The following is a 288,358-nucleotide window of genomic DNA, read 5'->3' on the forward strand; positions in this document are numbered from 1 at the left end:
CCCAAAGCAATATAGATAATACTGTGCTAGTTTTTCCTAGAGGGGAAATTCGGAACTGTTACACCTTTGGTTTAATAACCTGTCTTTAAATTTGGTATTTTCTGAAGTCCAATGGGGTCAATATAATTACTACTTTTCTGCTTATTATCATTAACATAGGTATGTATATTATTCACATACAGCCAAGGATCTCGATAATGTATGTGTGTGTTAGAAAAAAACTCTTTTTGGGGGTGATGAGGCCAAAATATCTTCCTTGTTTTATAATGTATATTGTAGAAACCAAGAACCGGAACACTGTTGTTTAAGTTCTCTTGGACTTTGAAGGTTAACATAACTGGGATTAAAATACTGCCATGCTCACATTTAGTGGAGAGATAAGAACAATTCATCGGGAGCTATTCCGGTCCCGCTGGTAATCACATAATTGAACAGGGATTTTAAAGGATATTTGAAGCCATTGTCTGTTGTGCAATTACATAATTAGTCAAAATCTCTGTAATAAAATCTTTTCTAAACACACGTGGGTTAGTACCATGTAAATTTCGGGTCGATGTTATATTTCTACTTCTAATACTTCGATTTTAAATCAGAATTCCACAACAACTTAACCGTGAAGCATGTTACCGCCCCACAGACGCTTAAAATGAAAAAAACTGGATTACTTAAAAACTAAGCAAAACCACTATATATTTAACTTAAAAAAAAAAAACAAACTCATCAAATCCGCTTTGTTTACGAACATTAACTGTCTACCAAAGCTCACCTAGAGTGTTTACTTCTGGGGCCCCAAAGGTGGTGTTATTTCTTTGGTGCTAATTATTTCCTGCACCTTCCCCTAGATTATTGACATTCGCATGGATGCATACACATAGAAGTCAAGAGTGCCCTCTTTTCTGGTGGTTTTGTTGTCATGATAGCGCCTGGCCGGGAGGCACATTTCAGAAGTCCTTTTACACGAAAACAAACGCGGCCTTGCGGAGTTGACCCAGCAACGTGGCGGGAAGGAGGGGAGTACTACCAATTCCGTAAGCATCGCTATTATTTGGTGAAGTCTTGCGCCGCAGTTCGGCCCCGCTCCCCTCTCCCGCAAGCCGGCAGGGAGGCCCCGTGACCCGGGGAGTACAAAGGCGCGCTCAGCGGCGCGGCGCGGCCCCGCAGACAGGCGGCGCCGCCCTCCTCGCCCGCCCTCGCCGGCCCTAGCCGCGCTCCTGCCCCTCCCGGGCCGCACAAAGAGCAGAGCCGCCACTCGCGAGGGGCGCCCGCGCCGCGCAGGCCGCCACACCCACTCGGGCCCGCTCCCGCCTCCGCCGCCGCCGGCGCCCTGATGAATATGCATCGCCGCGCGCCCGCCCCCGGCTCCTCCTTTCGGCTTCCTTCCCGCCGCCAGGCGGAAGCGAAGAGCCGCGCTTCCCGCGCGCCGGGGCGGTCGGGGCGGGGCGGGGGCAGGGCGGCCGGGGAGCCGGAGAAAGAGAAAGGCTGGGAGGCGGCGGCGGCGGCTGGACGCGCGGGGCTCGGGCGCGGAAAGGGTGCGCGGGTGGGTGGTGGTTCCGGGGCAGCCCCGCCGCCAGCCAGGCCAATCCGAGGACTGGGAAGGGGAGAGCGCGCGACCCCGCGGCCGCGCCCGCTGCCCCTGCCGAGCGCGCCCGGGCCGGAGAGGGGAGGCAGCCTCCACCCCTAGAGCGGCCCTGCTAAAACAACAATAAAACCCACCGAACACACACACGCACACGCACACACACAGACACACACACACATCACTCTGGACGGCGTTCAAGTCAACCACGAGAAACAGACTTCAGCAAGTGAGAGGAAGGAAAACGGGATATCCAGACTGAGGGGGCTGCTTGCTTTTAGACTTGACTTTTTCTTCTCCGGCCAAGAACTGGGGCATTGCAGAAATAATAATTTTAAAAATAAAAGACTACTCCCGGATTGCCTTTTTTGTTTTTTAAACTAAGCACAAAAAACGACACCCAAACAACCCTTGAGAAAACCCTCAAATCTGTACCTGAGACACGTGAAGTCCGCGGCCCAGGGTTCTGTTGCAGACTCAAGATCTCTTTTATTTAATGCAATACGGTGCAATGGTATGTGGCTTTGAATGATGGGTTTTATTTGCTCGTCTTGTTTGTCCCTTGCACCCCCTTCACCTCAAACACAGTTTTCTTTCCCCCTGTTTGTGCATTGTGAAGTGACTGTTTTATACTTAAATGTCATCTGCTTTATAGGTTGAGCTATAGTGCTGGAGTTCCAGGCCAATGCAAATATGTATTTTATTTTATTTTATTTTTTTAGCCTTAGCAACTTTACTTTTATGGTGGGAATCAGTGGATAACATTGTGAGCCCAAACTGTGAAATGTAACATTTTCCCTGCTTAATTCCCAATTTCCTCCTCCTCTCAATGCTGGAAAAAATTCCTGTGCAAATGATATTTTACTTGTACCCTGTAGTCCATTCTCTCTTTTCATAGCATTCTTTCTACCACTTTAAGGTGAATGTGCACAGCTTTGTTACATATTCTCATTTAAAAGTACATTTGAAAAAAAAATAAGTGAGGGTAGTACTATTTATTTAGCTCTGGTTGGTGTGTTAAAAGTTTTCAAAATCAATATTCCCAAGTTTAGTTCCCCCCCCATCTTGCCCCTGAAGTTGCAGGATCAAATTGTTAGTCCTCCCACACCTCCCTCCCCGTTTAAAAAAAGATTATGATGGATTTCTTCCCGCTCCTAATACTTTTTTTTAAGTCCCGCTGTTTTTGCTCTAGGATTTTCCCCTCTAAGTGTGTGTGTGTGTGTGTGTGTGCGTGTGTGTGCGCGCGCGCCTCCCTTTTCCCTTGTGCTCTCTTCGCCAGTACGTCTGGGACACATTTTAACGCACAATATCCCATCCATTAAGTTGTGGTTGAATGCGGAGTGTGTGAGGACTTGGCAGCTTTCAGGTTGAAGGGGGCGGGGAAGCCAGTTTCGACTTTGACACAAGATGCCGAAGTGGTGTGATTGGAATTATTATTAGGGCTGTGAACATGGCCATCTTCTACTCCGGTTAGAAGAACTGCCATTGAACTTGAGACGGGACAGACAAGATCTCCAAGTCCCGCCCCCCCCCCCCCCCCAAGTACAGTAGCTGGCAGGGAAAAGGCGCCAAAATACACAAGATTAACTCTAACGTTCTTTGAATGAATCTTATAGCACCATCCTTTGTAATTTTAATTTTCCAAGAGGCGGGAAAAAGTTAACTTCTGAACCCATATTGAACAGACATTTAAATCAGCTCTAAAATGGAATAAATCCAGAAAGCCATACAGGCATGCTTATGTGGTTAGAAAAAGAATGCACGTGTAAATAAGCAGGGTGCATGTGTGTATCTGACTGGGGAGTTCAAGATTTGATCAAAATCAGAATTATAGTGTGACTTTTGAGTACCTTTACTGTATGGGGGTGGGGTGGGGGAGTGAGGATCCTGAGGCTAGAAAGCTGACCTTTAAGCAGCCTAAGTAAAAACTGCAAAGAGTTGTGAAACACAAAACGTTGTGGTTTCCAGTTTTACATTTGAGGTTTGATGTTTTCATTTAATGGTATGAGAGATGGAGAAAGCTCCAGTGCTGAAAAGTCCCTATTAAATCATATGTGGGCAAAGGTCAAGCACTCCAACTCACTGATACAATATACTGCAGATTCTTGCCTAACTGATGGGGAGCATAAGAAAAAGTGCTTGGGCAATAAAAGTATTAGAAGGGTAATTATCGTCGTGGTTGGGACTGCATTCTTGTGCGCTGGGAAAAGGTTTTTACTGGCCCTGATGAATTTTAAAGCTGAGTATTGTTGAAAGCTGTTTTAATAGGAAATTGATTAGCTGAGTGTTTCATACAATAAATGGTGACAGTTTCATTGTTTGATGTCCAAAATAAATTCCTTTTATTCTTTAGCAGACATAGACATCTTTTAATTTTAATATGATCAGACTGAGCAGCAGTATAATTATGAGTGAATATGATGTCATGAACATCTGTAACCTTGCTTTTAGAGTTTGTGACATCACACGATTTGACAATTTTATTGCTTGGAAATTTATTAGCTTTCTGTGTTGTTAAAACATTTTGGAGATGAAGTTTACTGAACATATATTTTGTGTAGGCCCAATAGTTTGTCTTTTCTCTTTGTAATTACACAATTGTTTGTTAAATTTTAATTTGAAAGTTAAAATGCACAATTCTGTTGTCATGTGTTATTTTGATTTTGAAACAGAATGGCAGTTTTCAAAGGAAGAATTAGAGAAATGGGTGCAAAAAGTTTGAGTTTCTGTGCAGTACACCTTTTACACTTCTTAATATATAATGTAAAGACCCCTTATCCAAAATAAGGATAAAGCTTTTTAAACACCTCCTTAAAACCGAACTGTTTTCCTGTCACATGGGCATATGTAGATAGGTAACAAAAAATCAATTTATACGTAGAAATAAAATGATAGTATAGTTTTACTTTAAAGTTCAGCTGTTTTGAAAAAGGACGATAAGTACATTCTCAGCCTCAGCAGAGAAGAGACTGGAAGGAACTTTTGAAGAACTGTGAGTGAAACAAGGCAATTATTACCATGATTTTCAAGGTTTAAAATAAATCATGCAAAAGTTTCAGGCAACTGCTGACTTTGTAATCCGGGAGCAAATGTCTTCAGAAGTTGGGACTCTGCTGATGAACTCATTTCATCTCTGGAGAGAAGTGGAAACTGGCTAACCTTAATAGAGGAGTCTGGCCTAGTGGCTGTTCACATTCAGTCGTAGCTTGTAAATGTGCCCGAAATGTAAGCACAGTTAGTGGGATGGTATTTTTTTTTTTTAACAGTCGAGTACAGGCATTTCAGCAGCGACATTATTAACAGCGTCATTTTTCTCATTTAGTTTTGTCCTTAGGGGACACCAAACAGCTCCCAGAGGAGGGAAGAAAAGTCCATGGTTATTTATTCCTTTCAGTGAAAGGCAAAGCGCTGGCAGTGGGGGGGTGGGGGTGGGGGAGCTAACCAGTTGTGAATTTTCTAGGAGGGAAAAATTGCTACCCTAATTTGACAGTTAGTAGTTTAAGGGCTGAGAGAGCTGGGCATGATTCTGCAATTCCCATCAAGTGCAGGCAATTTCAGTACTTGTTGGTTGTATATATACGTGCTTTTGAGTGGATTTTTGGTGTTCCTCCTTGTGGATATGAAATTGTGTCTTCTGGGCTACACCTGTATGATTTTTGTGGTTCACCTGGAAGAAGGAAAGGGCCCTGGGCCTGGTGTGGTGAATACTTGCAGTTTTGCAGGCCTGGGTCCTGGGGTCAGGAGGTCATCTGTCTCTTTTGTATTTAGTTTTAAAATATTGATATTGGCGAAGCAGCTAGGGTGTGTGGTTGTTGAGCCTCCCCTCAAATCACATTCAAGAGCTAAAAAAAAAAAAAGTCATGGGGGTATTGAAAATGACAGCTTTGTTAAGCTCCAAGAAACCTTTCCCTACATTGCCCAGGATTTGCAACCTGTCACTGAGTTTCTTTAGAAGGGGGAAGTTTAAAAGAAAATCAATATTGATAGATACTTGAGATGTCAAGTCCTCTCTGGAGGTCAGTAAAAGGCTCCAATTGGGTAACTTGCTTAATTTTTCAAATATACGATTGAGTTTTGAAAAAATCCTGTCTCCGGAAGCACTGGCATTCCTTCTTGACAACAAACTGTCAGCAAAGAAACTATTTTCCTCTCTAAGGTGGCAGAGAATAAGTGATCTAGGGAGGAGCTCTTTAGTAATTCTGAAATATCAAATATTTCTGTTGCCACAAGAGGCTTTCACTTCTTTCTAACTCTTCAAACCAGATTTTGGGGTGAATGCGATTGGCCAGTCATTACCTTTCAGTGTGAGAGAGAGAAAAAAGAGCGTTTAGGGAGAGCTAAGTATCCAAGTCTAAGAAGTATTTGGCCCATTTTGATAGTATCAGAAACTTCTCAGAGATACTTTAGCACCACTCTTAATACCACGGAACAGACATGCAGGAAAAAAGGGAAGGTGAATAAAACGCATGTATTTTCTCACTTTCTCTATTTTTCTACCTGGGATTTAAAAGATTGGTACTTTTAAAATCTAAGATAGTGGATGAGTATGCTGAGAAGCCAGATGTCCCATACCCCCAAATCTACCAGTCTGTCTTTACAAAGCCTCCCTTAAAGTTCATCCTGGGAGGCTTGCAGTGACCTTGACATGGGCTGGACAAGAAGCGGTGTTTTGGGGGGGGGGGTGTCAGCCAACCTGCCCATGGCTCCGGAGGCCTGAGTGCCCAGTCAAAGCCATACGAACTGAGCACCCAGGAAGCCCTTCCAGCACGTCTCTGTTGCTCATTCTTTCTCCCCTTTTGGTTTACCCCATCTCACCATTACTCTGTGATCAATTTTACTCAAATTACTCCTTTTCTTGGAAACAAATCAAAACTCAAAACTCCCAAGCATCCTCCATGCTCATCAGACTGCCCCCAATCACAAGCGCTCTACAAACAGGGAGCACCTGAGAGAGATTTGAACCCCTCAGTGCTAGGCCTGGGAAGCCCCAAACATCTCCACTTGTCTGGGTTCTTACCTGGGTCTGTCGCTGCTTCTTCAACCTGATGCTGCTGTAGATTTGTGGGCTCTTCTGTGTAACAGTTGTCAATTTTTCGCTTTTCGTTTTTAAGCTTGTGAGAAACTTTTGGATGCAATCTGGTTTGGGTGGCAGAGGGAAATGATTTCTGTTGGTAAGGGAAACTAACAGGAGAGGAGGGGTACGTTGTCTGCGGACACTTACCCAGGGCTCAGCCCTGGGCCTCTTTTGCCAGGGGACAGCGGCTGATTCTGGGATCTCTGGCTTTAAGGAGCTCTCTCTGGGTGCCAGGATTTCACTCGGGGTGGTGTGGTGCGGAGGGAGGGAAGAAAGGAGGGAGGGAGAGAAAGAGAGAGAGATGGGCTCCGGATTTTTAAAGAGACCCGAAAGAATGGCTTCTGTAAGAGTCCAGGCATTCAAAGAGGTGTGTTCAAGGACATGAGTGCATTCGTGCCAAGGGGAATGTCTTTTATGGTAAATTAACTCCGGTTAAATTGAATATTTGTTCAAAGGGAAACTCCAGTAGTTAAAGCTGGTATTATCAGTAGCGCTTCCCCGCCCCCTCCCCTCAGACTTCGCTATAAGGGTGAGAAGAGGGAGGCAGCATAATGTGCAATACAGAAATGATGCTTTGGGGGTTTTATTTTTAATCTGAGATTGCCTAAAAATTTCTGAGAGAGAAATGAGTATTTATTTGGATTAATCCCGACTGTCACCTCCCTCCTTTCATCTATAAAGACTGTCAACTTTATCCTGGCTTTTCAGAAAGAAGAAATGACCCACACAAAGGAAATTAAAGTTGTCAGAACGCCGACTACAGGATTTGCCTGGGGTGGGGTGAGGGGAGCAGGGAGGCTCCTCCCAGTGGTGTGTGCCCTGAAGGGTTAACTCGGGGGAGTTCTCGAAATTTCCCCGACTTTACCTGTCTTCCCAGACCCACCGCTTTCCCCTCTCTCCGGCCTCCTCAGTTCCCCACCCCCCAGCGCCTTTCTTCTTTGGGCTCTGGGTTTACGGGGCTGCAGCTGGTAGACTTGGCAAGCTGGCCTCATTAAGAGCGCTCTTTGAAAACGGACTGTGTTTGAGCATTTCCCTAATGAGGACAGGACGGGGTTAAAAAGTGACCATTTCATGGTTGACTTGAACCTGCCTACTTTTCTTGATGTGTCGTTGTGAAATGCTTGATGTGGATAACTCCCACTTGGTGAAGGAAAAAGTCACTGGTTCCTTCAGGTCCGCTGGGGGGACGGGAAGGGGGGGGGACGATGGGTAGAAGCTGGAGAGCGAGAGAAAGGAGAAAGTTGAGGAAGAAAACCGGGAGAGAGGAAGAGAAGAGGGGGAGATTCAGAGAGCCCCGCCAGACCCCAACAGCACCGTTGGGAGCGGGGGCGGCCCCGCCCTGGCGCTGGGGCAGTCGAGTCCCCTTCTTGGCCCCGACCGCCCCGGCCGCCCCTAGCTAGGTAGACGTGGAGCCCCTGGCACTCACTTTTCCTCTCTCCATTGTCTGGACAGCCTTTGCTTCCACCTCTTCCCCACACACCCCTTGCCGAAAACCGGAATTTGGGGGGCGGGGAGTGTGTGTGTGTGTGTGTGTGTGTGTGTGTGTGTGTGTGTAACTGCGCGCGCGCGCACGAGTACAGAACGAGTGCAAGGCAAATCGCCTCCCTCCAAATACCCGAAATCAAGTTCATTCACTCGGGACCCCGCGGCTCGCGGCCGGGGTGGGGGCGGGGCCCTCCGCGCGGGAGCGAGGCAGGCGCGGCCGCCTCTGCAGGGCTGTAGCGGCACACGCACCCTGCTCGCGCGCGCGCCCGCCCTCCCCGCAGCTTCGGGCGCGCCGCCGCCCCGCCCTGCCTGCACCCCGGCGGGGAGGGAGCCGCTTTCCGCCGGCGCCCCGGGCCCCGGGGGGTGGGGATTGGGAGCGAGCCAGCGGGGCCGCAGGAGGAGGAGAACGGAGCGGGCTGCGGGAGGAGGCGGAGAAGGAGGAGGGAGCAGGAGGCGGCGGCTGCAGCTCTACCCGATCCTCCCGCTCCGAGCGAGGCCACGTGCACCGGGCACCCCCAGGAGGGCGGCAAACCGCGGCGAAGCGCTGCGCGCCGCTTCTGCGGAGCTGCCCCGGGGCGCGGGCCCGCGCTGGGGAGACCCCCGAGGACCCCGCCCCCCGCCCCCGTCCGCGCCGGCGCTCCCCAACTACTTGAGCCGAAGTTCGCTCAGGCCCCCGCCTCCTCGGCCTGCCCCTCCTCCCTTCAGCCGGCGGGCTTGGCAGACCGCGCCCGCCCCGGGTGCGAGTGTCGGCGCCCCAGCCTGGGCCCCGGGGCGGCCTGGGTGTGAGGGAATTTTCCATTCGTCCCTTTCTCGGGCCCAGACCGGCTCAGTGCTTCTCCCACTCGGATGTTCCCGCGGCTTAAAGAGTCCGCAGCGAGCACAGAAATACCTCTTCCAGGGCGGGTTTTCGGGGGTGTGTATGTGTGTGTGGTGGTGTGGGGAGACTGCAGGACTTGCCCAAAGGGCGGAAAGAAGATCTAGTTTGAAGAAAAAAAAAAAAAAAAGAAAGAAAGTCATGGTTCTGTGGCACCGATATGAGACCTTTAACAAATGAGAGGGAGAGAGAGAGAGAAGAGAAAGAGAAGCAAGAGGAGGAGGAGGAAGGTGGGGGGCGGGGGGTGTGGAGAGGCTGGTGCAAAAGGAATGCGCGTTTGCAGGAGGAGGAGTAAAGCGATGATTGTGTAATTAAATAATAAAACAATCCTTAAGTCTGATTTGGAGAGAGCTCGAGCGGGGTCCAGAGGGTGGAACCGGTGAAATTTTCAACTTCCAAGTTTTGCAACGAAAGAAAGCGAGAGAGGGAGGGGAAAAAAAGAGCCCAGAGCAGAAAAGAGCGGAGTTTGGAGCCGAGCGGGAGAGCGGGATTTATCGTTTGGGATTTTTCAGGAGCTCGTTCCGATCCCCCTGGGCTCTGGGCAGCGGCGGCAGCAGCAGCAGCCTCCTCGCTCGGCCGGGTCAGACGCGGGGCGAGGCGGGTGGGCGGGCGGCCGGGCGTGGAAGAGCCGGCGCGGGCGGCGGCGGCTGCAGCCGGGGACCGCGCCGCGAGCCTCTTCCGCCCGGGAGACCTGCGCCCGAGCCCCCTCCCTCACCCCGGCCTCTCCCTTCTCCCCCACCCACCCCGCCCCCACCCGGCCCTCTCCCGCGCGCGCCCCGCCACCCGCGCGCACTCGCTCACGCTCCCCCTCGCGCACACACATGGTCGGCTCGCGGCAAAGTTTCGCCTGCGATCGCCACTCCGGAATCCTGCCGCAGTGCTCGGGGCTGTAACCTTGAACTTTCCCAGCGCGGTGACACATTCTCCTCGCTCTCCCTCCCGCGCTCTCTCCTGCGCCCCCCTCCCCGCCTTTTTAAAAAAAGCATTTCACCACCAACCACCACCCCAATCCAACCCACCCCGAACCTTCGCGCACCCCCTAGCCCCCAACAACAACAACAACTGCAAAACAGAAAATAAATCCCCAAACCCAGGCGAAAAGCAGCCAACACCGGCGGCGGCGGCGGCGGCGGCCTCGGCGAGCAGGGCCAGCGCGCTCGGACTGCAAGAGGGTTAAAAGTGTAGATTGGATTTCACCCCGGGAAATCTAGCACGCCGAGTGAACTTGAATCTTTGGCTATTTAAGGAGGACTGGGTTTGTTGTGAAGTTGCCGTGATCCAGCGCAGAGCCCCGTCCTGATTGATCGCATCGCGGGGCTCAGATGACTGTAAAATGAATAGATGAAATTCTTGCTTCTGGAAGATTTTCTTGGGCATCTTCGGGAAAGTGCGTTTTAAGGCGAAGTCATGATGTATTCTCCCATCTGTCTCACTCAGGTACATGTCTCGGTCGCTCTCTCGAGCTTTCTCTCTAGTCCGAAATGCCTTTGTTTTGTTTTGTTGCTCGCGTCTGCGGACAATTAACGGCTTTATAGTTAACCTCCGCACACTCCTGTCCCTCGCAGAAGTGGCCCGGAGTTGCGGCGGGATTTGCGGGGCGGCGTGGGAGCCGGCGCGCGGCCGCTCGCCCGAGGCCACCCCGCGCGCCCGGCCCCGCGCCCTGGGCATGGGGAGCGGGCGCCCGCGCGCTGCCAGGGCGGCTGGGCCGGGCGAGGCCGCCGGGGGTGGGCAGGGCCCCGGGCCGGGAGCTCTAGCCCCTGCGCGGCCCCCCGAGTGCCTGCTGCTGTGCGGTGCCCCTGCCCAGGGTGCCCGTCGCCCCTGTCGGTCGCTGGAGCGCTGAGACCCACTCCGGCTTTAGAGGAGCTTTTACAGGGGGACTGAGCCCTAATAAACAACCAGTGAACTTGGGCGAGGGGACTCTAGCACGAGTCCTTGTGGGCGCCTCTGGACTCCGCTGCAAGCAGTGGGCGGGCGGCAAAGCGAGTCGGAGGTTGTGGTCCGGAGACCCATTCCTTTGCTTAATTTGGGGATCTGAAACTTTGGTCCATCGTGATCCGCACTTTGAGGTTTCCAGTGACCACACCACAAAGGCCGTCTTTACGTTGACACGAGTTAGTTGGTCGTGGTGAAAGTTAAAGACTTTAGAACATGTTCATTTTGTGGAGACCTGTTCATTTGACAATATTTGGGCGTAGCTCGGAAGGCAGAAAGTAATGCTGGAAAAGTAAGGTCATTTTTTGAAAAATTCACTTTGAAAATTGTCCTAAGACTTTAGGAACAACGTTATGAAATAAAACACTGGCTTGGTGCATTTTTAAGAGCACAATTTATATAATTTTAAACCAGACGGTCGAATGCAAAACTGGTGAGACCGAACGGACTTACCTGGGGGCAGTTTTCATCGCTGCCCAGCTAACTAACCAACTGGCGAACTAACTAAATATCTTAGCCCAGAGTTGTTATTTGAAGCATTATTTTAAACCTTGAAAAGTGTAGGACTGTTGACTTGAGCTTTGAGGAGGAAGTGTCACCATTGATAATTGATAACCATTTTCTTGGACATTGGCATAGAAAACTACACAGTTAAAGAAGTGTCGCCAGGTCTTAGGTGTGTTACAATTTTTAAAAAAAATCCAGTATCACGATGATGCATTTTTATAATGGACAAATGATTAAGATTTCAATTGTATGACAATTAGAAGCCATTGTGATTGGAAACGACCAAGGCATTCATAAATTGTGAATGAAGATGAAAACAATGATAAGGCTTATTCAGTGATTGGATACAGTCCTGTAGCTTTTTGGCTGACACATTTTTTATTGTTTATATTTTGTTTGGCATCTGTGTATGATTAACTTAGATATGGCTATTTTCAGCAAGTAACGTGCACTTTAATTTAACAAAACTGGAAAAATTAGTTGCTGAGTTATTTGTATTTTAAAAGCTATGTATAATGGCCAATAAATATGATGATGAAATTGTTTCAGGTATAAGGGATTGCCTTTAGTTGTAAAAGTTACCTTTCATATTACCTATCAGCAGGATTTTTTTTTCCTTTCTGGTAAGCCATGTTCATTTGGTAATATTTTTACATTATTGAAGCACAGTTCAAATAAAACAAATTCAGGCAAGATTTTTCGCTTACAAAGTAACTGCATGACTTATTCTCACCTGTAAAGAATTGTTTTTCTATATTAATTTGTATTTCTAGCATCAGCTGCTGAGAAACCTTGCTAGCGATTACACTGCATTTTTTATTTCCTCTAAATATGCATTGTAAAGTCACTAGCTTTATCTTAATTTCAATAAGTTGGAGATAACATTGTGGCATCGTGACATATGGAATATTAGTAGCACATACAGCACAATCATTCAGCTATCACATTAGTATTCGAGAACACATACTTACCAACACTAATTCATGATGACTAACATTCTCTCTTGTTTTAATAATGTAAATTTAGGTTGACGTATTAAAACTGTTTTGGGGATTTCAGGCCTATACTCCAGAAGGAATTGTAGCTTTCCAATTCTCTTTTAATAGCTCTGCGACTTTATAGGTAATGTAAGGTGTTGCAAAATTAAGAGCACATGAACAGTGTTACTTTTATATCAGACCAGTAGTTTAGCTTTGTATTATAAAAGTCTATTGGCTATGGCAAAATGTGTTTTAGGATATGTAAATACAGAATAGAGAAACATTCTTAATTGGCAGAAAACTTTACAAAGTGTCTCAGTTGTTGCAATAAAGTATCTAGGTTTTAGAAAGAATTTTAATTTCAAAAGGAGCTACAGTTTAAGTTGTTAATATTTAGCAAAATGTTACGTAAAAGCATCAGGATACCCCTATAAATCAGTACATATACCTCAGTACAAATCAGATATAAAAGGAAAAATAAGAACCATCATATATGATTTAATATTTTGCTTTTTCTAAAAATGATGTAAACCCTTAATAAAACTTTTACTTGGCATGATTGCATTGAATTATTTAAATTTCAAGTTCTTCATGGAACATATTTTAAATGATTTATTATTGTAGCAGTGTCCCAAGAATATCTAGTATTTACTCTTCCACCTCTATATTGATCTAATTTTCTGTTTTTCTTTCATGGAAACCATTGTTTCTATAAAGAAAAATATTTCTGGTGGAATTAAAATTGTTTACTTTTACATTTGATATTTGTAACTTGGCTATTTTATCAATTTAGTTCAACCAAAGGAAGTTTTAAAGAGAAATGTCAATGAATTTCAATAAAAATTCTAGAAGAGTGAGGTGGCATATTGCCTTAGTATAGAGCCATTAGATCTTAGGTTACTCATATGCTTAGTTTTGAAAAAAAAAAAAAAAAGAAAAAACTTTCATAATGGTTTAAAGTGTTGTTGTGATAACCTATTAATTAGGACATTTGAATACCTTAATCACTTCTTTTTTGGATGAAGACAGTTACTATGCTTCATATTCATGTCACTCAAAATTACTAAAAACCTATTGCAACTTAGTGTTAGAAAACAGTCACACTTGAGAGGTGGCATTTTAGGCTTGTTAGTTACAGAAGTATATGTGACTCATAACAAACCTGTACTTCTCATCATTTTTTTGGAGGTTATGTCTCCTTGTCAAGTGTTTCGCTTGAAAGGAATCCACAGAATATTAAAGCCCTGAAACATATTTATAAGGCAACTTTGTCTGAGAAAGTTTGCTATTTCTATTTGTCGATTAGGGGAAAAAAAAGTATGTTTTAAAGCATTATTTGGCAACATTGGCAACAAACTCAAGGCAACCTTAAAAAAAAAACCCACATTGTTTTGTGTGCATTTGCTAAGAAATTCCAAATTCAGTTCTCAAATTTGCATTTTGATTGTTTAAAATAACTTACTAAAATTTTGGGATTTATTACATGACAGATGATTTGGAACTCAAACAAATTTAATCAAAAGTATGTTTGATGTCTTAATAAGAAAATGAAATGTCACTGAACATAGTACTTAAGGATGTAAGCACTTAAGAGTTACCGCACCGCTTAATATCTGTTGCAATAATACAGCATTTTAAAAAGCATGGCAAGGGTAAAACTCCCCCCTCCCATCCCCATGTATTCTTTACATTCTCAACCCCTTAGCTGATGAGTATGTATGTATGTTTTTTAATCCTATCAATAAATAGTAGTAAAAGTCAGATTATAGGAAGTGAGTTCCCAAAGCATGTTTAAGTCCACACTTCCTTCAACAGGGCTTCCTTTGCATGATTTCTAAGGGGGATAAACAAAGTTTTTGTAGTTACAGTGAAAGCTGAAAGCATGGCATCAGAAAGTATATGGAGATAGGGAGGTCTTATCATGGGGCTGTGGTTGCTGTGAGCAGGGCTGCCTTCCCACACAAAGAACAGATTGTGGTTTAACTCTTTCCATGGCCTAGTTTAATGTGCTCACATAGTAACCGAATTGTTCAAATCTCTGCTGGAAACTACTGATCGGTTTAATGATTTCCTCTATGGCATTTGGTTATGCCTCATGCTGTGATGTAATCATCTGCATTCTGTATTGTTATGAAATTTTGATTTATACTCATTCTGCCGGAGGAACGTTTTTACAGCAATATGTTAAAACACTTGATAACTGCATTATTGATTGGATGGGACGTGCACTTTTTCCGGGTGTGATACGCATACCGTGAACACGCCGCAGTCTTTAGCACTGAAAACTCGAATTTCATCTTAAAAATGGATTCAAACCCATCGGGGATTTTCTTTGCGCCCCTTCTTTGTTCCAATGCCATTAGTTGCACTTTCTTCGTCTTTACCCTCGTGGCATTCATCAGACTGCTGGTTCGCTAGAATTTATTTCTCGTAATTCAGGGTGACCAGCCCTAGTGTGTCAATTCTAAGTTGGGATCCGATAAGTTAGTGAAAGTTATTTTCCTGGTTGGGGTGACAGTACAGTCAGGGCGTCCAGAAAAGTGGCTGCAGTGGGAAGTTCTTATTTGCTTCGGATCTTGGTTTATTGCTCCCGTACAGTATGCCTGCCCAGGATGTTAGCTCTTTCTCTGAGCAGTAACAGGGCCTCAGCTTATGAAACAGGATTTACCTATGGCAGGAAGTAGTGAAACACGAACTGCTTTGCGAAGTAACTTGGAATATCTCTAGGTGAAGATAATCTGCCATTCCACACTGTCCCCCGCCCTTAAAAAAAGGCTTAGATGGACCAGGCTGGGAGAATGCAGGAGCCCAAGGTAAACCACTTCATTCAAAAGACAGGATACTGTAGAGTTGGTGCACGTGCAGACTCACAAGCCGTGCATACGTGCATCCACACTCCGGCCGAAGAATTCACACACCTAGCAAATGAATTGTATTGATTCCACAAAAGCAGTAAGTGACCAGCGGTGCACTCCTGGTGTCCCCCTGCCACCGCACGCAGAGACACAAAGCATGTAATGTTGGTGCCAAGTTGCCATTTTTCATTGTTCACCTCAGATTGATTTTTAAGGGGTTTAGAATAATTGCCGTACTCATGTGATCGGTTAACAAATTAACGGACTCCGTGGGGCTTCGGATTCTCTAGAAAAGCTGCCTGAAGAACCTTCACATAATTCTTGTTTTCAACTTTGGAAACTTCTATTGAAAAATGAAAAGAGTGTGTCGGTGTGTCCGTGAGAGAATAGGACAGTGTGAGAATGAGAGTGTGTGTGTGTGTGTGTGTGTGTGTGTGTATGTGTAAGTGCGCGCGTGTGCCTTGGAGGCTGGTGTTGGTGAAGAGGGGGGAGAGAATGCACGGCTCAAAGTATGGAAACCTTCTATTCAGGACACTGATACGGTGAGCTGTGTCCTTTGCCCACTTTCCCTCACTGTATACCGGTTTCTCTAGTTACCACTCTTGGAATGGTGCTGTTTCAGTGTTGGAATGTTGGACGTTTGATAAGAAAATGGATCAAGTTTAATGGCGCATGCTCTTTGTGCCACCAGCAGCCTCTTGCTGAGAGCATGCTCCAAAAGCGGGAACTGTGTGGCATTACACTGAGCATCTATATGCTTTGTGTTTCTGTGCCACAGAGACGAGAAATGAACTGTGGCATCGCTCCTGCCTTCTGAACAGCTCTGCTCCGATTAAAAAAAAACAAAACAAAACAATCTCACTGTGTTCTTTGTAAAATGGTACTGCTTCGTGTTAGTTGGTCAATCAAATATTTAAATATTAAATTGGGTGCCAGGCACCTTAGTTACTTACATTTTAGAGAATGTAGGATGCATGGTGGGAATGAGGGGGATGGGGCCAGAGTGAAATACAAATATAAATCTTATTTTCTTTGTAGGAGGCACGATCAACCTGTAAATTTTGGTGGAAAAGGGACTGCTTGGTGGACTTTGTTTTCTTCTTTTCCTGCTGTTTTGATAATTTTAAATAAGAAGGGAATGTGATTTTTATGCATAACTTTTTGGAGTGAATTGGGAATGGATTATAGTTTTATTTATTTATTTATTTATTTATTTATTTATTTTGAGCCTTTAAAACTAAGCTGACTGTGTCTGTCTTCTCCCCCCGCCACTGCCCCAACCTTCATCTTCAACAGGATGAATTTCACCCATTCATCGAGGCACTCCTTCCACATGTCCGTGCAATCGCCTACACTTGGTTCAACCTGCAGGCTCGGAAACGCAAGTACTTTAAAAAGCACGAGAAGCGAATGTCAAAGGATGAAGAAAGAGCAGTCAAAGATGAGCTTCTCAGCGAAAAGCCTGAAATCAAACAGAAGTGGGCATCCAGGCTCCTGGCCAAGCTGCGCAAAGACATTCGCCAGGAGTACCGAGAGGACTTTGTGCTCACCGTGACTGGCAAGAAGCACCCGTGCTGTGTCTTATCCAATCCCGACCAGAAGGGTAAGATTAGGAGAATCGACTGCCTGCGACAGGCAGACAAAGTCTGGCGTCTGGATCTAGTCATGGTGATCCTGTTCAAAGGCATCCCCTTGGAAAGTACCGATGGAGAGCGGCTCATGAAATCCCCTCATTGCACAAACCCAGCACTTTGTGTCCAGCCACATCATATCACAGTATCAGTTAAGGAGCTTGATTTGTTTTTGGCATACTACGTGCAGGAGCAAGGTAGGAGCAGATCGTTCTTTCTTCTAGTAGGGCAAACACTGCCCACAAACCCCGTATACGAAATAGCTGTCTTGGGTTAGATGGTCCTTGAGGCCCCTAAATCTCCTTCACCCACGCTGGGTGGAGTGGCCTGCCCTCTTCCACTGCCTTGTCCACTGCCATGGGCCAGCCATGGACACAGGCGTGGAGCTTTCGTACCTGGATAGGTGTGGGTATTTTGCAAAAGACCACAAAGAGATGCGTTTTCAGATGTCTTTGAAATAATATACCTTTTCAAAGGCACAGACTAGTCTGAAAACTAGTGTTTATTACAATTCACTTTTTGTCCTCGGCTGCATTCCTTGCGTTTAGTCATCATTTCTCCATTTGAAAATGTAACTTTATTTATGAAGAGTCAAACCGCTTTTTAATAATCTTTGTATTGGCTTGTAACTAGCAAGGTAGATGAACTTTGTTCACGAATCTAGTCCTATTGCACCGAAAATAGAATTTATGTTTTCCTGTTACAAAATGCTTAAGATAGCCAATATCAGAAAGTGTATCTTACGTGAACCTGAATTTATTTAATTTAAATATTTCTATCGACACCTCCTATTGATTGTGTAATATTCGCCATAGATTAAATGGATGATAGTTCTTGTTTAAATAATTCATGGTATAATATTTTCCCAACATGACTTGGGAATACTTAATATCATTAGTTTACTTGAATGTGAATTCACAAAACTTACTGAGGAGAGAAGTTGCAGCTCTTCTTACAGAACAAAAACAGAAAGTGGACTGGTTACACTGGTTTAAAAGAAATCTCAAAAAGAATGCAGAAACCACATACCGTACCTATAAAAAAAAGACTTGATAAAGACAGTGGTATAAATGTTGCCTGGGTGAGTCAAAAATAGGGGATATTTTTGCTGAGCATTTTTTGAGTTCATGAAATATGTTTTTTTAATTATTATTTTGTACTTTCCTTTAAATAAGTGAGTTTCTTTTCTTCAAATAAATGTGTCAGGATATGGATTTCCACGTATTAGCAACAGTCTGTAGTAAAACATCATTTTAAGAAAGCAGCATACCAAAAGTGGACTGAAGTTTGATCTGCCACAGATGGTGGGTCATTTCCTAACTTGGCCTGGTCGTAGGGAAATGGCCTGCAGATCGCGAGGTGGCAGACGGGTTATCTGTTGTTCGTTATATAAATCTGGGATTCAGCAAATTGGTTTGAACCTTATCGTTATCCAGAAAAAAAAAAATCAAAATTACTCTTTTGGCTCAGAAATCTAGGTACTCGTTACATGTTTTTTGTCTTTATATTTCCCTGATATAGTTTTAGTTATAGTTAAATGTCATTTTAAAAAAAATTCTTAGTTTGATTTTAAATAAGATGCTCAGAATCATATATTTGAAACTACCTTTTTTTTTTGTTTTGAAACATTGCTTTTGCCATCACCGTGGATTTAAGAATTAAGGTCCAAATAATGATGGTTTAGGGAAAAATATATTTTCGCCCTGTTCGTCCTAAAATAAAAGCTCATTAACACATGATGCTTAATTTGATTGACAGCTGTCTAGGAGGTGACATCCTAAGGTGGGCTGTAGATCTGTGTTGGGTTGACTGTGAATGTGTTGTAAGTGTGTTGTGAAAGTCGAGGCTGGAAGTAAAGTTTTCAAAAGTGGGTCATGCAACTTTTTAGTACAGGGAGGGAAGGTTTGCAACCACTTCCCTGCTACTCACATTTTAACTTGCTTGAAGGCTAGTCCTTGAGGTGTACATGCATGCGCATTCATTCCCGGGGCAGGCAGCCAACTCTCTTGGTTGATGAACTGACAATAAAGAACATATCCTTTGGATTTGTGGAGATAGATTGAAGACAGAAAAATGCGTAAATGCCTTCCGCATTGTACCATTGGTCATGATAATCATGAAGTTTTAAGCAACTCTTGGAGACCATGTTTTCAGATAGAACATTGATTTTGTTGTTGTTCTGAGTCTCTGTCATAAAAAGCTTTCATTATTTTACCCTGTATATCTAATTTGTATCCCTGCCTACCTGCCAGCGCGTCATCTCTTCTTAACATCTGTTGGCACTTTCTTTGAAAAAGTCACATCAGGAAGCATCTACGTTTTCCTTTTTTCAAATTTCATATATTTTTTTTTTTGGTCAAATGTAGGTTAATTATGTTGTTTTGCAGTGCAATTGATTGAAGAAGGCATTTACAAAGATAAGTCTGTAGTCAATCAAAGTGCTGCCTATCTCTCATCATGACTCTTTATTTCTCCTCTAAGTACATGAAAACCCACTTAAGTCAGCTTTATAAATCAGGCAAAGAAGTATGAAGAGAAACATGAAGGAAAAATAAGAAAAGAAAGCTGTAATGTTTACAACAGAATGAGCAACAAAACTACCTTTCCCCCCCTTTCTCTCTGTCTCTCCACTTCTAAACGACTGGGAGGAAAACATGAGAAAGAACAGAGAGAATGCCAAAGATGGTTGCCACTGGCACCAGGATTGGCATCAGACCCTCTTTGTTTAGCTCAGGATGCCTGTGATTTGTTAGTTGGCATCCGCATTGCAGTGTGGAGTGATGTTACAATATATTGACAATTTCCAGATCTAGAAATGTCAATAGTCCTCTTGGTTATTTATACAAGATCACAAACTGCATCTCTTCTGGAGGATGAAATAAAGACCAACATATAATAAAGTTCCATTGTTGGCCAACTTCCTATGCTTTTCTTTTTCCCTCTTTCTCTTTTGGTTCAACCCACACTTTTTTTTTTTTTTTTTTTTTTTTTTTTTTTGCCTTCATGCCCAGCAGCCTCATCTTTTTTGAAATGTGGAAAGAGTTACTAGAGCTTTGACACAAGCTCTAGTACTACATCTGCATCTGATATGGTTTTGGGAAAAATTTATGCATTTTGAAATCACTTTTGATATAGAGTTCATTAGACCTTTGCATCCCATGGCCACGAGGCAGTATTTTCTTTAAAGCTAAATCTCTTTGTTACTCAGCTTCTTCTATGCATATAGCCCGACTGACCGCAATTTAGTCCATTTTTCTATTTCTCCACATTAGTAAAGGGTCATGTTCAATACAGTCATTTATAAAATTATATGAGCCCCCCGCTTTACCTCCCATATACGCATCATGGGGGAGTAACTGCGTTTAAATCCATAAAATCATTTGACGTTATTGATTCAGAGGGCTGCGCTTCGGCTGTTCCGTTGCTACAAGAACCGCCATTTTGTTTGTGAAGTGCCAGGCGAGGGGGAAAAAAAAGGCAGACACTGTGCTTGATGCCAATAATGGTTGCCAGTGGCACCGAGGTTGGCATCAGACCCTCTTTGTCTAGTTGCTGAATGCCTTTGATTCGTTGGTTGGCATCCGCATTGCAGTGGGCACACTGGAAAGTTTTTGACAATCCCTGAATGAAAGCTGCTTGCTTGTTTGCTGCAGCAAATCTTAGCTAATATAAAACCCTTCCTTTCTATTTTTTAGGTTTTTTTTTTCTTTCTTTCTTTTAAGTCTGTGTGATAGATCAGAGGAAAAAATAGCTCTAAAGTGGCCTCCATTTTCCCAAAGATTTAGTTAAAGATGTCCAATGATTCTTGGGCAGGTGGTACCTAGTCCCCATATTGTCTTTGTTATTGCATTCATGAAAGCAAAGCAAAACAAAACAAAACAAAAACCAGACAAGGCTTGCACAGGACACCTTCCTGGGATGTAAGTGTGCTGTAGGGTGTGGGGTGTGCACTGAGGATGTGGGGAAGACTTGCTGAATGTAGTGATATTTAATGCATTCATTATGACTGACTCTGGCTTTCAGTCCTATCACTGCTTATTTCTCATGTAATTTGTAGTTCCCTCAGTGTCCACCCTTCCAAATTTTACAGTGACATGTTGAGAGGATCTAACTTTTCTTCCTAGTGACTAATGTGTAACAGTGTAAATGTTAAAAAAAAAAAAAGCAAAACTTCATGAGGAAACCTATGTGTTCAGGTCTGATACAAATCCTCCAATCCTGAATTTCTCAATTCTGTATCAAAACGTTGCCAGATTCTCAGCATGGTCCTGCACACAGGAAAACCAAGCAAAAGGCTAAAATAATTTTGGTTGACGTTTCCTAGATAGTGAGCATTAATATTGCTTTCCGGTTAACCACCATTATCTCATTAATTAATAAGAAGGATTAGCAGTTCCACCCCAAAGGGCTGCAGAGAAGGAAGTCTGGCCTATGGGAGGCCTTGAGTCCAGGCTGTGTCCTGTCTGAAGGGGAAATGGGGAGGGGTGGGGTGGAGTGGGGGGAGGGGCTGGGCTTTCTCTGAGGCAGGGAAGGGTTTTGAAGAGGGAGGTCAAAACACACTAACAAGTTTAAAGATCTCAAGAGATAGTAACTGTTGCCCTGAATTTAACAGATCAGAGTTTAAACTAAGTCAGCCTAACTGATTTTTGGACCGTACTTTACACTCCTATTAAACATGTTTCGGATATTGAAGAGAGTCCTCTCATGGCTCATGGCTGTCATCAAGGAGGAGTTTCCTTTAGCCTTGGGGAAGCTTTAAAGCCACCATCCACTGCTGGGTGGCAACTTTTGTCATTTTATTGTTAAGTGTGGTGATAATTAAAGTACATTTTGAAGTTGTGAAAAATTTGACTTGTTTACAGGAGAGGTTGTAATCATTGTTACTGTTTTTGAACTAGAATCTTTCCCGGTTGTCACATATCATTAGCGAGGAAGCAAATGCTAAGAATTATTTTCCTCCCTCAGTTACTGACTTTTAGAATCCTTTTGGGTAACCATTATTTCTTTATGAAAAGCTGACACAGATAATTGTTTGCAAGTTGACAGCGTATTTTAACATTTTAATAAATTCCACTTCATTTTCAGGTATTTCCCATTATGGGGAAAACTAAGCTTTTGTAATTTGTTAAAAGGAGGCCGTTCTCCAGGATGGTCTGGTGTGTGTGGACTGTGAAGGGCTCAGAGAGCAGAGAGTTCATGTGCACGTGGGATTTAGGGGGACACTGCAAAGTTTTCCCGTCTAGCATCCTGTCCTTGACTGAACTCCTGAACTCCAATGCACAGTTGTTTGCATTCTGGCTCACACACAATTCACCAGATAAAGAATGGCTCTTACTGACATGTCTTGCTCCTAGGCTTAATGAGACTTTTGTGGGAACATATATTGTAAGATAAGATACTTAGCCATTTTCTCACTGATAAGAAGAAAACACAGTCTGAGGGGCCAGAAACTCACCCTCTGTGTATGCCGTGATGTCCCTGCCATAAGATAACTCTGCCAGACTATTCAAGAGTTAAACTCGGAGGCCCCAGTTACCAGCTGGGGAAGCTTGGCATCTGTGTTCTGATATGGCAAACTAAGCTATTGCATTGCTGTTAATATGATTTCAGTTTTCAAAGGGAAAAGGGGGGGGCGGGGGGAGAGGCTCATTTGTTACATCAATTATGATTTCGAATATTAAAAAAAAATACAGTGGCCCACTTTCTGGAGGCAGCAAAGGTTGGAAAAATGTCCTACCGACAGCATGAGGCATCCCTCCCACCTTAAGCCCTCCCCAACCCTCCCCCCCAATACATAGCAGTACACATTTTATAGTAAAAAATATTGTTCACCTAGATATGGGTTGGATTTGCAAATTTGGTGCACTCTGCCTCTTGCGTGGTAAAATGACTTTATATGTAAGAGAACAGAGATGCTGTTCGTGATTCAGGAATAATAGTAATTTGGGGGATCTGTGCAGTGACAGGAGATATTGGTTGCTTTCCCAAGGGTTGACTCCCTGACAGATTCAGCATGGGCCTTGGAGCTAGGGAGGGCCACGTATAGGGAGGCCCCCTGTAGCCGTGGCCTAAGTTCTTTAAAGTCGCTCTTTTCCAAAGTGGTGCAGAGGGAGTGTTTCCACGCATAGAGGTAATGTAGAGTGAGTAGGATCTTTTATTTACTTAGTTGTTTTTCCCTAACTCTGGAACTTAGGAGTTGCCAAAAGGAAATTAAAGTTTTAATCCTCCGTTAACTTTTTCCTTTCAAATTTGGCATTAGGGTTTGAAATATTCCAGGGTATCTAACTTAGGAAAGGCTTTCTCCCCATAAACATTCATTATGCATGATTGACCTGAAACTCTAGGCCAGTGGGCTTAAAAAAAACAAAACAAGAAAAAAAAACCACACACACACAAAAAAAAACCCTCTGTAAGTGTGCTCTTTTGCCCTTTACTTCTCTGCTGACCTGTTAGGATTTCAGCACCTGAAGAGGGAGGGACCGACCCAGTGCAAGGCTGAGTCAGAATTCTCTGGAATTCTTAAAAGTTGAGATAAGTAAGTTTTCATTTCTGGCATCCCAGTGGCTTGTATGATAACTGGCATTATAATCAAAGGGATAATTATCACTTTGTTGGGAGCTTGGGGTGACAGAGAGTGGAAATAGCATAGGCATAACTTTCTGAGATAGATAGATAGATAGATTGTTAACTATCCGAACTTATGGGGGCAAAGTGAAAGGTGATCCTTGCAGCGAAACTGGCTTCTTGGGTAGAAATTTCTCTTCAGCTTGGCAAGGAATAGCATTTTCTAGTTTGAATTTGAAAGCAGAGCCTGCGACCCTCCAGGCGTTTTTGTTATGGGCTAAGTCAGAGCAAGTGATCAGCCAACGTCATATTCAAAGCAAAGTTTTCCAACTTTTTTCCCTCCATCCTTTGGAGGAGGAATAATTTTAGAAATCTCAAGGACTAGTGGTTGTGCGATGGGAAGCCGGAGTGACTACAGCAGCCGGTCTCCTCGCCAAGCATAGCAAGAGGGGTGCTTGCTCTGAATCAGGCACGCTCTTCTGTGGCAGCGTGGCATGCCATCTCATTTTAAGGAACATTCTTGGGTCCTTGAACTCTCATCATGTGATGTGGTTAATTTAACTGAATTCAGTTGTTAGGATTTGGCATAGAGAATAAATCATCAGACTGCAGAGAACTTGTGAAAACGAAGTGCATGGAGTGAGAAGTGAGTCTGTGGGATTAGCTTGTATTAGACTGAACGGTACAGGGTGTGAGGCTAATGGGACTTGAATGGCTCGGCTTTTGGTTGTTATATTATTCAGAAAATTGGAAGAAATGGCTAGCAATTAACCAATGAGGTGGAAAGACCTTGAGGCTGAATTGAAGGCCACACATTGGAAAAAAAAAACCCTCAAAATTTACATCAAGCAGTGTTCCAAGATAGGAATGCAAACTCGTCTTGTGCATAAATATATTGTTTATAATAAAACACTTAAAAACACATATTCTCTCTTTTATGATGATAGTTTAAACAGGACAGCATTGATGAATCACAGACAAATTAAAGAACTCTGAATAAGGACTATATAATTGAAAATATGGGGTGATGGATGAAGTAATTTTACTAGCTGAGAGTTGCCCGGAGGTTGTATATTTTCAGAATCCCATTTTAAGGCAGTTCGGAGCATGTAGTAAGTTATGGATGCAGCACAAATCATTTGAAAATGGGATTTGTTTAAACAAGTGCAAAAAGGAAAGGAAGAATTGCCTTTGAAAAAAATTCCTTATTCTAAGTACGTGCAGTTCCAAATTTTTGGTTCGCTTTAGCTCTGTTTCTCAAAATAGAAAATTTCATGAACAGCATTCAGCTGAATTTCAAAATGCACAAATCTCCCACAAAACGACACAAAAAGCGTTTAACCAGTGTCAGTTAATATTCGGTGACACTCTTACATATTCCAATACTGAGGGAAAATGAAGATTTCTTTAAAAACTTGATTTTTCAAAAGTCACATTGAAAAAAAAAAACATACATGGAAAAATGTATCGCTGTTCACAGGGAACGGCAGAGCTTAGAACAAAAATCTAATCATGAGCGCAGATGTTAAGAAAGTTATTGGAAATGGGGTGTATTCTCTAATTCCAGTGAGTAGGGGATTACATTTATGCCTATGTTAATACCATGAGTATGTCAACATGAAGTCTATACCCCTCTATTAGTGAAATCTAAAGTGTGAAAAATGTTCCTGCTTAGGACAACTTGTATTTTATTATTCTGACATCTGCAGTTTCTGGATGGATTACCTTAAATTTGCTATGCTATGTTAAAAGCCTTGTTTTATGAGGTCGGTCTCAGCTCCTGGCCTTGGTGTCAGGAACCCTGCTACGTGATGCAACTTGCCTTGTTAGGTTTAATTGACCAAAGCTGATGTGTTAAAACAATTCATTTGTGCTGTAACTTATGCCCTGGCTAACTTGCTACCTGAATCCTTTGACCTTGACTTGTCTGGGTCACGAAATGGCTGCAAGCTGTTTGACCTTTCTATTGTGCAGTAATGTCACTGTTTCCTCTTATTCTTTTATGGTAATAGCTGACAAAAAGCCCCAGCCCTGGCTTTACACCCCAGTGGATTCAAGGCGTCCCTCTGCTGTAGCCATGTCTTCTGTTTGACATGGTCTGGCTGTAGAAAGTGACTTTCTTTTGTTTGCTGACAGTGATGGGGACAAATTTGCAGCCCTCCTTGCTACAAGAGGTGGAGGATAGTCTTCTGGCATTTGGAGGGATTTGAATTCCTTCTGCTTAGATTCTCCGTTTCCGTGTTTTATGATGATGCATATCACAATTTCCTTTCCCCCACTCTTCTGAGGTCGACTTTGCAGCTTTTTATATTTATGATTTCCTTAATAATTGCTTTTCAACATTTTTAGCTGTTACAATAAAAATATTTTATTGTCATTACATAGGGTAAAAGTGATAAATTTAGTTATGCTTTTGGTTACCAATATGTAAGTCCTAAAACAACTGACGTTTAAACTTCACCCTATAAATCTTTGCCCAGTGTTGGAAAAAGTCTTATACTAACCATGTAGGACAAGACAAAATTAAAAAAAAAAAATCAGAGTCATGTCGTAACTTGATGTATGTGACCTTAAACTTGGTTTATAGTTTTAGGGGAAGCCTATTCTTTGTGACTTAAATAGCCAAGTCCCAATACATAGTAGCAAACCATTGGTAGATCTGAGGTTTCTATTTCTGCGGGAACTTTTGACAGCATGTAAAATTAAATATTTATTTTAACGAATATAAAAATTGTTTTTCTATTCTTTATGAAGACCCATGTGCAAAAATGGAGTTTTACCTCTGTTCTCTTCTGAAGCAGTGAAATAATTTTATTTTTAAAATATTGGAAATGCCTTCTAAAATGTTAAAACACAGATATTTTTATCCTACCAAATTTTTCTTTGCCAAATATGACATTGTAGTTCATGATTTTTCCTATATTTGCCAGATTAAATATTTAAAATCCAAGCTGTTACATTTTATTTTTAAATTATTAGAGGAAAAAAGGAAGTTTAAGTTAGACTGTGCATTTCCTGACTTGTATGCCGCATACTGTTTATACATGTGTGTGGATACACTGACAGATGAGAGACAATGTGGCACAGGCACTAGAACCTTGGGAAAAAAAGCCCTAGATTTTTCTATTTCCATTTAAAAAAAATATCTGAAATGGCAGGTGAGAAGATTTTACTTTTTCTTTTCTTTCTTTTTTGGGGGGGTGGTGGCTGTTGTTTTAAACTATTTTTCCCCCCAAGAATGTTCCCAAGATCAGGGAATTTAAATGCTTCTCAGCATTAATTGTGTTGATATTCCAGCGTCCCAAGGGTTTGAGGAAGAAAGGTGAATGAAATACACTGAATCTGATTTTACTGGGTAGCTTTAGTTCCTCTCAGTTCTGTAAAAACCAGTCTAGACTCAAAGACATACATCTCTCTCGACTTTCTGTTCCCTCGTTGGCTTTCTCAATGGTAGAGCCAACGCAGAGTTAGTCGGGTTTGGATATGGTTAGGAGGCTCATGGGTCAGAGGCAGTGGGACCATGGTTGGAAGACAGTGAGCAGCCCCCGAGGGTTTCAAACATGTCTACAACTTCTTGAAGTCAGCCTCAGCTCCTCCACTGAAAGGCTTTACAACAGAACTCCGTTGTTGAGTTGAAGAGGTTAAGTTTCTGGACCACGGGTAATTGGTGGGTGTGTGTGCGCGCACGCGCGCGTGCTCACCAAAGAGGAAAAGTAAAGTTGGAGAAAAAGAGAGAGGTAGGGCTTAGGTCTTGCAGGAATTAAGAAGGATAGTTCCATCATAGATTGGAGAGCAAATATAATGCAGTTTAAAATAGTCTGTCATCCTCTGAAGTTGGGATTGCTTCTTCCTGCTGTTACAGATTTTTTCCAGCATTGAAAATTAAGTGCACGAATCTGACGTTTAGGGGTCTACTCTTGGTTCTACCCTTTCGCAGCTTGGTGACCTTGGTCAAGCCACTTAAGCTCCACGTGCTTTGGTTTCCTGTTCTGTAAAATGGGGATTAAAATGTCTGCTTCACAGGACTGTTTTGTGATTAAATGAAATAATTCATGTACGCAAAAGCAGTAGTGTTAACAATACCCATCACTACTCTGTGTAAAGGAACATAGCATAATAGATACTTGCATAGAAACTAGGCTGATGTTGGAGAGAAGGGGTGATTGGGTGTTGAGGCAAAAGGTCATCATTAGCTTTTACATATCAGGTGATAAGACATTCCCAAGAGAAAATGAAAGTCTCTGATCCCAGTGATGTGAATTGATATTTGTTAATTAAACTTCTGAATGTAGGCATATGAAGTTAGCTAGTTGTATACAGTTCTAAAATCGCTTGAATTAGGATTACTGTTTCAGCAATCCTTTGTATCAAATTTACCAGAGAAGTAACTTCTTGATCAAAGTAGGAATATTTCCAAGGAAAGAGTAAAATAATTTTATTAGTAGCTCTCTGAATAAATAATGCAACTTTGGTATCAAATGGAGGGTGTCCTAGCAAGACTTGTAATTCACTGCATTCCAGTAAAAGCAGAAGAATTTTATTTACCAAAAAATCACGTTGCCAGCATTTGGGAGAACTACACTTAAGTTTTAAATTTGGTTGAACAGAAGTGATGATATGTGGCTAGACTGGATTGTTCTTGACAAAGAGCATGCTCCTGGTTTTCAGACTCTATGTCTGAAAGCGTGTTATTCAAAAATGTCCCCCAGTTGGGTCAAAACTCAAAATGTTCAATAGTTACATGAATTGTTTTGACTTTATTACCATTTAGCTCCTTCTATTTTAAGTCAGTCTTCCCTATTTGTCCTTTTTGTGGTGTGAAGCAAATTAATTACATGATCTCTAGAGGGAAAAAGTTCTTATTTCTTTCTTAAAGTGATTTCATTTTTACTGAGAACAACTGGGAGCCAGATGGGAGGGGGTTAAACCATTGTCTTCTTCTCAAGCTAGATTTGGGATTAGTACTTGACTTCAGTGACTTTGGGTGGCTGGATCCTGTGGTCACGAAGCCACTTCTGTGGGCCGGATCTGCGGGGAGCTTGACCATGGTTGGTGGGTTGCTCCCTTGACTCTCTGCACAGCGGGTTCGGAAAGTGGATAGATTCACCCATATCCATGGTGTCTGCTAGAGAAGTGCCTTAAATCACATGTCACATTGGTGCCGTACCAAAAAAAAAACAAACAAACATATTCTTACATGAAGCATTTTATAATAATACCCCGGGGTTCTGGCCAGGAGTTCATAGGAAAAGCTGTCGCACTGTTTGTTCATCAGTTAAAGGATAACTGGAATGTGCAGCAAGCAGTATCAGAACATTGATTAGCTTGTTTACATTCTGGTAACATACTTTTAAATAATCTGCGTTGTGCGTTTTCTTTTTGAGAACATCCCTGATATTCAGTTGCTCTTCTTCTGTTCGTTGGTTGCACAAAAGTAAAAAAGCATGTATTTTAGTAGAGGAAGTGAACTATACCCCAAATTTTTAACATACATAAAATGAGTTGTTGTTGATGGCAGAAGGATTTGGTATTTTATCTCTCTAATACCTTGGGAAAGCTTTGTTTGCACTTACGAATTAAAGTTGCTATCGACCTAAAATAGCGATGCATATAGGGTTCATGGTTCTTAAATACTGGTTACCTTTCTTAGCCTCCTGGAGATGCCAACATAGTTCTTTAAATTTCCTGATGGTCAAATATTAATATTTTTGGATAAGACTTAGAGTTATCATGTAACAATATCTGTTCTATTTACAGTCTCCAAATAAGGGAAAAGCTGCTTATAGTAATATGAGGATCACTGGTCTTACAATAATTAAATAGACTTGTTATACTACATTAATCCCTTTTGGAACATTTGGAATGACTTCTTAGTACTAACAAACATAGCATTAGGGCCTAAAATTAATCTGCTCTTGGTATCCAACATTTTATAATATAAAACATGTGTATAGAGAAACCTATTTCGGGTTTAAGATGAGTTCATGGAAGGACAAAATGAAATTATATTAGAATATGATTCCAAGTCCTGATAAAATCCGGAATTCATTTACAGCCAGCGTAGGTAGATAGATTGTTTTTGGTAAGTTTTTGTATTTTGGTGAATATGGTGTTTGGGCTCTCAGAATTATTTTCCCCTTAAAATCCAAGTTTTGTACGCAATCCACCAGATATACGCAGCATGAAACGGGAGCTTTCCCATCCAATATCCAGGAGGTTGCGTACACCTTATGAGCTGGGGTTTCTTGGTACCTGCATTGGTATGGCTGTTTATTAATCCCAGAGAAAATGAGATGGACTCAATGTTAAAGTCTGGTCCGGTCTTACTCAGTGTTTTGCAGAAATGGTTTCAAGTTAATGGCAGACTCTGCCTTCCCACAGCATTATTCCAGATTTGCGGAAGGGACTTCTGAGACAGGGTAATGTTGACATCTTCTGTTGTGAAGCCCCACGAGGCGTAATTTCCTCCGCAGTTGTGGGCTATTTTACTGTCGCGTTTTCCACACACGTGAAGTCAGCTTTGGGTGTGCCCGTTCCAGGGGAGATATTTTGCGAAGGATGAAGGGTTTGTTCCCTTCTCGGACAGAATGTGAGCATCTGCACCAGAGAAGTATGGAAGTGCTCAAAGTATCGAGTCGTTTGCAGCCATTTTAGACCATGTGCCTGGGACCAGCTAACACATTGTCAGGGAAAAACATGATGTAGCAACAATATTAGATCATGCAAATGAGACTACTGAATAGTAATAGTTATGGGCAATATTTTGGAAAACACTGATTAGTGACAGTTTTATTACAGCAAATGTATGTATCAAGTCCCCAGATTTCATTGTAATGCACTGAAAACAGATGTCAAAGTGTCCCAAACAGAATTTCATGGTTAATCTACATATTGCATGGAAAGTACAAACAAACCATTTAGAATTCTGTTATTTAATCCTTTTAGAAGGAATGAAAATATACAATTTAGATTTACTCCATTCTTTCTTTTAATTTCAGTTTTTGTTTTCTAGGGGCTGCTGATAAGTTATTTTTTTGTTGTTGTTGGCTATTTTCTTAAGATGCGTGTGGGAGGAGACATCTCTGCATACGGACATGGTTTTACTTAATGTACTTTGAACTGTAAGTTTCTGAACATAAGGTCTTTGTATTTAAAAGAAAAAGAAGAAGAAGAAGAAAGAAAAATTAGGCTTTAAATTATTTAGTGACCTGGTAATGGAATGACTTTCTTCTAGCCCTTTGTTTACTGATGTGGAGTTCCAGTCTGTACCACATAGTGACTGCAGCAGAGTGTTGAAGAGGAGGAGAAGGCAAACCATAGCCCTACTATATGCAAGTCCCCTAGAGATTTTGAGCCTCTCAGGGCCTCTGTTTCTCTATCTGTCAAGGAAGGGTGTTGGGTTAGAGGACTTCCACTATCCCTCTTAGCTCTGGCATTTTAGGAATCTAACTTCTGGTTACCTTGGCAAAGGGACTCTCCCCTCCATGTTAAGCAATATTTAATAAATTTTAGCATACTCTTGTTAAATTTGGGGATTTTAATACATTCTATTTATTAAAAAGAAGTAGGAAATGTGTAACTTGCCAGTTGGGTAACACTTTCATGTTGCTCAATTCAAAGTCCAATAGTCAGATCATTTGGTTCAATCTAGATAAAAAGCTTGCTTTTTTTTTTTTTTTTTTTTTAAAAAGAGGTCTTTAGCTCATAGAAGCTTAAAGCTTTGAGACTCTCTAGAGACCTTCTCACTTTATGGCTGTGGGTACTGAGTCTAAGAGAGGCCCAAAGCCCCTTCGGTTGTTTGTGTTAGTTTTACTGCTACAAGGACATAAAGAAGCATAAATAATGGAAAGTATTATCTTGTGGATATAGCAGCAGTTTTTTTTTGTTTTTTTTTTTTTTAAGGAACATAGAGGGAAATCATGACTATAGATCTTAGTATTATCATTTTGTAACTTATTGAAGTCCATTGTTTCAAGAGTCCAGTTTTTTCTTTCATAACTTTTCCATAGGATATATTCTAATGAAGTCATTCTGAAGCCTTGGTCTTCATGAGAATGACTGCCTTTCTTTTTTTCAGTGCACGGAAAATACTTCTTAGGTTATGGGTAACTAATAAGAGTTGGATACTAGTTGGAAAACAGAAAGGATCCGTTAAAAATGCACTGCCAGATTTCCAGCCACATTGTAGGTCACGTTTGAGATTGCTTGTAAGAAAAACTGGTTTTTGGAAGTTAAATATTGGAAGAAAAAGTGGGAGCTGATAATGAGTTGGTTTAAGCTCTGCTTCCTGGATGTCTACAATTTTCAGATTAGCTGGATAATTGCTATACCTCCATTTTCCTTTGTGTGGTATATGTCTCTCATCGTAGTTTAAAAAATTGCTTTTTTTTCAAGTTTAAAACATCCATATACCTTCTTTTATTGTGGAGATGTTTCTGAGGATTTTTTTTTCTTTGTTTAATTTTTAGAAGCCAAAACATATTAAATTCACAAGGGTAATTCAATTTCAAAAGGAAACTTTTAGTGAATCCTTTTGCTAAGGTAAGAATTCTTTTTATAACATAAAAGATTTATCTGTAAATTAAATTGTTTTATGAGTGTCCTGTAATGTGCTTACATGTATCAGGTCACCCCTGAAGTTAGCAGAGATTAATAAATTAAAGCAGAGACACTAACAGTATTAGAAAAGTTTCATATCAGCTACTATCAGGAGCCAGTTTCTAGTCTGATATTTTGTGGAGAGAGCTTGAAGAAGGCATGTTTTAAAGGCACAGTTATAGATGGAAAAATAGATGCACAAAAGATGGTTATTGTGCAAGAGTGTCACACCGGCATCAATGGAAATATTAGGGGAGCACACTGTGAAATTGATCAGATTTATTTGTTAAATGAATAAATTACTTAAATCGAATACAGAACATCATGGGCAAATAAGGTGAGTGATACTGAAGAGATTCCAAGGGATTCCCTCCAACTGGGAAAATCGACTTTTTACTGAGGTTGGTACTGTCTTCCCCACCTCATATGTACTTCCCATGTCAAGAGTGAGTAGAATAACAACGTAGGAAGGACAGCGTCCCTAATTTTAGCCGTACAGCCTGTCCTGGAACCAGGTTGCGGGTTTAAATGTTTCTCCTACTCCTGTTCACTATGGGACTGGGCAGATTAGTTATGTCTTCTGAGATTTGGTTCCTGAGCTCCTGAGGGGGCACCTTCTTTACTTGGTGCTTGGGAGGGTGACCCGGGAAGGTGCTCGCAGGATGCTTGGTACAGCACCTGCCGTGTTGTGGCTCTTCCGCGAGAAGCTTGCAGTCAGGTGCTGTGATGTACTCAGCAGCCGGTATGGGGCTTGCACACAGTAGGTCCTGAGTACTTATTTGTTCAGTGAGTGAATGCTCACCACCTCTGCTGAGGATTCTGGAAGACTTGGTCTCCCTTCGGTGGGGCAGAGCAGTCAGTCGGTTACAACACTGTGCCAAAAGTGGGAAGAAAAAAATACTAATGTGGCAAAAATTAAAATATTGTCCTTGCTTTGTAATGTCTCAAAATTGAGTCCTCCGGAAGTGGACGGTATAGAACTCTAGCACGTCATAATGCTCATTTCAGTGTTTGCAGGTGACTTAAGGGAACAGCATCTCCTAGGAGCCTACTGACATGCTAGATTCCTGTATAAATGTCTTCTTAGAATCCAGTATGGTTCACAACTGCCGATTTTTCATAAGGCCTTTCATTTGGGTTATAAGGAAATCCCAGACATAAACATAATCAGAAATAAAAGGGAACATACCCATAACTGTTGCCTAGCAGGGAACACCCGAGGCAAATGGTGTTTATGCAGGAAACCAACACTTTAAAATCCCAAACCTTTTCATGGCTTGAGTGGTGATATATAATTTTTCTCCTTTATGTCTCCAATAGCACGGAATTATTGCCCCACAAAAGTTTGGTAGCAGTATCTCCGTATTTTCTGTAAGATTTTCCTTTGAAGAATAATGTTGGTTGTTTTGGCTTATTCATTAAAAATGTTACATAATTTAAAAAATCATTTCATCGACAATGTATCTTAAGTGCTGAAAAATTTTGGTGCTGGCAACATTTCTTCAGTAGTCACTAGTTAATAATCTTTATCTCGTTATTCATTTTATCAGTTATTAAGTTTTTCTGAAATGTGTGTGAGTAAGCACAAATACATAGTGTTTTATTTTTTATTTTATTTCTTTTTTTTGTTATGTGATTATTAAATTCCACACACATCATACAGTCAGGGAAGTAGACATATATGAATTTATTAAAATTTGTCTTTCAAAGAAAATACAAAACACTTGGTAGAATACAAGGTGGAAATTGGTTGATAAGTGTGTTTATTGAGTAGGAACTCTGCGCTGAGCACTTTTAGTATTTTAAAGCGTTAGGAAAAAATACTGCAAATACAGATGGCCTCTCCCAAATAATTTATAAGTAGAAAAGAAAGGACAATGGTCACTTGCAGTGTTTATGAGAAAGAAAAACGCCAGATATTGGAATAAGCACACAACTAACTAATGATCTAACCAACTACTATATATAGATAGATTTGCTGAGCTCTCTGGGAGGAGACCCTGTGGGACTGTAACAGAAAGGTCACAGAGAGGAGGTGATTCTTCTGCAGGGTTTTCTCAGGGGTTCTATCACAATAATAAAACAATGAAACAGATAACCAAGGATCTACCTCTCATATAAATGAATTCTGCTTGGTGATGATAGATGCTGTACGGAGGTTGATATATCTTGGGGATTTGGGGGCAACAAATTTGGCATTTTGTTTAAAAAAATTTTTAGTAAAAGAAAAACGTGGTAGAGAACTTTCACCAAGGTGCTGAGATACTCAATACTAAATAGCTTTAATTGGCTCATCTCTTTTTTTTACTTTTAGCATGGTTAATAAATTGAATCCGAATATTTAAATTATTTCTATCTATATCTTACCTCTTAGATTTCAATGTAATCCTGTACACATTGCTTAAACATTTTTATGTAATATCCTTTAAAATTAATTCTCGTGTTTTTATTGTTTGTAGTTATAATCTTGAATGGAAGATGGGAATATATTTGGGGTATATATATCTAATGATTCATTTTAGGTGTTTTATTTTTTTTTAAGATTTTATTTATTTATTTGATAGAGAGAGAGATCACAAGTAGGCAGAGAGGCAGGGAGAGGGGTAGGGGAAAGCAGGCTCCCCACTGAGCAGAGAGCCTGATGCGGGGCTCGATCCCAGGACCCTGAGATCATGACCTGAGCCGAAGGCATAGGCTTAACCCACTGAGCCACCCAGGTGCTCCCATTTTAGGTGTTTTAGAATTGAGAAGATAATTCCATAGTCAGGTTAAAAAAGGTAGAGACTAGAATACTCTGCAAAAAATATTTTATTTAAAAATTATTCTGAAGTTCATGGAATTGAATTTTGTGTCCAATTTACATCCCTATTATTATTACTATTATTATTATTATTTTAAAAATCAAGTGTGGCTCCCCAACTTAGTAGAAAGGAAAAAGAATTGTTTCAGTGGGTTAAGATGTGCTTTATTGTTGAGCTAACGTATCTCTTTTGAGGCAAATTTATACTTTTGCTACTAAAAGCAATGGATTGTTATAGCAACATACACAATAATAAAGTAACCCCGGGCTTTATATGTTGAATTTTCCTAATATATTTTGCTCTCTGTAAATGACATCTGTTTCAGAGCATAGCATTTCCTTATAGATAGAGAAAAAATATAAAAGGAAAACTATGGTAATTCTTTGACTATTGCTGTATTTAACTCTTTTAAAGTAGCTTTCAAACGTGAGAGGTTATCAGGCTTAACCCCTAAAGATAGAATTGAATCCAATGTGTGAGATTCTGTTTCTCTCTGTCTCCCCCACTCCCTCAGACAAATACAAAGTGAATGTAAGTTCTTAGAGGGCAGTGATCAGGTTTTCTTTTTTCATACTTTTCCTGATTCTCCTCCATAAGGGAATATGCAATGTTGAATGTTTAGTTGAATGTTGACTCTAACGCACAGGTGTGACAAGATTATGACCAAAGAAATGTAAAGAGACATCTGTCTCCGTGTGCCATTACATGGATGGCCTTTCACAGCCATTCTGTCTACACATAGGTTGCTTAGTCATTCAACAAATATTCACCGAATACTTATGATGTATCAGGCACTTGTGCCAGGTACCGGAATTACAATATCGATGAGCATTTTACTAACTTTCCAGTAGGGAAAGACAATTTAAGAAGTAACCGATGTTTATGTTTCTTTTTTTTTTCCTTCACTGAAAAGCATTGCCATTAGATGCTCAGTAACTACTTTGTGCAAAGAGTAATGCAGTGACTATTCAAACACCATCTGAAGGAAATGACTTAATGAAAACTTGTGACAATTTCTAAGGAAATAGTCAGACCATGAGAATGGATTATTCTGATGAACAACTATAATTTTTTGCATCTGTGTGATAACAAACATTTTTGTAGGCCATATACAGTAACACTAAGCTTGCTCTATGACAATCTTGTATGTAGTGTGTAGCTTTTCTTACAGGGAATTGGAAGTGTGTCAAGATGCCTTTCTGAGCTCTGTCCTAGCTCCGGACTAGAGCCATGGCCCTGGCTCCGAGTGGCGTTAGCACCATGCTCTTCAGAAGTGAGCAAGTGGAGAACTCTGGTGAAGCTTTAGGGAGTACCGAGTATGCACCGGGCTTTGTGATGCTGATTGGGGGTAGACACCCAATAATTTCTCCAACTCCTCAGACATCAGTAGTTCCATTGCTGGTTTTGCAATCAACGTGTCAGTCTGAGGGGGGACGATCACTGGAGGGAGTAAGCTAGGAACAGAGGAAGTTGGAACTTGCTGGAAGGAGTTATGAAACAGTGTCATTAAGCTGGAATCAGGAGTAATGAGTCTGAAACCCAGTTTTGATCACTTTTAGCTGTATGACTTTCAGCAAGTATTGCAAAGTCTCCATGACTCTATTTCTTCTGCTGAAAAATGGAGATACTACCAACCTTAAGAGGTTTTTGTCAGGCTGGATGAGTTAAAGACTCGGAAAGGCCTTGTGCAGTGACAGTCGATGATGCCTTGTAAGGTGCTCAATCCATAATAAGGTAAAGGTGGGTAGGATTTTCTAGGCTGTGATGATTTTCCACCCTGTTTTTTAATATGTAGTGGTCCCGCTCACATTCCGTGAACACTTACTATGTATCGGGCATTCCTTTCAGAGTTTTATCTGTGTGACTTTTTAAATCCTCAGTAACCATGTGAGGTAGCTGCTTTACTGTCCTTTGATAAATGAAAACCCCACCTTTAAGTGAGTTAGGTGACAGAGCCCAAATTTGAACTCTTGTAGTGTGCCTCTAGAGCGCTTTCTTAACCCTACTTCTAGTTAGTAGGGTGGAAGAAATAACAGAAAATACTATATAGTGAGGGATGATTTCTGCATACTAAAAAGATAAGCTCATTTTAACTTCTTCACATATTTTAAAAAGGATTGAAATGATCACTTGTTATGTTGGATTTGTAGTTGTCTCTTTCAAATTTTGATTTATTAATTCTGATATACAAAGTAAAGTTATAGCAGTTTCCAAGCTAATCTTTTCTCCGAAATTAAGCAGTCTTTCTCATTTGTTGTTTCGCCTGATCTATTGTGCTTTTGTACGGAGGCCCTGAAATTGGATGTGTTTATTGTGTAGATCACAAAGGATGCATAGGGAAAATAAAACAGTCTTAAAGAGAGGATTAACAAGTCAAGAGCCATACATAGTAATCCAAATCTTCAAGAATAGGCATCATGGTCCTTATGATTGATCTATGATAAAACACTCCCTCTTCTACTCATACCAAGCTAAAGTAATGGTTTTTCTTAGAAGTCTTGGAATATTTTTCTTCTGTTCTTGTTATTTTTTTTGGAAAAGTTGGGATATTTTCGTGACATTTATTGACATCAGCTTTCACCTGAGTAAATGTACTCTGAGATCGTTCTGTGATGACATGCACAAAGGACATGTATTTTGATTTCTATAATAATTTCCTTGTTGGGTTTTTTCAAACAGAGTCAAGACTTACTTGAATTATGGGTACTTGCTTTGTGGATAATTCAGATCAGAGGTTCTGAGATTTGTAGCTCACTCTGGGGGTGTGAAGGACAGACCTGCTGCCCTCCACCCCTGTCACGTTTCATTCACTTTTTTGGTTCAGTGGATTGATTTCCTTCTTAGATAAGACAGTGAATATTAGGGAGAAAGATACGATGGAAAGATCAGCAGAGACTCCCCTTTCTCTTCAGAAGGACAGAGATCCCTCTTATTACTGCTTTATTATTTTGCAGGCAGTAATTGGTAGTCATAGTAGTATAATAAAAATAACTACAGCCTGTTGAGAATGTCCTATGGGCCCCCTGAATTAATGTAATCATTACAGGTACCAAAGAAGTAGGAGTTATTCTCAATATTTGGTCGGTAAAGAAATCGAGGTGAAATGTGTTAGCGAAATCTCCAGTCGATGGCTAGTAAGTGACAGAGTTAAGGTTTGAGCCCAGGACGGCCCCTTTCCCATCTCATATTCCCAACTTCACTACTATCTCGGTTTAAAAACTTGTTCTTCAGTCATCTTCAAGTAAGATAATGTCTTTTTTAAGGGTATTTTCTTTATTTTCCAAGGATATAGGTTGCATCCTATAATCAATATATGCCGTAGCAGAGTTAGAGAACGGTCCTCAAATCTCGGCGTGGTCCTGCTGAAAGGAGGAAGTAACTATATGGTTTCTTTTTTTCTGTCCACTGTAAATATTTCTTCCTTTTACCGGCCTGGGTGTGCGTTAGTTTGTTGCACAGGCTCCGCTCCTCAGTGAGCAACAGTGACAGAAATTTCTGTGGCATTCCTAGGTACCCACACAAAACAATGAAACATATTGACTTTATATATCTGGCCCCCAAAGACGAATAGAGATACTTTTCTCTTCATATTCCTTCTGGTTCCTTTTAGAGATGGTGTGTAAAAAGCACAGTGCAGGCCCAGGCTGAATCGACTTGAGTTTGTGGCAGCCCCGAACACTATTGGGATCACTCTTGCCCTGAATGAGGAGTTCATTGTCCTCAAAGACATTATGTTAAAGCCCTTAACTGTGAACTTTCAATCAAGATGCTAGACTTGCCAGTTAGTTACACAGAAACTATTCTGTCCAGGCTGGAATGTGGCAGTTTAAACAGGGGGACTTTGATCCCCAAGATAAAGTGGGGACAGACACTAGTGCACTGTTACCATCTTACCACAGTTTGAATTTGTAGAGTTTTTTTCTCGGTGTAATCTAAATGTCTGAAACCTGCGCCCAGTGCGTGGTGGGGTGATGTAAATAAATGAGCATTTTGTTAGAAAATCTTTAAGAAGAGCCAATGTGGCTCGTTCTCCAAGACCCCCTAGTTAAGAATTACAGTGATGTTTAGTTATGTCAGTGAGGTTTCTTTGAGAATGTGTGCCAAACTTTAATCTCCGGATTTGAGATTTATGTGGCTGCTTATTTAGTCTTTTTTAACCATGTCAGAATTGTCTTAGCCAGCTCTAAGATGGCGATTGCAATAATAACACCTCGTATTTATTAAGCACCTACTGTATGCCAGGCTCTGCGGTAAGGCCTCGTACAGCACGTCACCTTTAATCCTCACAAGTCCCTGGCACGGAAGCCGTCACTGTCATCATCCTTGTCGTCTTGTTGGAAATCAAAATACTCAGGCAGAGAGAGATTCATTCATGTCCTAGGTTTACACAGCGGTGGGTAAGGGTAAGAACAGCGGATTGAGCCTTAATATTCAGGTTCTGGAACCCTGCCCAAGGACCTCACTGGGCTGCCCAGGCCATTAGTCCCCTGGTTTTGGGCCGGGCAGCCCACCTTCGGGGACCCGAGTTCTGATCTACTACAAGAGCAGACTCTTGCCTCCTTGATCGGATTATCAAGAAGACCAGATAAGAAAAGCACATGAGCAAAACTGCACACTTTTAAGAAATAGACAAATAAATGAGATTATTTTAATAGCATTAACACATTCTAAAGATCATGTTTCTATGAATAATCTTGTAAGAAACCACACTGCTCAGAGGTTGGACCTCAGCAAAGAGGGCTGCCACGTCTAGTGTAACATGGTTGTGATTTTCACATTTATATTATTGCTAATGGTATAAATAATTTTGTACTTTAGAGAAAATTCGTTGAGCACAATACTGCATTTTATTCTGGACTGGCGTGCTTAAATAATATTTCTTGAATATTTATTGGCCTCTTGATGCCCTTAGGAACCACTTTGGTGGGGAAGGAGAAGACTGACAATTATTAAAAAAAAAAAAAAAAAGAATGGATGTAATAGTTCTGTCTGCGTCCAGTGAAATGAGATAAACAGTTGGATAATTATTGCAGAAATGTTATCAGTATAAGTAGATAGTTTAAGCATTTAAGAATTACCCTCAAATAATGTAGCCTAAACCCAACATGTACAGTAGCCAAAGGTTGTTTTTTTTTTAATATTTTATGTATTTATTTGACAGACAGAGATCACAAGTAGGCAGAAAGGCAGGCAGAGAGAGAGGAGGGGAAGCAGGCTCCCCGCTGATCAGAGAGCCCGATGTGGTGCTCGATCCCAGGACCCTGGGACCATGACCTGAGCTGAAGGCAGAGGCTTTAACCCACTGAGCCACCCAGGTGCCCCAGTAGCTGAAGTTTTAATACTGAATCCCATTTCCTCAATTCTTCTTTTCCCCAACTAGATACAGCTGCAAAATAGGATATTTTTAGAATGAACGCTTACTACAAAGTGTTTCTTCTAAAATTTATTTATTTATTTATTTTTTAATATAATAGGTTTTTTTTTAAAGCACAGATATCTGACCCATGCAGTATGTATTTTATATCCCTTTGAGTATTTATGAGTATGTCATTTGGTAGTTTTTATGTTTACTAAATTCATTTCCCTAAAAAGACAGGTGTGGAGTCTTTGCATGCATGCATGTACATCTGAACGTGTGAAACGCAGCTTAGGGATTACAACAGTTTAGTCAAGGTCATAAGTGACCTGATGTGCCCTTGAGCATGCTGTTTATAATTGCTGTGGTTAGTTTTCCTTCTCACTGTTTTTACCTATAATGTCAAAACACAATTATATGGAGTTGGTATGTTCACTAATAGCAGTTTATCTCTGCATGGTTTATAGACAGAGTCAAAAGCCAACGACTATAATTACATCCATGTTTCTAACTTCGCAGTGAGCTAGACAAGTGTGGTTGAAGTATGCCGTGGGTAGAGTGCAGCCAGTAGGAATTATAGGGTAAAGTCATTGCTTTGCATTCTTTTGGTTTTACAATAATTGTTACTTTAATTTTGTTTTCTGGATTTTACCACTGTCTGTTGTGTTTATATGACCACATAAAGAGTGGTTGAGTTACGTGTCTCTCCACTCTATTTTTCTTCTGTTTGCCTCCCTCTATAAATGTACTGGTTCTCCTTTCACTTTTCTTTGACTCAGCAGACAGTACATTACAGTTAATAGTTTTCTGAAGCGGCCTGATATTCATGCTCTATGGAACCCATAAGACTTCCACTATTTGCATTATATGTTTAATTGGATAATTATGGGAACCATGTTGAACTGTTAACAACTGTCAAGCCTTTGATTAATCTTTTGAATGTTCATTGGCATGGTTCAAGTTAGCAACCGCAGCACAGACTTTTTGTTGTTATTATTGTTGTTGTTTTGTTTTTGTTGCCATTCTCGTGATTATATGAGAGGGTGCAAATGATCTCTCTAGAAAAATATACGCAATCTCTCATTTGGGCTCAGCTTATACATTGTGGCAAAGAGAAGCTGTGCAATTTGTGGACCGCCATCCTTTGTTCTGCCTAGGGAATAACGCAGTTGAATCAACCTCCAGAAAAATAAGAAAGTCTTCTTATATTTTTCATGATTTCAGTGGTATAAAATAGAAAAGAGAATCTTTGCTTTTGAGATGGTATTGATTTGAGCCCGTTGTTTGGAAGAGGTAACGGAAAGAGAACTGCCATACACATGAGGAATATTTGCTATTGGACGCTGGAACTAGGACTGAGTCATGTAGACCAGTGTTCTTTCGTCAGTGTATGCTCAGTTCATATGGGTCTTATATGACACGAATTGAACATCGGGGATTAGGATAGCAGACAATTCTATTCAAACATAAATAACTCTCAGGCACCCTTAGGATTTCTTGTCTCTTTTGCTTTAAGTGCCTGTCAGTGTGCTTATGGGACAAAAACATACTTGTTTTTCCTTTTGTAATTGTAATTGATTTGTATTTTTGATATTTGACCTGACAGTTACAGTTTTGGGTTTTTATATGCTTGTATTTTGGTACTGGATGGAGAAAACAGTTGGTCAGGTGTATAGTGGAAAAGTCAGAATGAATAAATAATATTTGCAAACAAATATTTAAAGAGCTTACATGGGTAATATAAAGATTTATACTATATTTGAGTGCTCTTTTTGTTTTCTCCCTACATGCTGCAACTCAATTTTATGAGAATGTTTACTGAGAAATATCAGAGTTCTTTCAGGTCGTGAATTTCAGAGTATAACTTTGACAATACTATATCTTTGAGAGCCAGGCTTTTAAAGATTTTGTTTATTTATTTGAGAGAGCAAGCGAGAGAGAGAGAGAGAGAGAGAGAGCGGAGAAAGGAACCGAGGGAGAGGGAGAGAGAGAATCCCAAGCGGGCTCCTAAGCCCCGCGCTGAGCCTGACGGGGGGCTCAACCTCCCGACCCTGAGATCAAGACCTGAGGGAAAACCAAGAGTCCAGTTCTCAACATACTGAGCCTCCCAGGCACTCCTGAGATCCGGGCTTTTATGATTAGTTAGGGTAGGTCTGACGGAGGAGGCAGCGTCTGAGAAGACTCGAGGGAAGTGGGTGGGTATCGTCAGTCAGACACGTGTGTGTGCGCATGCATACACCCGTTGATACATACTGAGCTATTCCTTACACCAGCCTGGTGGAGCAAGGCCTGCTGTTATCTCTTTTTTACATGCGGGGAAACTGAGGAACAGAAGTTAAATAATCTGCCCAGGGTCACATAACTATAAGCGATGGAATCAGGATTTGGACATAGGCGATTTTGTTAAACTATTATTTCAGGTCAGCTCTTCAACGGGCTTAGTGAAGCTAATCCAGGATAGGAATAACCCCTTGAGCAGACTTTGTATTCGATTTAGGTATACGGGACTCAGATTAATTTCTCTTCCTGGGAAATAAAATATTGGATTCTACCTGTCATTTCCAAAGTGTGTTGTTTTGAAGTACCATCTTAGATCAAGTGAATAGGGTTGGAATGGGCACTTCAGCTAATGGCAAAGCAATCCTGCTACTTATGTTGAAAGTGTATTTAGTGCTTTAGTCAAATGCACAAAAGATGTGGGGGAGGAAGTATTGTTTTAGATGAGGAATATGCAAAGGGAATCGGAACACCATTCTGACCTCTTGAGGTTGCGTTATTTTTATAAGACCGTTATTTCCAGTTGGAAGCTTTATGGTAATTGTACCTTCCATTGAGGTTCAAGATGGCTCTTCAGGCCGCTCATAATGGGATAATGAAGTGGAGAGGAAGAGTATGAAAGGAGAGCGTAGAAGGAGCAAATTCACACTGCAGTACGTGTGGTGGCCCATAAATATTCATCTAAGAAAATTTCTTAGGTGCATTGAGTTGTGGATGAGCACCTTACATCATACTGCATTTATAGTTTGTTCACCGAAGTAAGTTATTTCAGTTCCTGCTGCTTCAAATACTTTTCTTTCCTAGAAATGTCCTGGAAGCCCATGGACCTGCCTTTTGTATGGAGACAGTCTGATCACTGAGCCTTAACTTCCCCTTACTTGGGTTTTCAGTAAGCTCCCCATCTCAGCAGTTGAGTCTTAGGTAAAAGTGGTTGTGTGAAAGGAAATGGGGAAGGGGATACAACTTCGAGAATGTATTTATTAACGTTGAAAATAGAATTCATGGTTTTCAGGCATGATGCACTGTTTTCATCATATATATACACACACACATGTGTATGTATGTGTGAATATATGGAAAAGTTTATAATTATTTTTCTCTATCCTTTGCACTCAAATGAAAAATTCCTGAGAACGTGAAATCTGACTCAACACCTTGCTTATTAATACATAGTAGTGATAATATTTTTATATTGAGCTTACTTTGGATTTCTAGCATATCTTAGAGGTTTTACTGGAAATCTCCTAAGGTTAGTTTATATATATATATATATATTTTTTTTTTTTTTTTTTTTTTTTCTTGGTGTGCCTTTAGTTTTAAATAGACCAGACTTCTACCATGGGAAGATGCAAGGGCCCGACGACATGGTTCACCTCATGCCCTAACTAGAAATAGTTCCTCTCAGTCCTGTTTTTCACTTTCTTTAGAGAAAGTCACCACTTATGAATCACGCTGGGGTTAAAGGTCTAAATTCCATACTACACAATCTAAACGTGACACTTTGCTAGGAGGGTCCTGCCCTGGTTGCTAGACCACCTGTGTTTTTTCTGTTTTGCTCATGTTCTAGGTTGTGCTTATTCCGAAGCTCACGTGTCTTCTTTCCTTGACCATTGAGACGACCAGAGGGTATACATTGGTCCTCCTTCCCCATAGCGGTGTTTGTTGATTTCCACATATGTTTCAGACCATTGGACTGTCCGATTTCAGAGATCCAAAATTAGACTTCGATCGAACATATGTATCTTGTTAGCAATGTTATGACAAATCGCAGCAGCTGTATAAACTGGTCTTTCTGTAGTTTCACACAGGGGACTCCATTAACAATGGACCACTCTGTCAGCATTTAATCCTTTTTACCTCTTGGTTCCTGTGAACTTTTCTACTGGACATCAGGATCATTCTGACCCGCAAACAGAAGAAAATGTCAAAGACTACCAGTCAGCTGAATTCCCCTTGGTGCTCTCTAAGGTGATCTGGAGGAAGGCTGGCGATGATCATGGTTATTTTATTGGTCCTAATTAGAAAGATAAACAGGTCATCAGGATGGCTGTGACAGAATTTGGAATTAACTTGGCTTTGGAATTGTTTCTGAATTTAGCACCAGGGTTCATGGTCCCGAAGAGCTGACCTCCGACGTTTGGTGTGCTTGTGGTATGAAGCAGGGCAGCAAGGACATAGCTTCTCCCAGAAACAGTCACAGCTGGCAGACTCATCTTTGGGAGCACTTTGTCATGTATAAGTCTACTTCTGGGTCTGATAATTTCAAGACATGAGAAACACAGAGCTCTCAAGGGACCTTTTACCTCTTTAGGTAAATGCCTATCTTTATTTTTCCGTCAGGAAAAAAAGAGGGCACACTGTATGTTCAAGTACAATGGGGAACTTAGAAAAAGCCAGGTTATAGCCTTAGAATAACAATGAACAAAAGTTCAGGTTCCAGTTTAAATATACTTGACATTTGAACCCCTTGTTTGAAGCCCTTGCTTTAGGTCTGTCTTCAGAGGACATCTGAAATTCCCTTGGCTTCCAGTGGATGGCAAGCGAACAAGAATGGATGACAAAGGGATATAAAGATAGAGCTCAAACAAGTTGTTGTTAATTCTTTCTTTCACCTAAGAGGACTAATGAAAAGCTTAAATTACTAAATTCAGACTAGACCATTGTCGCTACTTGCCAAATAGTACGTGCTTGTGCGTCTGTCTAATCCATATTTGAAAGCCACAAACAGAAGCACATAATTTGGCAAAACACCAGAAACATGCCTCGGCACACTTCTGGAGATTCTTCCAAATGACTTATTGATTCAAAAATTTTAGAGTGTGTGTGTGTGTGTGCGCGCGCGCACGCTTGCGTGTGCACATTCAGATTGCCTGGAGCCTCTTGAAATAATTTCTGCCAGCAAACCATATGTATTACAATTGCTTGGCAGGGGTTGGGGGGTAGTTTGAGGACTTTCTTTTAAGGTGCTGAATTGTAGAAAACAAAAAAATAAAGCTGTTTATTGGGCAGTTACTTTCTCTTTTATTTTCAAGTACAGACTTGCTACTTAAAAATACTCCTCCAAATACAACATATCTTTACAACAGTCTTTACTTTGGAAAGTTAAAGCATCCTGTTTGTTTTTAAAATGTGTTTCGAGCTTTCAATTTTCTTCTAACTGGTAGGTGGCAAAGAGTAATTCATTACAAGAAAAAATTCTTTGTAGCACCGTGAAGAAGTTTCCTAAAGTAAATTCTTCTTTTCTAAGATTTTTACAAAAGTATTTTTCCTTTGTCAGGTTTCTGCTTAGTATAGAAAATAATGCGCTTAAAAAAAAAAGCATATAATTTGAATTCAATCCAGGATACACGAAGATATTTAGATGGTAACTTTATTACCAAGGCAGAAGTGAAGGACAGAGTCCATAAGAGATCTTTGGTGTGGTCCCCTTACCCTTGCACGAATATTATTTTTAAAAGTCAGGTGCTTTTATGTGTAGTATTTTGTTTAAACATTCCATCTTCCTTTACAAGATGGGTACTATTATTCCTCACATAAAGATGAGAAAAATCATAGCTCAGAGAATTTAAATAAGCTGCTCCTGGTCATCCAGCTAGGAAGTGGCAAAGGCAGGATTAATCCAAAAGTTGTTGGACTCCACAGATAATACCTAAAGCTTTCTCTGAGGGAGGTAAATATTACAAATTCGGATATTCATCTCCCCTCCATCCCTCCAATTTTAAGCCCTATTGCTCTGAAGATAACTGTATGCAGGTTACGTGAATGTATTTCCTTAATAAGGGCTTTTTAAAGGGTTTTAAATTATACTTTATATTTGTAAATTACTTAGCACTTTTGTCTTTTGTTTACGGTATCTTACTTCATATGTATCCTGTTTGAGTGAGATATTATTGTTCCCATTTTACAGCTGAGAACCATTAAGTAATTCACATAGTGGCTGGGGTTGGGGAGGGGTGTTTAAGTGTTTTGAATGCCTCAGATCCAAGGACAATCTGTGCTTGTCTTCCACCTCAAACGGAAAAACTGAATATGAGGAAATCGAGAACTTTCTGACTTAATCCTGCAGTATGTAATCATGTGTGTCTTTTGAGCATTCTTCTCACATTCCAGGTGCAAATTGATAATTGGTCGAGCTGTTGTTATCTATGTTTTTGAGAGATGCTTCATTTCTGGTTATGAGTGAGTTCTTTTTTTTTTCTTCCTTGTTTCAAGGAATTTTGTGGTGTACTAATGGGGTTTTCAACATCAGCAACTTTTTAAAAAAAATTTATTTATTTGACAGACAGAGATCACAAGTAGGCAGAGAGGCAGGCAGAGAGAGAGGAGAAAGCAGGCTCCCTGCCGAGCAGAGAGCCTGACATTGGGCTCGATCCCAACACCCCGAGATCATGCACTGAGCCAAGGCAGAGGTTTTAACCCACTGAGCCACCCAGGCGCCCCAACATCAGCAACTTTTAGTCCTTTGGTTTCTTTAGGCATAATAGGATTACATAGATTAAGATTATTAAATTCGCATAAATGTAAAAAACAAAAAAGGGGGGTGGGGAAAGGAGGAAAAGAAGGAGTTACTTCTCATTGCTTTGTCTATTTGTAGTGCTATTTGAAATCCATCCCAGCAATGTAGTCCTGTCGCTCCTACTACTTGCTTCCTTTTGCATCAGGCCCTTGGTAGGCAGTGTAGGACAGTATCCCACTCGAGCCCTTCAGGTAGATATGCACAAGGAGGAAATGAAGATGCTAAGGTTTTCACTTGTATATGCTCGCATTATTCTTCAAGGTGTCAGTGCTGGTGAATGGAGTGACTCAGGAGGTAGTCATGAGAATCTCCCTGGCCTGGCAGTGTTTCCTCGCCATGGCTCCATGTACCTTTCCCTCGCTGTTTACTCCAGCTGCACTAACATCCCCTCTATTAACTCTCTTATTCTGACTTCGAGATTGACAATCGCAGAAACCTCAAAACCATTATGAATTCAAGTGTGCTCAGTGATTAGAGGCGGTAAATGTTGGCTGGTGAAGAAGTTGACGTGAGATAACCAGAAAAGTAATGAACTCTGGATTACTCATCTAAATACGTGACACAGGTGAAGAATTGGCCGGGCTTGGCGTGTGCAGAGAAGCAGTCTTGGCTCTGTCAGTGTGGAACTGCCATCAGAAGGATCAACAGCGAGGTCCGCCTTACAGACTGAGGCTCATTGGGTGGATGGAGGCATGGACAAATTAGGAACTTCTTGTGATGGCCCATCTTCTGGGTTTTATCATAGATTTTATCAGATTAATGGTCTGCAACAGTTAATGTGATTTCTCATGGAATAAGTCAACCAAAACAAAAACATCCCCTATCTGTTGTCTAAACAGTGTTTCTGAAAGTTCACTGCCCTGGTACCGTTGATTTGACTTTCTCAAGAAATCAGTTAATTTAGTTAAAAAGCAAAGGTAACTCTACCACCTCTTGCCTGGTGCTTAGAGTTTCCAGAAGATTCCAATCCCTCAGCATGCTATCAGAGTGGAGGAGGCCCCACTTAAAAAAAAAAAAAAAAAAGATAATGCTCCGTCTTTCTTTGGTGAGTTCTAGCCAATGTAGGCTTAATTCTTGCGCCTCATATTGAATACTTGTTCTGGGGAAACGTGATCCCAGGAATGCTGGTGATATGCTGTTTCAAAATGGTGCTATGCTTTAGGTTTCTGTTCAAATCTAAGATTTCAGAAGAGTCAGTAACTGCAAATAATCTAAAAGGGGAAGAGTGAAGAATGCTTCTAACTTCCCTTTGAAATGAATAGCTCCGCCAGAGAAGCAGCTATTAGAAAAACAAAAACGACCAAGAAAAGCTGCTCAGCTCAGCACACAGAGGTAAATTTACTGACATCAGACTGAAAAATGAGGGCTGGGCTTTGAAAAGACATCCCTTCTGACTAGAGGAAAGCTTGTGATTTTGGCATGGCTGCAGCCCTCCTAAGCCCCTGAGAAATTCTGAAAAACATTACAGAAGACTGTCCTTAATATTAATGGATGTCTTCCTGCGTGTGTGTGTGTGTGTGTGTGTGTGTGTGTGTGTGTGTGTGTGTCTGTAGGGAAGAAGACCGCCAGAGAGAGAAGGGGGAGACAGTGAGAGAGAAAAGATCACTTAGGTTGAAGAACTACCAGTGAAAATGTCGAAGTGTCTAATTTCTGGACCGCACTTTGCATCTGTTACTTTCTGTTCTCCGGTATTTGTGAGGATGAGAGTAGCCATGAGGCACTTTAAATTAGCCTTGCAATATCACGGCCCTCTTCACAAACTCTTCCTAAGATACTTTGTTTGTAGATAACACTGATAGGAGCCCAGATCGTGGCCTTATCTGTTATATGACATCAGAGGTGGAAAAAAAAAGACTGTTTCCCTGGGGCTCATTGTGGTGAGAGCCACATTAGGTTGTACCATAGTGAACAATTTCAGGGGCCCCAAAAGCGTGCAGCTCTGCCTCTTGGGAGGGGACTTTTCCTTTGCCGCTCAACTCCAGGAAACGTGAACATTTGTGTTTTCAAGACCACATACCATTGGGAAGGAAGTAGGGGTGGAGATTCGTGCTGAGATTAAGTGGATACGAGAATCTCTGTACTGTGTATGATCTGGGAACTGCTAGACTTTATGTAGCTCTCTTTCTGGCATGCCTTCTAGAATTTTCAGTCAGGCCGACAAGAATACGGATACTGGCTAAAGATATTTTTCACGAAATAATGTATTGACTCGTCAGGCTTGGACAGACGGACTCCTGTACAGCATGCCTGACTAGGGTGGCTGTAACTCGTGTGTGTGTGTGTGTGTGTGTGTGTGTGTGTGTGTGTGTAGACACAGATAGAAATCTGCTGCCGGATCATCCATGGTTGTACTTTGGGATACATAACTGTTACCTATCACGGTAAAGGAATTTAATAATTGTGGGAACCAGTTGTTAAAAAACAACTCGGAAGTTATTTTCAGAAAGGGAGGCATTAACTCCTCACAGCCAGGTCGGTCACTCCACCTCGGGCACTGGTCCGTTCACCTTAAAAGACGTGAGGCCTAGTCCCGTTTGACTGTGGAGAGTTATGCAGATCATAAACAGAGAACTGGAGTTTCTTTTCAGGACTGACGAGGTGGAAAAAAAACCAGAAAATTCACCCATTTAGAAAGGGTGCCTTGATTTGCTGTGGAGCTGAAAACTGGGAACATGTTTTCCCAGACGTACAAAGCCCTGTAGCATTGTTGGCTGGTTAATGAGTGATCTCCCTGGTCTGCGCAGGCTGTGTCTGTTTTCTTGACTCAGGACTGACACTCTCAATATAATCTTAATTCATTTTTGGTCTAGGTTGGCTAAATCTTCTGATTTGGCAGAGTCGAGTGTCAGGATTGCCATGCTCATGTTTGCTCTGGATTTATATCTTAAGTTGAGGTTAAGTAACACATTTACATAAATCAACTCAGCACTAGCCTCTGAAACCAAGTTGTTCTACTGAGAGAAAAAGTAATTGTATTGCTTCTGAGATTTGCTTTCATTTTATAGGAAGGATTTATAACTATAACAAGTCCTGCGTTAAAATCAGCTCTTCTGTGGGTTTTGGTTCTGGAAAACAGAATGGAAAAAATTTTACTTGCGAGAACTGGTTGTAGCTGTTACTACAATGGGACGACTTTTGTGGAGGTGGATGTCATTTAGCAAATAGTAGTGTGCTTTAAAAGAAGGATTTGTGTTTTCTGATTGGCAGCACAGGGGCTCTAAAAGAATAAAAAATTCTCTTCGATAATAAAGGCAATGCAGAAGTGTGAAGAGACTTCACAGTTACAGCTGTCAATATTTAAGTAGGGGTGTTTTTCAAATAATAGTGATTGATTGTGATTCATGCAACTATCTTTTCAGAGATTAATTTCTCTTAAAATAACAGCAGAGAAAACTGTCATGGCTGTATTGGATGGGTCATCATCTATTAACTCATGTTCTATTTTTTAAAAATTTACTTTAATTAAAATTTACCTGCACTTATTTCTAAAGCACAATAAAAAGAGTATTTTATCCCCCCCCCCCAATTTAGGGATAAGTGACTGTAAAATATATGTTAAAGTTGCAAATGCCAGAAATAGATGGGAAGACTAAGAGACTGGTTGCGATTTTAAGTTTCTTGAAAGCACATAATGAACACTTGCTACGTTCAATACTATGAAATATTAACAAAACAGTATTGACTATGAGATATAATATTAAATGTCTGACTTTTAAATATAATAGTTTTTAGGGCTACTGAACAGAATTTGCCTTGTAATCTTGCAAGTTTTAAATGTGAAATAACTTTACGACAAGTTTTTATTTTCATTCTTAATGTATTTTTTCCCTAGACTGTTACAGGCATCGCTAAAATAGTCTTCTGTATGTAGGGGAGAAAATCCTCTATCCTGAGTCTTTGTGAGTATATTTAAAATGGGCCAAATGACATGGGGTCGCCTTCATTATAGACAGTGTATTTTCCTCTGCAGGATGGCATCGTATAGCGTTTTGGTTTGTTTAAAGAAATTATTATTGACTCCTTAAGTGTTTTCCGTGAGATTCCATATTCCCTGACTTGATCTCATTTTGCTCCATTTAGCAATAGTGTGGCTGGCCAACCGCTCATCCTTCTTCGTCAGTTGCCTTGGAAAGCCAGGATCCATATTTCCAGTCTCTGAAAGGTGGAAGCATGCGTTTTGTCCAGCTGAGTCTCTCGGTCTGATTTTTTTTTTTTCCCGGTCCTAATACATGTTTATTCCTACATGTGACAAATCTGCAGTCGTGTTTTCTTTCTGAGTTATAATGACTCAGATGTCATAATTAATTTGATGAGCAGGTGGGGGTTATTAGCCTTGTGCTTCACTTGCTAATAGCCGCACAGTTTTTCTAAAGTACTCTTTCAACTAAGGAGGCATTTCTTCACATAGAATAAACAGTACAGCACAAAAGCCTCAGTTAGATAACTATCCGTGGGCTTGAAAAGCTGCCAAGCAGATGTTGTTATTGGAGCTGGCCCAGGCGAGATTGGGCAAGGCAGATGCTCGTGGGGAGGGGAGGGGGGAGGAGAAGGGGGAGGAGATGTAAGAGAGCAGAGGTTGTGGGGAGAGGGGGAGGTTCTACAGGACTCTGATGCTCTCTTTGCAGGGGTTGGGCCACATTTTGTTGCGGTGGGAGTTGTCTTCTCCTGAGCCACCTCCATGGTCATGGCCGTGGGTTGGTCTCTTGAAATGTACATAGATGAGGATGGGGTGGGGGGTAGAGGGGACCATCTCTCAATATCCACATGGGAATGAATCTGAGTGTTCATCCAGCAGTCTGAGACTTCTGGTTTGCATTAGGGCGGCTGTGTGCAATTTTTGAAGGGCCCTACGGAGACTCTGCTTCATACCTACCCACATATGTAATGGACATGACGGCCCTGACATTTGCCAGAACTCATAGGTTCTGCTTTATTGCTATGAATCAGGTTGTGCAAATTTAAGACAAAATACTGTTTTGTTTCCTGTCACCTCACTATATAATTTTTTTTCCCTGAGCATTTCCCACTCTTTATTAAAATGTTGCAAAGTAACAATACGCTTTGAAAAATTAAAACCAATCTTGGAACATGTCAAATTTGTATGAGGTAAACATGCGGAGGGTTAATCTAAACTGATCTTGTTTCTGTCCTCTGCCTTCTTCTTCTTTTTTTTTTTTTTTTGGTGATCTAAGGCTTTTTAAAACTCATCTCTCACTCCCCTTCACTAGATTAAATTCTGTAATCTCATTTTTTCTTTGAGCTGATCTCAAGCCAATGGTCTGGGGATTTTATAGCCAAGGGATAATTTTTGATAATGGGCTATTAAAACACTTGCAGCTCCTATCCTGTCTTTCAAATTAGTGTGTGCACAGATTGTCTTTCTGGGGAAAAAGTCTTTCCCTTGGCAATAAGCAACTGATTATGGGCCACAAGCAGCATAAAAGCTTCCTGTAATGCTTATACGAAAAACATAGGTAAATAATAAATGATAAATAACAATGGGAACGAATTGTACAGTGGGAGCAGCAAGTCTGCCCAGGATTTTTGTTTTAATCCTTTGGAGAAAAAGTCTTGTTTTCTCTGATTCAGACAGATTTAGTGTGTTCTGACAACAGGGTCATCTAACAGTTTCCTTAATGATAGAAGTACAGTGGCTTGAGACAGCTGTGTGAGGTCACGTAACTTTCATTGTTGTTTATAGTGTAGCTTATTAATAGGTTAAAATGAATAACTCGTGGGACAGAGGTCAGGTAGCACCTGTATAAATAACGAATCTGTCCTTCCAAAATAGGTAATGCAAAATTAACATACATAGTTTGCCACTTTGTTTTTCTAATTCAGTTCAACTTCCTTTCCTTTCTTCAGCTTTGAGGCATGATTAAAGTAAAAATTAGAAGTTCGGAGGAGACACACAAATTTGTTTCCTAATACTCTGTTTTCGTGTGACTGGGATTTTGGTAGCATGATGAAAGCCAGTATCCTCTGGCTGAAGGAGATGTCTGATTTTACGTCTACATCATTTTTCAGAAGAAAAAATTTTAGACACACAGGCATATGTAACGTAAAGTAACATAAAGCCACCAACTGTGAATCCAATGTGACGTGAATTGTGCTGGGGGTTGGCATGAATGCTTTTCTTCTTCATGTGTAAAATGAGGGTTCAGACGTATCTTATGTGTGAAATGCGTTGCCGCAATGTGTGCAGATGGTAAGAACACATATGTCTCAATACCGTTCTCCTAGCCTGTATGCTTTATCGCTCAATAGCCTGACAGATGCATATGGACGAATTCATTCATTGCCATCTCTGCTGATGGGTAGTACTTTTGGAAATGATGTTGTAATTTGGCAAACTGAATCGTGGTGAGGTTGTGGTATGGAAAGTAATGAAGAAATGGCACCATTATGGTTCCGAACCCAATACTTAGAGTTATAAGACTTCTTCACATCCAAGGTTTTTGGTACTCTATAATGTTAAAAAAGAAGGAAGAAAAAACCCTAGTGTCACATTTGATGCAGAATTTGAAAAATGCCTGTCTTTTTATCAGTGAAGACGGTTGAGAAAGCCCCTGCATCATTTTAAATATGCACAGAAAGAGATATGGTGTTATAAGGGATGTCAGGTTAAAAAAAAAAAAAAGAGGTCAGTCTATGGATGCAGTCTGTAAAACCTGTTTAATATAGTAGAGCACCTCATAATGTGAGTCACTGTTAGGAAGAAATGAGCATTTGTATGCTGGAACTTAAGTAATTTGCCTACAACAGGAGAATTACGTGCAACAACTACTAATATAACACTGCTAGCTAGTAAAGTGGGCACCAAGATGACCTCTAGTCCAGTAAATGGTTGTGCTGTACCTGAGTATGAAATTGAAGTCCAGAGCAATCACCATCAATGCCTCTGTAGTTCTTCAAATTATGTAGATGTTTAATTCAACGAACATTTGATTAGTGCCTATTCTGTGTCTTGCCATGTGCTAAAGTTTGGGGAAATGCAAAGATCAATAATTCCGGTGATCCTTCCTCTCAAGTTTATATCTAATCTAGCAAAGGAAACAGAAAGCTAACCACCTATCTCATATAAGATAGATGGTAGATGATGCCATATATGTAGCTAAAAAGTGCCATTGGCTTCCACAAGAGGGGATTCAGTAATTCACAAGAAGTCAGTGAAGGTTCTGTGACTCAAGGAAAGTGCTTGAAAAAGGTGTACAGTTTCCTCAGATGGGAGTGTGAGTAATGGGGGTCCTGGAGGCTGGGAAAAGCATTAGAAGAGGTGCCATTGGGAATGGATAACGTGAGTGGGCAGTTGAGCTTCATGAACAATATGGGGGAGGGGTAGTGGGGAGAGCTGTAAGAGAGTAGGCTGATGTGTTAGGGCTGCTGAGGGCTTCGGCTGCCATGATGAAGAGTTTCCAGTGGGTAACTCTTCAAGTGTTTGAGTGGTTATGGTCAGATTGTCTTTTAGAAGACAACCCTGACAGCAAAATGGAGGATGGATTAGAGAAGAGAGAAAATGGAGTCGGGGGAGGAAGGCATTTTGAATCAAGCTTTTACATTTTCATATGAAATATTATCTTTGTTTTCTCCACACATATGCGGTACAACATAAAAGATTTAGAGCAAAAACCATGGACAACATGCCTATTCACTTCAATGATTAAAAAAATTTTTTATTGAGTACCTGCTACCTGCTAGTGACATTTCTGAGGACTGTGGATACAGAAGTCAACAAGACAGACATGACCTCTGCCCTCAGGGAGCTTACCTTCTCTTGGGGAAGAATGATCATCAAACCAACAAAGTAATAAGTGATTTAGATTGGGGTACTTGCTATGAGGAAGCAAATAGAATGATACAATACCAGTGTGTAGGTTAAATTGGAGGTTGAATATGGGGTCTTTGTTACCTAAGGTCTTCTGGGAAAACCTTTCTCTTGGAATGAAATATGAAAAAAAAGTAGCCTAATATTGTAGTATTTTTGATATTGATTTGTGACCTCATTTATTAATACGGCCTTGGTTAAAAGTACCTTTGAGGCATTTGCACTTACAGAGATAACCTCAGGAACAGGTTAACTCTTCAGGTTTATCAGAAAGCTCTCTGTAAGGAGCAGGCTTGCTGTATTTCAGTATAAACGGCATTTACAGAATCCTGATTTAATCTTAGGTGAGCTTCAATGTAAATGAAATATATAAGAAACATTTCATGTGTAAAAGATCCGTATATGGAAGAACTTTGCTCATTTTACAGAAAGGCTGCTTTTTTCTGTGATGTTTTTCAGTGTCCCTTGTTCTACTCCCAGTAATCTATTTTTCTGAGAAATCCCTTCCAGGCAACAGATTTGTTGGCATGCCTCTTTTTATCCTGTTATGAGAATTGTGCAGCCAATCTAGTTTTTTCCCTTTCCTGGTGCACCAGGAAGCTCAAAGCTCAAGATGTGTGTTCATTTGTCTGTTTTTCTCTGTTTGGATTCTAAGATAGTATCTTCTACTTTGTGTCTGTCTTTGTCCCTTGGATTTTGTGTTTTCATCAGTGGATTATTCCAGCTTTCAGTTAATGACGTGTCAAGTCCTTATTTTTAATAAGAAATTAAGAAAAAAATCAGTCCTCAAATTTGATGTTAGGATTCAGCTGAGAACAGGAACAATGGGAATGGATAGATTCTGGAAGTACTGAGAAACGAGACCTTGAGGGTTGGAAGGACCTGAAGGGTGGTGGCGGGCAGAGGACTGCTCCCCTGGGTGAATACTCTGAAGGCTATAAAGAGGACGAGTAGATCTGCAGCAGGATAAAGACTTGGATTTTAGAGAAGCTCTTGGTCCCATGCCCTGCCGAACTGATGACCAGCCAATTAAAAAGAATGTTAGAACACAAGAGGAAGGTTATGACTGGGAATACAGATCTGAGCATAACTGAGGACTTGGAAGTCAGTGGGGGTGTTGGGGGAAGGATGGTTTCTGGAGAGGTGCTGCAGCTGGTCCTCGAGGGATGTTTACAAGTGAGTGACTAGGGGAGAGGAATCCACACTCTCCAGCCCGGGACCTTTGTACACTTTCATCCAACCAAGACCCCCATCCTCAATCCTTCAGCTGACTAGTGTTGACTCTTCCTTCTGGGCCCTTCTGAGACATTTTCTGTTGCAGTAGGTTGGTTCTCCCCACTGTTGTCTGAGATGGTTGCTTGTCCTACGGGCTCTTACAGCTCCTCACACTTTCCTGTCACAGGGCTTACCGCAGGGGATTGGGATTGCTTATTTGGGTCTCCTTCCCCACACTCCATTGCAAACTCATTGACACATGCTTCTGCAGCTTGTAGCCCCACGCCACATAGCTCTGCTCAATGCGCACGAGCTAAGCGAGCAGGTAAACTGGAAGGAGTCATCCTGAAAGTGAGAGGGAGGCTGCTCAGACCTGTTAGGAGAAGGAGATGAGTGTCTGTAGAGAGGGACCCAGAGTCAACGGAGTGGTGTTCATGATCTGCATCTAGCCGGTCTCGGTCTGCTCGAGCTGCCCTGACCAAACACCCGGGTGGCTTCAACAACATCAGTTTATTTCTCACAGTTTTGGAGGCTGAGAGGTCCAAGATTGAGGCATCGGCCAGGAGGTTCCTTTCTGAGGCTGCCTTCTCACAGTGTCCTCACTGGGGCAGAGAGAGCGCAAACAAGATCCCGAGTGTTCCTTCTCTCCTCAGAAGCACACGAATTCTACCAGATCAGGGCCCCACCCTCGTCACCTCGTTTCATCTTAATTACCGCCATAGAGACCCTGTGTCCAAAGAGGATCACGTTGGAAGTTGGGGCTTCAACATATGAATTCTGGTATGTGTTGGGGGGACGTTCCCAACCATTAAGTCCGTAACATCTTTCTAGTAGCTGGCTCTTATTTATGGTTTGTAGACAGACAGATAGGTGATATATATGCCTAGTTGCAAGTATGGTATATAATGTCCGATCCACACAATGGGAAGCCTCTGCCTTTGTTCGGGATCCTGATCCAAAGGATGTTGCTGGGACCCAGATATATGTAGCCAAAATCAATCCCTGCTGATCCGGTAATTTCTTAGGATTGATCTCACAGAGCCGCTCGCGTTGTCCACTAAATCTGCCTTTTTGCTCACATAACACAATTAATAATGACTGGATGTGCTTAGGCTCAGCTTGAAAAGGAATTTCATGAGGAGAAGGGTGTCAGGCACAGGAATGCATTAGGGAGGGAATTTATGGAACCTGATTTCTTTTAAAATTAGATTAGATGGTTATCTGCCTAGGCTGCTGTAGGTGTGGCTTTGCCTTAGGTGGGGGGATAGCCCAGATTTCCTTTCAAGTTTCTTCTTGGCCCCGACATTCTCTGACTGGAATTTTCAAATTTATATTTGCAGTGTTGTTTGAAATTCTTCTCTTTTCTACCTCCTACAAATACAGTCTGTTAGAAATAAGACAGATCCGGGAAAGAGTATCTATATAACGTTGTAGAAGATGTAGCAGAAGATGTATCAGAGCCTTTGGATAATTAAGGAAAATGTTTGTCTTATGATCCACTGTATAATCCCTGGATACATAAAAGGTCATCACTGATCGTTTTCACTTTCCTGAAGAAACCATGGCAAGAAATCTTAGGTGCATAGACAGTAGGGATTCCTTTTGTCTATTTTGATATTATTATTATTATTTTTATTAACATATATTGTATTATTTGTTTTAGGGGTACAGGTCTTATTGTGATAATATTATTTAAACCTCTTTCAGTCACTTTCTTTATTCCGACGATGTTATTTATTATTATATACACTTCAAATTGTAAAAAAATGGCCTAAATCTAGAAAGAGCTTTCCCTGGATGGAGGAGTGGTTGTTGGCGGGATGGGCAGAAAAGGCAGGAGTATGTGGTGGGTTGCCTCTCCTGGAATCAGAGAGGTGGGCAAAAAGCATTTGACTTTTTGAAATATAACATATGATCTAATATTAGTGGGAATATCTGCTTGCTTCTCTGTTTTGGTCGGGTTTAAGTAGGTACTTCTATTTTTCTGTAATGTTCTTTGGGAGAATTTTTTCCCATAGGCCAGAAATCTGGGCTAGAGGCAAGACGTTTGGAGTTTGTCTCCTTTCTTCCTCTGTACATTAACATAAATCAAAACAAAACTCTAATCCCTTTATTATATTTGACAAGCATGAAGTATTGTTCTACCCTATGTCAGCAAAATCACTCCTTCTCACTTGAACTAAGAATTTTTTTTTTTTGGATTGCCTTTTAACCTCCAGCATGTTTTGGGGGGCAGAGACATAACACAGGAGCAATAATAGTTTCAGGGGGTGGGGCGATGACTAACTACCAATCCCTGAGCATAAACCCTGATGTTTGGGTTCATAGATCGTACCTTCCAACCCCCCCTTTTAAAACTGAACAGGCCACCCGATATGTCTGGTACTCCCTTTCCCTCTTGCTGTTCCTAAGCCCTTCAGTCACGAACGTGATAGTGTAAGTCCATAATTGTTCTTCATAATGAATACATAACACAAATTCTTTGGGCGATTCGAGCTGTGAGTGTGAGAAATCTGGGTAGCAATCCCGTGTATGGTCACTTAGATCCCTTTGCGGTCACCAGTGTTGAATTTCACATGTATTAGGGGTTGAATGAGGCCGTTAGGGAGGCTGTGCCCCCTTTCCCCCATCATTTTGGGATGAGTTTATATTTTTGTATCTTAAACCCAGTCTTTCTTGCATAGGCAAACTCAAGGTACAGGAAATGACTCAAAAATAAGGGTACGTGCTTTATTTTGTCAGAGCCATGAAGGAAAATGCAGAAAGTGGGAATTCCGGAAGATTTTTCTTCACAGGGAAGGATCGATGGCAGCCATTTCTTCATGAACATCCCTGAGTGTGCAGCTTTTGTGAAACCAAACCCCCTCATGCCATTTAAGATGCTGCTGGAACGTGTACCTTTGAATAATACATTAAAGAAAAAAAAAAACCCACCTTGTTTTAACGGTAGTTTCTTCAGAGGCTGTACAAATAACAAAATCCTGTTATAGGTTAAAACAAAAAGCCGCAACAACCCTCCCTCTCAGCCCTTTTCTTTTGGGGGTAGTGGGCCAGATGTTTAAACAATATTGCGGGCTCTTGTGCACGCCGCGGGACTCGGAGACCTTGGGAAAGAAATCATGTCTGCACCCCTGGTGTGTCACAGTTTTAGACCCCTGACCTAGAAACCGTTTAAACAGATGTGTAGTTCAAGGGATTTATGTCGACATTGAACCTTTTTTTTCCCTTTGCAAATGGCTGCCCCTAAAACCGGAACTTTTTTTTCTAGAAGAAACAACTCTTTCTCACAACTTTCTCCTTTCGTGTAGAAACCGTTCTGGTGCCACAGGAACTGAACAAAGAAACAAACAGCTGCCTCATCAGCCTCTCCTGTTCCGGGTGTGGGGACATCTTCTTTTCCCCCGTCTCAGGCCTGTGCATGGTGACTTTCAATAGTTAAGTGTCTCCTCACCTCAGGAAACCCCTAGAGATTATGGACCAGTGTCATTAGTGGCCCCCTCCCTTTGTCATCTCCAGCCTGCACATCTCACTGATCCCTCCTCAACTTGGGTCCTGGCGTGTGGAGTTCACTCTGTAGCTTGGGTCAGTCACCGACAAAAGCTTGCACCATAGCTGCCTTTATGAAAGTGTTTATTTCATATCTGAAATGTTTTCGTGTGCATTCGCTCTGCTTTGACTTGCAGGAGGAGAAAGCAAGTAGTTTTACTGGAGGCAAAACAGCCACCTGTGAAAACTAATTGCGTAGGTAGAGGTTTGATGGTATCTCTGGGAGGGGATCCAGCAGGAAGAAAGCAAATGTTCTAAATCTACAAGGAAATCACCTGGGTGCCAAACTGACCCTCTTCATCAAAGCCAGGATTGAAATATCCCATCAAATCCGGGGCCTGTGTTTAGGAGGCGGGGGGTGGGGAAGGCAGCCAGAGGGAGGAGCCCCATGAAGGAAGGTGCTGTTTGTCAGGGTGAACATTGTGGGAGCGTGAAAAATGAAAAATGTGATCAATTCAACGGAACCTCCTTATTAAAGGCTGACATGGGATGGGAATGGTCTATAGTGACTTTCAAACAATTTTGGGATATGGCTGCTCTTGAGTTTCTTTTTTCTCCCGCTCATCAAGCTTTCCTTTTCAGTCTTAAATTCTGCAGTCGTGACACTTTTTCCCCCCTTTCCTTAATCCCACCAGTCTAGAATACCTGAGTGTTTCTTGACATTAAAAGGCCAAGATATTCTGTGATGGAGAGGCAGGAATCAATGAGGCAAGCCAACTTTTGCCACTGTCTGTGTAGTAACACAACACAACACAACAACTGGAACCTGTTGTCCACGAGTTGAGAAAAAGCTGGTCCACTGGGCCTCCCACTAGTACTCATGTCGCCTCTGAACCTCATGTGGGTGACAGGTCTGTGAGTGTTCTTCCAGATGGCAGAATCTGATCTATCCTGCAAAACTCTACATTTTGCCCGTCACTCCCGGTAGAGATCAGTTGTAGTCTCAGTACTAGATGTGCTTGACTAACGCACCTACACATTGCCTTAGTTGTAGGGCCAGAAGGTTTCGTTAGCAGCATGTATCTGCATGCAAGTGACTTTTCTTATTGGCCGGCTTCCATGGCTGTCTTCAAAACTCTGGAGAGGTGGGGAAAGTTCCTAGTATTTAAAACACCATGAGATTTTAGGGAGATTTGGGGAAAAGTTAGATGATCCTTCCTGTAGCCCAGTAAAAATAAATCTTTGGAAAGTGACCAAGGGATTTTATAAAAGCTCTATAAATGAAAGAATAAGAATTAAAAAGACACTTACATGATTTTAAATGGAAGACTTTGCCCCCCCCCCCCCCCCCCCCCGCCCAGAGAAAGAGAGCACAAGCAGGGAGGGGCAGAGGGAGAGGGAGAGAGAGAATTCCAAGCAGACTCCCCACTGAGCACAGACCCCAGATCTCACAACCCTGAGATCACGACCTGAGCCAAAACCAAGAGTCAGACGCTTAACCGCCTGAGCTACCTAGGCACACCCGGACGTGTTTCTTAATGTCCAGGGTAGTCTGAAGCCAGTGCTCAGATGGGCCTCATACAGTGCTGACACACACCCCAAGGAGCTGTGAATTAGGAGTCCAGAGGGTTCTCTTGGAGGTTGCATTGCCTTAAGTTAGCTAGATCCCAATCTCTGAAGTCCATGGGGGCCTCACTTATCTCAATGCACTTTGGTTCCTCCCTACCTGTTGTCTTTACTGCCATGTCTTATAGGTTCTGTCAGGATTCAAAAGCTCTACACCTCTTGATGAGGGCACTCCCTCCAGAGCGTCTCCCACTTCAAATTGCCATCAGAGACTGTTCTACAGAAGCTAATCCCAAGCCATTGTGAATCTATCTGGACGCTATAGTGGAGGCCTCCTTCTCACATTCAACCTCAGTCAACTAAAGTATCTGGTTTTCATTAATACCGTTCAGACAGAAGACCTTTCCAACAGTAATATGTCACAGTGTCTCTGGGCCCCTCTTTCCAGAGCCTAAGCCAGTGGGTCCCCATTCGTGTGAGAAACTTCTCGTCCGTTGTATTGAAGACAGGATCTTGCTCAAGTGCCACCCGCAGTCACTTCCTGTGTATTTCCAAGATGCTTAGGCACTTATTTGAAGCCATTTTGATTATATATCCCTGACATATATGAGAGATTTATTCAGAGGTGATCATGAGTTTCTAAACTTACAGGAAACCCTTTGGAAAATAATTTCCTCTCCAGGTATCGAAGCACCACCATGTACGAGGACCTCTTAACATTCTCTTTGCTTCTGTCACCAGCATAGGCAATTGGCTTTTCTTCCAGTGACCTTTTATATTTTAAACAAAGAAACAATATTATCACTTTATAAACTTTGTAACAATGAATAAGGAGAACAACAAATTCACTCTGAGATGCGGTTGTTGACCAGATGGCCAAATTTATGAAATGTCAAAGTCGTTCTCTCCAGCCTTGCATTCCCGTGACTTGGATTGTTTTCAGCAAAACTACCCACCTGATTATAAAACTCTCCCTAGGGAGTTCTATGGTCCCTAGAACATGGTTTAGGGAAATACTGGTGTTCCATATGAGCCCAAATGAAGGCAGATCCTCAGAGGAAGGTGCGGTGGAAAGAGCAGTCCACGACTGTGTGTTAGTCCTGGGACTCAGTGTCAAGTATAAGCAAGTGGGTGTGTTTGTATGAATGTGTATGTGTACATGTGTGTTCACCTCTATTATTGTTACAACTTTTCCACGTGACCTGCTTTAAAATGGAATGGTATCCATACTATCCTGATTTACGCAGCCATGGTGTAAACTTTTCTTAGAAAATTATTTTGGAAGTGACGATGTGATAGAAAAGGATAAAAAATATCTGGTGGTCTTCTTTCTCCACATCATTTCCTAGTTCATCCTGAACGTTCAGTAAAATCTCATTTGGAATGGTTTCCATCATAAGGTATCCAGGAGCAAATAAAACCTACACTGCTGGGTAACATCAGCAGTTCACAGGGCCCACGGCAGTGAGACCCCATCAGTATTCATCCAAGAGGGATGGGCGAGTTTTATGCCACCTTCTTGTCCTGTGGCAGAAGAGAGACCTGGCTCTGAGAGCAGATCCAGAAAGCCAGCCGAGGGCCACGTGCTCCAGATGTGTAGAAATGTTCTTAGATACGTAGACAACACAGTGTTCTCACCCACCAGCAAAACTCTTTTACTGGAAGGGCTGAATTATTCAGCATAATCCTGAATGCATTGTTGCCTTACTAATAAGCATCTGAAGTTAAACAGCCTGTTGCCTAAATTGCATGTTGGACTCAATTGCCCTGCTAGATCGGAGCATTTATGAATGTAGTAGATCTGAATGGAAGTTCTCGGCAATGATAAGCAGTACCTTTGCTTCCATTGAATTTATATTCTAAACTGAGTCATCAAAGAAGTTCTTTTATAGCTTACTACATCCGTAAAAGAACACTGGAGAGGCTTGACTATAACAACAAGCTACTGACACTAAAAACATAAATGGGGGAAGAAAGCCCACGCTGTTCAGACAGTTCAATAAGTTGCATTATTTAACCAAAACCTTGTTATGGGAGATACTGATAAAATGTTCCAAAAAAAAAAAAAAGGCCAAACTTGTCCCTTTTAAAAATCTTATCTTTCCTTAGCACTGCAACAAATAATTCTGGCTCTGTCTATGAATAAATTCAAAGACAAAGACACCGTAGAAAGTGTGCTTGTAGACCTCATCTCTGTAGTTGTCTCTTTATTGCTCAGAGGTTTGGGAGGCTTTATTTGTTCCTTCAGTGCCAAACAAAGAGCAGGGAGGCTGGTTGTGGCTGGCGCTAGAATTCATGGTCCCACGTCCTGCGCGACTGAGAGCCACCTGCCTCCCTCCACCTCTTGGAGGTGCACAGTAGCAACGAGGCACAGCAGGCCCCCGGGGTTCCCCACTTCCTGGGACTGTGTGCAGTTTTATGTGCTTATTGCCTTATTTCACAATCACCTCGCTCTTATCCCCGTTTTAGGCCTAGGGAACCAGAGGCCGTGGGTCGCACTGATTTGCCCAAGGCCACACAACTCCTAGGTGTCCAAGCCAGGTTTAGAATCAGGCCTGTCTGGCTTTGGGGCCCGGAGTGGCTCAACCACGAGGCATTACTGCCTCATCTTCAGAAATTTCAGAGTCCTTGTCACCAGCTGGGCCCTTCCTTCAGGTGCTCCTGCTGTGAGGCCCCAGAAAGGCGGCTTGACGCGCAGCTCTACTTGGTTCTGAGGGGAGGACTGAGGTAGTGACAAAGCCAGGTCCAACCAAGTCATGGGGGCTTGGTTCATGGTGCTGATGGGAAGGCAGTGGGGTCGGGAAGCCAAGAACACGGGCATGCTGAGCTATCTGGTCAGGTTTTACCGAGGGCCTCTGGCGCAGGGCTGGAACGAATCACCCCCTACTCAGGTCCCTCTCACCCTTCTCACCCAATCGGTCTTGTCACTTTGAGTCCAATTTCTCGAACTCATGGTGATTAAGTAACCATGATTCTCATGGTTTAGCCACTGGCCGCCAAGGAGGCTGGGGTTTCTAAAATATTTTAATGGTATGAATATTCTCTTTCTTTTTGAAAGTTAGAGGACTGGAGGCAGGAATAGGAATATTATATTTCATGGCGCTTCCTTTCTCTTTCTCTGCATCTTCCTGTGAGTTTTTTCCTTTTTCCTAATTTTTCTTTTCTCTCTCTCTCTCTTTTAAATATATCAGTATTGTAGACGAGGTGGAAGAATTTCTTTTCTGAAAGGAGGGGATCTTGTTCAGTTAAAGTTTTTAGGGATATAAATTGATTTCTAAAATGCAGAATAGCTATATAGTTAATAACTTGGCCACATTTCCCCTCTGTAACGGCATTTGGATTTGAGACTAACAATGAAAGCTGAGTAATTAAGGCAAAAAAAGATCAGTAAGACTTTTATCACCTTTAATTTAACCTCTCGAGTTCGATGGATAACTTCTGTTGGTCCGAGGCCTCTGGAAAAGTAGGGTCAAGAAGAATGTTTTCGGTTAAAGAGCAGCTGCATAGAATGTTTTGCTGTATCCGCATGACAGCCATGGGGTGGCGGGCACGGTTATTGGCCTCGTTTTCCATCCAAGGGTGGAGGAAGGGACTTTCCAACATCACACAGCCAATTGGTGGTGGGTTTAGATGAGGTGCTTTGGTTCCAGAATCTGTGTGCTTCTTCACTCCTTCTATACCAGCATAACTGTGGGAGAGAGGATTGAAATGCCCCTGGGGTCTGGAGCTAAGCTGAACAGTAGTATACCATTGAACTAGAAGTTTTGGAAAGTCACTCGGGTCATTCCTCTATCACATCCCATAGATGGCATCCTTATTATCAATTAAATACACGACGAGACACACCCAGACTCACCAGTGTTCAAAGGTAACTTTTTTTTTTTTTAAGATTTTATTTATTTATTTGACAGAGAGAGAGATCACAAGTAGGCAGAGAGGCAGGCAGAGAGAGAGAGCCGAGCAGAGAGCCGATGTGGGGCTCGGTCCCAGGACCTGAGGATCATGACCTGAGCCGAAGGCAGAGGCTCAACCCACTGAGCCAACCAGGCACCCCTCAAAGGTAACTTTTAATGACCTTGTGAAAATTCTCCACCCTCCAGCTGTTTCGTCAGTAAAAACGAATCAACTTTTTTTTATCTTTTTAAAGGACTTTACGGGGGTTAATCTGTTACTACCTGTAAAATACCTTAGCTGAAGCACAGGCCCACAATAGCTATGTCAGATCTGATTCTTACCACATGTAATACGCCATCGGCCCGCCCGGAGCTTTCATATCGTGCTTGGTGACTAGGAAGGTTCTTACCCCGCTGTGTCATTGACTGGATACCCATTTATTTGTGAATAATAAGGCAAAGCCAGTTGCTCAAAGTCATTGCGAAGTTTATAGTTGAGACTTAGTCCCCCTGTGGTTTTACACTGAAGACAGGCCGCCGAAGTGTTAGAAGGAGAACGTTCGACAAATGCAGCAAGATTCTCTCGCAGTTGCTGAAGAAGTACCCGAGGGCTGACTCCTGGTGGTTCAGCCAAGTTCATTTCATTTTGGAATTTGGAAGTCGGGTTGGTACTTTCATATTCCAGTATGTCGAGCCTTGTAGCTTAAATGTTTTTGTCTGAAGTTCAAGAGGGGCAGAAGGTCATTGTTATCACTTAGCCCCCTAGCCCCTGACTGTTAACACGCCTATACACACATGCACACGCGCACACACTTGTATACTGTCCATGCACCCCCAGAGTCCCAACCAAGCAATGTAAAGCAAAACAAACCTTATTCCAACGAAGAGGTAAATGGTTCTGTTCTTGGTGAGATTTATCAACATATGATAATTCAACTATTTATCTCTGATACCTGTGTGTTATTATAAACCACACTGACATGAGCGCAGATGAGCTTTTGGATCAGTGGAAGGCCTTTGAGTAGCTATTAGAGAACCAATGCACCAGAGTCCTGTAAAAGAAATGAGCCTCATCAGTTCACTTCAAATCAGCAAACAATTATTGAGTGCAAGTCCCTGAAGATGAACGTCTCCACGCTTATACGCTTATGTCTGGTGGAGGAGATAAGATCGGTAAGTGACGCAAGGCCAAGTCAGGTCCGTCTCTAAGACAGGTATAAATGTGGGCCTATTGAGATGCAGTGGCTGGCTCACATCTGGTTGTGGGGGAGGAAGGGGCCACTTTGGAGAAGTGGTATTTTTCATTGACCTCAAGTGACGGGTTTTGAGAAGTGTGTGGGAGATATTTCGACCAGGAGAACGGCATGGCCAAAAGGGAAAGGGCAGGAGAATGCGCGAGAAGTTATGCAGTGTGGCCGGAACATTCAGCTTATGGGTGGGAGGTGGACACCAGGCAGCAGGGGGCCATATGGGGAAAAGAGACTGAGGCTACCTCATGGAGAGGCTTGAATGTTGGATTGAGAGATTTGTACTTATTGGACTAATTCCTAGAAGATATCTAGAGGTAGCTCCTAGGATATTACTAATTCTCCCAAGAGTTTCAGACAACCTGACTTAACACATTTTATTTGTATAGTATTCCTTCGCAGTCCAAAAGATCTAAATCTCCCTGGCTTTTTTATTTCTGGGATTTCTGGGGGTGTGCTATGTACATCAGAGAAAACCATACACCCATAGGCCGTGTTCTCTCTGTACATTTCCAGCCTTCCCAGAAACAATCATCTTGTGAACTGTCAAATTATCCAGCTATAACCTAATTGGTGGTGACTGCTGAGTTCCTTAGCACCAAAGAACTTGTATCCAGCAAGCTTCTTTCTTTCAAACATTTGTTAGTTCATTAAAGATGTTATGTTAGAGGTAAGATATGATGATGCATCTGAGAAGGAAGTAAAAGACCAGGACAAAAGACAAGTTGAATAGTCAAAGATGAGCAGTAAGCATCAGGGAACACTCACTATAGCACCTGATTTTGATTGAATAACTGGTGATAGCGTTGGCTTTGAAGTTGTTGCCAGTCTGCCTAAACTTTCGTCATGGGTGGAATGAATGGAAATTATGAAGCATTGATGTAAAAATAATTCTTTGTCTTCTTTCTTTCTTTCTCTCTCACTTTTGAAGCAACCAACCTACCTTCCTTCCTTCCTTCCTCATCCTATCTCCCTTCTGTCCATCTGTCCATCCAACCCTCCCTTCTACTCTCCCTCCCTCCTTCTCCAAGCTTTTCTAACTGCACAATTTCCTGGACTGATTGACTTCTGCTTGTCAAAATTGATCTGAATTTAATACAGATGATTGTCACAGGTGCAAACTTTTGCTGCAAGAAGATAGAAAGGCCATTTCCCCTCTGCCACAAAGCTGTGACAGAGAAGGACATGGAAAGCTACATGGGTTAAACTTAAGACACCTCATTCTCCTAGTCTTGTTCTCAGTCACTCTGCTTAGAGGTTTCCCCGAGGTTTTATGTGGTAAGACTGCACCTAGTCTTACTAGTGAATAGTAAGAGAATATCTTGGGAATAACAGAGAATTCATTCACTCCTTCATTCATAAGTATGCACTGTCTCATGCTAATAGCACAGTTAATGGAATTATTACATTTCTTTATATTTCTCTCACATATTATGATGAGGCAATTTGTGTTTTCTTTTAAAACATGTGAATGCTTAAATATCAAGATAACTTTTATTACTGCATGTTCTGTCTCAGCAGTTAAAATTTCACTATTTTATTTACTGACAGAATCAGGAAAAGATAAAAAAACTATAAATATGATATATAACAGCTGTGTATAATGCTTTTAAATTGAAAAGTATTGTCAAGACTTAATCTCTCTAAAATTTTTTAGTAACGTTTTCACGAATTATGATGAACGAATTCTGAAATGGATTTATCCTTAGTAGACTTCATAATGCCCAAAGAAAGTAAAAATAAAGAAGAAAATTAGAACTATTTCCAGGTACTTAGAACATTGGGAGATATGTTACAGACTTTGAATGTGGAGTCCACTGGCCACCCCAACCCTTTTTGCTATTCCTGGCACTTATATTTCCTCCTCGAGGATGGAGGTTAAAAAGTGGATCTTATTGGGGCGCCTGGGTGGCTCAGTGGTTTAAGCCGCTGCCTTCAGCTCAGGTCATGATCTCAGGGTCCTGGGATCGAGTCCCACATCCGGCTCTCTGCTCTGAGGGGAGCCTGCTTCCTCCTCTCTCTCTGCCTGCCTCTCTGCCTACTTGTGATCTCTGTCTGTCAAATAAATAAATAAAATCTTAAAAAAAAAGTGGATCTTATTTTTAATTCTGATTCTTGTTTTAAGGAGCAAAATGGTTTCTCCCATTGAGAGAGAAGGGTAGCCACAATGTTAAAAACTGGCTGCCCCCTGAATGCATGTACCCTTGCAAATCCTGTAACAATGGAAAAATCTGCAGATAGATATAGAAATTAATTAATGTGATGCTACCATGTGAAGAATGTAGGCACAAGTGGATAAAGCTGACTAAATCCCACAGAATTTGTGCAACTTGCCTATTAAACCTCCAATGCTGTGAGCCCTCCAATAAGTGAAAGCCAAGGCCCACTTTGGGCCGTTGTTCTTTCCATCCCAGCTGGTTATTTATGAAAGTCGGGCCTGTTTGTTACGTGTTCTAAGTGCCCCTCATCCACCGAGCTGGTGGATTCCTGATCACAGAGTGGACTGGAGAATGACCAGCGGGGACTAGCCGTCCTCCTAGAGGAGGCCCCGGGGTCTGGGTGAGAAGGAGCAGCACCTCAGCTCTGTATATGACCTCCAACAGCAAAGTGCCGGCCGGGTCCCTGATACCATTCGCGGTAACCTGAATGACTGGTTATTCTGGTCAGGAGAAAATAGCACTGACATCATGTGATTCTGGCAAAGTAAACCACATTGCAACTTGGCCTTTGAATACCCAAGGGGCTGGCAGCAATCTCAGGGGTTGGCTGGGAGCCCCATTGAGCTCACTAGTAATCAGTTGACTGCTGAGCTGGACAAGCTGCCCTAGTTTTTCTGACAAGCTCTGTCTAAAAGAATGATGGGCAGTCTGCCATTAGGATTTTTTAGCAGAGTTGCTAACGATTAACTCTTCAGCTCCTGTGCTTATTATTGTGTCCTTCGTTACGTGTTGGTACGCAATTAGACAGAACTTCGGAGGGAAGGGTCCGATTCCTCATTCAGCGACGCCGCGCAGAATTCCTCTTTGGCGCAACCAACCCCCATAAGCAAGGAGAAACACTGTATGCAGGTTTCAGAGCAATGCCAGTGGGTGAGTTTTCCTTGAAATTTCTAATTTTTTTTAAACGAAATGCTATAATTTTTAATTAGGCAAATGTCCATTGTTGTATCCCAACCCTCCCTTGGGAAGAGATACCACCTTAGGGAACCCTTCGCAAAACCACGAGCATTTAAGACTTATTTCTTACGATAGATATATCCATGCATATTCTTTCCGATAAAACTTGGTAATTCAGAGTATTCTACAAGAAGGGAGGTATTTGCAGTCAGTGTGTCATCATCCAGAGAAACCAAATCTTTTGGATAAACCTGACTTCTCAAAGGACTTATCCGCCTATCTTTTACTAGAAAAGGTGATGCCTTGGTAAGTTTTGTTCCTCTTCTCGTGTAGTGTAAGTAAAATACAATCAATATTTTGTATCAGGTTGGTCAAAACCAGATTGATCCAAAAAATCTGTATGCTGCCCTCCCTGTGATGAATTTGTCAAGTTTAGTCTTGCTCTATACTGGAATTCTTCCTAAGGTGTGCTGCCTCTTCTCTTGGTAGCTTTGGCCACCTCCATTGGATACCAAAGCGCTTTGACAGGATATCCATACTCTTGCACACGGCCAGACAGAGGCAGCGAGCATCCCAATGATGTCTTGTGAACCTGTGTCCGCTTTTGGGAGTATTAATGGCAAAAGCTAAAGTTCTGGCTTCTTTCTGCCTACTGAGTGGCAGCTTGAAGTCTGACTCCTCTTTGCTCTTTTCTTCCAAAAAGCCATATTTGAGAGATGGTACAGTTTCTCATGTTTGAGCAGTTTGTGACATCAGCACTTGAGGACATGACTGTCCTTCAGAGAATTTAGTAAAGGGAACAGAAAGACAACACAGGCATTGGTAGTTTTTCACAGGCTCTTCCTGTCCCGCACACCTCCTGTCTCCCGTCCCCCAGCGCTCTAAAGCTTGATGGGCCGTGGCCTCACAGGAGCCCTCCTCTGCGGTAGAGCTGGGGGTCAAGAGTGACAACCTTGCAAGTGCATCGTTAAAGATGGTTTTTTCATTTGGCTTGTCACCCGAAGACATATCAGGAGAAGATGAAAGTGACTTCAGGGGTTTGAGTAAGGATTTATAAGTAGGTGGAACTTTTTAGCATCTTTATTCCTACTGGGTGTGGTTTGGGGGAGGAGCCAGGGCAAGTATCCCAAGACTTTGGCCTTCCTGATGATATTCCTGCTTGGTTCAGGTATTCGTCTCTCTAGCCCCTTTGTGTGAGGACAGTGTCACCATTGTCACTGAGCCCCCATTTATCCTAAGTAAGGGCTTGGGAGTGAAAGAGCAGGTCAGGGGTTGGGCACCCACCTTCCCCCTTCCTCCCATCTCTCCTTTCCTCTGTGCCTCCAACCTGCTCATGGCTCCCTTCACTCTCCTCCTGCTCTCTTTTTTCCTTCTTTAAATTTATTTTTTAGAAAGATCTTATTTATTTGAGGGAGAGAAAGAGTCGGGGGAGGGGGTAAAGGGAGAGGGAGAATCAAGCTCCTTGCTGAGCACGGAGCCCGATGCGGGACTCGATCCCAGGACCCTGAGATCATGACCTGAGCTGAAGGCAGATGCTTCACCGACTGAACCACCCAGGTGCCTCCCCCCTTTTTAGTTTTTAAAAACTACTTACTGAGTGAGCATCTCCTCTCACCAGACACTGTGCAATGATGTACAAAGCCATGTTCATCCTGCACTCAGGGAGTTTGTAGTCTCGTGGGAGGCAAAGGGGTCTCCAATCAATTGATTACAAAAATAAATGCAGAATAAATGATCGTGGTAATTAATTTGATGAAAAGTCTGATAATGCTACCAGGACATAAAGCAAGAGGAGCTTAGTATATTCCTGTGGAAGATCTGGATGATGACACTTCTCGGAGTGAAGACCAAGCGGGGAGTTAGACCTGAGGCGGCATCTCAGCTCTGCAAGTTAGTATTGAAACCTGAGGGATAGACTTGGGCTCTTTGAGCCTTAATTTCCTTATCAGTTAAATGAGGATAATAATAGCTGCTCCCCAGGGTTTATATGTGATTGGAAATACTAAATTTGAAACATTTAGTCGACACGGTAAGAATTTAACAAAGTTCTCTCTTACTATTATTAATGCTATAATTCAGTGAGCTGAATTAGAGATATCCTATTGGGGTTTTTTCCACCCCCTCTGGCATTAAAATGCCACTGACAGCCCAGCTTCCTGCACAGCGATCATTCCCATGACCAGTCTGCTAAAATGTCTTAAGCAGTGTCCACACTATGATGAGAACCCAGTAGTGTTTAATCCACTCATTTAACTCACATTTTTGAGGTGTGTAATAACCCATTGACATTTCCTGGAAAACGCTGCCTAGAGCTTTGTCTATCTCTCCTAACTTTTCTTTCTGTTTACTTTCAGGGGTTCTTTTGGTCACTGAAAGGTGTCAAATTCTTGCTGGCACTCGGGTTGTGCATTAATTGTAGCTGTCAGAAACCGAAGGCAGCGAGCGGGGGGGGGGGGGAGTTATTGGCCGATGTAATTGAAAAGTCCAGTTCGTCCTCAGGGGTAACTTGACGCAAGGGCTCTGATGATGGGCTTAGGAATGGCTCTCTCACTCCCCTCCCAGGGCCTCTCGCCTTTGTTCTTTAAGGCTCTCCCTTCCCTGAGGTGAGCTCCAGGCTTACCTTCCATCAGCTGAGCAGCCCCGGTGGGTGTGAAGGGAAAGAAAGTTCCAGGGCAGGCTCTCACTGGGCCGCTCACTGAATTGGTGCAGGCTTTTTGGCGGGAGGACCCGAGTCACCTGCCTGCTCTTGGAGTGAGGGGAGGAGGGCAAGACCCCCAAACCACCTGATTCCAGAAAGTGGGGATGAGAGGCTTGCCAGAAAAAAGGAAAAATGACCACGTTACTACTCTGAGGAGCTAGTAAATGTGGTACAGACAGCAGCATTCCGATCAAACACGCAAACAGGCAGAAATCCGCTATATAAGAAATTCAAACTACCCCGATCCTGCTTTTAGCTCAGGCAGGAGTATGACTGGGGAGGTGACACAGAGACCTGGTACCCGCTCCCTGGGGAGTCTTGACTGCATGCCGGACAGTGGCCTGGGTGCTTTGGTGTGTTATGTCTGATATACATGATAACCTTGGAAGGTAAGAATTCGAAAATTCTCCTGCAGCAGAAGAGCAAGGTGACATCTAGGGAAGTGTTATAACTTGTGTGGGGCTGCCCAGCTAGTCAGCGGCGGCGGGAGCAGCCTTTCACACGTGGGGTCCCTCCCCGAAGCCCGGGCTTGGGTGGCCCTAGCTCCCTGATCGTCACCTTGCCCCGCAGGGGTGCCTGAGTGCTGTGGGATAACCCCCCGAGCCCGAGGCAGTGCAGACATGTGCCACTCAGGCTGGATGGCTGGTGCGTTTTCCTGTGGGGAGCAGAGGAGGCTTCTCTTCCACGACGGGGGTTGGGAACACCAGGACTTTGGAGTCCTGTTCTGGGTACATATGGTCACACAGACTCTCCCCCGGTGACTGAGTGACTCATGGAAAGCCTCACCCCTTCGTTTTATCTGTCTGCAAACTGGCGATGATACTGTTCTAGTGTTGGGAGAGTCATCTGAAAAGTTGGATGTCCTGAGCATCACACCAGAGGTTTTAAAACTCAAGTTTCAGGGCTTCAGTGTGGACCGCCCAGGAGGAGTCTGAGTTCCTGCCACTGCCGCCAAATACCAGAGGCCGAGGGCCTTAAACATTTGTCTATTTTCTCCCAGTTTTGGAGGCTGGGTCTAAGATCAGGCTGCTGGTGTGATCATGTCTGGACCCTGCAGACAGCTGCCTTTTCGCGTGTTCTCCCGTGTCAGAGAAGAGAGCTTGAGAGCTGACTCTTTGGAGTCCCTCCTTAGAAGAACACGAATCCTGCCCTACCATGGCCCCACCCTTTGGTCCTTCTTTAACCTTCCATACCCCGTACCTCCCTAAAGTCCCTGCCTCCAAATGCAGCCATGCTGGGGTGGGGCAGGCTCTACCATGGTGGGGGCTGGGAAGCACAGTTCAGTCCCCAGCAGGGGGCTCTTGTGAGAACCACACATCTCCAGTGCTGTTCAGCACACTCTAGCCCTTCAGGTCTGCCAGCGGCATCAAATAAGGGGGCTTGGTGGAGGATACGTTCCTAAAACTTAACATCTTTCTTTGGGGGAAAGTCATTTTAATTACTTGCCGAAGTTCCCAATTAGAGCAACAAGTTTTGGAAGGTGATATGACAAACATATGGTCATCTGCTCGACAAATCCAGATGTGGAATGTGTGGAAACAGAGGTATGATCAAAGGGACTGAGTGAAAGCTCAGAGAAAGAACTAATCAAGAATCAATGGGGAGGACTTGAGAAAAGTGAAATTAGATGGTGATGTCACAGGCTAACTAGGATTTCACAGGGAGCCGGGCAGAGAGGTATTCTGGTTGTGGGGACACAGCCCTTTGTGAAGGTGTCCCGAGACAGAGGGGCCATGGAGAGCCGAGGGAAGCTGCCTCCCAGCGAATGGCATCAGAATTTGGAGTCCCTCGAGTCCCCGGCTCATCCAGGGTATTCGGACTTTATTCGGAAGGCAGCGGAAAGCCCTTGAAGGTCTTTTAGAAAAGAGGAAGTGTCGTTGCTAGGTCTGGATTTTGGATGGGCAAGTTTTTTAAAATATGCAGGTTGATTTGGTGGCTAGAGAGCCTAGAGTTGGAGACCTAGCACATGCTGTTCCTGCTACCCAGAATGCCTTTCCTTCTCTTTGTGCCCCTCCCAAACTTCGTTCATCCTCAAAGCACTGTTCTAGAGCAGCGTCCACTGCCAAGGGATTCCTGACCTGCCCGGATGGATTCATGACTCCTTCCTCCATCCTATTCTTAGGCGTGCCTGTTATGGCTTGATTAACGTTTCAGGATAATTGTGTTTACATATCTCTCCCACTACTTGACATGAAAGACCATAAGAGAGGGGTTGTATATATATATGTATTTATTTTCTGTTTTGTTTTGTTCAGTCCTGTTTTGCATTCATAGTTTACAGTGCTTGGCACATTGTAGGTGCTCTGTTCTGATTTGTTGAACACAACCAAGTTGAACTCAGCCCACTGTGAAAGTCAGGAGAGAAGCAAGAACAGGGAAGAGGTAAGAATAGAAAGGGGAGGGGACGTTATGAGTGCAGAGAGAAGGAGCTGGGGATACTGTGAGGTTTCTAACTTGGTCATCTGGGTAAAGATTAGTTAAGAGAGACAAGGAACATGAAAGAACCATTGCGTTTGGAAGAGAGAAGATGCATTTGGATTTTCCTTTTGGTTGCTTAGGGACATTCCAAGAGCTGACATCTAGTAGGCAAGTGACAATACAGGTCTGAATTTAGCTTTGCTGTTACCCCAGACCTTTGAAGCCAAAGGTGTGATTGCTATTGTTGAAAGAGAAGGTGGGCCAGGGGTTTATCTTTGAGAATGCTGACTTTTAAGGCCATGGTGGTGGAAGAATTGGAATTCATAAAGGAGAGGAGAAGTGAGAGATCAGAGAAGTAGGAGGAGAATCAGGGTAGCTCAATGTCATAGAATCAAAGAGATGAGAAATGAAGCCCAGGTTAGGCCAGACTCTGGCTGGAGTTTTATTATAAAAGGACTTTAATAACAAGAGCAATATCAGCAAAGATAAACATAATAGTATTTACCGAGTTCTTAGTACTTGCTATGTTCCAGGCATTTTGCTAAATGCTTTTCCTAAATATCTCATTTAATTTAAACATTAAGCCTGTTATCCTTGAATATCCAAATTCAGACTCCAAGAGGTCAAGTCATTGTCCAAGGCCAAACAGCTAATAAGCGTTCAAACTGGGCATGGGTTGTGAACTTTCAGATTCTGCAAAGAGCACTAAGCAATTATTTTATCTTATTTTTTAGTGGAGGGATGTCTACAGAAATTATGGAAATTCAGGTTAACGGTAAAAGTTGCTAGAGCCATCCCTGTAAACTCAGACGAAATATAACTTTATCTCCCCACATGGATGAGAGAATATGAGGATGTGTTACATCCCATTTAAATCAGTTAATTCAAAATATATTAGTGACTATAAGAAACCTGACTGCTTAGTACGTGGCGTGTATTTTAACCTTATTTTCTATCATAAGGTCATTTAAAAACCATTCTGATCTACCATTTCCTCTACATCCTAACTTTTTATATAATCAAGGGAATTATTTAAGTTGGAAAGAGAAACCTGACTATTCTTAGCAGTTATTTGGTTTAGTGCTTTCCACGTCGAGTTGTACGCTTAAGAGATATACACCATAGCGATTCCTGAAAATATTTGCTCATAATCGCTGCACTCTTATGGATGTGTTTTCATATATAATTCAGGAAAGAAAAATTATTGCATATGATAGATGAGTATTACCACATAAAAGTACTGATTTGTGTATCCTATTTTCATGCTTTGCTAATTCTCAAGAGATAACCGTACAGTAATTTCTAAGAAACCAGACAGTTTAATTTCGCGGCTAGTGTCATTTTAAAGCATTGGCGTATGTTTGCAGCCGTAGCTGTGGCTTTGGCTGGTCTTTGTGCAGGAAACCTTCCAGCAGCAAGGACTCTGGTCTGGGCTTCTCCCAGACATTTTATTCCCATCCAGCGCCCCACCCCCTCACCTCACCACGTGGGGTTCCCTGGCCTTGAAGTGGGTGACTCTCTCCACCTGTTAGGCCATCCAAGATGAGGCTGAGGTTTCTCAGAAGGAACTCTTGCAGAGAAAAACGCTAAGGCTGACAGAACACAATAAGGTGCCTTATAAAGGAATAGGCGGACACAGGTCTGGTTTGCTTCCCACCCACGTTAGGGATATTTAACCACGGAATAATTTCCTGGCCAGCCTCGAAGACTCATTTATCTCGTTTCTTTTCCCTCAAAAACACAAACACAAACACAAAAACCTGCCCCTCTTTTAGATTCCAGAAGGGCTTTCGAATTGGGAAGGAGGAGGAGGGCAGGTCAGCTGTGGTTGGGGCTTTCTTCCCACCTGGTGGCTTCTGTTCCTGAGTTTCCTTTGCTGGGAATCACATGCCCCATGCTTTGCTTGCAAGAACATGACAATGCGGAATATGGTCTTTTTGGAAAAGGTGATAGAGATTTTCATCGTTTCTGCCTCGATGAAGAGGGAAAGAGTGAGCTTTACGCTATTTATTTACTTATTTTCTTTACGATGGACGGTTTTAAACCATAGCCTTCCTGACTAAATTATACGCCAGCTTGGTTAAGTCAGCATTCTCTTTACATAATTATTGGATTTCTTTCAAGGTGCTGTCTCCTTACCGATATATCGGGCAAAGAAATGCAGTTTAATATAGCTCTCTCTCTCGAGGTGGTTAGATTTGGTTCACCCTCTTATCTTTCAAACACGCATCATTTATTTAAAATGCATAGGCATATGTTCTGAACAAAGTTATTTTCAGTGCATATATATTCATTAGCCCATGTGTGGAAGTACATTTCAAATAACAACCATTGCGATATTTGTTCTTCTTTCAAAACTTTCTTCTGTCTCCCTCGTGCTTTAGTCGAACTCCAGGCCCGCACTCTTTGAGGAAATTCCTATGGAGTCGGTACATTTGAACATTTTTGACTGATATAAAATTGCTTTGTTGATCATATACCCATGCATGATAAGATATGCATAAGAAGAAATCTGGTACAGAAGTATAAATAATACTTATCTTTAAGCCAGCATCTGTCATCTGCTTTAGCAGACATTGCTTGCTTTCTTCCTAGCACAAAAAGGGCTGAAAGATTAATGGAGCAGCTTTGTGTGTGCTCTGTGATGCTTAATCAATTTTTATTAAATTCTAAATTAAAACTTGGCTTTCACTACAGTGACATCGCTGATGTATAGATCAAGGGGAGGGATCACGATGCCCTGAAAAGGTTGAGCATCGCCTCGCTGATCTTGAGTCCCTAGTCTGTTTCTTCCTGTAGGACTTCTCCGAAGGATTGTTGTGCGCCTGACCAAACCCTGTAGGCTTGCGTAGGAAGAGATCAATACACCCCAAACGTCAGATGCTTGGGACTTCTGGACTGGGTATTTTGTAGTTTGATTTTCCTATTCTCGGGCATCTTCCCCTCTCTGAGGAGAGAATAGCTCTGTTGTTTCGGGGTGCAGGTGATGGGCTCATTCTGCATCCAGAGTGATCGGGTGAATGAAGAATCACTAGTCATGCCCAGTGAGCGACAAAGTTTTTGGTAAATCAAGCTTACCGTATTAAAGATCTGGTAGAGACCCGGGCTTTTTCCTGCGAGTGTACCTTGTAAGTTCTATGTTTGGAACTTTCTGGCTCTTTCATGCAAATTTTTATTTTTTTATTTTTGATTTTTTTTGGGTGGACTACCAGCCACTCAGAGAAGCAGTTCATAAGTGACCATCTTATTACCTTTGTGACCCTCTGTGTATAGGGACCCTAGATTCAGTAGGCAAATGGAAACATTTCTTTTCAGGTAAAAGGTTTTAAAAAGCTACCCGTGATTGGTTTTCTTGGATTCTGTGTCTATAAGGAAAGGAAGAATGGGATTTAATTTAAAATAATATTTCTCTGTTGAATACTGGTATTTCTGTTTTTGAATTTGCTTTTTCTTACATCTGGTACACACCAGACTAACCTGTATATATTACTCCTTTGGAAACATATGTCTGTGGGCCCTGATCCAAAAGTAGCTTATGTATCTACATTTCAAAGTATCAGATTTCTTGAAGGGGCGGGGGCAACTATGAGATTTGTTGTTAATTATTGTTTATTTTCTGGGAAATATGGCAAGCTGTAAACTTCAGATCTGAATATCTGTTCTTTTGAATTAGGTTCTATGCTACTTAGGAGAGAAGGGAATTAACGAAAAGTTTGGAAGCCAATTCTTATGTGCCCAAAGAAAAGCAATAATTCTCACAGCCTGTGCTCTCCCATCGCTCATCTTTTCATTGCCCTGTGTAAACTCTTATCTTACACCTTGTCATTTCTTAGTTATAAATGCCAAGTGTATAGATGCCCCTATTGACATACTCTGTTTACCTCCTATTACCTAAGTCTTCATGTTTCCCATTTCGGTACTGCCCGCTACACTGTATATGCGGAGCTGGGACAGGAGTCTTCTATGTTCTGGAATGATTCAGGAGCCCAGCCCAGAATGGTTACACGGCAGGTTGTTGCCACATACACACGCTCTTCCTTTGCCTACGATGTATTCGGTGCCCGAGTGTATCCTTACCACGTACCTTCTTTCTCAGACACTACGGCTTCAGAAAAAAACCTTGGGAAATTCTCCGAGAGTAGAGGAGAAGCCTTGGATTACCGAAATGAAGACAGCCCGGCTCAACTTGACGCGCGGACTGGCTCTGAGCGCGCGGTGTAGTGGGCCCTGGCTTTCTAACCTCGCAGGGACGTGGGTCCCTGTCATTTGCCAGTGCCTCCTCCTTGTGATATTTGCAGCCCGTAAGCTAGAGAGTTCGTCTGCTTTCTGCGTTTCTGCGGAGTAATTTTGAGTAGATGAACTGAGGCGTGGGAGGGATTGCCAAATGAGGTGGTGATGATGGCTAGGAGACTTGGACTTAGGGAGTGCTTTCTGGCAGAAGTACAGCTCAGACAGTATCGTGTTTTTGACCATGGTACTTTAGACACTGCCAAGTGTTTGTAACGAGATAGGGCTGTTACGATACTTTGCTTTTAACTTGACTTTTGCATACAGTACGTCGTCCTTGTTTTATAAACTGTGTCGCATACTTTTTGTACCTCTATAAACAAGTGAAGCTGTTGAGTTTTTGGATAAAGTTTGAAGCAGTCTTGTGTTGCTTCCTCTTTGCTTTATGCTCCAAGTTGAGAGCTGAATAGCGAGATCTTTTTTCACACCATTTATAATGCGATGCACATTTTGAAGGCAATTTAAATTCTTTTGGCTCCCCAGCCATATGCTTCAAAATGGAAGCATTATACATGTATGGATGGGGGAATAGGTAGGAAATTGGAGCGTGAAGATATATGACTGGTGTATAGTGGGGAACTATTATCCTTTTTGAGAGAGGGAGAGAGGGAGAGGAAAAGGGGGGGGGTTTCGCTCTCTAGGAATTTTTCCAAACTTTAGGCCCAATTTTGCCGAAGAAAATAATATTGCAGAAGAAGTTTAAAATGTTTCCACAGGCTATACAGGAACCTTTATATATGCAATTTAGATCTCTAATGAGATTTTGGAACTCTACCAGTATATTATTTGAGAAATTGGCAATACAGTCAAGAGGAATGAACTTTAAGGTATAATTTTTAATGGAAGAACAAAAACTAATATAAGTTAAAATTATGTTCCTATTTTATTATTACATTTTTACTCATTCTTTTTTTATGATTTCATTCCTCTCCATTCTTGCCTTTGCGTCTCAATTTTTCTGTTTCTTTCTACATTGGAAAAGTGAAGTGCAATATTCTTCTTAACACATAACTCTTTCACTCTGTCTCTCTGGAGGATATTTTTTACTGTTTTCATAATCCATTCTGCCTGAGTAGAAAACACCAGATTTCTCCAATATTCTGAAAATAATTTCTACTTTGCTTTGATGGAAATATCCTGTTTCTGAACTTTTCTTAGTATAATTGTGTAGACTTCTTGTGATTATGCTGCACTGATCACATGGATATCATTATACATTAGTTTGGCTGATATTTGGGTTGATATATTTAAGTTAGAACAGGAGCCCCATTCTCATTCTCATTTAAAGCTTACTTCCTTATCTTTTCTTCTTTCCTTTTTCCATCATAGGTAATAAATGACTTCTATTATTAGATCACATGCAGTAAGTAGTTCCTTCTGTAACTTTCATCAGAAGTGGAAGTGCTGGCTCAAGCCAGGTGTGGCTGTACTTTTTCCTGAAGGAAGTAGCCGGTAGGTTCAAGTACACCTCTGATGCATTGACACTGAGAGTGATATTCTTTGGATGTACACATGTGCCCTTTTCTTCTCTGGCTCGCTGAACATGGTGTGTGCAGAAATGCTGGGGACTTCTCACAAAAAGACAATCAAATGTACATACGGCTTTCTTTGCAACCGTTCCGTGAAAACAGCTTTCAAAGTTAACTTGCTATTCTAACATTTTGAAAATAAAATGCTACAGATCTTTTTGGTTAAAGTGTGGGGAATCGTTTTGTTCTTTACAATATATTTCTTCATTTTAGCTTCTCCAATCCCTACGTAATGGGATACATTGTTATCTGCTTTTGTAGATTACAGATTTCTTACTATAAACTATGTTGTGTAACGTAACAGGTTTTGAATAATTTTCCTATGTTGTATTTTCCCCATTAATTGACTTTATGTTGTTTAGGAGACGCAAGGGAAAGCTGGGAATTAGGAAACAAAGAGTGAAGTAAAGAAAAAAAAAACAAGCAGGCACTGAATTTTGTTCATTCATTCATTTATTTTTGAGAAGGGTGGAAAAGCCCACAGATCTGTATCTCAGTAGGGTGAGACTGTGTTGCTGTTTATCTGTACCTTTTTCCCCCTGTGGCAAGAGACGTGAAGAATAGACACTCACTCCCAAAGATACCAAGTTCCAAAGCACTGACTCATGAGTCCACAATGAAATACTAGGATGCAGCCATTTCCTACCTTTGTTTAGCAATGAACTGATTGGACCAGGCGGATGTAAGCTCTCAGCTGCTGGGCTTTACAGAAGGAAATGCTTTTTGGTCTCTCTTAGGTACTGGGTGCTGTTTAGCAACTTCTTTGGATTTGATTGAATCAGCCAATGTGAAAATGTTTCTTAGAATATATAAACTGCAGCCGCTGGACCCTTCCGCCTGTTTGTGTCCCTAGAATCCTCACCTGACTGCAGAGAGAAGCATGCAGACCTTTTAGCTCAGTGCGTTTGAAACACGAGCTGAATGACTGAACTCCTCACACCACTTCTCTGGGTCTCGATCAGGCTCATCTCTCTTTGCAGCCTCCACCTCTAAGCGTGACTTCTGGATGCTGTCAGACCTGGCCCCTGCCTATCTTCCCGCCTGGGTCACACTCTACCTGCTGTCTCAGTGCCGGGCCTTGGTTTTCTCACTCTTCTGCCAGCACTCTTCTCACTGTTCTGCCGGGTCCCGGGCACTTGGCTCTACCTGTTCTTCTCCTGAGACCCCTTCTCCCCCAGGTTGTCGCAGGCTTGTGCCCTCACTTCAGACAGAGGTCTGCTCAGAGGACATGTGCTCAGGGGATCCACTACCACGCCATCTGTCGTCCACCCCCCTCCCACCCCCAACTCTCTTTCTCATTTACCCTGTCGCTGCCTGACTCCTGACGTATTTCATTTTCATTTGATTCTCGCTTTACTATTTGTCACCTCCACTGACTGTAAGCCTCATGCGGGTTGGGACTTTGGTCATCTTGTACTCTCTCACCTGGGCTTAGAACATAGTAGAATCTATCTATTTATCTATCTTATCTATCATCAAATCATCTGTCTACCACTAAGTAGAACCTGTAAGATGGAAAAAAAAAAATGTCTTTTAAATCAACAAACTATGTAGATCTTCCAGAGATGGTGCTAACCTTTCCCATGGGGCCATTTGCTATTACTTAATTTCTGGATGCCTTGGCTTTGCCCTTTGGTAAGTGATGACCAACTTTTGCACACACCACAGACATTACCACGGGTCCAATAATGGGAAGTGAATTTTAATCATGAGGAGTAAAGGATCAAACACCCGTTTCCTTTTATGAAAAGGAGCCCAGAAATAATGAAAAGAGTATGTGCCCAGTGGGCAGTGGTATTTTCTAGGTGTTCGGGGTTTTCCGTGTGGGTGTGTTATCTTACAGAACTTTTTCAGTAATGATGCTTGTGATGAGCTTCTGAAGATGGATGAATGGAGAGCCAAGTCTAGCTAATGTGTGAAGGATAATTTGGGGGTTACAGTAAAGCAAGAGAATGAGATAAACAAAAGAAACTGGCTCTAAGGGGAGCACTTGAAATTCTAGGTCGTTGTCCTCTTACCTTCGACTGTTCTTGGACATGTTAGTTTTCAGTCAAGGAGCCTTTCTGGGATTTTCAGAAGTGTGATTTTACCTTGAATGTATCAGGACTGAAAACAATTGTTTATGTTTATGTAGTTCATAATTTTGCAGCTTAGTTTGTGTGGGTTAGTGGCCCTACTGTTCAACTGGATGGCAAATCTGTGCTAGGAGGATACCATATGCACAAGTATTTTCTTAAATAATGTTGGCGTTTGCCACTGGTGTTAGGGGAAGAAGGGAAAAAAAATGAGAATAATTCTGGAAGCCCTCCAGTAAGGGGTTAGGAAAGAACTTAGGGACAAATGCTCCTACTTGGAACACAACACCAAATAGTGGTTTTTTTGTGTTTTTTTTTTTTTTTTTTAAGAGAAGCCAAAATTAAACACAGTAGAGTTTACTGTTTGCTAATCAGCATGTGTTTACTTTCTCTTCCAAAACTGAAGTTGCCAACCAATACATATCCTACCCAGTGCTATGAATCTGTCCAAATAAACATGGGAAGTAGTAAAACAATGACACCACATGAAAAATATATCCTCATTCATTAAATAGAATCCAAAAAATTCTCTGGAATTTAATTCTAGCAATGAAGTGGGGACTGTTTGGTCAATTAAGAGAGAATGATGACTCGCTTCCTCGGTTGGTCTGACATGGAGGAACGTGTTTTTAAGTAGCCATACAACCCCACATGTACCGGCTGAAACCAAGAGAGATGGAAATGGATTATTTCATATCAGCCCCTCACCCATATTCCCAGCGGACTGGGACATTTGGGGTATAACACAGTTTTATGATAATTACAAGCATAAGCAGCTTGTAGAATTCAAAGAATCAATTTTAATTTCTGTCTCAATCACTAAAGATTACTGACAAGGAAGTTCTCAAGATGAAATTAGGGAGTGCTTCCTCTGGAGACTGCTAACAAGGGCAAAGAGAAGTTGTAATGAGAAGCTTTTATTTTGTGGTCAGTCCCTTTTGGAAAATAAATTCAACAGCAGTTGCTATAATGAACATTATGGAGAGCCTTAAATTCATAAGGATGCCAGTATACTTCAGCTAGTGAGTGGTTTCATGAAAAATTGGTATCTATCTTGTATATGCATGTCTTTGTTGGGAAGCTTTGTTGTAGGACAGCAAGACGGAGGTGGGATGATTATTGGGTTATTACTGTTGTGGTTTAAATTTGCCTTTAAAAAAGAAAAATCCAGGGGCACTTGGGTGGCTCAGTGGATTAAGCCTCTGTCTTCAGCTCAGGTCATGATCTCAGGGTCCTGGGATGGAATACTTCATTGGGCTCTCTACTCACCGGGGAGCCTGCTTCCCTCTCTCTCTTTCTGCCTGCCTCTCTGCCTACTTGTGATCTCTGTCTGTCAAATAAATAAATAAAATCTTAAAAAAAAAAAAAAATCCAGCATCCTCTCTATACTGGAACCGGCTCATTCAACGCCAACTCTTACCTTCTATCAAAACCTGCTTTGGGGAACTAATGGGATATTCGCCATTTAATGTTTAATGTGAGTTTAAATAAATGCATTGAGTTTTCAGCGGTAATTACGCTGAAACCCTGTGAGTATTGTAACAGTTAAGCGGTTCAAGTTCAAGCCTTGGGGAAAAGTGGTGTAGTCTAAAAGAAACGGCCATTCCTGGCAGAAGTCTTACTGTTGAGGTGACGACTACTTCTTCTCTCTCTTTGTGCAAAGAAAGTTCCTATAAGTCAGGTCCCAGGGATGCTTCTGCTTGAGCAGCAAAACAAGAGGTAGCTGGTTCTCTGAAGGTGATTTAACACCTAATTGTAATTGGGCGTTAACGTTAAGATTAGAGTCCTTCCATCTCCGGCAGTATAACAGTGCTTTTTTTTTTTTTTCTTAATAAGAAATTAATTATCTGAACAAATTTACTCCTTGGATTTAGTTAGGTAAATGGCATATAACCAAATAATAGTTTTCAATAAAACCAACATCATAGCCCATGAAAACCCAAAGGGATTTTTTAGGATGAGATACCATATGTCAGAGTTGTCAACCAAAAGCTGTATAAACACGGGCTGTTGGCCTTGTTATCTCATCTCATCATTTACAGATAAGGAACCTGAGGCCTTCTGCGGGAAAGGTCTGCCGTGGCCTTCCGTGGCTGGTGAGGAGCAATGTTGAAGTTTAGAAGGGCAGACTTCCTGAATACAGAACACCGCCGACTCCATCAGGCTGCCTCCCAAATTTTGAATGGCGTTCCTTGAGCACCAGATCTTTTTTTTCTAAAATAAAAGTTTCCAGGTCTGAGCATAAAAGAATCAAATGTAGACAATGAGTGATAATTTTCTGAAAAATTAGTGTCAGCAGCTGCTTTCAACTTTCAGCTCACACCTTCGTAGAATAGTCAAGCCGTAGGTCTAAGAAAGTCATTTGTTCTGTGCCATGTGTTCATCTGACAGCCATATATATATATATATGTATATATATACACATGTATATTTACATACCTACGCACTTCCTGGTGTTGGAGGGGGAAGATGGCAGGAGTATTCTCTGTGTCCTTCAAATTGAGGAGGAAAGTAGAGAGATCTTAAGAGTCTTGGAGCTCATTCAGCCAGTCCCTCAACGGGTGGAGGAATAGGGGGAATGCAAAATGAAAAAGACTGCCAGAGCCCTTGGCTTTATGGAAATTGATATTCCTCAAGTAGTTGTAGGGGATGGATAGGGAGACAATCAAACAAGTTCGATAAAAGTATGGGAAAGTTATTATGTTGACATACAGACTCTTGTGGGAACAAATGGAAGAGAGAGCCACACACCAGATCAGTGAAGGCTTCCCGAATGAAAGTTAACCAGGAGAAAGAATGAAAGTTCGTGTGGGACGGGAGAACAGAATGTCTGAAAGCTCAGAGAGAGCCCAGGAATGGACAGAAGGTCAGTAAACGGGAAACTTCAATAGGCAAATCTGCATACAGGTTTTTTCGGGAATTCCTCAAAAGAATTGGTCTGATACTCTTTTTTCTGAGTTCCCATTGCAAGCTCTTCAACCATAAGTGAAGTTTGTTTGTTTTTCTGACTGTAGTGTTTGTTCTTTATATTGTTTTCCAATCATATAGCCTTCTCTGTAATATCTTATTTGAGTCCAATTATCCAGTGCAATTATCATTACCATCAATAGTCATGGTCTTTATTAAGTACCTACTCGCTGAGAAACACTGAGAATACCACATCTGAACCATGATTGTGGTAAAAGATTAGGTTGTTCTAGGTCTGTTCTGACTGTGACTAAGTGTGCATCCTTGCAGTGATCTCTCTCTCTCTCTCTTTTTTTTTTTTTTGGTTCCTTATGATTTTTTGATCTGGTGATCCTTCCTTCTTATTTCTATTCTAATTCTCTCAATCAGTTTTTTAAAAAGGTATTTTGAAACATTTAAGACATGAAAAGTGTAAATATCTCAACAGACGCATGCATCACCCAATTTAAGAGATAGTCTTTTGTTTAAATTTATTTGAATGAAGGTAAAAACAATTAAGAAAAATTCAAAAGAATGAATACATAACATTACTAAAAAGATGAACAAAGTACCCGAATGCCTTCTCTTCTCAGCCTCATTCCCTTTCATCCTACTACGCCAAGAAGTAGCTTCTCTCTTAAATTTTGAGGTTATTGTTCCCAGGACCTGTATGACATGTACTTTCTTGCACATGCATTTTATAAGGTTTTTGCTGCTGAGAACCCTCATCACTCTAGAGAGTGATCCTCTGACATTTTACTGAAGTATAATTTCTCCTGGGTTTGACAGTTCGAGGAGTCAGAGGACCTCATGTTCCAGTCCTGAGTTTTCCAAGAGTCACAGAAGTTCTCCACACATCTCTCCCTTGACATATAACATAATAATAAAGCATTGCCCTTGACTCTTATTTTGGTCATTATAATCGATACATGTTTTATATATATGTAAGATGATATATAAATTACAGAAAAGTTTCCTTTTTGAGTATTGGAATTGGTGGGACGATGATGAAAATGCCCTCTGGGTTGTTTTTCCAGATCAAAATGGATAGACTGGAGTTCAACTGAAATATTTCAACTCATAGTCCTGGTTAATTTATTCCGACTTGTACAGATGCTTACTTTGTAATATCTGCCATTTGCAAACAGATCATTTGTTTAAAGAATTTATTTATTTATTTGGGATAGGGAGAGTGGGAGAGAGAGCATGAACACGGGTGAGGGAGGGGCCAGAGGGAGAGGGAGAAGCAGACTCCCCACTGAGCAGGGAGCCTGAGGTGGAACTCGATCCTAGGACCCTGGGATCATGACCTGAGCGAAAGGCAGACATTTAACCAACTGAGCCACCCAGGCACCCTGTTAACAGATATTAAAGAATACCAACCAAATAGCCAAATGCCGAACCTCAAACCTTACCAAACCTCCTTATGATAGAGGTGTTAAATATTTTGTATGAAAAGTTTTGGGACCGCTTTCTGAGAAATTCCTTCACATCTGAAAATTTCAGCTTCCAGTTGCCCGCGAAGGAATATAAATTGTTTAACTGTTATTTGCATTGGGAAAGAGAGTATTTCAAGCTCTGTTTGTGTGGATTTCACATTTTCAACAGGATTTACTATCTCTAGGGCTAACCTCATGTCAATAAAGGATCTTTTGAAAAGCAACCATATTACAGTTAGTTTAGGAAATGCCACAACTTAAGCTTCCTGTCCTTTGCCTTGATTTTCTTACAAAGGGAAGACTTTCTGCTCTGTCATGTCAAGAGCAAGTGCAGCATGTGTTAGTGGAAGGAACCAGAGGCAGGCCTGCTCTCTTGACCTGTCCTGCTGTGCGAGTCTGTTTGCTAGAGGAGAACTGGCAGCCCTGGGCTCTGGTGCAGGGAATCCTACAAGTACTCCTGATTCCTGTGATTACAGGCCACTCAAGCTGCACGGAGGCAAAAAAGAAAAAAAAAAAATTAATATAAACGTTTAAATAAAATAAGATGGATAGTTCAGCTCATAATGGGAGCTTGTCGAAATTTAAGATTCTATGAATCATTGAAGAGACATAGAAGAATCTCAGGATTTGGCTCCTTACGTTTCTTTCTTTCTTTCTTTTAAGATTTTATTTATTTATTTGACAGACAGAGATCACAAGTAGGCAGAGAGGCAGGCAGAGAGAGAGAGAGAGGAGGAAGCTGAGCAGAGAGCCTGATGCAGGGCTTGATCCCAGGACCCTGAGATCTTGACCTGAACTGAAGGCAGAGGCTTAACCCACTGAGCCACCCAGGTGCCCCTCCCTACATTAGTAATTTAAAATTTTCTAAGGTAATATCCACCATAGACAATTTAGCGTGGAGCCTTGACCATTGACCCTCCAAGCTTTTAAGCGGACCTCCAGGCTTCATTCTTCACACCTTCTGCTTTGTCGCCGGGTCTTCCTTTCCTTTCCCTTCCTTACTGAGGTGGAGTTGACATACAGCCTAGATCAGTTTCAGGTTGTCAACACCGTGATTTGAGGGCTCTCGACATGACGCCATACTCGCTGTGATCCGTGTCGTTAACTACTTCTGACTTTTTATCCCCAAGAAAATGAAAACACGCGTTCAAAAAGACATACGCACTCCTGTGTTTATCGTGGCCTTATTTACAACGTGGAGTCAGGGAAGCAGTCTTCCTTTTCTTAATGATTTCCAGGATCTGGAGTCAATTGGGTGGCTTTTATCGCTTCCCTTCTCTCCCTGAGCGAGTGAGTGGTGCCTCTGGTGGCCAATGACGCAGCAAGGACACAGGACCACCACTGTGCGCTGACTGTGCTTTGCCGGGTTGGGGGAGACCAGGCACGCACAGAGTTAAGCCCCGGGCTGCCCCGTAGTAACCGAACATTACCGGTGTGGCGGGGTGGAAATCCCGAAGCAGATGCTGGACGCGGCCTTGTTATTGTCCAGCAAGGGCTCTCGTATGAGAAAACGCAGCCATGCAGAAATGGCACAAACACCATTCCCTCACCCGCCATGGCTTCTGGTTTTTTCTTTTTCAACACCCACGAGCCTACTCCATCTTCACCTCACCAGAGACCGTCGCCCTTTCCGTCTCTCCGCCTTGACCTCATTAAAAATACAAAAATAAAACAACACCCATCAACGAGTCTCGGATTGTCCTGGGCCTTGCTGATAAGAGGGTCTGATTTACCTTGGGATCTTTTAAGTTTGTGGTTGTTGGCAAAGACCTTGTTTCTTTCTCAAGTCTCTGAGCCCCATCATGGCCTTTCAGAACCTTTAAGTCCTGTAATACTATATTTTGCGAAGAAGGGGGAAAAAATGAGATTTTTTTCCTCCTTGCTTTTGTTAACCCATTCTTGTTTGAGACTCCAACAAAAAGGGTTTTTGTTAACTGGAGCTTAAAATCGGCCAGCTTGCAAAGTATTCTCCCTTTTTATGCAAGGAGGATTAGCTTGGCGTGTTATGCAGTCCTCCTGTGTGAGCCATTCACGTGTCCTGTCACAAGGTGTATAATTACCGCACTTCGCCATCAGCAATCATTCTTAAGTTAAAACCCGTTTTAAACCTCTCATTAATATAAATCATACCGGGAAGGTAGAAAATACACCTTCAAAAAGAACGAAGTGTTAGGGAGTTAATCTGTTCTTTTCATAATAGACCCAGAGTAAATAATTTTTACTGAGCGCTTTTCTTTCTATGCAATCAAAATAGTTTGTGATAAAAGATCTGGTCCCGGGGATGCATAAATGTGCAGTGTTTTATTCACACGGGCTCGGGCTTCCTGCCTGGTGCCAGCCTCGTTTTCTCTCTGTCACCCTTGAACAGTGAAGTGTGTAATCCTCCATTCTTTGAGAGTCAGCCCCCTGACAAAACTCCCTCTCTCTTCCTCTCTCTGTCTCCTTCTCTCTGTCTCTCTCTCTGCATCCCCCGCATGCACACACACACACACACGCACGTGTGCACGTACACACATACACGCATACACACATATTCAAAAGCAAATTGTTTTCATTTTTAAGCCTTTCTTTCAGTGGCCTATCTCAACATGCTCTAGCTAGTTAGCTAGCAATCTGAACGTAGAAACAATGTCTCCAAGAATGGGTTTTCTTTCATGGAAGAGCCATATGCAAAGGACTCAAATATCCGTGGTGTATTTATTCATCAGCGGTTTGTTCTGAAATAGGTACAACAGCTCTAAAGGCACAGCCCCAGTTACTCAACTTTCTAACATTCAAGGGTCACCTCTACTCTCCCTCTTTGCCTCCTACCCCCGGAATCCATTTGCCATTGCCTCACAGCTGTGGTGGTGCTTGGTTATGGGAAGTTCAATCTAAGTTGAGACTTTTAGGTGCGGGGTTAGGTAGCGTCAGAAAACGGCTCAAATCCTTACAGATCCGGAAAGGCCCAGAATGATCCAGCCTCTGACCACCTCCCCAGACTCATGTCTCATTTCTCTCCCTCGAGTTTCTGGCTCATCATCTTTATAATCTCCGTTCTCTTCTTTACATTTGCCAAAAAGCACTACTTTTTTCTACCAAAGGGCCTTTACTTGTACTAATTCTTTTTTACCCAGCTAAATTTTCCTCATTATTTAGGTCTGAGCTTAAGCTGGTCTTCCTTCTTTCTTCCACAGATTTTTCATTCCGGGTCTGCAGTGTGCCAGAAATCGTTCCAGGTCCTTGAGATCGGGGTTGATGTACACAGATGATATCCCTGCTTTCGGGGGCTTCTCTTCTAGGAGGCAGTGTGCTATTTTAGGAGACCACAAAGGTCTCTCTTGACATTCCATTTCATCGTGGCTCCCTTTATGCTGCATTTCCGTACCACTCTATGATTCTTCCTAGTGGCTCTTCATCCTGTTCAGCAAGTATTTTTTAATGCTGATTAGGAAATGTTAATCAAACGTGGATATGTTCTGTCTTCCCTGATAAAGTCTTAGCTCTATGAGACATGATCAGACTTCATCTGTCACACGTCCATCCCAGGGACCCTCAGTAGATGCCCAATGAGTGAGTAAAGCAATGGTTTTCAGCCTGTCTCCAGACACCTTCCAGTTACTGTCTGTCTGAATTCCTCTTTGTCACTCTGTTAGACTCTCTTAAGTATTACCCTAATTAGAAATTGATTGGGATCAATAGACTTTCTCTTAAAAAAAAAAGTCAGTTTCTGAAAGTGATTATTCTGAATTCCTATCCTCTGCTTTTCTTTTGGCACCTGGCAGTTAGGAGTCACTGCAGGAAGGGGGATGAGGTTGGGCCAAGAGGTGATATTTTTGGGGTCCAGGACAGTGGGAAGCCTGAGGTGTGTGACCCAGAGAGGGTCTTGTAGGGTGCTGGAAATGGGAAGATGGGTCCCGAAGAGATAGGAGAGGGATGGAACCAGGGAGAGAAGAGGTTTTGAGATTAGGCCTGGCTGACTTCAGGAAATTATAGAGGGGGCGCCTGGGTGGCTCAGTCGTTATGCGTCTGCCTTCAGCTCAGGTCATGATCCCAGTGTCTTGGGATTGAGCCCCGTATCGGCTCCCTGCTCAGTGGGAAACCTGCTTCTCCCTCTCCCATTCCCCTTGCTTGTGTTCCTTCTCTTGCTGTGTCTCTCTCTGTCAAACAAATAACTAAAATCTTTAAAGAAAAAAAAAAAGGAATTTACAGAGAGAAAGCTAAGAACCTCTTTTCTTTTTGTCCTTTGGGAACAAAGGAAGGGGACTAACATCAGTTAAGAATCTTGTATGTGCCAGGGACTTTACATGTATTTTTTTTTCCAGACCTTGTTTTATCTCCAGTTTATATACAAGAATCAGGTTTCATTAATTCCAGGATTAGAGCAAGTAAAACTGACACTCTGTAGCCTCTTGGTGCTCCACTAATATGTCATTGAATGAATGAATTTACTGTACAAATGCTTGATCTCCATTTTGTCCTAATTCTTTAACCAGTTTTCCTAGACTCGGAATTATTTTGGTACTATGGCTGGGTAGTCAAGTTGCATTCAGAGTTAAGTTGTACTTTGTGACGGTATGAAAAGCTAATCATCTTGTATGATGTTGTTTCAACAGCAGAATTCAGTGGGAGTTCCAGACCGTTGACTCACCTATGATCTGCAGAGCTCTGTTTCCTAGTAAATTGGGATTACCTGTATGTGAATAGAGAACTTATATGAGTTTTATCTTGTGTATTCTATTTTCTTGTGATAATTAGGGCACTTCTTTTATAATTCTGAGTTGAAGTGGCTCTTTCTCTGTTGTTGTTTTTTTAACTGCAAACCTCCCCAGAGCCTTTTTATAAGTAGGTGGTACACATAATAACAATGGTGATAAAAGTTAATACCAAAAAGATTTAAAAGGAGTCTGAGAGATGAGATAATTTCTAAGATTCCAAAAGTATAAGATCTTTTGATATGTTCTCGTTTCATATTGAATTACCAGGAACATGATAATAAACTGATTTTGGTTGGATTGAATGGAAAGAGAAACCACGGGAGCGATGAACTCTAATATAGTAGCATTCAAGGGCAAAGAAGGGAGAACCAAACCATAAGACCCTTTCTTTTGTCATGGTAAAGTCTGGTCAGAAAGGAAGTTTTTTCCACTGGAATGTTTGGCAAAGCTAAGTATACAATTTATATGTAATTAATGAATTTATATGTAATTAATATATCTCAAAGATAGTAGACGAAGAAGGGAATGTTTTTGACCACTATTTTGACCACTGAGATTGGGTGGGTAGTGGCCGTGAGTGGGTTGCTTGTATGTGGGTTCAAGCAGAACATTGTTTGGTCAAGATAGGAATTACTATGAAGAAATGTAAGGTTCAGTCAAGAGTCTAATGTCTTTGATGAGTGGGATTCTCTTCCTACATAATTATTTTTAAATCCAGCCTCAACACAGGATCTTTGGGGTTACTTCTATGGTTGCTATACATATTAAGTAAGATACATTCACAATACAACGTTGGATCAGAAATCTGATGAAGGGAAGAGTAAAGGTATTATTTAAAGGGGTTAAAAATGAAAACTCCAACCTTTTAAAACCATTGCGGTGAAGTGTATTCATAGAAAGAAATGTAAAATTAAATCAATGGGCACAGATTGCTTGAAAAGATTCAGAGACACTGCGGTTCATGGTTGGAGCGTGGGCTCTGGAGACCCAAGAGGCTCCTTTCTGCAGCTCGCCAGCAAGCCCTTCAACCTCCTTAGGCCTCTCCTTCCTCACCTGTAAGATGGGCTGATAATAACAGTATTCACCTTGACAGGCTATACTGGGAATTAAAGCCAACTTTTGGGAAGCTTCTTGTAAAATGTTTGCTTATCCTTGACATCTACAAATAGCAGTTATTACCAACAATTATATAGCATTGGAGAAAATAGATACTTTTTTAAATGATGGCAAATAAGTCATAATGTACTGTTATTCATTTTCATGATAGTATTCCCATTGCTCATGTCCAGCGAAAAAATATCCAATTCATGAAAATCCAAAGCAACCTCACTTTTTTTTTTTTTAAACGTGTTATAAATACAGACATTCGGGAACTGTGTTTTTTCATTCTTCATTGAGTTTTAAAAATTTTGTCAATTATTTGTTCATTCAACCAACAATTCCTAAGCACCTACTACTATTTTATGCCATGTCCTAATCTCTAGGAATAAAAAACAGAGACACTGTCTGTAAGGATATCACGGTCTAAAAATAAAGTCTCACCAGCGAACTGGTGATCCATTTAGACAATGGTAAGTGGGAAACCTTTGAACTGATAACTAAAGCTTTTAAAATTGTAGTAGTTTTCTGGGCACATTTAAGAAGAATTTCTTATACACACACATGCACATACACACACATATATCTTGGAATTTATGGTAAACTAGGAAACCGTTCGAAATCTGAACAAAAAAGTTATTTTTAGTTCGTGGCAAAGACAGAATTATCCGAATAACTCAGTTGTTCATTTCTAAGGTTTCTTTGAGAGCATTAGTCTAGTGTTTATTTTTAAGTGCGATTTGCAGTTATCTGGAATAATTTTTAAAATAAATTTATATTAATAAGAGTCATGTAAGTTTTTTTTTTTTTGGAAGAATCATAGGCTTGTATATTGATTGCTTTTCTTGATGCTGATTTTACTGAATAGATTTTGACCAAAAATGTTTTTTAAATATTGCTTATTAGCTTATTAAGAGGGAGATGATTCATCTTTCAGTGAATTAATATTTTCGGCTTTTGTTAGAAAGCCAAATTGTCATCATTAAATGATTTTAGAAAAAAAAGTAATGAGCTCTTTAAAATGGATGGTACATACTTCCTCAATTAATTATCTTGTTAATACTATATTGAACAATGAGGGGCAATGCAAGATTATAATAATTCAGTCTTCTGAACCGAGTGTTAAAAAATTTACCTGATCAGGGCGCCTGGGTGGCTCAGTGGGTTAAGCCGCTGCCTTCGGCTCAGGTCATGATCTCAGGGTCCTGGGATCGAGTCCCACATCGGGCTCTCTGCTCAGCAGCGAGCCTGCTTCCCTCTCTCTCTGCCTGCCTCTCTGTCTACTTGTGATCTCTCTCTGTCAAATAAATAAATAAAATCTTAAAAAAAAAAAAAAATTTACCTGATCAGTGTTCTAAGTATATTTTAATCAATTTTCTTGAACCCAGACCCATTCAAAAGGAAATGACATTTTTTTATTACAGTGACCAAATATTATGTATAATCAGCATAATAGAAAAAAATTCATTCAAAACAAATATATTGGCTTGGACCTTTAAATGTTTTGTTCTGTCTTTCTGAATACATTTTGGCTCTGTTTTCATGGAGAATCCCATAAATTTGGGAGTAAATCTTGATACTTTGGTAAAGCCAGCTCTGCCTCAAAGCACAGGCAGGAAAATTTATTATTTTTATAGCTCTCTTTAATATTATAAGCAGTGATGGTCTTTTTATGTCATTTTTTAATAAGACAAATATTTAAAATATACTTGAAGCCACTAAGTTACAGAAACCCCAGACACAATCCATCACTTTGTTTCACCTCAAGTTCAATCATTGCTTACAAATGCATCATATAAAATGACCTGTTCTTGAAGAAGAATATAGTGCAAAGATGAGCCCAGTGCCAAATAATCACTTGTGTCTAAGAACAACATTTGTATGTATTTAATTTTGCATAGTGTTTCTTAGGATTTGGATCCTTAAATATCCAAATCAAATGCATTCCAGAAAAGCTACAATCCATGCTTTAAAAAATGCTTTCAAAGGGGGGACCTGGGTGTCTCAGTCGGCTAAGCATCCAACTCTTGATTTCTGCTTAGGTCGTGATCTCAGGGTGGTGAGATCAAGCACTCAGGCTCTGCACTGGGCATGAAGCCTGCTGAAGATGCTCTCCCTCCCGCTCCTGGTGCGCCTCCCTCGTCTTGCCCTCAGACTTGCTCACACTCTCTAACCAAAAAAAAAAAAAAAGCTTTCAAAGGAAAATTTATAAAGTTGAAAAACCAATATCCTCAAAGGGAAAGAAAAAACCTATATACCTACATAAGTGGTAAAGAAATATAATAAAGAAAATATAATATAATATAACATTATATTACATGTATAATGTACATGTAATTTTACATGTAAAGGAAATGCATAGTTCTGGAAGAGAGTAAGACAGGACAGATCATTCAACTGGGATCAGATGTCTCTTGATTTTTGTTCAGGACACTTATTAATTTTAATTATTCTCTTTGGTTCTCAGCTGTTTATTTTTAGTGGTTAGATCGCAGCTTTCCATGATTAGGGAATGTGGGTCTCCCCACAGAGCGATGATGTGGGAACTAGAACACAGCCAGTATTTGACTGTGAGATCAGTGAACAGAGGTCTCAGCAAATGCTGGTGTGCGATGTTTGCCACGTAGGACTTGTTTTCCACTTTATGCTGGTTTGAATGTGGCTTTCTGAGTAGGCTAGAAATACCTTAAAAGCTGTTAATTGTTCAGGGAAATACAATAAGAGGTGAGATGGGAGGGAGAAATTTGAGGAGGGACTTTTTTTTCTTTTATTTTATTATGAGCGTATTTCTTTGAATATTGTTTTAGGTTATTTATAGGGGCAGGCAGAAGCTTGTTTGTTTGAGGGGCAAAAATCCTAGAACGTACATACGCAGAATACCCATTGTGGCTCCTTGGCCAACCGGAGTGGAGTGGAGTGATTGATAGGAGGCTGCATGGCTGGGGAGGAAACCAAAGCCAGAACTGTGAGCCCAGGTGGGTTCCTCATATTCACTTCTCTGTCAGTCATGGACACTTGCATTTCCTTATTAGATGTACATGTAGAGGAACTGAACTAGAGCTCATAGGAAGAATTTTCTAGTTTGCATTTCTCTGCACTTAGATCGGCCTTTAACTCTTTTCGTTAACACGTCTTTCCCTTCTTTTTTTAAACATGGATGGAAAACTTGATTTTTCAAAGCTTTCCCTTGGATTTCTGTCTCCCGTTGAACTGCACAACAGGGAAAGTAATTGAAGTATGAAAGAAGCGAGTGTCATTTTTAAATAATTAACGGCTATCATATTTTTTTGGATACCTAGCCTAAAAGAGAAAATTCTGGAATGCACATTTTAACAGTGCTCCTGTTGAACCGTGTTTCAGATTGGAAATGTGATTGGGCATTGGACATCCTAAAATTGTTGCAGACAGGTTGCAATTCAGAAGAACAATGCAGTGTCGAAGTTAGTTCTTATCACGAGCTGGAACTAGAATTTTATATAGTCACTTATCAGTAGCAGGGGACGCGGTCAGAGTAGACCAGCTCAGTAATGTGCTCTGTGGCTCGCTGTACCCCAGAGTGCAGCCTGGCTTCTGTCATGATAAGATTTTTGTCATAGTCCCTGCTCTATGATCTGGGCAGAGGACTCACCTCTTGAGGCTTCTGTTAGGCTGTGTCACTCACTAGAATGAGGTGCAGGGAACATTCTGAGGAAGCAGCAGAAAGGCAGTGGTATTAATGCCGAGCCCGAGGAGCAGGAAAAGTTCTAGGAAAAAAGTGGCATTTAGTCTGGTCTGCATAGAGTGAGGGTGTCTAAACGCAGTGGGTAAAGAGGACAGATTTGGCTGGGGGAGTAGCATGGGCAAAGGCACAGTGGCCTAGCTCCCTGGGGGAGGTGTGTGAATTAATGTCAGGGGAACTGAGCCTGGAATTTGGGAAATGACCCTTGAGGATCCCACATGCTATATGAAGTGATTTCATTCAATAGGTGTATATGTTTCTTACATTTTGTGACAGATTACCACAAATTCAGTGATTTAAAGCGACACCCGAGTATTAGCATACAGCTCTGTTGGTCAGAAGTCCAGCACATTCTCTGGCTGCATTCTCCAGGCTATTATAAGACTGAAGTCAAGGTGTCCCCTAGGGTTAGCTCTCGTTTGGAGGCTCTGGGGGAAAATCTCTTTTTAAGCTCATTCTTGTTGTTGGCAGAATTTAGCTCCTTATGGCTGTAGGACTGAGGTCTCTATTTCTTTGCCTGCTGTCCCCATTCCTTCTGTCTTTAAGCCAATAAGGGCACATCAGTTCCTTCTTGTGCTTTGAACCACTCTGACCTATCTTCTACAACCAGGCAGAGAAATTCTCTGCTTTTAAAGAGCTCATGTGATTAGATCAGGATTACTTCCTAATTTAAGGTCAAATTTGCCATCGAATCTAATCGTGGGATTAAAATCCGTCATATTCACTGTCCTGGGGACTCTGCAGAGCTTGTGGACCGGGGGCAGGACATTTTAGAGTCCAACTTGGAGTTCTGCATTGCACAGTAGGTAATGGGGAGCTACTGCCGGTGTCTGGCGAGAGTCCCATGTTCCAAGCGGTGTTTAGAAAGTTAACATTAGTGGAATACAGGAAGCATTTTGGAAAAATGAGAGCGTGGAAGCAGATGACTAGAGAAGAAATCTGTGCAATACTGAGAGGGCTTTAGTACTGATTACGTGCTGTTTAGTATTGACCTAGTACAATTTCTTTTTCTTTTTCTTTTTTTCTTTCTTTCTTTTTTTTTCTTTTAACAGCAGGCAGAGAAAGAGAGGGGTAGGCAGGCTCCCCGCTGAGCAGAGAGCCCGATGTGGGGCTCCATCCCAGGACCCTGGGATCATGACCTGAGCTGAAGGCAGAGGCTTCAACCCACTGAGCCACCCGGGCGCCCCGACCTAGTAGAATTTATTTAAGAAGGGCTTCAGGACATTGGAAATGGAGGTCTCAGGATCAAAAGGAGGGCTTGACAACTTGCCAGCTGCTTGTCTCAGCCATGATTTTATCACAGTGTGTTTTATAGAGGGAAAGGTAATGGGTCCGGCCGCATAACCTTCTGGTGCCTTCCACTCCCCATGAGCCTTCACTTGTTTCATGTACTGGCATTTCATTTTAAATTAAATTTATGACTTCACTTTTATTATTTAATCCAAAAGTATGTTTGAAGACGGCTGGACCTTTGTAACACCTTCATTGTATCGATGAGAAAGTGGTGGCCCAGAGAGGGGAAATGACACATCTGCGAGAGTCCCTAAGTTCTGCCGGGTATGCAGTATAGTTTGAGAACAAACAAGCTGCTGGTGAAGAATGAGCAGACAGCACCGAGGTCGGAAGACAAGGCGGCTCACGTAGTGGTATCAGGGATATCATGGATTCAGGGGAGGCTGGGATTAGCTTGGCTTGGGATTTGTCAGGAACACGCCATGGCAGAAAGCGGCTCTTAGCCTGGCTTGCTAAAGGAGGTAATGGAGAGAAAGTGAGAATTGCTTCGGCGAAGGTCTGCAGGCAGGGCTGGCTCTGTGCAAAGCTGGAGGTAAGAGAAGCTCAAGAGGCTGTGTGGCTTCGTGGTTCCAACACTGGGATCTTACGTATTTGAGCCGCGTGACATAGGAGAAGGTATTTTGTCTCACTGAGCCTCAGTTTGTTCAGCTGTAAAATAAGGCTAATAATCATGCCCATATAAATACATAATAGTTTTATGGGTCAAAACCTGTCGAATATCTGAAATCTCATGTTTCAGCTGAACTTGTTCCTACTTTACAGGGTTGTTGAGAGCCCCGGGCAAGATGATGCGTGTTTAGCATAGTACCCAGCACATAATCAGTACTGAATGTGTAATAACAATTTGTACTGTTATTCACCGTTCAGTATTATTTAACCCTTTAACTCAAGAGAAGTCTTTCGCTTTGAGGTATAGGACAGTAGACAGGCTACGGGGGAGAGGTTCTGGATTTCATGTGAAATGTCAAAAGATCTACTGGAAGCTGAGATCAGGAGGGAAGAAAGACTCCCGGTGTATCAACATTTGGCTTGCCCCGGGCGGCACCGAGTTTAATAACTGGCTGCCGACTGTGGTTCCGGAGGAGCTCACAGACTTGGATGGGAGTAGAGGGGCTGGTAGACAGGATAAAACCTAGGCTGGAGCAGAAAACTCTTCCTGGGAGGAGATAGAGGGACAAGAAGGAGATAGAGATGGGATATGTATTGCGAGTGGGGAGGAAGAGGAGACTAAATCCCGTTGAACGAAGAGAAGCTCTGGGTTGTGGAAACTCATCTGGATGGGACTGAAACTTCATGATGAAAGGGGCAAGAAATGAGGAAGTTACACTTCGATGAAGGTTTTTCTTCTGGAAGGTTCCTTAGGGAAGAGTAGAAAGCTGGGAGAGGGGCAGGAGGAAGGGGAGGAAACATGGGGAAGGGTTGTTTATTAGTGTTGAGGACATGGGGGTGATGGGTACACAGAGATGGGAGAGCTCTTGGCCATGATCCATAGGCAGGGACACTGCCTCGGAGAGGAAACCAGGGCTCCAGGCCACGGCTCCTGATTTCCCTAGAACTCCAGGTCAGATATAAAGGAGGGCCCCTTGTGCAGAGCAGTCCCACCTTTTAATGCTTGCCTTGAGATACTTGGAGAATGTCATGTCTTCCCCTAGTGTGGTACACGGAAATAGAATCAAAGCATCTCCCCCAAGCCTGTGAACCACGACCTGGGCTTTAAGACAGCTTCCGAGAGGTGTATCTACCTTGTTTACGAAGCATGTACTAATTAGAAAGAGCTCTGTTCTCTTTGTGGTGTAGGACTTTGCAGTAGATCTACATCATCATTAATATCAACAATAATTAATGAGATGAACATTTCGAACAGGTGTCTGGTAATCCTTGGTGGAGAGAATTTAGGGGATCTCGTTCCCCGACTTTGTCTTCTCTCCACCTGGAAAGGAAGCAAATGAGCCCATCAGACCACAGTCTGTGGAGAGGAAATTCCTTGGCTCCGAGAGATGAAGGCATGGTTTGCTGAGATTACTGTTTACCAGGGAGAAAGGCCGGCTGCTTTGATGCTCTCCCAAGACTAGAGATGGAGAAGAGGCTTTGGTGCAGATCCGTCCAATCACTGGAGGTTATTCCAGTTCCCAGGCATGGAACCTTTTCCTTCAGAGTCACAGGGTAGAGTCTCATGTTATAAATCAAGGCATTGGCTTTCAGGAGAATGCTTGATATATTGCTCTATTTACCGTAGCCCTAATTCCACTGTATAAACAAGAATATGCCATTTTTCTCATCATCTTAAGAACTCTGAGTTCCTTAAATCTCATCAAGTGTAGTGTTATTTACTCAAACTTTTATCTGAATTATTTCCTGGAGTGCTTATAGGCAGTTACATTTATCTCTGTAACATTATTCACCATTTGGTAAAAGAAACAAAACAGAAACAAACACCAGCAAAAATACCTCCTCCATAAAATACATATAAAACAGGAATAACATGTGAATGAACAAAATCCTGGCTTGAATCAGTTCTCTTGCAACAATTGTAGAGTTGTAATTTTGAGTAAATGAGTCTGCAAACCAAAATAGTTTGTAGGTTTAATTTTAGGTTTACGGTTTTGACATTGTAACCCTAAATTACATCTTTTTTTTTTTTTAAGATTTTATTTATTTATTTAACAGAGAGATCACAAGTAGGCAGAGAGGCAGGCAGAGAGAGAGGAGGAAGCAGGCTCCCCACGGAGCAGAGAGCCTGATGCGGGGCTCGATCCCAGGACCCTGAGATCATGACCTGAGCCGAAGGCAGCGGCTTAATCCACTGAGCCACCCAGGCGCCCCCTAAATTACATCTTATTCGGAAAAAATCTCTTCAACGCGGAATTTTTTTTCTTTTTTACCCTAGCACCACAAGATGACTGCATATTAAAATTTTTCTGAAGATAATAGAGCTCTGTCAATCTATCCACTCACCTAAATCAATATGTAGATAATAAATAGTAGTATTTATCATCAAGATAATACATAATATCATTTCTTGGAGCTTAGATTTGCTCTTCTTGTTGAAAATCTTGACAGTCCTAAATACACCACATTTTAAAAGAATAAGAAAAAATTTGAATATGGCAGAGGGGGAGGAGAATAGTTAGAAGATGCACTAAACTCCATAGGATGCAACGTTTTAGGGGGAGAAAAAGGGCTAAAGCAATAAAAATTTCTACCAAGTTGGGTTATCTATGTGAGTTTCATCAGCCGCACTTTAATGAAGGACTAACATTTTAGAAATGTTCTTGTAGATGGAGAATTAGGCAATTATTTCGTGGTGTCCAGTTAAAGTTAGCAGGAGGCTAAGAGAAGAAAAGTTTTAGGTTCCCTAGAGGGCAAGAAGTGTTTCTTCAAAAATCCCCTATGTGGTGCCTCCAAGAGTGACATAAACAAAGGGGTACTTAATAAATCTCTTTTGATGATGGCTATGGTCAGATGGAGGGTAGATCAAGAACTGAAATTACCTGGATTTACAAGACTAAAGGCTAATCGAAGTCTAGGCATCAGCTATGATGAAGCCCAGTGCCCTTAATAAATGTGTTTCCATGTTGAGCTCATGTGAAAAAAGGGACAGTGCATTTCAGATGCCAAACCCCTGACCAAATCTGGGCAGTTGTAATAGCCTCTTTAGGCCTTTGGTGAAATCCCCAATAAACTAAATACCAAAATCAAATATAAAAAATGAAGGGAAGTCTGTGGACTGGCTGAGCGACGTGGGTAGTCAGTGGTCTTTCAGGAGGCCAAGCTCGGAGTTCTAGAACAGCCCACTCCTGCTTGCCTAGAACATTCGAAGTCTCCCATTAACGAATGAAAAGTCTTTTTCAAACTCCTTCTTAGAGCCATGCCGGCTTGGACAGAATGCCAGTGGGTGGAATCCAAGTTTGATCCGGTGCGGCTGGAAGGGAAACACTTCAGGGCTGTTCAAGAATGTTTTGGAAACAGAAACCAGGTTTTGGGATGGTGGTCGGGAGTCAGACTGAGAGGATCATGGAAACAAAACCATTTTTAACTTTTTCAAAAAATTATCATTTGATTTGATGTTTGACTTCAACATGGTTATGGTGATAGTGTTTGTTCCTATTTCCTGGACAACTGGTCTTTTCCTTCGATATTTTTCCTTTGGGAAAACAGAAGCCTTTCAAATGCTGCCTTATAGCTCACACCTCATTATTCTTATTCCCGTTAGACTCAGCAGCCCTCGCCTTCTCCTTGAAAGTGCCCTTAGTTCCGCAGAGTAATTCAGGGACTCTCAGCGAGCCCAGAAGATGGAGAAAGGACACCCTATTGGCAAACTCTCAGACCCCAAGGATTACATTTTTGTGCCCTGTCACTCCCCGTATTTATTGTATTTTCTCACCTTAACTTGCTGTTCACTCAGATGGACCCTCCCATCGGTTTTGTCTCAGTGGTCTGCGTAGTTTGGGAAGTGTTCCCAAATGTTTAGGGAAACAAAAGGGGAGTATAAGCAAATAGATAAATCCACATACTGGTATGGTGAAGTTCTATCTTAAATGAGATAATCAGCAATGTCACCATTCAGAGCAGGATTTGGTGAGCTGTCCACGATAATATAGAGTTTGCTTAGTTTGTATCTTTTTTTTCTATCTCCTAGCACTATTAAATAATTAAACAATTTATATCTTATCTTTTGGTTGCTCATGCCCACTCCAGAAATAATTTGTAAGACAATCTAATTTAGATTCTATCTGCTTTAAATAGGAATTAGTGTGGGTTGAATATAATGTATGTGAAAGATGGAACCTGGGAAAAAGTTATTGCCCGCAAGGTTTGGAAATTAATACTATTCTTCCTTTGAGCATCATAAGGCAATTGATCAAAATGGTCAACTTAATACAAAGAATATGACTTTTGGGCATAATGTGCTTTTGAATTTGAATATTAAATCATAGCTTCCACTTTATTAAGTTCTGCCCAATAGCACTTTCCAAACATTATTCATAATTTACTTCTGCTGTTATGGCAATATTTCAGAAGATGGATGGGGATAGCGGTTTTCAGTTTTCAATGTAAAGCACCATGTCCTATAGACCGTCTGGGGTATTCCTCAAGAAACAAATAAGTTTCAGTTGTTGGTCTCTTTGATGTAGATTTTACTGAAAGAGCTTTCTTATTTTCCTTTCTTGAGCATGACTCTGAAAGGAATTTTGGTGAATACAACATAATCCTTCGTGTCAGTTGAGAATGATGGAATTGAAGTGACTCTGAAGTTGTCCCTGACCTGGGCATTGAGATCAGGGTGATGGGAGCCCTTTTGAAACATAACATTGTTGGGATGCTTGGGTGGCTCAGTCGGTTACGCATCTGCCTTCGGCTCAGGTCATGATCCTGGGATCAAGTCCCATGTCAGGTTCCCTGCTCGGCTGTGTGCCGAGCTGTCCTGTCTGCTGCTCCCCTGTTTGTGCTCTCTCTCTGATGAATAAATAAATAAAATCTTAACAACAACAAAAAAGGAAATATAGCATCTTTTTTTTTTTTTCTGGGGCTCATCTTTTCCTCCGGGGCTTACTTCCTTCTTAGCTTTGTACACACACACACACACACACACACACACACACACACACACACCCTTCATTCTTACCCGTGAATACAGATAAACCCTAGAAGGAATCACTTGAATCCTGTTTCTGACCTTTCTCCTATGTGAGTTTCCTTAGTTTTTGCCCCATTCTCACGGAGGACTTTTGGGGTCAGCAGAGTGACTAGATAAATTAATACGAGCCACCATGTTAATGCAGACTTTCCTTGTAGGGTAAGCCCAGCTTGCTTGTCCATTTTTATTTTTTGTCAATAATTCTTACTTTAAAATGATTTTAGATATTTTATTTTTCAGTTAAATCTATTTTAGAAAAATTAAAAAAAATTAGCCAGGGGCAATTAATTCATTTCTCAGCCAGCTTTTGCTACGCCATCTTTTCTAAGTCAGACAAAGTCTGGGTTATTTCTTAATGTTAAACATTATTTTTTACTATATTTGAGTTCTACTGTACCCAGTAGAATCGAAATATTATGTTTTATTTTAATTTCTTTTTTTTTTAAGATTTTATTTATTTATTTGACAGTGAGAGAGATCACAAGTAGGCAGGGAGGCAGGCAGAGAGAGAGGAGGAAGCAGGCTCCCTGCGGAGCAGAGAGCCCGATGCGGGGCTCGATCCCAGGACCCTGAGATCATGACCTGAGCCGAAGGCAGAGGCTTAAACCACTGAGCCACCCAGGCGCCCCTTATTTTAATTTCTTAGCGTGACGACAATACCTACTATTTATTGTACTCTCACTATGAACAAGGCACTGTACTGGCAATTTACATAAAGTCTCTCAATTAATTCTCACTACAGTCCTGCTTCAAGAGATTACTATTTGCTTTTTACAAGACGATAAGAGGAACTCTGAGATAATGGGCAATTTACCCAAGTTACAGCAAATGAGTGGACAAGTAGGTTGAGAATTCTTTATTAAATTCTGCTTTGAGAAGAGCAATGTTTTATTTTTATAATAATTATTGGAGTATTGCAGAAATACTAACATACCGAGTTAGACTCTTCTCAGTACAGCATTTAGAGAAAACCACTGTGAGCAGTGGTGCATCTTTACTTGACTTCTTGAGAATAATCCTTGTAGTTTATCTGATGATTTTTAGAATAACAGTTTCTAATAGTTCCTCTTATGACTTTTTGTTGGTGTACTTTTTAGTTTCTTTACAATTGAATCAGAATACATTTTAGATTCAGAATGAGAGAGAAGTCTCAGGGCAGCGTAGCTTTACAATTTGCTTTCTGACATTTTTTTGCTTTCAAATACTCAAATCCCTTCTTATTTATTAACATTTATCAATCATTTTTTCTTAGAATAGTCTTCAGATAGTATGCTCAGGTGTTTAATGTTGTCACATGTATTTTTTAACACTATTAAATGTATAACCAGAGGTTTTTTCAATTGCTTGTTTTAAGTATGTGTGTTCTTTTTTTCTGTTATACATGTAATAGAAACATCTATGAGAAATCTGTGTGAAAATTGGTGTCTTTGGAGATTAAGTAAAGACTGCTTTAGCCATTATTTTTCTATTTCTTGCTCTACTAAGCACCCAATTAATGAGCTTGACATAATTTATTTTTTACCCAGCTATTTACTTTGAAAAATGAAAAGTAATACATTTGCAGAAAATATTGAATACTACTACATACAGGTAAAAATGGGAAATAAGGTGTCCTCTTTCCTCCTGTTTCTCTCTTGGTCCTGTTCCTCTTCTTCCCAATCCTAAATTTCTTCTGTTTCCAGATTTTCTTAATGGAATATGAGCATAGGTATGTACACGTATGTACATATTCATTCTAAGTAGTGGGTGTTTTTAAGTTTAGATAAGTTGACTGTCTTCAAAGTGCTTGTCTCCCTCCTGTGCTCACTGACTAGGGAATAAGCAGGAATAAGTGAGACATTCATATTCAGTAAAATAAGAATAGGTTTTATATATTTTTAAAAGATTTTATTTATTTGAGGGAGAGAGTGACAGAGAGCAGGGGAGAGGAGCAGAAGGAGAGAGAAGCAGGCTCCCCGCTGAGCAGGGAGCCCGTCATGGGAGATCAGGACCTGAGCCAAAGACAGATGCTTAACCTACTGAGTCACCCAGGCACCCCAAGAATAAGTTTTAAACGGAAAAGAAATCAGGACCATGGATGTAGAAGTAGAGAATCAAAATACGGAAAAGGATACAATTTTTGGATTATAAAGTTCAACAATGTTGCCAGGTTAATGAGCATCATGTAAACAAAAATTTTTTGTACTTATTATGCAAAAGAAAAGAAAACCAGTAATATATTGTTTTTTCATCTGAAAGAAGGGAGTATGACAGGTTCTTAGGAGAAAGCTCTTAGTCTAGTTTGCTCAAATTTTAATGGGAGACTGTTATTCTCAGGTGCTGGGGCGAATGCCTGTTGAGGTAAGGCGGGTCAGAACGGTAGGCAGTAATGTGTGTCTGCCAGAGATGAGGTGTATTCAGCTCCATAATGAGTGCAGTTTGTTGTGCCAAAATTAAGAATTTCAGGAAAGAGCATCAAACCAAGCGGCTACCCAGGTCAGCGCCCCTGAAGGCAGCCCAGTGTGCCCAGATACCCTGGAGCAGGGGGCTGTGAGGACAGGAGCTGGTGGAGGGATGGGGCAGGGGTGTGTTCAGCTAAGTGCACATACCTCCTCTTTGAGTTTTCCTGATCTTTGCCACTTCTGAAGGAAGGGGCTTGGAATGTGAGCTAGAGTGTGGACGACTTGGGGCGTGGGGATGGGCAGTAACGAGGAAGGCATAGAGGAGGGCTCTGCTAGAAGCATTGAGAATGTGAATGGAGAGCTGATGCTTAGACAGAAGGGGGCATCCGGGAATTAAAGGAAAGGGCGTGAGGCGAGGGGAGCTCTTCTCCCTTGGATGCTGTGGGATGAGAGTGGGGGTGCATTTACAGACCATGTCCGGCGTGTGGAGAAGAGATACCAGTAGGCATGTGGTCCCAGTTCCTTGACGTGCTAGCACAGAGGGAACCATATGTCCTTCCCAGACACCACAGAGGGACATGGCAGTCAGCTTGGTGGCCTAAGATATCAAGAGAGGCTCCCTGTGCGTGGCCCTGGGAGGGATCCTGAGAGATGAGTCTGGTGGAGACTCAGAGGACCAGGTACTGTGAGGGGACAGCTGAAGGCTTCAGGAGGGTAGCATGGTCAGATTTACATTTTTGGAAGTGTTTTCCTTGTTAGCGTAAAGCAGTGATTCTCAGAGGGCAACGTGGGCCCCATCCACTAGCTGTTGCTTCTTTTTTTTTTTTTTTTAAGGATTTTATTTATTTATTCATGAGAGAGAGAGAGAAGCAGAGAAAGAAGCAGGCTCCCCACTCAGCACGGAGTATGATGTGGGACTTGATCCCAGGACCTGGGATCATGACCTGAACCAAAGGCAGAGGCTTTAACCCACTGAGCCACCCAGGCGCCCCATCATCCACTAGCTTCTTGACAATGCAGATTCATGGGCCCCATTCTGACCTACTAAATTGAATCTCCGAGGGTGGGCTGGACGCTGGGTCAGAACCTGTTCTGTGGGTAATTCTTCGGCATGTGGAAGCCTGAGACCCACAGCTGTTGGAGAATAGATGATAGAGAGGACTTAGAAAGTATTTATTATAAATGCCTTATTTGACTATGATGAACCTGGACTGGGGCGAGTAAGTAACTTATCAAAGATTCACTTTGTGGTGGGTGATAATTAAGACACAAATCTTGACTCTGCCTAGTCTTTCTGCTACGCAAACTTCCCAGGCAACGAAGGGATTGTCAGAGCATTTTTCAAAGGAAGGCGTAATGATATGTTATGTTACTTTTCAAAAAGAGTGCCTACAAAAGTTCAAATGGAAATAGGCAAGTATTGTAATGCATGAAATGACTGATACCTAATTTTTTGGCTGTATCATATTTCATACGTGATGCATATTATGTTTGTGAGTCTCGGAGACTGGAATGGGGAAGAAGGAAGTGACTTATCTAAACTTAAGCTAATTATTCTCTAAGCAGTGAATTTACTAGCTCTGACCTTGGGCAAGCCTTTAATCTCTTTGAACCTCAACTTCCTTATCTATAAAATGGGGATAATAATACCTACCTTAACGGGGTTGTTAGGATAAGGTAGTTTATGTGAAAGTGTTTCGTGAGTTGTAAAACCTTGTAAATGTGAGTGGTATTATTTTTATATGATTTAAATGCAAGTCCATTCTGTTAGCAAACGTTTATCAGACACATAGTATGGACACTGTTGTTAAGTGTAGACTTTTCAGAGATGTGTTTTGGGTCGGAAGAAATATACAACTTTTGAGATGGTTTCTGAAGTTTTTCACATTATTACTCAGTAAGAAACCCCTTCAGACTTAATATAAAAAATTTTTATTTGAAATTCCCAGCCTATATTTTGGATGGAATCTTACCTTAGATAGGTAGTTCCCTTCTTACATTTGCTTAAACCTTATTTCAGGAGAGATACTTAACCAAAACATTGGGAGATGCTTTCTACTTTAATATTTTTAATTTTGTCCTTTAAGAGACGGTTCAGATTAAGCATTAAATGAGTGTGTAATTATTTAGATAGCTTTCCAGAACAGCAGCAAAAGTATAGGAGTGCATTCTAAATAAAATTCGGTCAAGGATTAGTCTATGACTCTTCAAACCCTGAAATGAATTGGAATGGTTTTTCTTTCATCAATTAAAAATTAAGTGCCTGGTTATTGGTATGAGCCTATTGGTTTGCTCACTTAAGCAGGTAAGGAAGTTCCTCACAGAAAGGCTGGGTTCTTTCAGGGATTTTATTAACTCACGTCTCTGTGATGTGAGAACAGTTCCTTTTTCAGGAATGCCCACCGACCTCTGGAGGCGTCACTTAGCCTTTAATAAATGGAAGTTTATTGACATCAACACGAAGGCGATGTTCCATCTAATACCAGTTAAACTGAAGTTACCAGTAAAGCCCAGTGGTGCATTCGTTTGATGTGGAACTTCTGATTGAGAGATAATGATTTAAATGTTTTAGTCATCTAAATGTCACTTATTGATGCTGAAGAGCTTTCCAAAGAGTGTGCTTCCTTTCCTTTAAGGATAATATCATTGCCACAACGTAACCATTTTTTAATAATGTGGCACCATATGGCACAACTCAGATTTCATCGTAGGGTCCACAAGAGGGCTGACCCGAGGGCTGACCCGCGGGTGCTTCTCAGCTGGGAAGGCATGGGAGGTGGAAAGAACATCAGGGAAACTGTGCAGTGTGGTTCAGTATCTCTGTGATAGACAAATCTCTGGCCTTCACCCTCATTACCTACTCATTTTACCCCGTTTCGCTCCTGCCTCTGGACTCTGTCTTTCTGACTCAAATTACAGTCTATTGGGTCATTGCCTTGAGTAACTGTTTAGTACTTTTTTTAAGGTAGACAATAGGGTGGTCAAAGCTTCTTTCTATTTGAACTACTTTTTTTTTTTAATTAATTTATTTGACTGAGAGAGAGAAATCACAAGCAGGCAGAGAGGCAGGCAGAGAGAGGGGAAAGCTGGCTTCCCGCTGAGCAGAGAGCCCGATGTGGGGCTCGATCCCAGGACCCTGAGATCATGACCTGAGCCGAAGGCAGAGGCTTAACCCACTGAGCCACCCAAGTGCCCCTGAACTACTTTTTATATTGGTGTCATTTTAAGATGACTACAACTCTTTTCTTTTACTTTCTTTCCTAATCACTGTAGACCCAATTATATATCACCGATGTCTTCTCTGTTTCTGTACATTTCTATGCTGTTTCATAATACTGTTCTAGGAAATAGAATGTATTTCTTTTAAGAAGCATCCCAAATCCATTTATATGTGAATTCAGGTTGTTTTCTGAAGGCAGCTTTGGTAATTTAATTCCAATTCCAAGGGGAAAAAAAAAGTGCAGTTTATATTGCTATTAAACACACACACAATACATGTTTTTAAATTCAGTGTCATGGGGCATCAAGCTAAAGGCAGTCTGATTTTTAAAGGAAAAAGCTGCAAAATGAACTTCATCAAGAGAATAAGGTTCTGCACAGTGAAGGAAACAATCAATAAAATTAAAAGGATACCTTCAGAATGGGAGAAGATATTTGCAAATGACATATCTGATAAAGAGTTAGTATCCAAAATTTATAAGGGACTTATCGAACTCAACACCCAAAAAACAAATAATCCAGTTAAGAAATGGGCAGAAGACATGAACAGACATTTTTCCAGAGAAGACCTACAGATAGCCAACAGACGCATGAAAAAATAAATAAATGAGAGATTGCAATTTTATCCCAGGTCTTTTCTGGGTTGTGGTGAACTGAACATGGCAGAACTATATATATATAATTAATAGTCTCAACCTCTGGGGACTAATTGTTGAGTATCTGGCTTTTGGTCTAAACAGAGACAAAATAATCATGTACACACAGATCCACAATTTCAGTACAATTTCAACTTATTAACTGGGCTTTCTTTTAGTTTCACTTAGTGAGTTACCTAATAACTTCCCAGAAAATCCAGTGTGTAAGAGATACTTATAGCTATCAAAATAGCTAGCTATTTTGACACATGTTAAAACTGACTCTAATACATGAAATTTGAAATGGGAAGGTTTTTTCGTTTTGTTTTGTTTTTTAGGACTCATTCAAGAACATTTACATTTGAGAGTTAAAAATATTCTTTCTGTTTTTTTTCCAGTAGTAAAAATTTAAACAAAACAAAATTAAAATAATGAATGATGTTTTCCGCTATACTTACTGTAATTACCTCTTCTGCTTGAAATTTTATTTTTTGGCCTCATATGAAGTGACAGATCATTACAGCCAATTTGTGGTTTTAACAATCAGAAGTAACTGACTAATGATGCTATTCACATTTGGTTGGGGATTAAAGGAGAGTCATTGTGTGAGCTTGTGTGCGCGCGCATGCGCACGTGTGTTTATATTTTAGTGTATTTTCTTCATAACTGAAATGTCAAAAACAATTTGTAAGGCTACTCTGAATATTTGGTCTTTTCAAGCCCGAGGGTTTTCATCTATTTTTGAAATTCTTTTTTTCTTCAATCTTTATAAAAAATTTCAATTATTTTTTGAACAAAACATAAAAAAAAAACACCAAAAAACCCCAAACCAACAACCAGCAACTTTTGTCCTTAAAGTAGAACAGATGGAAGGGTAGCGATCTTAACCAGAAGAAAAGTGTTTGAAATGCCTTCTCCATGTACTACTTTACTTGTACAACTTGGATGCCTCTCTATATATTTAGTTTCATTCAAGTTTTCCGTTTTTTCATTCTGAAAAGGAAGCAAAATACTGAATCCTTTTTCCAAAGGAAAATGTTTGTAGTGTCATGAAAAACGAGAACAGATGGGCCTGCAGAGCGCTGGGGAGAGGCACGGCTCTCTGGTTGGAATTGTTAGAAGAGTCAGAGGCAGGCTCTGAAGCTACCAATTGTTGCAGTTATTTATGACTTAATTCCAGCGCATAAAACAAGGAGTTACAAGGTAGGATTTTGCCTCTTCCATTAAATAAAAGACATTGTACTAATTTACGGTCCAGACTTCCCAAAGCGCGTGCCCGAGTCACCAGGTTTTATTAGGAAAAAGATGAATCCAGGGAAAGCAGTCTTAGTCACTTAAAATGCATTCTATAATTTTGGGTTTCACAGTGGGCAGGTTTACCCAGATGCAGAGTGACAGCCTATTAGCAAAATAAACACGTCTTCTGAACCTGAAGTCCTCTGCTCTCTTCCCTCCACTTTTAACTAGATTAGCTTTGCCGGGCGTCAGGGTTTGGGTTGCGTTGAGAGCGTTAACTCCCGCTCGCACTGCTCTGATTGAGCAGCAAAGCATCCATTAACAATACCATATCCAAAGTGACGTTTCCATACAGGCTGCCTGCTGTTTCATTCATAACCACAAACAGACTGAAATGACTTTACTTCTTTTTACAACTTGCAAAGAGTTAATGGACTGTGCTGGCCCCCTGCCAAAACCTTTAAGAAACTTTATTAATGTGTTATGAGGCTGGGACACCATAGTGTGGGATTTTATTGGTTATTCATCTTAATGAATAAAAATATGTATGCACAATTAAAGCCACGTTCTCTAGCAATTGCCTTCCAATAAATGTTGAGTCTTTGTCAGAGCTCGTTATGGCGTTTGCTGATCAATTTTGATCCTTTTCCTTTTCTTTCCAAAACCTGAAGTTTCCGGCAGTGCAATAACGTGGTCTCTGCTTAAAGAGATACCGGCTTAGTATTTGAAATGAGTAATTGTTTAACGATGAAAAGAAAATTCTTCAGCGAGTAGTAAGAGTGACTGTGCTTTTAAGGAAAAAAATCTGTGGGAAAAAGCTATTCATACTCTGCAGCATTTTCTCATTGCTTATTAAAAAAAAACAAAACCCTAATCTATGATGTATTGATTCTTCATAAGTCGGAGACAATGTAATTTTGCTGTAGATCATGTAAGAAATTGATACTGGATAAGCAGCATTAAATCCTCCCTCCCCACCATGTGCTCTGTTCTGACATGTCAGTTACCAGACAGCATTTCATTTTTATTTTCATACAGTGTTATTGCCCTTGTACCTCTGACTTTTTCCCCCCACCTCCTTTGGGATGGAATGTTTCGAGGAGGGAATAAAGGCAGAAATTGTATCATACTGAAACCGAATTTTAAAATAGGCTGAGGAACGGGTGGGTTTACATAAATTTATTGCTCTACTACTTGAGAAAAGATGAATATTTTTGCATCTTTTGAAATGTACTTGCTCCCCCAAATAGAACATTACACACCTCCAAAAGAATATTGAATGGTCTTTTTCAATTTGTGAAAACAACCCCAAGTACCTAAAGATGAAGAAAACTTCCAAGGCATCTTTTGGCAAAATAATTTTAATATTGTGGTCATTGGAGTGGGAAAATATTATCCTACTTTATCAGAAGTACTTGTCAAGAGTTATTTAAAAGGGGGTCTGGGTGGCTCAGTTGGTTGGGCGACTGTCTTTGGCTCAGGTAATGGTCCCGGAGTCCTGGGATTAAGTCCCGCATCGGGCTCCCATCTCCACGGGGGATCTGCTTCTCCCTCTGACCTTCTTCCCTCTCATGCTCTCTATCACTCTCTCTCTCTCTCAAATAAATAAAATATTTTTAAAAAATGTTATTTAAACAACAACAACAACAACAATACCCCTTCTTCCAAAAAAAAAAAAAAATACCTTTGGTGAGTAATAGTATCAAGAGAAGGAGTACATTATTCTCTTAAAGCACTAATTTTTTATGAATTGGAGTTAGCGTGTCTTAACTCCAATGTTAAGACACTAACATTGTTAGGACATAACGAGCGTGTCGTAAAGTCATCCATATGGTTTTGCCTTTAGTAGAAATGAGAATAATTTGATTTTCTTGAATTAACAGATTTAGAAATAAGTGTAATTTCTTTCTTTCTTTGACCATTTAACCTGTTATTGAAATGGAAATCCACACAGCCAATGAATTTAACACCTAGCGGCTTATTCTGTTATCAGTGAACCAGAACTTGACTTGAGTTTTTAAAATGGCCTACCTTGAAGTCATTAAGATGAGGTTACAGACATGAGAATGAAATTTGGAAGATGATTCAAAGTGGACTTCGCGTGGGCCGGTAGGGGGTGTGGAGAAAGCTATTTGGGGAATGGGAAATCTCTCAAATTAGATTTTGAACACTGTGGGCAGCTGGCCATTTTTACAAGTTGAGTCATCACGCTGAGGCACTTGGCCTTGTGAATTCGATAATTCTGTGCGCTGTTGCAACTAACCACCTCACTTGAAGCAAAGGCATATTTGGGTCTTGTACCTTCCTGTGAGTCGCATTCAGCTGAGTAGGAGGAAGTGGTGAAAGTGATGTTGGTGGATCTTTCAGGCGGTGATGGAAGCAGGCTCCTGTGAGCAGACATATTGTGTCAGTAGAAAAAAACCATCAAACCCTAAACCCTCGTTAAGTACGGCTAAGACTGTAGTAACATTCATGGAAAAATGGCACATGGGAAGAAATCAGACTGTCACTTGTGAGATGTGGCTTAGAGGGGGAATTACTTGATCCTGTGGTGAAGTCTCAGGACTTCGGTGGGAGATTAGGAGGTTTGTGGGGAATGAAGAGGGTAGTGGCTTTGGAAAGGGTGTCTGGTATTTACATGTTATCACGGCACTGGCTGCTCATGCTGAGCTGGTCCTTTGCCTTTCAACTGAGGGCCCTGACTTAGTCCTCAATTTGTGGCCTGCCATGGGCAAAAAGGGTTTTCTGGTTTCATCCTTCTCCTAGTTTGTGCACATTACCAAACCACAACTTAAACTCACCACAAGCAGCAGTCACCACTCAAGGGAGGCTTCCGCTGGGAAAACTGGAAAGATACATGTCAAAAATTAGGAAAGTCGCCCAAAGACCCCGTAACTGTAGAGGAATAACGTCTACCTGGACTGTATTTCTGTTTCTAATGGTGACACCTCTAATTTGAGAAGACAGCAAATATACATAGGACTCTGGAGTCAGATTTGCTTGAGTTTAATTTCTAGGTGATTCAGTTATTAGCAGAACAGCCTTGAGCAAGTTTTCCCCTCTGAAAATGGCGATAAGATAATATCTAACAGTGTTATTTTGAGGATGAAATCTATGTATCACATCGAGAACACTTTTGGAAACAAATGCCCAATGACTATTATTAGCCTTACTATTACTTTTATTACTATTTCATCCACCAGATATTTGCTGATGAAGGATACAGTGATATGTAAGTGTATAAAATGTATGGAGCACTAGTGTTTTATGCAACCAATTGCATTTTTTCTCACTCATTTTTTTTCAAGTGTAGGAAACAATCTGATAGGTTTTGCAGTGTCTTGTGTACTCAGGAAGCACACAACTTCCAGAAATTTGAATTCTTGGTGAGGACATCGAATGTACTCCTTTGGCAATATGTGTCAAAAGGACCAACATAAGAAACAAGAAATGAGCAAAATATGAAATGATTTTTCAAGGTTTTTGTTTTTGTTTTTGGTAAAGGATTGTCTTAATCCCAAAATTCTGTCTCTAGTAGTGCAAAGTCTCTTTGCATATAGTAGATGATCAGTCACTCATGATTGAATCAATGATTCAATCATTTATTGAATTCCTCTGTCTGTTGAACCGATTGCCCTTTTAGAATTTGAGAACTCTCAAGGCGAAAAGTTGATAAGTTAGCAGTATGGAATCCTTTAAAATCTCATGAAGGTAAAGAATAAATAGCTTAAGCCTTAAAAACTTTAGCAAGTTAACAGAGAACGGGAGGTATTTTCTGAACACACCAACTTTGCTTCACTAGTCGGTGGCAAGTGGCCTGCTGTTTTACAACTATGTGACTTTGACCCTCCTGATAACTAATTAAACAAAGGCTAAAAAGTCCCTAAATGTCTTTCCTGAAGAATTATAATGATGGTGAGCAATTTTCCTGCCTTTATTAAGAAGGTCCAAGAAGTATCCATATGTGTATACACATCGTGTGGACATATAACGAAAGCTAGAAAGCCTGGGCATTTAGTGAACAAGCTGTGTGAGTGTAGTGAGTGCCACTGGCCTGTGTCAGCATTGTGGAATTCATTTTTCCCCTCTGAATGATCTCTCAGCAGAGGCAACGTTGGATTCAGTTGAAGCTTAGAGTTACGGAACAGTCCTCACTGCCAATAATGATTACAGGATAGCACGGCCAGCCTCATGTATCTCTCAACCTGAGCTTAAACTTGTGGAATACCTAAAAGAGAAAAATCCAGTGACCTCATTATGCAATATTTGGCAGCTGTGGACACCGTATTTTAGCTGGGGCTTTAATAAAGAAAAAGAAAAGCCAGAGACAACACATGTCTTGTGAGAACTAGGTGTACTTGTGAAGCATTCTACTTTATCCTTTAAATGTTTTATATATTCCTGCTATGAGCAAATTCATCTCTCTGTAGTTTCACAGAACACCACCCCGTGTTGCCCTCCCTCCTTTCGGTCAGGCCTTGGAACTTGCAGAGACGGTGGATTTGGTCTCAGTTTTCACAGTTAAGTGGGTTTTGTGCTATGGGTGCTTGCCGTGGAGGGGTAAATTTTTTTTTTTTTAAATATGTCGTTTATGTAGGAGATGCATAGCCTCTTAAAGAAAGAGAAGGAACCCAATTTAAATTGTTTTGTTTTCATTTTGTATACACATATGCTTTGATAAAGACTATAAATCCGTGTCAAAATTATGCCATCGCAAATGGGAAAATGTTGGCTTTGCTCATGCTTTTTCGAAGTAGGTTTCCGTATGGTGGGGAGTTGTGTGTGTGTGTGTGTGTGTGTGTGTGTGTGTGTGTGTGTGTTTCTTTTCTTCCCCAAATTTGAGTTTTCTTTCATTAGCAGAAAGCGTTGTGGGCCTATGTGTCATTGAGAGGTTGAGGTGAGTGAAATTTCATAAAAGAACCCCCACTTTCTCACTTGTAGTATTCCAAAATTGCTTTGTAGTTAGCTTTTCAAACAGCTTCAAAAAAAAAAAAAAAAAAAAAAAAGTTGTGGTACCAGCTCTTATTCATGCAGGAAGTAGGCTTCTTGGCTCCATGTGAGCCGGACTCGAGACCCCTCCCGGGCCGCAGGTCTGCCCTCTGCCCCGGCGAGGCGGCCGGCCGGCGACATTTCAGGAGGCCGCTTGGCAGCCATTTTAGATCCTGCCCGCGCAGAGAGCTCCTGGCTGCCAAAAACTGCCGCCGCTCCGTGCCAAGACACTCTTGGCAGTGGAGATAAACTTTGTAGAGATACACAGTCCAGAAATATCTTATAATTACAAAGCACAGGGGGCAGAATGTTTTTACAATACAGCTGTGCTAATGTAAACATTTAATTTGGCAGCCTTCTCCACCCACTTTTCAATTAACCGGGTTTATGCAGATACTTTAGGTCTGTAATAAACTTTATTGCTACTTCTCTTAGAGTATAGTTTATGAAACACAGATTTGAGGGGCTTTTTTTGGGGGGCTTTCCACCCATTTAGGAAAGCACGTTGTGCGTGTTCTGTTGCCATGAAGGGGAAGCGTAGCTCTGTCTCAGAAATGCCACAGGCCTGGCTTAGCTGAAACAATCGCTTTAGGGAAGAAAGAAAACGTGGGGGCCGTCTCCTTTGGCTTCTAAAGCATGCAAGAGGATATTAATAGAAAGAGGTAAAATCACTTATAGAGCTACAAAAAGACACTTGTGTTGGTGATCATTAAAAAAGATAAATGTCCTCTGCAATGCATGAGACTGTTTCAGAGATAAATTCCCGATAACAGTTCTTACAGATATAATTATAATAATTGTGTGATCGCCGTGATAATTATTCTTATAGAGTGAAAGAAATAATTTTCTATCTAAAGTAGCATTCAACTGTTCAGCTCACAAAGCTAGTCAATAGATCTTTTTCAGCTAACCTAAAAAATGGTGGAGGTCATAAGGTTTTAAAGCTAAATTTGGGTTTAATTGACATGGTGAAAAGGAATTTTTTTCCAAGAGGAATGTGACATCACATTTCATGATATCTCTATGCGCACATTGCTTACACATTTTTTTGGAGAAATTAGGAATACCATATGTATGGATAATTTGGGTTTTTGAAGAGACAGGAAAAGATTTTCAATGCCTATTTTCCTATCTTTCCATTTAGAAATTTTGCTTTGGTTATGGTTTAGAAAAATTAACCCCTGTTCCTCCTGATGGCAGATATTGCATATTAGAAAACCATTCTTCTGTTTTCCCTCAGGACTCCTTTGGGGTTCCTCATTTAATCTGGCTCCATCGACTTTCAATCCAGGCAAAGTGACCCCAAAGTAATTTCCAATCTGAAGTTGTATTTGGCTGTTCAGTTCCAAAGCTAGCCAATAGGTCCTTTTAACTATCCTGAGAGACAGCAGAGGTCAGAGAATTTTAAAGCTCTGGTCTCGTTATTTTATAGTCTTGTTACCTTATGACTCAATGGCTATTTTGCCATTGTATTGCCATTATGCGTTCTCCTTATCACAGCTAAACAATGCATTTGCTGTGGGTTTTATTCTCTCACATCTTTTACTCACTGAAAACGAAAATCAAGCAAAAAACATTTGACCATCTCACTACTAAATCTGTGTGGTGTATGTGTGTATACATGTGTGAGACATGTCAATTTTATTTTCAAACTGCAATAATTGTGGATACTGCTTATTTACAAATCTTAGAGCTCATTTTACTTGTTAGCAAGGGCACGAAAGTCAGGACAGTGCAGATTAAACTGCAAGCTACATGACGATGGAAACAAATCACGTTTTTTTCACCATTGTAGGCTGAGTTCCAGGGGTGATACCTGAGCTCTTGTAGGTACTGAATTCTGTTTTCTTTTTTCAGGAAGCAAACAAATGAATATATCTTATAAGTACAAGCTAGAATCAGAAAATATATTGAGTGTTAACCTTAAAAACTGGTAGCTCATTATAAGGCTTTCTTTGAGATTGTTTTGTCTTTCTTTGGGAAATTACTGCCCTTTGTCTCAATTTCTTCATGGATAGAATATCCATGAATCCAATATAACATCCTGTCTGCAGCTTAAATGAATTCCCAAAATTACTGAGGGTAAATTGTGATACAAGGAGGTCATGGTCTCATGCAGGAAAGCAATGTATAAGCAACCAGCCAGAGTGCAATGTTAAAAAGTTCTATATTGGAGGTATAATCAAGGTGCTGGGGACCTGAGGGGTGGCCTCCCTGAGTGGCAAAAAGTATGCTTCAGAGAAGACGGGTAACACTCAAGTGCCTTGAATATGAATTAGGAATTTGTCTAGCATCAAGGAAGGGATATTCCAAGAGTAGAAGCCATATGGGCAAAAGCATAAGAGACCTGCAATTGCACAGCATATTCTAGCAATTTCCAGAAATGAGGTAGAGCTCAGGTGCTGGGCAGTTGGGTATAGATGTAAAAAAGGGTACAAGACGATGGTTTGTCTGAAAGATGTAGTGAGAGATGAGGCTAGACCAGGACCAGATGTCCAAGAGCCTTGAAGGCTGTACTAAGGAAGTTGTAGACTGTTCCAAGGAACAGGGAGCCATGGATGTTTTAAGAAGGGAAATGATGTGATTCCTGCTGGTGGCACCATTGTGGGAAGAGACATGCGTGTTCACTAAGGTCTTGTGCTACAGTGCAGGTAGAGATGAAGGAATGGACTTGAAAGATAGAGTCGTGCCCAGCAACTGACTAGGAGGCTTTCAGGAGATGAGGTTCCCAGATGCTTGGAGAACTGAGTGAATATAGGCGCCATATTTAATTGGGGTGTGGACAGGAAGAGGCTGAGAGTATGTAGGGATTGGGCCTAGCAACGGCAAGAGGGATTTTGCAGTTAAAAAGACAGGTTAGGGCTAGAAATAGAAATTTGGTGTCGTCTGCAAATGAGTAATTGTAAACATGAGGTGGATTGAATTCACCCTAGGAAGGTAAGAAGCCTAGAAGGAGGGCCCCTTGGGGGGGAGGTTGTCTTAGGTAGGGTGCTGACAGATGAGAAGGAGATTGTCTTAGAGATTGGAAAGAAAGCCCAGAAAGGGAGGCTCAGGAACAGGAAGAGGTGGTGGTCTGAGGGATAAGGGAAGGAGAATTTTTAAAGTTGGGGGTGGTTAGTGTCAAGAGTCATTTGGGTAGGAGTCTGGGAAGGTCAGGGCAAACCGTGGTGTATAGAGATAGTAATTTTGGAGTTCAAACACATCTAGACTTCTTGACTGTGAGAGTGGGTTTGGGGCATGAGGATTACTATTTATTCATTTTAAACACTGATCAGAGAGTATTGAGTTTTGCACTTGCATTTTCCTCCCCAGCATAACTTTACCAAAACAGGTCCATGATCCTGGGGTCCAGGGCTGCTTAAAGGATGAATAGTCTGTGCAGATCTTAAGAAACTCCTGGTGGAAACAATGGATTATATTTATTTGTAATCTCTCTCTTCTCATCATTCTGAGGAGGAAACGCGCATTTTTTTTCTCCACCTAATTTCACCATTGGTTACTATATTTAAAGAAGCAGAAACCACTTAGAAATTTTAGTGTGTGTTTGGAGAAGGCATGAACAGTTTCACAGAAAATAAAAGGAAATGTGGCCAGCCAGTGAGCACACCCTTTAATTGCTCTTACCAAGCCTTCAGACATGCCCCTAGGGGGGAAATTATGTTCCCCCTCCCTGGATTCACATTGTTAGCAGCAATTTATTCGCACAATCCCCTCTGCTCCCCTTCTCCCTGTGTGACTCCCCAGTTTAGCAGTAAAAGACTCAGAAAGTGGTGATATTATGCTAGTACACACAGATTATGAGAAAGGATGATTGAGCCAACTAGCTTGTAAGTAAAAACAACAGCTCCCTGTAACGGGGTGTAGCTCTGTATCCTCCCGGGGTCTCTTAAAGGGTTTTAAAACATTTTTTAATGCCCGGAGCCTCCAAGCACGCTCCGGTTCAGACTCAGCATGCTGCGTGAACTTTGGAGTTTCCCCTGAACAACAGTAAGCGAGCAAGTGGAATCCTTGCTAGTTAAAATCAAAAACATAAATGTACGTGGCCCTCTCGAAAAGTAAACTGTCAGGAGGTAGGTAATGGACACTAGCCCCTCTTGACTTTCTCCCTCCAGCCCTTGCCATCCTAAGTTGCTGCTTCACCTCTTTCTCGAGGTGGCACAGACAGGAGCAAATGGAGTTTCTGAAAGTAAAGTTGGATCTTGTTGACGTTGATTAGGGTCTGGCAAACGGTCTCACTTTATCAGGCCTTTCAAGTGGAAGGATGTACACTGTAGCGGCTGTGACTTGCCAATTAGCTGGGCTTTCCCCACGGTTTCTGGTTTGGCAGGGGACGAGGTGGTTCACCCGGCCGCACTGCTGCCTGCCAAGGACACATGGCCAGCTCCCGGCTTCCTGTCTTCCTCTTTGTGTCCTGGCCTAGCCTTCCAGGGAACTGCCAAGACACCATTGCCAAAAATCTTCCTTCGGAAAGGTCAAGTAACCTCAAGTCACCTGTGCCAATATTTGTGTTTTCTTTTGAGTCCTTCTGTGTTCAGCTTTGAGAAAAGTATACGGGTGAACGTGCTGAGAGTGGAACCTGGGGGTCACTTTGGACCACTTGAATGAAGGAGTAGAACCCAAAGAATCCCTTGGCCAGTCAGGGTATGATGTTTCTAGTAGAATTCTATTTAAAGCTCTGGGAAGTGTGATAGAGTTCAGAATGGTTCAATGTGGATTTGGATTGGATTTGGATTGAGTTTGCTTTTTAGGATTCACTATACACATGTGATTTTTGACTGAAGCTGGCTCCTGGTGCATCACATGGCAGGGAGAGGGAGAAAAATAGAGACTGGTCTTGGCTTAAGAGCTGCATTTTTGTTTGTTATTTTAAGACTTCATAGTCACATACTACCCTTGGCTTTCTATTTTGGTGTCTGAGACCAAGCATCCTGGCAAACGACCTAAGGACAGTGCAGAAGAGACACCTGGGGTGTGCGTTGAAAGCGCCATTCTCTCGGTACCAGTTGCACTGATTGGCCCAGCCATTGAGTGCGCGTAGCAGAATCTACATTTGTAACAAGCATCTTGAATGATTCTGATGCTCACTAAAATTTGGGGGCTGGATGTGTCCCTGAGTGTGAAATGAAAAGAAGTCTTTTATTGGCACCACACAGTGCATTGTCCCATGTGTCCCCTTTAATTCATCTTTTTGGAGTGTGCAAACCAACAGCGATGATGGACACTTTTCAGAAGATTGAAATGAAAAGATAGTAATAATATAAGAAAACTTTATCGAAATAATTGTCCCTTCTCTGAACCTTATCTTTTAATATTTTTTAAATAAGACTTTTTCCGTGACACAGAGAGCCACCGGAAGTTGTGTACTAAACAGGTCTGGAGGGCTCCCTCTCTGAGAATGTTGCTTCTTGGAGGGGCCTCAAATCATCACACCCCTCTTGGAGGGGTCCAGTGATGCCTCTCGTTAAAGGAAAGTTCAGTGTCTCCAATATTTCATAGCGCAAAACAGTTTTCTTCTCTACCTTGAAAAAAATACCGTGTGAGGGATATGGAGCTCTTAAAGTGCCCAACACTTAGCTACATGTAAATATTCAGGGCTGTTAGCATTCTGTAGAGAAGATGTTGCATGTTCTGCCTGTAGACTCCTAGCTCTGTTGGGGAGGAATAATTACCTCTGCCTTCAAGTTCCTTCTAGCTGGACTAAGAATCAAAGTGCCATGAGGCAGATTAACCAGAGAAAAATCAAATTTAATGGCATCCCTATAGGGAATCCGCATAGACGTGGAAATTCCAAAGATGGTAGACAACATGAGGCTTATATGAGCTAAGGAGAGGAGTGGGAATCTGGGGATACAAAGGGGAGATGGAGCAAGTAGCAGGAAGGTGAAAGGGGAGATGTTTGGAAAACAAAGGTTGTCCTCATGCAGCTAATTTTCTTAGTAAAGAGAATCTCTGTTAATAGCTCTCTTCCTGATACAAGCAGGCCGTTGAGGGAGAGCTAAAGAGCTTTTCCTGGATCTGTTGGGTTTTGATTGCTTTTAACTAAAGATAATGTTCGTGCAACTTGGCCCATCTTGGGATGGCCTGCCCGTGGCCTCTACAGCCCCAATATTTCCTTTTGGCTTTTCATGTAAAATTGTCCATAGTATTTACTTCCTAAGCTCAGTTTAATTTTCCTCTTATGCCTTCTATATCATGAAATGTTATTTTTAAATGTTGATAAGAATAGGATAGCCTTGAACCTTTTTTTGCCTTTGGTCTGTAGCATTCCTAAAGATGGGCCCAGGTTACCTTTGTAATTTTACCATTTTTTTTCCCAAATTATTTCCAAAATTCGCTGGAAAGTTGCAGCCTCAGGACACCTCTGCCTTTCTGACACAACTAACAAACACTACACTAATTTGGAACACATGTTCTGTCAGAGTTTACCTATAGCCTTGGGTTCCAAATTTGCAACTTCAGCATCTTCCATTGAAAAGAAACAGCATATTTTTTTTCTTGAACTCCCCCCTTGCCTCCCCTTGAACCATAGTCTTTTATAACAGTAATAAGGAAATGTGGTTATGGGTATAATTGCCATGAGGCAATTGTACCCTTGAGGACTGGCAGAATTTTCTTTTCTTATATAGTCTGAGGACTGGGCTCCATCAAGAAGCTCCATTTGCAAATAACTCAATTAGAATAATAACAATGTCTTTATTTTTATGGCAACTTTCCCTATAGAGATCAAAGCATGTTAGAAACATCCTATCAGATTCATTGTTCTAATACCCAGTGGACCAGAATAAAAAAGTTTTATTCTAGCTCGTTTGAGATAGGTGATTGAGGCAAAGAGAGGTTAAGTGACATCCCAGAGGTCACAAAGAAACTCAGTAGGGGGACTGCAACGAAAAATCAAGGTTTCCTGTTACTCTGCAAGTTATCAAGCCACATTCTTTCCTGGCCATTGTAAAAGGATGAGAATAAAGCACAGCCTCTTTTAGGATTGCAAAATAATGTAGGTGAAAGTGCTTTGAAAATTGTAAAGGTATTGTTGCTATCTTTATCACTTAGTACAAATGGAAGGTAAGAAAGAGCCTTATTGTCAATGTCTAGTTATTCTCATAGATAGGACACAGATTTGCAAATGTGGGTTGCTTGGGCTCAAACATCAGTCTTCTTGATCATTAATGAAGGACTAATGAAAAATTACATTTATAATTCTAAATAAAATATCACACTTAAGTATCTTATGGCTCCTTACAATTCTTAAGAATTCTGTGAGGTTGAAAACAAACTTTGAATGCATCGAGAAGAAACCAAAGATCAAAGTTGCTCTTGTTGAATTAACTGCTGGACACAAACCTTAACCAAGTACTCTGATTTTATCTTTTTCTTCTTTCTTTCTTTCTTTCTTTCTTTCTTTCTTTCTTTCTTTCTTCCTTCCTTTCTTTCTTTCTCTCTCTCTCTCTCTCTCTCTCTCTTCTTCTTCTTCTTCTTCCTCTTTAAGGTTTTCACTTTGGACTCCATAGATCTCAGGGTGGGTGTGATGATTTGAGGCTTTTTTTTTTTTTTTTTTTTTAACCAGGAATATGAGAAGTAGGAGTAGAATGCTACTTATCTTCCAACCTGATTTCAGGGAGCCTTGGAGAACACATTCTCTGGGGAGGAGACACAATCAACTTGATGTTCTTAATTACTATTGTTTGCTTTGTGATTAAAGGTGGCGTATTTTGGTGGGGGGCTGTTGGCTTCCCCAGTGTCCAGCCTGTCGGTGTTGGGAGCATAAGGAGTGGTGGTATTCCTTCCCTGAAAGAGGAATCCCCTTCCACGTAGCAGGAGCTGAAAAATCAGAAATGCCCCCAATTTTATCAGCCCTTGCCTTTTAACAGGAATAAAATGAGAAGTTGGGCAAAATACAAATACACGGAATTTTAAAGCTGTCTCTGATTTTCAGGGTTCTAGAGTGAGTTCATATTCCTTCCCTTTAACCCAAGTAAATGAAGTGATCTCCCGCTTATCACCCACCCTCCCTGTCTGTCTCCTGGGAAGAGTAATGGCCTTGAGACTTCGTCTCATCAGTGCACCTCTTGTTGTGTCTTAATGCTTAATGAATGTTAAGCTGAGAATGAATCCAGGTAAACAGGTGAACAGAAACTAAAGTTCAACCCACGTGAACCTGTGTGTGAAAGAACATGGGAAGAAAACATCCATCTTATGGAAGCACTTTTAGCCCTGTGGATGGACCGAGGCGATAAGAGCTATTCTCTACCAGTTGATTGAATTAGATCAGCTAATGTATTCCAGTTCTGATAATTAGTGGATGATATTAATAGAGAACGTTCAGTTATTCCTTTATTATTGTTAACGTATTTTTTTTAAAGGAAAGTTTTCTTAAACACCCCCTCCTTTTTCTTTCAAATGGCCTCCCTGGATTCCAGGGCATGCCCTCCGCCACCTCCCCCCCATTGTATATTGGTTTTCATGGAGTGACATAATGTCACAAAAGATTCCAACCCAGTGACAAGAAAGCTGAGCAGTGTTGTCACTTGAAAAACACATGGGTCCCTTTGAATGGGAGCCTAATGTGGGGAGAAAGCTTTGGCTTGGCATCTAGATGGGGGTACCCTAACCTTCGTATTCCAGTCATGCATGGAACCCTGACTTTATTGCAGTCACGAATATTGCCATTAGTAAACAAATGCACAGATAAGAATGATGTATTAAGCACAGTCAGGGTCTTCCCATTTATAGTTTGTATTTTCAAGCCCCCCTCAAAAAAAAGTTATCTTTTGGGGGGAAATTATTTCTCTGATTCACATCCTTTTGAAATTAACTGGGTCTGCACCCCAGCTTTCCTTCATTGAAGTTTTCCTTAGATTTAAATTTTATACCCAAGACTTCCTTAGACATAGGTAGGTGTAGATTTTTTTACTATAAAAATCTAATATTCTAATATTCTAATATTACTATAAAAATCTAATATTCTGTCAACAAGCATACTTTTCTTATAAAGAGCTGTGACACTTTATTTCATTTCATTTTTTTAAAAGATTTTATTTATTTATTTATTTATTTATTTACTTGACAGAGAGGTCGCCAGTAGGCAGAGAGGCAGGCAGAGAGAGAGAGAGAGAGAGAGAGAGAGAAGCAGCCTCCCTGCTGGGCAGAGAGCCCGATGTGGGGCTTGATCCCAGGACCCTGAGACCATGACCTGAGCCGAAGGCAGAGGCTTAATCCACTGAGCCACCCAGGCGCCCCTATTTCATTTATCAAACCGTGTCCCAGGCAGAAGAAGGGCTGTGAGACTCTGACAGGTGACAGAGCTGCTCGGGTCAGGGATGGAAACTGTAACATCAGACCTTGCCCGGTTTTGCTTCTGCCTCCGTCAGTCGTGCAAAATGTCCTTCACCTCTTCCAGCCGCTGAACGGCTCTATGAAGTTCAGTGGTTTCAGTCCAATTCTTGTGGCAGAAACACCACAATCCGCACGTTCTATCCCTGCCTTGGCATCCTCAGCTGACACGCCAAGGTTGAAGCAGGCTTGGGAGAATACAGTTTCCTTCCAGGCCAGGCACAGCACATCGTGATATCCAGGGGATATCACACTTTGAGATTTAACCCCTGGTGGGGGGGGTGGGGGGATGGGTGGAGAAAGCTGCATTGAAGTGGTACAACCCCCTGTCTCCTGTGTTAAAAACAGAATTTACTTATAAACTATTTCCCTGTTACTTTGTTGCATTTTATCTGCTGTGCCATTTGTAAGTGGATGGAGATTTTGTGTTTATTGGCTTTCATCCAGATCTTCAAATACATTGTTTGAAGATGGAGATTAGTCGTCTCTCCTAATCGCTATCATCCTATTTCTAGGAGGATGCCTCTTTAAACCAATTTCTGGGCCAAGTATATCTGTCTAATTTCAGTTATCTGTTCAGGATAATGTAAATAATTCAGTTTCACTTGTGTCTTGGCTTTAGCTGAATTATATATTCCTAGGTGATGGTTTTTAAATCCCAGAATCCACATAATAGAGTACATTGAAAGAACTGGTGATCTTTTCTTATTGCCTTTTTGGGGATTGCAACTTATAATTAAAGTTTGAGTTTAGAATAATATATGCACAGTAAAAAAACTGGTTAAAGTTTAGAGTCCATTTCTATCTGGTATTATGCTTCCTGCCTGTCACCCCCATTACCAGAGATACTGAACAGTTGCGGTGTCAACATTACTCTTCTGGTTTTCAAGGTCTGTGCAACGTGTCTTCCATCATATTCCGGGGGTTGTCTTGTGGTATGTCCATCGCACTATAATTTTCTCATTGGAAATCAAAGGAAAAGGAGAGAAAATGCAAAAAGTGGAAATTATGGCTAGGCTTCCTTCGTGATCACTTTATGCCTGTTTAGACTATAATCCATTTTCTTTTTTTTTTTTTTTAAAGGTTTTATTTATTTATTTGACAGAGAGAGAGAGAGATCACAATAGAGAGGCAGGCAGAGGGGGGGGGATGCAGGCTCCCTGCTGAGTAGAGAACCCAATGTGGGGCTCGATCCCAGGACCCTGAGATCATGACCTGAGCCGAAGGCAGCGGCTTAACCCACTGTGCCCCTAATCCATTTTCTTTTTTCAGTAAATATTTAGTGTCACTTCCTTCTTCTGGGGCTGTTATCAAACACACTGTTAAGACATCAAGTCGGTCCATATCATTTGCATTTGCAATTCTAAAGTTTTGACACTGTGAGTTTATATACTTCCTTATACATATGTTCATTAGTATTTTTATGTTGTCTCCTATTTGTGCAGTATTCTAGTAAAGTGTTGTAAATTAGAGTTCTGATAAAAGAAAATACTTCTGTCTGTTCTTGTTTAATGAATTAGCCGAGGTGAAAATGCTAGATGTCAAGTGAGGTCTTGTGAACGATTTCTTAGAGAAAACAGAGTAATGTTGAAATTGTTTCTCTTTTCAAATATGTATTATCCTTATGTTGATGTAAATTCGTGTGTATTTAAGGCAGTTTGATTATCCTTCCGTGATATTGTTAGCTATTCAGACAACTGATAAGCGATTCAAAGTTGTTCATGTCATGAGATATAACTAAATGCATAGTATTCTATAAAAATAATCAGACTCAGTTGATCCAGACAAGGAGCAGACAGTCATGTTTGTAGAAAGGTCATTTACACAGGGGAAAAACAAAACAAAACACCCAGGTATCATGTAACTTGTTGGATAGAGAGACTATGAGATGGTAAAAAGGAGAAATAGTAAACATGGACGGGTGTGTGGGATTATCACATCTCTTGGAGGAGATGTATTTAGAGCTTGTCATTGAATACCTAAGTAATTAGTCTTTTTTTTTTTTTTTTAAGTCTTTTTACAAAAGACTTTGGGATGTAGGATTGCATACTTAGTACCGAATGGTGACAGTGCTTTCTCATCTTTTTTATAAGAATCATAATTACTTGAAATTTTTAAAATTCTAAATGGCGTTATATTTAATCTAATACTGTTAACTCTATTACCTGACATATATTTTGGAGTGATGAATATGTCAAACTTCAGCAAGCACATATATCTATCAGGATCCAGGAAAATAGTGTTTCTACCAGAGAGTACAATAGAAAGACTTTTATGAGGGCAGGGTAGGAGGTAATTAGAATGATATTAGATCAGGTGAGACACCAACTGGGCAGTGAGGCCACTGTTGATATCCCAGATATCAACACCAGCAGGAGCTCCCTACTTCAACTCAGGCTGGAGGGGTAAGGGGAGAAATTGGTGTTAACAGGGTCCTTGAGCCACAGTTATCTGAGGGGTGCGGGACCTCAGAGAGAGGGACCCACCCAGTGAAAGCTAGAACCATAAAAGATTCCTGGCCACCACTTGGAGAGGCCTGTCAAAGCAGAGAGTGGAAATACTTGCCTTCTCTTTTCTTCTTGCCCTCTGATTTCCCACACTCCTACCTGTGCTCCCCATTGGTCTGGATCTGGCCCAAACCCATTTGTTAACATTGCTGGGGAATGTAGTTTGCAGGAAAAGAGTGAGGGATGGCTCTGAGGACAAGTTACTATTACTTGGCAACTCTGATTTTTTAAAAATTTAATTTAATTTAATTTAATTTTTTTGGTGTTCCAAGATCCATTGTTTATGCACCACACCAAGTGCTCCATGCTATAGTGTCCTCCTTAATATCCACCGCCAGGCTCACCCCTCTCCCCCCTCCCCTCCAAAATGCTGTTTGTTTCTCAGAGTCCACAGTCTCTCATGGTTCGTCTCCTGCTCCAATTTCGGCACTTCACTTTTCCTTTCCTTCTCCTGATGTCCTGCATGTTATTCCTCATGTTCCACAACTAAGTGAAACCATATGAGAATTGACTTTCTCTGCTTGACTGATTTCACTCAACATAATCTCTTCCAGTCCCATCCATGTTGATATAAAAATTGAGCATTCATCCTTTCTGATGGCTGAGTAATATTCCATTGTGTATATGGACCTCATCTTCCTTATCCATTTGTTTGTTGAAGGACATTTTGGCTCTTTCCACAGTTTAATGATTGAAGCCATTGCTGCTATGAACATTGGGGTACAGATGGCCCTTCTTTTCACTACATCTGTATCTTTGGGGTAAATACCCAGTAATGCAATTGCAGGGTCATAGGGTAGCTTTATTTTTAATTTTTTGAGGAATCTCCACTCTGTTTTCCAAAGTGGCTGCACCAACTTGCATTCCCACCAACAGTGTAAGAGGGTTCCCCTTTCTCCACATCCTCTCCAACATTTGTTGTTTCCTGACTTGTTAATCTTTGCCATTCTAACTGGTGTAAGGTGGTATCTCAGTGTGGTTTCGATTTGATTTCCCTGCTGGCTAATGACGATGAACATTTTTTCATATGTCTGTTAGACATTTGTATGTCTTCTTTGTAGAAGTGTCTGTCTATGTCTTCTGCCCACTTTTTGACATGATTTTCTGTTTTTTGGGTGTTGAGTTTGAGGAGTTCTTTATAGATCTGGATATCAGCCCTTTGTAGTGTCATTTGCGAATATCTTCTCCCACGGGTTCTGTGGGTTGCCTCTTTGTTTTGTTAACTGTTTCCTTTTGAGGTGGGGTGGACAGATGGAATTGAGTGAGGTAAGATTCAAAGCTTTCACATGAGGGATTGTATTTGCATGATATTATTGAAAGTCTTATCATATTAGTTTTTCTTAGCGGCATCGAATTACTAATTTTTTATTGCACTAGAAAATTTAGTTTATGATTTGTCGTTATACATTACTGTTAGATGCTTTTGAAAATTCTCCATTTTTTGTTTTTGGTTAATTTTCAAATTTTAGCATCTTTTAAATGTCAGGAACAATTTGATCTTCTCTAGTTAGAACAAATCTTGAAAACCAAAAACACCAGGTGACAGTCTCGATCGTTCTGTTAGCTCTGACAAGGAGTCATAGATGACCTCAACTTCCCCTCTTCCATCTTCTGGACCTACTGAGAACGGACAAGGGAAGTTCAACTGTCCTTGTCATCAGGCACTGCCTACAATGTGGAAATGATAATATGGTTTCTTGGTTCTTTTGTGACTTCTTTGCAGGCTTGGTATGCAGCATACTGTGTTTTTTGACTGGAATGCAATGTTAGTCTAGAAATGGCAGCATAATAATCAATTCGCAAAATTGAACATTAGCCATGTGTAATGTATGTGCAGTAAAAATAATCTGTATGAGCATGGGAGATGAGTTTGCAGTAAAGAACTTGAAGTTGGTCTGTGTTAAAGTTTTGTCACATCTGGAAGACATTTGATGTATAAAATTACATAGGTTTGATACCATTCAGGGTTAAGACATATGGATGGGACATTATGCAGAAACTGGTTCTTTTTCCTACTCTTTAGACTTAGTTTAGAGATTTTTAATCATAAGGAGTCCATTTGAATCTCCGTTAAAGATAAACTGAGCAAAATGACAAAATGGAAGGAATTTCAAACACATGGTACATGGCTCTACACCCTTATAGTCTTGGTTCCCTTCATTAAAATGGATATATAGAATTAGACATACCTTGCATCATTTTTTTCTTATTTCCCAAATAACCATAGGCATGAAGAGTAGATTCCATGGTAGCCTTCTATAACAGGCTCTTTATTATTTTTGGTTAAAATTACCTGTATTTTCAGCTTTCCTTTCACAATGACATTTGAAAGAACACTGCCGCATCCCATTATAACAAATCTTCATATTTCTTTTGGGTTATAAACTTTTCAGAGTTCTATCAAACATATTATTCTACTAAAAAAATATTATTCTACTTATTAGAATAATCTTGACCTTCCCTTAGAAAAAAAGGTAAAATTAGGGTGTCTGGGTGGCTGAGCCAGTTGAGCATCCCCCGACTCTTGATTTCAGCTCAGGTCATGATCTCAGGGTCATGAGATCGAGCCCTGCATGAGGCACGGAATCCGCTTGAGATTCCTCTCCTGCTCCCTCTGCTCCTCTGCAGGCCCATTCTCTTTCTCCCTCTCAGGGGAAAAAAAAAAAAAAAAACCATATTAGACCAGCTTTTTAAATTTGTTTTTATCAATAAAATCAAGTGACATTCCTCTCATGCATAATTTTAATTGGCAGGGGGAAATTACTATCTCCTCATTTGTTTTCTCATTTTATCCTTTTTTGCAAATGGTCACTCAACATGATGTATTATTCAAGTAGTCTTATTCCTGGTAAGTTAGCTTTTGCCCTGAAAACATGGGGACAGAACTTCTTTGAACCATTTATCAAGGAACTGTTAGGACATTGAATACCGCTCCATTCTCGGCCACATCAGCACACTTCCTTTTTCGTCAAGTGACTTCTCTCATTTTTTCCTCCAATTTTATGATAAAGTTATTTTATAAACAATAACAGTACTGAATGTCTGACAGGCAAATCTGCCTTCCTGTGGTGGGAGGTGTATAAATTTTGTCTTACTCTGTTTTTCTGCTAATTACTCTACACTTCTGGATTAAATACATGCATTTATTTTTGTATTAATATATCACCACATACTTAAGAGCCATGATTTAATAATAAGGCAAAGTCTAGTTATTCATCATATATAAACAATCAGGTATATGAAAAACCCATTCAATTTCTTTCCTGTAAGCTCATATGATGATTTAAATGTAAATATTTTAATTATTTGGCAATGTATCCTTTCACCTGGCATAATGGAGAAGTCTAGCCAAGTAAAAAATTTCCTTTTTTAAAAAATATTTTTATTTATTTCTTATTTTTTTATAAACATATAATGTATTTTTATCCCCGGGGGTACAGGTCTGTGAATCGCCAGGTTTACACACTTCACAGCACTCACCATAGCACACACCCTCCCCAATGTCCATAACCCACTCCCCATCTCCCAACCCCCCCCGCCCCCCAGCAACCCTCAGAAAAATTTCTTTTTAGGAACTCGTGCCTATGATCAAATGAGCACTTTTCAAATAAGAATGTGACTTTTTAGTTTGTGACTGAATCAGTTGCTAAATTTCTATTTGTAGAGAGGTTCTCAAAAAATAGAATATGTGTAGACAATCATTAGACAAGTAATAGTTATGATTGGCATTACTGCAATTAATTGTAATTTGAAGAAGGTGAAAAATAGCTTAAGTTAGAGCAGCCATCAAGGTCTTGCCCACTATAAAATAGTGGTCATTTATTCAACAAATATTTTTTGAGCACCTAACTAATATGCCAGGGATTATGCTAAGTAATGAATAAGACTTCCATGTATCTTGGGCACCTGGGTGGCTCAGTCGGTTAAGCATCTGCCTTCTGCTCAGGTCATGATCCCGGGATCCTGGGATCAAGTCCCGCATTGTTAGGCCCCCTGCTCAGCGGGGCATCTGTTTCTCCTTCTACCTCTGCCCCTCCCTGCCTACTCATGTTCTCTCTCTCTCAAATTTAAAAAAAAAAAAAAATTTTCCATGTATCTTGACCCCATGAATTTTATAACATAGCAAATGGGCTGGACGCTAACCTAGCCCTTTAATTTCCAGTGCTGTTAGAGTTTTCAAAGGGAAATGTGGAGTGAAAACAGAGGAGGACCAGTTAGGTGGGGTTTTGGTGGAGGGAGGAGTGTCAGTGGGAAATTAGACCTCAAAGTATATTTCAAAAAAAAATACATTAGCCTTTCTCCATAAATACCTGTGCATATTTTCACTGTTGTGTGAAGTTATTTTTCCCCCCTCTTATTTCTGTTGTAAATGAACTAAGGCTGAAAATTTGTGCCTTTTTCTTGTCCAGTTTTAAATGACTGGGCAACGTGAAAACTGAGCTCCGAGGGGTTTGCTCAGGGTCAGAGTACAAGTGGTTGGCAGTTACTGAATGGGACCCGGGCGTTCTGACTTTCCAGACAGTTCGGAGAAAACACAGCCTTCTCCCTGAGAAGAAAAATTGCCGACAAAATATTAGAAAGTCTTGTATCTGGTTTTGATCTGGATATACAATATGATAGTAAGTTTTGGAGAAGTACATGGAACGTCATAGCACAAAGGGGCCATGTGTCCACAGGACTGTGGCACATGTGGGATTTAGACTAATCCATGGAGACCCCAGGACAAAATAAAATAAGTAGGTCACTGTGTCAGTGAGCATGACAAGTGCTCTTCGGGGCTTTGGAGGTGAGAGCATTTGTTTTTCCGTGCTTTCCTTTTAAGAGCAAATCTAAGACTAATATGATCATAAACATTGCATTTGGTTTATATTGAAATTTTGCAATTTTTTTTTCAATTTGCCTCCATAATTATGTTCTTGAGTCTGATGAAATTCTGGTTTTCATTTTCAGATTCATATTTCACCAACATTCTCTTTGCACTACATACCTTACTATAAAATGCAGGTTTCTTGGTTTCCAAGAAAAAAAAAAGAAAAGTATATTACATAGAATAGCTGAAATCCACAATGTCTCCCAGATGGGAAAGACAGAACATTCATCTCATCTTTTCCTACTGGATCTGGCCGGGCTTTGGAAAGTACTTCATTGTTTTCATATGGGAAAACGTATTGGCCAGTTGTTCCTTAAAGTACGTAGTGGCGTGTTCATCTAATATTATGAGATATGGGCAGCATTTATGAAAGATTATAAATCTTGCAACTCTCTTCAGAAACTTAAAATACAGCTGGAGATGTTTTGCTTCCAACAAACATGCAATCTTCATAAAATTGGAAAAGAAATGTTTTGAATAAATAATGTCTTGGTTTATTTCTCTCTAGTGCAAGAACTATTTTTTTTAGTCACAGTCATGCCATAAAACTCCTCCCTCCACTACACTAACACCCTTGCCTCTGTATTTATATATTTTCCCGGTGCATTAAAAATTTTGTTAAGGATACCAGATTGCTTTGCCTTGTTTTTAAAGATAGAAAACTGGATTTGCTCCCAGGGACTCTTTCCCTAACTAGGCCAGTTTAAAAACTAAACAAGGATTGAGTCAGTTAATTAATTTAAATGAGATTACAAATCAAAAACATATTACGCAATCTTGATTTAATTACCACATTTTATTTACTTAATTGAAAACACACTGTAGGAACTTTGCAATCTTCACAATGATCAGTATGGTGTCTGTGCGTTCTATAGGGTAAAGGCTCAGAAAGCAAGAAGTGCAGATGATCCTGGTTGTGACCTTTGGTTCACTCAATCCCTGGATCAGTAAAGAGTCATTGAACTTAATCTTAGGCCAGCAAGGTCAGATACGATTATCCCTGCTTTCAGTCGTGAGGTTTTGGTGCTAGTTAATGAGCCGGTACAAACCTCTGGTCAGAGATATTGGCAGATTTAACACTTTTTGTGCAGGGGTGTTCATATCTGCCCTAGTCAATAGTCTCCCCCTGTGAACAGGTTTAATTTGCTCTCATATGGATCCAGGATTTTTTTTTTTCTCCCTTAAATTTCAGTGGCCTCTGTCTTTTGGCTAATTCTTTGTGGACAAATTTTGGTCTTGAGCCCAGATAAATCCTTATTTTAATCCTTGAGATATGATGCTTTGAACCTAATCACCCTGTTAAACCCAAAAAAAGTAGCTCTTTAAAACAAAGCTTAAAAATAGAACTAGTGGAATGTGTAGGAATAAGAAATAGAGGCTAGATGACATGCCTGTGCTCTTGTTTTATATTTTCTTTGGTTAAGCTAATTTATCTGGAAGGACCCTCAATAGAGCAACCTCTTTTAAAACTCTGAGCTCTGTTGTATTCAACAGATACTTAAAAGTCTGTATTAGCCAATGAAAAGGAGGATCTGAAGGTATGGGCCTATAGATGGGAAATAATATAGATTAAAGAGCATGATTAAGGATACATAGGAAGCCATGTTTCCTGAACAGAAGCAAATACATTTGCTTCTGCCAAATGTATTCAGGGAGATTTGATTTCTCTTCGTACTCAGTACCCAGACCTGAGTTTAGGGAAGGGGGCACCGATTCAGTAAAAACAAATCAAGGACTCCATCAACAAAGTGACAGAGTTCATGATTTCCATGGGCAGTTGGTTCAGAAAGTTTTGCAATGAAGTGGATGCCATATAAAGGAATGTCCTATTGAGAAGAGAGAGGGACAGAAGCTAGAGAGAGACGTGGGGAGGAGAGAGAGAACGAGCAGGCATTTCCCTGCATATCGACGTGCTTGCGAGAGACAAGGAAAGCCCTTGGTTTTCCTGTGTTCTTTTTGTGTGCGTGTTATTCTAATAAATATTTAATAGAGGAAAAAGAAAATATTGTGAAGCTATAATTTTGTGTCACCCCAGTTGATGAAGCAGTGCTCCATGAAATCTGAAGCCATATAACGTTTTAACCGTGCCGGAGAAAACTACGGCGGATTATGTAATCAGAATTGCAATTCCGTGAAGCCAAGTCTCTGTAAATCCCGAGGAAGCAGTCACTGGGAAAGTAAACAGCCAAGAGTGAGGCACAAGATTTGAGCAGAGGGCGGTGGAAGAGGGTGAGAGAAATTTGCCCTAGCAAACTTAGAAAACCTAGAGTTTTCTCCCCTTCCCCTTTAAAAAGATGCATCGTTTGTCTTATTTTTGTGTGTCCCTATTATAAAACGCATTCATCGGCCTCTTTCCCTCAGGGTTTTGCTTGGTCCTTACATACTGACTTTTCTCTTTCTTAAGTGATTCTTTCTGGCATGCTATATATTTAATTTGTAAAATTATACTATTTTAATATGTTGGTAATTAATGTTTAGGAGAGAAAGAAGGGGGCCATTCCAAGTCTTAAAAAAAAAAAAAAGACAACTCATGGTATTCTTCAGTTGACAATGGGCTATTTCTTTACCTGCTTAAAGCAAAAGAATATGACAAAGGGGCTTTTTATCACATGATGACTAATTTTAGTTCTTGCGAGAGGCTATCTGTAGGTTAGCAGGTTACGGTGTGGGTTTCATTTACTCTTCTGATATCCCTTGATATAAAAGCCATATTGTTACAGAATCATAGAATTTTAGGGCTAGAAGGGACCTGACAAATTACCTTCTTCAGTCCCTTCTTTGCATTGACATGAAAATTAAAATCATGCCTCTCAAATTTAGTTTTCCTATTGATACTCCAGTCATGGTGCCAGAACATGAAATGAATTCCTGAAATAGGTTTCATCTGACTTCTAATGCATGTTTCTGCCCTGAGGGGCATGCCTAGTCCTTCTTCTTTGTACCCTTCTGTACTTTTAGATACCACTTGTTCCCTACTCATTTAGTTCACTCAACAGAATGGCAGGCACTATATCAAAGATTAGGGGTGTAGGGCTAATAAATAGGTCAGCATCCCTGCTTTCATGTATTTCAGAATTTAAAAAAGGATGAGGACTTCGGGGAGGAAAAAAAGGGGGACAGAATGTGCAAAGACTTGGAAGCATCAGGTGTAGGTGATATATGGGGAACCAGAAGGCTAATATATGACCTGGGAGTTGGTAAAGACTAGAGGTCCGGAATGGCATACTGAAAAATTTGGAGGTTTTCCCATGGGTACTTGGAATACATGTCAGGGTCTTAGCGGTGAAGTAGCTTCATCTGTTTGAAGTTTCAAAAAGATCACCTTGGTAGCAGAGTGGAATTCTATATACCACCATAATATGAGATCTGTTCATTTCTTGAGACCCTAAGGTCCCTTCCCTTTGGTACCATCTATAAAACACCCTTACTCATCCTTCCTAGGAAGAACAAACTGCTTGCTGATCTTGATACATACTCATTAATAACACCTGTCACCATGTATATTTTATTTATACATTTATTTCTCTTTGGGCAGCCTCTGAGCTCTAGAAGGCATAGAGTTGTATATTCTTCTTCTTAAAACAGTATGTTAAAGGTCATTATTATAAATGAATTGGAAATTTAAGAACTTATTGAGAACCTATTATGGTCCCAAACATCAGCCATTGGACTATAGAAGGGGTTCTGTGAATCTTACTGATTCACATCAGTAGTGATTCACAGTAGTGACCTTCGAAAGACTTTCAGTTTTGATGGTCTTCCCCCATCAGATAATTGAGTTCACCTACCTCAGGAAGTTAGTACTCATTAACAAACATTTAAGTGGTTATTATTTGTTTATTATCTTACCTACTTAACAAACATTTTATTGGACTTTCCCTAGATCATTAATTAGTAAAACGTTAGAATTCTCTTTGTTTAGCAGAGAGAATCCAGACTGAATTTAATTCAGAGCTGTCCTCTTTTGAAAGCTCTGATAACTGTATGATTTTAATAATAATTGTTTCCAACTTAGAGTGAAAGAATAGCTGTGGGCTTTCAAAATGTATGAAAAAGGTTTTGAATGTATTGGTAAATGGTAGGAAGGAGGAGGGAAGTTAGGGGAAGGTCAAGTTCCCAGAAACATTTAATCTACTGAAAGATCGCTTGGCTGTACGTGATTTTAAGATTGCATCATAACCTCTCAAGAGGCAGTGTGTCTAAATGGGCGGCCCATGTAGAGAACATATGTTTTAATAGTTGCCATGTAACTTTGGACAAGCCATTTCGGTCGCTTAAATATCCCAGGGTCTTTCATAAAACTGGGTCAGGAGGGAAGCTGGCCATTCTTTGGGTAAAGTTTAAAAGTTTAGTTATTAGGAGAGCCATAAAAGGCTGGCTGCTTTCTAAAAGGGAGTACACAAAGGGATTGAAGAAAAGTTGGTAAGGGTCATGTGGGGATGTGAATCTTTTCTTATTCCTGGGGTAGGAGGAATAGATTGAGTTTAAAAAGTAGTAACTTAGAAATGGCTTCACTATTTTCTTCCAAGAAGAAGACATATATGTTTAGTTCACACTATTAAAACATAAAGAATGGGTCAGAAGATATTTTTATAAGTACGTAATGCAAACTATTTCAGCTCTGCATTATGTCCAGTGAAGTCAGAAATGTAGAAGATGTAGATTGGGATCAAGGAAGAGAAAATAAAATGTGGAGGGAGAGATGGAGGACTGGTTTAGGTGAGCTGCCGTTAAGTTCTGTTCCCCTGTCCTTCTCTCCACTTCGTCCAGATTGTTCTAGACTCAAGACCCAGTGTGCTGGGCAAATCACAAGCCCCCTTCTTACCAGCCTTGTTCTTCAGTCTTCTGGAAGGTAACCTCCATCAGATGGCTGGTATCTGCTGCCTTTTGAGCATGAGAGCTCCAGAGAGCCTTGCTGTGGCAGAGCTTTCTCCCTTGAGGGGAGAGGGCGCCTACAGCTTTTACGTAGGAATTCTCAGTGGACACACACTCCTTGAAGTGTATATCCTTCAAGTGTCTCCTTCATGTTCTGGCTGTTTACCAAAAATCTGGCTATTTTTAAAAAAATATTTTTTAAAAAGATTTTATTTATTTATTTGACACAGAGAGAGGGAGCACAAGCAGGGGGAGCTGCAGAAGGAGAGGGAGAAGCAGGGTCCCCACTGAGCAGGGAGCTCGCTATGGGGCTCAATCCCAGGACACTAGGGGGATCACAACCTGAACCTAAGGCACATGCTCACCGTTTGAGCCGCCCAGGTGCCCCACTCACAAATCATTTGCCTGGGATGGGCAGAATTTAGTCATATCCCCTTTCTCCCTTTCTTCCTGAGAGTTAGCCCATTAAACATACTAATCATTCTTTGAATGTGACCTCTGTGTTTGATATCGTTGATTTACTGATTGTATCAGATGCGTCTGACCGGTGCATGATGGTTGACATAATAAAAGCTTTGCAACAATTCTACAAGGTAGACAGTATTACAGTTGTAAATATCAAGACCACAAGGCTCTAAGAGTTAAGTAATTGTGCACAAAATCCCCCTACTAGTGAGGAACAGAGCTAGAATTCATGATAACATATTAAGTACACACAGACCCACACACAGGACTTGAGCAAATGATGGAAGTAGTTGAAGAAAACCTTTGGGTATAGAGTAATGTGACCTGGGTTTTTGATGTGGTCCGAATAATTCCTTCTCTGAAGTTAACCACAATAACAGTTCATTTTGGTTTCTCTGCCAACTATGACTCGCTGGTTACTTCCTTTTCTAGCAGTTGGAATTGAGTGACCAGTATAAGGTGCCATAAGAGTTAAGAGTAGATTATATAGTGTTAGAATTTACAGTCTGAAAAGTAAATGCAAAATTGCCCCCTCCCTGAGGAGGCTCTCTTCTATGTCTTGGGATCTCATATATGCTCTTTTACTTCATGAGAAGGAGCAGACTTGGGAATATGAGGGAAAAGCTGCCATTGTGTGCCAGTAAATGCCCGATCATTTTAGAAAGTAGAATTCTTATTAAAAGCCAGTGTGTGACTCAAATGTAGTGTCTGCTTCAGTTTTCCCTCAAATGTTTGTGGTTTGGTTGTGTTTTGTTTTAGTAATTATATTGTTTTCAAATGAAGAGGTTGGTGTGCACTTGTTGGGAATGGGGGAAAGGGTAATTTGCAGCAGAAAAGACAAGGGTTTCCCAACGGGATGTTGTGGTAACAGGGGGTGCTATTGTTCTAGCTGAATACTTTCTTCAGAATAGAAGAGACATTCATTCTTTAATTGACCCAAGTTTTAGGAGCCAGATGTTGGGAAGGAGTTTTGTGGTGCCCTTTGGAATTGATTTAAGTAAACATGCGAGGCTCACGGAGAGTCTACAACCCCTGTCCCCTGAGGACAAGCTCAACCTGCCTCATGCTGTGTCATTAGGAAGGTGGCAGTTAGCCACCTTGAGGGATGCATGTCTAGAGCTCCATAAATGTGAGGTAACTTCAGAAGAAAAAAGAGAATATGAAGAAGCCCTCTGTCCAGTAGGTATGTTAATAATAATAATAATAATAAGTAGGAACTCAAAAGGTTAGAGTGACTTGAGAAATTAAGTTGGAATGTAGTATCAGTACTGAAGGACATTTGTCAGAGGAACTCGAGGCAGAAATAGCTGAAGCTGTAGCAAAATAATGTCATTTATCATTTTTATGTAACCATCAGACTCCATGCCTGGAAAGTGGCCAATGTTATACCATCTTTTATAGGAATGTGGAAAGAGAAAGATAGACCTTCTAAGTTGTAAGTCACCGAGTCTTGCCTCAATTCCAGAAAAAAGCAAGCAGATTCACAAGAGATGGGAGACAAGCATTTTAGAGAACACCCAACTGTGTGACTGTCTGCGGTAGCCATGAGTTGGAACTCAGGCTGCAAGAGTAGCTCCTACCAATTTCTTTATTTCCGTTTTGGGAACTCGGAAATCAGTTGGAGGATAATGTGGGAATCACTAAATATATTGTTGAAGATTTCATGAAAGCTATCCTGGAGAAAAAAAAAAAAAAAGACAAAGGAAATAGGATGAGGAGGTAGAATTCCCATCTCAGCATTAACTCTGTTTAGCAGGCATGAGACAAAAAGGCAAAGATGAAAAACCAAGCTCTGTACAGAAAGAGACTCATAGGATCCCCTTGCATTTAACAGTAGAAGAGCAGTTGGAGTATGCTAATCACTTACATGGAAGAAGTTAATAACCCTGATGAAAAAAACCAGCCTAAGATATTTCTGCTTCAGTGAGACTGGATTCCTGTTTTGGCTTAGGTACCATGGCAAGATTTCAGGGAGGAGACTTATCTGTGGCCGCCATCACATTTTGTTGAAATTCACTATCAAGTTCAAAACTGCCTTTCCTAGGCAGGCCGAGAAGTCTGCTGAATCTTAGCCTTCCATTCCTCTGGCGTTTGCTGAAAGCCTGGTGCATTCACCGCACACTGTGCACCGGGGAGGACACAAAAGAAGTAGACAGAATCTCTTCCCCTGCTTGGGAGCGTGCAATTTAGTTGGGGAGACAAAACTTAAATACTAGAACCAATAAAAGAAGATGACAAAGCAACCTGCAAGGAAGTGTATAATCATACGGGGCAAATGACACAGATAAGTGTGGAGGGGACGTAGAGGAAGAGGAATGAGCAAAACACAGCAGTGTTAGATGAGCTGGGAAAGGAGTGTTGCCTAGCTGTAGTATAACCTTTCCGCTGCTTTCTGCAGAAAGCATCAATGAAAAAGAACGTGCGGTAGGAAATTCAGAGAGACTACATTGATCTTGTTCTCCTTATCTGCAGTCTGTCTATCACAGATGGAAATTAAATTGATCCAACAGTTTGCTCTCCACAAAGCTACGTTAGTTTCTACCTAGTAATTTATGCTTTTCTTGGTGTTTGCAAATTGATTGCTATTATGGGATGCAGACAAATCTGGGCCTGGATCCAGTAGGTTGGGAGATTATGGGAGTGGGGTATGTGCGTGTGCACGTGAAATCCTGGAAAAACGGACTCTCGTTTCTGTGTATTTCACTCCTCGAATAAAAACATTTTCAGGTTCTTAAAAGCATGTTTAATTACACTCGGATTGCATTTTTAGGGGATGTATCTGCTTTATTTCATATTGCTTCTGACAGGCCCAGCCTCCAAACCGCCTTTCGTGGCTTTGGAGCCAGACCTTTTGTTTCAAAAAAGCCTTGCTCCATTCTGAGACTATGATAGATCTCTACTTTTTTCTTTTCCTTTGACACAGAAATATGGATGGACATTCATCTAGCTTGATAAATAAAGTGTTGCTGCTGAAAGGCTTGGGAAAGTATACTTTATTTAAACACACTCAGCTTCATTGTTGCATCTTAATTAAAAAAAAAAAAAGTCCTCCTGAGGATTGTGAAATTCATTCAAAACAAATTAAAAAGAAAACATTTTCTGTGATTTCTTTATAGATTCTGGACAATCAGGAAGTCCAAGCCACAATGATCCTGCCAAGAATCCTCCAGGTAAATATATGCTCCAAGACGTTTGCAATCTAACATTGTTGGAGAACAAAGGTACCACTGTATAGATAAACACCCCATGATTGGTCAGCTGCCTATTTTTCTCCGACAGACTGGTATGATCAGGACGGGATGTGATTCTGTGTAGGCCCTTCACAGGGGCAAATGCTTGTATATGGGCGTCATCCATATTTACCTAACCGCCGCCATTTTAATTTCTGTTGGTGTTTTTTTGAAAAGTGCACTTGCATTGTCCAGGTGCTAAAAGTCCCTGGGGCTTAAAAAGCCAAAAAACCACTTCATCATTCTTTCAAAATGCACGAGAAAAAGTAAAAATTTCCCTACTTTCATTATAGTTTATCAACTCTCATTACTTTAAAAGGAGGGTTGTGGAGGTGGTTGGTTATGCGTTCAGTGAAGGATTCTTTGCCAGAGTTTTTGTTCCATAAAGTTTTTATTGGATTCCAAGAATCAGGATATAATGAAAGTAGGACTTTTCCTTCAGTATAATGTATGCCGAATACGCTGTATGTTCAGAAGTTGTTCCAGATCTGAAAATGGGCTTTTATAACTTGGCTGTCTTCAGAGTTTTGTTCCTTCTAAACCTATTGATTCAGGAGTACTTTGTGGTTTTTTCCTCATGACATAAAACTTGTGCAAAGAAGAATTTCTAATATTTCGTTATCAGGAGAATCTCATTTGTACCTGTAACTTGGGTAAAAGAGTGCTCTAAGAATAAACCAACAAAAAACAAAGCAAAATGAATGCAAAAAACTCACCACACATGCCCTCTACTTCCCAAAATAATCTGATCTGGTTATTTTCATTGAAAATAAACAAAATGTCTTTGAAAGTGATAATAAAAGTTTTCTTAGGTAGACTTAGTTTTAGGTCCTTAGTTACTTGACCTGCCTTGTCATAGGGTTTTGCCTCTGTGAGGTTGAACTGTCTAAAGAACCCCAAACTTTAAGAAAATATGTCAGGCCAGTCTTTAATTTGAAAACGGGGTTAGAAAGATACAGTAAGGGTGTCTGGGTGGCTCAGTGGGTTGGGCCTCTGCCTTTGGCTCAGGTCATGATCTCAGGGTCCTGGGATCGAGTCCCGCATCAGGCTCTCTGCTCAGCAGGGAGCCTGCTTCCTCCTCTCTCTCTCTCTGCCTACCTCTCTGTCTACTTGTGATCTCTCTCTGTCAAATAAAGAAATAAAATCTTAAAAAAAAAAAAGAAAGATAGAGTAAGAAATATGCAGTAAAGATGCGAAGTCAAGGCAATATAGTTTTTCTTTCTGAGTCTTGCCTGAGATAATAAGTTTTTATCTTAAAAAACTGTATTTTTCAAATACATATTAACTTACTCTGTATTGTGCAAAACCTTACTGTTCGGTGAAAGTAGCCGATACTTCAAAGATTCAGAGTTTTAATTTAGATTGAAAAATGTATGCTAACTTGATTTCTCCCCACTTTGATCAAAATCATTCAAAATTCATACAGATTGATAACAAAACATGCAAAAAACCAGAACAATTTTAAATATAATTTCCAGTTAATTTTATTACTTTATTTTTTGTGTTGGTGGGAGAGTAGAATCAAAAAGACTATTTCAAATGTAGTAAGTTTTGCCAGAAGTTTTCTGAAGTTGAGGGGCACCTGGGTGGCTTAGTCAGTTAAGTGTCTGCCTTTGGCTCAGATCATGATCCCAGGGTCCTGGGGTTAAGCCCCACGTCGGGCTCTCTGTTCATTGGGAGTCTGGGAGTCTGCTTCTCTTTTCTCCCTGCCGCTCCCCCTGCTTTTACTTCCTCTCTCTCTCTCTCTGTCAAATAAATAAATAAAATCTTTTTTTTTAATCTTTTAAAAAAGGCAAAAGTTTCCTGAAGTTGGGAAAATTTCAATAGGTTATCCTTTTAACTTTACTAAGATTTCTTCTTTTTACTTGAGTAATAGTTTCCCTGTGTAACATAATAACCCAAATTGAATTGTGTTCAAACATTTTTTAAAAGCTTCCTCACTCATTTTAGAAAGAATGGGGTAAGGAAGGGTAGTTAATAGAAAAAGAGTTGATAAGTAATGTAAGTCAGTCAGACTAAAACAAGGGATATGTTCTTTGCATTTGAAATTAATAAAGCTGTTATTGTTTGAAATGCACTTCTGAACATGTACAGAATTACACTCACTTAAAAATGTCCTCTACTTAAGCTGAATGAATAATTGTTGAATAGTTGTATAAAGCCAGAATTTGATTTTTCAATATTTGTCAAGAAGGTTGTTTCAATTTTTCTTTTGCTACATTCAGTGTAGCATCTCTTAATTCATCTGTTTGCATATAATATGATAAACAGAAATAATCAAGGTAGAATCCTTCTAATTTTTTTCCTTTTAAAATTTTCCTTGGAAATCAATCCTTTTTGAAAACAATGTCTTAAAATTGGGATGTTGTAGATCATATTACGATTAGTTGAATATTGTATATGCATACATGGTACATCAATTACCAGTTTTTCAGTTAGAAAATAATAAAACATATAATTTTTATTATATAGAAATATATAATTTAGAAATATAGAATTTTCTTTGATGATTCAGAAGCATGCCACCGTTTCAACATATGTTGTGTATCATTATATTATGGACTTAAACATAAAGATTGTTAAGGAATCCCATTTGATGAAAGTTGAGAGTTTGTTCTGAAGTAACTTGAAATAAATCAAGCCACTAGAAATGTAGAATGGCTTCTAATTTGAAATGTGAAAAATCAGAACTTATTAAGGTTTTTGTTTTATAGTCAATTGGAATAAATTATACATACTATTAAAAGCTCTTTTCATGGGGTACCTGGGTGGCTCAGTCGGTTAAGTGTCTGAATCTTGATTTTGGCTCAGGTCATGGTTTCAGGGTCATGAGATCAAGTTCTTTTTTTTTCCATTTTATTTATTTTTTCAGCGTAACAGTATTCATTCTTTTTGCACAACATGAGATCAAGTTCTTCATGGGGCTCTGGGTTGAGTGTGGACCTACTCAGGTCCTCTCCTTCTGCCCCTCCTCTCCTTGTGTGTGTGCGCTCTTTCTCACTCTCTCTCTCAAGGAAAAAAAAAAGAAAGAAAGAAAGAAAAGAAAAGAAAAGAAAAAGCTCTTTTCTTGAATGTAAGCACGTTTGGGGTTTTAGAGCATAATTTATCTTCTGGAGGCTTTTTTCATCTCTGTCTTCTAGCTTTGGCTGAAATGTGAAATCTCTGACTTTTCAGATTCAGTATCTCAAAAAGGCACAATGCATTCATGGGAAAATTCAGTCTACTACCATAAACAACGAGAGAATCAAATCACTTTGCTGTTTGTATTGTTATAACAAAGGGAAGTTAAACTTTGGGAAAAGATCACTTCGAGGGCTAACACTTTCTTATCACCAGTAGTCCACTGGGAGATGCGCAACCCATAGACATAGCTACCGTCTCCTTCCCAACAGCTTGGGAAGTGATAGCAAACATTCCAGCCCTTTTGGAGGTAGAAGCTCTGTGAAATCTGTTCCCTGCTGTTAACATGAACGTGGATGCCATTCAGTCATTCTATAAGAACAGATGCATGTGTCTGCATTGCACTTCCTTATACTATTTGTGATTTCATGTTTTGTTTTTATTCTTTGTTAGATGGTGGGGATGGGCATCATCATCTTTTTAGGTCTAAGGAGCTTTAAAATTATGATGGTGCCCAAGGATAGGGCACTGTTATTTTAGTCAAGAGGCACTAGACCATTTCATTTTTTTTTTTAATGATACACATTTTCTCCTTTCCTTTAATTTTGATATAGTTGGAAGTTATATGTTTATATTTAGTATATATTAGTATATTATATACTATAATATATATAATAAATATAAATATATTGTATTTAGTATATATTAGTATATAATATATAATATATAATATATTAGTATATTATATAATGTTATTATATATTTTAACATATATATGTTATATATTATATAATATGTTATATATTATTATTATATATGTAACATATATAATATGTTATAATATATAACACATATAATAAATATATAAATATATATAAATATAAATATATATAAATATATATAAATATAAATATATATAAGTATATAGAAATAATATATAATAAATATGTCTTAAAATTTTAAAATAAACATATTTATTATATATGTTATATATTATATATGTTATATATAACTGTTATATATATGTTATATAAATATATAATATTTATTATTACCCACCACGATCCCCTGCCTGGCCTCTCAAATTCCTTATATCAGAGAGATCATGTGATAATTGTCTTTCTCTGACTGACTTATTTTGCTTAGCATAACACCCTCTAGTTCCATCCACATCACTGCAAATGGCAAGATTTCATTGTTTTTGATGGCTGCATAGTAAAAAACAAGAATCTTAAGCAGGCTCCATACCCAGCACAGAACCCAACATGGGGCTCAATCTCAGAACCCTGAGATCATGACTTGAGCTGAAATCAAAAGTGAGACACATAACTGACTGAGCCACCCAGGCACCTAAACAGAATGTTTTCTTAATTTCTCTATTATTATTATTATTATTATAATTTTCTCTTATTAATGTACAGTAATACAATAGATTTTTGATGTTGTATCCTACAACTTTACTGAATTTATTTGTTCTAACAATTTTCTGATGGAGGCTTTAGGGTTTTCTATGTAGATAATGAGTCACCTACAAATAATGACTGCTTTCTTCTTTCTTTCTACCTTTCCTTCCTCTCTCCCTCCCTCCCTCCTTCCTTCCTTCCTTCCTTTCTTTCTTTCTTTCTTTCTTTCTTCTTTTCAATTTGGGTGACTTTTATTTATTTTTCTTGCCCAACTCCTCTGGCCAGGACTCCTGATATTATGTTAAATAAAAATGCTAATAGTGGTATCCTTATCTATTTCCTGATCTTAGAGGAAAAGCATTCAGGTTTTCACCACCAAGTATGATTCTAGCTGTGGACTTGTCGTATATGACCTTTATTATTTTGAGATATGGTCCCTAAAGCCCATTTTGTTGAGAGTTTTTATCATAAACAGATGTTGAATTTTGTCACATGTTTTTCTGCATCTATTGAAGTGATTATATGATTTATAAGCTTCATTTTGTTAATGTGGTATATCACATTGACCAATTTGCTGCTGTTGAACCATCCTTGTATCTCTAGGATAAACCCCACTTAATCATGGGGTATGATCCTTTTAATGTATTGTTGAATTTGGTTTGCTAATATTTTGTTGAGGATTTTTGCATGTATGTTCACAAGAAATATTGGTCTGTAATTTTCTTTTTCTGTGACATCTTATCCTGGTTTCAGTGTCGGGGTAAAGCTGGCCTCATAAAATGAATTGGGAAGAGTTCCCTCCTCTTTTATTTTTTTGAAACAGTTTGAGAGAGATTATGTTAATTTTTAAATTTATTATTATTTATTTATTTTTTGACTGGTAGAATTCACCAGTGAAGTTGTCTGTCCTGGACTTTTGTTTATTGGGAGATTTTTGATATAAGTAAGGTTATCTCCTTACTTGTAATTTGGTCTGTTTAGATTTTCTATTTCATCATGGCTCATGGTATGTTGTATGTTTCTGTGAATTTATCCACTTTTTCTAGGTTATTCAGTGTGTTAGCATATTTTTTTGTAGTAGTCTTTTATTATTTCTGTGATGTCAATTGTAACGTCTTCTTTTTCATTTCTGAACTTTTATTTGAGCCCCTTTTCTTGGTGAGTCTAGCTAAAGTTTTGTCAATTTCATCCTTTTAAAAAACCAGCTCTTAATTTCATTTATTATTTTTATTGCCTTTATAGTCTCTCTTTCATTTATTTCTGCTTTCATCTTTGTTATTTTTGTTATTTCTTTCCTTCTGTTAACTTTGGGCTTTGCTCTTCTTTTGTTGTTCCTTGAAGTGTAAAGATAGGTTGTTCATTTGAGACATTTCTTGTTTCTTGAGGTAAGCATTTATTGCCAAGGACTTCCCTTATAGAACTGTCTTTGCGGGATCCCATACATTTTGATATGTTTCATTTCCATTTTCATTTGCTGTAAGGTATTTTTTGATTTCTCTTATTGTTTCTTCTTTACCCATAATAGTATATGTTTACTATAGTAATCAGCTGACCTTGCATTTAAGAAATTCTTTAAATCATAAAAATTTTGTAGTCAATCTGTCTCCAACTTTATTTTATGTACAGAGATTAAAGCCAGGAGAGGGTGGTAGTGAAACTAATGAAAACCAACCAAATAAATAATTATTGATAAAATTAATTTAGTATCTGTAGCTGTAGTTATCATCTGTTGGAATCAGTATGGAAGCCCATATTTGCTTGACTTCTTTTATTTTTTAACTTAGAATTTGGGACAAATTTTACTCTCTAATAGTTATAGAAGTAATACAATGTTTTTCTTTATTTGTGTGTGAAGACAAATACATTTTCATAGACCCTGAAAGAGTCCATAGAGCATGTTTTATTTTTGAATATGATGTTCAAAGTCAAGGAAAAGAAATTCTTCTCTGATTTTTAAAAATCATAGCTCATTTAATCCTCAGTTAATAAGTTCATACCCATTTATTCTCATATTTTCATTTATTGCAGCCACAAGAATACAAACTTTTATAGAGGAAAATACACTATTTCATGATACTTAGAAATAATTTTAAACTTTGGCATTAGACAATATGCAACTGACTATAAACAGGCTTTCTGTTCTTGGAAGTATAAATAGAAAGACATTAAAAGGATTGGTTAACGGTGGTAAGACTTGACATCGTAGGTAAACCTTTTATGTAATTTTAGAATGAGGTCTGTGCAAGTCAGTGCAAAAATAAAAGGATTTTTTTCTACCAGATTTTGTTTCAGAAACAGTTTTCTTTTTTATCCTTTAATTTTTTTCAAGACATCACAAAGTTCCTAAATGTTCAAATTTAGGATAGAATTCAGAGTAAAGGAGTGAAAGATTAAGAATGTGTTTTCTTGGCAAATTACTCTTTAAAAATGAGAAGGGCATGTAGCCCTCAGCTCCTTATTTTTATAGGCTGCATATGGGTGCTTGTATATAACCCTTTCCTCAAAAATTGGTCTACATAGCAGTTAGCACCATGCCCAGCCTCTGTAATGGTTCTAGCCTGATCACTCATAATATAATTTTGGGTGGAAAAAGACAATTTAGGAATGTCTTATGAAGTCATGAAGGATATTTTTCCATATCTCCTTGATCACCTACCTTGTTAGACAACAAATAATACTGAGTACCCACTAGTTGCTGAATTCAGAATTAAATATTACATTCCCACAGACCAGGTGTAGGTTGAGTCAGCTCTAAATGAGTTGAGATAGCCATTTGCATTGGGGGAGTTGGAAATATACATCATTCTACAGGGAGTTGGAAATATACATCATTCTACACCAAGAACAATGAACATCCCAACTTGCTGTCTGTGAGTGGATTATTCAGTTACAGACATTTAATGAGCATCTATTTTGTTCATGGCACTAGGCTAGATGCTGTAGAAGGTAAAATGGGGGATGGTTTTACAGTGGTTTTTACATTACAAATGAAGCTTGCTTTCCACAAACTTTTCTGTTCATTTAATATGTGCGCTATTTTATATACGTCGTGAAGACTGATGTTACTCAGCATGACAACTCAAGTGTCATGGGAGTTCAAAGTTGTGAAATACTGTTTCCAGCTGTCGTAGGGAACATTGGGAAGTGGGAAGAACATGAACTTCAGAATTAAATTTTTCCACTGAATCAAGGCTCCATGTTTTACAATGATCATGGGGCCCATGAGGAGCCTGAGCATATCAGCCAACTTCTCTGAACTCAGCACAATTATATCCACACCAGTTGTAAGCATCAGATGTGGGATGGGGGGTGGGAGGACATACTTGGCAAGTAGCAGGTACTCGATAAAAGTGAGGACTTTTTCATCTTACTTTCTCTTCTAGCTGGGTTGATCAAGAAGGCTTCCCACAGGAAGTATCATTTGCTGTGGATCCAGGTAGAAATTCATTGATTTTTTTTTTTAATTTTATATTGCTCTCCTCTAAAACTTTAAGATGACACACACAAAGTTACAGGTCAAGATAAGATCTGAGGCAAAGAAAGAGGTATTTTCAAGTCTTTTGATGGGATAGGATGATAGTTTTTAGGTAGTCAATTTTGTTCTAAGGTTTTTGACATCAAAGGAAATGTGGTATGAAATTTTGTTACATAGTTTATAAGAGTGACATGAGAAAGAGTACAAACGTATCATTAAAGATTTCTTTTCCCTTGGCAACATTTTGTATCTTAGTCCCTTGTATTCACATCCTATAAAAATTTTCCCACTTACCTTTTTATAGTGGTCTACTTTCTGAAGCCACCAACTTTTCTGTCTCTGTTGAAAATTTTCTGTGCGCCTTATTCTTCCTGGCTCTCTGCAGATATCTCCTTTATCCTATTAACTCATTCCTGGAAACTTATTTCTTTCTTTTTTTAAAAAATATTTTATTTATTTCTTTGACAGAGAGAGGGAGAGATCACAAGTAGTCAGAGCAGTGGGCAGAGAGATGGGGGGGAAGCAGGCTGAGCCTGATGCGGGGCTTGATCCCAGGACCCTGAGATCATGACCTGAGCCACCCAGGTGCCCCAACTTATTTCTTACTTAAAAAATGGTTGTTTTGGTCCACATTCAGACACCTCATTCAACTAAGAGTCCCATCCCTCTCTTCTTTCTCATGGAAAAGACTAAACTTCCTCCTTAACTTCTCCTGGCTTGGCTTCTGTCTCCACTTGAAATGATTTTCATTAAATTCATGACTTTTTATTTATTCGTTTTCATTTATTATTATTTCATTTATTCATGACTTTTACGATCTGACTCTGGTGCCTCTTTTCCATTCTATTTCTGCTTCCGTGTTTTTTAATAGTATTTATTTGATTCAATTGACCATGCTCTACTTACAGTGTTCTTTTGCTTTTTTTTTTTTTTTAGTTTTGTTTTGTTATGATAAGAATACTTAACATAAGATCTGCCCTCTTAAGAAATTTTTAAGTGAATATAGTTACAGCGTTGCCCAGCGGATCTCCTGGACACTCCTGTTTCGGTTATGATTGCTGCTTTGTGTCATGCTTATGTTTGCTTACACATCTCCCCCTTCCCAAGTAGACAGTTACATTTTCTAAATGTACTGTAACCCAATATCTTCTTCTTCTTCTTTTTTTTTTTTTTTACTTGACACACTCAAGAAAGCAGAGGATACCAATGCTTATAACACTGCTAATTCAGTGTCTTCAATTGACTTATGAAAACGGTGCAAAGAGAACAAGGGATTTGCCCACAGGTCCAATTAGTTATTGGCAAATGGAGGCCAAAGCTCACATTTTTTCATGGATCTAAACCTTAAGACAGTAGTAACCCCACTATGTCGTTCATACTTTTTCCCTTGCCTCTCCTCCCCGGCAGCTGGTGAATAATACAATTGACTCTGTACAAGGCCTTGTGAAAAAACGAATTTTGGCCTTGTCCATGCTTGGCCTGAATGTTTATAAGTGTGCACTGCCACACTGGTGTTGAGGTCCTTTCGCAGACTGAGTCACTCCCATTGACTGCCACACTTGCGTCCCCGGAGGCAGCTGTAACAGCCGTAGCTTCTGGGACAAGGGGCCGTGGGCAGAGGGAGAGCAGACAATGGAGGTGAATCCTGAGTGACAGTGGCCTCGGTGGGCGTGAGCTTGGGGCGAGATGTTAGTGGAGAGTTCCAGAGGCTGTGGGGTCAGGACACTGATGCAGGAAGGGGGGTGGCTCTCTGCCAAGTTACTCCAGTTGCTAGACCCTGTAGCTTCTATCTTGTCTTCTGCTCCATCTTTTCTCAAGATTCTTTTTTTTTTAATTTTTTAATTTTTAAAAGATTTTATTTATTTATCTGACAGACAGAGATCACAAGTAGGCAGAGAGGCAGAGAGAGAGAGGGAAGCAGGCTCCCCGCCGAGCAGAGAGCCCGATGCGGGGCTCAATCCCAAGACCCTGGGATCATGACCTGAGTTGAAGGCAGAGGCTTTAACCCACTGAGCCACCCAGGCGCCCCTCTTCTCGAGGTTCTCAGGTTTTGCATTTGTACAGGTCAGGGCCCGCTTGGTATATAGTCACAAGGGTAATTTAAACACATCTAATGCTCTTCTCACAACGCTCGGAGGGAAAGGACTAGCCGGGAGAGACACCGTAGCTAGCCCCACTTTTGTTTTTCCTAGCCTTCTAACTGTATTACCTTGTGGTATCTGAAATGATATAAAGTAACTTGGAGGGCAAGCGAAATTTCAATATGTGGATGTGGACGCTGACTTCATTGTACACCTAGTTCCAGAGAAGTTTTAAGAGGCCTTGCACCTGAATGGGTTGCAAATTGTTAAATTTTAAAAGATGTTGGTATACCATATTTTCTTCCCTTGGATTCCCTACGGGTGGCAGGGGGTGCCGGTCCCCTTCTGAAAGAGGTGTCCATCTTGATGACCCTGGGTTAGGCTGTGAGCGCACCCACCGCCCAAGTCTCATGACTCAAGTATCTCAGGTTCTTTTTACAACGATTCCCTGCATCTAAAGTTTCCTCTCCATTTAAATTCTTGTCCCTCTCCATATTTGCAAGGCCTGCTTTTGCAGCATATGGCTACAATTTAATAATGCAAAGCGTTTTCCTCCTCACAGCTGGAAAGCTGGGATTGTTCTATATCAGACATAGAGTGGACTTGCTCCAGGCCAGTTAAAATCATTTGAACTCGGCAGAAGCTAAGCTTGCTGGATGTATTGTCCCATACAAAGGCACCCAGGGGACCTGATTGCCTATTAGAGCATCATGCTTGGAAAGAGGGATCGATTCTATGCTAATATATTGCAAGCAGAATAAAATATGAAGTAAAATATGAAGCAGAGAGAAAGATATATAGCTACCCAAGTTGTAATCTGTTTCTACCTTATAGAAGAAGAATGTGGTTTCAAGTTAGCAGGCAAAAATCCTATTGAAGCTTCTGGAACTATAAAAGACTGACAAGGTATCAACAATTTCAGCAAGTACTTTTGCGTGGCAATTTGAGCCTTGTTGGCTTTTGCATAATGCCTTAGAATTTAAGAAAAATATTAGGTTTCAGTTTTCAATGTTGTTATAAATTTGGGGGGGTCTTTGTCTTATTCGCTGGTCTTTGGGGACCATGCCCTCTTTTATTTTATTTTACATAATAGAACTAAAAACATACTCCTCTTTCCACTGCAGTATTTCTGATTCTTGAACCCAACAGAGTTGTTCCCTTTCCCACCCATCCCCATACCATCCCATAAGCATGTTCATGTCCCCAGGGCATTTAGGAGGAAGAATACTCCTGAATTCTGCAGGAATTGCAGAATTCCTTGCAGATTTGATCTTTTTATCATTAAAATATCACATGCATTTGTTAATGAAACAAACAGGGACACTATGGAGTTTCTTTTCTCATAAATTATATGGTTTTATTTATTTGAAATGTCTGGCATAGGCAAATCTATAAAGGCAAAGTACATTAGAGGTTGTGAGGAGCTTGGAGTTGTAGGACATGGGTACGTGACCACTAATGGGTAATGGGTTTTTTTTTGTGAGGTGATGAAAATGTTCTGGAATTAGGTGATGGTTGTACAACTCTCTGAATAGACCCAAAACCACTGAATTGTATACTTTAAAATTGTTTGTGAATTATATCTCAATAAAGCTGTAGTTTTTTGTTTGTTCAAAGTGTTTATGAGCCATTGGCAGAAAAGGGTTTGGAACTCAAGGTTAGGAGAGATATTTGGGGGGTTCTTAACCCAGGAATCAGTGAGCTCAAAGAATCAAGGAAGGGGCCCCAGGGAGCCCCGGCACAAGCAAGTCACATGGCAAATGGTATAGGTGTTGTACACATGCGTTTCTCTGGGCTGCATTAGATCTTGTTGAGGTCCCTTGTTCTGGTAAAGTATGGAAGACAAGTGACAGGTTGTATTATAAGATACTGATTCCGGTTTTTTTGTGGCACTTTTTTTTTTTTTAATGTAGTGGATTTTTAGTTCAAAATTGGGTATTTTGGATTGCAGTCATTTTCGGAATTGGACTACTTTCTGTGCAGAATGATGCTGCACAGATGCTAAGTAAGCAAGCAAGGAGTAGAAGAATGTCTTCTTCATTAAGACAAATAAAACATTCTGCTGTTTTATACTTACTATGTCCTCGCAGTATCTGGAAAGAGCCCATATAAACTACGTTACTTTGCATAGCATTGACAGGTGAAGAGGGGATTATCTACAACATATAGAGAACATATAGAAAGAGGAGCAGAGGGATGAGGAAAGGCCCCTGGTGGGGTTACTCTTACAGCAGACGAGGAAGGCAAAATATTTTAAAAAGAAAATAAATCTTAATATATTGTGATTCTCTTAAATATATTTACACTGTGTCCTTTTAACTAGAGCACCTCGATTATTGTAGTAATTTTCCCAATCTCCGTAGCTCATATTTTTGCCTCAGGTCCTAATCCCTGTGAAAATCCATTGTAGGCTCCTGGTGATTTCCATAATGTGCAAATCTGATTATTATACTCCCCTCCATATATGTTTTGAAAATTTCCACTCTAGGCTAAGCCTGATCTATAGCAGGGCATCTAACCAGCCCTTTATGACATGGTCCTGAATGTTCCTTTCACTGCACACATGGACCTTGCCTTTAGCCTTAGCCTTAGCCATGTTGTTTGTGTCTCTGTCCAAACGGTTTGTCTGCCTAGAATGTCTGTACTTTCTTGACACCTCATCCATGAGACATCTCCAGGCCCTCCCTTTAGCACAGTTTACAATAATAGCATTTATTGCATTTTTTTTTTTTTTACCACTATTTTCTTCTCTGTTTCCCTTCGTGGATTCTGGACACCTTCAGGTGAGAACAGTAAACTTCCATTTGTACATTTAACATCTAAGGCAAATACCTGGCCAGAGAAAATGTTCAGCAGTGTTTAGAATCTATGAGATGGAGGCTTAGACCAGTAGTACACTAAATAAATTGTAACCTGTTTGTTCAGTAATGAGACCATGTCCATCCCTACGGCTTGACTTGAGTCAGGAAAAGCCTGGTGTTTCATAGACCGAGACTGTGGGTCTCTTCTGCCTTGTGGACACACCACCCCTCTTTGGGGACATTACAAACTCCTAACTTTGTGTGGCATGGTCTGAAGAATTTTGTAGGGATGTATCAGACTGAGAATTGTAGTACCCCAACATAATTACTGATTCAGAATACCAGTCTCAGATGAATCAAATGTTTCTCCTCATCATCTGATGAATTGTGAAGAAGGCCTTCTTGATATTTTAATGCTTTTGCTTAGGAGTGTACTTTAATGGTGTTAGAGTTCACGTGATCATGAATGAAGGAACAGGTAAGATCTTTCCAGAAGTTGCAAAAAATATGAGACTGATTAAATGGAATGTTTTAGACTCATTTGTGATTTTTTTGTGTGTGATGTGGAAATAATGTTATTTTGAAAATTTGGACACCACTATATATAGATCACTTGCTCAAGGTCATTTTTTTTCTTTATCGAGGTATAATTGATATACAATATATTATGTAACTATCTATAGTGTATATAGATCTACACACAAACACACACACACACAGAGGGAAAAAAAGGAAAATATATATATGTCTATCTGTCCATAATCAAGATGATGAGCATTTCCATCAATCTCAGAAGCTTCCTCTGACCACTTTATAATCTATTCCTTTCTCTACTCCCATCCTCAGACGACCTCTGATCTGCTTTCTATCACTCTAGATGACTTTACATTTCTAGAATTTTATATAAATGTATCCTTTGTATAAATGTACTCTTTTTTGTCTGGCTTCTTTAGTCTAGAATAAAGACTTTGATTTATCCATGTGATTACATTTGTCAATGATTTATTTGTTTTTATTGCTGAGTAGTATTCCATTATATAGATACACCACATATGGTGTGACATAAGGGTTGATTTCCTTTTTAAAGGTTGTTTTCCTTTTTTAAAAAAATGTAGATATCCAATTAATGCAGTACCATTTGTTTAAGAGACATCTTTTTTTCCTCCACTGAGTTGCATAGCTACTTATCCAGTAGCAACAATGATATATTTATTTGTCTGTTTCTGGTCCATCCCACTGATGTGTTTGTCTTATCTTTTGCCAAGATCAAAGTACTTTCTTGATTCCTGTAACTTTTTTTTTATTTCTTTAACTTTTTTTTTTTTAAGATTTTATTTATTTATTTGACAGAGATCACAAGTAGGCAGAGAGGCAGGCAGAGAGAGAGAGGGAGCAGGGTAGAAGCAGGCTCCCCACTGAGCAGAGAGCCCGATGCGGGACTCGATCCCAGGATCCTGGGATCATGACCTGAGCCGAAGGCAGCGGCTTAACCCACTGAGCCACCCAGGCGCCCCTTTCTTTAACTTTTTGATAAGTATTTATAATAAGTTCCAAAAAGATTTTTTAGGTCCTTTGTATTTTCATCTAAATAGGATCAGCTTGACAAATTCTACAAAAACAAACAAACCCTGTTAGAATTTTGATTGAGAGTAGTGAGATTTAAAACTAGGCCTTTTTAGGCATTCAGCAAAATAATTACCAATAGCTATCTAATATAAAGTCCACATTACTTGCTTGACTTCTGACCCAGTTTCTCCCAGTTCTACACTAAAATTTCTACAAGGATATGTAAAACTGTAACTTTGGCTAAGCACACTAAAAGTGAGACTGAAGGATCGCCTTTAGCTAGAAATGCAGAGGCTTGTCTTATAATTATATGAACTGTGTATTGAGACTAAATTTAAAAATGATAATTTTCCTACCTAATATCTTACAAAAGATAGCTGTGTTAGTTCCTCAAGAAATTGTGGACAATCCCCCTATCATCCCCCTAGGTTCAGAGACTTTTCTGTATTAATTTAAAAGGCTGTAAACTCAGAAAACAGGGTTAGGAAATGTGGGATGAAGAGGAAGTAAAGAGAAAGAGTGTGGGAAGACAACTAGCAACCCACTTCTACTTCCTAATGTATGTATGTAAATCCTTAAACAATTTTTCCATTCTGTGCCAGTCCAACTCTCTCACACCATAGAGAAGACCCTTTGAAATCTCATCCCATCAGTCCTTCCAGAGCCACACTTTACAGAGAGTGAGGGTTTTCATGTATGTACCTGGTAGGACCTTACATAGCTAGGTGGTGGGGTGAGAAGAGGCTTATGAGATGAAGGAGCAGTAGTCAGTAGGAACTGGTTAGGAGCTGCGGTTATCAACTTTGACTAATCCTGTTACTGAAACCTTTACTTATCGTAAGCCAAGGGAAAAGCCATACACTTCTAAGGACAGACCCTAAATCTCTATAGACTACCCTCTAAGGAAAAGAAAAACAATCGCAAGTGTGCCCTTGGTAAGAAAACAGTGAAGAACCTAGGGAAAGGCACGTCATCAAGAAGAACATATTTTTGAAAATGAAGTGCGGAAGAAAATTTCAGAGAAAACAATCTGTTGAGTTAGAAGAAAGTACTTACATGGAAAAATGAATAGGTAAAAGAATAACTTCGAGGAAAGTGCCGTATAAGATAACAAATAACGAGAAGTTTCTTTCATGTAATTAAAGTCTGCATTTGAAGGAATAAGAAACAGAACTGATATTGTGGAAATAATGCTTGATATAGAGGACAAACAAACTTGAGATATTTGCTTTAAAAGGAGAAGAAAAGAACAGAGAGGTTAACATGATGAGAAGGTTTATGGTGGGAGAATAGAAAATTGAGTATTAATTTAGGTGTTCTTGGTGAGAAAGCAGAGCATTTAGGAGAGCAATAGAATCAAAGACAAATTAAGAACACTTTAATGAGCTAAAAATGATCTAAATATTTAGATCATAAGGGCTAATTATATCTAGCCAACAGTAATGATATTTAAATATATCCTATGGAAGTTTTTGTATTTTGTGGATGAAAAAGAGAATCTTATAATCATCCTGGAGGAAAAACAAGTTACCTATACTTTTTTTTTTTTTCCTTTTGGTCAACCTTAAGTAACAAGAGTGGGGGATTAGAATTATGATGAATTACTTGGAATTACGATGAAACTTCTTTTATGTTTAGAGAATTTTTTCAAAAACTCTCTATTCTCAAAAAATAGAGTCTCTTATTTTCTTTGTAAAAATTTTCCTTGAAAACCTATACCAGGGGCGCCTGGGTGGCTCAGCGGGTTAAAGCCTCTGCATTCGGCTCAGGTCATGATCCCAGAGTCCTGGGATCAAGCCCCGCATCAGGCTCTCTGCTTGGCTGGGAGCCTGCTTCCTCCTCTCTCTCTCTCTCTGCCTGCCTCTCTGCCTACTTGTAATCTCTATCTGTCAAAAAAATAAATCTTAAAAAAAAAAAAGAAAGAAAAAAGAAAACCTATACCAATTAACAAAGTGATGCACTCCAAAAAAAAAAAAAAATTAGGAACAGGAAGTTCTCAGATTTATGCCTATAGATATAAATATAGCTACAGATATAGACTAATAATAAGAATAGTAAGCAGAATTATACCCAAGTAATTATTATGAATAAGACTGCAGACATAAATGTCAGTCTAAAAATGTAATTCTTGAATATATATAAACAAGAATTTAGTACCAATGTAAAAAAGTAATTCTTGAATATATATAAACAAGAATTTAGTAACAATTATCTGAGTCCCAAATTCCAGATCATGATTTTTTAATTGTGAAATATACATAAAATAACATTTACCATTTTAATCATTCATAAATGTACAGTTCAGTAGTGTTAAGTTTATCTACATTGTTGCACAATTTCCAGAGCTTTCTCCTCTTGCAAAATTGAAACTCTGTACCCAGCAAATAACAACTAACCATTCCCCCTTCTCCCATCTCTTGGCATCCACCATTCTGCTTTGTTTCTATGAGTTTGACTGGTCTAGATACCTAGTCTAAATGAAATCATACAGCCTTTCTCTTTGCGACTGGTGTATTTACAGTTTACATTTTTTTTTTTTTTTTTTTTTAAAGAATCATCTCCCTCAAAGTGCCGGTAGTGTCCCTCCGGGGAAACACCGGACTGGGTGATTTTTTTTTTATTTTTATTTTTTTTATTTATGTATTTGACAGAGAGAGATCACAAGTAGGCAGAGAGGCAGGTAGAGAGAGAGTGAGAGGGAAGCAGGCTCCCTGTGGAGCAGAGAGCCCGATGCGGGACTCGATCCCAGGCCCCTGAGATCATGACCTGAGCCAAAGGCAGCGGCTTAAACCACTGAGCCACCCAGGCACCCCTACAGTTTACATTTTTAAGGATGGAAAAGAGGAGGAGGCTTGAGGGTGTTGAGTACCTAGGAATGGCAGACTAGTTTTCTTCTTTTAGGATAACTTGTTCGGTTTTGCTAAACAGTTTGTTACTTGTTTTTAATCACTGTTTTTGCTTAGATTTGTTATTAGGAACACCTGCTTTTCTTGTTGGTGTCAAGTGCATTTTCAGCGTCACTTGATAAGGTCATGTGTCTTTCCTTTTTTTTCCTCTATCGTACTGATAGATTTTCTAACAGTGAACTGCACCCAGTCATGGAATAAAACCCTAATGATAATGGTGTATTGCTCTTTTGATAACATTGCTATATTCAATTCAAGTATGTGAATTGAATCTATTCAGTTTTATTTAGGGTCTTTGAGGTTGCATTTATGTGTATGCTTGGTCTTTTGTTTGCTTACTGTGGTTTAATGAGGGAGGTTGCAACTTTAGTTACTTAAGTTTTGCTGGTCTAATAAAGGCTACCAAGAGAGCGTTCTTTGTAAAGAAATTTGTCATCATTTGCTAAAGCCTGGGAGAGTGTACAAATCACTGGGCTTTAAAGGCTAGGTAAAAGATAAAATCCAGCTGTGTGCCTGTCTCTACCTGGTGCCATTCTGAAGGTGGTTTTTAAATCACCTTTTAATTCTCTTCTAGGGTTTTCAAATTCTAAACTGCATACGAGTCACTGGTGGTCTTTTTAAGCTGCAGATTCTGATTCTGAGGGTCTGGGCTTGACACTGAACTTCTCTGTGCTTAACAAGTTCCCCAGTTATGCCAGTACTGTTTGTCATGGGACCATATTTTGAACACCAAGATGCTAACCCAGTGGTTCCCAGACGTTGCTGCACGTTTGAATCACCCGGGGAACTTTTGGAACATCTTCATGTCTAGGACACATCCATACCAATTAAATCAGAATAGCCGAGGGTTGAAGCCAAGCATAAGCTGTTTTTCAAGAACCCCAGGTGGTTCCAATGATCAGCAAATTTAGGGAAGCACCGCACTAGGGGTAATTGGTCTATTCAGGTTTCCACTTTGCTCAATTTTGGTTACTTTTATTTTAGTAAGTAATTGCCCATTTACGTTTTCAAAGTTGTGGTCAGTAAGTTGCATGTGTTATTCTCTCATAATGTTTTTAACGTATTTGGTTTCTATGGTTATGTTTCCCTTCTATTCTTGTATATTTTCGCTTTTACTTTTCTTCCTTAATGAGGTTTGCAAATGATGTTTCTGTTTTGCTGATCTTCTCAGAAAATCATCTTCCCTTTTATTGTTTTGTTTTAAATACTTCTTTTCCTATTTTATTGATTTCAGCTTTTGTCTTTAGTTCCCTTTTTAATTTTTCTTGGGATGTTTTGCTGTTCTTTCTAACATTATGGTAAAGTAATTTGACCTTTTGTCTCTTTCTTGTCATTGCTTTCTAGGTAGTTCATAATTTTTCTTTTGATTCTGTTTGATCCATAGCTTATTTTCTTAATTTTCAGGTAGTTCAGAAAATTTGTTCGCTTTTTATTTTTTACTTTTGGCCTTATTTTCTAAAGATGACACAGTAATAACAGTTATCTCTTTGGTCAAGGACATGATCAATTTTTATAAAATTTTTGTGAATGTGCTAAGAAAGTACACTTGGTATTTGAATGATATAAAGTTAGTCATTGTCTAATAGTCATATTCAATTCTAAGAGAGTGTATTCAAAATTCTCACTACAACTGTATTTTTGTAAAGTTTCTTGGATTTTAATAATTTTTGCTTTATGCATTCTGCACAATATTGTTTGGTGTACATATAGTTTTATGATTTATCTTCTTTATCATATATGCTTTTTTATTCAGTTGTAATGTTCTTTATCTCATTTATTGTAATTCATCTTAAATTCTCTTCACCACCACTGACACTGCTTACTTTTTGTTTGAATTTGCCTGATTTCTTTTTGCACATCATTTTATTTTCAACTTTTTATTCTTGTCATTTTGTCTTCAATGTGTTCCTTAAAAATAGCTGAATTTTATTTGCTTCAGTTGATCTAATGTTCTTTATGGGCTAATTCAATCCACTTACCTGTATTGTAATGGGATATGCTTAATTTGTTCTATTTACTTTATATTATTTATTTTTACATCTTATGTTCTTAGTTTCTTTGTCTTGATTAAGTTAGTATTTACTGTGTTTTGCTCTCCCTTTGTTAATTTGGAAGTTCTACCTTCCTTTTCCCTGCTCTTAAAATGAAATCTCTCTCTTTATTATTATTTGAAAATGATTATAGTTTTCATACTGACTTGTAGGTACTGTGATTATCATCTGTATTATAGTGAAGTGTGAGGTGGGGAAAAGTTGCTCAACCTACCTTAGGTTTACATAGTAAGTGACAGAGCTGATCTTTTAGTATGCTTTAACATAACTTAATATAATTTTATTAATTATAATACATTTTAATATGTTAATGTAGTAAAATATAATTTAATTTTTATTTAATTTACTGTAAAATTTCTTTTTTTATTTAATTTACTCTAAAAATAAACACTTGGTAAACCATAAAATATCTGTGCTAATAAATTTAATTCCTTTATTTAATTTCTTTATTTATTTAATTTACTCTAAAAATAAACACTTGGTAAACCATAAAATATTTGTGCTAATAAATTTAAAAATATGAAAGAAAATAATGATTTTCTTGGAAAATATATATGTATTATATATAATGTAATATATAATAAAATTGCCTCAAGACCAGAAAACAAGAGTAGAGCAAATTCTTGAAAGACTCAGAGTTTTCTAAGAATCTTTTCTAAAACAGATTATGAGAAGACAGTTTTACCAGCGAGTTTTTCCATACTTTCTGAACTGTTCATATTTTTAAAAATAAAAATGGCTATCATCCAAATAATTTTATGAAGCATGTATGTAATCATAGTATGAAAACTTCATAAATGAAACAAAGATCCCCAGAATTATACCAGCTACATAGAACTCAGAAGCAACTCTTAGTAAACTGGTTTAGCAGTAAATTAAAAGAGCTACCTTGTGTGGATAAGCAAAGATAATTTACCTTAAGAATTCAGTAATATATAACAACAGTAAACACTGTAAGGAAATTTAAAAAGGATTCCAAAAAAGCATTTAGTGGTATTCAGTAATTGTTCTGATCAGAACACTTTTAGAAATCTGAGAGAACTAAGAATAAGTGAACGTATAAAATGATAAGAAAAAATCAATTATTAATTAATAGCCAACACTGTCATTAACTGTAAAACTCTAGAGGTAATGTCATTAATATTAGGAATAAAATATTCCTGATAACACAATCCCTATTTTACATATTTTTGAATGTTTGTTTAAAGAAAAAATGCATAAATATCTGAAAAAAATCCAACTTTATTATAATTAAATGAAAATTATGACATTATTGTAATGATATCTTTTCTCTATCAATTTGCTACAATTAAAACAAGTCCCTATTATGACTAATATGTAATTGTGGCAGAGGGTGGTGACATGGACACGTTCATTCTGCCCGAGGGAGAAGAAATTGGCAAAGATCTTTATGGAAAGCAGCTTGACAGTTTTTAACCAAGAGTTTTTAAAAAGAGTTTATGTCCTTTGACCCAGCAATTCCACTTCTGGGAACTCTAGCCTAAGGAAATCATGAGAATCGCTGACAAAGATTTGTGTATGGGGATATTAATGGCAGTTCTGTTTATAATATTTTAAAAAATGGGAAATAACCTAAAATGCCAAAAAAAGGAGAATGGTCAAATAAAGTACAGCCATGCAGTGTAATATTATACAGACATTAAAATCATGCTTTTGAAAAACTATTGAATCTAAAGGGAAAGATACAATGTGAATTAGAAAAGAAGCAGAATACAAATTTATTTAAATTTGATCCCTGTTTTTAAAAATTCGTATTTTTCTATCTTACATATATGCAGGAAAAAGTCTAATGGACTGGAAGGAAATACTAAAAAACAAATAACATTAATATAGTACTATCAGAGCGTGTTAAAAATCAGAAAATCGCTGTCCTTCTGCTGAATCACTTAAATCACCCACAGGGACATTTCACAGTGAAGGATAAACTTAAATCTAAATTAATACTGGAATGTGAACCTTGGCTATAGGCTGAGGGTCAGTCTCTGCGCAGAGAAGCATTATCTTTGTAATGATTAGTCTGTCTATTTCATCATCCCACTTTCCATTCTTAACCGTGGACAGTGCAGATCAGTCGAGAAGCTGCAGATAAAGCCAAGCCTTACAACACCACTACCAGAAAATTCCCAGTAGGTTAGTGGTGGTATCTGAAGTTATGTGAAGACTGGCAAAGAGCTAGTGTAAAATAATCTTATCTTCTCCCCCTTTGCATCCATAAACAAAAGGATTTGGCGTCTTTTACACTCTGCGGAAGGAAGTGAACAATTGGAATCCTAAGGCTGGAAAATGCCTGCGAGATACCTAGGGGTCCTGTTCTTTCTCCAAATGAACAAGCAGTGCAAGAAAATGAACACGAAAAGGGTCGGGTAAAAAAGCGGAACCTGGGGGGGCGCCTGGGTGGCTCAGTGGGGTAACCTTATGCTTTCGGCTCAGGTCATGATCTCAGGGTCCAGGGATGGAGCCTGGCTTTGGGCTCCCTGCTTAGCAAGGAGTCTGCTTCTCCCTTTCCCTCTGTCCCTCCTTCCCGCTTGTGTGCACACTCGCTCTCTCTCTCTCAAATAAATAAATAAAAGCTTAAAAAAAAAAAAGAAGTGGAACCTGAGCATTGCAATGGGCTTCAGAAGTGCTCTTTGTTCAGTTTCCTACCCAAAGTGAGAATTCTTAAATCTAATGGGGGGTCCTTACTGCCTCTAGGAAACCCCCTACCTCTGTAGACACAAGTTTCCTCATCTGTAAAATGGGAATGCTTGCATGACAACGGGTAGGATAATTAGGATCATTATGTGAATGAATGCGTTTGAAGATCTTAGAACAGTAGCTTGGCCTTTGTTGGCTGTTACCACTTTTGCAAGGTTTCCCATTCCCTTCTAGGACTTTTCTTATTGGATGACAAATCTGGTTATTGAGCCAAAAAACAGTTCCTGGAACTACGCAGAAGAAGTCTTATCCAACATCTACATTAACAGTCCTTCTAATACTTGAAGACAGCTTTCATGAATTTAATAACTGCTTTCTGTGGTTTTTTCTTTTTTAATTTCAAGAATAGAACACAGTAGACTCTAAAAATGAGCGTTATCAGTTTTCCTTTGGATTTTCTATGTAAATGTTGTTTAACATTCAAATGGAGCTGATTATAATTTGAGATATTAACAGTTAGATATGCCATTGTGTCCCTTTGTTATTGTTTGTAAGGGAGGTTAAACACTATATTAACTTCTGAGTAGTGATTTATTGTTGCTTTTGTTAGAGAAAAATAAAAAAAGAAGTAAAATAATATAATTTGATATTGCCTTTGAGAATCTTCAGTTTGCAGAGGTCTTTATTTCCTACTCAATTTTATTTTTTAAAAAGCATTACATGTAGTGTAAATACAGCGTCACATAAATGCCGAGTTGTTCTTTGCTTCTTGGCTTAAGCTGTTGTGTAATATTGCTCTGTAACCATTAAGCAGCTGCTCTGCCTCAGAGATGCTCATATTTCCTTTGGTAGATGAAGGGAATTTACTATATGAATGTCTCCAAATTGCTTTAAAATCCTTGGCCTTTGTATCAGCTATTTAGATTCACAGTGGTCTACGTCCCCCATGAAAACCGTGTTTCTGGAAGACCCCAGCAGCCTGGAGGTTACAGATGGGGTTATGTTAATAGTAATAACCTGCATTTTGCTGAGTCTCATTCTCTGTACATTCACAGGGTTCCTGGCACTCTGCGTGATTCTCCCCGGTTGTTTTATCAACGTCCTTATGTGTCGTTTCCTACATACTTTCTTGTATGCTCTCCGCTTTCCAAATACTCTGTCCTGAACTCTTTCTTTCCTTTGCCCTCCTCATCTTGGGGAATGCCTGCCCATTGTAAGACTGTGCTGTGTGCAAAGACGAATGGAGGAGGCAGCAGTCGGCTTCGGGTACTTCTCCCAGGTTACCCAGTTGCCTGATTCCCCCCATCCCCCACTCCCAGAAAGTCCTGTTGGTGGGGCCGGGTGGAGGGGAGTTTGGGGGGGGTGGGGGGGGAAGTGCTTGTATTACCTCTCAGCCTCCGCAGCCCTGCTTTCAGTGAAGTCTCAGTATGCTCCATGCAGGCCTGGAGCCCAGTGGGACCTGTGGGTCTAGTGGGTGCAAAGCAGTTCTGATGTATTTCCAGCGCCTTTCATAGTTGCAGCAAAATAACTCTTTCAGGTTTCCTTGTAGATTCAGATTCCTCAGAACATGAGGTGAGGGATGGAGAAACACCCGGCTCCATTCTGAATTGCTTTCCCTCTTGGGTGAGATAGTCATTGTATTTGCCTGTGTGTGACTGGCTGTCTTCCGCTGGTAGGATTAGCTTCAGGGGATCCTCCCACCCGTATGATTCGGCTCCTGATGTCCACACACCATTCGGTCTTCATGGGTATTGGCCAAGAAGCTGATGGAGCCCTGACTACTCACTAGAGTAATGAGGAAATGAACTTCAGATGATATCTACATATTGAAATGTTATTACGTATGATGCATGATTTCATTTATATAAATATGTTGAAATGTTCCCTCGTCACTCATTCGTGTATTTATTTTACAAGTATTTTTGAACTCTTGACTCTTTAAACACTTCTAGCTTTTGGGTAGTTACTTTGTACTAAATGCTTCAAGTTGTACACCAGTACGTAACAAAGTTAGATATATAATCTGAATCTGATCATCATTCTTTCCCACTCTACCCCAAAGCCTAAATGGACCCCTCAGCCGATGAGTCCCAGGGAATAACTAGGGTCAGTATAATTATCCTTCAACCTTAAGCCATCTATACGTACATTGTTATGTAATTACCCAGATGCTTATTTATGACCCTATTCCAAAAGGTTAAAATCTAAAATTTTGTTCTGTAAGCATTGATTTAGTAGTTACTGTATATACAGGCACTGAGGTGGTTGTTAAGGGAGATTCAGAGATGAACAAAACCCAGGCATTCTCCCAAATAAAGGAGCTGATAATCCCATAAGAACCACAAGACTTGAAAACAGATATCCTGGACACTTGAATGTGTAAAGGGATGTAATTAAGTACAAAAAAAAAAAAAAAAAAGTGCTCTGCGAATTCAGAAGAAAGAGATGATTTCTGACTGGCACAGGGATTGCGAGAGGAGGGTTGGGGAATGGGTCACGGGATGAATGGTGGTGGAGCGGGATGTTGCAGGATGAGAACAAAGTAGGTAGAGAGAGAGCCACCTGACTTCGGGAGCTAACTGCCCGAGAAAGGTGGGAGGGCAGACGTTTACAGAGTACAGTTGAGGGAGGACAAATAAATCTTGTCTGGTTGGTTAAGTATATGAGCTGCCATCAAGATAAATAAGGTCTTTATATTTAATGTATTTGCCAATATAAAATTTTATATTTACTGTATATAAAGTATAATTTGTTATACTTTACAAAGATGTGTGTTGCATTTGTTGTTGTTTTATATGATAATAACCTACCATGGTTCAGAAAATTGAAAATATCTTTCCCCCCAATCACACAAAGGGACTCAATGTCCTTTTTTTGTCTTCATGACTTTAAGTACCTTGTACGGTGTTGGCTACCTAAAAGCTTCTCAGTAATCAGTGAAATGAATTCAACCTTGTGAAAAATTAAGTTGCTAGAGAAGTAGGAGTTTCCTAAAATACAGGTACATAAAATGGGGACATTTTTTCATTACCTTCTTAAAAATGTATATTTTTTCAAACTAATGCTTAATATGGTACTTAGTAATACTTAATATGATAATATAATATGATAAGTTTTATCACCAGCTGAGATCCAATAATTCCTTCACACTCTTTCTATTGTTCTGCTTCTAAAGAAGGTGAACGGTGGGTAGACTAGTGTTCAGGCATGCATGGCTCCTTGGTTCACAGAAGTGATACATATAAGCTCATTGAATAGTTTTCTGTCTTTTCATGTTATGTACAGTTGAAAAGTAGTGTGGTAGCTTTTTTTCTGGTAAAATTTCTAAATAAAGATTTACACGTGATTTGAGACCGTCTGGAATCCTGTGCGTGTAATTCAACATATAAGTGATTGTTGACCCAACTGGCCAATCCTAACTCATGGGGAACATTTAATGAGTGCCTAGTGTGGATTTTTTGTTTTTATCTCACTTATCATTCACAATAATTTTATTAACTCTAGTTTTTAAATGAGGAGTCTGAGATACGAAGAGTCTAATAACATGATCAGGATTCCATGCTGCTAAAGTGTGGTTGGGAGTCGAATGCCAGCCCCCTGACTCACATTCCTGTCCTGAATTGAATCCCTTGGTCAGCCCTAAAACTTTATGTACCATCTGATCCAGTTGCCAGTTCTTAGAATCCAGAGTTTGTTTTCCTGGAAACTTTTGCATTCTGAGGGTTTTCAGGATTTTCTTATTCTCTTCCTGGGAAGCAGAGAGTAACCATATCCCTCCTTCTGGTATTCTGTCCCTCTTTCACCCTCAATACATGTCCTGCATATCAGTGAGAAGCTGGGGACATGATGGGGCCTTTGTGGAAGTCCTCCTTTCTAATCCTGGACACAGCTTGACCAGATCCCAGACAGCACAGAACTTACTCAGGTCCCTGAACTGTGGGCCATGTCTCCAGAGGGTCCCGTGGCATTTCTGGAGGCCTGGATTGGTCCCTGTTTGCTAGAAAAAGGACACAGTTCTTAAAATGAAAGGAGTCCAAGGAAGTAGAAGCAAGAGGGAGAGGGCATTGAAGTCATTGGGGTATATCAAAGGTGCGTGGAAATAGGTCTACGCAAAGTATTTGCTGTATGTACGAGTTCTGCTTTTGTGTGGTTCATGACCTTGGAACAAGGGTGAGGGAGGGCTGCTAACAACAGTTCGCTTTTCTTTAATCAGGGAAGGATTTGTGAAAGAACAGTGGTTTCAAGAGATCTTTGAAGTAATTCCAACAAGGTTCTAATTGTGGTTGTGGTTTTCCTTTTTCTTTCTTTCTTTTTTATAAATGGGTAGACTTTAGTCTACCAGGTGCTACCGAGCTGAATGCATTTGGTAAGAACCCCTGACTTCATTCCCAATGCGTGGGCTGTGGCAAATAAAACCATTCCAGTTGCCCTGTACATTTAGCAGGCGGTAGAAAAATTTCCCTAGGAAATTATTTGGCATTTCAACTTCTTACTTTTGTTTAAACAGACCCCGGATTGCATTTAAAGAGTTTTGCTTTCACTTATGTTTGTTATAAGCACACTTAGTTTTTGTTCTAACCTTTGGTTTAAAAACACTTGAACAATCCTAGCGTTTAATCATTTGTTTGCTTCCTGCTTGTGCTGATCTTTTTCCTCTCAATATTTATTTTCAGGTTACCTGGAGGATAGTTTTGTAAAATCTGGAGTCTTCAATGTGTCCGAACTTGTGAGGGTATCCAGAAGTAAGTAAACTGTTTTGTTATTATTTGATTATACATTATGATTTTAAATATTTTCTATTCTGAACCTTCAGCGCAGTGTTAAGAATAACCACTTATGGGGAAAATCTGAGTTTTAAAATTTCCGTCTTGTTGATGAAATCATAAGTGGATATATTTTGTCGGATTTTCTAAAATATTTGCCTTTAGATCATCAAACTTTTGTAGTTCAAAAATAATTGGGGGGGTTGTTCTGATTGCTGTGTTATTGGTATTCATTTAATTCACTGTTCTCTCTGTGACCATAGATGGTCATTTATATCAAAGGAAGTGTGATTAATTACATGTACTCCATGTTGTTATGATAACCCACATAAGTTTCCTGTAGATAAGTGCTTTTTCATTTTACTAACGTTTTGGTGGGGGCTTGGAGATGTACAGGATATACACAGTAACATGCAGAGTGTAGAGAGATGCAGAAATTAACTTTGCAGATTGTAGTTTGGATATAGATAGAAAGCTATTGTGATCCAAAACAATGTCCAATTGTTTTAACTGGCCACCTCACCTGAGACACCATTCTTGATTGGCCGGATGAGATTTTTCTTGGGTTAAGTTCACCTGGCCAGCTACCTAAGCAAGGGAGAAGTTTATTGACTTAAGTCTTTTACGTATTTCTCATGTGTACAAATATACCTAAGATGTAGCTGTTAAGGCATTCATCATGTTAAAGGAGGTGACTCATTTCTTCGTGTTCCCTTTGATTTAGCTTATTTATGTAATTTTGAAGGCTCTATTTTTACCTGGCATTTTGTTAGAGAGTGTCACCGGTTTGGCGGATGCTACTCAAATGGTGGAGTGGTGTTCCGTCCTTGTTTAAGTTGTGTTTTCCATCTGGGTCAAATTCAGAGGTCTTGAACAAGAATTGTGGTGGGCCCAAAAGAACAAAGCAAGTTACTGAGGGTAAGTTTAGGGAGTGAGTTAGAGTTGTGGCCATGCAGTAATCCCCCGGCTGGTAGGTGACTACGTCTTTCAAACCAGATTTAACTTAAAGGGTTCCTCTTTCTAGAGTGGCCAGTGAAAATAGCATATATCGCAGACAGTTGCCTACACGAATGTTTAAGATCTTCAGTAACTTATCCTTTCTGACATATGCCGCGGTAGATAAATATATGCCCCAAAGACTTCTGTCATGGATCTGTTTACTTAGGGCAGTGAGGGAGACCAAAACCCAATATCCTGTATCCCAGCAACTCTAGGATTCATATTTGTGGGATAAGAGGATTCTGATGGTCTTCTCCATTGACCAAGGCTGCCATAAGCCCTGTGTGTTTTTCCCATCAATAACGTGGTATGGGAGGCCTCCAACATTTGAAAGTTTTCTGTGTATATTTTTAACTTGGAAAGGAAGGTGCCTGACTTATTCACTACCACTTTCTGACATTCATGTAAGGAAGGGGGAATTTGAAAGTGGGGCAGGTGGTGTATGTGTGTGGTGGGGTAAGTGTTTTTCCTACACTGTTCTGCTATAGTTATCAGCTTTATAATGTTATTTGTTATAAATTTGTCTTGTCCTAAGTTTTGTGATTTTTTAAAAAAGATTTTATTTATTTATTTGACAGACAGAGATCACGAGTAGGCAGAGAGGCAGGCAGAGAGAGAGGGGGAAGCAGGCTCCCTGCAGAGCAGAGAGCCTGATGTGGGGCTTGGTCCCAGGGTCTGGGATCATGATCTGAGCTGAAGGCAGAGGCTTTAACCCACTGAGCCACCCAGGCGCCCCATAAGTTTCGTGATATTATTTCCTCCTCCTTATGAGATGGACTGAAGAGTCATCTGTTAGAAATTATTACTAGTTCCTCATTATAGGTAACATCATGCTAGACCGTCCAGAAGGATAGCCACTTAGAACCCTGGAAAGCCCAAAGTGATATTTTGAAAACTCTGAACTTACACATAAAAAAAGACTTAAAAAACACCTTTCCAGAACAGTTCCAAAGTGAGGCAGATTTAATATACTTCACTCATTCTTTTTAAACTGATACCATCCTCTCTTCGAGGTTTTTAAGTTATCTGTTACAACACACATTACTGATCTGTAATTAGTATATTAATTATGTATATGCATTCATTAATTTACTCAGCAAACATTTATTTTCTCCTCTGTATGTAAATAGGTGTCTCCGAAATGCTTGGGAAGTTATCCTAAGTGTTTTAATATATCCACATCTTAATCATATTTACACAGTTGAACTTCGTTGTTTATGAAATACGCGTTTGCCAAGTAAGCAGAAACTTCAGCATGACCCTTATGCTGTATATCACCAATTCTGACTTCTTGAGGGTTTACAGTATGTTAATGGTTTCTGGCCTCCCGGGTTTGACTATCACATGACCCACTAATGTGTCTGTTGACTTTAGCTAATGAAGCTCCCCGGTTTTAGGATAGTGATCATTCTGTTGAATGATATTATCTCCATCTTGAAAGTTGATTTAGGATCAGCTTTTGGAGTGAGAAGAACAATAAGAGAGATTAAGGGTTGGCCTCTCACCCTTAGAATCTGAGGTTCTTTGGAACTTCGTCTTTAAGAGGATATTGGCAGCCTCTTAAACATGATTTGCAGCTTTCAGACTTTGCAGCTCTCCAGGAGAGGTGGTAACTCGGATCTTTGCATCTGATGGAAGTTCTTCCAGAGGCTTTTAAACAGGAGCATCAGCCTGGGACTTGCCATGCTCACATATTCTATTTATTTATTTATTTAAAAAAAGATTTTATTTATTTATTTGACAGCAAGATAGAGAGCACAAGTAGGCAGAGCAGCAGGCAGAGGGAGCGGGAGAAACAGGCCACCTGCTGAGCAAGGAACTCGATACGGGGCTCTATCCCAGAACCCTGAGGATCGTGACCTGAGCTGAAGGCAGGTGCTTCACCGACTGTGCCACCCAGGTGCCCAACACAAACTCTCTTTATTATGAAATGTATTTGGTGAGCACTGCTTTAGAATTTGGCCGTGTTTATTATTAAGTTACTCTTCTTCTTGTACTCTCCCCTTTAATGTCAGAAGGCACATTACATTTTTGCAATGCTCATGTATAAATCTGTGGGTAAATTATTTTGATTGCTGTCATGAGAGTCTGTAATAATCCTTCTGCAAGAAAATTTAGAAAAACAAAATTTCCAAAGATTATTATTATTATTATTCTACTATAAATTTCATCCAGTATGTTTATGGCCAAGCAATCTGTGTTGACGCTTAAGCCATATGTATGAAATAGAAACTACAGATCTTTGCTTAAATGTTGCATGAGCTTAATAAATTGCAAATACTTTACATAAGTTATGACCTGTAAGTTTCCTTTTAGTAATTCAGTCCTTCGAATTGTATCCATTACTGTTGCAGAAGGCTAGACAGATTACTGACTTTCCCCAAGTCTCTCAAATGCCTCCTTCTAGCACACACCCTGCTTTCCAATGTCACATAGAACATGGTTCTAATAATAAACTTTAAAGCATGTGGTTACTGTGGGATTTCTTACCTTGCTTTTTTTTTTTTTTTTTTAACCTCTGGTGTACCTCAAGCCACAGCAAACAGTTCCATTTTAGCTGCCCATAGAATTCAAGCCATTTGGCGTAGTCACCCATTGAATACAAATATTTTCTGTGTTATTCAAATGAAGGTAAAGTACATTATATAAAAAGAAGAATTTAACGAAAGGCATAAACTCCAGAAGTTTGGAGCTGAGACTAATCTTGTATATACTGATTTAATTTTTAATAGGGTCTCTTCGTATATTCTTTGATTACTTCTCTGCAATAACACATGTGCTTCCTAATCATACTTTCTTAAAAATATTTTAAAGTAAATCTTGGCCGACCTGATATTGACATACAATTCAGCTGACAGCAAACACATGTAGTGAACACATTAAAATTCTGGGTAAGGAAAATTCCCTAAAATTCCTTTATGAATCGTGTAGTCGATTTGAAACAGTTGGAAGAGAGGAAGATTAAGTAGACTGTATGTTCTTAGGGTGAATCATAGGGACTCTGGAGTTTCGTTGCCATAGCCCTGGACGTACTTTCTCTCCTTAGAGCTTTTGAAGGCCTGATTTTAAAAAAGGTAAAGAGGGGCGCCTGGGTGGCTTGATGGGTTGGGTCTCTGCCTTTGGCTCGGGTCATGGTCTCAGGGTCCTGGGATTGAGCCCCGCATCGGGCTCTCTGCTCCGTGGGGAGTCAGCTTCCCCACCCCCCTCTGCCTGCCTCTCTGCCTACTTGTGATCTCTGCCTGTCAAATAAATAAATAAATAATCTAAAAAAAAAAAAAGAGGTAAGGAAGGAAACTATTCTCTAACACTGTCCTTTGATACCCAACCTGCCTGGTCTCACCTCGTAAATTCTCTGCCCAAGATGTTGCTCTTGTAGTCACGCCTGTTGAGAATGACCTCTCCTTAAGAGCTTACTCATTCTGTGAAGTCCAGTGCAAGCTCTGGCTTCTCCAGAGAGTTCTTGGATCATTCGAGCCGGTATGGGATTCTTCTTCCCATGAAATCCCATAGCGTTTATTGGGGCTGTCATTCATTTGGGCGGTTTCATGATAATCTGCAGTATGCTGGTATTTCTATTTTTTCATGAGTGTTTTGTTTACCCAGCTTGTTGCCCAATCTGTTTTATTAAGGACAGGAACTATCTTAGACTATTTTGTATCCCTTGCAGCACCTGCCAGTAATGGACACAAACAACTTGTTGAAGGAACAGACTTTCAACAAATAGGTTCATTTATAACCCTTCCTCTGCTTTTAGTGCTGTTTGAACTGTTCACTCTTTGCTAAGCTCTCCAGGCTGCCAGGGAAGAGATGTGGGGAAGAAATCAAGGAAAGAAGGGATCTTATGTTGGTTGAATACCTATTATGCACTGGCCACGATGCTGGGCTTTTATCACTCCTTATCTCATTTCATCTGCAAAATAATCATAGGCGGTAGGTGACTGGTATTCTCATTTTCTAGCTTGGGAAACTGAGGCACATGGCTCAGAAGTGGCAGAGGGAGTTCAAACTATCCTAAGTTCAAACAAACTAAACTACCTCCTAAGACTCTACTTATTCTAATACAATGTGCTGCCTCACGAATCTATTCAAGATGTCTAGAAACAAATTTTTTAAATTTGAACACATGTAATCCATTATACGAAAACCAATACTTAAACATCGAAGAATCTCAGCTCATACTGTATCAGCAAAGTCAAAAAGATTTCTTGATATACAAAATAATACTTTGAAGTATAAAACTCCATGAGTACCTTTTATTTATTCTTATTTTTAATAAATAAATTATTTATTTTTAATTTTTTTTCATGAGTCATTATAAGTGATTTTTGTAAAGTTGGGGATACAAACTTTTTTTTAAAAAAAGATTTTATTGGGGCGCCTGGGTGGCTCAGTGGATTAAGCCGCTGCCTTCGGCTCGGGTCGTGATCTCAGGGTCCTGGGATCGAGCCCCGCATCGGGCTCTCTGCTCTGCGGGGAGCCTGCTTCCTCCTCTCTCTCTGCCTGCCTCTCTGCCTACTTGTGATCTCTCTCTCTGTCAAATAAATAAATAAAATCTTAAAAAAAAAAAGATTTTATTTATTTATATGATAGAAAGAGATCGCAAGTAGGCAGAGAGAGAGGGGGAAGCAGGCTTTTTGCTGAGCAGAGAGCCTGATTGGGGGCTTGATCCCAGCACCTTGAGATCATGACCTGAGCCAAAGGCAGAGGCCCAACCCACTGAGCCACCCAGGTGCCTCCAATTTAAAAACAAAACAAAACAAAAAAAAACATAACTATTGAGTAAAGAACTATTCATACATGAACCTGAATATGTATTTTGGGGGAAAAAAAGAAAAACTTGGCTCTTATTTCATGTTTGTCATTTCACTTGTATACCTGCCCTTATACAAGAATTCGTTATATCAAATAATTATTCATATGATTTGTAATGCATTCTAATGTGCTAATATTCTAATTTGATTAACTTAACAGGGGTTTGGTTTTTGAGAACCAACTTAGGGGGCACCTGCTGGCTTATTTGGTTAAGTGTCTGCCTTTGGTTCAGGTCATGATCCCAGGGTCCTGGGATCGTTCCCTTCGTTGGGCTCCCTGCTTGGGGGGTAGTCTGCTTCTCCCTCTCCCCACCCCGTTTGTGTTCTCTCTCTTATTCTTTCAGTCTCTCAAATAAATAAAATCTTAAAAAAAAAAAAAAAAAAGAACCAGCTTAGTACAAAGCCCCTTGCTTAGTGCTGAGTAGTAGGAAACATGTCGTTTCCTCTGACGCATCTATAGACTAGTATGGCGACAGATGTAGTGAAAATACAAAGGAAAGAAGATTGGAGAGTGGGAATAGGGAAGTGGTAACCACTGATTATAGTCTGAGTGCCTCAAGTTTCAGACTTGAACACTGGCATTGTGAGGAAGTCTTCAAGTTGTACCCTGGTGGACGGTTGATACTGGAGTCTCAGGGTAAAGAGAGATTATTACATTCAAATAGAGATGACAAGTGTAAAAGTCATTCCTGATGTTTCTTTCTGTTTTATTCCTCAGCGCCCATAACCCAGGGAACTGGAGTCAACTTTCCAATTGGAGAAATCCCGAGCCAACCATACTATCATGACATGAACTCGGGGGTCAATCTTCAGAGGTCACTGTCTTCTCCACCAAGCAGGTAACTGGAAGAGGAGTTCTCAGTCTATATACACTTGTTTTCAGTCTATATGCAGCTGGGTGGAGACATAGATATGCAGATAGGTGGGTAGATAAAGAGATCGGGGAAACAAAGCCAAGAATTCCAGACTTTCTGCTGATTCTACATAAATTTTTACTCTTACCTGGTTAAATTTATTTTGATATTTGAAAATCAAATCAAATGTAATTCTTCAAAGCATTAAAAACATATCTGGGTTTAGGGTAGGACAAGGGAACTATATTCCCTTCATATAAAAATGTGAATATGATTTTATAATTTTCTATGAATTCTACAAGTTCACTAAATCTTTTAGCAACTTACAAGCAACGTTGTCATGGCAGAGAGCCCTGGTCTATAGATTGATCCATCCTGGTAACTTTTACCCTACTATCTTATCCGAGCTGGGTAAAATGAAACGTGAAAAATAAAATGTGTCATCTACTTAACCCTAAAAGTAAAGGCCTTATTCTAGGCCACACTTGGCTAATGTCTGCAGTGAGCTGGTTTTTTTTTGTTTTTTTTTTTAATGATTTAGTTGATTCTCAGTCCCCAATGAAAATACTACTTGCTCTGAGATTTGGTTTGATCAGCTTTTGTTGGGGAAGAGCTACAGTGATGTTACTTTACTTTTTAGTTCCCTGTTGACATTCTCACTTTTGTCTTTTGACCTTCTGATTGTGACTTTGAGTCCCACAGAAGTTTAAAAGGAGATTTCCTATTTAAATGAGGGATAAATAGCCTGGAAAGTTGTTGGTGTAGGATTTAGTGATGGTATGTTCCACTCTTCCACTGTTATAGAATGCTAGAAGAGGACTGAGTTACTGAAAAGTAAGATGAATAAATATTACAGCTTTATTGTTTTTTAAAATTGGATCTTCAACGTATGGAGATCCATATCATTTTCAGAGCATTATTTATACCCATGATTAAATGTAAGAGTGTACTTGAATTTCAGAGCAAAACATTTCATTTTATAATAGCCATTTTTTAAGAATTAAAGAATATTTGGGTAATTACTTTCCTATGCTCTTCTCAATAATGAAAGTTAATTGCATTTGTATTAATTACAGGGCTGTGCACATTTTTCTGTTTATTAACTAAGTTCAATTTTATATCATTTATGATCAAACTGTGTTTTCATATAGGTTAGGTTACATAGCAAGGTAATTTGGTTTATTGTCACTCAGATTGTCTGTGACATGGTTGGGTCTTAAAAATGCTTTAGTTTTTCTAAATTTGAAATGTGAATAGGACATTTCTTTTTTTTTTTTTTTATTTTATTTGAATAGGACATTTCTACTTGGTCTGATGGATCAGTGTGTTATCAACACAGATCTTTCTTCACAGTCTTTTGGTTTCAGATATTATGCCATTCAGAATAAAAAAGGTTTCAAAAACATCTACTATTTCCTTATGAAAACCTTTTCTTTCTCACTTTCAGTCTTTCATACGTATTTACTACTGATTCACAGCTGAAAGAATTAGTTTAAAGGAGAGTTTGAAAAGACATCCATTCTAACTTTGGATACCATAGGAATAAATTAAAGGACTGTTATTTACTCCCACTGTGGTTTCCCATGGATAGAAACTGTTGTCTTCGACATCATGTTAATACTCTGGGAGTTGTGAGTCAAATATTAATCACAGGTACCTCTGTGAGTATGTACACATGTTTCTAGGATTCCGGATGTACACAGGTTTCTAGGATTTGGAAACAGTGCAGCAAAAAGAACACAATCTTGGAATTCAGAAGTCCTTCCTTTGTGGCCGATGGCTTCCTCTAACATGCCCCGGGAAATTCACTGAATTTCTCCAAATTTGTCTCCCCACTTGTAAGAAAAGGGAGGACTGATTTACGGATAGGACTTAAGAAGTCAGTGCCAACTCTGAAGTCTTATGACATTGTGTTTATTATCACTGCACAAAGTTATTTCAGAAGATAACCTCTTTGGTTTTTACCTGTAGAAATGTACATGAGGTCTTTTATTTTTTTAATTTAAGGAAAAAATCCATTTTCATAGTCATAATTGACTGTTTAATAGGATATTGATGGGGATATATGATAACAGTATATCCTGCAAAATGACCTATGCCATGACAGAAATTTTCATATTTTTTCATGTATATATGAAAAAAATATATTTATATATATATTTGCTTACTTATTTTTGAGGGTGGAGAGGTGGGCGGTTTGGGAAGGGAGAGAGAGAATCTTAACTGGGCTCTATGCCCAGCACAGAGCCCAACACAGGAGTTAATCTTATGACCTTGAGATCATGACCTGAGCTGAAATCAAGAGTGGGAGGCTTAATAGACTGAGCCATCCTGGTACCCCCATGACAACTTTTTCATCTCCGCTGTAAATAGTCACTTTTCTTAATAACTGGGATGAGCCATGTGTTCTTTATTAAATTCTATTGTTTGTTTATTTCTTTTTTGAGAGAGAGGGAGAGTATCTTAAGCAGGCTCGACACCCAGCATGGAGCAAAACGCAGGGCTCAATCTCACGACCCTAAGATCATGGCCTAAGCCAAATAAGAGTCGGACACTTAACCAACTGAGCTATCCAGGTGCTCCTAAAAATGTGTCATTCCATAAGCATACTGTTCGTATGAATTTGGCAATGACCTATTTTTCATGGTCGATCTTGAGGATAAAAGATCATAACCTAATTTTTTAGAAAAAATATAAAGAAGAATGTATGAAATAATTTATAATCAATAAAGTCCTACAAAATTTTTACATTATTAATTATATGGTTACTCATAATAATTACTACTTAATAAGTATCTTCTAAATGCCAACCACTTTACTAAGAGCTTTACATTTAATCCTCTCAACCACTCCTCTTTGAACTAGGTTTTATTATTTCCATTTTATAAATGATTAAACTGAGTTTAAAAAGGTTAAGGAGCTTACTATTAAGAAGTAGTGAGTGGCCTAGTCGAGATTTGCTACTAGGCTGGTTCCACTCCAGAGCTCATGTTCTACTGACTCCTTTGCCTTAATGTTTGAATTAATATGAAAGAATTATACTGGTGTGGCCAGCGCTATGCTAATGAATATTATTATCATTGATAATAATAATAAGAGTCAGGTACAATCTTAATGATCTTATTTATTTATTTATTTATTTTCCAATCTTAATAATTTTAAAGTTAGTACATATATCACATCAAGAATTCACTTTTTAGGGGTGCTTGGGTGGCTCAGTTGTTCAGCGTCTGCCTTCAGCTCAGGTCATGCATGATCCCAGCGTCCTGGGATCGAGCCCTGCATCGAGCTCCCTGCCTAGCGGGAAGCCTGCTTCTCCCTCTCCCACTCCACCTGCCTGTGTTCTCGCTGTGTCTCTCTCTGTTGAATAAATAAATAAAATCTTTTTAAAAAAAAGAGTTCACTTTTTACTACAGATATTTCTTTGGAAACACATTTTAAAAGGTAAATATAGTAAGCACCCTATCCTTAGGCAGGTATAGGTATAATATGGTGCAATAAATGACATATACAACTAGAAATATTTGCTACTCCTATTGAAGTCTGGAATGCTCTCCATTGTTTCAGAAAAGATACTGAAATGCTATTACTTGTGTTTATGGAAATTTTCTTAGTAAGACTCTTCTCATATTACATATTTTCATCTGCTGCACACCTCCTTAGTCATCCCATTAAGGCAACTGTTGTCATATTTTAACAGCAAAAGACCCAAAACTATATCCATAGACGAAAATATGGAACCAAGTCCTACAGGAGACTTCTATCCGTCTCCAAATTCACCAGCTGCTGGAAGCCGAACATGGCACGAAAGAGATCAAGGTAAGCAATGAGGTGATTTCTCGGGGGACATCAGAGTAAGATGTCACCTTGTTTCCTTTAGTCAAAATTTCATCATTGAGTTGATACAGATATTTTCTTCATAAAATGATGGCAGTAAAATTATTTTGAAGATAATGTACTAGTCACGTGTCACCACAGTTACAAAAATTCTCCCAGACAGAATGATCTCTTAGAACCTCCAATCACACATGTGACCAACTGTGGTTTGTCTGCTTTCGTTGGTTGGATTGCAGCCAAACCGCAAATTGCGACTCCCATTAGATCAGTCTGCTACTCTGTATGGGTGTTTCAGGGAGGACCCACACTTACAACAGGTTGCAGGAGACAGTTACTGACTGTTCCCATCTAAAGGAAGACATAATTCCCTTTGGAAGTAGGTACAGCCTAAACAATAAATTCAAGTGTAACACCACAGACATCATGTCTAAGTCAATCTGCTTGTTCCTTCTAGGTGAAACTATGACCCAGTTGTAGGGCGGCCTTGGGGGGAAAATATAACTCCATAGGTATTATTTGGATCTCTAAATCCAAACTTTTAGCTCTTTTCTGTTCGTAAAGTCTGTCGGGTTAAATATATTTCATCAGACATCCTCCTGCCTTTTTGCCGCAACTTACGGGAGATTAGTAAGGACAGAAATAAAAAAAATTAACTAACTGCAGTATCTTGTTGGTATGTATGTGTGCAAATACGATTTATATCAACAGCAAAAAAAAAAAAAGAAAATTTTCTTTTAAATCAAATTTTATAGTTTACTAAAAATGTAAAAAGAAAAATCTCTTTATCAATGGTTTTTAGCCCATGATGTGAGTGTATGTTTCTAAGGCTGGGGAGCAGTACACTAGGTTATCTCAGGAGGCAGATAACCGAAGCATAGCAGATCAAACCCAAATCAGTTCCTTACTCAGGACATGTTTACTACTCTCCATTTGCAGCAGGGCACCTGGGTGAAGGGGGCACCGGGTGGTTCAGTGGTTAAGCAACTGACTCCAGATCTCAGCTCAGGTCTTGATCTCAAGGTAGTGAGTTGAAGCCCCGTGTTGGGCTCCATGCTGGGTGTGGCACCTTCTTAAAAAGAAATATTCCACTAGGAAAAAAAAAATAGTGAAAAATCTTCATGAAGGAATTGGCCGTTGAGTCCGGTGGGTCTCCTTTAGCATGGTGAGATTTTTTAGCTGGTAAAGAAGGGAGCAGAGTTGTCAGAGAGAAAACCATAGCCAAAGGCAGTGTAAGTTTCATAGCGGCCACGTTGGACACCGCGGCTGGGCTCTCTCTGTATACGGAAGTAAGGAGAGGTGATGGGTCATTTTGTGGAAGGATCTGAAAATCAGCTGGAAGAGTTTTGGCTCTGAGATGACCTCCCCCCACCCAACCCCTGGCCTTTCCAAATCTGTTCTGCAAACGGTAGACAAAATCTCTATAAAACGTAGTAACAACGTATTACCCCTTTGCTTAAATCTTTCAGTAATTTCCCACTCCTCTTAGGAGAAAATCAGAATCCTCTCATATGAGGGGCAGGCCCTGTTCCTTGCTGCTGTTTTCTGCACTTTAGCTTGTTGCTTTGTTAATATTTGGGAAGGCAAAACCCAAGACCTCCTCTCACCCACGCCCTCTGGGTTTATCCTCTGCTAACTCTTCATCTCAAAAATTGGGGGGCATCTTCTAAGCCCCAGCCTAAATTGAGGAATTTCTATCTAAATTCAGTCTTCCTGTTTTCCTCTCCCGACACCCAGTAGTGTTCCTTCATTGTTCTCATAATAAATAGTTATGTACTTGTTTGTGGGGTTCATTGTCTAAACCCATCTGCACTGTGAAGGCAGGGACCTTATGGATTTGGCTATTATGTAACAGCACCCTGGTGCATAGTAGGGGCACAAAAGTTATTTTTTGGACAAATGAGACATTGATAGGAAGAATATCATAGAATCTCATTCGTGAAGGCGAGAACTTTCACCAGGCTTGCAGAAGTAAGAATAAAAACCAAATCTTCAACACTTTCTATTTTATTGCTTGTTTAACTTGCATTGTCAGTTTGTTTTAAACAAAGCCATATTTTCCTCTGGAGAAAATTATTCTGGAAAAGATTCTAATGGTAATAATAATAACACTGCGAATGTGTGGGAACGGGTGTGTTGTTCAGAAGTGTAGGTGTTCTTTGTTATAGAGAGTGTCACTTTGTAGAAATTGATTCCTCTTTCAGCCTATTGAATAAAGGCAATCTCAAATCATATTATAAAACATTTTTGAAAAGTAGAAGGGAAACTGTCATTCTTTCTCTTTGTAAAATCGTCGTATTGTCTTGGTGATTTTCTTTTGTCAAGATGACTAGAATTACTGGAGAAGTCTGTGAGGGCATATTTTATTAAGAGTCAGGAAGAAGGATCCATTCTCAAGTGTGCTTAAAAAAACTCTGTCACTTTAATTCTGAAGACCCTGAAGACTTTGTAATGTGCACAATAAGCCATTGTGGGAAGAAGTCTTGCACTACAATAAAAAAATGAGGGACGTACAGTACTATCTTTATAAATTTGCTAAGCCAGATGCCGTCCTTTTGTTCTTAGAAAATTACTTTTTTTTAAATTTGGAAAATAAAATGCCCCATGGTTGTTCTTGTCTGTCTTCACATGTTCTTCAGACACACTTGGCTGTCACAAAGGGGTTCTAAAGGGCGTGTTGAGTTTCACTCGATATTTATAATAGCTTTGGTACATGTCTTATACTTGTTTCTCCCACAAAGCCCTCCCCACTAAATTGGTAATCAATAACTACTTATTGTTTGATTAAAATATGCTTCTGTTTATAACTGGCAGAAGTGTTTAAAATTTACCATTAATTATTTCTTGGGTATGCCTTATTCTGGTAGTGTTAACTTTGTATTAAAATCTACTTTTGCCGTAGCCCTTAGCAACACTGATTTTTGAAATTGAAGAACCAAAGATAGCAAAATTATGGACAATATGTGGCATTCTACTTTTCCTTATAATCTGAAACACCAACCTAAGCCACAGAGACTTTGTTTCCAACTAGGCTAAAATAAAGGATATAAGATAGCCAAACTAATATATTCATTCTATTTTCAAAAGCAATTAGGCAAATTTTTAACACAAAGTCTAGGTTCATGTAATGACAAATATTTATGGTACCTTTTTAAAATTTATGTACCTCTTAATAATTTAATTGAAAAGGTATCTTTAAAAAAAGATTTTATTTGTTTATTTGACAGAGACAGAGATCACAAGTAGGCAGAGAGGCAGTCAGAGGGCGGGGGGGGGGAGGGGGAGCAGGCTCCCTGCTGAACCTGAGACCATGACCAGAGCCGGAAGGCAGAGGCTTAACCCACTGAGCCACCCAGGTGCCCCGAAAAAGTATCATTATTTTAGGGTATTATAAACATAATTAGTTATCTTCATATGTTCGTTTTTTGTTTTCTGTTTTTTTCCCATAACGCAGAAAAATTACGATGCCCTGGTCATAAAAGAATTACAATTCCTAATTTTGCAGAATAAAGACATGAACATTTTAAGACTGAACATTATGTAATAGCATTAAACATTTGGTAGGAATCTGTATAATTTGCTTACATTTCTCCTGATGTGTAGTGAGGGAAATTAAATTTATCAACATCCACATTACGTAATACCCACATTTTTATTTGTGCTGTTTTACACATAGAGAAGGGAAAGAAACAGGAAACTGGCCACTAACAAAGGACTGCATAGCCACTGTTATATTCCTTTCTTAGATTCTGGAGTATTTTTTCCTCCTTAATGTTTTCTACGAATTTCCTAGTCTGAAACTTCCTGACTGCTTCTACCTCTATTGAAAACTTTGGGTTTTTTTGGATACAGTGTTTTTTGGATACAGTTTTCAGTTTTAGTGGTTAAATTAATAGAACCAGATGAGCTTATCATTGTGCCTGCTGACAATTTCCTTTATTCCAAGACCATGGAAAAAACACCATCTGAGAACTGTACCTTTATTTTTTTCCACCTGAGACTCAATATCTAGTTGGTATGCTTTTCTCGAAATCATCAGAGTGCTTTTTTGTAATTTATGAAAAAAGAGGAAAAATAAGAAGTAGGTCTTTGTTTTCCTCCCATTCAGATTACTTTTGGGGACTAAATCTTGTTGTATATTAATGCCTAGGAATTTAACAGACTGACAGATGGCATGCTTGGGCATTTGAAGCAGTGCTTTATCAATATCAGCACCTATCACTGCCGGTTCCTCTAGGCCTGCATCTGAGGCTCCCGAAACTCTAATAGACACTTACGATACAGTAAATATATTTGTCATATACAGCTGGGCTTTTAAATGGAAAATTTAGCAGCTTCTCAGTCTGATGAATATTTAAACAACTTGTAATCTTAGTTTTATAAAATGTAAATTCAAAAAGACTTTGTATGCAGTAAAATTTTATTAATTCCTACACATTTAGGATTTGGGATCATTGGAGTAAATTAACATTTATCAAATGCCTATTATTTGCCAGGAAGTTTTCTAGGCATTGGGCACATAAATATGAATAAATTAAATTTCCAGCCCTTGACCTGCTGAGCAGAAAATTTTTTTTTTTTTTACTATTTATGAATAAAAGTTCTTCACAGAGAATAAATCATGTAAGCCAGACTAGGAGGGGACTGTCTCCATGCTTCAGAACCAGCTTACTTTTAAGCACTATGAGAAGTAAATCTTTACATAAAAATCAATGAATTGGTATGTTAGCACAAACTACCACTACTCAGCAGTATATTGGTATGTAATTACAATTTTAAGGGTAGTTTAGAAATGCACACTGGACTCTCAAACCAATATTTAGGCATCATGTTATGATTGCTGTGAGTACTAGGAAATAATGCTAACACTAATTTTTAAAAAATTTACAGTTGTGTCACATAAATAAGTCTCTTCCGTTAGTCTTTTGAAATTATAATAGATTTCTGAGCCCTAGAAGTTTCTTTCTAATAATTTTTCAATATTCTCTTTCAATATTCATTTTTCAAATATTCTCATTAGTAATATAGTTTTAGATGTTGGGCTCAATGTCAGTTTGCACTTGGTAGCGTTCTATGAGGATACAATGTTAAATAGCCAATGAATTAAACCAAAAGTCTCCAGGGACACGGGCTGGAGAATAATAGTGCTGGCCCAGCATCATGAATTTAACCAGGCACAGGAAACTTACTGATGGAACCAGAATCAGAGACCAGCATTTCTTAGTGTGAGTTTAAGGAATGTTACTCAGCACGCAAGACACAAGAGGATTCAACTGGGTTTGGAAAATTCTATCTGAATGAAAATGTTAACTTTTTTCATTCATTATTGAATTTGTAGAATGTTTACTATCCTGTTGGGCGCCATCAGTGTGACTCTCCATGAGTGAAAATTGCCTGATTGCATTTAAGTTTGTGACTTTAGGGCCTCTTTTTTTCCTTTTTTTCCATTCAAGAATCCATAAGGAGGAAAGTTCTAGGTTCAAATTTTGGAAAACAGTGTTCTAGCCCAAACTACAGTCTGACAAATGATAGAATCTCAAGATGTCTGTAGAAACATAGTAGCTGGGTAAATGAGCAGCTTTTACAAATAGTTGAATAACCGCTGTCTGGGAGTTATTCACATTAAATGAAGTCCTAGCAAATGGCAAGGCAAATGCTTAGTAATCTTCCTGGAAGAATTTTTAAGCCCCCTTTGGGACCCAGAGAGAACACCAACAATTCCTTACATTCTTAAGGTTTGTATCACAAGGATTAAATGTCAAATGTTCAAATATCAAATTTTCAGCCAGACAAAATCAGAGATACAAGTGCTTTTGATGAATACATGCGAAGAAATGGTTTGAATTTAACGTTCAATCACAATTTTTAAGTTTTGTGGGTTTATTTTTTGTTTAACCTATTATTGAAAATATCAAAAGTGAACGATTTACAGTTCCTGCCAAACTTTCCGTGAACCTCTCCATGCATCATGATGCCATTGGAGAGCAAACTCCAAGAATGTTTTTGTCATAGCGTATTTCATTTTCTTTAGCTACACTGCTGTAGTTGAAAAGTCACAACAGGAGCATCCTTCAGACAGAAAGGAAAACAATAAATTATTGGTGAAAGCTTTCGTCAGAATTCCTCACATGTACCTACTAACAGAAGCTTTTGTTCCTTTCATGCGTTTTAACCAGGAAGAACATTTTGGATGGGGCAAACTGCATCCAAGTTAGAAGGCCCAAGACTACTTAGTAGGGAAAAATTATACTCCTATTTCAGTGCTCTGGAGACTTCATGATTTGAAAATGTAGGGGCCCCTGGGTGGCTCGGTTGTTAAGCGTCTGCCTTTGTTTGGCTCAGGTCATGATTCCAGGGTCCTGGAATCGAGTCCCACATCTGGCTCCCTGCTCAGCAGGAAGGCTGCTTCTCTCTCTCCCACTCTCCCTGTTTGTGTTCCCTCTCTTGCTCCCTCACTCTCTCACTCTCTGTCAAATAAATACATAAAATCTTTTAAAAAAATGTAGCATTTTGCAGAAAAACCACAATGGATAATTAGTTTGAAAAAATAACAGCTTGCTATTAATGCTGGATCTCTAGATTGATAGAACACAGCCTAAAATAGGAAAGTGAAGAACCCATGGGAGACAGTGTACTTCAGTATAAAAGCATGCCATGCAAAGTTTCTTGGAGTGGTAAAAGATTTTATTTCTAACCCTTTTATACATTGATGTCATGTTTAAGTTTATTTTGAAGTAGTTTAGAAAGTCAGTTTCTTTTGAGTGACTGTATGACGAATATCGTATACACTAAGAGATGGAATTTTGAGAGATAGAACACAGATTATTAGAACATTGAGCAGAATGTGGTTCAGGCTCCTTATTTTACACAGCTAACCAAGCTAAGGATCCATAAGGGTCTGTCTTGTCTAATGCCTCCAGATGATGAATAGCAGAGCCGAGGTCTTCTTTTTCAAGAGCTGTTTTTTTCCCCCCATGTTATCCTGCAACCCATCTAGAGAATAAATATGTATTTAGGGAGAAATGGAGAAATAGGAAAATTTGAATACTGGCAGATAGACAGTTTTTCTATGGAGTTTCATGAATCTGTTAGCTCTTTGGAACTAAAATGGAATCATAGAGGTGATTTTGTGATTTTTCAACTAGTTTTCAGGGTTCTGGAAGAATTGTTAAAACAAAATTTTGAGATAGTAAAATGTATATCTGCTTTAAAAAAAAATCTCTTAATCTTAGTGTCATGATTAAAAGTTTTGGGACTAAAAAAAAAAAAAAACCAAAAAACTGAAGCTCTGAGTGCTTTGAGGTAGATAATTGTGGAGAAGAGCTTTGGATTGAATGTTTAAGCCTAATGTTTTAAAAGCTTTTTTGTTATGGAAAATGTTAAAGCAGAGAGCATCATAAAGTGAATTTGAATGTGCCCAGCTTTAAACTGTTATCAACATTTTGCCAATCTTACTGCATTTACTATCTGTCAGTTTTTTGAAGTTTGCTTAAAAGTAAATCCCAGACATTATGTCATTTTACTTATAAATAAAATACTTCTAGGTATTTCTAACAGACAGTGGCTTTTATTTTTAACACAACCTCAATACTATTATCAATGTAACAAACATGACAATAATTCCTTAATATATATTCCATGTTCAGATTCTCCAGAGTATCTTATAGGCCGTTTTGTTTCAATGAGGATCCCAAATGGTCCATTTACTGTATTTGTGTTTTCAGCCTTTTTTTAACCTATGATAGTTATAGTAACTATTTTTCTTCATTAACTATTTTTGCAGTAACCCCCTTTTCTGTGTCATTTATTAGTTGAAGGAACCACTGATATTTAAAATCTTTGTTCAGCAATTACCTATAGGTGAGGAAAGCCAGATCCCCTTGCCATTTGTGGCTATCATTTATTGAGCACTTACTACCCTTGAGGGCTGGGCCAAGACCAGGTGTATTTTGCTTTGCAACCCTATTAAAAAAAAAATTTAACAGTTCATTAAACTAATCAATATAGATTAAGATTAAGAGATTTGACATAAATCAGATGATAAGTAGCAGAGGTAAAATGGGAACATTTTTTCATTTAGCTATAGAACCTATACTAGACGCACTGCCTTCCAACAAGTCATTGTGATGTGATTTGCAAAGTAGTTGTAAAACCTCTATTATGGCTTTTTTCCCCCCAGTGTATGAAACTTAAATACAGATAAATGCACATAACATCAGAAGGGTTCATGGACTCCAGGGATTCACGAGTGCAGTCCTTGGACTGGACTCATGTTAAGAATTTCATTTCCATTTAATACTGACATGTTGTTAATAAAGTCCTGAAGTCTTGGGGCACCTGGCTGGCTCAGTTGATAAAGCACATGACTCTTGATCTTGAGATAATCTGTTCAAGCCCTGGGTTGGGCCTAGAGCTTCCTTTAAAAAAAAAAAAAAAAAGGAAATAAGATAAAAATAAAGAAATAATCCTAAAGTCTTGAATATCATATATAAATATCTGTGATATATATAAAGATATATGATATATAAATATATAAGTAATATATGATACATATAGATATATGTGATATATGATACATATAAATATATATATGAAAATTATATAATATATAAATATATATAATAGTTCTGTTTTTATTTTTTGCTTTATGCTTAAAACACTGTAATGGTGACCTGGAAAGTCCAAGTACTAGTGTGACCTCAGACAAATATGCTTAATTTCAGTAAATTTTGAGTTTTCTCATCTGTAAAATAACAGAGTTGAATACTAAGGTCCCTTCAGGCCCAAAATTCTAGATTTTAAATTACCTGAATCAAAGAATTTTTAGATCTCCGGTTACTTGAGTCTTTAAGCTCTCCTTAACATGGCTCTTTTTTGAAAATTCAGAAAGTTTTCCGATTCCTAATTTTTTTTAAATGTTTATTTTCAATACTCTCTTTGAATAACGCAATAATTGGGCTGTTTATGTGCTTGGAGGCACCATATGTTTTGTATAGCTGAGGAATGTGCAGCTCTTAAAAATACATGTCCTGTCCTGTGCCATCCTGGTACAACAAATGATTGATAGAGATTGAGTTATTATAACAGAACCTTGTTATGGGATCAGTGTCTCCTACTTTGAAAATAAATGACTCAGCCAGACGGCAACATTTATTTTCTCTAAATGACTAGGGATGTAGCAATAGGAGACCATTATCCTGTGACAATATTCTGTTTCATTGACATTATCTCACAAATGTAATTGGTCCATTACTAAATAGAGGTTTTGTTACTGATCAATTTCACGTGATTTCTAAAACCATTAAGATAATAAATATGCCATCATAGTAATTTCATTGACAGAATGTTCTTTTTTTCTTCATTTACATTTGTTAGAGGAAAAATATAGATTTACGTTGAACTTAAACACTACGATTTATACCGGTTTTGACTACTTTTCCATTAAGAGAAATAGAATATTGTGCAGAGTAATCATATTTGCATCGAGCTGCTGAACTAACGACCTTAACATTTTCGTGATTTTTTTCCTCTACCACACTAAACCACATCAAATCATAATTGTTCCTAAGCAATTAGTTTACTACCTCAATTTAATGATTTTATTTGAAATAAGTTCCAGATCATTTCTAGGACTTTCCTGTAAATCCACTAAAGTAACACATCAGTTAAATCAACCCTAACCATTACCAGCACGGATAATAACAGCATTAGTAACAACAGAAACCTTGAGATGTCTTGTAGCATAAATGTTTCTAAATGCATGGCTTTTCCCCAAATGTTCTCCTCTAAAATCTCATCTGTAATCTTGTTAAATTAGAACTCTTCCAGTATCTTTCTGACTTTTACAGTTAAGGTTATGGTATTGATTTTATTTTATAGTCCATGGCTTTCAGATGCTTAACACTAATAAGCCTCTATAGCCAAGAGGTTTTCCCCAGAGGCATAGTGAATAGCAGCTATTTACCTATGCCAATATTTAATAAGCGACTAAAATATACTCTAAACCCTGCATAATCGTGGGGTGTTTTTCCTTCTTTCAAATGAGGTTTTCTGACATTACTCAAGACACTTTGTCATTGTCTGTCTGTTAAAATGAAATTGCTTAATGGACAAAAGCATTTTGAAGTGTTTTTAAAAAGCAGTTTTCATTTATTCAGTATTTATTCTTTTAGCACCGTTGTTCATTATTCAAAGGTTTTTCTCTCCCCCCCCCCCCCGCCCTTTTTCTTTTTTTAATGTCTCAGGAAGGTGTTTGTGAGCTTCAAAGGGGTTTGAGTTTTAACTTTGTATTGGGTGTAGGTATAGCCTGGAGACCTTTTTTTTTTCTTTGGAGAGGTGATAAATAGAGACTTGTAGTAACATGCAGCTTACTGTGCTTGGATTGAAATACACAATAGAGAGAGGTTTAAACGATCACAAATGTTTTAAACTGCTGAAGAATACAGTAATATGCACAAGTGGAGTTAAGATTAAATAACTCAACGATTAAAGTAAGAATTCTCATTTATTTAACACGAAGTCTACCATATTTTCTTCTTTAAAAAAAGAACTGATTTCATTTAAAAAAAAGATTGAAAAATTTAATTGAAGATGCTATCTTATCTCTCCTTAACGTAGCTTGCCATTTTTTGGAGTTATTTTAGAGTGTCATAAATGTAAAAAAAAAAATATATATATATATGTGTATATATATATATATATATATATATATATATAATATGGAGGAGATACTTTCTTAACATGGCAGCTAATTATTTTTTTGAATCATCTGGCATCATCATGAAACTACTGTAGTGGGATTAAGTCCATATGTCTTGTCATAACATTCCGAGCTTTTTGTTAACTTGGAGCGTGTGGGAAGGACTTATTCGCATTTGCCACACAATCATAAAATTTTACATCTAGAAGAGTCTTTAGAAACAGATATTCAGATATTCTCTTTTCTTCACTTGTGTTCTCAGAAATACACTGTTTTGCCTTTAGCCAACTAAATTGCAAATGTTACATTTAAGCATTTCATTGTATACTTTTGCAACATCCAATTCTTAAGACCAATAAGGCGTTTCCTTACTTTAAGAAGGAAATAATGAGAGGTGCCTGGGTGGCTCAGTCGGTTAAGCATCTGCCTTCGGTTCAGGTCATGGGCCCAGAGTGCTGGGATTGAGCCCAGCATCGGGCTCCCTGCTCAGTGGGGAGTGTGCTTCTCCCTCTCTCTGCCCATCCCCCACTCATCCTTTCTTTCTCTCAAATAAATAAATAAAAATTTTTTAAAAAGAAAAGGAAATAACAAGATCCAACATTGTCCACCCATTTATAATACTTCATGGAGCCACAGGCAGTGTTCCCCTTCTCCCAAATATGTAATTTACCTTTGTTTATTGTAACAGTAAAAATTACTTATGGGAGTTTTGAAAAAAAAAAAAAAGCTGTCGATATAAAAAGAAAATAAAAGCCCCCAGTAATTCTATTTTAAAAATCTATAGATTTTTAAAAAGAGTTTATTTATTTATTTATTTGACAGAGATCACAAGTAGGCAGAGAGAGAGGGGAAGCAGGCTTCCCGCTGAGTAGAGAGCCCCATGCGGGGCTTGATCCCAGGACCCTAAGATCATGACCTGAGCCGAAGGCAAAGGCTTAACCCACTGAGCCACTCACACAGATTTTTATAATATAATGGTATTTTACCATGTCATTGAATTTCCACTTTATGATGGCTTCATAATTTGTCATCCTTGCCTGTACTACACACTTTTAAATGTCTACTTTGCTTATGGATGCATAAGTAGTTTGCAAGTTTTTATATAATAAAGACGCAGTGATCATCACAGTATGGGGATCATTGTGCTTAATGAAGTTTGATTATTGTGTTCCTGTCTAGTTCTACTCACTGTCCCCAAACCTAGCATACTGCCTGGTACCATGTCACCAAGTAGATAGTGACATTTTGTTAAAGGAATAGATACATTCCTACTGTGCAATTACTGAGTTTAACGCTGTCCATTTCTAAAGCTATTGACCAATTATTGGTACAGAATCTAGGAAGGTCTTATTAATTTACGTTCCTACTAGCAGTGCTTGAGTAGTTTAACTCCACTGTCGATACATTATTTTTAAACGTAGCACAGGGCTCTATAAGCAATATTTATGTCTGTCTGTCTGTCTGTCTGCCTGTGTTTATCTATTTTAAGTAGGCTCCACACCCAATGCAAGGCTTGAACTCACAACCCTGAGATCAAGACCTGAACTGAGATCAAGAGTCAGAGGCTTAACCGACTGAGCCACCCAGATTCCCCTTCTATAAGCAATTTTTCAATATCTCCTCTGGAATATATTTAAAGAACAATGTCTCCATGGCTTTTTGAATCTACCTTTGCACCTCTTTTTTGTCATTGAAACCATAGTGCATCACCTCACATTCTCTTCTCGTGAGCCAGGATAGCTCTGTTACTTTATTGTGGAAAAAAATGGGGACATGGAGACAGTAACTTCCCTCAGGGATTGTATGAAGCTTTCAAGGTGAAGGTATATAGCCCACAGGCTCTGTGTCCCTTCTTCTGCTCGAGGCCACATTCCCTCAGGGACTTCCCAGCCTGCACTCCTTTATCTGTTGGTAGAACTTGTTAAGGCAAGGATCCCCTCGGTTGTCCCCAGGGAAACACCAGAAATAAGTACTTCAGAGCTTTGGGCTGGATTCTCCTAGGCTTGATAAATGCAGTATTTCACGTAACATTTTTACCGTTATAAATAACCTCTAAACTTCCCCCAGGCAAAAACAGAGGACGAGAATCCTTGGTCTCTGGGAGCATTCAGTTGGCAGATCCCTGTTCCTTGCCTTCTCCTTGTCCTCTGGGCACGGGGCCCAAGCTGTTTCCTTCTCTCAGGACTGACTCTGGATTTATGGCCTGATGTGAAAGTATCAGATTTCTAGTTCCTGAACTGGTCCCACACCCCAGATGTGGTAGCCTCTCATGTATTATAAACAGTGTTATTATTTTATGCCGATAGGTCAGTCCCTTCTCGTCTTGTCGTCCAGCTGCCACCTTGGCAGTGTAATGGACAGTGGAGATTCCCGTGTAGCTGAAGTCCATTTTCACTCCCGCTGTTTTGTGTTGCTTGACAGTTTCAGTGGAGTGATGGATATGTTGACCACCTTAGCCTCATTCAGCAGTGGATTTGGTCTCTGTCTCTGAGGAGGTTTCCTGTGTCCGGAGTTTTCATAAATTTCTAAACCTCTAGAAAAAAAAAGCTATGAAAGTCTAGAACCTTCTTAAAAAAATAAGGAAACCTAGAACACTATGAGAGGTCTTACCTGGGTAATACTGGTCAATATAACATAATCTTGTCAAATCTTAGTCATGGGACCATTGAAAAACTAACTGTTACCACATAGGCACTTTCCTTCTTTGGTCTCTTTCCTGCTCATCCCAAAGTGTCAAGGGTAACAGAAGTTTCCCTGTTGCTGTTTTCATTGTGCCTTGAGTTTCCTTCTACCAAAAAAAGTAAAAGGGGGAAAAAAAAAGAATCCTGTAACATCTTCTCAGCAGCTTGAAAATGTAAAAAATAAAGAAGGCATTTTGAACAATGATGATGGCTTTTTAAGCACTTCCTAATAAAACATATCTTAACCTTAAATACTGGAAACCACAAGAAGCCAGCAAATGATGATTTGTACCTCGAGGGTTCATTTGGACTTGTTTACAAGTGTGGTGTATAAATAAGAAAGAGAACTTAAGAAGAAGGAAAGGATTGGACTGTTAAAATACTTTGAATTTGCTTCTTTGTTAACTAGATAGAAATGTGTTTTTCTAAATTACAGGAATGGCACAGTTAATATATTTTAATTTATTGTTATGCCATGCTGAAATTAATAGCTTCCAGAAATTCAAGAACTCTTCTGTGCTCTTACGTAATTGATTTGAAATAAATAGTTGTAAACCATAAGTGTCATTGTAGGGAGGAAGAATAAACTTTTTTTTTTTTAAGAAAATGATGCGTTTTCTATGTAGGTGATAGAAATTCGATTTGTAACCTCAGTCTACTCCAGCATATTGGAAAAGCTAACATATTGCTCTCCTCTGTGTGGAAAAGGAGCAGGTGTCCCAGACAGGCCGGTGTTAAGGTGGCTGTTTGAGCTTGCCCTAGATCACTCGTTGACTTCAGTGAAGTTCTACTAACAGGTGGCTAACTGATTGGAGTGCCATGTGACATTTATCCCGGGAGCGACTTGGATGACAGGCTGCTACAGACTGAGGAAGGGGTCTTTGCTTTGATGAAGAAATTGCCAAAACTCATGTCTCATTAGTGTTTCCTAAGGTTCTTTGGAAGTGAACAACAGTTTAATTAAGGGCTGACGTAAACACGTTTCTGCACACTTTCCCTGCAGCATTTTATCACATTAGAATTGATCAAAATTGTTGCCTTGGGCTGACTTGAACAGATATACATCTGGAGCGCCATTTGTGCAAGCTGCTGATGAGTCGAGTGCATACGCTGTGTTTCACAGCAACGTTCTTCCTTTGTAGATGAAATTACCTTGTTGGGAGATGAGTTGATCGAACTCTTTATTTGCTTAAGCCTTTATCTCTTTGAAGTGATGCTGCGAAATGAATGACACATCAGGGCTTAGGATGTATGTATATCCCAGTGCCAAAAAAATTATACCATGGCTAGTAAAAATTATGCGATGACTTGATTTTGCAAAATACTTATGTAAAGCAATGCTTGAATCTAAATGAACCTACTCATAAAAGTTGAACTTCTTCTTACATGGTGGTCTTCTACTATGTATTTAACTTCACAACTGGTTGCTAAAGCCATGGCTAATTGTCCGATTATAAATCTAAATAAGGGTATAGACAATGAAGGATAACGCCATCAACGTGATCTTCCTTTGTTTTTTTAAATTAGCCTCAGTGACTTCTGTCCTGAAGAAGAATCTTCTCTACAAGCTAATGTCATGATTGCAATTAATGACGTTTTGTGTTTGTGTTTGTAATGTCCGTGCTCTCTGCTGAGCTCTAAGCATCGCCAAGCCAGGGAGCAGGTGGTCTTATTCAACATCTTGAACTTGAGGCCTTGCCCTAGCTTCTCACCCTTCCTAGAAACACTGTGACTGATTCTGTTCCCTTTTTTTTTTGCTTTACGTTGAGTTACTTCTCATCTGGTGGTCTCTGCTCATGGGACAGTACATTTTATGATATACCGATGGGTTATTTTATTCATCTTATATACCAGTTATCAATTCGCCGTCCACCTGCTTTCACATGCAAGAGATTCTAAGATACACTGCCTTGATAGGGTCTGCTCTACCTCTTCTTCTGTCTTTCGGTGATAAATTTTTAGAAAAATTCTCTTCCTGGTCATGTCCTTCCAGCCTGCATATGTCTTTGCATATTTAATAAAATCATCCTCTGTAGGAGATAAGCCATTAGTCAACTCAAACACACACACACACACACACACTCTCTCTCTCTCTCTCTCACTCTATGGATAGAACAAGTACCAAATAATAATAAAAAAAAATACTTCCGAAGATATCAGACACAAGCACACAATCATTAAGGAGATCTAGACCTCCACAATCCCAGGAGGGAATGCTTAAAGAGAAAATAAATCAGGGGCGCCTGGGTGGCTCAGTGGATTAAGCCTCTGCCTTCGGCTCAGGTCATGATCTCAGGGTCCTGGGATCGAGTCCCACATCGGGCTCTCTGCTCAGCAGGGAGCCTGCTTCCCTCTCTCTCTCTCTGCCTGCCTCTCTGCCTACTTGTGATCTCTCTCTGTCAAATAAACAAATAAAATCTTTAAAAAAAGAGAAAATAAATCAGGTTGGTTCAATGGATAAAATACTGTTCTGTAGCTGGAATAAGAGGGTAGGAAGACATCATTTTCCAGCCAGCCCAAGGGAATGTCATCTGCAAAGAAAGAGTTAGAAGCACATTCCTCCTTGCTCCCTCCTCCTCCAGGAGGCCATAAGTAAATGAGTTTAGCTAAAGTTTAAATAAAATGGAATGATAGGGGCGCCTGGGTGGCTCAGTGGGTTAAAGCCTCTGCCTTCGGCTCGGGTCATGATCTCAGGGTCCTGGGATCGAGCCCCACGTCCGGCTCTCTGCTCCTCAGGGAGCCTCCTTCCTCCTCTCTCTCTGCCTGCCTTTCTGCCTAGTTGTGATTTCTCTCTGTCAAATAAATAAAATATTAAAAAAAATAAATAAAAATAAAATGGAATGATAAAAGAAAAAAGCGATGCCATCATGAACTTAAAGAGAGGAAGATCTTGTCTGCAGGAAAGGGTTTCCATGACTGTTTTTATAATGAACTGTGAGGAGAAAGGCCTGGAAGGAGACTAGACAGGACATTTTTTGATTTAACCAGGTTCAAGTGAAAAAGGTTGAGTGGAAGCTACAAGAAACAGGAAAAAAAAAATAGAGAGCTTTTGGAAAGCGTTTCCCTCCTGAGATCAATTCATTTATAAAGTGTTATTTTCCAAATCAAATTTAAATGTCCTTGTCTGATGGCAAGCCCGCGCTGACCTTTGCTTCTTTCTCATGGACCACCAGCAACTGCCTCCTTCCCACCACTAGAAACACTGGCTAATCCTCTTCTTATCATCTTGCTTCTCTTGCCAACTTCTTTATTTCATGTATTATTCAATGTATGCATTATTATGTATGTATTATTATTCAACTTATTATATATTTATATATTATTCAGTTTTATTATTATTCAACTTATTTTCAACTTAATCTTTTTATGTATTATTCTTCCGGCTTGAGGGACAATACACTGTGAAAAGCATGACATTTGTTTTTCTCCAAAGAAAGGTCACTTCAAACCATCTCTCCTATATATTCATTCCTCAAACTTTTTTTTTTTTTAATATCTGTAGCCTAGAAGTGCATTAAAAATAGAAACAGTATCATTTTTCTGTTTGGCATGAGGTCTACTAGACTGCAGACATTCAAAATAAAATTAAAATCAAAACAATACAAGTTTGATTCATGATTAAAATGTAATAGCTAGACACGCTACCCTTCCTCCTCCCAGATAACTGACACTTTATTTTTTATTCTTTTTGTGTGTGTGTGTGAGGTTTTTTGTTTGTTTGTTTGTTTGTTTTTGTGGTGACCTTGGTGGGGAAGGGGTCACTTTTTGTCCCCTGCACACTTAGCATATAGCTTGTACGTGCTGAGTACCTGTATATCTTCATTGATTAATGGGCTCAAAAAAAATTTAGTCTGGTGGAAAGTGGCAGTCAAGCCCATTTTCTATAATATCATTCTTTATCTGTTCCTAAAGAAGTAGTTTCTGTATGGACGGTGGATCTTCTCATTCTTATTTTTACTGTTATAAGTTCACTTGAGTGTTTGAGGAGAAGACAATTTGTGGTCCCTTTTGAACTTGAAGAGTGAATTTTGATTTGTTTCTACTGTGTTAAGCCTTTGTAATTCCTTTGTGTGTTCTGAACACTAAGGTTCTACTATTATTCGGTGCATGCTTAACGAGAACCCAATCAGTAAATGGACCTGTAATAATTACCCAGGAAAGCCAAGTGAATTATTTTGAATAAGAAAATGCAGAGGCTTCATTTCTCAAAAATTACATCATCGCCCATCTTCTTGAACTGCAGGACAAACACCCTTGATTTATGTGTTCTTTGCAGAAAGTGACTCAGGTGAATCCGGCTACGTTTAATGAGAATTTGGAAACAGTTGTAGTACTTGCAATAGCCTTGATTGACCATCCCCAGAAATGACAGAATTAGAATAACGCTCATTCTGCTTCCCAAACTCTGGTCATAGTTCATTGTTTTTCAGTCATGTGCAGTAAATGCTCTATTACTCATACCAGGAGTCTTTTTTTTTTTTTTAAGATTTATTTATTTATTTGACAGAACGAGAAAGAGATCGTGCGTGCATGTGCAAGTGGGGGAGGGGCAGCGGGTGAGAATCCCAAGCAGACTCTCCGCTGAGCTTGAAGCCCAATGAGGGGTTTGATCTCATGACCCTGAGATCATAACCTGAGCCAAAAACCAGGAGTTGGACACTTAACCAACTGAGCCACCCCTAGAAGTGGAGTCGTTAGAAACTGATTACACTGGTTAATTTTTTTTTGAGATCTGTATTTAAGCACAGGCAATAGCGCTTAATAGTGCTTAATAAGAGTGTCAATAGATTTCTTTTTCTAATAGTTACTTTTAAATTAAAAATTTGGTATAGAAACATTACATTATCTGCAAAGTGAGGGATGGAATAAAGCTTCTTTCCGCTCCTAAAGACCTATATATCTATGATGAGCGTCCAGTGGGCCAAAACCTATATTTGTAGTGTTACCTTTCAAAAATCACATAGCTCTTGGGGCGCCTGGGTGGCTCAGTGGGTTAAAGCCTCTGCCTTCGGCTCAGGTCATGATCTCAGGGTCCTGGGATGGAGCGCCACATCGGGCTCTCTGCTCAGCAGGGAGCCTACTTCCTCCTCTCTCTCTGCCTGCCTCTCTGCCTCGTTGTGATTTCTCTCTGTCAAATAAATAAAATATTAAAAAAAAAATCACATAGCTCTTAAGCGAAATTAAGTATTATTTTTGGCATTTTGAAGGTATCTTCGCTGAAATGAACTGTTTTTAAATGGTCTCAACATTTTTTCTCCTTTTTGTAGCAGCATTAATTCCTGTGCTTTCATTAGCAGTTTCCTTTCTTCATTTTTACTTCTCGAGAAAGATGTAAGGAAATGGTTCAGCAGTTCTGATAGTTCAGTGACAGCCAGCTAGTCACAAATTCTAGCTACAAAGACACCTGTCATTTTTGTAGACTGTGATGTCTACTGTTTTAACAGTAACATATCCATTCTTTAAGCACCAATGTGCCAAAAACACATATTTAATTTTATTGGATGCTTTTACCAGAGCTTATGTAGTTTTTCAAATGGTAAATCATAATGGTAACTAGTTTCTTATATTAATAGCACCATAAAAACTTTTTTTAAAGAAAGAATTCATTTATTTATTTGACAGAGAGATGACAAGTAGGCAGAGAGTCAAGCAAAGAAAGAGAGGGGAAAGCAGGCTTCCTGCAGAGCAGAAAGCCCAGTGTGGGGCTCGATCCCAGGACCCAGAGATCATGACCCGAGCCAAAGGCAAAGGGTTAAACCACTGAGCCACCCAGGCACCCCCATAAAATCTTTTTTAAAAACAACACCATGAGGTCTTTTTCTCTTGTTAAAAAAATTAAAAATAAATGTTAGATACATGCATATATATTTAATATGATGAAGTTTTAGGTTTCTTAAAAATAACTTCTTTTTTTAGAACTATAAATTGAAATATTTTTAAATGAAATACTGTGCTGTCTGCAGTTTGCTTCTAAGTGAAACGGGGGAGTGTAGATGGGCTAAAGGTGAAATAAGGTTGGCTATGAATTGGAATGATAATTATGGTATGGTTTTCTACCATAGCAATTGTCACACTGTTTTATACCTTTTTCTACCTCGGGTGTATCCCCTCCCTAGTTTAAGTTTTGTAGAGGCTGATGCTTAATCTGGTTCACCATTGTGTCTCCAGCAACTAGTGCAGTGTCTGGCATAAATTAAGCCTTCAATAAATATTTATGGAAGGAAGGTATTAATAAATCTGTCTTCTCAAGTGGTCTTCATGATTGCTATCTCCATTTTGGCTAGTTCATCCTCCATGGACTTTTGGGAGGGACGGCTTTAAACTGTAAACGTGTGGATCGTATTTTCTCATCAATAGCTGTTCCCAATCAGGGCAGGAATTCATATATTTATACACAAAGTCCATGGCCCCTCACCACGTGGGTCCTGCCAGCTACTCACTCCGTCCTTCATCTCTGTACTTCACCTCTCCACAGACTACTTGTACCGCTTGCTTATTCTATGCTCCCCCTTTTTGGAACGTTTCCTCTCGCTGGGAGTGTCATCCCCATCCACATTTTAAACATGGTGTCACTGAGACACCTTCCTTAACCTGAGGAGGCTGAGGTGTTCACTGCCCTGTGCGGTGAAGCCAGCAAACACCACACCACAACAACCCTTGCTTTCAGCACGCTTCCTCCCTCTCAACTGTTGACAGCCACTTTCTTCTTACAATTTTCTTCTTCACTGACAGTGAGTATCCCTACAGCAGTTGCTTTGTATTTTTTGTAACATCCTTACTTTACCCGGCAAATAGAGGAAGCCAATAAATACTTGCAGAATGAGCAAATTAAGGAATGTTTTCCGTAGAAGATGTTAAATCAATGATAGACTTACCAGCTTTCCCAAAGGTTGTTTTTCACATTTGCACCAGGTTTTCTTCGTTTTTTTTTTTTTTTTTTCCACAGTGTAGTCAGCAGGTCAAAAGACAAAGCCCTGAATCGTATAAATCTAAGAATGAAATGCTGAGGCAAAAAAGACCTTGATGTGAACCAAGGCGCCAAGGGAAACATGATACTTAGTTTTTCAAAAGTTCAAGATTTATTTAGCCTGAGAAATAATTCTGATGATAATTTTAATAAAGCCTTGCGTTAACTTCAGTGGAGATTGTTTCTGACAGAGATTTCAAATCTCCAATGTAACTGGGTCTTTAGCCCTCAGTGCATATTTTGTAGAAGAGCCAAAGTACAGAAATAATGAAATGTTGGAAAATGAGATTCCTTGTTATAATAACATGAATTTTATAGCTGGAGAAAGTCATAAACTTTGGGTTTTTCCCTCTTCCTTTGCAGATATGTCTTCTCCGACTACTATGAAGAAGCCTGAAAAGCCACTGTTCAGCTCTACATCTCCACAAGATTCTTCCCCAAGATTGAGCACTTTCCCCCAGCACCATCATCCCGGAATCCCTGGAGTTGCACACAGTGGTGAGGAGTTTCAAGCGTAGAGGAGAAGCCTCCCTCTTGTTGGCAGAGCTCACTGTCAGGGTTGCAGCAAGAGTTATAATTGTAGCTGTGGTGGCCATACTTTCTCAGCTGAAAGAGGAAGGGTCCTGATCCAATCCAATATTTTTTTCTTACCAATATAAGAGAAAAGATTTCCACGGCATTCAATTAAATGACATTTCTGAATGTATTTTTAATTGCCTTTACTGGAAAGATTACAAGCATAAGAAATTAGAAGGTACGGGATACATAGTCATCTTAACCGTAGCTTCAGGATTTGTCCCCATTCTATATATTTGACTAAAGAAAGACAGGATTTCAAATATGTTGCTGAGTTTGGAGCATTTCCAGAGGCATTAAGATATGTAGACGCTATTTCCATAGATGTTATTTTCTATACAAAAATCAATATTTAATTACTTATTTAGGAGGGAAGTTAATCACAAAAATCAGAGAGGTTTTTTGACAGTTTTTTTATGTGCACAAATAAATGTGGGCTAGTACATTTGATATTAAGTCTAATATCTTAATTTCCATAGGAAAAAGAATACCAGTATTTCACTTTTATACTTGACTGAACAATTAAATTTTAAATGAGATAAAATTAATAAACAATACTGTATGCTTTCTACCTATTATTCTTGAGCTGTAGAAAGGAGTATACTGAATTTTTGGTGGAGAAAGTTCCATACATAATATATATATAATATATATATAATTTGTAGCAATACTTTTCTTGCTTTACATGTATAGATAGTCAATTTCTTATTCCTCAAACAAATTCAATCTGAGTTTTAAACCTTTATTCAAAGGATATAACTTTAGTTCTAAAAAAGTCCTTGTCTTTGATCTCTAAGTATATGTTGATTAGTATCGTTGCTACTTTAAAAATGCACCGTCTTTACTACTGTCACTAAGAAAATATAAAACTAAGAAAGGAATGTGCAAATCAAATGCAGTATAAAATTTTTATATTTATATTGTTCGTACTGCTAAAATAGGTCAAAAAAATCAGGAACTATTTCATGGATCTCTAATGTTGATTATTTGAGCAAAATTCGCGTAGGAGTCTAATCATTCATGTATTATGACACCTGGTTAAAATATTCAGATTTCTGACACTGGGAAAAAAATTAAATAGTGTACTTTTATATAATGAAACCTAGATAAGCCTTCCACCTTGGTCCTTCACCAGATACTTACTCAATATGTAATGTATCAGGACTTGTGGCGAACACCTTAGTCATGAGACAGTTTCTGTCCTTGAAGAGCTCACGGTCCAGCAGGAAGACGAGGGGACCACATCAGCTAGGCACGGAATCTGAATAGGACTAGACACTTGGAAAAGGATTAGATGCCTGGAAGAGATGTGTTCTCTAAAGTTTAGAGAGTGCTCCACAAGAAGGAAGAACAAGGCAGGAGGAAGGTTGTTTCAGACAGAACAAACAGCCCGAATCAGTGTCGGAAAGGTCATTGCCACAGGAATTGCCGTCCATCCAAGGATCCACAAATATCTCCAGGTGGCCTGGGAAGAGAGAGTGGCCAGATATGAAGCCTACGAAGCGAGGCAGGGCGGGTTCCCTACAGCCCTTGAGGACCATACAAACCTGTGAAGTCGCTAGGCTTTTATCCTGAAGCAGTAGGGAGCCATTGAAAGATTTTTAGCAGAGAAGTGACATGCTTGAAAGGGCATCTTACAAAATTCATTCACGTGAGACTATAAAGGCTGTATCAGAAAGAGCAAGACTGGAGGAAAGGAGGCAATTAGGAAGGCTTTGCAATGGCACAGGCAAGAAATACATGTACATACATGTATGCATGTGTGAATTCTTTCATAAAGAAGGGAAACATTTGCTGCCTGTGTTTTGCTTTTCCTATTTTCAAGGACTAGAATGACCTTTATTGATACAAAGTAGCTGTTTTTTTACTTTCAGTTTGAAATACTACATTCTACTAGCTTCCATCGAGCCAGCCACAGCTTCTGTGAGCACCTACAAGGGAGCCCAGAGCCTAAGCCCTGACTTGATATGTGCCGGCGCCCCTGAACAAAAATCTCTTCCCCAACTACACTGACCTCAAAGCCCAGAGGGCCCGAGCTGGAGCTGCGTGTATATATCCTTCAAGGGCTTGTGTAGATGTGGGTGAAGATCATGGTTACATGGTCTTTAACCATGGTCTTCATTTAGATGAGATTAAGGGCACTTCAAAACCAAGTAAAAAAGATGCTCAATTTAACTTAGGTGTTTCCATCTCCTTAAATTATACTTTCAGATATGGGTACTTCTTCAACAAAGTAGTATGTCAGAAAGGAGTTCCATTTGAAGAAATAATTCAATTGTTCTCTGAAATGCATCACTTTGATGAAGGACGCACACACTTCAGTGTGTGGAAAGATCACATAAGACACTTGTTCAAATTGTACTTTCTGATGCCTTACCCCTGGAGCGCCTCAAGATCCAGTAGGTTTTTGGTTAGGCCCAGGAATCTGCATTGTAACAGCAGTCCAGAAGATTCTGAGTGACCCGGACATTCAAGAAGCAAAGTTGTGACCATAAAATTGAATTTATGACTCTTTGCTGAGATATGTTCTTAATTTCTTGTGTTTTCTGAAAAAAGCTTTTTTTGGGAAAGATAAGTAATATCCCTTTAAAACTGTGTGTGTGTGTATATATATGTGTGTATATATATATATATGATTACAAAGTTGGAGATAAGTTAGTCCAGATGATTTTCATTAATAGGTCATGGAAAGAATTTATTTTTCATATTGTTTGCTAAGTTGTTTCATAAAACACTAAACATTTATCATATGTAATTTCCTATGATTTGGATCAAAACATTAAATAGAAACAGACATTTAATCTTCACTTCTACATATATTCGTTGGTACTCTTAAGTTGTACTTATGTGGTTATTTTCCTCAACATTATAGAGATAATGATCGTGCAATTACAGTCTTTCCCATTTTTCAAACTTAAGAATTATATTTCAAATATATGACCAAATAAATTATGGTCATACTGATGCTGAAAAATTACAGCACAATTAAACATCATCTACATCGCATATGTTTTATATATTATTTCCCTTTATAAAATATGTGATTTATTGGTAAGTTAATATGAGTATATGAACTTTTAAATTCACATTTCTGGAGGTTTTATTCTTAGCCTTATCTTAATAACATCTTTTAAGCTACATGTAATAAAATTTAGAGTAGGAAGAAAAAATAGTTACAGAATAGAGTTCTTTTGGTTTTGAAAGGAACAAATTCATTAGGAAAAAGAGATCTCAGGTCCTACGATCAAATGTTCATAAGCATTTGTCCAATGATCTGATAATTATTCAGCACATTATTGTTTCCTAATTATTGGCTTCTCTTTTAACCCACCCCCTGCTAGGACGTATAGGGAAAATATTTATTTAAAATCGGAGTCCACTTTTGTTTTGAATTTCGGTAGAGAGTGTGTGTGCCCCTGCATTTTAATTAATTCTGTGAGTTGGTCTGGACCTAAGACACAAAGACTTGCTGATCAGAGATTGTATTCTGATGGGAAATGACTGCTTAAAGGAACGTTTTTATGAAATATTGGCTTCCCCCATTAAAGAGAAGCTTCCTTGGGCTCAGCGTTCATAGGACCGGGAAGCCAGATTGCTCGCTCCCCAGAGTGGGGTCGGAGCTGTGCGTTCTTACTGCGGGCGGGCGGGGACCAGCGAGTGGGTGGGTCCCGGGGAAGCAGGGACGAGCCTTCCGCGTGCGGCGTGCCGGGGAGCGGGCGCCGCGGCTGACCTCAGTCTCCCCTTTTGTATCCCGTGCAGTCATCTCCACTCGAACTCCACCGCCACCCTCACCGCTGCCATTTCCAACACAAGCTATTCTTCCGCCAGCCCCATCGAGCTACTTTTCTCATCCAACTATCAGATATCCTCCCCACCTGAATCCTCAGGATACTCTGAAGAACTATGTACCTTCTTATGACCCATCCAGTCCGCAAACCAGCCAGGTAAAAACGCGAGAGCGAGTAAGAGGCGGGCCTAAGGGAGATGGAACAGGTCTGACTCTCAGACGTGAAGGTTATTCAGATGGTGTGTCTGGCAGAACATCGAGCTTTTGAAAGCCATCTTCAGGAAGGTTCTGGGTGACTCAGTAAGTTTTTATTTAAAGGTGGCTGAATGACAGGTAGGAAGTGTCTTGCCCCAAAGGGGCACATTTGTGAAGATGTTTCTGGTTTGACGTTTTTGAATTTTCATTGACTGAAAAGAAAGTTTATGCAGAAAGTACATTGACAAAAAAGCTCAGAGCTGGTGTTCACACCTCTGAAATACCGGGTTTAGCGCAGACACAGAGTGCTTATTTCAGGCAGGAGCAAGGTATGCGTTAAAATAAACACACACAAAAGAACTTACAGTCCTATTAGAGGCCAACTATTAGGTATTAAAATCAGCTTTGGTAATGTAAACATTGTCAGTGTTTGATGACTACTTGAATATTCTTTGCACAGACATGACTACATTTAACAATGAATGACATTACCAGAAGTGTCTTTTCTTTTTTTCTTTCTTTCTTTCTTTCTCTCTCTCTCTCTCTCTCTTATTTATTTATTTATTTATTTATTTTTTAAATATCGTGCACTGGTTTTAGGGTCTTCTTTTGTGCAAGTGTAGTGACTCATATCCCTTCCGCACTCCTTAAAAGTGTGGCTTCTTCTGTGGAGAGCTCACTTCATAGCGATTTGATTCAAGAGCACTCTTCATGATCATATAGGTAGGCTTTGCGGCAGAGCTGGCACAAACTGTAATATCCAAAGTCTGTAATGTAGTTTTGATCTTCAGGTCTGGTATGTAGCATTGCTGCTTTACCTTCAAGACTCCTGCCCACTCCTCACTATACCTTTTAATGCTCTGAGAGATTGTCATAAGCATTCTGTCTTTAATGTCGTTCAGTTACTCAAATGCCAGTGAGTAGTATGTGCATATTAATTTAGAATTAACAAAGAAAAGATCTGAAGAAATCAATTTTGGTCATAATTGTTAGAATGAAGCAAAATGGTCTTTTTGGGGAACGTTTTGAGTAACAACATAGCCAACGCCATTTGGGTTGCTTAAAAAATTACCTGTACTTTTAGTTCTGTTGACCAATAATACTAAACTAAAGACACCATTCTTGAGTTGTGACTTTGTAGTTAAGCCATTTGTATTTTAGAAGAAAAGGTCCAAATGGTATAGCACTTTTGGTGACTATAATAAGAATTTTTAGGTAAAAAAAGTGGGATCTTAGTATATCAGTGTAGAAATAAAATTTGCGGTCAGATCATGGATTCAAGAGTCTCAGTTCCATAGAGCATTTTGCTAGACTCAGCTGGGAACAGTGCGCACAAGGTCTGATTTTAATTTGAGTAGAATTTCCATGAATAACAAAGTCTAATTAAGACATCCATTAAAAGTCCTTAACGTTAATTCAGTGTGGAAAATCTGAGAGTTCCATTGGATTTTTTTTTAACTGATGTCTTAATTAGGCACTGTTAGGGGAAAAATTATGCAAATTAAAATCAGGCCCTTAGTGTTACACATTTCTTTAATTATTCAGTGCTTGTTTTAGGTATATTTCCATTTCTTTATAAGTTAAGAGGGCATATTAGGTGATAATCTGCCTTATTGTTCTGCTTTTCTTCCTATTTTTAAGGTAAAGACTGAGCTTCTGAGAGAAGCATCTTACTTTCATCTCAATTAAAAAAAAAAAAATCCCCTCTCAGGGTTTTGTATAATAGGAGCGACTATGTACTAGGCAGGGTAATCCATTCCCATTGCGGTTCAACTTTATCTTCAGATAAGATGTCTCTCTTTTCCTTTCTATGCTGTGAAAGTTCAACTAACAGCCTTAAAAGAGAAGCTTTATAGTATAGCTTCATCTGAACCAGTAGAAAACCCAAAAGGAATAACCCTTCCATTTTTTCAGACCCTGAATTCCAGAAAATGTGTCTGTTGGGCTTGGGACCTACTTGTTTCTTTGTCAGTTTTATCCTTTTTAAATGAGAGAAATGTCTGTTGGTTCATGTCAATGCCATTCTAGTAGACAAAGCTTGCAGAATGAGCGAGGTCATATCAGATCCTGTGGCAGCATTTTCTTAGCATTATTGTCATTCTTCTGTCCAGTGTTCTCAGGTGGGTCCTATGGAACTGTTTCGGTGAACACAGTATACAGAAATGCTTTTTACTACTGAATGTACCACCAATGATAAAGCGAGATCGCTCTTCTTTCTTGAGGAAGATACATACAATGGTCTTTTGCAGCATTCAGATAACCAGAATCCAATGGTCTGCTTTAGAAAAAACTACTTTTTCCACTTGAAAGGAAAAGGCATCTTTCTAGTAAACTGCAGAATAGTTTTTATGGGCACATCATAGCTCCTTTGATTTTTAACTCCAACTGAAAACCGGTTAATTTGCATTTCAAAAGAGGACTTTTGATATTTACCTGTTTAGCTCTAAGCCAGGGCGAGGGTTGGGGGGGAGGTTGCTGAGGGCTTGTTCACCTGTGGTCCACTATCCCCTCCCAAATTTCCTCCAGCCCAGTACTGATTTTGATTACCGAGTCTAGCCACTGAGATGCCTCATCCTCCCCACAGCAATTTGGAGATTAATTGCATTGCTGCTGCACCGATTAGCGTGAGACAGCCATGCTATTCAGTGGATTATTTTAAATAAAATTAGTCTAAAGATACAACTCTCATAGGTTTCCGTAGGGGGGAAGCGCTGGTCAATTTTCCTGACATAAAGTTAAATACTTAAAATTACCCATGATGAATAGGCAGGATATTCAAGAAGTCCATTTTCTTTATAGAATAAATAATGTGGCCTCTGAGGAACCCAACCCAAGACTTAGTTCATGTCTGTAAGTTACAGGATTTAAGTGTTATTAGCTGTTCATCTTTTTGTCTAAAGAAATGACTCCTGGTCATTTATGGGCAGGTATTTAGATAAATATTCTGCTTCATTGCATTCTTTGCCTTTAACAGTACTGATTAGAAAGGCTAAATATTTATGGAGGATACTCTCATGGCAAATCGGGATGAGCACCAGACAGGGGAGAAGTCTAACATGAAGGGTAATCAAGACTAGTGTTCTCAGTCTAGAAAAAAGCATTCCAGTATTTTTTTTTTTCCAAACAGTGTACCCTTAGGATTTTGTCTCCTACCACAGATGCTATTTTCATACCCCGGGCTAAAACTCGGATATTAATATCTTCTCTATCATTGCCCTGGGGATTCTCTCAGTTGCTCCCCACAAGTGTCAACAATAATGCTTTGTGTAACTCTCCATGCCCGGCCCTGGGGGAGGAACTTAAGCAACAAAGTATATTTGATTGCCCCTCTGCTTTACTTCAGTATGTTTTTATTGACTTTGGAAATCTTTTATTTGAGCTGTAAGGTCAGACCGAGTCCATCATTGGCTATCATTGTGTGGATCTGAAATTTTAAATGCTTTAAATATCATTCTATCTGCATGTCTGAGTAAATCAGCAAAAGGGAAGTGGAGATCCTGGAATTTAAATGGTTTGGTATGTGTGTCCCAGCATCCTTGCGAATGATGGAAGACTAGAGTTTCTGAATGCAGAATGTGGGCCTTGACTAGAAATGATGGAAACCATTGAGTTTGATGTGTTCGATCTCCTTAATACTCCATCTTCTTTGTGTCAGTGATAGCATCATTGGGTGAAAATTATGTTCTGAAAGCCCAAACTGACTCACTGTAGAAAACGAAGAGAAGAAGGAGGCATGGCTCAAATTCTCCCTAGGTCAGGAAGAACTTACATTGTTGTCTTGGGCTGAGCATGTAAGTCTCCCCTTGAGTCTTCTGTGCTACCGACCGAAAGGATCAGTTCTGCCTGGCTCTCCGGGGGGTTGTAAAGACAAACTCACCCATGCAAAGTGTTTTGAAGGTGAAGATGTTCTTTGAAATGCTGCTGCTTCTTTTTACTACTAACCACTGGTTGGTCTCTGTGACTCAGACTTGAGAGGGCTTGTGGCGTTCCCAGCAAGGACGCAGGGTTCCCGCATCCAAGTGCGCTGAGTGGAGCTGTTGGACAAGATGACTGCCTTTTGGATTGTTTCACCGGGCATTCTGTTTTTGTTTTGTAGCCTAACAGCAGTGGTCAAGTGGTAGGGAAAGTGCCTGGCCATTTCACACCTGTCTTGGCACCCTCTCCCCATCCCAGTGCAGTGCGACCTGTGACCCTGACCATGACAGATACTAAACCCATCACTACATCCACTGAAGGTGAGGCAGCTTCACCTACAGCAACCAGTAAGTATTTCTGTAGGAAATGAGAAATGTCCATCAAAGGCACCATTGGATACCTGATCCAAGGTGGAGAACAGGACAACTTTTTGGACCCGATGGAGATTTCTCATTTATGTGGAACTAGCAGGCATGTATGTGGCCTGGCTATCACAAGCTCTCTCTTATCAAATTTCAGTCCGTACATCATATTTGAAAAGGGAGAAGCTTATTCGTTTGAATTAACAGCCTTAACAAAAATGACAAGTCATGCCTGCTCGTTCAAGGTATACATTGAAAAAGACACCGAATAACATAATGTAGTGTTCGAGGTTTCTCGGTCACCCAGAGAGAGAGCAGATCATTGTTACTTATTGGAGCATTCTTATAGAAATCAGTGTCCTTCACAAGGCAGATTGGATCCGTGCCTCTGGAAGATAATTGCACGTTTATATTACCGTAGGTTATGTCACTGCAAAAAAACAGTTAACACAATATTGGGTGCAAATGAGGACATTTGGAAGCTGAGTATTAGGTACATGTAAGCTACCTACACTGTCATTGTGACTTTTTTGTTTGTTTGTTTTGTTTATCATGGTACATCAGGTACTATGCTTTTTAACACGGCCATAATATTTGAAATGTCAGATATTTAGCCAGTGAACTTGACATAGAACATACCAATAAACCAATGAATCCTTTGCTTCTTCATACAGAATACTCATCAATACAAAGAAAATTATGTCCCAGTTTTTCAATTGGCTTCGTCCAAACTAATGGGCTTCCTAGAACTAGTACAGTGGAATAGAGAAAGTTCTAGTCAGGAGGAATTAGCCCACTCCTTGTCAATTATGCATTCCATATCTGAAATTCAGAGGTGTCATTTTCTTTCCTAGAACAAAAAAATTGACATGCTCTGTTCTAAGTGAAATTACAGAAACCCCACTGGCTCTCTCTTTCTCAGGTTTTGGAAAGATGTTTTCTTTTTTTTTTTTTTTTTTTTTTTTTTTTGATGGGGGGGGGCTTCTGAAAACCTAGGAAGGAACACTACAAGAAAAAAGGACAATAGTTTGAGGGTACAGTGAATTCAGCATTTCTTTCTCAAAATTCATGAGACCCCATCGCCTAATCAGTCCAGGTAGACTTGTCATTCCCATCAATAATCATTAATTTTTCTAACTGGTCTGTTGGTAAAGGGTCCAGTGAGCACTTCCCTGAATGCACAGATGGATGAAATCCAGTCCAGGAAGACTAAAAATTCTTTTGTTCTAAAGATTAGCTATGTACACTGCAGCCACTCAGATACTTTTAAAAGTGGATGTGTTGGCATCTTTTAGCAAAGTCAGCCATTTAAATTAAGACAAATAGAAACAAAGATTTTTTTTTTTTAATTTTTGAAAGACTATCAAAGGATAAATGATCCAAACCAAGTTCTAGAAACTTCAGGTACCTACCCTTCTAGTGACATTAATAGATGACATTCAAGGGAAGATCAGACCCCAATGATCACAGCTCACTATGTGAGTGCTGTCAGCCTGCTTGCTGATGCATTATTCTGGTACTCACCTATAGGTAGGTCAAAAAGGGATCTGATTTGACTCATAAAATTGCAAAATATTCAGAAGGGATATATTGGTTGTGTAAAGATGGCTGTATCAGCCCATTTTCCACTCCTGCTTAAAAGAAATATAGTGAGTTGTTTTTCTTTCCTCTACACAGGCTTGTAGCTCTAGCTCTCGAGACAGCGCTAATAATGAAAAATGGGTCATTGAACTGATAAGTCAATAAAATTAAAGAAAACACATAGACCAGGGAAACCTCTTTCTCATGGCTGAGAAGAGAAAAATACTGCAAGCTTGTTGCGACTCTTTAAGGGCAAGGCCTTTCTCCAGCTATCCATGCTGTACATTGAATCCCAGAAGCCTGGACATTGAGTTGGGGCCCCTGGCTCTTCTGGCTGTCCTTGGATGAACCTTTATTCAGGAGTAATTAATAATGAATTGTGAGCATCTTCACTGTTTTAAAAAGTTAACCTAACAAAACCCTCAGTGGATCTAATTCTGCAACCCTTCAAAGGAACATGGCAGAATTAATATATTTGGTTAAAAAAAAAACCCCAAAACCTTTTAAAGGTTAATGTCTGGATTTCTTATCAGTCTGATAGTGTTAAACCAAACATTTTAGCTTCCTTCAGACCTGTAGATGTAACATGAGTGGTGAAAATGTAGTGCTTCTTTTTATTCCGGCATGGGGCAAGGAGAATGCTTTAATGCTGGGAACTCCTTTCCTAAATGTGAAAACAAACAAATCTGTAGGAATAGGGAGACTTTTTTTTTGGAAAATTCACTGTGTACCAAAAAGCACCTCTACAAAAAGTACTTGCAGGGTGAGACTAAATAACTTTAAGAATATTCACCACTGGTCCTTAGTGCCTGGTGGCCAAGTATTTCAAAGGTGTCACCATCCCTTCCCTGGACCAGTCACAAGAAATTGACTTTTTGTGCTTATGGAAAAGAAAGAATTTTTTTTTCAAAAATATTTCTATCAAATCTAAGGTCATTTTCACACTAAATGAAATACTGACTTAATTCACTCCATATGATATAATAAGTAGAGCTCCTCCCTCATGTTAGGAATATTAGATTTTCTCTTCAGTAAGACATGTTTCATTTTGTATCATCAAGCACATCTGCTTAAATCCCGTTCATTACAAGCTTTCACTTTTTCCCAATAGAAATAGAAATAAGACTTTTAGTCTTACACTTAGAATCACAGACTATCATTGATGCTCCCATTATCAGACAACTACTATCTGGTGAAACAGGACACGTAGGAAAAGGACCCTTTTACTTAGCCAGTCCTTGGTTCTCCTGCTGGACTGTACCAGAGCATGTAAGCGTGCGGTGCCCACACCAGAGGCCGGGATGTGGTTAATTGGACAGATTTTTGGGGAGGGAGGTAAACGGGTTGAGTTGAGATCAACTGCCATTTCTTTTGGCAGTTGGTGTCACTTGGTGTTCCCTCAGATGAAAGAATAGAGAAATAGACACTTTTTTTTTTTTTTTTTTTTTTTTTTTTGGTTGCCTGTCCCACGTCCTGGGTTTTCTTTTACATGGACAGGGTGTTCATTCTGATAGTTCACAATTTTTATCTTTGTTTTTGTTCTTCCTTAATCAGCCTACACAGCCTCAGGCACATCTCAAGCCAATCGATATGTGGGACTAAGCCCAAGAGACCCATCCTTCCTACATCAGCAACAGGTGGGCAAGCTTCACCCAGGTGTGACGGTGTAGCGCGCTTCCGCATTGGTGCTCTCTCCATGCTGCCTCTCAGATCTGGACTCAGAACGGGGCTCCCGGGGCTTCTGGGAAAGAAACAGATCATTTCATTTTCCAGAATATTTTCTCATTTATCCTTTGTTTCTTGCCTCTCTAAACAGGCTTGCTCACATTGGCTCAAGACCTTTTCCATCTCTGTGACCTCTATCCATAACATCCATGAGTACACTGGGTCTCGGCCAGGGTATTTTCCTCAGTCTCATTGGCTATTGAGAACTTACTAGCCTTTAGCTTCCGAAGACCAAAAAAAAAAAAAAGAAAAGAAAAGAAAAGAAAACTGATTTTAAAAAAGCCCATTAGGGTAGAAACAGGACACAATTTGTGTTTTTTGAGCTCTTTCATATTTTCCAGATGTTTTACTCCTCATTTTGGACTTCTAGTCCAAGAGGATGAGTTATGAAGCTAAAATCTCGGGCGACACATCATTCCTGGTTTAATAGGTTTAAATTGGTTTACTGATTTCAGATGTGATAAAACACTTTTTTTTATTCTGCTTTCTTACATCATTTATGTTTCAAGTAGCATTTTAAATTTCACATCTCATTAATGCTGTAAATTTAATGCAAATGAAGTGTTTACCCAAACTGTGAAAATATACAGCCAGGATTAATGGTGGCTTATAAACAAATTAGCCACAGTCAAAAGCATGGAACATACCAATACAGAAATCCCACGATTCTAGTTAAGGGATAACAGAAATAATTCTAAACACTTCAGAATTTAAATATATTTTATGATGCATATGTTTGCTGCTCTCAAACTCTGATAGCAGAGCAGTTCGAAAGAAACTGTGTGCAAAATATTAAGTAGGGAAAAGTAGTCTATGAATAAGAAAGAGCTGGTATAACTAACTGGCTCTTCGTTCGTAAGATGTATGGGCTTATGTCGCATCGGTCTGTTTTTACGTACGTGGTCAGCCTGCGCAGGGACTCATCCCTGCTTCTTTTGTCCTGGACTTGCCCACCTAGCTTGTGTTCTGTCTTTCTTAGTGGTGCCTCATGCGGAATTCCCAAGTCCTGCCCAGTTGCGGACCAAGGTAGCAGACCACGTAGATCAAAGGTCACCACATGCAGAGTTCAGAGAAAAATCCCAAAGATGATAGCTTATTCGAGATACTTGTGGCTGTGCCAGAGTTTTAAAAAGTATAACAAAACAAAAGAGTGAGAACTAACTGAAAACATCTGTACACAGTTACGAAAAATACCAAATAATAATTAGTGGTTTTGCCCACCATTGGCTTTTCAACATAATTCTCTGGAATGTTGCTTTTTTTCACCTCTAAAATTGCTATAATATGAAATGTGTTATAATTACTATAATATGGTTCTATTTGACAAATGTATATGTTCACTGTAATTTCTAAAAACATGTAGGATTTATAGGTTCAGAGGCTTGCTCTTTTAAAAATCATTTCACATATTTTCAGAAATATTTTTACCATGGGATTTGCATTATTCTTTATGACACTTCTCTACTTTCTAGTTAATTTTTAATTCATAGACACATGCCTCCATTATTTAAACCTTTAGCACCAAAAGCATAAAGATTATACCCAGTTTCATGTATTTAGAAGCAGTCTTCCCATCCCCCTGTGCTAACCCATGGCAGCTTTAATATTTTTTTTATATCTGTCACTTATGACTAATGTTAGAGGCTCAGGGAATTATGATCACAAAAGTTCATCGTACAGAAGTTACTTCTTTCACTTATCCCAAGGATAGATCAAGAAAACTTAGCAAGCCTCAGGAAAGTAAGAGTCTTCAGGTAGATGAAGTTCAGAGCACATTATAATTGGAAAACACACACACACACACACACACACACACACACACATATATATTCTGGAGCTACAGACTTTTCTCCTCAAAGACCACCACTTCTTGTTTAAGTGGACAATGTCAAGTGAAGACCCGTTAACAATGTAAATAATATTTGTTTGGTCAAATGCAGTTGAGATTTATGGAACGTACTGGCATTTACCAGGCAAACGGATAATTTGCCCTGCGCATAATGGAGGACTTAGTGCTACTTTTTGAAATGAAGAAGCTCAATATGCCAAATTTATAATGAGCTACGGTTTTGAGGCATGCAGAAAACATGTGCATGCATCTCATAGTATACATGAATATTACTGAAGTAAGGTTCCAGTTAAAAGATGATTACTTTTATGCTTCTAAATTTTAAAAGAACCATTGAGCTGAAGTTTCAGACTTACTATCCAGGAACAGAAGGACAGGAATAGTTTAAGTGACTTCAGTAGAGTAAAGGTTATGCTTTCCCACAGCAGAAATGAGATTGATTTACTGTGTCCTTTCATTACTTTACAAAGATTTAAAAGAGACCACTCTTGTAACAGCAGGTTCTAAATGCATTTGGTTTAAAGCACTCAGTGATGAATGAAAAGGAAAATCAAGGGGTACACGAAATAAAGGTAATCAATCATTTTATATTAGCTAGGAGAAATTCAAAATTAGAAAGGCAATGGATTTAGTCTGAGAGAGTTCTTTTAAACATTCCCCCATAGCCCTTAATATACATGACCCCTTAGGAATAAATATTGTCGCCAGGTACATTCTTCAGTTTATTGGCGGCTGCTTTATAAAGATTTATCCTTTTAGGTTATGAAAAGTATTGATGTGCAATGTGCAGTGCTATTTTTTCTCAGAAAAGAACTTTAATATAGCCTACATAAATTAGGGTTAACGATAAATTTAAAATTGTTGGATCATTCTGAGCATCTTATTAATAATCTTTCCACAAGATGACAATAAAGCAGACCTTTCAATATAGTCACTTCTAGTACACAAGGATACTGTCCTTCTTTGATTGAGATGGCCAGTGTTAAAATTAACCCTATGTTCCACTTGTAAGAGTAATATATCCATATTGGCAAATTTGAATCCTAAAAGTGTATGCTTTTATGCCCATCAACTTGGTACACATACAGCTGTTATTAGTAATTATACCTCTCTATGCTCCTTGATAATGGTTATTACTGATTCTTATCAGTCGTTAACTGACTTGAAATACTAGATTGTTTCTGACACAGGAATTTCACCTGTCACTGCAACTATGATATCTCATTTGAATCTAAAAAATAAAAAAAGCCATAGTCATGAAGAATAGTTCAAAACGATTCATGTAAACCAGCAGATAATTTGCCATTAAAAACAAACCTCTCTAACTGGTCATGAGCTGGTCATCAGCTCATGCCGGCTGATCGGGACTTGAAATGTTTCCTTTATCCTCTACTACAATCTTGTGTGTTATGTGGTTCAGGGTCTGGAACTAGACTGTCTGTGGGGTGATTGGCTTAGTTCATGTGCTCACTGTTGGCTTGGGGAGATCTTAAAAGCAGATATCAGTTAGAACTCCATATTCTTCTTTAACTTTCCTGTTGGAAGATGGTGTGGTGGCTTGAGGAACTCCTGGGTCCTGCTTTGGAAAACTGAACTCTGTAGTCTTTCCTGACTAAAAAAGAAATGTCTTTTTTATGATTCAGAACTTTTCACAAATGTCAAAGACCTCCTCTCTGAGTTAACCTCACAGAAGTTTAGCAGAACGCAGTGTTTCCTTTCCTCATACTGCACAAGGGCACTGCCCACATGCACCACGATGGGCAATGAGGGAGGTACACGTCCCAAGTTTTGTCGCTCTGAGAAAATGGGAGCTCTATAGCAGAGCCTTGGATATTTGAAAATACAGAAATTATTCCGTAATCCAGTCTACCTATTTTATCATAAATGACGAATATGAGACAACTTACATGAATTAGCACCAGTTCCTTATCTGGTCAACCTCACCACGAATTTGTCAAATCTCAGGCCTTCGTGCTTTGCTCTCATAGAAAGTTGCATGATAAAGAGGGTCTAGTTACCTTGATTTTTCACCCTTCTATTTGAGTGTAAGGTTGTAATAAAAATAGAAATCTTTACTATTACACATCAGCATAAAATACTAAAAAAATCTTACTGCAAGTTGGAAATAAAAGCTTGTATCTAAGAAGCTTCTCATTTGGAAATAGATTACTATTCAAACCAACTATTGAAAAGCATATAAACTTTTGATACAGATTTGAGATTTCGATAAAATAAATGGGAGGTCCCTCTTGCCTTTCCAAAGGGAGACAACAAAGTCAAGTAAGCTCTAGGATGTAAGATGTAAGGCTTATTTTCATCATCTCTCAAAATTATAATCTCCTGACTATATATAGTACTTACTGTTAGCTCTAATGAATGCACGGCCTGATCAGCTCAGGTCCTTGCATTACGTACGCACACAACTGCATGGGTTTTATTGGTGCTTGAGCTTCAGCATGTTAACGTCTCTTGCATGACTACTTAATGCTATTATTTCAATTTCAATTACTGGGCCACCTTATATTAAAATATTTTCAACATTTTCCTTGATACAGTTTCACAACTCCAATTTGGAGGTACTTTTCATTATAGTGGACATGTCTGTTATACCAGATGGCCTTCCTAAGACATTGCCTCTGTAGGATTTTTTATTTTATTAAGATAATTAATTGAAATTTCTTTACGATGTTTGTCCTGGCAAATGGCAAAACCAAAGCTAGGTACATTGAGACCACTGGGAAGAGGTAGGCTTTTATTAGAGGCAAGCAATTGAAAGGACACAAGTGGACGATCAACAAACCCTTCAATAAAGTCAGGAAGCAGCCTATCAACACTCAGGCTGTTCTTATTGTGTCTGTTATCATAATTGACAGCTTGACGTAAAACCCTATCACATGACTTCTGGGTAGGTATGTCAATGGATAAGAGGTCACTCTTCACATATGCTAGCTGGAGAGGAAACACATTTAAAGGAAGTTTCAGTCAAAATAACGGCATGCAAATATTTAGCTTTTTAGCTAGTTCTTAAGTTTTTAAAAAAACCTTCCAGGGTCTGTTTTATCATTCATTTATTTATTCACTTACTGTGAGTAGTTATCAAATGCTAATATCCGCACTTGATCTTAGCCAAAAGCCCAAGAAGGGATCAAGTGCTAATATCCAGATAAACCGTTCTAATTACTGTAAAAATAAAGTTATGTTTGCTGTAACCTTAAATTCAATCAACAAAATCACAAGGGAAAAATTATCGTCTTCGCTGAAAATATTTACTTTAAAAGATCTAAGTTGAATCAGGGAAGTAGAGGAAATTCTGAAGGTTATAATTACAGCCATTTTAGCCTTAAATATTCTTGGGCTGCACATGAAGGACAGGGTAGGAAAAGAACAGTGATAGGCAATCTAGTGTCTTGGGTGAGAACCAGGGATTAGGAGTTTGCAAGTTTCAATGTTGACACAAACAGGGCATGTCTGACCTTGGACAAGTCCATAAACTTTGCTCTCCTGTATCTTTATCTTGGAAAGGAAAATGTAGAGGTTGAATTACACAATCTTTGAGTTCCCTTGAAACCTTAAATTTTACAAGTTAAAGTAGTCTCCATCTAAAAAAGCCTCTCGTTTTCTGATACTTAATGATTCATGGCCAGTTATGTTTACTTTGTTCATGGGCTATGCATACCCATTTAAACTAATTCTACTGTACTAATTCAATTAAATATCAAGAAGCATGGGTTTCAGAAACTGACATTAGAACTTAAGGTCCTAGGATGATTTTGAATATCTTTTTTTTTTTTTTAATGTGTTATATGTCTTACATATAACAGTTTCATTCTGAACATTTTGCTTGTTCAGTCTGGCTACACCCTATTCATTCGGAGGCCATTTTATTTGCTCCATGGTGAGTAACTAGTAATCGCAATAAAATAAAATTCCACTAACCTAAGAGTTAGAGGAGAGTTTGGATATTGGCGTGTTGATCTTTTTAAGCACCCCCTCAAAAGCACCTCCCCCCCTCAAAAATCTGTTTCCCTGAGGTTATCCGGAGAAATGAAAAAAACCTGAGAGAACACAAAAACATACTTTTCAAGCTAGTGCCTTGAGGGTCACTGTAAACTTAAAAAAAAAAAAAAAAAAGTGAGAAGGTAAATTTGCCTGTGTTGATTATTCTGTTTACAGTTTAATGGTTTATTGGTTCAACTGAGAGCTGTTGTCATCATGAGGGACTCTTAGTACATTGGCCTGTTTGCTGAGTCTAGCAAAATAGAACATTTTGCTTACCTTCTTTCCTTTGTTCCCAAAGCTAATTGCTAAGCATTTAACAAAAGCCCCTGTTAATAACAATGGAGGGCCGTCATTTGAATAAACAAAATCTTAACTCTGAAATCACAAGCAATATTGATCCTTTATGCCTGTAAGCTACCTACCTATGTGAGTGGAGTGTAGGTAAGGCTAAGACCCAAATCTCAGGTGTTTTCCCTTATGTAGATTTTTTTTTCCTGTGTAGATTGTTGAGGGAAACCGGTTGGACCCATCCTTATAGGCAAGGAACAGTGATCCCATTCCAGAGACTTTATAGAACTCCATCCTAAGAACATCTGCAGTGAAGACTTTTACCTTCACTTCTTTCTTAGCTATTTGCACTATTTCCACCTTAACCCTTGACTCATAGCTTTTTTGGAAGAGAATCTTACTTCTGTACTTCACCTTCTGCTTGCTTTTGGAATTCCAAGTATAATTGTTTTAGTATAAATTTTACCTTAATTTTCTAGGTAGTCTCATTTCATACTGGTAGATGCATATAAACTAAAGAATTAAAGTTATGTGAGTGTGCATTTCTATAAGGATATGGATATGCTGAGGTCTGTCAGACTCTATATTGTTATAAAAATAAGAATTGCTGTCCACCTCCATACAAACAGACCACTTTAACAGACTGAATTTCTAAATTCATCAGTACCTAGTGTTTTAAGCTTGATTACATTGGAGAAAGTGAGTCATTTCCTAATTCTTGAGGGAAAATACTTGGCAGAGCCATTACAATGTTACTGAAGCTTAGGTACCACTTCAAATTAAAGTTTTAAATTTTAATTTAAAAAGAAATTGATAGCTGAAGTATGTAACACTGACTTTCTCGCAGGACAGAAAGCGAGGAATCACCATACCAACCTCAAATAACAATTATCATCTATTATTTTAAATTTATTTAGAGCATAATGTAAAAAGTTTTTTTGTTTGGGATACTGACTTATAGTAATACTAAGAACATTTAACATGCCCCCCAAAGAAGCTTTAATACACATAGGATTCACCTTTTATCACCTAGAATCTCGTCAAAATTTGTCAAACTGTCTTCATAATTGATCTTATTAGGAATAATGTCATGGAAATCTTCAGTGAAGAGGTGATTTCTATTTTATTTTTTATTTTTTTTTTTTTAAGATTTTATTTATTTATTTGACAGACAGAGATCACCAGTAGGCAGAGGAAGGCAGAGAGAGGAGGAAGCAGGCTCCCTGCTGAGCAGGATCCTGGGATCATGACCTGAGCTGAAGGCAGAGGCTTTAACCCACTGAGCCACCAGGCGCCCTCTATTTTAATTATTTGTTCCCCCACCACACCATCACCTTTAAAATTTCACTTCATCAGGAAATTTATTAATTCAAAGATGCTTAATGCAAAAGAAACTTATTGAAGTAAGACCAAAAGACCTGTAGAGTCTCTTGCTTAAGTGACTTGGCTTACGTCATTTATAACATATAAGCATGTATACACCTGTCTTCTCAGAAATTTTTGGAAATGTTGATAAATGTTACCTAACAATCTAAGTAGCTAAGTAAATATACTTTTTATTTTTCATTTTCAGTAACAGAGAGGAAATTAATCCAATACAGATGAATCTTGCCAATTTCTTTGGCATCTAAATTATTGCTAGCTACTGCATTCCGTGATCGTTTTGTATGTAACCTCTCATATTTTCTGTTTGGAATAAAATATTCCAACTGAATTTATCTTAAGTGTGGATGAAAGTGAATAGCCGTAGTCAGGTTTAACCCCTTTGGGAGTACTCTTAGGAAAGAAAAGTCCAAAAATATATTAGTTTTAAATCTTACATAGATGGCCAAAGATAGCACAACCTGACATCTTTTAGGATGGTAAACCAACAAATAAACGAAACATGAGCAATATGTGAACAGCAAAAAAACTAAGCAGTTTACAAATGCTTCCTTCCAAGGAGACACAGTGTTTGTAATTATTTGTGAGACAAGTCCGCTAATCAGCGAGTCACATTTAGGCTCCCGTGACTTTGTGACAGCATCTTTGTCCAGATGTCTCTCCAATCTAAGCCGAAGGTCCCACAGAAGCTAACCTGAAGTTAGCAGAACTATCATGAGCTGTGCCTGAAGAGACACCTCCATTCTGGAGAATGTTTAATTGAGTGAAAACTAGGATTTTCATTAACGAGAGCAGAATCAATAAGTGGTCCCTAAGGTCATCTTTACACAAGCTCAAGTTTTTTGGTGTTTTTATTTTTTTAACTGTTTTTAGATTATTTTCATAGTACTGCTTTTAAAAAAAACATATTTTGAAATAAACGATCGGCTTACTGTTGGGATTAAAAAAAAAACCACCAAAAAACAAGTTCAGGCTGTCCCATCACATTGCATTACTGATTAGAGTAATGCAAGTAATTGGAGAACTTGACAAAAATCTCGTCATAAAGTTTGTGATCTGTTCGATTTTAAAACTAAACAAATACATATTTTCTCCATCATGCAAGGATGATGGTCCATTTTAAGAATATTTTTCATTCCAATTTAATTTTTTTACTGGTTTATGGCTTCTTTATGAATATAGTCTGAGAAGAATCTCTGTATCTATCAATCTATCTGGCCATCTCTCAATCTATCTATCTCTCAATCTATCTATCTATCTGTCTATCTATCTGTCTGTCTGTCTGTCTATCAGTCTATCTATCTACCTATCCATCTGCCTACCTACCTACCTATCTACCAACCTACCTTAAGGGAATTTTTTCAGTTCTTTATAAAATTACTTTCAACTAAAATATCAATATAATGAAAACACATCTTTTGCAAATTTTAAGATGGTATTTTTGGAGACTCATAGATCTGTAGAAAAGTGTGCAAAACGATTATTCCAAAACGCCAGAGTCACTATTACTTAGAATGTGTAGAAACCCATTGGTTTAACAGGAAACATAAAGGTTCTTAATAGCCAATTTTTTTTTTAGCCTTAACATTATTAGAAAGGATTACAATAATTTACCATCAGTTTAAAGGCACTTTGGCTGCAATCATCATCTTGTAGAAATCCTCACTGAAAAGCAGCAAACAGGGTTCAGCGGATTGCTGTAAGTCATCTTTTCAATGTGAGACGCAGCTAATTTACAGCATGGCTATCTAATGATTAAAAACCATCATCTTCTTGTGGGCATCCCCCCTGCCCCGCCCCTGCCCCAGCCCTCTGAGCCAGATAAGTTTACTTTCTTAAGCATAAAAATAAGCAATATATCTTTTCAATAAATCTTCTAGCACTGTAGGGCAGCTGTGAACCAAACAGAGCTGGGTAGGGTTACTGGAACCTTCTTCCAAAGGGTAGAACTGATGATTCCGAGATCTGGGAAGAATTTGTTTCGGCTTCTACTCAGAGCATTCCTCGCTCTATTCTGATGGGGTAAAGTATTTTAAATGCCATTACTCTGAGTTTAAAAATGAAAGTAGAAGTTCTTATCAACTCTTCCTAAACAGTGCCTCTTTGGCTAAAATAAAATTAGGGAACATCTAAAACAGAGAGTGCCTTGCTACTTCTAAGCAGGAGCCAGGGAGAACTTAGAGGTGGGCTTTTACTCCTCTGAACTGCATGTCTCCTGTGTTTTGCAAACCGCATGCTTGAAATTATTGATTATTTTGCTTAGTGCAGATGACTTGGTATGCTGCATTAAAAAAAAAAAGCTTTTTTAATTTTCTTCCTAAAAATATATCTCTCTATTGAATATTAACGTTTGCTTTTGTTTCAGCTCAATTTGTACTCTAATAATGGCTAATTGTGATGTTCTAAGCATTCGTTTCTCTCGTATGCTTTAATTACTAGAGAAGCATATTGCAGTAGCTTTTTCTAAAAAAAAAAAGAGTCTGGGAAGTTTTGCTTTGCAGAGTAAGGTTTTCTTTTGCTTTTTTTTTTTTTCTTTAAGTTGCCTCTTGGGAAAGTAAGGTTAATGCCATGTACAATACTAGTTTGCATGTGTTCATTTAAATACTAAAAACTGTAGTACTGCTCGATCCATATCTGACTGCTAGGTTTCAATTGACAGCTGAGGATTTGTGACTGGACCATGAATCAAAACGGCAGGCATTTATACCCCAGTACCAGTGAGGATACATTGGGAATTACTTGGCAAAGGTAACATTTTAATTATTTCCAACCCTACACTTACACCTAAAAATTACATGAGCTATAGTGTTTGTTTTTAACTAGCTTGACGGAAAATATATGTTAAAAATTTAGTTGTTTTGGCTTTACCATCCCTCTTTCCCTCCCCTCCTGCTTTCTTTCTTATGTAAATGCATCTTCAGATTAATTTGGGACTGTAGCCTATGCTAATTGATCATTGGAATTTCTAAGTGCTGTCAAATGTTTTCAACAGTTTATAAATCGGGGGAGGGGGTGGGGAGAAGATTTGACACTTAGATCTCAGGACCTGAAAAGTGAAATCGTAGTTCCGGGGAAGATTTTTCAGCTGTTTGAGGTTTAATAAAGCATTGGTTTTTTGTGTTATAGATTCTTCTTTTTTCAGCTCTTTCCTATCCTGCTTACTTTGAACCATTTTACTATTCATTTATTCCCCTGTCAGAAGGGAACAGCTAGGACAAAACTTTCCGGTTAGTCAAGTTAACTATTATCAATCCACTCATTGATTTGGGGGTCAGAAGATTGTTGAAATCAATAGTTAAAGAAGGAATTTGATTGAAATAAAGTTTTAACCTCTGATCATTGATATGAATCATTGAGAACTGAATTTATTTGGTTGGTTGAGAAAATTATGCTAAAACTTCATTTTCAAAGCTAGTTTTGATATTGTCTCATGTATTGGTTTTGGAAAGTAAGTAGTGTTAAGTCTACTTCTTCTGTATTATTTTAATAAAGAACAAATTGTGTCAAATGGACAAATTAAATAATTAAAATTCATGGCATAATCATATGTAATAAAAGATAAAAATTTATAGAAAAGAGTGAGGTAATCCCATAAGGAGTTCACCAAAAGTAGAGCCAACATAATTTTCCAACCCTGTTATATTTATAATGCCTGTCTTAAAATTACATATTCCAATATCAGTTGTAATCGTGCTGCCCATCTTCATTTTACTTGATAGAGACTATTGAAGAGTAGAGTTTAAAAGAATTCAGTTAACAAAATGTCCACTTCTGCTCAGGTGAAAACCACGAAAATTATTTAGTGTCCATTTTAAAAACTTCATGAGTTTTTATTAATACATTTCCTAAAATGAATATGATATGACTTTTCCTCTTTTTAAAGATTGGTATAACATCCACTTTACAATGTATACATTTTATATATTTTTATTTTTTCCCCAAGAAGCTTATAAAATTCCTCCATTTGGGAAAAAAAATACAATATATGCTTATAAAAAAGAAAATAAGCACAAGGAAAGTATCTTTTTAAAATAGTTTTAGTAAGAATATGAATTAAATCCAATGAAACTATAGTTCAGTGGTCTTAATTATTTTTAAGTTAACCTAATTGGATTTGAGAACACCATGTTTGGATTTAATTTTATTAAATAACTTCCTTATAGTCTATGTTCTCTCTGTCAATCAGCAAAATGGACTGTGTCTGTGTACAGGCCTTACCGTATTTATAAGAATTGTAAGTCAGATGAAGTCTACTTACATTTTTTTTGTTTTGTTTTGTTTTTTAAAGACTTTATATATTTATTTGACAGAGAGATCACAAGTAGGCATAGAGACAGGCAGAGAGAGAGGGAGAAACAGGCTCCCTGCCGAGCAGAGAGCCCCATGTGGGGCTCGATCCCAGGACCCTGAGATCATGACCTGAGCCAAAGGCAGGGGCCCAACCCACTGAGCTACCCAGGCACCCCTCTACTCATGTTTTTAAATGTGGCTATAGCTGTGTGAATTTCTAAATCTGTGGATTATCGATAGACATTTACTTCTCTAAAGTGGGTTAGTACCTCTATAAAGAACCTGAAAGGCAACTAAAGATATAAGTTATTGTGATTTGAAATAAAAATACACCCAGTTCCTAGTCATTTTTTGGATCAAAAGTTGATATCCCGGGAAGGGGAAAGATGAGTGGACAGTGAATCTCCACAGAACGCATGGATCAGGGTGAACTGATATGATGACTGATCCCAGTTCTTAGGAGAGAGCATTGTTCATGGTACAGAATCCCCTCTGGTTGAAAAAATTGGCGTGGTAACCAGCTTCAAGTTAGAAAGAGTTGGAAAGAAATTCACAACTCATTTTAAGATTTCCTTTCTTCCCCTCCCAAAGATTCACTTTTTTGATTAGCTGATAATGACACATAGGATGGCTTTAATATTTCAAAAACGTAGATTTTGGTTTGTTCCTTTTTTATCGTGATTCGGAAGGCACATCATCGATAATGGCGGCCATCACAGTCATGCATTCAAGAGGTACTTATTAAATCTGGGGTGGGCTGTCGCAAATGTTGGGTGACTGATGTAGGTGCTCACAGTTCTGAAAACCTAAATATCCTTCAGTTTACAATAAATATGCTCAAACAAGACGGCAATTTGCTTTGCTTTGTTGTAGTGTTTTTTTATTTTTTTTTAATGGGCAAAAGTCGAGTCCATATCTGATAATACACATACATTCATGGCACAACATATATTCATAACATATTCATGGTCTGTGCTCTGTGTTTTTTATGAAACTTCATGTGTGTTTTTTTTCTAGAAAAGATATTGAAAAAGGAAATCATAAACTTCTGCAATACTCCAATTTTTTTTTAAGATTTTATTTATTTATTTGACAGAGAGAGAGATCACAAGTATGCAGAGAGGCAGACAGAGAGAGGGGTAAGAAGGCTCCCTGCCGAGCAGAGAGCCCAATGTGGGGCTCGATCCCAGGACCCTGAGACCATGACCTGAGCCGAAGGTAGCGGCTTAACCCACTGAGCCACCCAGGCACTCCGATACTACTACTACTTTTAAGGCAGACAACAGACATCTAAAATCATCAGGGAACTGCTACAACTTTAAATTTATCTGATTAAATCAAAAATATCTGAGAAATGTGGAGCAGTTCAACCAGAGAATTAAATAATCTGCCTTCGTCACAATGGAATAAAGAAACTATCAGGCTATTTTTGTGGTGGCGGTTGCTTTTTGTTTTCAACAAAAGGCAATCCCTGGAGACTTCCTAGTGGAAAAGGGCAAAGCAAAGAAGGTGTTTGGGTTTTGCGGTGTGTTTTGGCTTTGCTTTGTTTCATTTTTGTTTTGATTGTTGTTTGTTGCCATTACTTTTCTTAGTACAATCCCTTGTCCATGATGGCCTCCCTTTCTGCTTTAAGCCGATTCTTCTGTAGACGTGTTTCCAAGTCACAGGCTGCACCTTGTGCAGGACTGAAAATGGCAGAGCCCGGAGAGCCGGGGCCACTGTAATCAAAGCTGGAAGATTTCCTCCATCCTCCTCCCTCCCTGCCCCACCCCTACTCCCGTGTAGAAACAATCCCTTAGGATCCGAGGCGGACAGGACTCCATCAGAAAGGCGGACAGGACTCCATCAGAAAGTTCTCACAGACTTACTAGGTTGCAACCCTGAAAGTGTTTTGTTGTTTTGACCTTAGAATTTTCTGAGCTGTGTGTGTGTTTGCTTGCACCTTGAAAATGTGATTTTTTTCTGTCTTTCCTTTTTTCTCTCTAACCCTGCCTAACCCTGCAGATTCCCCAGAGTGCAGTGCTTTAGGGAAGGGCTCATTTTTTGAGTCAGGAGGGGCTTCGCTCTTCGGAGGGTAAGAGGTGATGAGTTGCTGATGCTGTTCATGAGGGTACTGCTGTGTCTGTGCTTTGTCCTCCAACGGGGACAAATGACACTGTGGCATATGTGAATTATGTGGGTACAAACAAGCATAGCAGTGAACTCTCTAACTGGCTTTCCTTTTTTCGAAACTATAGCCTGAACATGGCTTGCACTATCAAGTATGAAAGAGCTATATAATTGAATGAAAAAGCAAGCCGAAGGACAATCCAAGAATAATATAAACATAAGTTATTTTAAAACACTGGAGGGAGTGCTTTATGCAAAAGAGAAACTGCCTTTATGGTTTTGTTCCCTCTTCTCTGCCTTCACCCCTTTCAAGAGAAGCAAAGCCACAAGTGAGTGGCTGTATGTGTCTGATGGCTTATATAAACATAGAAGAAGCCTTCAGATGGCTAAAATAAACATGCGCGTGTTACTGAAGGATGTGTTTACACAAACCATTTGCTCAGCCTCTGAAATAATGAATAAATGAAGATTTCACTGAAATAATTGGAAGGATTTCTGTGTCTCTGCTGATGCCGTAACTGAATGGCACCAAAGAGACTTTTATCAGGTACTTTCTACGTTACACGTGTTAGCAGTTCCTTTCTCTGAGTTGAAGACTTCGTTCTGTAGTTACTTTACACGTGTTTTTGTAAGAAATTGTCGTTTATTACTGCAATTCTAGAGAGTCGCTTGATTTCCCAGGAGAAATTTAGCAGCCAGTAAAGATTATTGGGATCTGGTTGGTCAGAAGCAGGAAGGCAGAAAGGAAGGAGTAAGAGCCTTCCTTTCCCACATAGAACCCGGTTTCCATAACACTGGCCTCTACCATTTACCATCTCTGTGGCTTTGTCCCCAAACTGTTCTTTGTAAGATGCTTGTCCTCGGTGATAGAAGAATGAAGATTTAAACAAAAACGATCTTCGGTATTGGGTCACAAACCATGTTTGTATGTCAACACGTGTGTGTGCGTATGTGATGTATATACACGCGTGTGTGCATCACAGGCTTACATGTGCGCGTGTGCATATATGTACACGTGTGTCTTCACACATACTTAGAGGGCCCGTATACGATGAGGACAGTATGCGTCCTGCCCCTAGGTAGTCTGAAGAGTTAACTCTTATTTCAACATTACACTTAGACCATCCCTACAAATTCACTAGGTTAGCATTTCCTGCTTTCAGTTTGTTATCTTGACACATAACTACAGCACAACAGCTGGGTTGTTCCTGGAGTTCCTGGGGGGAGCTTTATTTTCAGAGTGCTGAATTTCCTTTTCAGCTGTCAGCTCTAAAGTGTGCTCAAAACGTTCAACTTTTTACACACCATTCTGGGCCCCTAGCACCACTTTGGGACTATCTGATAGAAATGCTGATAAGGTAGATGAATGGAAGCATCTTGGGTTGAAGAAGAAAATCGCAAAAGCCAAAAACGCGCATGTCCGTTGTTTGGTCAGTGGGGATACTGACCAGTGTTGTTCTTTGCATCTGAGTAGTTTTTCTAAAAGAAGAGCTCCCTTCTCATGAAAAATTACTTGCACCTGTTATGAAATAGGCAGTGGTACCGTTCTTGAAAACAGTCTTGTTAGGGTGTTCACAAACACACAGTATCAGCGATCTGGCTGTTGAAAATGCGTTGGGATTTGCTGCAGTTTTGCCTAACTTTCTCCATTTATAAAGCAAGATTTGCACAACACAACATTTCCTTTTTATCTAGGAAACTCTTCAGAACACTTCCTAAGAAATTAATTGTATTCCAGCCAGACTTGCCTGCTGCCATCCCACAGGAAATGGGTCAGCAATCCATTAAGATGCCATTAGATAATCTAATTTGGAACTTAATCTCTAAATTAACCATGCTCCATACTTGAAGCATACTTGAGAGAAAGAAAAAAGTTTACGTTTGAATCGATAGGGGAGCCGAAGCGTGAAGAAGGCTGTTTGTTTTTTCTGTAGCTGTGGTCACGTCTCAAGCCGTCTGGTAACCAGGAGAAACCAGACATGATGTAATTCCAGATTGAACTTGAACTTCAGGGACTTAGGATCGGGAACAATGGACCATAGGAATCAATAATGTCCATTTTCCACATGATTATGTTTGGAGCTTTAAGTTAACCTTTATGGGAGAAGCAGCAGGATCTGCAGTGTGACCAAAATGAGATGATCCAGAGACAAGATGTTAGAGGAAAGAAAACAACATTTTCCGTGATATTTTCTGAGCAGCACTGCAGATTCCAGCAGGATTAGAAAAGTTCCCGCTCTGCAGTAAACCGGTGGCCTGTTCAGAGCACTCTTTGTTCGCTTAGGTAGGACAAACTTAATCTTATGTTTCCTGTCAGATGATTTTTGGCTGCACTACGGGAGAGGGAGGAGCGCGATTCAGAGAATTCCCAAACGTAAACCTTGCTGATTAACCCTTTGCAATGAAAGAAGCCCATCAAACGCCTACTTTATCTGAAGATGTTTTACCTAAAGCGCCGTATTTACATATGTATTACGTCCAGGAGGAGTCTGGCCCTCACCAGCCAACGCCCCTTTTATTAACTGACCTTTCTGATTTTCCTGTTGGGCAGTGCTGTGAGTAGGTAGGTCGTGAATTTTTAGCTGTATTTACTTAGATAACAGAGCATAGGAATGAGTACATGTTCTCACAAACGTGAAGAAAAAAGAAAAGGCAGAAAAGCCTGTTTGAGTTCAAGAAATTGAAGAACATGAATTTTGAATACTCGCCAACTGTCGAAAGTTACAATTATTCTCCCCTTTGTTAATTCTCCTTTTACATGAAGGTTTTTTTTTTTTCTTTTGCACATGTGATTCTTTCTGCACATATATTAGCAGGCATGCTTCAAAAATGTGTTCAGTTCCCTAATCACTTGTGATTTTATGATTCGGAATTCTGACACAAGTAAGTTCTGTTATTTAGAGGTGAAATTGTACAATGAATGCTGGTTTTGGCTTTAAAATGAAAATCATTTGGGAAAGAGTCGCTTTTTTGCTTTTGTATAAAACTTAGGTTTCTTTTTAATTTAGTATGCCTTAGGTGAGTTTCTCTACTGAAAGCCACTATTTGGGAGCGCTCTTTTTGTACAGAATTTTGTCTGCTATTGAAAACTCACATATGCTAATAAGGGGAGCAGTAGCACTGGTAACAATAGCACTGAAAGGAACCCAGGGACAGAGAGGAATACAGACTAGAGAAAGGATGGAAACCCACGTGTAGGGTTCTCTGCTGTGGTACAGTCTGTGGGAGGAGATCGCATAACCACTGCAAGCCTGATGATGCTGTATTTTTTAATTGGCTGAAACCTCCCACAGCTACATAAGTCGTTACATATGTATGCCTGTGTGTCCTATAATTTATTTACAATTAGCCATCTTGGCAGTAATTCTCTATCTTTCCTTTTCAGTTCTAAAACATGAAAAATATCAAACGATTTTTTAAAAATCTACTTAACCTGGCCTATTTAGGGGGATTTATATTTTACTTACGTCTAAAGTAAACATTTTAAGAAAATACGTGCTTATTACTTTCAAATATACAGGTTGCCTTGTTGAAGGGTCTTCTGGGATTTTGTAAGAGCTTTCTACTTAGAACGTACAGGAACTGCAAAGAGCACATTTTATCTTTCGCTGCAGTGGTCCAAACATAAGGGCTCTTCTTGCCCCGTGCTCTTCACTAAATAACATATTTCGCTGGCAGAAGCCATTATTTTTACTTGGAAACTGCTAAGACCCACGCATGGTAAAGTTAACATCCGCGCCAGCATGCTCCAATAAGGAAAACACAACTGAAACAATTGAATATAAATTAATGAGGTTAGATGGCCTACCGTTTTGATATGTTATTTCCAAAATCGTGGGTCCCCAAGGAGTAGCAATAAAGAAGGCCATTTACCTACTTAGTTAGGAAACAAATACATTTCTTTTTCATTACCACGAAGTACTGTTGCTTGCAGTTCGAGAAATTCCATGAGCCACCTGCAGTTCACGATATTCGATATTTCCAAAAGAGCCCACAAGAGTACTTTGCAGTTCAGGTAAGAGCTGGCCAGGGAGCTTTCCGGTACAGATTATTACAAATAGTAATAATCATTAGAAATCATCTTGCATGCAAATAGGGTCGTTTAGATAGCAAAAATTATCCTTAAAAATGGGGGCAATCAATCGCAGAAATCCAAAACCTGGGTAGAGCCCTTTGTATACTTTGCTTGTGGTGTAGCCCCATCTGCAGTGAAGCGCCATAAGCAAATGATCGACATACAGCCACATCCGTATGTACGTAAACAAAGGCAAATATTGTATGCAGCTGAAAAGGATCCGGAATTGGATAAATGAGATACCATTATTTGTGTTGAGATTTGGACTCAAGAGTTTTACTTCTCTGGGAGTCTCAGTGTGTCCCAATGATGTGGACCTTACTTCATAGAATCTCTTCTACAATTTAAGGATAATAAAAATTCTTGTCCAGTGATAAAAATAAAGTGTGGCTCACAAAAGAGGAAGAAGAGGTAAAGTGTAATGGGTAAAAAATGTAGATCCTAGAACCAAACTGCTAGAGTTCACATCCTGTCTTCTGCGACTTAATAGCAACATGACTTGGGCAAGGCACTTAACTTCCTAGCTCCCGTTCCCTCCTCCGTAAAATCAGAATAAAATTGGCACTTTTCTCATAGATTCACTAGGAGGATGGAAAATTCATAAAACAGTACCTGGCAAATAATCCATACCATATTAGTACTAGAAACGGGTATATTTATTTATTACCATTTTTTGTTCTATTGCATTCATTAATTCTTAAATATATTCTTATCATATAATAAGATATAATAATTCTCACAACTTTTTTTTTTTTTAAGTAAGCTCTATGCTCCATGTAGGGCTTGAACTCAATGACTCCAAGATCAAGAGTCCCACGCACTACCCACCAAGACAACCAGGTGCTCCCAACATGTAATAATTCTTAAATATGTAGGTACTTAAATACCACCCATATATTCCTTCAACTGAGCCAGCATATTTTCCCAAGACACTATCTATAGCATTTGTATTATGTCAAAGTAAGCAGCCAGTCCAAATGCATACACACATGATCCAAGACAGCATGACCTAATTAATACTTAATTAACCTGCCCTTGATTGGCTTTTCCAGGTAGATTTTAGCTATTAGTAGGGGAGATTGTTTATTGTGCATTTTGGGAAAGGTACTACTCCCTGTGTGTTAATTATTGTAGCAAAAGTATGTAGCTATACAGAAGTATGTAGCTAAGGAAGTAAAAAACTTTTTTTCTTGAGGATATTAAGAACAAGTGCAAAGGAATGAAAGGTAAATCCTTCTTTTTAGTTAAGGTCTTTATTTTATTTATTTTCCATGCTTTCTGGGCCATTACTTATTTTTATTGCTGTCTATAAGTAATGTAGCTCCTAGTAGAGTTGAGGTATTCCTGAATACATAAAATTCTCTGTGCTTCATTCCTATACTATTTTTGTTAAGCTTCTTGAAAGAGTACTTGCTATCTTTGAAGTAAATATGGTAGGCTTATGATTACATCAGTACGTGAAATCTGAATGAACAATATTATTACTCCTCTAAAAATATTAATGTGCTGGGTACTTTCACAGTTTACAGAATGCTTGACAAATGGGTGACCCAACCCATTATCAGATAAATGCCGACCAATAATAGTAAATGAATTTTGCCATTCTTCAAATAGCTCTTATTTCAAGAAATAGTTGAAGTGAAGTGTTTGACTTTGTTTGGTTCCTTTCTAAACTTACTGTTCCTCGTGTATTTATTTGGCACTCTGAGGTTCTTGGGTGGTTACTGAGGTAAAAACCGAGGGCCCATTCCTTCTGGCTTAGAAGACATAGTCTTCCATATAGAAAGTACAACCATCAAATGTAGACTTGCCCAGAGCAATTTTCCATCTTTCACTGAATGATACAGAGTCTGTTCACTACTTGTAGGTGCGATGACCAACTGCTTTATCCAGTTAGTCCAAGGATATGAACTATAGTAAAAATAGTGCGCCATTTTTAAAAAGAAGAAGGGGCTACCTTTTAACCCTGTAATCCTCACCCTAAGGTCATTCTAATACAACTTCAACTAGATTTGTTTTCAGAGGATATATATTGACTTTCCAAGTTGCTTGATCACCCAGACCAACTACATACTCTGTGAGCAAGTCTCCCGCACCATTATTTAGGTTACAATCCAGCTATGTGGGGCATGGGAAATCCACTGTCTCCTGAAACATATATTGCCTTCAGGAACTCTGTTCAAAAGTTCTTCCTAATCTAGGGTCGAAGTCTGACTTCCGAAGGAAGCAGTATAATATAGTGAAATGGCCATGGGAATCAGAACTGGTTCATATCTGAGGTTTAGGCAGGTCACTTGGGGCAAGTTTCAACCTCTCAGCTTTCTCATCTGTGAAATAGGGATAATGGCAATTTCAAGAGTCCATTGAGAAAATCAAGTCAGATAGCAGATGTAAAACACCCAGAATGGTATCTTACTCATAGTAGGGCCTCGGCATGATTTTCTTCTGGAAGTTTCTCCCTTTATGCTAATTCTTTCCATCTGAACTATACAGAACAAGTCTATATTTCTTTCCAACTCAATGGTTGTGTTTTCCCTGTCTCCCTTCAACTGTTCCTCAAAAGACATGATTTGGAGGATTTCCTCATCAAAGACATGTCATAACGTTTGTTTCTCTTGAGTGATGCCTAGAAACAACAGAGTACTTCAGAAATAGTCTGGCGAGGATAAAATGGGCCATCACTTCCCATTAATGCATCTTAAGGTCAAAATAATTTCTTTGCTTCTTCCCTTTTTGGGGCAGCCGCATCGTGCATTTGGTGAGAATAATGTAAAAATATTAACCATGATATCAGACATTTTATTTTTTAGGATTTTGATTTAACTTGTATCTGTTCTGTATATAAGGAAATGTCTCATTATATGCACAGAGTAGAAGTCATTAGGGTGAATTCTGGTTTGTGTTAAGGTATAGTATAGTTAAAATCTCCTTTTTGCTTTTATTGTGCCTGGTTTTTTAAGTACTTTATATTCTTTTCCTTTTTTAATGGTATGGCCTATGTATATTTTCTAAAGATGTGGTTTCAACTTTTAGTCATGCCTGTCTTCTGTTTGCCGAAAGAAAAGGTGATTTGGCAATGGAGAATGGAATGAAAGCAAAGTCTGTGCATGCTTAAAGATTTGTTGCTGAAATAGCTTAACCTGACCTTGAGTATTTTGAGATCTTTCAGTTATGTTTGCACATCCCTTTTACATAGAGGCAGAGATTATTGGATTGGACAAAGGATGATTCTCATTCCATTATGAACTAAGACTATTAAACACATTACATATAAGTAGTTTTGCATGTGGAGATAAATATGAATATGTGTGTTTATTTTACCCATACTGGTGATCAGAGGCATTGATATACAGAGAGGGAGTTAGATATGTAAAAAGCATGTTTCCTGAAAAACTATGCAATTTGAGGCAATTCTCTTTTTGAGATGAAATGACCTAGGTTATTTTGTTTTATTAAACTCTTTTTTACATTGTTATCATAATCTTTGAATTTGTTTTACCAGCTATTTTTCAATGAGACTACCAAAAAGCTCTAAGAAATGTCTGTGTCTTACAGTTCTGAACCTAACCTATAAATTGGCAATGAGAGACTTGTAAAACTCATATATGAGGTCTGCATAGTGTTAATGTTTGAGATTTATTTCCCCCAAAGGTTCATAAATAGTATTGACAAATATATTGCACTCTGCAATTTTGACATGGTCCTGATGTAGGATGGGAGGTTTGAAAAGTTTGAGTAAACATCTAAATTGAATTTGTTAGATATTCTGCAGCAAGAGTCCTGTAGTCACTAGCATCCATTTGTTTTCACTGAGCATTTTCCAAAGAATAATACATGTCTCTTTTTAGAACCACATAAGAAAGCTGTTGCAAAATAAACCCCACATTCCTGTCTTTTTTGCCATCAGTTAGAGAGACTTCTCTATTTAAGGAGTCACATCTATTTTTCAATCATTAAAATATACTTTATTTTCCTAACGTGTGCAACCTCTACATGACTTTCCAGAGCCCATTGAATTTGGGACTCGCTTTTGCAAAGTGATTTGCTTGTAGTTGACACTGTCTTTTACTGTCAAGGATCATCAACTTGAGCTAGTCTTTTTATTTTTCCTACATGCTTTCCATTTCAGTTTAAAACTAATGGGTATCTGTTTTTGTAATTTGTTTTACTTGCTAAGAAGTAATTAGCGTCGGCTATAGCCAGACTCTACAGGGATTGACAAGACAGTCATTTTCTTTGTGGGGCTTCCCTTTCAGTTGGTAGATAACCACAGCTACAGGTGACTATGCTAGGAAGTAGAAAACACTCTCATGGCAACAAAGTACAGTGAAAGGACGGTTGAGGGGAAAATAGCTTTCATGATGGATCATGTAACATTTTCTCCCAGTCAGTCATGCAAAGGGAAGATGTGTGTGGGAAGAGAGAAATATGTGAAAATAATTAAGTCTCTTGGAAAAGGTTTCAGTAACAACTATTCTAATTCTTGAGAATTACGACTTTTAAACAGATAACGAAGACATCTCTTTTTAGTTTGAATTATTTCTTGTTCAAACTCTTATTTGATTATTCCTCAATCTTAAGTTTTTTGTTAATACCAAATATCTCTACTTTTAAGCTCAGAGATGCCTATTTTCTTTTTAGAGGCGGACAAATCACAACGTATTTGTGGAAATACGTGATGATGACGATCTCCACTTCTTAAAAATATAGAGTTGGGTGGGATTGAGAACCCTTAAGTGACTTGTTTGTATATCCAAAAATTTAGTGGAATCCACCCTGTGCTAGTATTACATTAAGTGGAGAGCAAAAAGAGAGATGGACTTGGCTATCGTAGAGCTCATAGTCTAATCATAAAATCCCTCCAGCGTGAAATTTTTCTGTTGAATTATCAACTCAGAAATAAGCACTTAGACATGCACTAATAAGACACATTTTGTGTAGAGATGTCACCAGAGTAAAAGAATACACACACACACACACACACACACGCACCAGGTTCTTCTTTTAATCCAGGCTTTATTTTTTCTTCTTCTTCTTTTTTTTTTTTTACAAAATTGTTCTTCAAATTAATATCCCATAAAGGTTTTTTGTACCTTTGGTCTTTACATATGAAAAAATGAGATTATCTAGTTTGATATCTACAATAATAGTATCCATCTCACCTCATGGTTTCAAAAGTAAAGGATATTACATTAAATTTAAAACATTGAAATGATGTCTCCAAGTTAGGCCGTGATAAAACAGGCTTTGAGATTATCAGTTTGATGTTTTCTTGGTTCGTGATGATTTATGCATCTATTTATTAGCTGACATTCATTCTGAGTGGGGTGCTGAAACAAATAATGGTCTGGTTAGGTATCCCCCCAAAATGTATGGTATATAGGGTTGTTTTGGGATTGCAGATCTCAGGCTATTTTCCTCCAGATGGTAACTCGTTTAATGAGAGATTATGCCAGTAGCAATGAGAGAACTGGTCCTCAAGTTTCTTTAAACAGCTCCAGATCCAACATAGGTGAAAGGGGAGTTGGCTGGAGGGGGACAAGAACTTGGCGCTCTTGCTCCCTCCAGGACCCCTCCCAGCAAACCCTCCCTCCTCCCCCAGCTCTCCAGACACAGAACAGCTCAGATGTGGTAAAGTTCCTAACTTATGGTGGGGACAGGGAGTGCCAAGGCCTCTGGTGCCAAGGCCTCTGGTGCCAGCATTTCAAATGACATATTAATGTACTGGCCTTCTTTAAAAATGTTATTTTTTTCTTATGTGAGGAAAAGAGAAAATCTTTCGTGACAGCTCACAGTTGTACTCAATGGATAAGCAGGTGAAACACTGAAACCCATCGCCAAATTGCTTATGAACTGAAAGTAAAGCAAGATCAGAGAATAATGGGCAAACCATTGTGGATTTGCTGCTTTCTTTTTCCTTTTCTTTCTTTCTTTCTTTTTTTCCCTCCTTCATCGAAGTAGATCAGATATTTTAGGAACACACTCAATCAGAGTTCAGCAGTTGTGTGTGTATAAGCCTGACTTGAATTTCTCCTGCCTCATCATTAGCCTTCCCCTTCCATGAAAGAAATAGACCATGCAGAGTATGTACCTATAATATTTACAATGTAGCACGCTAATCTCATATGAAACTGTAATATGGAAAAAAGTTATAGTAGTAATTTGATGCCTATGGGATTTATAGTTCTAATAATGTTGTAGATGTTAACATTGTGTTTCTTCTTTTTCTCTTCCCTCCCTCCTGCTCCTCTCCTGTCAACAGTCCTGGTACCTGGGCTAGCTTGGTTCCTTTCCAAGTATCAAATAGGACACCCATCCTACCGGCAAATGTCCAAAATTACGGTTTGAACATAATCGGAGAACCTTTCCTTCAAGCAGAAACGAGCAACTGAGGGAAAATGAAATACAACAGTAGTTTAAGAAATTTAAAAAAAAAAAAAAAAGGAAAAGTGGAAGACTGGACAAAACAAAACAAACAAAAAGGGAGAAAGGAAAGCAACTGAAGAAAGAAGATATATAGACCAGCAATTGCAGCACTTACAATCACTAATTCCCTTAAGGTTGAAACTGTAATGACATAAAAAAGGGTCGATGATATTTCGCTGATGGTAGATCGCAGCCCCTGCAACGTAGCCTTTGTTACATGAAGTCCGCTGGGAAATAGATGTTCTGTCTCTATGACAATATATTTTAACTGACTTTCTAGATGCCTTAATATTTGCATGATAAGCTAGTTTTATTGGTTTAGTATTCTTGTTGTTTACGCATGGAATCACTATTCCTGGTTATCTCACCAACGAAGGCTAAGAGGCGGCATCAGAGGTGCTGGGTGACGGAGCCATGAGCCAGCCATTTTCTAAGCACTCTGATTTCTCAAAGTTAAAAAAATATATATATAAAATCTCTGTAGCCTTTAGTTATCAGTACAGATTTATTCAATTTTGGCCCTTAACCCAGCCTTTTCCAGTGTGTAACCCAGTTTGAAACCTTAAAAAAAAAAAAAAAAAAAAAAAAGAAAAGAAAAGAAAAAAAAGAAAAAAAGAAAAAAGAAAAAAAAAACAGTTTGAACACAAAGGCTCTATGGAAGAAATGCCTCTATGTAGGTAAAGTGTTATCTCTGCATGCAACAGTAAAAATTAATATAATATTTTCCCCACAAAAGAAACACTTAACAGAGGCAAGTGCAATTTATAAATTTATATCTAAAGGGGAATCATGATTATAAGTCCTTCAGCCCTTGGACTCTAAATTGAGGGGATTAAAAAGAATTTAAAATAATTTTGAACGAATTTATTTTCCCCTCAGTTTTTGAGGGCATTAAAAAGGCATTAAATCAAGACAAATCATGTGCTTGAGAAAAAAAAATTAACGAAAACACAGCACTTATGTTGGTTTAGCTGCAGCCTCCTTGGAGGTAGGATTTATTTATTTAAAATTACTGGTTGCATCAAGAACCCATAGGGTGTACGTACAAAAGGTTCTATAAAATCTGCATTACAGAGACAAAGAGGCAGGCAAATCCATGTCACAAGGGTAAAGCTTACAGTTTACAAACTGGGAACGCCAGGGTGTAGGATGTAAAAACGCACTCTTGAGAAAACAGTTGTAATGAGGGTGCTGAAAACTTGCATGGTGCTTTCAGACATTAGCCTTGTTCAACAAATTTCTTGTATTGACAGATCTGTAGTGTGCATGGGCAGACACATTTTGCCTCTATGTCTCTTAAAATTTTAATTAAAAATACTCTTTCCAGTAATCCTAATTTGCACGAAGATATAATGTCCACATTACGTGCCTTGCCTTGAAATCTAAAAACAAAAAAAAACAAAAAACAACAAAAAAACACAAAAAAGTGACATCACTACACTTGTTTTGCTGCATTTATTATCATTTTAAATCTTTACCATTTTTATGACAAAATATTTTGTACTCCAGACGAAGAAAAATGTGTGACATCTTGGATTTTTTAGACAGTTATACCTTTATCTCACATTTATAAAGCATATCATGGCTGTGTATAGTTGCCGCTTAAAAATTGTAATCGACCAGCAATATTTTCAGTATTTTGGTGTTTTTTCTATTAACCTTTCATGTTTTTCATCTTCCAATTAATATTTGGGGGGGAGGGGTTTCAAATTTATACGAATTATGCAATACCAAGTTTTGCCTATGTAGGTAGTGCTTTTAGCTGTATTGGTTATTATAGGTAAGTACACAGATTTAAAAAAAAAAATAATGTATGCTTTTTTTCGTTTGTTTGTTTTAATTGACCAAAGTGGGTACTGCTATTTTTGCAGTGTGATGAGGTCCTTTGTGTACTGAGAGATGGACAGGGGATTTTTTTTAATATACATATATATATATTCTGGGGGTGGGGTGGGAGGATTTTTAACACTTTACAGTGTAGCTGTGAAGAAGCAGTGCCCCCTGAGATGGGCCTGGGCTGCAAAGCGACTGTTCTGTCTACTGTGACAAACTTCAACTTACACAGGTTCCCCCTTCTCAAACTTCCCACCTGGGGTGCAGGCTGAATTCATTTCTGGTGTTCGTAACAACAGAAATAGTAAGAACAAGTGAACACAACAAATTCTCCTGGAGGCAGACTTGGCTTAAAACTGTCTTACTTTCCTTTTTTTTTTTTTTTTGTCCTTTTTTTGTGGGGGGAGGGGTTTGGTGGTGGTGGTGATGGTGGTAGTTTTTCTGCAAAGTTCCGGATCCACAGTGGAGACTGAGCCTGTCTCATGTTTGGCAAAAATATCGGTGGAAGAATCCACGTAGTGGAGGTTTCACACTTTGGGGGTTTGGGTCTATTTTCTCCTACAAAACCCATCATCCCAGCTGGAGGGGTGCTCCCACAGTCTTTCTCCACCACTTCTCTTTCCCCATTTCTTCGTTTCCTTGTTGGTAGTGGATGATTTACCTGTGACTCACTACTTCAAATGGATGGCAGTGCATTTGGGTTTTTGTTTTTTGTTGTTTTTTTTTTTTTTACTACATCCAGAGGATTGAACAGACGGTTGCTATAGTAAATGTATTTGGACTTTTAGATTAAAAACAAAGTTCAGTTTTTAAGGAACAAAAAAATTAGTAAATCTTGTTACGCTTTCATTTTACCTGACCTTTCAAACGGAGAACCAGAGCAGAAGGGAAATGTAGAATATTCAGAAATTAATGTTCCTGTGGACGAATTAAGCCCATTAGATGCTGATGGGATTTTTTAAGGGATGGTGCCTCAAGTATATATTTGATTTAGTTTCCCCTGAGGGCTAGTGGGTGAATGGAGGCTGGTTTTATTTTGCTCTTACACCCCTCTCCCAGCCCCCCAGTCCCATTGAGGGAATTCATTACTAGAAGGAAAATCTTTCAGAATTAGTGACACATAGAGAGGGCTGTCTTGAGGAGCCCCCTGACACCGCCCCCCCACCCCAGCCATGGCCTAATAAAATAAACTGTCCATTGTTCTCACAGCATATGATTTAATAATGAATACTTTAGGACAATGCTTATGGGTCTAGAATTGTATTTGATTAGCCCATTCAGTCTGATAGCCCACATGCTGGATAGCACAGCAGGACCCCAGCCACGCAAGTTGAAAACTAAGTCCGATCATTTCTGTGATACTTGCCCTGATACAAAACAGCTCATCTCAGCCAAGCTCTTCACGTATCTTTGACCTAGTAGGTGAACACATCGAACCTCACAGGACACGCAGTATTTTTTAAAGGCAGACTCGCTCGTGCTTTTTTTTTTTTTTTTTTTTTTGCCAGAGAATGAGCAGTTCTAGCTAAGTCAGTTACACACTGTGGGTATTCCTGCCTGCCTCTTGACTACAAAGGCCTAGTTCAAGTGTTGGTTTTGTTTTTTTTTTTTTTTAATCCATATATATTTTTTTCCTCCTTCCCTTTTGTGAGAAAACTATTAAAGATACTACTATCTATGGAAAATCTCAAATCCAATTTTTGGCCTCCTCCTCTTTTCCCAGGGAAGTCTGTCTTCTGACTAAGGGCCCCGCTCCTGCAGATCTTGCACGCCCCTCCCTCCCCCAGAACTCAGAGCTTCAGGATGGCGAAGGTCACCCAAGGGCATCAAGAGGGGGTGGTCTTCTGCCCCTCCTCGCCCCCGTGCGTTCCGCAGCATTGTTCAGCTGTTTCCTTGCGTGGCTTCGTGGCTTCGTGGCTTCGTGGCCCACCACTCACAGTGCCTCTGAAGTTTCCTCTGGAGTGACATGAGCGTTGGAGGCTTGTCTAAGGGAAAATAAATAAATAAAAGGCAGTGAAGGAGACTGTACATAAAGACATGGCAAAAATCTTAATGATAGCAATATAGTTATGGGGTAATGTTCGGGTGGGCAGCTCCATTTAAAAAAAAAAATATGTGAATGAATCTGTGAAGCTGCAAAGTAGCGAGAAGAGAGAGATCTTCTTAAAGAACCGCCTACCTTGTAGACAGTAATTTGTACACTGTATAGTTTTGTTAAGAATTTTTTTTTAAATTAAAATTCCCATGTTTGTAAAGCTAACTTTTTAACAATTATAATGGAACTGTATGTTGTTTCCATTTTTAAAGTAAACAAGAATATTCCTTGTTTGGAGACTGGACTTGAGTTAAAACTCTCCAGCCTCTTAAGTTATGTATTAAAAAAAAAAAAAATCTGTCCATGTTAGGAGTTATTTCACAGATGCCTGTGCTTGAAAAGCATGGGATACTAATCCTTTAAAAAAGTGTAAATGGAGAAAAGTTATATTTTATGAAGGTTATTTTGTTGTATTTAGTATTGGGAAAGTTGGTTTTCAGAGCATTTCAGAATGTCAGAAGCACCACTGTCTTTTTTTAGTATATACGGCCTTTAGCAAAAGTTTTTGTGATTGTTACGTGATGGTATTTAAGGTTAAGTTTCACAGAGCATTCGGGATAGGCAGAAAACGAAATCAGTGCTATGTCTCACATAATGTGTCCTCAGGGAGCAGAGTATTGGATTTGTGACTGGTAGCTTCATAAGGACTCAACAAAGGAGATTGCACAGGGACATCTTCAGCGGTGGGACACCAGAACATGTTCTGTCCCTAGATTCAAAATCTAGGCACCATGTGAAACGATGAAGGCTGCAGAAAGTTATCCCATATTCAGTGTACAGTATTCATTTTTAATGAAACAACTCTACAATATTGCTGGCAGATAGGCCCCGAGCATGACATTCAATATAGTTTACATGTTCCTGTCAAGGTCTTTGGTTAACATTAACCAGCTGCATGCTTCCTGGACTTAAAAAAAAAATTGGGTTTCGATAGAAAACTTTTTTTTTTTTTTTTTTTTAATGTGCAGGCTATTCAAGTTCAATAGTAAAAGCTCGAACTCGAAATTGAATGTTTTACTCCATGCTGAAGGAGCTGAAAGCTGCCTTCATATTTTGCACTTTCTGGTAGTTCCCCTGTTTTTTCGAATTCCTTAAAAATTGTGTGGGTGGGGTGGAGCACTGCAGTTGGGGGAGAGCATGGACCACTGATTTTTGCCCTTTGACCCTGCACAATGACCTTTGCATCAGCCAAACTCATTGCCATGACAACTCTTTGTACTGTGTCCGTGCCACAGATCTGTTGGTTACATTGTTAATAGTGAAGGGGACAAGTTGGAGACGGTCAATTTTTACATTTTTTTTGTTGCAATTTTTTCTTCAATGGTTGTAAGTAGTTTTTTTTTTTTTTAAATAATAAAAGGGTTCACTAGTTAATACTCTTTAGAAATATCTGTGTGTTGCAATTCAAATGTATGTTGAGATTGTGAAAAGTGCTTCAGTGCTACTAGCCTACCCGGATGCTAGACCCAGCCTCTGAGGAGCTCCTCTCAAATGATGACAGTTACGGTGACACCAGGTGGCCTCCACACGCCAAGGGCAGAGTAAGCTAGTGACGCTAAAGCGGTCTTGTATTACTGTAATTTTTGACAGAATGGTTTTGAAAACTGTGCTACAGGGACTGATGTGGCAAATATATCTCTTTATGCAGAAGGAAGTCTTTTTTTTTTTTTTTTTAAAGAAGTATGGCTTATTATGCATTCTTCACATCGAGGGCATTGAAGTTGCATGGACTGATAAAAGTTGATGCAAAACGAGAAAGAAACAAAACAAAACAAAAAAAACCAGCAAAATGTTTACCAAAAAACTCAAACAAATGAGCAGTGCCTGTTCAATTTCACAGTCTCTGTTGAGTTCAGTTGTAAATATGTTTCAAATGACATTTTCTTGGGAAAAAAAAAAATCTCTACAACATTGTAGAATGTGAGGGGTAACTACATCCCAGGCATAGGCTTCTCAAAGCTGCATTAGATTATGTCTTCATCAAGCTGTTAATTTGTGCTTATATCATATAGAACTTTTAGCATCCTGGGAAGAGGTACCCCCACTTCAATGATATTTCTCTGAGAACAACTTTTGTAGGACTGTGTGTTTCTTTAGATACATTTAGTACAACTGTAGGTGACGAGTAGTCAGTTACTGCTTGCTAGCTACACACCAGGGTTGATCCATTTTAAAACTTTTGGCATTCTGTCCTCATGGGCCATAAATACAGAACCTTGTATTTAATTAAATTTTTTTAAAAAAGGAGGCACATGCACAATCTCCGTGTTGCAAACCTTTAGCGGTAGGATGTATTATATGACAGTTACTTAATTTCTGGCGTTCAGACCTCTGGGATCAGCCCCAGACTGGGCCAGAATGTTAGCAAAGGTTTTTATGATGCCCGGTTGGAGGATAATGTTCTTTGGGTACTTTTTGTGGGTTGCAAATGAACTCAGTTGCCACAAGTTTTAAACTGGTGTAAATCAAGCTTGACTTAATGTGATTGTTACTGTTCTATCCAGCCTATACTGCTAGCAGCTGCTCATACTGCAGTTAATTACTGGAAGCGGATATATTTCCTATGCAAAACCTGTTTAAACAATAAAATGAGCTATGCTACAGACTCTGGCCTCATGTTTTATTTTCCTCCTCCTCAACCCCTTCCTGCTGCCCTCTCCCTACGTCAGTGCTGGGGGTCGGTAGGATCTTGGAGGATGACTCCGGTCCTCCGATCTGGGAGTCTTGTAGCACTGGTTTCGTTCCGTAGCCTCTGGGATGGTGACTCTTTCAGTTCAATAATTGCGATTTGGCTCCAGGCACGGGTGTAGACCTGTGAACCCTCCGTGCGCCTCCGACTGGTATAGCCTTCCCCCGTTTCCAAAATGCAAGTGCGGTTCTAGAATGTTGGGCCCCACTCGCCTCCAGGAAAGGCCTTCCAGCCACAGGGCGAAGGGAACTGTGCCCGGATGACCGGACTGTGGTCCCTCCAAGTGGAAACCCCAGGGCCTCCAGCACACACACACTGGACAGGAGAGGTAAGCCCTGGGGCCACCCTGCACTGTGAGTTTAGTGCTTACAGGAGACCCCGAGGAGCAGTGTCTCCCTCCAATGCCTGAGAAGGAATAGCACCCGAGGTTTCCACGAAGCAGTGCTGCTGCCTGGGGCAGTCAGGGCGGGGGTTCCTCATTCACAAGGAGGTGGGACACACATTTGGGAGGATGGTGTCTTGAATCCCAGACCCCTTGCAGGCAGCGTTTCGGAATGGAGTCAGCTGTAGTTCAAGACTAGCTCATTGAAAAGGAATGAGCTGGTATGGTTTTGTGATCTATCTGAGTGATGTACACAAATGAAGCAAAAATAATGCAAGCTTCATTGAAAAGAGGGAGATAAAAATGCCTGGAATTTGACCATTCCAAGCAAAGACTTGCTGAGACAGAGCCGACAGTCTGATTGGCAGCTCAGGCCCCTGAGCCGGTCCCCACTGCAGCATGCAGTGGTGTGTGGAAAGCAGTTGACCACCATCTACTGAAAGAAAAGAGTGTTCTGGAAGGTTCCACGGAGACGGTAATTGGGTGTCTTAGAAGATTAAGACATCTCTTGGGAAATAGTTTGAGGAGATTAGAATTGAAATAAAATTTTTAGCTATAGAGGCACTTTTTGCCTTTGTTAAAATGTTGGGCTTCATTGGCATCGATCAGGATTTAGGGACAGAGGACAGACAGGCAGTTGGGGAGACAACACTGTGGTGATTTAAAGTCCAGGCTCTGGAGTGAAACTGCAGGATTTCAACTGCAGGGAACAGCTGGACTAGCTGTGTAACAAGGTATATAAACTTTCTTGGCCTCGGTTCCCTCGTCTGTAAAATGAGACACCGATTAGAGTACCTGTCTCATTAGGCTGTCGAGGGGGTAAGATTGTTTATGTAAAGCTCTTACAGAGGCTGGTACATCTTACCGATTATTACCATATTATCATTAATTATTGTTATTATTATTAGACAGTGTGACACATAAATCAGGAACGAATGGATTAATTAGATCATTTCTGTTGGAGCGAGCACTTAAGGACACGAACTATTGTTATTGGCAATTGCGGGGTTTTCTTTTCTGTTGTGATTTTAAAACAATTGAGATGCTGTTTGTCGGAGATCACGGCTTCCTTTCCCGTTTAGCTTCAGTGCTGTGGCAGCAAGCCTCTCCTGATAGACGTTCCAGCCGATCCCTTCCAAGAGACCGTTCCTTGAGTGGAAGCTGCAAGCCTGTACTTGATCCGATCGTAGCTTCCAGACGTTCCCTCCAGGTGATGTCAATATTTCCCTTTCTTCATGAGGAAAGAAAAGCATTAATTTTCAATTGTGTTCATTCTCTCAGGAGCTTTATTTTATAGGAGGCACTCGAATTTGCAAGGAATAGAAGTTTTCTCGAATAGAAAGAAGTCACGAGAACTGAACTGAACTGGAGACGTTGAGGGAAGAGGAAGCCCAGGGCGAGAGTGGGGTGCCTGACCTCTTTTCCCTCCTCTGACAAGCTGACAGTTGCCATCCGTGCCTCTCACATGACACTCCATTCTTTGCTCTTAAGGTGGGGACTGGATAAGGATGTGAAATCTGGGATGGATAAGCCTGAGATATGCGGCTTTCCAGACTTCATGGAGAGGAGCCCCACCGAGTCCTCACAGGACACACCAGCTGCTCCCCTGGGAAAGGCAGCAAAAAAACCGCTCTCTCCCTCCACCCCACCCCCCTTTCTGGAATCCCCTTCTCTGCATTCTCCCTTCACTCCCTGTCCACCAGGTCGCCCAGATTTGTTCTATCCACTCAGGGTGGGCGTCTCCGAGGCTGCTCGCACTGTCTCTTCCTCCAGAAAGTCCTGTCCTCCATGTCAACGAAATATCCCCCTCCGTGGCAGTCAGCACTGCTGGATTTGATGCGACCAGGGTGGTTCACCTTCCCAGGGCCTGACTGAGGGATTGAGGGCAGAGTGGAGGTGGGGAACTTGCATTTGCCCAGAAGTTATTATGCTATTATTTTTAAGACAGATGATTCCTCTGGGGGTAGGTTATGTGGGGAAGGCTTTGTGGTATGCAGTTTTTTTTTACTCCTGGGGCCAGGAGCGCAAATGGCTACAGCCCAGGGCAGAGCAGGGAGCCTAACTGGGGGAAGCTGGGCGGAGGGAACGAACAGGGTGAGTGAGGTTTGATGACGCCAGGGAGGGCCGTCTGCATTCAACAACTGCCGGCGCCTGGGCAGGTCCTACAGAGGCACCTTCACCACCTCCTCCGTCCCCTTAGTAGGACCGCCGAGGAAACTGGGTGAACCCTGCGCAGTTTATGGCCGAGGGCTGCACGGGATCCAGGCCCACCACCTCCACCAGCGGCCCCGTGCCCCACAGGGTTCAGAGAGACAAGAGAGCCCTCTCAGAGAGACCTAGAATGTTGAGTCAGAGCCATCTGGTACTGGTCACACGTGTTTCCCTATTACTCTTTCTCACATTTTTACCGACCGCTCTAGAACCAACCTTCTCTTCGTTAGCACATAAAGAAAGTGACTTTATACCTATCCAGAGACGCAGAAAAGAGGAGTCACGCTGTGGCACTTTAACATGGTACGAAATCCAAATTCAAATGCCTTCTCACAAAATTTCAGCCCAGTGTCTGCTTATACTGCAGTTCCTTGTCTAATCTGCAAAAACACAAACATGTCAACAACCTGGTATTTGCAACATTACACAAAATTACCCAGAATAGTTGAACATCCCCATTGCTTAATAGTTTGATGCGTCTTGCTTAAGGAGATGGCACGGGACGAGTCACGAATAATGGATTTTTCTGGTCCGGAAAGAGTTGATTCCTAGTAAAGAAGATTCCATGCAAAACTCAGCATAAACTGAAATTTTAAGAACATGCAGTAAAGGGAAATACACAGTTTCGGCTTTCCCATTAGCTGTGAACTTTTATCTGTGAAATACTGCTGAGGCTCTTCCACGATTGAGCTGTCGGTTCCAAGTAAGTGTTCAGATGAGGTAATAGGAACCCAGAGAAAAAATATCCTTCCCTACTTGTAAATATAAACACTTTTCCATTGTAGATAAGCTTTCAGAAAAACACACACATTGAGAAGCCCAGGGTTAAGCCTAATAAATGCTGCTTTATATCTTTCTGTGAACACAGGGGAAAGGAGAGGAAATAATTCTTCTCCTTTGCTTCCTTCATTTGGGAGAAAGTATAGGTACAAACCAGAAGGTAATCAACCACCTTTAATGGTCTTAAACATTTTAATGTATGAGGCGTGGCCTGGGAAAAACCAGGGTCCTATTAAATTAGGAAAAAGTAAAGAACATAAAAATGTGAATGTTGCTCATAGGTCATAAGAAAGGATGAAGACCACAAAAATTTTAATATAAACTTATCAGTTACATTGTAGATCCAGCTCTGTGATAGTCCCCGAATTATAATTAGAGTAGGTGGAGTGCGACAGGGATGAAAGAAATGACTCCTCTAAAAGTCCATGCCTTTTTCTGATACATTTATGGGTTCCTCACAAATAAAACATAAATGGATCTTCAGCTTTTTCAGAGAAGTTCTGATTTTATCTACCCTGATTTTTTGATTAATCAGTTAAACTACAAAAACAATATAACTACATTTAGCTTTTATATCTTTATAAAACTTTGCGTGTCCTGAAGCTGAAGAGACCCAGGTAATTTTTAAGGCTGGTGATAAAGGGGCACTTCCAAAATCTAGATTACTGGAATGATCTCACCTCCCTGAGAACAGAAACCCATTGGGTCAGTGGCGATCGTATGGATTTTCTCTTTGACCTCTTGTCTGGGTAGCCTGGAATCCAAACCGAGCTGTGCTCCCGCTGACGTCCTCCCTGGGAGGACTTATTAAAGTGTGAGCGCCTTACCTCGTGCTAATGAAATCCACATGGGCTGCCTCAAGCTCTGTGATTTCTGCTGCTTGTTTTCTGTTTCTGCAGCACCATTCCTTCCGGCTGCTCCCCTGGTTAAGAAGTCTCAGGGCACATTCTCCGTCCAGTTCAAAGGAGGTTTGCATGGACAAATGTCAAATTAATAGCATGTGTTAAAAGGCCCCACCAAGCCACCGATATCAAGATTTTTCCCATCACAGTGACAAAGCTACCAAATAGGGCATATTGAGTGCAGGAAAATTTCAAATAAGAGGGAGACTACTTTGTCGGCGGTAATACCAGAGTGCATAGGGTTGGTGTGTGTTGAAGGATGACTGAGTCAGGCCCTGGGCTAAGTAATTCACTTCTGTTCTATTTGTTTAGTCCTCAGAAGACTCACAAAAGGGAAGTACTAATTGTGTTACCAATGAGAAAAGACACACACCGAAGGATGAGGTGACTTGTTCCAACAGACAGTGGGAAATTGCAGGGTTTAAACAGTATCTGACCAGCGGACCTAAACCACTTCCCATATCTCTTAAAATGTTGTTTGATGAAATAATTTGGTTATCTTTTTTTTGAGTGGTACAGAACCTGAAGACTTTAGAATTCTCTGAAACCCAGATCTGAATTAGAGGTTAAGGCAACCATTGACCTTTGTTGTGTTGTAGGATTTGTGTGAGGTCTGATAGTTTGGTCACCCATTTTAATTTCAAATTTATAAACCTTGTTTAGTTTTGGGGAAGGTGGACATTCAAAACTCAGTATGGCCTCAGTTATATATGATCAGATTTATTATTAATTGGTCATTGGGTTTATAATAAAACCATAGAATGGTAGCCACTATTGTATCAATGCTAAATATTTTGCGTCCGTAATTTAGTTTAATTCTCAGCAATAGTTTGGCTATAATTATCCCCCTGTTGCAGATGAAAAAAAGAAAGATTCAGAGATTGAGCAATTTACTCCCAATTCATGCCCCTTTGACGCGGTGGACCCAAGCTTACAACCCTGGTATGCCTGATTATGAACACCATGATCATTAATTACCTCTTTGTTATTTCTTTTAAGTTCAAAGAAACCAACAGGTAAATAAAAAGATGTGAAGAAGAGGAAGCCATTTTTAAATAGAATCCTTATTGTCATAAGTGAGTATTTTTAAACTGAATCAGGTTGACTGTCCTAACAGTACTAACTACTCTTCCTCAGAGAAGGTCCCTTCTGCGAGCATGGGATTTGGTATTTTGTGGCTCGGGTTACAACCTGGTTCGGGTAGGCTATCGGGTCTCCTCCTAATGATCCTAGAGGTGGACGGCCTAAGGGTGTTTGCGCCCTTGTGAAAACCAAAGCACCCAGAATCATAGCACCTGGCAGCACCTTCCATCTCGACACCTAACATTCGATTCTGAGGTGAAGCACACGCATGCCGGACACAAACGCGGCCCTGGCCCGCGGCCTTGCTTCTACCTGAGATTTGACAGCATCTTCATGTGTTCACCCGGAGCCGTTGGTGGTTCACTGTTGGCCAAGCAGTCTAACTATGATGCAAGTGGGCTTCCAGGCCTCAACAAGTTTTCTTTCACAGTGGGTGCCCTGAGGAGAAAGGAGGGGTTCTTGGTATGGCCTCATTGTTTGAGCCTGCTGTTCAGGTGCCGGGCTGTGAAACAATGGACCCCATTGATGGCGGTGCATGGCCCTGCACGTGCCAAAGCGATGTGCCAATGCACATTGCCGGGGGCAGGCACGGAAGTCAACGGTGAGGCATAACCAGGTGGGGGTTCAGGATCAAAGATGGCCTCCTCCTTCCGACTCAGCTCAGCGTGGCCAGGCGAGAGCCTCGACTACCTGCAGCTTACAAAAGGCCCGTCTGTGACTTTGGGCAGGCACCTCAGTTCTAAAGCTCTGAGATTACGGACCACACATCTATTTCCAGCATCTTCCGCAAGCAGAGAACTCTATGTCTTGAATGCGGCAAATTACATGCTCTTTATATTTAAAGAAGGTATGTCTGGAGAACTGTCTTTCCTATCAAAGAGGAAAAAGAATCACAGAAACGTTCTTGGATTAGTTTGAATTTTGTTTGTTTATTGGAAGAAATAAATAGAGATGAGACTGTAAAATATATCCTGCTATTTTTGTTTTTAAATCTTTTTTTTTTTTTTTTTTTTAAAAATCATGACTGTGAGTGAATTCAACGAGGAAGTTCTAAGGGCCTAATCTCACAGGGCTAAGCTTTGTTTGGGCCCGATTCTTCTAAACCAAAATCTTCTAAGCAGGGCCCAGAGACAGGGCAATACAAACCGGAATCCGTCAGAAAGGAGCACGAGAAGGTAGCCCAGCCTGGCTCTGAAGCACTTTCAAGAGAGAAATCATTCATTTATTCATCCATCCACTTACAAACCATTTATTCATCTCATAGAACTCATTATGTTTCATTAATGACATTACATATGTTTTCTGTCTTTGACATGAGCTTCTCTGACTTCCTGGTTTCCAAGTTGGGGGAGATCATTCACCCTGGAGCTGTGGCTGAGATGACCGCTTTCAATTCTCAAAAAGTTTTATTGGCAGCAGCCATGCGCCAGCCCCACGATTTGTGTGGAGGACAGAAGAGGAAGCAAAAGTGGCTTCCTCCTTCCACATGTCTTCCTCCTTCCTTGGCACAGGGATCCTTGTGCTCTTTCAGCCTTTCTTGGATGATGAGCATCTGAGAGCAACTCCATCCAGTTCATTGGAAGAGTTGAGGCAAAGTGCTACAAGTGCCTGACAGAGAGCCAAACTTCCTGCGTGAATTGCTAAAATCCACAGGGCCTCACTATCCTCATCTGTAAAATGGGAATAGTAAGACCAACCTTAGACGGTAGTGGTGGGGGGTTAAATGAGATCCTGCTTGAACATCCCCCAGCACAGTGCATAGTAGGTACATAGTGGACCAAAAGGGTGCCAGTCATTGCTGTTATCAGTTTTGATGATCTTGTTTCTGTTTTCTTTTTAAAATAGCTGAATTTGTGGACAGCCCTATGGACTGAGGCCATACTTGGTGCCCTCTAAGAGCTTGTCATGTGGAATTTCAAAGTCCAAGAGAAAGGAACTTGGCTTTTCTAAAACTCTCAGAGTCTTGTCTCATTAACACCCATTCAGTCTCAGTATGTCATTTTTCGCCCTTTTTGCCTAACAGGAGTAGGGCACAGGTAGGTAACATGGAGGGGGTTTCTCCTGTCCTGATTGCTAAGATCACCCTCTTTCTGACTCCCTGTTGAGGAACAGGCTTGTCATTATCTTGAAAAAGATTTGAAAACCAACCCCAGGGCTTGGCTCACAAGCATGGACCTGTGGGCAGCAGCCAGGCTGAGAGACAGAGCTGGATGTCAGGTCCCCTGGGAAAATGCGCCTGGCTCTGTTTATACTGGTTTCTGGAGAACCCTTCCCACCTGACGTTGTGCTAACTGGGGATTGTGGGGAAGTCCGTCTGACCACTGACTTCTTGCAGTTGGCTTCTGATGATGCTGAAGGAGGAGCCTGAGAATCCGTGTGTGGATCTGGTCTCCAGGGAGGGCCTCTGTCAGCCTCCCCTTGCCTGGAGAAGAGGACGAGAACAGGGAAGGACCTGACCCGATCTCAGGAACAAACACTGCATGCTCAAAGCAAAAGCAAAAGATAGGCTTTTCGCTTTGGGGCTTGACTTGACCCGCAGGAGCTGGCCCTCCACTTAGCCACCATGGGACCAAGACTTTCTCTCCAGCCGGGGTCGCAAAGAGTGGAACCTAGCCCAGCGCAGAGCAAAACTTAACTTCTATTTTTCCCCCCCATACTTAAAACACATCTGGAGCCAACACTCTCCCCTACTCCTCCCTACCCACTCTTCCTCACCAGCATTTTGACCAGGCTTCTGGTATCATTACTACGAAATCAGAAATCTGTTCACTGCCTTTTTCTTCCTGGCCTTCCCTATGATGTGGTTAAATCTGATAAGAGTTAAGTGAGTTTTGCTTGGCAGGAGCAGAAGAAGGAACAGGTCCTAAGGGGGAGAAAACAAAGTAAAGTTTCTACATGTTAACTTCTTGGGACACCCCCACCCCTCCTCCTGCTCTGCTCCCCTCTTCCATGGCTGGTGCCATATAGTTTCTGGTTCTCACACGTGTCCCAGCTGATCCTTCCCTCTTCTCACCTCCTGTTCCTTCCTCCTTGTCCCCAGCGGTGACAGGGGGGTTATGGAACTCGCACATATTAAAGTGGGAATGGTCGACGAGTCACTCTTCTCCCTGCCCTACCTCTCCACTTCCCCAGAGCTATTTTCTCTTGGACTGGACTTCATTTAACTTCATGACGGGGGGAAAGAAACTCTGTAGGGGGCAAGATTTAGAGACCGACAGTATCGCGTAGAAAGACATGGCTTCCAGAACCAGATAGAGTTGGGTCCCAGCCACGCGTGTGGAGTCCAATTGCATAATCCTTCTGAGCTTTGATATCCCCATCTACAGAGTGAAGATTTAGAAATGATGTATAGCTTCTAGCTTGGTGCTACATGAAAGATGCTTCATATATCATCCATGTGAACATTATTCTTGGACTGCTCTATCTCAACCTCAGCCCAGTCCTAGAGAGGGACGAATGTTAAGGAGGCCTATGATGGCGGCAGCGACAGCTGCCCATATCTGCTCATTAGTGTTGTGACCTCAGGCTGCCCTGGGGAAACAGAGAAGCCAAAGAAGGATGAAGAAGAAACAAGGAGAGGCGAGGATGCTGTCCTGCTTCGGGTCAATGACAACATGTATCACCCGTGGTTACCTGTGGCCACAAGGGTCTCATTCTGGTGAGGAGACAAGAGGCTCAGTGGACCGAGCCTCTTTGAAATGGGCAGAATGATCTGCTCTCTGCTGAGGCTGGGGACTCCATCTCTGAGGGCTTCCCAAGCTCCTTAACAACCCCAGTTCTACAGGTCACCGTGTTCTTTCTATGCTGGTGATTCTCTACACATTTGAATCTCGTGGGGAACAGCACCAGTTTTGAAAGCTCCTCACGTGACTCTACCGTGCAACCAGTTGAGAAGCTCCGCTGGAGACCTAAGCTGCTACCATTCCCCCCAGATGGATCCCAAATGGTCATGACCACTCCTCACCATTAAAGATGATGTTAATCTGAGTCATGCATTAAATCATGGATTTGTTTAAATTTTATATATTCTTTATTCTAAAAAGCATAATCTAGTGTGGTATAGTCATCTTGCTCGAGCAGTATGTTTCTAGTCTTCCAATTTAAAAGAAGGAGAAGGGGGTACCTGGGTGGCTCAGTCAGTTAAACATATGATCCTTGGTTGTGGCTCAGGTCATGATCTCAGGGTCCTGGGGTTGAACCCCAAGTCAGGCTCCCAGCTCAGTGTGGAATCCGCTTCTTCCTCTGCCCCTCCCCCACTCGTGCACACACACACACACACACACACACACACACACACACACACACACATACTCCCTCTCTCAAATAAATAAAATAAATTTTTTTATTTAAAAAAATAAAAGAAGGAGAAGGATGGGGAGGAGAAGGAGGGGGAGGAGGTGGAAGAAAAAGAAGAAGAAGAAGGAGGAGGAGGAGAAAAAGGAGGAGGAAGGAGAAGAAGGGAAGAAGGAATCATTACTTAGGTTCCTTTCTGGAGCAATATCAGAAAATAATTGGGAGATATTAAAAATAGTCTTTTCAGACAAGTGGAGGAAACTTCCAGGGTGATTTTTCCATTTCTTTGAATGGATCAATTAGCTCAGACAGAAAGCCTCCCACGAAGTGATAGACATTTTGTCTCCCTTGAGGCCTTTGTCATCTAAGGTCCTCTTCTTGAAATTCTACCACATGGGAAGCCTGCACACTAATGGTTGACCAAGTTTCCACTCTCATTGCAAAGATGTAGCTATGACATCCTTATATTTTTAGAAAACCATATTTTACTCTAAAGAGTTACTGTGAAACTCAGCTTAGGCACCGTAAGGGTCAAGGGAAACTGAGGAGGATGACAATGACAATGGATATTTGACCTGGAAGGATGATCGGGAAGGATTGGGTCACCCACCGCTGTCCGATATTGAAATTCTGTCACATGGGAGAGTGGCTTGCCTAGTTTTGTTAGGTTCAGATGAGCACAACTAGCACTAAGGATTAGGAGTGACAAGGAGATGACGCATTTCTAGCAAGTCAGAGGGACACCCTCCGTCAGTGGAAGACGGAATGAATGAGCAGCGCACGAGAGCATCTCTTGGTCAATCAGTTCTCCTCTGAAGGTCAGAATGGTGAGTGTTCAAAGGGGGAGCAGCTGGATTGCTGGTTACACCCAAGACCCAGCGGCAGAGCCCGGTGTGTGGAAACCTACCCGGACCGAGGCGGGGAAGGGAATACATTCATTCCGCATCTGGAAGTACCTCCCACAGTCATGAGAATTTTAGAAGGAGTTTTCCCTCTAAGATGGTTAGCAGGAGGGCTCAGGAGACTGAGGCTCCTTGAGGTTAAGTCACTTTCTCCTCGTGTTTATCAATCGGCAGAAGCGAGAGTTTAAAGTGAAGTCTCCCCAGCCTCACTTTGCTATCCATCCTGGTCTTAGGGGTTCTGTTCTGCTTGTTTTTTCAAAAACTGGTGGTATTTGTCTGTACACGTGGGTGGCTCAGTGGGTTAAGCATCAACCTTTGGCTCAGGTCATGATCCCAGAGTCCTGGAATCTAGTCATGCATAGGGCTCCTTGCTCAGCAGAGAGCCTGCTTCTCCCTCTGCCTGCTGGTCCCCCTGTTTGTGCTCTTTCTCTGGGAAATAAATAAATAAATAAAGCATTTTTTAAAAACTGAAAAAATTAAAATATTATTTGTTTCATCACATAACAATTCTATAGTTTTAAAAACTCTTCAAGATGAAGTAAATTCTTTTATTTATTTATTTATTTTTTATGTTCAGCTAGTCACTGCAGTCTGAGTTTTTGATGTAGTGTTCAGTGATTCATTAGTTGTGTATAACACCCAGGGCTCATCACAATGTGTATTCCTTAACACCCATCACCTGGCTACCCCATCCCCCAACCCCTCCTCTTCGAATTCCTCAGTTCATTTCCCGGAGTCCTAGGTCTCTTGTGCTTCGTCCTCCCTTTTTATTACACTCCCCCCCTTTCAGTTTTCCCTTCTTCCTCCTATGGTCCTCCATGCTATTCCTTATGTTCCACATATGAGTAAAACCATATGATAATTGACTTTCTCTGCTTGACTTATTTCACTCAGCATAATCTCTTCCAGTTCCATCCATGTTGATGCAAATGGTGGGTATTCATCCTTTCTGATGGCTGAGTAATATTCCATTGTATATATGGACCACATCTTCTTTATCCATTCAAGATGAAGTAAATTCTATATTCAGTTTGAATATAGGTAGTGATGTACCTACAGGTAGTGATGTACCTAATATTTGGTCTGGGCATCAGGCAGATTTTTCTGAAAAATCTTCCTATTCCTGGTGAAACTTTAGGGGTCTTGAGCTGAAATTCCTATATAATCTTTCTCTTTTCTCTTCACTATACGTAATGCCCTCTGTTAGAGCTGGACCTTGTCTCAACCTCTAGATGTTTAGGGGAGTTAATACATGGAAAGTGCTTAGAAAAGCATCAACACACACGAGCACTCAATAAATATTGGTTATCAGAGATGTGACAGGAAATCTGAAGATTTGTCCAAAACTCTTGCTCAGGCGTGTTCCCATATTAGATGTGAGGAATCAGTGACTTACATATTCAAAAGCTTACCAGGGTGGCTTTGGAAGGGTTCTCATAAACCAAGACCCTGAACTTCACAGGAATTACAGACTGTTAGACGAAAATACTTGAAAAAGAGCAAGCAAGGAAATGAATGTAACCTTTTTTGAGTATGTAGAATTAATTCCTTTTTGATTTTTAATAGAATTCTACCATTGGACTTTTGCAAAATATTTTATATTGTGAAGGTCTAACAAACTCAGGAAAACATCCGAATCACAGTATGTTAAAATCTGATTTTTTTTTTTTTAACTCGATTTCTATTGAAGTCACCAGTACAATTTATCCCTGCATTCAGCCTTGACTTTCCACTGTGTATCAGATACTTGTCAGAGTCTGGAGATTCACGTACTACTAAGTTACTTATAGACACACTTAAGCAAAATGAATAAACAACATTACAATGTTATCAGAGACCTAAACAAAGCACAGAGGGAGATAAATTCTCTTGGGCCAATTCTGTTTGGGCAATGAAAGGGTAAAGTAAAGACACCTGGTTTGAGGCAAGCTTTCAGAAAGAGTTCATACTTGAGCGAGGTTTTAACAGATAATGTTTTGGGACACCTGGGTGGCTCAGTCGGTTGGGCATCTGACTCTTGATTTTAGCTTGGGTCATGGTCTTGGAGTCGTGGGTTGGAGTCCACGGGGCTCTGCACTCAGGGCGGGGAGTCTCCTTCAGATTCTTCCTCTCCCTCTGCCCCTACCCACCCACCCCTCAGTAAATCTTTTTTTTCTTTGTTTTTTTCTGTATTTTTTTAAGAACAGATAAAGTTTTGCCATGTAGGGAATAGGGGAAGGTCATTTCAGGTGATGGTAGAAAGTGATCCAAAGTAGTGGAATGTAGCAGAACACCACTGTGTTCTGGGATGATTGAGTTACCTAGTGAGTTCTCCAGTCAATGCATGAGGTACGTGGGGACAGTGAGTGGGGAGATATCTTCAAGTTTTAGGCTCCAACCAAGGAATATAAAGGTATTTTATTGTTTTCTTAGGACAATTGTGACTATATATTGACATTTGGATTTTATACCTCAGGAAATGGGGAAGCCATAATTAGGAAAATAAAAAAATCACTTGGCACATTCAAACTATCAAAGCTTGACTGTCTCTGTGATAGTGACTTTTCTCATCCTCACTCTCCCCACACCCCCCGGATCCCTTGTTTTCCAAATTAGAATCTTTACATTCTTTGTAGGAACCATGAACTATTTTCAATATTTCAATAAGCTCAAGAAAATTAAGCCTTACCTAGAAGATTAAAACCAACCTACTCATTAAAACAGAGGGACTCTTCTTCTTCTTCTTCTTTTTTTTTTAATGATTCCTTAGTAAGGACCTTTGGCCCTCAACTTTGGGAAGATCTTCCTCTCAGAAAGCCTACATAGCACGAGAATTATAAATATGGGTTTGGAGGCAGACAGCCTCAAATCTGAGCATTGGCTTTGTTGCTTATAAGCGATGTCATGTTGGCCAATTGATTTAATCTCCTTAAGCATCACTTTCTTTGGTTAACTAATAGGGTGTCTGTATGTCTATATGTAACTATAGAGTGTGTCCTGCCTAAGGATATTAGGAATGCTGCCAGGTACATCACAGTCTTTTATACATCCTTCGGCATCATCGGTCCCTACTGGTGAGGAAGGCACAGGACAAGATGGCTGCTATTCGGGATGTCTACTGAGGGTCTCTGGGGTGGGCTGCTTCTATCACTTAATGGCCATGTTCTTGGCGCTCCTGCTTGCCACTGTGTCTGCTGATGGCTTTGTCTGAGTGCCTCTAGGATCCCAGAGGATCTCCCTTTTTTGCCCAGGGCCTTGCTGAGTGGATTTCCTGAGCCTGGCTGCTTGCCTCTGTCTTGCAAAAGCCAGAGGGAAATATTCTCAGTGCCATTCCCTACCCAGCTCATTAGTTAACTTCAGGACTTCAAAGGGCATGCTCTGTTTAAGTTTGCTGTTTTCTATACCTGACACATATATAAATGTGCTCAATGCACACTTCCTATGCTTTGGCATGGCTTTGGGGAGGCTGTCTAATGGGGACCTAGTGCTTTCATGCTTTTTAGTCCATATTGCTTAAGAGAACTGATACAAAGGCTAAGCAAAGTGGTGGTAGGTAGGGGTGACATTTAATGTTACAATCACATGGCAAGTCTGAAAATGATCTCAAAGTTAATGACCCTAAGTGACCTTTTCATATACAATATACCCCTCTTGAAAATGGTTTAAAATGTAACTTTCTAGAATCGTTGACAACTCATGTCTAACACTGTTCATTCTGCAGTGCTGGGCAAATACAATGTGATCCTTTCTGGATAACAGCCCATGTACTTTACTGTTCATATACACTTTCCAAAACCTTCAGATCTGGAAACACATAAAAAAGTCAGGAAATCTCACCTGGCTGCGCTTTTGTGGGCAGACTCCTGGCAGATAACGCTTCCTGGTATATAGGAAATACTCTTTAAGTTTTGCTTCATTTATAGTACGTTAGCTTTCTTACTGTCTTAGTTATGAATTCTGTTTGGTTGCTAGTAACAGACATGAAAAAACAAAACACAGAAGTGACTTGAAGATATTAAGAGTTTGTTTTCCTCTCCTGTAAAATACATTTGGAGCAGGTATTCAGCTTATTAGGAAAGCTCCCTGATATCATCAAAGTTTTAGAGTCTCTCTGGCTTTGTGCTCTGCCATCTGTAGGGTGTAATGGTTGACCTCATGCTCTCAAGATGACTGCTGGAATGCCAGCCATCATGTCCATGTTTAGACTGAGAAAACTAGATGCATAAAGGGCAACATATGTGTGGAAAGCCTTATTTTAAGAGATTTTCTGTTCCTCTCTGCCATTTGTACTCACTTCCCATCGATCGTAATGCTTTCACATGATGTCCTTTAGTTGTAAGGGATGTTGGATACATATTCAAATGGGCCCATTTCCTTCCTTAATAAAATTTGTGTTTGTTCATAAGGAGAGAATGGCTATTTGGTAGGCAAGTAGCAGTCTCTAACACATCAACAATCTTAACAAGAATTCTCACAGATTCTTTGGTTAAAAAGTCATAAGGGAAAAATGGAAAAGTTAATTAATCTTCTCATTGTAAGCAGATTTAAAGTATTTTGTTATAATAAAGAGCTAATTAACCATACTTCAATCTACAACAATACATTGGAGAAGACATGTATTGGCCTTCCTTTGGTTTCCACCCTCCCCTGAGCACTTGTAATCCTGAGCCCATGGGGTCTCATTGGATTCATTTGTTCTCTTACAGTTTTTCAGTGGAAGTCTGATCATGCTTTTATCTTCTTATAAGGAAGGAAAACATTTGGATGGGAAGATAGGCAAGTGCTAGGCTCCAAGCACAATGTCTACATTCGTCCTGTTTTTTTGCCAATACTGACTGCAGTAAGTTCAGTGGTGGAAAAGGAACAGATATGATGACCTGGGAGGAAAAGTCTAGAACATTATAGAGCAGTGCTTTTCAATGATCTTTAATAACAGAATTGTTTCCTCAAATGAAATCATCCTGAGGACGTTTGGCAATAAAACAGCATTTACCATGAAGGGTTCTGCAGAGGGAAGCCACGGCTGTGAGAACTCACCGTCTCAGAGCATCTCTTACCTGCAAAGCGCCGTGATAGCTGATCTTCCTTGGTTTATTTCATTTCAATTACACAACACTCACGGTGGGAGATATTCCTTCCTCCCTTATCCAGGAACCTAAATCAAGCGTGTCCTCCATTTGAACCTTTATCTTCTCTCATTAATGTTTGCACTGATAGAGTTGCACTTGGGACTAGGTACTAAATTAAAAACCCAGAATTTCAAAGCAGATAGGGCCTGGGACCTTCCCTAAAGAACTATAACCACTGACTCCAGGTCTCATGTTCTTTTCTCAATACCAGTGGTTCTCAATCTTCATTAGGCATTAGAATTAATCTCAGGGAAGGAGGCATATGATTGAAAACGCAAATACCGTGGCTCCCTTCCTACTCAGAGATCTTCATTTGGCAGATCTGGGCTGGACTCCAGGCATCTGCATTTTAAACTCACCGCCCAGATGAGTCTGTGGCCCCGGAATACTAAGGGACCCCAACTTTACATCCATTGGAGCTACTGACGTGTGCGTCTGTCTCCTTGACCAGACAACGGGTTCCGGTCCAGTGGACGCCGGCCCTCTTTTGTTTTTGTATATCTGGTATAGGGTGGGTGTTCAAAACTGTTTGCAGGTTAAAACATAAAAAGCAAGTAGAACTTGTGGTGAGTTGGAGCAAGGAATTCACTCACACCATTGAAAAACCAAGTTGGTAATGACACACCCGAGAGGAGATGGTTCCGTAGTAAGGGAGAAATTCTCGCGAGCGTTTCAGGATTCAGATGCGATGGCCAACAGAAACCTCTGTCCTGTCCCACTGCCCTTCTCTCCTCTTATGCTCGTTTATTTTCATCCAAGCACTTGACACTTGCCTGACCTGTCCTGCTCACCCCCCTACTAATCACCCTGGTGTAAGTACTCAAGAGTGAGGATTGGGTTTACCGATGGCTCCTGTGCTCCCTGCGCCTACAACAGGCCTTGGCACACAATGAAGGGAATGAGAAAAGAATTATGTGACTCTCTGAGTCACAGCAGGAAGGAGTGAGATTGGAGGGGATACAGGCTAGTCCTAAGTATTGCAGGGCTCAGGAGGCAAAATGCTAAGTTACTCCAACACTTAATTAGCTATTTTTATGAAGTGTCCAAGCCTCCTTCAGTTAATGGGTGTTTTGCTCCTTTTATCTCAAGAAAGATGGCAGAAGTTTGTGTCTTTTGGCTTTGATCACATTATTTCTGGGTTTTGTTACTTAATAAGGCAGAAGTTTAAATTAACATCATTCTCCGTTGCCTGTTTTGGGGTTAGCTGTACAGTATGGAGTGGTTTTGGCAACTTTTCAATGGAGGGAAGAAAAGGAAACCTCTGTTTGGGAACTGTGGGGAGGAAGGAGGGGAAAGCCATTTACCTGAACCCCTGGGGCTCCATCTGCTTCCTAGAAAAGCTTTGCCATGAAATCAAGTCACCTGACCCTTGTGGGGGCTGCAGTTTGGGGACAGAGACAAGGAGGAGGGGCCAAATGCAGGCTGCGGGCATCGCAGGGACAAGGAGGAATGGCTAGGAGGTGAATTCACAGTCCCTGCTATATGGGGGGGGGGGGCCCTCTTGTACTTTCTAATGCGGCCAGGTCCCTCCTGATGGGATGGGCAGTTATTTATTTTTCTCCCATCCGCTCTCTCATTGTAAGGATGGCCTGATGGTTTTCAGAGCCCGGTAACCCTTGCTTCCTGAACATTTCGATCACTTCAGCCAAAGGTTTGTTGCTGTGTTCATTGGCCTCAAAGAAAACATTGCCTTTGCTCAAACTGTTTGAATACCTCTTGTTGAATCATAAGCTTGACTCAAGTGTTATTAATTCAAGAATCGAGATGCCTTTTGTCCATATCAGATAAACGTTGCCATAGCAAGTGTAGTGTAAACAGACTGATTGAGCCACAACCTATAGCAGCCCACACACAAAGGAGGACCTGTCTAGCCTCCCCAGAAACCCTCAGGTTGCCTTAAATGTTACCTGTTATCCTGGTGTGGTGCCGCGTGACCCACGTACTGATGAATGGGCCCCGGGACCAACCGATCCAGGGAGAAGGCTTTATCGTTGGTGGAGTTTATCAAATTTGAAAAGCCCATGGAACATCTGGCTTTAATACTGATAGAAACTGTAGGATTTTGGCTGTTCTCTGGTCTTGCATATTTTCCATCCTCTGTATCAGCGTCTGTTGTCAGTGATTTGATGAAGTTAAATTGACTGCATTTGATTCTTTGAGCACAAGAAAAATTGCAGAATGCCCGCTCCCCTCTCTCACCCTTTTGGAATATTCAGAATAAGTATGGCGTGAGCTGGTTTGGGTCAGGAGCTGGAGAATTTAGGCAGGAAAGAAAATGAACAGAGAAACTTCCCAAGCCTGCTCTCAGAAGAGCACCCCCTTTTCCTGCCTATCAAAGAGGGTATATATAGTTCAGCCACACCAGTGATGTCATTGAAAGGGTACCAACCTGATGTGACTGAAAAAAAAAAAAAAATCATAATGGCAAGAGAGAGGGGCATGACTGAAATGAGTTTGCGGGGCTGGGTCTTTTGATGTCAGCCTTCCCCAGAGGACCTTGTCAATTTACCCGACCCTCTGCCGGCCGGGTTGATGTTGTCTGGGACAACTGGCAATCATGGCGCAGAAAATGACAAGCCCCAAGTGAGGATGGAGATTGAATTCACACCTCATCACATCCCATAAAGGGCAATTTTTCAAGGTCAGCGTTTAGGTGAATTAAAGGAACAGCGTTTGGCAGAGGGCCCTCTGCTCACCCTCGTTGGGCTGTCCATCCAGCTGCTGCTCTTTGTGCGCGGAGGGAGTGCAGCCCCACACAGCCCCCATGCTCTAATGAGCACATCCGAGCCCTTCCAGGCAGGCTGCTGGGTTTGGGCGCATATTGTTTTTCTTGAAAGATGTCTCCATGATGTCTAAGAGGGGAAAATTGAAACAGTGATTGCGAATACGTGGGTGACGGGAAAATAGGTTCGGGGAAGACCAAATTATTTTCATCTGGGCGTTGAGAGATTTTCATCTGTGTTTGACTTAAAATGTCAGTGTGGGACCTGTGCACCGAGTGTTCTCTCTGAGCTACTGGCTGTTTTCTGATGAGGCCATCTGGGAAGGAAACGTTCATGCATTTTTGTCATAGAAAGCTCTGCCATGTCTGGGGACAGCTGGAGGTGGAGATCACCCAACCCAATGCCTTTGTCTCCAGGATGAGCCGGAGGTGGGGGGGTGGGGGTTTGGTGGCACAGAGAGGTGGAGTGAGCTTCCCGATGTCAAACAGCAAGTTGGAGGCAGGGCTCCGACCTTGCTTTCCTAATTCCCTAGCTCTGTGCTCTGCTGGTCTCCACAAACAATCGTTCTTTAGATACCTAGAGCTTTCCTGGTACCATTCTGTGTCTTAAGGAGCAGGGAAGTGTGGAGGTAGCATGGGAGATTGTAACCTACAAGATTTACCCTGATGCAGTGGCAACATTCCCATTTTGTGCACCGTTGAAGTGAGGCACAGTGGAAGATAGAGGGGCTATGGGAACACTAGAGAGGGACAGGTAGGTTCTCCTGGGGACCTGGGAAAGGCTTATGGGAGAGGTGTTAAAGTTGCCTCTTAGAGAATGACTAGGATTTGATGGGAAGAGTTGAAAAGCAGCAGCATTTCATGTTGAAAAATAGCATGAGGAATATCATGGATTCTGGAGGATTTTTTTTTTAAGATTTTATTTATTTATTTGACAGATAGAGATCACAAGTAGGGTGAGAGGCAGGCAGAGAGAGAGAGAGGAGGAAGCAGGCTCCCTGCCAAGCAGAAAGCCCGATGCGGGGCTCGATCCCAGGACCCTGGGATCATGACCTGAGCGAAAGGCAGAGGCTTTAACCCACTGAGCCACCCAGGCGCCCTGGATTTTTTTTTTTTTTTAAGTGAAAAGCCCAAGTCTATTTTCTTTCCAAGTGTTTCTACAAGCTCTAACCCAGAGACATTGAAATTTATTATCCTGGAAGTTTCTTTTTGTTCTACATATTAAACTTGATTTCTCTGCTTTGGAGAAGCAAAGCAAACAAAACCAAACCACCGTAGTAAAATAGGTTTCGTGTCTATATTTATGAATAAATTGGGTCTATACGCTGGCACAAAAATAAATATCATGAAGGGACACCTGGGTGGCTCAGTTGGTTATGCGTCTGCCTTCCGCTCAGGTCATGAGCCTTGGGTCCTGGGATCAAATCCCCCGTCAGCCTCCTTGCTCAGTGGGGAGCCTGCTTCTCCCTCTGCCTGCCTCTCCTCCTGCTTGTACTCTCTCTCTCCCCTGACAAATAAATAAATAAAAATTTAAAAAAATAAATAAATATCACGAAGAGTGAATGAGGTCATTCCAAAAATAATTGAGTACTTTCTATGTGCCCTGTTCCACAATAAATTAGGATATTCATTTTGTATCATCAAATGAGGGGGAGTCTAGTTTGGCATTTCTTAAACCTCATTATTCTGCAGTCAAAAAGTTTGGGCAACACCCTGTTGTGGGATGGATGTGTCCCCCCAGAAATTCCTGCTGAGGCCATAACCCCTGATGAGATGGTGTAAGGAGGTGAAGCCTTTGGGAGGTAATGGGGTTTTATGAGAGCATGCGAATGGAGACCCCACAATGGTATCGGTGCCCTGAGAAGAAGAGAGACACCAGAGCCTCTCTCCCTGATATGAGGACACAGCAAGAAGACAGCCAGCTGCAAGCGAGGAAGGGAGCTCTCACCAAAATCCAAACATGCTGGAACTCTGATCTTGGACTTCGAGCCTCCAGAACTATGAGAACTGACTTTCTGTGGTTTAAGCGCATCCTCCCCATGGTGTCCTGCTATGGCAACCTGTGCTAAGATACCCGCCCCCCATCATCTGTTCTTGTCTTTGAGCTCCAGAATTCACAGAAAATGAAAGACTCCCAGCCTTAAAGAACCTGTTTAAGCTTTTTGTTTTTTCCTTAAGATTTTATTTTTTAAGTATTTTTTATTTATGTATTTTAGAACTAAAGCGAGCGAGCAAACAGGGAAGGAACAGAGGAAGAGGAACAATCAGACTCCCCGCGGACCATGGAGCTGGATGCAGGGCTCGATCTCACACCCCTAAGATCATGACCTGAACTGAAATTAAGAGTCGGATGCTCAACCGACTGAGTTACCCAGGCACCCCTTAGGATTTTATTTTTAAGTCATCTCTACACCCAGCCTGGGGCTCAAACTTACAACCCTGAGATCAAGAGTCACATGCTCCATAAACGGACCCAGACAGGTGCCCCTGTTTTAAGTTTCTTTTTAAGCTCAGTATTTCCAAACTCATTCTAATGAAAAAAAAAATTTTTTTTTTTCTCCTCCCACAGACTACTAGTTACCTCATGGGAAACCAGGATTCTGCAGAATCCACTGGATGGTGCCTTATCACTGGACACTTTGATAATCAAAAGAATGGAGCCCAGAACTGAGATCCAGACTGAGCTCCACGCCCAGCATGGCCCCGGAACATGACGCTTAATGACCTTTAATTCCTTGCCCCTCTGTCTCAATGTTTCCACCTAAAAACTGGAAACTCATTCCTGTTCAGTATTTCATAAAGAAATTTAAGAAATAGCATGACTGTTTTCTTTCCTATTCATGGCAGAGATGTGCTATTCTATCCAGAGCCAACTTCCTTTCTTAAATTTGGTTCGGGGAGTGGATATTTATATGTAATCACTGTCATGGTAGTTTGATCCTTTTCAGGAAAAAAGAAAGTATTTGAGTGTTATCTTCTGTCTCTATGAGATATCTTGGTTATGATTCCTTTAATTTTTTTAATCAATAAACTAGGGGAAAGGGAAATGGAACTTCATTTAGTTATTGAAATTCTTAATTACGTTCTTAATGGCAGAAACACCCCCACAATGTTCCAAGGTTTCGTTTGGCACAGAAGGCAAGTCACTCAGACTCTTTTAAATGTGAGGCCAAGATATTGGGTTGGACACTTCAGGAAAACGAACTTCCTTATGAGAGCTCGAAGGTGGAAACACGGGGAGAAAAGGCACTCCCTGTAGAATTCTGATAGAGGCATTTCCTATGGGAGCTGAGAATTGCAGAAAAAAAAAGAAGGTAGGAAGTTTTGGCTCTTTATCCACCGAAAAGAGGGCTGATGTAAAGTTGTGATTTTTAAAAAATTAAAAGAGAGGTTTTAGGTATAGGTAGAGTTCCTGGGTTATTCTGGTTTATCAAATGCTGAAGTTAGAGGACTCTTTCTGGTCTCTGTGCCTCCGTAGGGTACCATCATTTAATCGAGTTGGTGGCACCAGACGCTGGTAACCACAGCCAGCATTATGGGCAGGGGTTCCAAACATATGGTCTGTGCATTGCATCCCCATCTTCTTCCCCCCATGAATTATTTTTATATTGGATGCCAACCTAGAAAATGCATGAATCTTGATGCACGCTGCAGCCTGTTACCAGCCAGCCCTCCCCCTTCCCCTCCTGCGCCAGGTCTATGATTCCCCTCACCCTCGGAGGCCAGCATCTCGAGCTGAGCACCAAGCCAGGCAGCACACAAGGTGTGGGCTGGTGGCACCGGGGGACCGTCCTTTCTGTCTCTAACTGAAACCCACCGCCCAGGGCGCCCGGGATCTTGCCAGCTATTGTGCTCTCTTTCCCCAGCTCAGCTCTCCGCTGGGCTGCTGTTAGAGTCACACAGTGACCTGCAGATCTAAGGGAAAAAACAGATGTCCCAATAAATTTTTGTCAAAATGTAATTACCTCGGGATTAGAAAACCACATGGGGGTGGGGAGGGAAAGGAACAGATGTATTACTTTCAAATATGCAATCATTATTCTGCAGAAGTTTAAATAATCAAGAAGCTTAAGTGATGCCAGTTGAGAGTGTCCCCCCACATTCTTTATTTTAGTGCCCTCCTTTACCTTCAGTCCCAACAGGGTTGGGAGCCTCTCCTGTTTGCGTTGCACTTAATGGTGCTCTGAGCAGGAGGGGAGCGTGTTGCACAAAAGTCTCATCCCGAGTGCTTTTTCATAAATAAATCTCAGCAAATATGACAGGCTATCTTTCCCCCAGGAACCTGGCCAATTCGTTTCTTCCTCTTCAGCCGACAAAATATGATAAACTATGAATTTTCCCAGTAACCATAAAAGATTCTAAGTTTCATGATTTGAACCGGCAAGGTGCAGGTCAAGGTAGTATATCTAACAGGAATTCTTGCGGGGAAAATCCTTTTTCTGTTTTCCATTTTCACGTTTTGTCGAGTGGGAAGGGGTGCCGGGTACCGATTGAAGATTCACTCCGTTATTTGTTAGCTGGTTGTCATATTAAGGTGAGATGTTAATCTCTTTTAAGTATGTGACCGGGGGCTGAAATGAGGGAGTCCATTGGATGGGAAGCCTGAAGCCCCAAGAAGTCGAAGTTCAAGGAGCTGCTGTTGCTTCAGGTCCCTTTGTGGCTTGCATCCCCCTTGGGAAGAAGGCGGGTAAGACATTACTAAGTAAGTGCTCTCCAGCGTGTCCCCAAAACAACTGGGCCCAGAGCAGGGACTGAGCAACTCCTCTGAACTCTTGGATTATGAAAAGTCTGGCAACAATGTTAAAGTTTTTGTCTTTACAGAAAAAGTGGTATTTACCTATAACACATAAGTTGGAATTCAGGATAGTTACCAATGATCGAGAGTCTGCTAAAGGCCGGGGTGGTGTTAAGTCCTCGACGTATAAACTCCTGATCCTCCCAGAGGTCTTATGAAGGATGCACTGTTCCTCCATTTTAAAGACAGTGTCACTGAGGGGCACATCGGCTAAATTACTTGTCATGTTCCCAAAGACGGTAAGTGACAGAACCCAAATTTGAATCAATGTATAATTGTCTACAAAGACTTCATCAATCTAGTGGCTTGTTATGTCTTTGGAATCTTGACCTTGCGTACAGCGTAACTAAATATGCTTTCAAAATGGAAATAATAAACCCAAGAACAGCTCATGTTACGCCATCCTGGCCATGATTTATACATTTTCTGCATGAAGAAGTCATTTGAAATAGAGCTATTATACTTTCCTTCGCTGACAGTAGACTGATTATAAGTTAGGCTCATGGTATCTTGCAATTTTAGCCCATTACAATTGGCCCAGAGCTAACCACACATCCTTAGATGTGAAAGAGTTAAAAAGGAAATCCTCAGCAAGCCAGGAGTCAGAGTGTTGATTCCAGCTGCTTCAGGGGATATCTGATAGAGGGAGTTATGCAGGAAACAGCCACAGGAAAAGGAATTTTGAAAAACGGGGGTGTCTTCCTGTTAGCCATCAGCCTGAAAGTAGTCTTTTCCTACCTAAATCCAGAGAGGTTTATAAAACTCCCCGCTCTACGGCAGCGTGGAGAAAGGGACATTTTGGGGAGATAAGTAAAAGAACACTTTTTGACAGGATGAAGTGACCCCTTTGGAGAATCTAGCCTGATTTGGATTCATAAACTAGCAAATAGAGGAAGCCACGGTTAATTGTAGTTACTGGCGGGGGGGCGGGGGAGCGGTTCAGAACTCTGAAATTGGCTAATAACCCTTATTTCAAGAAAGAATGTGTCCAATATGAGACTTTGCTACAAAGTTGGCCAAAGGGCAAGGTACAAATACCAACTCGAAGAAAAGGAGAAAGCCTTGGTCAGTACTGGGACAAAGACCCACTGACAGAGAGTCTCTTTGATCAACTCGAGTCCTCTTTTTTGACTAGGTCTTGACATCGGTCTCTGTCCTTGTCCTGTTTAGTTCAGTTTTAGGAAGAATCCTGCTGAATCTGTTAAAGAAAATCCTCCTACCCTTGGAATGTGGTCACCCTTAACACCTGATGAAATTCCTTATCTCCTGCCCCGGGTATCTTATCACCCTGCCTGCCTTTAGCTTGAGTCTTGTTGAATTGGTTTTGCAAGAATCCCTCTAGGCTCAATGTTTCCTCTTGATAATTTTCTAGCCTCTGCCCTCGCCCTGCCCCTTGGCTATCAATCGCCTCTTGTCCTTGTTGTGTGTTGAGTGTCATCTCTCTCTCTCCCGCCAAACCTCCACCAAAGTAGTTTCTCTTGAAACCTTTCCTTTGAAAATCATTCCTAAAAGTCTTCCTTATGGTGTGTAATAAGTGTTTAAAAAATGAACTTATGAATTAGTTTCTTGGAATTATAAGTTGTATAGGGAAATGGAAAGTAAAAGGCATTCACAAAACCCAATTTGTATAAAATTTTCATCCGCCTGAACATTAAGACCTAGTCTTAATATTTCACATCAGCGTCCGGATGGGTCCTCTCACAGCATCCAGCAGTAACATGGACAAATTCAATAGGAATTGATTGCAAAGTTAAATAAAAAACTCTGCCGATAGTGTGGGATTTCACGAAAATAATGTTGAAGAATCACTCTAATCACAACGTTTAAGCATCACACAGCCTTAGATCAGTTAACATTTGAAGAAAACAGAAAATCAACCAAGAAGTGATGTAATAGGCATTGTCAAAAACAATGACTTAAAAGTCAAAGGGATAAGAGAGGCTCTTAGAAGAATTGATGAGGCTCCTTAGTGTTTTTCTATAAATGGCTCTTCTTATGATCATTTCACTGAAGTCAAGTGTGAAGGAAAGGATATCATAACAAGCAACCACACAATTTTGTCAAGAAATAATGCCCTTCAACTCCAAGAGCCAATCCTTTAAAAATCGACAGATCTGGGATGCCTGGTAGCTCAATCTGCTAGGCACCCGACTCTTGATTTTGGCACGAGTCTTGGTGATCTCAGGGTCCTGGGATCAAGACCCCCATGGAGTTCTATGTTCAGTGGGGAGTCTGCTTGACATTCTCTCTCTCCCTCTCTCTCTGGCCCTCCCTTCCATGATCTTGCTCTGTAAAATAAATAAATCTTAAAAAAAGAGAATTAACAGATCATAAGCTAAACTGAGACAAACTTATCTTCATAATTTTAAATTTCAGTCATGTCCTTGTTTACTTCAGTATATTTACTTTAAGTGAATTTTCCACTACAAATTATCCTCATGTAATGAGACATTCCTATCTATTTTGGCTGGATATGGTTCCTTCTTTAGCATGGCATAAGTTAAAATAATTCTTTCATGTGTTCTTAAGAAGGACTTGAACATGAAATTATGTTGGATACTTGTAGAGAAGACTTGAGCTATTTCCAGGGAATTCACAGAGAAAATGGTAAAGAGATTTAAAAAATTAAAGCAGAGATGAAAGGCATAGTAGACAGAGAAGACGATTTAGCAAAGGGCTCTCTCTGTTTCTAAGGTGGTGAGCCCTTAGGCAATTGGAATAATATTCATGAATGTAATAAAAGAAAATTTCTTCTAAAGGGCATCCTGTTTGTCAAGAGAAATTTGGTGTGATGTGTAATGGTTAATATGAAAACAATGGATAAGTGTCTTTTGACCTTCCAGGGCAGGGGTGGGGGTGGGGAAAATCTTAGGAAGCAAGATGCTGTCGTTCAGATACGAAGATTACTCCAGACATCCTCAAATATGAACAAAGGCAACAGACGTAGCGCCCAAAAGTCCTTCTTGGAAAAAAAAACAAAAAAACAAACAAAAAAAAACAACCCACTTGTTAGAAAATTACTCCAAACAAGATGAGTCAAAATCAAGAATTTGGGATGAAACAAACTGTGGTGAAATGGTGAGAAACACTGCACTCATTTAAATGTGAAACTAAGATGAGACAAACCAGAGAGCAGCAATTGTAGAAAGGAGTATGGAAGTCAGTCACACTGACCTCATACAAGAACAAAAGCAAGAAACATGGAGCAAGACAAGTATGGGAGGGGGGAGGAAGTATGAAGTAAGAGGAGTCACCTTAGGTTTCAAAGAGTTGATGGACATTGTCTAAAATGGAAACACATAATTGTAAAGAGGGTCCCAACTTCTTAATTGTTTCAAACATCTCGTCTGTTTACCTTAGAGGATTCTATTAGCAATTTCAGCTCTGGTGGAAAAGCTGTGTTTCATCTGAGGGTCTGCAGTTGATTTTATTTCACTATCGATACACGGAATCATGTTAATGGATGCTCCAATCCCCCTGCTCTGGGGAACTACAAGAACATTACACCAGACTCCAGACCTCTGTCCGCTGAGAGGAACATTCAGGTCGGATGAGTCCCCCTCCGGTTCCTATCGGTTAACTACCCGAAACACACATTCGTTACGACAAGAACCCCGAAAGCTCACTGTATCCTGTCTGCTGCCGTTCTGTACAATTCCTTAACTGATGTGTGATGAAGTCCCGTTTAGTCACAGGATACAAACAAGGGGAATTTAATCTATACATTTTAGGTCTAATCTTTTGACACTGAAGTCATTGAGCAAAATCCACTGGCTATTTCTGAGACTAAGCTCTAAGCTTGTAGAGTCTTTTTTTTTTTTTTTTCAAGATTTTATTTATTTGGTATATAGAGAGATCACAAGTAGATAGAGAGGCAAGTAGAGAGAGAGGGAGAAGCAGGCTCCCTGCTGAGCAGAGAGCCCCATGTGGGGCTCGATCCCAGGACTCTGAGATCATGACCTGAGCCGAAGGCAGAGGTTTAACCCACTGAGCCACCCAGGCGCCCCGTAGAGTCTTTTTAAACATGATGTTTATGTTACATTTTTCTAAGTGGTAACAAAGTTGAGTATGACAGGACACATTTGGATCAATACTTTGTTCTACAGTGCTCGAGAAATTTTCAGCTTTGGTCAATGAAGGTAATATAAAAAAAAATAGTCTGCTTTTTCCCCTCTAATATCTTTTCCAAAAAGCATGCTGCCCCTCAGAACATACATTCCCTCTTGATTTGATTTGCCAGAGTCTGATTTTGGGTGTTCTCATCAATTTGCACTATGAAAAAAATAAATAAGTAAAAGAAAGATACGTTTTTCCAGTGAGCTCTCTTGGAGGCCTTTTATTCAATGGAGTTTGTGGAATCTTTTTTCCTAGAGTAAAGAGCTTGATGCCATGTTTCCAAAATTACACTCTTTGGGTCCTGATGAACTTACTTTGGGTAAAGCTTCTTTATTATTCTTTATTAGGAAAAGTAGTAAGAGTCAGCGACAGAGACGTTGCTAAGTCTTAAAGTGGCTGCACATGGAAATGAGATCGAGGTGACCATGGGGTCTGGGTCCCTTTTATCACCCTGCTTCCTGATAGGTAAGAATTGCTTCGTCTTTGTTCATTCACTCAAGCACAGGCAGATCATAGGCTTGAACCGGCCTTGAGCCTTTGCTGGAGGGCAGCGCCAGGAGAGAAACGAAAGAGAAAGTTTCCAAGAGGATTCAGAATGCAAATGTCACTGCCACCGATTTCTGAGTAAGTCCTGAAGGAAGGAACACTTACCAGAAGAAGCTTTTTTTGGCCAGGGCTTAAAAGTGTCTACTGACACATTTCCTACTAGAGTATGATTCATGTTGAAATTTTAAGAACTGGATTTGATGGCCCGAAATAGGGACCATTCTGTAAGGGCTGCTGTGTATTTTGTGTTGCTGTTTCTTGGTCATGAGATCTTGGTTATAATACCAACCTGACTATTTTCTTATCACCATCTAGATAGACTTTTAAATTGATTTTATGAAGCCAATAAAAGGATGTTTAGAGAAGACAGAACTTACACTCTGCAATATTCCTTAGGTGGAATTTATTGAATATACAAGTACCACACAGTCCGCAGATTCTAATAATACCCAGCATCTTCTGTAGTTCAAATACTACCTTTTCTGTGCACCCCTTGATGTTCCCTTTCCATATTGTCTGTGTTGGGAAGTGTACTCATACTATGGCCCTTACTAAAAAGTTGTTTTAAACCCCACATGCTTGATTGTCACATAAGCTACAAAAATATGGATTCTTTGGAGTGTAGTAGGATCATTCTAGATTAATACTAATTTATGAACTATCGGTCTTCTGTGTCTTTTAATATTGTTATTTTTATTTTTTAAAGATTTTGGTTTTTTTATTTGAGAGAGAGAGAAAGTGCACAAGCAGGGGGAAGGGGCAGAGGGCAAGGGAGAATCAGACTCCCTGTGGAGCAGGGAGCCTGACCCTGGGCTTGAACCCAGGACCCCGGGATCACAACCTGACCTGAAGGCAGACCCTCAACCAACTGAGCCATGCAGGCACCCCTCCTGCACCTTTTAAAGCCCAATACCCAGATATTTCTTTCTCCGTGGGCATTCTGAATGCCTAAATTCTTACATATATCCACATCATCTGGTGTGCAAAATGGTTGTGGTTATTGTCTTATGTTGTTCTCTCTCTGTGCTCTGTCATTGTTCAAACTAAAGGTTCTACCTATTAGCATTAATGAGAAAATATTAATAAGCACCATGGTTTCAGAACAGGTACTTTGTGGTTGTAAGATGAGGGACTACTGTTAACAACAACCATACAACAAACCCACAACAGTCCACCCATTTCCCAATAGCTCTTTGTCATGCATTACTTTGACTGAACTTAAACCAAAAATACCTGGGTTATTATCACCATTTAACAGATGAGAAAATTGAGGCTTGGAATTTAGAAGCCATTTGCTTTTAGCAAACTAGAATCATAAAACGTGCCTTTTGATCGAGTCGTTCCTATATTTACTTTTTGTATTAATACTTTAATAAGTTACTGCTTCAGATGTGAGCAATAAGATGATAATAGAGATTTCCAAATCTAATCCACAGGTTAGAACTCGGGTTAGGATCAGTTGGCAATTTTGTAACCCAGTTGGAGTGAACCAAAATCCTGCGTGTTGAGATTTTACCTCCTCATCTTCCTCCTCCAGGATCCAAGCCCAGATACTTGCCCACTCTGCTAGAAGGCAGAACTTCAAAACTGTTTTTCATGAAATGCAAATTGTGCTTTCCAAGCTGTGTGAGGGCTTCTAGTTGGACTCTGGGAACTTCTGGTTCCTCTGGGAAAGAACAGTGGCGGATGAGCATTCGTAAAGTGCTCATTCTAAAGGAGTCTGACTGAGGAACCATCCCAAATGCCTCCAACTAAACAAACACTGAATCAGTATATCACGATACTAATATTCTAGGAATGATGAGGCAAAATAGTTTAATTAGATATATGAAGTAGCACACAATGGTTCAAGCGATTGTTTTTTGAAACCATTTAAGTGAGTAACAGATCTAGGTAGGCATACTTGATACCCTTTCTTCTATTAGAAAAAGTTATGAGGAGCCAAATTTTCAAGGATATGCCATTTAAAAAGAGGTAAAGTATAACATAGTGAATTAGTATATTTGTGGTTGTAGTCTCACCAAAGACCCTAGATCTTTTTCAGTTTTCCCACCGATGCACCTCCCAAACTCTCATTTCATCATTTTCTCTTATTCAGTTTGAACTTTGAACTATCATAAGGGATAAATGAAGGGATAAAAAGAACTTTTGTCTCAAAGCTGTCTGAGTTCTACTCCCTGATTGCTCTGGTCTGTGTGAACCCAAAATGGGATATTATTGGGTTAGACAGGGAAGTCTGGGTTCTAGACCCATTCCCACCTGACTGTAGGCTCTGCACATACAATTAGTCTTTCCAGACCTCAGTTTCCTCCTCTGTAAAAGGAGAAGCTCCAACTAGATTAACTCTATGATGACTGTAGCACCAATATATATTTTTTTCCTTCAACACTCAAAGAATCTAATGGCAACATCTGGAATTGATTCATGAAGGAAGGCACAATCATACCATTTGCCCCCACTCTCTTTAGCCTCAAACTACCATAACTTTTCATAGTCACAGAATATCCCTTCTCAGATGATACCATAAATTCAGAAGATTACACCGGGCTTCTCTATAACTTCTCTCTAATGGGCTAAAGGAAATTACTCCAGTTGAATTGGCATGCTCACAAATGACTGATCTGTGAAAGCAGTGGACTTCGCACAGTCTATTTTCTTAAAAATATATACATATCTTAAAGGGCCCATAGCCTCCTTAAGCCCCCTTAGCACAATGTCACTTGTTTATGTGGCAAAGAAGATTGCTTCTTCCTTAAGTCTGGGTGGAGAACACCTTAAATGTCATAAAGTGAATGTCTTCTGGGCAAATTGTTTATCCTATAATGTCAAGAAGCATGCCTTTTGACCAAGATTGGAGCAATTCTCAAAGACAAAGTTTCCTTTGATAATATTTGGAAAATGTATTTTTTAATTTTTAATTTTGAAATAAGTATATATATCCACAGAAATAAGTATAAGTATATATATCCAAGAAATTTGCCAAGGGGACACAAATTTTTCACATGGGTTTCCCATAGATGACTTGTCTAGCAGATTTATAATAGATACAACAAAAAAAAAGTGGGTATAAACACATAGAAGAGCAAGGAGCCTAAAAATGTTCCATAATATACACTTGATTGTGCTACATAAAAGTAGAAGTCCTAACATTAAATCTCTGTATAGTAGTTGGAGACCATTTTAAGAATTTAAGAATAAATGATCGATGAAAAGTCTACTAATAAATAAGGAAGGACTTGAGTATTTAGGGATTAAAAAGATGTTGGAAAGAAAATATATAAAACAGTCTGTGCCCCGAGAATTCTAAATTTAAAATACATCTTGAGTCTATTATAAAGAAACTAAAAAGAGAAACAAATGAAAACATTATTAAAAAGTCATAAGAAAAAGAATTAAGAGCTGTTACTTTAGAAATTATCCAGCAAACCGCAATGACTAGTCACATAAAGTCAGAGAAATATGCAGCAAATGGTTAACAGTGGTTTCCTTTGGACGATGGTACGTAAGTGAGTCCAACTTCCTATGTGTATGTGTTTCTATAATATTCTAATTTTATTACAGAGAACAAATAATATTCTTGTTATCAAAGCAAAGGAGCATTTAATGAAGAATTCTATACTAACTTTTCCACTTTATTAGCCTTATAACTTGGGTCAATGGCTCTTCAGCATGCCTCTCCCCAAAGCTGACATTATATTGTAGTACAGACCTTACTCAGATTTCACTATTCCTGTGTTCATTTGTGTGTGTGTTCAAGGTAATTACATCATATGTGTAATTGTATGAAAATATATTCTTAAAATAAAAAGATTACCAGAAAACTTAATATAGTATTTCACATCAATTTCTTCTATAGGAGTTCTACTTCTAATAATAATATCTCATAGCAGATCGAACTTTCAAGTGAGAACAACGAGAGAAGCTCTATGAAATTAAAAACAAATCTGTTTTAAGGCATCGAAGAGCTACCAAGGCAGCCAGGATTGGAGAGTCCAAGATCCTGAAAAGAAGGGAAACATATTGAGGTAAGGTTGGTATTTTAGGCAACTTTTTCCCCTTGATTTATAAGGGGTGTGGGTTGATAGGCAAGGAAGCCAAACACAGAGCATCTGTTAAGGGTGAGAGATGTTAAGAGCTTCATTCCTCAGAGCTTGGAAGACAAAAATTGAAACCCAAGGCTATGATGATAGCCAGGAGTTGAAGTGCCAAACCTCTCAGAACCCAGAAGTGCCAAGGAACCAAACAGAGCTCTCAGTTGTCTTAAGGTGATACAGAAATAAAAATTCAAGCTCAGGTTCTGCCAAGGAAGAGAGGTCACCCGTGAAGACCCATGGCTTTCAGCTGGGACATCTGAAGGTTTGTGCCCTAGTGGTAAGGTCAACCTGGAAACAAGCCAAGCCTCAAAAAAGGAGGAAATCTAGTCCTGAAATAACTCCTGTTTGATTGGACAAAGGTGATATGTCCTATTCTATCTGACAAAAGTTAAAGAGGTATCTAGACCCTGTGCAATTTTAATATGCAATGTTTGACATTCAAAAAACACTGGCTATGCCCTGAGACAAGACCAAAGGAAACCCAGTAAAGGGGTGCCTGGGTGGCTCAGTTGGTTGAGTATCTGACTTCTGATTTCAGCTCAGATCTTGACCTCAGGTTCATGAGATCAAGATCTGCGTCTGGGCTAAGCATGGAGCCTGCTTAAGAATCTTTCTTTTCTCCCCTCTGCCCCACCCAAACTTCTCACTCTTTCTCAAAAAAAACAAAAACAAAAACAAAAACAAAACAACAACAACCCCCCCAAAACCAAACCACAAACAAACCAAACAAATAAGAAAACAAAACAAAACAAGAATAAACATGCAAAAAACCAGCCAAAGTAACTATAATGAACATATTTTTAAAAAGAGACTGTAAAATTGATAAAAGATCAAATAGAAGTTCTGGAAGTGAAAATGCAGTAACTGAAATGAACTTAGAAGACAGACTTAACAGGCGATTGGGCATAGCCCAGTTTTATTAAAACATATCCAGACTTAAGAAGGAAAAAGAAAAAGAAGAAAGGAAAAAAAAATCTATACAAACATGAAAAAAAGAAGAAAGAAAAATAATGATTAGTATAGAAAAAAACCAAGAGACATAAAGGCATTTGAAGTGATAATGTCTGAGACTTTTCCAAAACCAATGAAAGATATTAAACTCAAAATTCAAAAAGCGTTTTATATCCCAAGCAGATAAATGCTAAGAAAAATCCACCTAGGCACATCCTAGTAAAACTAATGAGACACAAAGACAAAGCGAAAAATCTTGAAGGCAGCCAATAAAAAGGTTTATTATCTGCAAAGGGACAACAAGTCTGACATTTTAACAGGAAAGATGGAAGCCAAAAGACAATACATCTTAAAGAGCTGGAAGAAAATAACCTTCTACCTGGAATGCTGTACATCTAGCAAGGAACTTTTTCAAGAGTGAAGGCAAAATAATTTTCCTGACAGACAAAAACTTTGAAAAACTCTTGCTAGTAGTCCCACACTGTAAGAAATGCTAGAAGAAGTTTTTCAGTGAGAGGACTTACGTTCCCATATGGAAAAGTGGAAATATAGGAAGTAAAGAAGAGCAACGAAACAGTAAAGACTTGAGCAAACTTTTTAAAAAAATGTAAATTTTATAAAATATGTGGGAATATCTTTGGGATTTAAAAGTTGTGACGAATGAAAACACATGAGCACAACAACAAAAAAGCTGTGAGGAGGGTAAATTTGGTTAAAGTGTTTAAAGACCCATTGCTTGGAAAAGGACAAAAATATGAATTTATTCTAGGCCCTGTAAATGCAGGGCACAGAGCATAATCTGTAAGGTAACCACATTAAAAGGAATAGAAGAATACAGAACCAAAAAGCTAATAAAGGGAAAAATGGTCAATAAACTATATATTTTTTAACGATTTTATTTATTTATTTGACAGAGAGAGGAGATCATAAGTAGGCAGAGCGGCAGGCAGAGAGAGAGGCGGGGAGAGAGGCGGGGAAGCAGGGCTGAGCAGAGAGCCTGATGCGGGGCTCGATTCCAGGACCCTGAGATCATGACCTGAGCCGAAGGTAGAGTCTTTAACCCACTGAGCCACCCAGACACCCTGGCCAATAACCTATTTAATCCAAAAGAAGGCAAGAAGGTGTGAAAAGAAAATATAGATTAGGCAAAAAAAAAGAAAATGAAGGTTAGGGGATGGATTCAAACCTTAAATAAGTGGACCAAACGCCAGTGATACAAGAAAAGATGTGAGATTTGTATTTCAAACACTGATTTCATCTCTTTAGCTCTGCTTCTTCATCCTTTTATTATCTTTTCCCAAACCTGGATTCTTTCTTCCTAATTTTCACGAGAGCATCCTCTCATCTCTCAGCTCTTTCTGGAATTTCCTATGCTTGGTGCGGTCTTCTAATCTGTGAGACAGGATGGGGAAATGGGAGGAGAGCAGCACTCTGCGACTGTCTATGACACTTCCTGGTTGAGCATGGGGAAAAAAATCACTTCACCTTCTTAGTTTTCATTCACTCCTTCTCTAAAAAATAAATCTAAGGGCGCCTGGGTGGCTCAGTGGGTTGAACATCTGCCTTTGGCTCAGGTCACGATCTCACGTGCTGGGACGGAACCCTGCTATAGGATCCCTACTCAGTGGGGGTCTGCTTCTTTTTCTCCCTCTGCCCTTCTGCCCACTCATGTCACTCGTGCACGTGTTCTCTAATAAATAAATAACATCTTAAAAAAATTAAACCTATTGGAATCCATTTTCTCCTGCCTTTTTCTGCTCCAGGTGCCTTTTAACTGGCTCCATCCCTACACCATGGGATTGAGGTTCTTGGGAAGAAAAGTTAGCTGAAATTTTGTATAGCATCCATCCCCGATCATGTATTCTACACCTGCAATGACTCAGGTACAAAACAGGAATGCAGTAGAAAGGTGAGTGATGGGATGATCTGGATGAGGCTCAGGAGAGCTGGGGTCTAGTCCTGACTCTGTTATTAGTTAGCCGCATGGTACTGATCAAGCCACTTAAATTCTTGGGCTCATCAATAAAAAACTAGTGCTATCTTCTTCATTTGGGATGATGTTACATGTAGAAATGCCCAGTGGGAACTCTGTGTTCTTCAATAACTGTATTCCTTCTGTCAGGTCTAACATGGACTCATAGTATATAAAGTCTGTCAGCCACAGTATGTCCACTCAGTGAGCTTCACTCCGGCGTGTGACAGGCGATGGAGATACGTCAGTGCTCTTCCAACTGTGAGATTTTAGACAATCCCTTTAATCCTGCCTCACCAGGAAACTGAGGGTATTAGCATTTGCTCCGTTTTCCTCACCAAAGGCAATCATGAGGAAGACAGTGTGTTGTAAACTGTATAGTATTTCAGTCATGAAGTGTTATTATTGAAATCTTTTGTAAGTAAACTCTTAAGAAGTCTACCAATGTGATCTCAGCCAGTAACAGGGAACTGGAGGCAAGAATGAATTGACTTCTGTTAATCAGTCACTATCTCCACATCTTGACTCTGCCAATGAAATATGTGCCAGGGTCAAGTTGGTTGGCTGAAGTGACCTTCACCCTTCCACCACCACCTTTCCCCTCACTGGATAAGAGTTTGGAACATATTTTTCATTTTTTCCAATATGTTAACAAAATATTTGGGTAAATTTAAAACAAAATAATTATAGTATACTTTCTGCTCTGAAATTTGTTTCTTTTTTTAATATCACAGTATGCCTTGCAGGTCATTAAAGAACAGTAAAAAAAACAAACAAACCCATTTTATTCTTTTTCTCTGTTGCATATTATTCCACAGAATAGAAATGCCATTAATGTTATTAAAGATATTTACACTTACTGACAGTTAAGTTGTTTTAGATTCTGTGTAATTATGTGCAAGTATTTTTACAGAAGAGATTCTAAGAATGTAACTGATCAAGCAAATAGTTACTACATGTAATTAGGTACATATTGTCAAATTACCTTCCAAAGGTACAGTTCAGGTTTTCCAAATTGCACTCCCATCAACAAATCATGAAATAACTTTCCTCCACACCCTCATCAACACTGCACATTATCAATACGTACATTTTAGCTAATCTATTAGGTGAGAAAATACTTCACTGGTAAACAGGGAAGTGGAACATATTTTTATATATGCTTACTATATATCCTTTCATTTCTTTTTCTGTGAATTGCCTCTTTATGTACTTTCCCCATTTTTTGTTGATTTGTCTCTTACTGATTTGTAACATCCCTATATTTTATAGATCTCTATCCCTTGTCCTTTGAAGACGTTACGTTTCTCCAGTCTATTATACACATTTTAATTTATTAATATCACCATTTCAAGTTTTAATTTTTCATCATTTTTTTCTTTGTGATGTCTATAAAATGTTTTCCAATGTGTTTTTCTAGTTCTTTTACTGTTTTGCTAAGAGTTTTTGTTATTTTGTGTGTGTGTGTGTGTGTGTGTGTTTTAAAGTCATCTGGAATGTATTTTTGAGTATAATAAGAATTAAGAGTATAACTCAATTTTTTCCCTAAATAGGTGGCCAGTAAATAGCAAATTATTTCAACATGATTTTGTTTAATAATTTAGTTCTTTTCCATTGTTGTGGAATATAGCATATTGTGTATTGAATTTCCATTGACATGAGTTTATCTCTAGAACTCTCTATTCTATTTCATTAACCTAATTGTGCAATCTTGCATTATAAATGCATTTTCCAGTTTTATTGAGAAATAATTGACATACATCACCATATAAGTTTAAGGCATACAGCATGATGGTTTGATTCCCATACATTGTGAAATGATTACCACAGTAGGTTCAGTTAATATCTATCTTTTCATACAGACACAATAAAAAGAAAAGAGAGAAGAATAGAATGAAGGAAAACATTTTTCCCCCCTGTGATGAGAACTCTTAGGATTTACATTCCTTACGACTTTCCTATACACTGTATAATAGTGCAAGTATAGACATCCTGTTGTACATTACATACCTAGTACATATTTCGATTATAACTCAAAGTCACTTTCCTCCAATTAATTACCCCACTCCCTCCACTTCCCACCCCACACCCTGGTCTCTGGTAACTACAAGCTTGGTGTCTTTTTCTCTGAGTTTGTGTTTTTTTTTTTCTGTCTTTTGTTTTTGTTTTTGTTTTTTTAGATTCAACACATCAATGAGATCATACAGTATGCCTTTCTCTGTTTGACTTATTTCACTTAACATATACCTTCAAGATTCATCTTGTTGCAAATGATAGGATTTCCTTGTGTTTTTTATGGTTGAATAATAGTCATATATATATATATCATAACTTTTATTTCTATTTATTCATCTGTCGATGGACAACTAGGTTGTTTCCATGTCTTGGCAATTGTAAATAATGCTGATATGAACATGGGGATGCAAATATCTTTTCAAATTAGTGTTTTTGTTACTTTTGGATATTTCCCAGAAGTAGAATTAGTAGATCATGCAGCAGTCCTATATTTAGTTTTTTTGAGGATCCTCCATACTGTTTTCCATAGTAGTTACGTCAGTTTACAATCCCACCCATAGTGCACAAGGGTTCCCTTTTCTCCACATCCAGGTTTTGTTATCTCTTGCCTTTTTGAAGATGATAATTCTAACAGGTGTGAGATGATATCTTATTGTAGTTGTAATGTGCATTTCCCTAATGACTGGTTATGTTGAACATCTTTTCCTGTAGCTGCTGCCCTTTCATATGTCCTTTTTGGAGAAATGTCAGTTCAGGTTTTTTGCTCATTTTTAATTGGTTATTATTATTATTATGCTAATGTGCTGTATTGTTCTTTATGTGTTTGGATATTAAGCCCCTATTAGGCGTACGGTTTGCAAATATTTTCTCCCATCCCATACGTCCTTTCACTTTGTTGGTGGTTTCTTTTGCTATGTCAAAGCATTTTAGCTTGATGTAGCCCCACTTGTTTTTTATTTTGTTGTTTGTGCTTTAGGTGTCATATCCAAAATTCATTACCAAGACCCCATTCAAGGAGCTTGTTCCTATGGTTTCTTCTAGGAGTCATGGTTTCAGGTCTTACATTTAAGTCTTTAACCATTTGGGTTTCCTTTTTATGAGTGATATAAGACAGGGGTCCAGTTTCATTCTCTTACTTGTGAATATCCAATTATTACAGCTCCATTCATTGAAGACACTGTTTTTTCTCCATTGGGTATTCTTGGCTCCCTCATCAAAGATTAGTTGACTGTGCTTGGGTTTATTTCTGAGCTTTTGAATCTGTTCCATTTGTGTTTGTCTGTTTTTATGCAGTACCATATTGTTTTGATGACAGAACTTTATAGTATAGCTTGAAATCAGGAAGTGTGATATATCCTGCTTTATTCTTCTTTCTCAGGATTTCTTTAGCTATCCATATAGCAATCCATATAGATCTTTGTGGTTCCATACAAATTATAGAAGTGTTTTTCCTACTTATGTAAAAAAGTCATTAGACTCTTGATAGGGAATGCATTGAATCCACAGGTGGCTTTTGGTAGCATTGACATTTTAACAATATTAATTCTTCCAATCCATGAATATGAGATACCTTTCCATTTCTTTCTGTCTTCTTTGATTTCTTTCATCAATGTCTTCTAGTTTTCAGTGTAGAGATCTTTCACCTTTTTAGTTAAATTTATTCCCAAGTGTTTTATTGTTTTAATGCTATTGTAAATGAGATCAATTTATTTCTTTTTCAGAAATTTTGTTGTTAGCATATAGAAATGCTACTGATTTTTGTGTGTTAATTTTGTACCCTGCAACCTTACTGAATTCATCCATAGATATAACAGTTTTTGCTTGAGTCTAGGATTTTCAGTGTATAAAATCATGCTGTCTGCAAATAGAAACAATTATACTTCTTCCTTCCGAATTCTGATATCTTTTTTATCTTGCCTGATAGCTCCAACTAAGACTTCCAGTAGTATGGTTATATAGGAGTGGTAAGAATGGGCACTCCTTGTCTTTTTCCTGCTCTTAGAAGAAAGGTTTTCAGCTTTTCATCATTCAACATGATGTCAGATGTGTGCTTGTCATATATGGCCTTTGTTATGTTGAGGTATATTTCCGCTACACCTACTTCATTGGGAGATTTTATCATGAATGAATGTTGAAATTTGTCAAATGCTTTTTTCTGGATCTATGAAGATGATTGTTTCTTTTCTTCCATTCCATTAATGTTATGTTTCACATTAATTAATTTGTGTATATTGAAACATCACTGTATCCCAGGGATAAATCCCACTTGATTATGGTGAATGATGCCTTTAATATGCTGCTGATTCAGTCTGGTAGTGTTTTCTTGAGAACTTTCACATCTATACTCACCAGGGATCTTGGCCTGTAGTTTTCTTTTCTGGTGCCCTTTTCTGGTGTCCTTTTCTGGCTTTTCTATCTGGATAATGCTGGCCTTGTAAAATGAGTTTGGAGTGGTCCCTCCTCTTCAATTTTTTGGAAGAATTTGAGAAGGATTTGTGTTAATTCTTTAAAAGTTTAGTAAAATTCGGGGCACCTGGGTGGCTCAATGGGTTAAAGCCTCTGCCTTCAGCTCAGGTCATGATCCCAGGATCCTGGGTTTGAGCCCCGCATCGGGCTCTCTGCTTGGCAGGGAGCCTGCTTCTTCCTCTCTCTCTCTCTCTGCCTCTCTGCCTGCTTGTGATCTCTGTCTGTCAAATAAATAAATAAAATCTTAAAAAAAAAAAAAAAGTTTAGTAAAATTCACCAGCGAAACACTCTGGTCCTGGGCTTTTCTTCATTGCAAGATATTTCATTCTGCTGCAATTTCCTTACTGGTAATTGGTCTATTCGGATCTTCCATTTCTTCTTGATCCAGTCTTAGTATGTTGTATGTTTCTAGAATTTTCCATTTCTCCTACGTCATCCAGTTTGTTGGTGTATACTCATTCATAGTAGCCTTTTATGATCCTCTGAATTTCTGTGGTATTAGTTGTAATATCTCCTTTTTCATTTGTAATTTTGTTGACTTGGATCCTTTCTCTGTTTTTCTTGATTAGTCTAACAAAGGGTTTGTCAGTTTTGTTTATCTTTTCAAAGAACCAGCTCAGCTTTGTTATTCTTTTCTCCTTTTCTGTTCTCTATTTCATTTATTTTTGCTCTAATCTGTTTTTTCCTTCCTTCTGCTAACTTTGGGCTCAGTTTGTTCTTCTTTTTTCTAGTGCTTTAAGATGTCAAGTTAGGTTATTTATTTGAGATCTTTCTTGCTTCCTAAAGTGGGTGTTTTCTTTTTACAACCTTCCCCCTTAGTACTCCCTTTGCTGCATTTCATTAAATTCGAGTATGTTGTGTTTTCATCTTCATTTGTCTTAAGAAATTTTTATTTTCCCTTCAGTTTCTTCTTTGACCCATTGGTAGTTCAAGTCAGTATTGTTTAATTTCCATGTGTTTGTGAATTTTCCTCTTCCCCTTGTGTTTTTCTCTAGTTTCATGCCATTGTGGTCAGAGAAGGTACTTGGTATGATTTCAATCTTTCTGAATTTGCTAAAATTTGTTTTGTGACCCAACATATGCTCTATCCTAGGAGATATTCCATGTGTGCTTAAGAAGTATGTATATTCTGTTATTATTGGACAGAATGTTGTGTACATGTTTGTTAGTTTTATTTGTTCTGTAGTGTTGCTCAAATTGATGTTTCTGTATTGACTGTCTATCTGAATGATCTATCCATTGTTGATAGTGGGGTATTAAAGTCCCCATTTATTACTGTATAAGTGTTTATTTCCTCTTTTAGCTCTGTTACTTTTTGCTTTATATAATTAGATGCTCTGATGTTGGGCACATAGATACTTAACAATTGTTATGTATCTTTTTAAAATATTTTGACTTCTTTGTCATTATATAAAGACCTTCTTTGTCTCTTCTTCCCACTTTTATTATTTTTAAGATCTATTTATTTATTTTAGAGGGGGGAGAGGGGCAGAGAGAGAGGGAGAGAATCTCAACTAGACTCCCTGCTGAGGATAGAGCCCCATGTAGGGCTTGATCTCACCACCCCGAAGACATGAACCAAAACCAAGAGTTGGACACTCAACCAGCTGAGCCACGCAGGCGCGTCTCTTTTTACCACTTTTAACTTAAAGTCCATTTTGTCTGATATAAGTAAGTATAGCTACCCCTGATATATATATATATATATATATATATAATTTGTGTTACCATTTGTTTGAAATGTCTTTTCCCATACGTTCACTCTCAGTCTACATATCCTTTAGGTTAAAGTCTCCTGTAGGCAGAATGTTGTTGGATCTTGTATTTTATTTATTCAGCCATTCTGTGTTTCTTGCTTGGAGTATTTGGTCCATTTATTTTTAAAGTAATTAGTGATAGGTGTGTGCTTATTGCCATTTTGTTAATTGCTTTCTGGTGGTTGATAGATCCATTGTTCCTTGCTTCTTTTTTTTTTTCTTTTAAGATTTTATTTATTTATTTGACAGACAGAGATCACAAGGAGGCAGAGAGAGAGTGGGGGTGGGGGAGCGGGAAAGCAGGCTCCTTACTGAGCAGAGAGCCCGATGTGGGGCTCAATCCCAGGACCCTGGGATCATGAGCTGAAGGCAAAGGCTTTAACCCACTGAGCCACCCAGGCGCCCCTGTTCCTTGTTTCTTATCCTGTGATCTTTTTTGGTTTGTTTTTGATGTCTCTTGATACTAGTATTCTTTGATATTTTTGTTGTGTTCTCTGGTGTAATTGTTATAAGATGTTCCTTTGTGGTTACAATGATGCTTATATAAGAAACCTGAAACTTATAACACTCTGTTTTAGTCTGATAACAGGTTAACCTTAATAGAATTTATATACTTTACCCTTTTACTTCTTCTCCCTCTCACATTTTAGATTATTGCTGTTACAATTTATATATTTTTTAAATTGTGTAACTAATAACAGACTACTGCATTTATAGTTATTTTTACTGTGTAGAGTTTTTTTTTTAATTTTAAGTTAGATTTATAAGTTGCATCCCCAATATTACCATATTGAGATCTATGCATATACATTTACCTTATCTGTAATATTTATATTTCTTCTGTGTGTTTTTGTGATGTTAACTGGTGTTCTTTTACTTCTATTCATTTCTTCTAGGGCAGGTCTGATGGTAGTGAATTCCTTCAACTTTTGTTTATTTGAGAACGTTTTTATCCCTTCTTTGTTTCTGAAGGATAGCTTTGTCAGGTATAGAATTCTTGGTTAAGAGTTATTTTCTTTCAGTATTTTGAATATTCTCTCCTGGTCTGAATATTGCTGTTGAGAAATCCTTTTGGTTTTACAAGGGTTCCCTTATACGTAACTTCTTTCTTTTGTTTTGCTGCTCTTAAAATTCTTTGTCTTTGACTTTTGACAATTTAATTATAATGTATCTTGATGTCCTTATTCAGGTTCAAATTCTTAGGAATCCTCTGGATCTCATGGACCTGGATGTTCATTTCTGTTTCCAGGTGTGGAGGTTTGCAGCCTTTATTGCTTCAAAAATACGTTCTGTCCCTTTCCCGTTCCCTTTTTCGTTTGGAATTCTTACGATACAAATATTCTTTCTTTTCATTGTGTTCTATAATTCCCTTAGGCTTTCTTCACTCTCTTTCCTCCTCCTCCTCCTCCTCCTCCTTCTTCTTCTTCTTCTTCTTCTTTTCTTTTTGTTCTTCTGTGTAATTTCCAATACCTCCTCCAAGTTATTAATTTTTTCTTGGGCATGGTTGAGTCTACTTTTGAAACTCTCTATGAATTCTATAGTTCAGTATTTGTAGTTTTCAAACCCTATGATTGATTGATTTACTTTTTTTTTGATGATTGCTATTTCCTTGTCAAAATTGTCTGTCTTTCTTTTCTTCTAGTTCCCTAGACTTCTTTAGGAGGATTATTCTGAATTCTTTAACTGACAGTTTATACATTTCATTTTCTTTAGGATTAGTTGTTAGAGTTTTATTAGCTTCCTTTGGTGGTGCCATGCTTATCTTGTTTTTTTTTTAATGCTTCTTGATTTCTTATGTTGGTGTCTGCACATTTGAGTAATGGGGCTCTTCTTCCAGACTTTACAGTTTTACTTTGGCAGAGACAATTCTTCACCAGTTGCCTCAGTTTGGGTTTTTGGGTATGTGTACTGATAACGTCTTTGGGCAGACGGGGTCTGCTATTTTTGCGTGGGCCCCGTGTTTGAACTCTGAGGATGGGAGAGGGGCATGTACTGTTGGCTGAGAAGAGTTGAATGGGACTACTGTCTTTGTTCTTTACCCAAGTAAGGTTGTAGGAAAGGCGTTACAGTTTTCTGATTCTCTCAATAGTTTTACTAGATGGTCAGGATGGGGTAGTAGTAGATGGGGCTAATAATTAGCTTCTCTGAATTTGCAGGGCATCAAGTCAGGACCCAGAGCTTGTACAGTTCATTGTTTGAGAGACTGAATTAGGCTTGAGTGTACTCTGCATTCCCTGGTCAGGTGAGGCCCCTGGGTTTTGCTCTGCAGATGGGGGAAGCCATGGCTGTGTTCTCTGTTCCAGTACCACTGGACTTAGGGCTGCTGGATGGGCATTTCAGCTTCCCATGTACTCTGGTTAGGTTCTCTGGACTTGTTTCTGTGGATGAGTAAAGCCACAGGTTGGTATTCCTACTTGAGCACTCCAAGTATGAACTCAGTCTGCCAAAATCCACGTGGTGATTGTTGCAAGCTTCTCCTCCCTTCTCTGTCACAGTCAATTCCCAGTGGCTATGCCTTACAGATTCCCCTATAATCTCTTTATTGTGAGATCAGAATAGGGGCTCTCACAAAGCAACCCACAAAGTTGGGAGACGCTGATTTCCTCTTGGAATTTTTTTCCCTTCCTGGAAAATCAGCAGCGTGGAAGAGACCTCTCTGTGTAGTGTTGTGTTGTCCTAGGGGAGGGCAATGTGGTCAGTGTGTAGTCACTCCTCTTACCCTTCCAATGGAGTCTGTTTTGGTTTCTGGGGTGCAGGGGCGGGGGGGTGCTTTAGCTTCACCCCAGGTACTAGGATTCTTTCAATGGCGTCTTGTTCTTGAATAGGTGTTAGTTGTTCTTCTTGTGAGAAGAAGCAAAGTCAGGAATGACCTATGTAGCCATCTTGGTGATGTCACTTTGTATAATGCAGTTTTAATTATGTATCTTTTCTTCTTGAGATTAAAAAAAAAATCTTTTTCCTAAATTAATTTTTTAATCTATTTTTTTAGGTAATTAAAAAATTTCTCCTTCAATCTCTCCATTTCATGGAATTATAGTAATAGATTTCTTGATTTTGAAGTATCCTTGTATTTCAGAGAAAATCTTATTTCCTTGTGATTGCTATCATACAAAGCTGGATTGGATTTTCTTATACTTTAAGGTTTTTTCCTCTATGCACATAAATGAGATTGATCTAGATGAAGTATATCCTTCCACGTCTTCCTCTATACATTTCCATAAATGTCCTTATACATTTTGATATAAGGATTATGACTAGATTTCTGTATTGCGCTGGGAAGCTTTCCATCCTTTTATATGCTCTGGAAGCATTTATACAATATAGGAATTATCTGTCCTTTGAAAGCTAGGTAGACCTTACCCATTACTTTGCCTGGGCAACTCAAATCTTAGAGATAGACTTTATTTCTATTGTGATTATGATGACATTTTTAACCACTATATTTAAATGTATTTGCTTGGTTTTGAAATTTTTTAAAGTTTTATAGATAAATGCTGTTAAGGCTTGCCAATTCGCTAGCTATTGTATCTCTGTGAATAGCACATTATGACCTTCTATATCAATTACATCACAAAAAGCAGATTCACTGCAGATAACAACTAAAAACTCAAAATTTTGATCACGTCTCACATTTGGCAAGAATCATTTATTTTTTTTCTCTTACAAATCTAATATAAATTTTCAAATGTATATTTAGGAGAAGAATGAGATGCTGGTGACCAGAATAGAGTCCTTCAGATGATTCAGGCTGCCTGATCTCAAAGCATGATCATCAGGAACGAGAAGCTGTAAACAAATATGTAGTTACTGAAAAATAACTGTGTGCCTCATCCCTCTTTTAAATCATGGAGGCAATAAATATTGTTGATAAAGTAGAACATAGTAAGAAATAACAAAGAAAAAATGAGTTAATTCACCTTAAATCCATCACCCAGAGGAAAATCACTTACTGTACAATCTGTCAGAACGTTTGTGCATGTTAAACCGATAAATATATTTAAAAAGTGTTCATTTGAGGTGTATGGGGGTGTTTGTAACCTGCATATTTCATTTATCATTATGAACATTTTTCCAGAGCAGTAAATACAGACCTGCCTCATAATGACCACCCAGTACTCCACTGTATGGGTCATTAACAATTTATATAGTGATCCTCTTATGTGTGGACATTTATGTTGTTTCTAATTTTTCACTACTTTAAGCATGCCCTGACAAAAGTAATTTGAAATATTTTGTGTTAAATATCTGGTGCTAATTATATAATGGGTCTGTGTGAAAGGAGATAACTCAGGGCATGAAGAACTCTGAGTCCCAAGGTCAGGTGATGTCGTTCATCTTACTTTATGCTTTATAACTACCATTTCATAAGACCAATAAATAAATAAATAAATAAATAAATAAAAGCACTCTAGATGATAACAATCCAAGCCCTGTATCTAGAACCTTAAGATGGGCTTAAAGTTGGGCAAACATGTGCCCAGAGCTGCTTTTTGCTGCCAGTTCCATATCCTACAATCCTACATTCTCTTACTGTATTTAACACTGTCTGGCCTTATTTTTAATATCTTTTTTTTTCTTTTTAAAATTTTTCTTTTTTATTATTATTATTTTTTTATTTGAGAGAGAGAGAGTATGAGAGCGGGGTGAGAGGCAGAGGGAGAAGCTGACTCCCTGCTGAGCAGTGAACCCCATGTGAGACTCGAACCTGGGACTCCTGGATCATGAACTAACAGAAGACAGACGCTTAACTGACTGAGCCACCCAGGCACCTCCCCATTTTTTTCTTTTTCTAAATTGAGAGATAAACAAAATTCAAATAGGAGTTTGACATACTCAGAGCATTAGCAAACAAGTAATTGAGTGTTTGCCGCGTGGGTTGCTAAGATGACTAATGGGGCAGGGAGCTCATATTTATTGAATGCTTCTTCTGTGTCAGATTTTGTGTATTCATTATTTCACACAGTCTTCACCATACTTCTGCAAAGTTGATGTCCAGATGGGGAAACTGAGTTCCAGAGAGGTTCCATGACTTAGTTAAGTGAGGAGACTTGGGCTGGAACTCAGGGCTGCTTGGCTTCATCACACAACCTTGGTGTAGATAAACACAGTCGCCGCCCTCAGGGCATTCATTCAAGGGTGGGATACTAAAGAAGTTGTGTCCTCACCAGAATTCCCTGGTATGCAGATTTCTGTACTTTGTCTATTTACTCCTTTCTAGTTTTGAGGAGGAAACCCAGGTAGTTCTTTACAACAAAGAATTGCTATTTTAAGCAGAATGTACACTCAAACGATTACAACTAAAATATGTTATGCACCAACAAAATGCATGCGGACAAAACCCACCTGCTGTAGCAGATGACGCATTCCTGGGGGATAGGCTTTTTCAAGAATCATAAACACAATTTTAAAAATCACCCAAGCACATGCGGTCACCAAATACTCAATGATGAGAATAAAAACAACAAAAAATAA

General features: G+C 39.7%; 1 protein-coding gene across 7 annotated transcripts; it reads left to right on the top strand.

Moving 5' to 3' along the window:
* Positions 1-9,381: 9,381 nt before the first annotated feature.
* On the top strand, positions 9,382-241,706 carry NFIB (nuclear factor I B). 7 transcript variants are annotated; one of them, XM_046022303.1, is made up of 12 exons: positions 10,309-10,446; positions 16,580-17,111; positions 140,834-140,887; positions 167,679-167,747; positions 174,297-174,417; positions 178,133-178,251; positions 198,977-199,111; positions 202,949-203,133; positions 207,268-207,433; positions 210,584-210,666; positions 220,933-221,021; positions 235,010-241,706. In XM_046022303.1, the coding sequence occupies exons 1-12, from the start codon at positions 10,417-10,419 to the stop codon at positions 235,137-235,139; spliced, it is 1,713 nt and encodes a 570-aa protein (XP_045878259.1). In that variant the 5' UTR covers positions 10,309-10,416; the 3' UTR covers positions 235,140-241,706. The 7 variants fall into 7 exon arrangements, with proteins under 7 accessions (XP_045878265.1, XP_045878259.1, XP_045878261.1 ...); XM_046022305.1 differs by having other exon boundaries at positions 207,268-207,406; XM_046022304.1 differs by having other exon boundaries at positions 198,977-199,108.
* Positions 241,707-288,358: the final 46,652 nt, after the last annotated feature.

Source organism: Meles meles, chromosome 11, assembly GCF_922984935.1.
Source record: "Meles meles chromosome 11, mMelMel3.1 paternal haplotype, whole genome shotgun sequence".
Taxonomy (NCBI): domain Eukaryota; kingdom Metazoa; phylum Chordata; class Mammalia; order Carnivora; family Mustelidae; genus Meles; species Meles meles.

Bases quoted from the DNA above. Each gene is read 5' to 3' on its own strand.
- NFIB (XM_046022303.1), top strand. From the start codon at position 10,417: ATGATGTATTCTCCCATCTGTCTCACTCAG. The intron at 10,447-16,579 runs GTACATGTCTCG...CATCTTCAACAG, and splicing joins CTCCCATCTGTCTCACTCAG to GATGAATTTCACCCATTCAT. The intron at 221,022-235,009 runs GTAACATTTTAA...TCCTGTCAACAG, and splicing joins TTGGGAATTACTTGGCAAAG to TCCTGGTACCTGGGCTAGCT.